The 250,301-nt window shown below is 39.3% G+C and overlaps 10 protein-coding genes across 25 annotated transcripts; 5 read left to right on the top strand and 5 right to left on the bottom strand.

Moving 5' to 3' along the window:
* Positions 1–3,397: 3,397 nt before the first annotated feature.
* Positions 3,398–29,673, top strand: PLGRKT (plasminogen receptor with a C-terminal lysine). Its single transcript, XM_083883423.1, has 4 exons — positions 3,398–3,551; positions 22,517–22,647; positions 23,580–23,689; positions 28,197–29,673. Exons 1-4 carry the CDS (start codon positions 3,483–3,485, stop codon positions 28,316–28,318), a joined length of 432 nt encoding a protein of 143 aa, XP_083739549.1. The 5' UTR covers positions 3,398–3,482; the 3' UTR covers positions 28,319–29,673.
* Positions 29,674–34,202: 4,529 nt separating this feature from the next.
* Positions 34,203–37,127, top strand: LOC310923054 (relaxin-3-like; the record flags this gene model as incomplete). Its single annotated transcript, XM_083884128.1, has 2 exons — positions 34,203–34,413; positions 36,604–37,127. 2 exons carry the CDS (start codon positions 34,203–34,205, stop codon positions 36,969–36,971), a joined length of 579 nt encoding a protein of 192 aa, XP_083740254.1. The 3' UTR covers positions 36,972–37,127.
* An 11,981-nt stretch (positions 37,128–49,108) lies between these two features.
* On the bottom strand, positions 49,109–136,724 carry JAK2 (Janus kinase 2). 5 transcript variants are annotated; one of them, XM_083883566.1, is made up of 25 exons: positions 136,671–136,724; positions 99,154–99,299; positions 94,293–94,543; positions 88,335–88,458; positions 87,430–87,547; positions 86,893–87,038; positions 85,420–85,741; positions 83,390–83,509; positions 80,879–81,036; positions 80,142–80,253; positions 78,314–78,500; positions 76,004–76,131; positions 75,376–75,510; positions 73,660–73,747; positions 71,470–71,597; positions 70,635–70,773; positions 69,215–69,366; positions 68,030–68,180; positions 67,631–67,767; positions 66,225–66,414; positions 65,582–65,706; positions 59,958–60,130; positions 58,929–59,046; positions 55,513–55,626; positions 49,109–53,297 (listed from the first exon to the last, which is right to left on the bottom strand). In XM_083883566.1, exons 3-25 carry the CDS (start codon positions 94,510–94,512, stop codon positions 53,190–53,192), a joined length of 3,393 nt encoding a protein of 1,130 aa, XP_083739692.1. In that variant the 5' UTR covers positions 94,513–94,543; positions 99,154–99,299; positions 136,671–136,724; the 3' UTR covers positions 49,109–53,189. The 5 variants fall into 5 exon arrangements, with proteins under 5 accessions (XP_083739692.1, XP_083739691.1, XP_083739694.1 ...); XM_083883565.1 differs by lacking the exon at positions 136,671–136,724 and adding an exon at positions 106,414–106,528; XM_083883568.1 differs by lacking the exon at positions 99,154–99,299 and having other exon boundaries at positions 136,671–136,686.
* Positions 136,725–152,811: 16,087 nt separating this feature from the next.
* Positions 152,812–185,832, bottom strand: RCL1 (RNA terminal phosphate cyclase like 1; the record flags this gene model as incomplete). Of its 5 annotated transcripts, XM_083884451.1 has the most annotated exons (9): positions 152,812–154,769; positions 160,865–160,968; positions 170,497–170,653; positions 172,193–172,318; positions 174,805–174,929; positions 176,172–176,246; positions 182,373–182,548; positions 183,381–183,452; positions 185,685–185,832. In XM_083884451.1, the coding sequence occupies 9 exons, from the start codon at positions 185,830–185,832 to the stop codon at positions 154,619–154,621; spliced, it is 1,134 nt and encodes a 377-aa protein (XP_083740577.1). In that variant the 3' UTR covers positions 152,812–154,618. The 5 variants fall into 5 exon arrangements, with proteins under 5 accessions (XP_083740577.1, XP_083740580.1, XP_083740578.1 ...); XM_083884454.1 differs by lacking the exons at positions 182,373–182,548; positions 183,381–183,452; positions 185,685–185,832 and adding an exon at positions 177,277–177,295 and having other exon boundaries at positions 152,814–154,769; XM_083884452.1 differs by lacking the exons at positions 182,373–182,548; positions 183,381–183,452; positions 185,685–185,832 and adding an exon at positions 177,272–177,290 and having other exon boundaries at positions 152,814–154,769.
* Positions 185,833–195,744: 9,912 nt separating this feature from the next.
* AK3 (adenylate kinase 3) lies at positions 195,745–206,919 on the top strand. Of its 3 annotated transcripts, none has more exons than XM_083882967.1 (5): positions 195,745–195,952; positions 200,277–200,396; positions 203,261–203,433; positions 203,906–203,964; positions 205,094–205,212. In XM_083882967.1, exons 1-5 carry the CDS (start codon positions 195,805–195,807, stop codon positions 205,200–205,202), a joined length of 609 nt encoding a protein of 202 aa, XP_083739093.1. In that variant the 5' UTR covers positions 195,745–195,804; the 3' UTR covers positions 205,203–205,212. The 3 variants fall into 3 exon arrangements, with proteins under 3 accessions (XP_083739093.1, XP_083739092.1, XP_083739094.1); XM_083882966.1 differs by lacking the exon at positions 203,906–203,964 and adding an exon at positions 206,562–206,917 and having other exon boundaries at positions 195,750–195,952; XM_083882968.1 differs by lacking the exons at positions 195,745–195,952; positions 203,906–203,964 and adding exons at positions 197,379–197,521; positions 206,562–206,919.
* A 3,657-nt stretch (positions 206,920–210,576) lies between these two features.
* Positions 210,577–219,397, bottom strand: CDC37L1 (cell division cycle 37 like 1, HSP90 cochaperone). Its single transcript, XM_083882911.1, has 7 exons — positions 219,188–219,397; positions 217,587–217,868; positions 215,265–215,355; positions 213,225–213,340; positions 212,810–212,932; positions 211,747–211,902; positions 210,577–210,774 (listed from the first exon to the last, which is right to left on the bottom strand). Exons 1-7 carry the CDS (start codon positions 219,290–219,292, stop codon positions 210,673–210,675), a joined length of 975 nt encoding a protein of 324 aa, XP_083739037.1. The 5' UTR covers positions 219,293–219,397; the 3' UTR covers positions 210,577–210,672.
* A 13,194-nt stretch (positions 219,398–232,591) lies between these two features.
* LOC310922686 (killer cell lectin-like receptor subfamily G member 1) lies at positions 232,592–235,410 on the bottom strand (the record flags this gene model as incomplete). The annotated part of the gene is made up of 6 exons (XM_083883421.1): positions 232,592–232,852; positions 233,262–233,397; positions 233,548–233,673; positions 234,119–234,259; positions 234,572–234,670; positions 235,341–235,410. 6 exons carry the CDS (start codon positions 235,408–235,410, stop codon positions 232,684–232,686), a joined length of 741 nt encoding a protein of 246 aa, XP_083739547.1. The 3' UTR covers positions 232,592–232,683.
* Positions 235,411–237,298: 1,888 nt separating this feature from the next.
* LOC310922437 (C-type lectin domain family 2 member B-like) lies at positions 237,299–241,624 on the top strand. Of its 2 annotated transcripts, XM_083883009.1 has the most exons (6): positions 237,299–237,358; positions 237,974–238,068; positions 239,363–239,461; positions 240,160–240,332; positions 240,679–240,785; positions 241,278–241,624. In XM_083883009.1, exons 2-6 carry the CDS (start codon positions 238,011–238,013, stop codon positions 241,489–241,491), a joined length of 651 nt encoding a protein of 216 aa, XP_083739135.1. In that variant the 5' UTR covers positions 237,299–237,358; positions 237,974–238,010; the 3' UTR covers positions 241,492–241,624. The 2 variants fall into 2 exon arrangements, with proteins under 2 accessions (XP_083739135.1, XP_083739136.1); XM_083883010.1 differs by lacking the exon at positions 239,363–239,461.
* Positions 241,625–241,686: 62 nt separating this feature from the next.
* LOC310922905 (butyrophilin subfamily 1 member A1-like) lies at positions 241,687–244,350 on the bottom strand. Of its 2 annotated transcripts, none has more exons than XM_083883853.1 (3): positions 244,221–244,350; positions 243,082–243,184; positions 241,687–242,766 (listed from the first exon to the last, which is right to left on the bottom strand). In XM_083883853.1, exons 2-3 carry the CDS (start codon positions 243,155–243,157, stop codon positions 242,255–242,257), a joined length of 588 nt encoding a protein of 195 aa, XP_083739979.1. In that variant the 5' UTR covers positions 243,158–243,184; positions 244,221–244,350; the 3' UTR covers positions 241,687–242,254. The 2 variants fall into 2 exon arrangements, with proteins under 2 accessions (XP_083739979.1, XP_083739980.1); XM_083883854.1 differs by lacking the exon at positions 244,221–244,350 and adding an exon at positions 243,471–244,204.
* A 151-nt stretch (positions 244,351–244,501) lies between these two features.
* Positions 244,502–249,997, top strand: LOC310922904 (E3 ubiquitin-protein ligase TRIM11-like). Of its 4 annotated transcripts, none has more exons than XR_014592514.1 (7): positions 244,502–245,138; positions 245,482–245,577; positions 246,130–246,342; positions 246,428–246,450; positions 246,563–246,672; positions 246,926–248,370; positions 248,989–249,081. XR_014592514.1 is itself a non-coding variant. In XM_083883852.1 (7 exons), exons 1-7 carry the CDS (start codon positions 244,726–244,728, stop codon positions 249,159–249,161), a joined length of 819 nt encoding a protein of 272 aa, XP_083739978.1. In that variant the 5' UTR covers positions 244,502–244,725; the 3' UTR covers positions 249,162–249,997. The 4 variants fall into 4 exon arrangements, 3 of the variants coding, with proteins under 3 accessions (XP_083739978.1, XP_083739976.1, XP_083739977.1); XM_083883852.1 differs by lacking the exon at positions 246,926–248,370 and having other exon boundaries at positions 244,502–244,766; positions 244,976–245,138; positions 248,989–249,997; XM_083883850.1 differs by lacking the exon at positions 246,926–248,370 and having other exon boundaries at positions 248,989–249,997.
* The last annotated feature ends 304 nt before the right edge of the window (positions 249,998–250,301 follow it).

Raw genomic sequence — 250,301 nt, 5'->3', positions numbered from 1 at the left:
ACAAAATTGTGATCCATGGTAGCATACACATCTCGGGGATGTGTGCTGAAGGAGGGGAAGGACACCCAAACCTCTATGCTCTCTATGCCTTAAGCATCTGGTACTGCCACCTGCAGTGTGTAGTTAATGATTTTATGGGCCATAAGCCATCAGTAGTTGAGAAACCACAGGAATCACTTCCTGGAAGCCATTGGGTTTTCTGTTGATGTGGTACATTGATATGAAGGTGTCTAAAACAATCGGTTTAATCATGTTCAGATCTTCCAAAACCGTATAACATGACTCCCTCAGAAAGAAGGAAGTAGATATTAAGTTACGCAATTAAAAGCTCCTCTGCACACCCCTCACACACATCCCCAGAGAGACAATGATTTCTGTCCCTGCTGCTTCCAGGCCCTTCCCAGGGGATATCAGAGGTGTCAAAGCAGGTAGCAGCCCAAATAAAGGACTCAGAGGAAGCTCATATTTTAGTAAGCTTCAAATAGTTCAGCACTAAACATGACATTTGTAAATGGCAAATTTACTTACACAGCTATGGGGTGTACATGAGTTACAAAACAGTCATAAAACCAGACAAAATAATCATAAACCAAGCTGTGAAGTTTCTTTCTAGTAAGAGCAAAAAATGACTAGAAAAATATTCCCAGAATGAAGTGGAAGCTTCTAGTCTATGATAAATGCTTTAAGTTAACTAAGAAGATGAGATAACATAGGGACTTCCTCTACAGCAAGCAAAAAATGCTGTGTCAAAGCTCCAGGTTTATCTTAGCTCTGTGTAGCTGCTAGGATTTTCCTTCACACAATTCCTATTTTCAGAAGTCAAATAGTAAAACAAAAAAAATAGGTAAAAATCTCCAAAGTTGCAATACTCTTTCTTCATTAACTTAGAGTATTAGAAAACGGGATTGTTTTGCTGGACATTCATTGCTAAAATCTTAAAAAAAAAAAAAAAAAAAAAAAAAGTTATTGTCACAAGTTAAATAATTAGTTATTATGGGGTTAAAATGTCTTATAGTCATCTATGTTTACAGTCAGTACACTTCTAGCATACTTAAGTAAATACACTATGGTAAAACAAGAAAATTGCTTGCTAAATTCAGGACATTGATCTGTATTTCTTTCAAACTAAATTTTTTGATTGATAGATTTTGGAGTTTATTTTGTAGATAATCTTTCAAGTTCAATGAAATCAATCAGGCAGACTGATACAGACATAATCTATTTTCCAGATACTAGTTCTACAGGCTGTTTCTAGCATGCTATGTTTCCTTCTCAATCTGGATTTTATAATTGAAGAGAATAATGAATTGCTTAACATCCAAATCATCATGGTAAAATTCAAACTGATGCATCCAAGTGCACTACATATAATGATAAGAGAAAGAATGCTTGCTTTCTTTCGAATATTTCTTCTAGTTCTAATTCTATTTTCCTCTTTCTTCCTCATCATGTAAAAATCACAAATAAATTACCTAGTAAATATCTGCATTGGCACAAATGATAACTAATTCCATTTTTAGTTGACTCAATTTCTTTTGTTAGGTATCACATTCAACATTTCCAAGGTTCAATTATTTTGGTCTCCATACCTTGACCTAACAGACTGGGAATTGGAACAGGAGATGCTATGTCCTCCAGTGTGGTGCCATGAATATTGACAATATCAGCGAAATCACATAATTCAGCTCATATCTGGAGCTGCAAGTGGTACCAACAAAGAGGCAAGAGCTGCAGCCCCTGCTGCAAGTGGGCTCCTGCCAGTGTTTGCAGTCTGATGTAGCTGAAAATCAGCCTCCCTTTCACAGGCATTAATCACAGTGGCTTCTTGTGCCCTATGGAAACTAGCTTCCATTCTCTACGCTACTTCTTGAATCCTAGATACTTTCTAGGAAAACAGTACCGTTTCCCTTGCAATAAGTCACAGTTCTCCCTCTCCACCTCTCCCTGTACTATTGAAATCTGCTACCCCATCGTGCTAACCCCTCCACAGAAAGCAGATGTCTGTAATACAGGGGTCTGCCAGAGCTGCAGTATAAAGGTCTATTACACTCTGAAACACCTTTCTCCTCAAGAAAAGATTTAGACAGACCAAAATGTTTTGCTTGGTTGCAAGGGGCTCAGTGGGTGAAGATGGTTGGTATCTTTGGTAACCTGCTTTGAAAGAACATTATATATATATATATATATATATATATATATATATATATATATATATATGTATGTATATTGAAAGAACATTATATATATCGCAAATTTATCAATGAGACACCCATCAACCACAATTCTCTCTGATGAAGTCTACTTAAAATAATACCTGTCAGGGGCTGACAGTGCAGTAGTGCCATCTCGTGTGGAGCTGGAGTATACCAAGAAATTTCTCCCCCGGATCTCTGCTGCATCAGAGATCCATGGGAGAAATAAAATTCATGTTAAATACTTCAAAAAGTCATTGCCATTTTCAAAATATAACTAGGATAGTTCAAGTTCTTGGAAGTTCTTTACTTCAAGTAAAAATGCTAAACAAGTTTCCACAACAGAGGAATCTTTTTTCCCTTACTTTTCTCTCATTTTTGCTGTACCAGTAATAAAAAAAGGAAGGAGAGGGAAAATGGGAAGACAGCTGTACTGACAGCTGTACTGAGACAGCTCAGTATTCTTTTTAAACAGAACTATTTGAAAAATTCCTGAATATAGAAAATAACTATTGGCAAAAACAATGTTTGCAAGTCCGGATGTCAGCAGATTGAATGAGTAGACTGTTTCTGGAAAAACATTAATTCTTGTGGTAAGACAAGATGTCAAATTGCACTATGAGGTAGTGTTTGAAGTGTTGCATATCCTCACAGACTCAAATTGGAAAACTGAATTAAATACTCTTCAGTGTCAAAAGGATTCTGGATATTAGAGCATGATGCTAATATAATCAGGGTTGTGGGTTTGATCGCCAGACAGAGCATTCACTTAAGAGTTGGACTCCATGATCCTTGTGGATCTTCCTCAGAGTATTCTGTGATTCTGTAATCCTAGCAATTATTTGTATCACTGTTTTAAATGCCAACTGACAGAACGTAATTTCTGACCCCATATTTTTAAGAATGAAAATTTCATTTATTTGGATTTCAGAGCCAGCCTGTAATTATGGATGATGATGCCATGAAAACATTCTTACACATGGTGAAAAGCAGAGCAAGATAAGAAGCATTAAGCGACAAAGGCATTTTAAATTTTTTTCCTTCGTGATTTACATGTATTGCCTAGATACAGCACACGCGAGTGGTGAGCCTACCAGGGCCTGTCTGTCTATTCATATGGGATGAGTTTCTTCAAGTTTCTTGAGATGGTTTCTACAGCCGAAGGGGAGGGGAGGAGGAGGGGGCGGGACCGAGAGCAGGCTCCTCCCGGGGGCGGCTCTCCTCATCCTCACGGAGTTTTCCCGGCTCGCCGGCATCCCCTAGCTGGTGTCTTCTGTGCTGCAGGGCGCGATGGGGTTCGTCGTCTCGAAGGCCATGAACGACAGCCTGAAAGGGCAGCAGGAGTTTATGCGGCTGCAGGTAACAGAGAGGCTGGCGGCGGTGCGGGGGAAGCTCTCCCGCGGCTCGCCCCCTGCTCAGGGCTGGGCTGGCAGCTTCACCTGCTGGACTTTGAGCTCCCAGGGTTAAAGGTGCTCTCCATTTACGTGTTCCACCAGTTCCTGTGTGGTTGCCTAGTGCAGCAGGTTCACGTGTGTCAAAGAACTTCCTCAACAGTCGGTTTTAACGAATCATAGAAGTGGAAATTACCATTAAAGTAGCCAGACTCTAAAAACATTTTTGGAAGCCTACTTTGAAAAGTACATTTATGCTGAAGTTGAGCTGTGTTACTGCACTGTAACGCTGCAGTGTTAAGAAACACTTATGTGTTAAAGTGAGTAAGTTTTAATGGAGTTGCTGAAACATAGATCTTATACTCTTAAAATACACGAGTTACATATGTTTCAACTCTCCACTATTAAAAAAAAAAATCTTTCAAACAGTTCTTTCTTTAAAATCAGATCTTTCAATTAGATAACTGCAGCTATTCATTGTTCTAGAAACCTCAGACTAGGGCATGGGGATGTTTTATTCCCTCTCATAAAATAAGAAAATAACAGCAGAGAAAAAGGAAAACCAGTTTGATTAGGGTTCAAGAAGTTGTGCTGAACAGACCTATAGTATAGCACTACCTTTCTGATTTGTTGTTAAATATCTTGTAACTTACTAAATAATCAAATGGATTTAGCTGGAGTTTGTTCCTTCAGTACTGCATTTAAATTGAACACACTTCAAACATACTAAAAAATTAAAACGTTAAATTTTTAGAATGTTTAAAGTAGTGGATGAACTTTCAGTTTATTAAGTTGCCAGTAGATGGCCTATTCTAGTTTACAAAGCAGTGTGCAGGTACTACGTTTTGTAGGATCGCATGTAAACCAGACTCTGAAGGTGACCTTGGAATTCTGTCTAAGAAGAAGAAAGATAGCGTAAGGAAAGATGATATAATAAAACAGAGGATAACTCCTAAATCTTCAAAGAAAAGCAGCCTTTTGCACGACTTAAAGACATCATTTTCTGTCTGTGGTGTGTTATGCATTGCTTAGATGCAACCACAAGTTTTGTGTACAAATTTTTATTCTCCTGCACAGAGATGCTCTTCCCATCCCCAAGGTTTTTGTAAATCCAAATAACAGGAAGGTTTTTAGTTTGACAGATATACAGTGAAATTAAAGTGTAAGCTTGCTTCACAAACTTCTTCTCTGTTGGGCAAATAGAGTTGAAAAAAGACCTTGAATTCAAGCTAACATTTGTAGGTAGCTGCAGACTTTGAATACCTTATTTGCCTAAGTATTTGCCTTAGCTAGTTCTATAGAAAACAAACTTTGAGGGCAGTTACAGAAATACCCTTTCAAAATTACATATAAAATTTTTGTAAATTGTTCTTCAGGAACTTCCCCTGAATTGTATTTCTTTATTTGACAATTGTTATGGTCAGAATAGTGCATTTCTTTCTAGCACTACCAATCATACCTGATTCCTACTGTGTTTGCAGGCACAGCTGCCGTGTTAGAAAACCTCTAATTTTTGAAAATGCCGGAACTGTGCAGTTGAATAGGGTGTAAAAAGATTCAGTGGGGGCAGGGGGAGAACTAATTTTTTTTTTGCTTTGGTTTGGTGGTTTTTTTTTGTTGTTTTTTTTTTTTTTTTTTTTTTTTTTTTTGTTGTTGTTGTTGTTGTTGTTGTTGTTGTTGTTGGTTGGTTGTTTTTTGTTTTGGGTTTTTTTGTTGTTGTTGTTTTGGGGGTTTTTTTTGTTTGTTTGGTTTTTTGTGGTTTTTTTTTTGGTTGGTTGGTTGGTTGGTTTTGGGGTTTTTTTTGTTTTGTTTGTTTGTTTGTTTGGTTTGTTTTGTTTCATTTTGGGATAGAAGCATATAGTCCTGCTTCAAGCCTGGGGAGAGTGTAGAGAAGAGGAAAGACTGTCGTTTGTCTTTTCCATATGTGACTAAAACCTGTAACATGGGCTTTACTTCTAGACTTTCAGGCTATTTGTAGAAAATGGTATAGCCTAATTTATTTACTTTAGACAGAAATTATAACTGGAAATACTTGGATAAATTAGGTCATCCTAGGACCCGAATGAAATAGCTTAACTTAAAGCATTTATATATTCTTATGGTGAAATACTGGGACTTGGATGCTATCAATTTACCCATCTTTCTCTGAAAACCATCATATTTCTGATTGAAATAGAAGCTTATGCTAGAAGTAATATAATGTACTTACTATAAGATCTTGAAAAATGCTTAAATGTAGGTCGACCTAAAACAACACGTGGGATCAAAACTTCTTGGAGGTTTTCATAGTTTCTGAGTGTTCTTAAAGTGTCCTATGATTAAGATGTTAAAGGAACAGGGTACAATTATCACTCCAAGCCAAGTGATGCAGGTCAAGAAGTCATCAAAATTGCTTCACCTAGGATGCCTTTCCTACTAGCAATGATGGTGTGACAGTGCACAGAAATGAACTAGTTACTGTTTGGGTAGACCTGGAATACCACAGTAGGTATTGGTGAGACAGTAAGAATCTGTAAACCATCTCCTGCTCCTTTGCAGATATACAAGTGTCATAACATTACTGTAAGGTGCTTGGAACAAGATTTTTGTAATATTAATTTCTGTGACAGAACACTTTTTAAAAGCAAAAAACCCCAAATATGCATATGCTCTCCTCTGAGCAGAGAGAAAATACAAAGCTGTTTAATGATTGACTTATTTCATGTGGAAGATTGTAGGTTGGAAAGAGACTTGCAGAAATAAGAAGACAATAACATGATAGAAGTTGGTAACGACCCCTCCAAATCCCAAACCTTGGTGCATGCTAAAGCTCAGTCAGTTTTAGAGTCATTCTGATACGTGCTGGACAGCCAAACCAACTTGACTACTTCAGAATAAGACAATATTAAAAGATGCTGTGCATGGGTTTTTTCTTTATACCTTCCTTGGGATAACTCTGAAAAGAAGGGATTGTGGCCTTGTAAATTGTATCTTAATGCTTTTTGGAAGAATAATAAAAACTCAACTATTTGCCTTGATGCTGAAGGACTGTTGTATTGTTTGAAGTTGTTTGTATTGTCTTTGTGTGGCTCCAGAATGAAATACCAATCTGTGTCAAGTGGAGACTGTTTGTGATAGAAGTTTGTTGAGGCTTCGTTTTTATCATGAGCCTGCTCCTTAAAGTGTAGTTTGCAAAATTATTTTCAAACACTTTAATATATCAGATCTACAGTTCAAGACTAGTATATGGCCTTGCAAAGTGCTTTTAGTGAGACTGAATGGGTTAGAGGAGGTCTCTGCTCCAGGCCACAGAGCAGTTATAGCAGATTTTTCTTTTTTTTAATGATCTATGTGTCCACTTAACACAATTAAATGCAGGAATTTCATGTATTTCTTTAGTTGAAGTGCTATGTTCTGTACTTTCTGTTTTAAAGAGGCTTTTATTCCTTGTCCTTTGTTTTTTTTAATATCCCAAACATACACCTGAAGAAAACTATTGCAATAACTATTTACTAAGAAAGCCATTTTAAGGTGTACAAGGCAGCCTGGAAAAGATACATATCTGAAAGTGGCAAGTAGGAATGCAGAAATATTTGTGGCTAATTATGCTTTCCTCAGTACGGATTAGAACACTTTAATTATTTCTTATTAATATTTGCTGACAGTGACCTTACTGTCTAGAACCAGGTGTCAAGAACCCTGACAGGTTGCTTTTTTTTTAATAAGAAATTGTCTGACTTCACATACTGTGATGCTTCCTAAAGATTTTGTTGCAATGAGACAAGATTAAGTTTGGTTAGTGCATAATAAAAGTACATTGTCTTCAAATAATATAAAAATTACTAAAACAACTTTGTATACTGTGTAGTGTTATTTAGACTGATAAGAAGCTAAATCATTGTAGAAGGTCACAGTACAGATTAAAATTTTAATTTTCTGTTAATGAATTTGATTCTAGGATTGCATAAAGCAGAGCTTATTTTGCATCTCAGAGTAGTATTTTTGTAGTCATGTGTAAAAGATATTCTAAGCACAATTAAAAGGCTTTTAATTTAGGGTGCGGACCTAGAAAAGCTTAAGCTCTCCTGCCAAGTTTTAGCCAGGTTTCCTAATGCATGTAGAGGAATCAAAAGTGCTTTCTTTAGTTTTGAACAGAACCCCACCAAGTCAGCATTATGCTATTCCTTCCCCCGACACTCCACTCCACTAGTTAGATTTTAGTTTATATCCTGCTGTTATTTTTAAAAAAGTAACACTTTTGGCTCTAAAAAGTTGTTTTTCCTTTCTTTCCTTGGGTAACTCTCCACAGAAGAAACCAATTCATGTTGCAGTTTTCCTATATTATATATAGGAATGTGCATGTCTGCACTACTTGAAAGGTAACCCTACAGAAGATGAAGCTGAGATTTTGTTTTAATAACAGGGTTTTTGGTTATTTTTCCTGTGGTATTATAAGAGTTGAATTACATGAAGATATCTTGATGTGTGTAAGAATAATAATGTATAGTAAGCAGTGGTTCCTAGTCCATATAACTAAAAAATTAAAGTCCTAGTAGCATTTAAAATCCTTCATAATTGTTCTCAGTTATATCTCAGTGTATAAGTGTTCTATTACTTGATTAGAAGAATTTTTTTCGTTGGAACTCCACAAATAATTGGTGATATACTGAATCCTTTATTGACTGACCTTTTTTACCCTTTCTCATATTAGCTTCGTCATTAATAATGAGATCTGAATTGAAGACTTACTTGAATTATTTGTCATTTTGTTGTATCACCCTTTTCTCAATTACAAGATGATAGGTAGAAAGGCATGGGTGGAAAGACTGATTTGTTTTAATATCGTTGTGTATCAGACCTAAGGTTTAAGTGCATCTCTTGATGCTGTCAAGCCATTGAAGTTTTCACCTAGACACGTTTCTGGACAAATTTACTAAAAAGCAGTGAGAAGAGAAGCACTGATTCAGGGTCAGAGAATAGAAGGGAAAATTGTGTTGCATAGGGGCCTGCCTAGTGAAATGAAGAAAATAGGGTAGTAAATACAGCACAAAGAATTCTCTAAGCTATTCCAGAGCACTTTACTCTGGTTTTAAGAAAAAACACCCAAATCCCAGAAAATGAAAAACCTTTTCTCCAAATCAAAAAATAAATCATTCTGCTCTCCTAAAAAATATTGTTTCTACTATAGCAGTGCAATAGGAGCATTTTGCTGTTGCAACAGATGTTAAATAAAGAAGTCTAGAATGTATCTAGTCCTTGCAGAAGCTTTTATGAGACAGTGTGCTGGGATTTTCTGCAGTGTTGATGGTTCTGGAAAAAGGAAGCCTGTACATGCTCAAGCACAGGTGTACACAGCCTGAGAAACAAACAGGAAGAACAAGAGCTGTCTCTGGTCACAATACTGCAACATCATGGGAATAACTGAGATGTGCTAGGACAGCTCATGAAACTTGAAATCTCTGACAGGTACTAGCTCTTCAGGAAAGACAGGAAGGAAAGACAAGAAGTAGTGATACCCCTGATGAGAAAGTGTAGCTTGTGAGTTAAGGTCAAAGTAGAGTCCACAAAACTTGACACTGTGGAGGGAGCATGCTGCAGGTTGCCAATCAAAGTGACAAAATACATGAAGAAACAACAAGTTGTTCTTTTAACAACTGAAGAAAGTCTCTGGATTGCTAACTGATTCTCATGAGACTGTAGTCTCCCTAAAATCTGCTGAAAGTGCCATAAATAGGAGGACATAAGCAATTGAGTACATTTCTGCAAAATGTGAGGAATAACTGCTTGATACAGGTGTGGATGCACTAGATGGGCCACCCAAGGGCCATCATACACAGCTGAATTTGTTATTTACGAATAAGGGATATCTGTAATATTAGAGGCACACTTGATTGTAGCATGATGAGTTGCAGACTCTGGACATTGGGAGAGAGGATTTCATCTTGCTTGGAAGCTGGTAAGCAAGGTTCCATAGGAGCTTTGATGGATAAAGGAGTTCAGGAAAGCTGACATGATTTAAGTGTCAGCTAAGTGTCCTTGGCCACAACACAGACTGGGAGCTGAAAAATGGGAGCAATTCTGTAGAGATGCAGGGGACACTGGAATACAGCAACTAGGACATAAGTCAGCAGTGTACTCTGATAGGAGAGAGAGTCAAAAGGACAAATGAGGGTTTTATAAGCTCTAGTGAAGCCAGTAGGTTGACAAAATTTTCTGTTGTCTTCTGTTCAGTGCTTAGTTAAATGCATTTGAATGCTGCATCCACTTTTTGCCCCCCCTTGTTCCCTCGTGCAAGAATAATGTAGGTGAAAAAGAGCAGCTTTGCAGCAGACCATCATGATGGCCAAGGGCTGGAGCACTTCTTGCAAGGAGGCCAAGTGAGCTGTGCTTACTTAGCCTGGAATGGGATGCCTTCTGGGGTGCAGGATCCAAGGGCAGCCCCTCACCAACCGTGAGTAATCAAGGAAGCACAGCCAGAAAGTGTGAGAGGTAGTGGATATACATTGAAATGATTTGAGGAGCAGGTCAGACTGAGTGTAAGCAGAAACCTTTTCCCCTGCAAGGCCAGTCCAGCAATGGAACAGAGGCTCAGTGATGCTTCCATCCTTGGAGGTTTTCAAGACCTAGCAAGGATAAAAGCCTTCAGCAGCCTGGTCTCCTGGCCTGATCACATAGCTGATCCTGTTCTGAGCAGGACTGCTGAGGTTGAACCCAAGTTATTTTATAATGCTCTAACCTCCACAGAAGCAGGCTGTGGCTCACTGTATTTTGTGGATCCTGTGAGGGAGGATTTTCTTACCTCTCTTTCTTCCCAGACTGAGAATTATTAGCAGTTACTGCTTGATGTCTGCACTCCTACTGAGCACGACATGCACAGCAGCAATCTGTTGAAACAAGATGTGACTTGGTCTAACTTTTAACTGACAGCTGTTAGGCAGACTTCAGATGTATGTTAAGCGATGGTACAGAAATAACATCACAAGGGATGGAAAATGGAATTGGGAATCAAAGCCTCCGTGTGCCCTGCCTGTCAAATTGCAGAAACAAAGCAAAAATCTTGTTTGTGGGAATAATCTACCTGAAATAGAATTGTTCAATTGTTCTCTTTTATAGATTGGAAGCTTTGTAATATATATTCTTGTATTAGCAGAAACATTTCCTCTACACTCTATGTAGCAGTATGTATTCAGCATTAGCACATACATAAGTCAGTTGAAATTAGAAATTCTAGTAAACAGTTAAAACCATTATTTAAGCAAAACACGTTTAAAAAGTATTGCTTTGAGATTACAGCAGGTCAGCTCCGCCAGTCTTTCAGGGTCAGACTGGAGGATTGAAATTGTTGGAAAGTGTAACTTTTAAGGATAAGTTATACAGGAGAATTGCTGAAAGTGCTGGAAAGAAAAGAGACTAGTTAATGCTTAGGGCATATAATTGTTTTATTGTTGTTTTTGGGTTGCAGTTCAGAGTATTTTGGAGGATTTTTGGCAAACTTTTGGGGTCTTTTTCCTTCCCAGAAGGAAGATGTCTTACCAGACCAGAAGATAGACTTCTCAGTGGGAAAGCATCATTACTTTCAGGAGTCAGATACAGTTCTCCATATTGATATTTGATGGGAACCACTAAACTTGTAAGAAAATAAACAGGCTAGAAAAATAATATACCTCTGACAGATCTTCTATTCACCAATAATAAAAGTGTTTTATTATAACCTGTCTACAACATGAATCTCTGGATAGTCTCAATCCCAGCCTGCTGCCATCCTTCTTCTCTCCCTGTTGTACTATGTCAGACTCTAAAGTGCATTCTTCTCCCCAGGTAATATTGGATAGCCAGGAAACAGTCATAGCACTTAGTCTTTGAGAGTTTATAGATTTGATCCCTGTATGCTCCCTGTGTGGGCATGGAAAAGATTCTATACTACTTGGTTTAAAAAAAGTCAATATCAAGCAAAACTGGAAAAGTAAGGGCTTAATTTTCTGTACTTTGACAATGCTGCAGTAGTTTGGGGTGTTTTTTTTGGTTTTTTGTGGGTTTTTGTTCTGAAAATCCATGGCAAGCTTTCTTTGGTCCTGACATCATCTCAGTTTATTTTGAGACATGATAAAACTACATTATCCAATTTTAATGAGGATCAGATGGTGGTATGGAAAATCCTCCGTAGTTCTGTACTTCAGTGGATATTTTCATACTTTCTCCTCTCCCTCTCCCTTTCCATCATTTATTTTTCTCTGTTTTGTTTAAACAGCTTCTTTTGAAGTTTTGGCAGTGATGCAAATTAATAAAGGAAATAAAAACTAAAGCCATTTCTTCCTCAATTAGTTAAAATTGTGGAGTGAGTGGGCAGATAGTATAAAACATTGCCAATGCCAGTGAAACTCATCCTCTATGCAGGAAGGCATAGTCTGTCTTTTCATAGATACAAATAATACAGCATTTTCTTCTGTAAATGAATTTTTCTTTTGACTTAACACAGAAATGCCAAACATATTTGTCTCTTGCAAAAAAAAATAAATTACTTACTTCATTCAAATTATAATTCATAGGATTTCTACTTCTGAAAATGGCTTTCAAGTGTTTTGTGCTTTCATCTCTTCTTCGGCTCTTGCATGTGGAGAATCATGTATGCATTTTACACTGTATGCACAAGTCATGTCACATGCAGTCACAAATCAGCTTGAAGTGAAACCGTCGTTGAGTGTTTTCTATATCCACAAATGGATATAGAAAGCTCTCAGTTTTGTAAGAAAATACTTTGGGATAGTATTTCATCATATATACTAATGTGTAAATATGAATATCAATGGAATGGAATTTAATGTTTTAAAAGGTGTGTGACAAAAGTATCTATTTTTGGAAAAAAATATCAAAAACTCACTGAAAACGTAGATAAATGCATCTTGATATCATATGTTTTCTTTCCTCAACACACTCAGCTCTGGTTAGAGGCAGACCGTAGCATAATTACATTATCTACCTGCCAAGATTGTATTGCCTTAAGAGGTTTGCTTTGAATGGCAATAAATGAAAGTAACAAGGCAGTTTTCTCTTAATGTTCAACAATTTGTCCTTAAATCTAAAATGAAAGGGTAGAGGTACCCTGTAGCATGCTTATTAATTGGCCATATCTTTTGACTAAATGACATCCATTTTTTCTGAAATAAAGACATAAAACCAGTAAAAAATATAGACCTGTTATAAGAGACTGAAGAAGACTAAAAAATTTAAGTTTATATCCAGACACTCATGTGTATCTCAAAACAAGGTGTTATACAGTTACACAGTTAGCAGTTATACAGTTAATAGTTGTACAACTGTTTATTAATGTTTGCTTTTCATCTCAATGTCTCTTTGAAAATGTACAAGGAGGTCATAACATTTGTATTTGCCCAGTGAGAAATAAATTTGAACCTTCCAGCAAGAGTTTTGTTTCTTATTGTAATCTGTTTGATAATCAAGGTAACCCTCTAGTGTTTTTTGAAGTTCTTACTACTTAAGAAACATCTAACTGAGGTTGCTGTGGTAGTATGTGATAGGATGTATAGTAAAAGAGGCAGCTGAAGCATTTTAAACACATCTTAAAGTGAAAAATGAGATTACACATTTAGTAGAAATGAAGTACAAGCAGGATTTGTACCTGCATATTTAAGAAGATAATGTTTTCATACAAATGTACACCTTCCTTAAGTAATTGGTTTTGTGATATTTGAACTGAATAATGGATTCTACACATAGCATTTTGCTGGACTTCCTTTATTACAGATACTGAGAATTTTGTGAGGGAGAGATGAGGAAAACCTGATTTATTTATCAGACAGCTCATGGGTCTCCTCTGACCTCCTCTCCTTAGTTTTAAATTCCTTAAAATTAAAAATATATTGAGAATGTACAGATGCTATTAAGATAGGTCAGTAGAGGTTTTATTAGAAACTAGACACTGGGCCACATTCTTAAAGACAAATGCAAAATGTTAATGAAAATCGCATGAGGAAAAACTGAAACTTTTGAAAAACCAAAACATTAATTAATGTCTTTTTGATACCTAGTAGGCTCAGTCTTAGTACTCCATCTCAAACAGGTAAAAGGAATTCATAGAATTGTAGAATATGCTGAGCGAATGGAAGCCATCAGGATCATCATGTCCAACTCCTGGCCCTGCACCTCATATGCCTATTGTTTGTTCTTGGTTAGAGACCCACATCTTGCCCATGGTCCTTTATCCAGGGACCCTTTTTGAGTAATGAGCTAGAAGTAGGAATGGAATAGAGAGAATGAGAAAGTATGAGTAATGGCAGGGGGGAGATGACATCTCTTATTTAAAGATGATTATATTTACAAATACAATTTTGAGGTTCTGTTGTTTTGGGTTTTTTTTCCCCCTAATAAATTCAATTAATCCATTACTCAGTAAAAATACTATCAATTATTTATCAGTTGATCTTAAAATGAAGTGGTGCTTGAAATGCATATGTGCTGTGTTTTGACTCTCAGCAGGAAAAATGGCTAATATTAAAATACCAGTGAGTTTCTGAACAAGAAAAAAATTTTCTTGCTTCTTCACTTTCATTGATAAAAAAGGAAAGTACTGACACAGGTTTCTGCAGTCCTTCCTCTGCCTAATAAAATTTTATTTGATGACATTTTTCCATGTCTATAAGGTGACAGATTTGTCACCTTATCTTTGTTAGTAAAAGATCAACCACCTCTATGATGATACCTGAAAATTTTAATTTCTCTTAATATCTCAGATAGTGAGTCATTTTCTTCAGGATCTTGTAAATCCCTAACCTTTTCCTCCCCAAAGTTTTCAGTGAAATTTAGTCAAAAGGACTTTTTTTTTAGTTCAATTAAAATGAAAACAATTTTTCCCTTTCTTTCTCTTGAAGTAAAATGTAAGCAAGCTTTGCCTTTCCAGATTACTACCATCTGTTTCCCTTTGGGGTGGAAAATAGATAGATTTGTTTTCTATTGACAAGATACTAGTAACACTTGTGACATCACTAATGCATTTGTCTTGAAGCATTACATAAATTGTTTTGCCCCTTAGGTGATCTGGGCTTAATTCTGGGAAATAAATGCTCTCTGGTAACAATTCTATATCCTTATTAGTTTCTGTGCATCAAATGGAACAGAACAAGATAAATTATATCTGTACTGAGGAAGATTAGAACCATCTGTCTTGCAGGAAAAAAGCCAGTTTGGTTGGTATTAGCTGACAGATTGTATACTCTGCCTGATCACTGTAAAGAAAGAAATGAAGTGGTTAACAAAGAGCACATTTTAATAGCTATTTCTATGCAATGGCTACCAGCAAAAGACACAAAACAGACTGGTGGTTGCACTAGTAGTGAGACAAATATTAATTAAATTTATTCAGTAGACTCAATTATACTTTGGGGGGAAATATCTAGTACGTATCATTGTGAATGCAGCTTGCAAATTTTGTCTTGCTTGGAGGTGCACCTCCAGCTTACTGTTATATGTTTAGTCTCAGTTTGTTGGAGGAATTCAACTAACTTCAAAGAAAAAATGGGTTGTGAAGCTGGTTCCTGTGACACACCAAATTTTCCATAATTCTTTTCCTCTTAATAGAGCAAAGCTGTCGTTTTAGTCTTTTGTTAAGTCCACTGAAGTAAAATTTGATCCTTTACTTGCTTTCTATGAAATACTATTTCCTGAATGTTAAGTTTGGAAAAAAAAAACAAACAAACAAACCCAGCTTTTATTCAGTTATTACTTAGATATTGAAATTACTTGATATTGCAACATTAACTCTTTGTTTTATATATCTTGGTCTATTCCTTACTATTCCTGCAGCATTGATACCTGCTTTTTACATAACTGGCCGTTCAATGACTTTGGTTTGTCTCTATAAAGCTTGTATAAAAGTTCTGAGAATTCTGAATGCTGGTAACAGTACCTTAAAACTTCACTTACTTTTGTAGATAATATTACTAAATGCAGGTGGTGGATGCCTTTCTTCAGTCTGCTGTGTGTTTGTTGCCTAAAAGCCACACAGAAGAAAAATAAGAATGCTGGGTTACTGCCAAGAAATTTTACCTTTGTGGTTTGCCCATTAAATTGAGTCTCTCCTTTGTGGAGCACAAAATCTCACATGGATTTAAAGGCTTTTGATAGTATTTTCTCTTTATACAGAGTGTAATTTCAGTACTTATTGACAACAAAAGGAATATAAAGGACTCAATGCTAATAACTACAAGGTCATGGGTTTGATCCATGACCATTCAGTTAAGGGTTGGGACTCAATCCTGGTGAGTCCCTTCCAACTCAGAATATTTTGTGATTCTGCATGATTTTTTTTTTCAGTGCAGTTTATATCCCAGCTTGTGGCTAATATTGTAAGACCCTTTTCTTTTTCTGATAACTCTTTTGCTTGTAAATAATTCATAATCTGTCTTTTTGTAGAGAAGTTTTAAAAATTAAGTTTTCTTTTGAAAGGGTGCAATTTCTTGCAATGCTAATAATTTTAGTTGCTCCATGTATTTGATATGAAAAATGTCTGCAAACAAACTTTGAAGCAGCAGGATAAAACATTTATGTCTGATTTACTTTAACTGTTTGATCTAGAGGCCCATTTCCTGAGATGTCTGTGGGCATGCTGGTCATAGAACCAGGCAGACACTGTGTAATTATTTTAAATTGTCATCTCTGTATTGCACTCTGGTGGCTTACAATGGAGGTGTAGAATAGGTATCACTATTCTATTTTTCAATTATTTTTGTCAAATAACCATTTGCAGCAGCTTCTGGTTTTACCCATTGATTAGAAAGAATGACACCAAGGAAAAGTCACATGAGCTTTTAATCTTTCATCTCTTGATGAAATGCCACATGCAGCTGTACTATCTGCACACTAACTTTCATACGTATTTTGGAAGGGATTTGTGGGGTTTTGTATGTGTGATTGTCACTTTTTTTTTAAACTTAAGCCTTATTTTTCATTGCAGGTCTGAGTGCTCAGAAGTTAGAAGTTAGTAATTTTTAAAAGAACACTTTCAGAGTGTCTGAATATTGAAAAGTTGTGAGTGAAAATAACCTATTATAGGTAGAATAGCCGTGGCCTGTATATAACAGATACATTAACCTGTGACAAAGCTAGAGAAGTCTTTTAACATGAGTGTAAGGGTATTCCAAAAGTTTCTTCAAGTTTCAGGTTTTTTTAGATACTGAGTTTCAGAACTTAAGCAGAGATGGTGTTTATCTGATTATTTTTTATAAGGTAGGTAATTCCTTTCCTGTCCAAATATCTGTTTACCAGTATGTTACTATAATTATGTCTTAATGATGTTGACATGAAATACGTTCCCTGTAGGTTTACTGCCATGACTGCTCTCAAGCGAAGTCTTTGTCCTGCCCCATATTTTAGACAGGTTGGGTGAAAGAGCATATCTCCCAGGACAGCCATCAAGCATATTGGGTTCCAAACTGACTCTTCATTGAGTGGTGGTTAGTGTGTCTTCCTCCCCACAGACACATAGACTCACACAAAATACACCAGTAAAATTATGTCTAGTACATGTGGACAGTGAAAAACAGAGCATTTAGCACTGTCTTTGCTTTTCATTTCTATTGAATATTTGTACACCACATTTCATTGCATTTGGGAGTACAAAACCAAAGTAGCATCCATTTCATCTGCAGCATCTGAACATGGAAGAGAGAAAACAAGCTAAGACTCTAAAGTATGAGAAATTTCTAGTCTAGTGAAGATGTAGCTTGTAATCCAGACCAGGGGAGTTTTTTTGCAATTTGTCAAAGTCGATTAAATTATTTCAGATGAGAATTTTCTCCCACTGGATTTTTTTTCAATGAAATGATAATATAAATGCTCTTTTATGTGGTTTGACATCATTATGGCATTCTGAAGAATAATCAGTAGAAACGATAAGGATGGTTACTGCTGACTAGTTTATTACCATTATCAGTTTCACAGTAACTGACCTTTTCCCTCTGTGCCTCACTTCTCTTCATCTGTCATGATTCATTTTGTAGCATTGATTTCCTTTTACTGTAACAGATTCTATGTGGCAGACTTCAAAATCCCAATCAGCCCCTACAGTTGCTCACACAGTTTTGAAAAACTACTAGCTGTATTTACAGAAAAAAATGGGAAAGTTATTTCTAATTGGGTCCTCTTGACAGTGTTATAAAATTTAAAATGTCACTTGCTACTAGCACCCATTTATTTTGGAATACTATACTTAATTTTTTAAATCATGCAATCAATATTTTTTGCCAATAAGAAGTTGCTATTGTCACTCTTTTTATTATGATATTAACTGTGTCTATAAAATCATGGTCTGACTGTTATAGGATACAAGTAATTGAAAAGCATATGTGGATGTGCATCCACATAACAGCTTCAGTTCTCTTGTGCTATGCACAGCAACCTGGCTAAGAAAGTTACAGTATCTCTCTTTGTCCTGAGCTAAAGCTGCACTTGAGACCCTGTATCTGTAGTTTTTAGTGCAAGTATAGTCACGTAAATCATTCCTACTGAAGTTTTTATGGCTATATAGATGAGCCATTTGTGTACTTAAAATGGAGTAAAGTTTATTCGCTAAGACATGGCATTTGGATGGTGAATGGTTGTTCACCTAATATGTGTGGTGTGCACCTGTGGCTTGTTTTCTCAATAATCAACTTCTCCCATCAGTAAGACTTTTCTAAATAAACTGCAGCCCATCTCTGCTAAGTCTGAATTATATACTTTTTTTTTGTCTTATTACCTATAAAATTCTATAAAAATTTTTGCAGTAAAAATGAATACCTACTGTTCTTAATTCTTACTTCCATTCTGCCATAATGAGAGAAGAAGTAATTTTAAAAATTATTGTAAACAAAGTCCTAAGAGAGTAGGACTTGGTGTTTTTCATAAAATCTGCATGTTAATAGATCAAAAGTCTTTGACTATCTCGGTGTGACGGACATTTTCAATAGAACACATGCTGAGGAAAATAAGACACAATTACTGGGAAATTAACAGCTGAAAATGGGATATTGATTTGAACTGCAGTCAAACAGGATTTGGTTTTCTTTCATCTAATTCCGAGTCATTTTTTGTGGTAGACTCCTGAGTCTTTTCCTATACACATATGTTTTCAAATCCTGACTTGCTTAATGTCAACTTCAGGCAGTTGCTTGAGCCATTAGTTTTGTCTTAAGATCTACCAACAGTTGTACACCAGTGCAAAGCCAGCACGTCAGGATATCTTAGTCATTCAAAACTACTCAAGCTCCCCAGATATTCATTTAAGATTGGCATGTTAAGTAGATAAGCATAAGGATATTGCCCATGAATTGTTTGAATTTTTAAAAGACTAGTTCAGAGGAGTCACTTGAGTGCCCATGTAGGTGTTTAATTTTGACACTTAGATAATCCAAAATTCATTTAAAGGTATATACTCTTTTGCATTCAAGCATTGCTTCTAAACCTCTTTAACTGATCAGATGTCAGGTCTGGACATGCTAAAGCAGTTTTTGATGGCACAGGGTAGGCAGGTGCCTTGCCTTTTGTCTGCTTTGTCAGAATATGCCAGAGAGGTATTCCGTCCTGTGCTGTGCAGTGGCTACAGAGCTCCCTGGAAAGAGCTCAGGTGTACTCCAAACTGGTTTTTCTACAGTTATTTTGGTAAGTTTAAGTTGTGTGATGAAACAGTATCTAGTAGGGCAACTTTGGCCATAACCGTTTCTCAGTTTTTCTTTTTCCTTAAGGAGAGTTTGAAATCCAGTGGAATCACTGTGGAATTGCTCTGGAACACTTAGAACATTTAGACTAAATCTCTTCATTACTCAGATTCTTGTTGTAATCCTAACAGCGACAGGACTATCATCTTTTGTTTTGCAAGGTGAAACTTTGACAAGTAACAAAACTGATCTTGGAAATTGCAAGCATTAATCAAGTTTTTTTGGAATAAAGGAGTACAGAACAAAGGGAACTTCTGGCATTTGAGAGCGGTAATCCTGGGTTTGTCACAAAACCACATAGGTTCAAAGGGGTTTTGGAGCATGTGTTCATGTATTGTTACAAAGTTTTCTCTGTATAAATTATGACTAAATAAAAATTTGTTTGCTTAGGATCCCCAGATGTATCTCAGGGCTTTCTTGATGTTACATTGTAAGTGTATGGACAAAATCGGTCTTGTAAACTATTCTTTGTAATATCATGAAACTTCAGTAATAGAAAAAATTAAATTATTCTTCTAGCCAAATGTCACTAGACCTGGTTTTTATTGCCTTCTGTGGATTATTATTCCTCTGAAACCATTGTTTCTTGGCTGTCACATTTCCCCATGTACACAAAGAATGTTCATTTCTAAGATGCATAATTCTAAAGTTTCTCTCCAACACATCTGTTTTTGTTGTTGTTGTTGTTGTTTTAAGAAATTAATTTAAATACAGTATTATGTTTCATCTGGTTAAAATTTTGCAGCTGCATGGAAGAAATTTGCTCAAAGGAAAGCAATTGTGAGTATTTTTCTATGCATTTCATTCCACCACTTGTTTTTGGATGGAGAAAGTTGAAGGTTGTTTCTCTCAAGTCAAAGAAAAAAGATCTAGTTAGAAAAGAATATAAAAAATGTTTGATAATGTTATCTGGCTGTTGTTTGTAATATAGAAAACAAGTTGTTTTCAATTATAGTAGGTTATTTATATGAACTACTTGTAGATATACATGAAAGTACCCTTGGGCTTCTGGAATTTGATATGACAGTCTCCTGCAGCATGGTGTTTGTTTGGTTTCATTGTTTGTGACTTATCTTTTTCTTTCAGCACTTGGGTTTTAAAGAGCCTGTCAAAGTATAACAAGTGTGAGGGGATTTTTGTTGGGTTTTTTTGGAGGGTGAGGGGTGTGTATTTGTTTTTATAGAAATCATGTTAGGATACTTTAGTTTACTTTTGTAAGTTTGAACTTACAGCCTTTTTTAATGTCATGCTTATTTCTTTCTAAACACTGGGCATGTTAAAACTGTCTGTTTTTCTTCTTCTCCATTGTTCCTCTTTAGCAAGACCTGTATTTCATCAGCATATCATTGTCCCACTTCCTTACCATGTGCTTCTTCAAATTGAAGCTCATTTAGGGTAATACTGTGCATCTTGGAAGCACAGGCCCTTATCTGTGCTGACAGGCAAACAAAGGATATACTTTTCACATATGTGGAAACTACATCTATAATCACACTGAAGATGAAAATAAAGTCATTAAATGGATATTACGTGTCATTATTTTATCTTATAAGGTCAGGCCTCAGCAATTTACCAGGCTTAGGATTTGGGACCAAAATGGGTCTAATTAATGGGCAGTGTACTTGTTTATTTTAGAATTTCCAACTGCCTTGTAGGTGACAAAATAAAATCTAATTATTTTGATATTTTATTAAGTGGTTTGTCAGCCATTATATAATTACTTCTTCTAAAAAAAAAAAAACAACAAAACAAAGCAATCTGAAAATTATGGCTATCAGAAAGGTAAAGCCTGTTGATATTTTCAGTGAGAACAACAATTACAATGTAAGTCTTGAGGAAAGAGAAACAGATGAAATAGTACTGTGAGACTATAGTGAATGTTGTTTTTCCTACTGTGTACAATTATATGTAATTAGATCTGTCCTTTTTTCATTATGCTGTCTCAAAATTATTTCTACCTATCTAGCTACTGAATGAACTTGTAAATAAGATAGCAAGATCAACATAGTCTGACGAAATAATTAGTAACAATTTAACAGAAATTGTTCTGTTCAGGCTAAATCAATAGTAATGGAGATGAATAAATAGGTGGAAACCTTAAGTAATTACAAATCCTTTAAATTATTCTTGAATTAGAAAGTAGGAGAAAGAACATATTTAATTACTTTTAGAGATTCATTAAAAGAGAACTTTCTGAATTCACTCTTTGTTCTTTCTTCCCTAGAATACACTCTTTTAGACAGCTGGTATTCTGTTTCCTATACCTTCTTGAACTTTTCATCCCACTTGGTTAGCCGGCCTAGACATACAAACCTAAGTGCTCAGTTTTTTCCCCACAAGATGAGTTATAAACATTGCTGTGAAGAAGACATCTTGCTCTGTTAACTAATGTCTCCACTCTGGTTTCAAACTGCTTATTTTTGGCACAATGCTTTTTTTTTTTTTTAATCACTTTGAGAAGGAAATTATTTTTTGTGTTCTGTACAGTTGAGAGGAACTTTTGAGAAATATTGAATTTACCTTACTTAATGTGCTGGTAAGTTTAGATGGGGCATGTAATTTAAAAAAAAATAAATCTAATAGTCTACTTTTTTATTCTTCTGTACCATAGAAAGTTCTATAGTTGGACATGTGAATATATTGACTAGATTGTACTTTCTGCATTTTTTTTTTTTTAGTTTTAGTTACAGAAGTATTTCCTTATGGACTTTTAATATATATTCAGTATCTATAAAAGATCTGTTGTCTTCATAGAGTTTTCCTATATTTGTGACTGTGGCATTGCAGAAGAGTTATTAGCTTTATGATGCATCATGAGGAAGAGGAAATCCTTAAAGGACAAAGAGGTTACAAGATTGACTCTAAAATTACTACAACTAAATTAGAATCAAGCAGAATTAATTAGGAAAGCAGGTACTCTATGGATCACCATGGAAATGTGAAGGTCAGAGAATCTTAATCTAGAGAGTCCCACTGACACTTGGGTAGCTCTCAAAACCTAACACTGCAATTTTGGTTGTCTGGACCTTGAGAAGCAAATTTAGAAAGACTCTGCATAAAAGCATTTGCTAATTGACCTAAATGCTTTCTTGGTATAAACTATTATGGAGGAAGACCATTCTCAATCAAAAGCATGAAAGATTGCTTTCTTAGTTAGCATTTTGGATTTACAGACCTCTGAGAGATTGAGTCAGTCTTTAAGATAAATGGATGATTTAATTTTGTTTAACCTGTCTCCCTTCTTTAGCTGGAAAGGCAACTAATACTGCAGAACCTGATAAGAGAGAGACAAACAGCCATGCAGATTGCTTGGACACGAGAATTTCTCAAATATTTTGGGACATTTTATGGACTTGCTGCTGTAGTTTTAACAACTGGGTATGAAGTTTATTCCCTAACAGAAAATATAAATATATTACACTATATGTTTCTCTTTTGCTGGATCTTGCTTTTTCATTACAACAAGTGGTTATTTTTATTTAGTAATTTCCCAGAGATTGATCAAATGACAAGTGGACTCTGAATTCTGTCAGCTTCTGAATGTGTTTTGGTTATGTCTGTACTGCATATTTATTTAAAAGCAGAGACATGAGCTGACAATAAAATTATATATCTGAAGTACCAAAAGTCCAGGGTAGAATAAAAGTTGTGTGTGGAAGATGAGGGAGTATTTAAAAGCCATGCTATTGTCTTGTCTGTACTGAGATTTAATGAACTGTTAGTGAGTAGTATATCCTCCATCTGGATTTTTTTAATGCAGTGAACAAGTGGACATATTCTGAAGTCTATCCGGTTAAATTGGAATCAACTGACCCAAGGGAAAAAGAAGCCTGGCTAATAAAGCTATATTGTATAGGGAAGAACTTGCCCTACAGTATGTTTGGTCGATAATTTGTTTTTCTTGTCCTGTAACATGTTTAAAGGGGATGTAGGAAATATTTGTGGTTTTGTGTATGTCGTGAAGATTAAATGCACCTTATGCATTATGGGTTCTCTGTAGACTCAGATGCATTTGAGAATGAAGGTAGAATCTACGCTGTTCATGTTGCAAGTGGCTGCACATGCATGCTAAATGTGTTAGATCATCCCATATTTTTTAGATCTATTCAAAAATCATTATTGTATGTTTAAAATACTCTTGGGTTGAGAAAGAAGGCAACCAAAAGACAAATATTTCTGGGGAAATTAAGACTTAGTCTTTGATTAGAGATTTTAGAAGGATACACAAGTCCTAGGTAGTCAAGGTCAACCTAAAGTAACAGTGCTGATGTGCTGAATATCCAATTTTTAATTTTTTTTTTCTTGCACAGAGCAATAAAAAGGAAGAACCCAGCAGTTTTACTGCCAATACTTCCCTTAAGCTTTGTATTTTTCTATCAATATGATATGGGCTATGGTACACTGTTGCAAAGGATCAGAGGTAAGTCTGTCCTGTTCTCATGTAGAACCAAACTTCAGGTAATCTGTTATGTTTTTTAAATGGCTGGGAGAAAACTTGTAATAGATATTTGGGGGTCTTTTTTGCCAGAAATATTATGTCTCTTTTTTTCCTTCTGTTATAATCAGATACTTTGCTAGTTAAGGGTACTCACTGTACTTTTACAGCATTTATTTTCAGTTAAGAATGTAATTTTCTCCTCTTATTTCAAAATATTTAAATGCTAAGGTTATATATGCAGCTGATATAAGAATTTCATATTTGGGAGAAATGACAGATCTGTTGATTTCCTTCCGTATTCCATTCCAATGCTGTTTTTTGGGGAAAGGGATAGGGATTATAAGATAAAGGAATACAGACATGAATCGTGGCCTTACACCTTCATGACCAAACACAGTTATCAGGTGATGATCTTACTGCAGTGTCCTGCTAAGACTGAAGAAAGGGAAGTCCGAGAAAGGGAGGCCTTGCCATGTAGTTGTCCCTTGTCTATGTGATTAAGTGATGTACATTGTGTTGGAGGTGCATTTATATTAAGTCTGATTCCCAGTGAAGTAGACTGGCTCAGTGAGTGTTGCCCGTAAGCGAAGACAGCATTGGGCCACGGCTTGTCACCTTCACAAATTGTCTTAGTTAACTAGCTTGGTTGTCTTATCTGCTACTGGCACAAACCATATTGAAATAAAATAAAAATCTGTTTCAGCTCTTAGTCTTTAGCCTCCAGATCTAACACTTAGGTTTCCTAACTCTGTATGCTTTGTTGAAAATAGTGGTAGGTTAATGAAACAAAATCTGCTGTTTTTCTTGCTGCATGCAGGTGCAAATACATTTAGGTGATACAGGAAGGTGTATCTGTGTGAACATTTCCTCAACAGCACTAAACAAACTTCTTTGGATTTTAATATGAAGAGTCAGCTAAGCACAGGGAAGAAAGGGCAGTTCTTGGAAATCAAAGTGTTGAAAAGAAGATTAGTACACACAGAACAGAATTAGCACTTGGAATTTAGGATTTGTATGTAACATGTTTACTGTGTACCATGTGGTCCTTCAACCATAGGTTGAAGAGGGGCAGTGTGGTATCCTATCGCTTTCCAAATAGGAAAAGTCATCTTCATCATTTCAGCTCCATTAGGAGAACTTCAGCAGTATGCAAGGTTTGTGAAAATGTTTTGCAGAAAAGAAACTGTGGAGCCAAATAGAAAATAAAATTGAATATGCCAAACTAACTGTCTTTTCCAGAAAATCCATTATAAACTCATGAAAGCATTTGAGGTGGAATTACCTGAAGATTAGGTTAGCATGAAAGACATGGAAATTAGTAGACAGTTAAGAATGGGAGTAAGGAAATTTTAAAATTTTGTGTTTGAAAAGGAAGGCTTCAGCAGTGCTATTAACAATATTCCTTAAGATTTGGTCTGGATCTTCATTTGTTTTATAGTTGAAATTATAAGTAGATTATCCTAATCAAATCTTTGGGTGACTGTTACCCCAGCCTTTAGAGGGGCAACACGTTGTGACGTGGGAGTGGACCTTCACAGAGGACAGCAGGCAGCTGCTTGGTGAAACATGGAAAGCTCTTTATTATCTGACTCCAAAGGCTTATATATATTTTGTACAGAGGGCCAAGATTGGCCCAAGGAGGTCACAACCTCCTGACTCCATTGGTCAATATTGACCATCAGTCAAGTTCTCTCTCAGAGAACAAGAATGCAAAACATAGAGATAATTTCTAAGAATACTATATTGTTTACATGAAGCAGCGTGAGAAACTGCTGCAAAGACTCAAACACTTGAAAGCAAGAAATTCAGGGACGACAGGTGACAAACTTGATGAAGTTCATCAACAGAGAATAAACTGTAGTGCAAGAAGAACTGATGGATTGAAGAAATGAGACAACAAAATAGGGTTCAATTCGATACTGTCATCAAAAAACTAGGGACTAATAGGGATTTCTATCACCAGAACTCACCAGATGGAAATGGCAGAAAAAGGGAAAACATGAATGCTAATGATCACAGAATGAGTATAATTCAATAGTGTGATGAAAATGAGAGTTAAGCAAAGTCTAGAAACATCAAGTGAAGTTTTCCAGTATCACAGCATGGTTGAGGTTGGAATGGATCTCTGAATGTTGTCTGGTCCAAGCCCCCTACTCAGATAGGATCATCTGTAGCCAATTGCCCAGGAAAATGTCCAAAAGGCTTTTGAATATATCTGGGGATGCGTATTTCAAAAATAGAGTACAAATAGAGTACAGATGGGAAGGTGCAGAAAAATAACTCCTGTGAAAGTTTACATGTAATTTAGATCACTTCTGTAAAGGGAATCTGGAATTATACTGAAGAGCTAAAACTATTAGGGAATGACAAGCTACCTTGGAAGAGAAAAAAGTGATTAATTTGTTTAGCTTTGTGAAAATACATGAGAGGTTTGGGTCTACAGATCCTACTTACAGAATAGGATAAAGGAAAGTAAGAGAAGGAAATTAAACTAATTACCAATATCAGCACTAGACTAAAAGGAAGCAGAATAGCCTGCATGATTCTGGTCTGGCAGTCAGGTTCAGGAGTTCATTTTTATTTTAAGGTTAAAATTACATAGTTGAAGAGAAGGTTTTATGACACAATTGACCTGCAGCCACAATGCTTATTCTCAATACTCAACTGATCCCTATGTTCACTCCCATGCCTTCACAGCCACGTCTCTGCTTGTCTGTCTGTTCTCTTGGTGCATGCCAAGCCTAATCTTACTGGTGTAATAATGAACATATGCACCATTCCCTTTACTGTTCGTTAACTTGTCTCTTTCTTCCAGGGTATACCTATCATCAACCTCATAGCCAATTCCCTCTCCTAAGATAACCTTCCATTGTTTCTTTGCCGCACTGTGAACCTTGTATCTGAACCACCTTTATCACATAGGCCTATATCTGCTGCCCTTCATCCTTTGGAATAGTTTTATACCCCTGAAAGGTTTCATTGTTTCTCTTTCATTAGGCATTTTGTCTCTGATCTTGCTTACAGTTAATTTTTCTTCTGTCTCCAGCCTACTTGACCAAAAATTATCAAATTATTTTAGTATTCTTCCACACTGAAATGTTGGAATGGTATTTTATCCTGCTTTATAGCTTGCACTAATTAAAACTCAAAACTGAAGACATAGGGGAAAATACCTGTTATGAGTTCTGCTTCTGCTGTTGGAAAGCCCTAAATTTCCAGGGTCATGTATCAGGACCTACTCTTTTTGGTATGTCAGGGTTACAGAATAGCCATCAAACTAAGTGCTCTAAACCTCTGAGGACACGAAGAATCAGTCATGGACTTGCTGTCTGTGTTCTTGGCCTTGCTGTTTTGCTTTTCCTCCCAGTCCAGGCACACAGTGCTGGTGTTTTCCACACAAATTATTAGAGGAGGGGATGGATTTTATGGCCAGCCTCTAATTGCACAGAACTTCTCCACTAAGAATGGAACTCTGGCTACCTTTTCCAAAATTTAGATAGTTGAGTCCTGAGCAGTGAGTGGGGCAATGTCCTCTAGTACATGTGAGGGACAGACACAGAGATTTGCCTATCTACGTCTCTGTCCCCAAGATCTCTTGCTATTTCAAAAATGAGATGCTATATACAACTGACTGACGTTGTGGGAGTGGTAACCAGTGCTGGATATTACTGATGGTCCCAAACATTGTAGTACTATAAAAATTACAGCTGGGAGATGTCAGCACTCTGACCTGTTTTATAGAATGACCACAATCTTGACTGCATTGCAATATTCAGTCAGGCTGATCACACATAAATACAGTTTCAGACCACTGCTATAAGGATCATCAAACTGGGACTTAAGGCGTAGATAAACAAGATTGTTGGCATTGTGGCAAATGACATCAGACAAAATAAATGCATTCTTTACCTAATCATCTCTTCTTATATCACGATCAGACCACCACAACCTATGTGTGATATTCAGTCTATATCTTTGTTTTTTGGATTCTCTGTCCTGGATGTTTTCATTCCAGCCTTGCCCAGAGCATTCTGCACTCTACAACTTTTCCCTGCTATGCTTCATATTTAGGTAACTGTCTTAGCAAATCTTTTTGTGAGCACACTTCTTCAAGTCCTGTGCTGCCCACATTCTGACACCTTTTAGGCTAGTCCTGAGGCACAAAGGAAAATTGTGCTCTAATGTGGTACATCGGTGACACTGTGTACAAATTTACTTGTTAAAGCTTATGTGTACACCTTCATGCGTATGTCTGATCCACTTTCTTCTCAGATTCCTAATTACCCCACCAGTCCAAAATTCCTTAGAGACAACTTTGCTGGTATATTGACATCAGCTTGTTTGTAAAAGATATAGCTATGACTTGCTATTTTGCTAATGTGGTCCAAGGAGGAATGGCTAAGTCAGTTTCTTAAGTCCTTTTTCCCCTTCCTTTGCTTTCTAGCTGTAATGCCATGGAAATTAATTTTTTTCTTTCTTTTTTTTTAAGGTGAAGCGGAGAACATACTTGACACACAGAGCACTTTGCTAGAATTGCCAAAAGGACCTCTCACATTTGAAGATTTGGAGAAAATCAGAATATCTCAGAGCAATTTCTTCATAGAAAAATAAGAAGATGGTATTAAAACTACATTTCTGAAATGCAATTATAATAATGCATTTCAACATAAATAATTTAAAATTTGATAAGATTATGAGCTCTTATAAAATTAAAATTTAAGTCATTTTTTAAAATTAGTACTTTCTAAAGCAATTGTTTTCATATTATATGTATCTCTTAGAAATATTCATTATTATGTAGTATATTTTCCTTGTTTATAATAAAATATTAGATTTGTATTGTCTATTAATTCTGAAAATAACTTTCACCTGCAGTAAAAATGTATGGTACTGGCCAAACTCAGTATAATCAATAAAGATATGGTAATTGGTAGTTATAAGTCCGTACCAATATAAATTATACAAATAAATATATACCATTTTCAAATGTATTTCAGGATACACAGTTCAAATTCAAGTCAGAAGCAGGAGGTCAGTTTCTTTGAAAAATAAGACACTTTTTATTTGCTGTTCTTTAGGCAGTGAACTCACCATCTCTGCTTCAAATTCTGGAATAAATAGCTTTTATCAGAAGTCGGTTCAGAAGTAAACACATAACTTGCTAACTGTGTGTTTTACTCTTAGAGAAAACTATGTTGAAGTATGAGCAGAGATAGTTTCTGAAAAAGGGGAAACAAATTATGAGCTATTTCCTGAATCTTTTTCATGCTTGTTTAACATTCTGAAACTCAGAATAATTTGGTTTTTGATAATTGAAATCGGAGTTTTACTACTAAGATGAACATTAACTTAGGCTAACAGCAAGTAAAATTATTAATGTATGATTTTGTAATGGAAAGATCCAAGTGGTCTTAAAAGCAGTGAAAAACTGAGTGATTTTTGCATGCCTTTACTCTAGCATGGTATAGACTACGAATATAGTTTTAGTATACTTTAATATTCTGATGTCTCACTTGGAAAAAAATAATCTTTCAGTATTGGAAATCTTGTTTACAAACAGATTATTTTGTGGTTTGGATGGAAATTCTTCTAGCATTAATCTCATTGTGGAATGAAAAACAAATGCTCAAAAAGTATCCAAAAATTAATTAAGCCAAAGTCTGTACTGACAATTTGTTGACTTAAAAATTAAATTCCAGCTGGAGATAATGCCCCAAATATGATTTTGAAGACTACTTAATGAAACTTAGAATATTGTTACAAGGCAAATACATAATGAAACAAAAGCTTTGCAATACAGAAGAAATTAATAGCACAGTTTCCAAGTTTGACTTCTGAAAGTGCATTCACTTCTGCATTCAGTCACTCCTGTAATTGGTTGTCCTCTTCATGTTAACAATGCATACAGTCTGTAACTGTTTTCAAATATGATGTGTTTTAATAGTCAGTGTAATAAAATGACCATAAGCACTCCACTTTCTTGTTTTGCTTTGAATAACAGAGCGTTTGCTATGTTTCCTCCAAGTTTTGAAGTCCATCTTCCTTTAATTTTGAACAGTCTTCTATGTTTTGGTATTTGTCATCTATTGATACCTTTTCGTCCAGAAAAGAAAAACAATTGAACCAGCCTTTTGGGTGTTTCTGTGTCTCCACCTGTGACTTTAAGCCCACATTTTAATCTTATGAAAGACAGTTTCACAAGAGAACGGTTTTAACAGACCACTGTGTCCACTGTGAATTAGGAATCAATATCTGTGTGCTTGTGACAGATTCCTGGCTATTGTGTTCGATCAAAAACCAGTGTTAAGGGAGCAAAATAGCGGTGCAGGTAGCAGTTTTAAGGGATAATAGTGTAGCTATATGTTACTCCATCCAAACTAAATTTGATTCTTTTTTCTCCCAAAGTTTGAACTTAGATCAATAAAATTAATCTCTTGCAAGACTCCACACTAAAATGTGACAGAAATGGGGTAAGTTTAATTCAGTATTACCAGTATCAGTAAAATTTATCAAATCTATTAAGGAAAAAGCTCTAAGCAAGAGGGTCTAGTCTAGAAATAGATTTAAATGGGCTACATAGAATGTGTCAAAAATCATCAAGAAGTTAAGGGTTACTCACCTTTATTGCCCTTATTTTTTACTGTTTGGTTTACTTTTTTTTTTTTTTTATTTTATTTTTTTTAATGCATGGTTTTGTTTTGAAGATGCTTGTTCTTTGTTGCAGAGTTAGTTACTCTACTGCCAGTGTATTAATCAAAATGCTCGCATGTGCTGTGCACAGTCATATCTGTCACATAGTGACAGACAGAGAACACTGAATGGTATAACTTCCTTCAGAGGACAATGAAAGAAAACAGGAGCTTATCAGTGACAAGGTTTACTTTGGGGAAATACGTGTTTACAACACAAGTTGCCCATAATCATCGTATTTGTTCTAGAAATAATAAAGCACCTAAAACGTCCTGCTCCTTTCTATCATTTGTGCTCAACTGGCCTCAGCTTACAGGCTTACTTTAATATATCACAACAATTGTCTTTGTTTCCATGAATCATTGGGGGAAAAAAAATGAGAGCAACTCCAGGGGGAGCTTGTTCTGGCCTGAAGGTACTACTCTTATCACCTTAATTCTGTTGGGTGTTTCTGGTCATAATGTCTGGTAGCTATATATCCTGAATCAGTATCATTTGGAGCAGGATTATTCTGGAAAAGTAAGAAGTCAGTCATGATTAGGAGGTCAAAATTAAGCTGTTTGTGTTCTAATTATGGATATGTCTCATGCACAGAACTCAAGGAAGTGCATGCTGCCTGCAAGCCTCCAGCTCACTCTTGTTTATCTGGTTGTGATAGTGTATGTATATGAGTATTCAGGAGAAACAAGCAAAGTCACTTTGGAGAGTCCAGTTTGGGCCCCTTCCTTACAATAAAGAGAGCTGAAAATCACAGCTCCTTCCTAATGCTTTGGAGTTATTTTATTGCTGACTGAACGTTACTGCTTTTTTAAAAAGGGGAAGGCACTTATGTGGATGTATACAAAAAAAATTGGTTTGGCATTATTATTTATTTTCTTAATTAGCCTTGGACTTCATTATGCAAAAATGCATGGATTTCTTAACTTTTTAATTATAAGCTTTCTTAAGACATGCTGTTTTCTAAACTGTACAGTACTCTAATGAAGGTAACTGGGTAATGTTCATGCTTGGTCACCAGTAACATTGATGCAGTGGTATTTCCCATTTCTTACAGAATCTTGTGTGGTATTAAGCAAACTTTAGAAATACTTTAAATTCATGTTTGGTCAGCTTTTGAAAACTAGGTTCTTTCAGTAGTGGATTGCATGAATTTGAAATGAAGTCTCTGGAAAATCTCTAATGAAATCAGGAAGTTTTTGTCTTACTGCTGATTTTCTTTGACATTTGGGAGTCATGGGGATAAGGCTTTAATTCAAAGTATTCAGGGCTACTGAGATATTGTTAAAGGATGCTTTTTTATTTAGCCCCCAGTTTTCAAGAAACCTCCTCTACCTTATATAAACTTTGCTGTTTATCAACAGATTAATAATTTAATGCAAGAAGATAAATAGTACAATTATCTTTACCTTTCTTTTAGAAATTAAAAGATACAAAACACTTGCATTGAGCCAGTACACTGGATGTTCTTACCTTGAAATGTCCTATAGATGATGAATGGAAATTAGTTTCTTTGCTCTGCTGTTGGTTTTACTTCTTTATAAGGCAAACAGTAAGAAGTTATATAGTTACTTCAGATTTGTTAAATTTATATTGTTAATCTTCTTCTTCATGTTTTGTTTTGAATAGTAGTTTTCCTAGTCACTGCCCAGGCCAGGAGGTATTTTCCTTCTTGTCTTGTCCTGGTATTGCTTTTTCACATTACTACAGCTTTCCAGTCACTGAAAGCAAATTGGTTGTCTAGAAGACTACTTAAAGTCCATGCAGAAGTCCACCTGATGTGACGGTATTTTCCAAAAAAGTCTATGAGACCAACAAAATCAACATGCTGCCCTCAAAATGTAAGTTGTAATTATGCCTGCACAACTTCTGTCGGTAACAGTATAGTAAGTAAGACTTCAAATGAGGGAGGAACAGATCAAGATTTTATTCTTCAGGCATTTCAGATTAGCAGCCTCCATTTCTGCAGATTGCATCCTAGCAACATTCTGGATGTGGTGCCTATTATTGAAGAGGTACCACTGTTTAAACACTTAAGACTGGACCAAAAAGAAAACTGCCCAGGTTTTAGCTGGGGTAGAGTTAATTGTCTTCAGTGCCAGGTATTGGTCTGTGTTTTGGATTTCTGCTGAACACAGGGTTGATAATAGATGTTTTTGTTACTGCTGAACAGATAAGGGCCAAGGCCTTTTCTGCTTTTGGCACTGTCACACTGGTGAGGGGGCTGGCAGTGCTTGGGAGGAGATATAGCTGGGACAGATGACCCAAAATGACCAAAGGGATATCATGCTGGTATATGTAGTCGGGGAGGAAAAGGAGGCTGGAGAAAGGAGGGTACATTTGGAGCTATGGCATCTGTCTTCCCAAGGTGGCTGAACACCTGCCTGCCCACAGAAAGCACTGAATCAATTTCTATTTTTCTTTTCTTTTGTGTTCAGGTTTCTTTCCCTATTCAACTGCCACTTTTCTCACTTTTCTAAGTCTCTCCCCAATCATACTAATGGGGGAATGAGTGAGTGGCTGTGTGGGGCTTGGTGGCTGGATGGGGTTAAGCCGCAACAACTTTGCTCACTGTTTCAGCCCTCCACAGCGTTGTTCTAGAACCAGCTCAGTGTAAAACACCCAAGTCCTCCTTGAAGAGGAGTCTCTCCTATAGCCTCTCTGCCAGCACAAGTGAATCTTACACTCTTCTGTAGACAGATGTCTTCTCTGTGATCTCCTTCTAGATTGAGTTTTGAGGGTTTTTTTTAATATGCCAACAATACTCAAGGGATTGAAAGCATGCAAAAGGATCTATAGACAACAGCTTTAAAGTATTTTAAGAGAGATGAACTTTTCTGGTTCTTCACAGTATGACTTTTTATAAAAGGCAACAGCAACCACTTCTTGTCCTATTGTACTGGGGAAAAAAGACAAAACAACAAAACAACAAACCAACCAAATCAAAACCAACCACAAGCCAAGAAGTAAAGTTTACTTTCACAGAGTGCATAGTTCTGCATGCACTCTGAGCCCAAAGACCATCACCCTTGTCAGCAAGAGCCTGAAGGGCTCTGTTCGGGAAACACACAGATGTGGAGCTGCGAATATTTAGGATGCTCTCACTGGAGCCAGGGTATCTCTGACACCTGGATGCCCGTGGCTAACAGTGAACTCAAGCCTCCAGTACAACAGACGTGAGAGGAATCCAGGCTGTGAAATCCCTTTTCAAGTATCCATCGCTGAAGTAGTTCCTTGAAACTGCATTTCCTTTACTTTGCTTTTTTATGGTTTTTTAATGTCAACCAACATTTTTAGGACACGGAGATGGTTATGGAGATTCTAGACCTGCATGGGAAAAAACAGTCGAGATTAAGTTTTTCACATTTTCAAAGCAAGACGGAAGAGCATCGGCACTGCTATCTGGCCGCCAACAGGAGCAGCTGAGCCTCAGACCCGGCGGAGGAAAGGGAACGTGTCTCCAGGTGGGTGGGGGTCGGGAGCCCGAGGGTGAGATGCGCGGCGGCGTGAAGAGCCGCGACAACTAGCAAGGGCAGGAAGAGGGGAAGGCGCTGTCCGAGGGCTCCTCGACGGCTGTTTCAGGCACAGGGGCCGCTCGGCGGGAGGCGACAGCGGCGGCACCGGGGAAGGGGAGGGGGCCGGGGCCGGGGCCGGGGCCGGGGCCGGGCGGTGACGTGACTCAGCGCCTCTCGCAGCGCATAAAAGGCGGGCGGCGGGCGGCGGCGGGGCTGGGCTGGAGCCGAGGTCGGGGGCGTTGTGGCGGCCGTCGGGTCTGCTGCGGAAGCGCCCGCGGGACCGGGACCGCGCGATGGGGATGGCCAAACTGCGAGTGCTGTGCGCCGCCGTGGCGCTGCTGTGCGCGGCTCCGCCGGGGCATCCCGGCGCCGCGCTGCCCGCGGGCGAGGGGGACGGCTACGGGGTGAAGCTGTGCGGCCGCGAGTTCATCCGCGCCGTCATCTTCACCTGCGGCGGGTCCCGCTGGAAGCGGCTCTCCCTGCTGGCGGTGGAGCCCGCGGCCGGTGAGTGTCCCCGGGGCGGGCGGCTGTCGGGGCGCTTCGCTCGCTGCCCAGCGACGGCTCCGAGCAGCGACGGAGAGAACGGGAGTGAACGGGGAAGGGCGGGCGCCCCGCGGCACATCTCGTTCCTCCCGCCCTGAGCCCAGGAGGGAAAGTCCCCGTCCCTCTCTCGCTTTCCCTCTAGATCCTAGTTGGCATTTCCGAGACTTTCGGAAGGACGCCCTGAGATTCAGAGGGAAAGAGGCGGCAGGCGCTGGGGAGTTATTTGCGTGGATAATCCGCAAAGTTTTGTGTCAGTTCGGAGATGCTAGATTCCGGAGATGGGGCGGCTGGGCAGGGGTGCCGGCTGCAGAGGAGCTTCTGCTATAAAATCCCAGAAAACCACACTCCTCCCCTGTCTTGTGCATGTGGGGAGTCTGATGCGCCCTGGGGAGCGGCGGGGAATTCCTGTCGGTGTGGCTTCTCTCCCTTCCAATGACTCCGCAATTCCTCGGGCGGCGGAACGAAGCGGAGCTCCTGCCGGGGTTTCCCTCCCTCCTTCCCTCCCTCCGCGCTGCCCGTCGGAGCTCCCGGGGTGTGTGGGACCGCCACTGCCACCTTATCGCTCTCCTGATGCTCTGCATCAGAGTCGGCACCTTGGAGGATGGACTCCGGTGCTTCAGGTCACAATTGACACAGCAAGAACCGCTTTGTGGTGAAGCAGTTAATGGGTAAAACACTCCTCGTAGTTTTGCTGTCGCATGTCCCAAGCCCGATATATTAAGAAAGTTTTAGCAGATGTCTTTTGAGCTGTGTCCTCAAGCTGCGGTAAGGTAACAGTAAGTTTAAGTGATTACTCTAATTTATGTATTATATTTTGAATACTGAAAAGTAACGGTTTTTAAAAGGGCAAAAATTGGAATTATGGCTAAAACGTGCAATGGAAGAGATTATTTTTTCTGATTAAACACACTTCAGTGAAATAGCCTAAGACTTCAGGTAGCTGATGAAGCCAGTACTCTGGGTTTTCTGGGAATTTTTTGCCTCTCCCCCCACCCCTCAACAGGTTGAGTGAAAGATGAAAGTAACCTTTGTAATTATAACAAAATACTTATGTATAGCTTCTGTGGGGATTATGTTGTTTCCCAGCAATTTTTGCTTTCCTTTTTATTAACAGCACCTTCTGAGAAGACCAGTCACTAAGGAGCCTCAACCACACTGCATGATGTCTAACTAGAAGACTTTTCCACCCCAAAAGACTATTAAATAGCAGTCACTGTCTAATTAATAAAGTAGCTACAGCTACTTTTATTTTTGCACATACTCAGGCAGCTGTTCTATCTGAAAATTAGGTTCTATATACTAATTAGCCATATTTAAGTAAATACAAAATTTTCTGGACATTCTCACTTTCTTTCAGCTTTCTGATACAAAAAATTAACTCTATCAACTATATTAGCATTAAGATCACAAGACAAAGACTTATTTTGGATTCTTTTAAAATTAAAAATTGAAGAAGCTGCTTTTCTTCACATTAGCTGAAGTGAGCAATGCCACTTGCAGAAGTAAAATCAAGAGAAACAGTATAAGGTGAAAGGAAATCGGGCTGGATTTTTAAGAACACTTCAGTCAGTGAGATGAAGCATGTAATAAGTAAATTCTGCAAGCTCCTGGTATGGCTTGAGAAATAAAAGAAATTAGTAGAAAGCACCAGTTAAAAATAGCTATAGAAAAACGCAATCTAAGAATCAGTTTACATGCAATCTTTGTTTATTTAGTCTTTCCTACATTTGTTCTTCACATGATGCTGGTTTGTGTGGTTGTACACAGGAGAAGATCTAATTCATCAGACACATGACATAGCACTGTGGTGTTTCTAATACATGTCTTTACAACAAAATTCTGTTTCTGTGGAAAAATCGAGACTGCTCTATCAATACACTGCAGTTGTGACAGGATGCCTTTACTTCAGTTTCAGTTGTTTCTGTGTACTCTGCATGTCTAACAGGAGGTAGACTTTAAAACATAGATTCCGCTAAAAATAAGCTGCAAGTCAGTTATGGTGTGGAGACTTTAAAGTACTAACAGTTCTCCTACATGATAGTGTTTCATTTATTACTAACTGAATGGATTTTGTTGCTATTTCTTAGAGCTGTGTAATCCTTTTGATGTTCCTACAGTCTGAATTTAAGATAAGTCTTCTCTTTAAAACAGATTCTGCACAAACAGCAAGTAACAAACTACTGGGAAGCTTCAACCTGCAATCAGTTTTGGATCCTGAAGTGGAGCAGCTGCAGAGAAACAGCCCATTTCTTGGATGGGAGACATTAAAGGACTTGTATAGTTTAAATTACTATAATGAATATGTACCTGTGGCAGGCGACTTAAAAAAACTTGTTCGCCAGGTAGAGGAAGCTGTTCAGAAGGACAGGGGGGGAACAGGAAATGCAAATCCCATGGAATCAAGCAGCCACCTTTGGGCCAGGTATCCCAGAAGAAAACGGGAGTCTCTGGGTTTGGCAGGAATGTGTTGTAAATGGGGCTGTACGAAAGCTGAAATTAGTACCATATGCAGAGTTTAAAATCCTCTCTACACTTATGCATGAAATCAATGTTTGTTGCAGTACTACTTGATTGATTACTTCATGGAGGAAGAAAACTCTTGCTGTATTTTATCTTGTCTATATGTGCCAGTCAATATAGCTGGTTTTCTTTAAAAAAAAACCCAAAAAACAAAACAAACAAAACATAAATGTAATTGCAATGAGTCTGTTCTGCTGCAGTTAACTTCTAATCTATATTTTCTACTAAGTCTTTTCATTTTAATGTTGAGCCTTTACACTTATATTACGAATGTATTATATCTTTGTAACAATTTAAGAAGAACTTCAATATTTCATTAAAATGTAATTATACTAAGTGTTGCCAAATTATTCTTCCTTTGTCAAAAGAATGTATATAGAATCATAGAATGGCTTGTATTGGAAGGGACCTTAAAGACTACATAGGCAGGGATACCTTCCACTGAATGAAGTTGCTCAGAGCCCCATCCACCCTCGGCTTTTAATATTGCCAGGCATGGGGCATCCATGGCTTCTCTGGGCAATCTGTTCATGTGTCTCATCACACTCACAGGGAGCAATTTCTTCCACAATATCTAACATAAAATCACCCTCTTTCAGTTTGAACCTCTTACTCTTAGTGCTACTAAGTTTCTATTGAAGAGTCCCACTCCAGTTTCCTTGTAACATCCAAGTAACATCCAACGATATTAAAATCAGATTCATGGTACAAAGCTGTACAGAAAGAATATCTTGCCAATTGAAACCCCACTGACTCAGCTTGCTGATTATTTTGGCCACAAGTTTTTAATTTCCTTGTAATTGCAGAATCGTTTTTATGCAGTATTATCTTTATAGAAACTTTACCACAACACAACACTGTCAGCATGAATACTTTTTTGTATTTATGTATAGGCTTACACAGTTAGAGTATTAACACTTCAGTCATTCCTTGTTTACTTCTCCATTTTCTCCCTACTGCTGAGTGCTGGATGTGCATCAAGTGACTTGCTGTATAGATCTTTCTATGTGTTCTTAAGGCATGCTGGTCTGCACCCATCCACATGTACTTCTAAGATGCTAATTCCTACTGTATTTATAAATAGCTGATTTAATCCTTGTAGTTTCTAATCCTTTTGCCTTCCTGTATGTTTTTCTCAGCTGTAAAAGTTGTATTTCTAGATATATGGTTCATGAGGTGAGGGTTTCAGTTTTCCTGACCTCTATGATGCTTATGGTAAGTTATCTTCGTAGCAGTAGTTGACTCAGAGTATGCTTCAGGGCTTAGGCTGTGTGGCTGATGCCTTTGGCTTTGCTCTTCAAATTATTTTTTGACAAGTATTCCTTGATTGGACTACTGCTCCCTGTAATTATTGCAATTTTTTTTATCCCTTTTCTTAAAATATTACTGTTATTGCAGCAATTAGGCAATTATCAATCCTTTTTAATTTTTTTGAGACATCAGTTTTATTCAGTAGAGATTGGACAGAATGGACCTTCATTCCGAATGCTGTTACCTTCCAAATGAAAAGAACCATGTCTTCATGAGATGAAGAATTTATATTTATGGAGAATGAGTCTCCTTCTTACATGTCTCAGTTGTAGTGATTGTAAAATGCTTTTTGCCACTCTGAGTGGAAAAAGCAACTGTGTGACATTCTGCTATAGTTTTGGGTGGGTTTGTTTTTGCAACTGATTAGATAAATGTCTATAGCTTGGCTTCCAGCAACTTCTCTTCACAGAAAATTTTGGGTCTGGAGAATCCTAGTTTAGATTAGGATTTCGTAGAAGATAACAGGAGGGGAAGTATTCCTTATTTTTGAGCAATATCAAGAACTTTTGGAGTTAAGATTACTTACTAGTAAGATGAGGAATAAGAGGTACATAGAATCCCTAAGAAAAACAAAAATATGAAAAATCCATGTGAGAAGAAACTGAAAATTATCCTGTATGCATTTGTCTTTCTAGAAAACTGTCTCCAAAGCTTTTGAAAAGGAGAATTGGAAAAGGTGAATATGGTTATAGCAGGGTTGAGTGAAACAAAGATGTAGTTAAAACCTTAAATTTGTGAATTTAAGCCTTGAATGGAATGTTCTGGAATTTAACTTGCTGGGTTATATGTAAGCCATTGGTAAAACTATAAATAGTGTAAGTGGAAATAGTGTTTGAGTGGAACTGTTTCAGGCTGAGATGGGATTATAAATAGAAAAATCAGTCTTTATCTGATATAAACAGGCTTTTCTCAGAGGTATGAGTCAACCTAGAGAAAAGGTGAAATTTGTATTTTCATTTGGTTTCTTAATAGGCCTAGTCACATACTGTAACAACTTTAGCAGGCAGGCCAAGGCACAGGCAGATGGTGCAGACAGAATTTAAATCTGTATTTTAGAATAAGAAAGTATTTGTGTATGTATCACTGTGTGCAAAGTAACCTCTCCCTCTCCCTCTCCTCTTCTCCTTTTCTGTGATACTAGGTTGTATTTTCAAATGGTTTCTTTGCAACACAGCCAAAGGTGACAATCTTATGTCACTCAATTGGAACAGGTCTAGAGGATGCCATCTGCCTACCGCTCACATCACTTGTGTCCAGAGATACTTTTCTTAAGATGACAAATAAGCCTTTTATGTAAAATGAGGTGTCTGACTATTTGGTAAGGAAAACAAACATGCTTTGAAGCAAACATGCTTTGGAGCACAGAGCGCAAAATGTAAAATAATGATTGAATTGCGTATTGATCCAGATAGCAGAGCAAAATGACACTCTCTGTGCTGAAAGTGCCTTGGAGAGTGCTGCCATATGCATCCAGCAGCATAAACATGAGGACAGCAGTTTAGGGCAACACATTCTGCTTACCACCACAACTCTTCAGAAACATACACTTTTTAATGAGGAAAATATTGAGCGTTTTTTCCTACATTTCTTTAACAGAGAAATTAGGTATTGAGGAAAACATTGTTTTAGTGACTGCTGCTTAGAGAAATTCCTTACAGTCCTGTTGATTAGGTCTTACTGCACAGTAAGTTCCCAGTTTCTGGATAATCTATTAAGATATGTGAGCCATTTTCTGAGCAGCTATTTTGAGTTCATGAGTAGAAAGTGGTATACCAGCACATTCCCATATTAGTGCTGCCATTTGTGTCTACATTAGTATATCCTGAATGTTTTGGGGAATTTTTTTCATGAGAGGTGTAGTCTGATTCAGGTCAGACTATGATCTCCTAGAGCATTGCCCAAAGACATGCAAATAATTCATGGCAGTATGTAATAATCGGTTTCCCAGCTCCGTTCCCTGCTATTGCCTTGTTTTAAAGCTGATGGAAAACTCTTAATGCAATTATGCAATATGTTGATTCCAGTACAGCTAGAGCCTTGTACCTCAAGTAGTGAGGATATGTAAGTTTGGCCATAGACAGAATCTTAAATGTGCTACAGAGAACTGTGTTGCAAGTTCCAGAGACCTGAAAGACACATCTCTCTCCTAACTCTAGTCCTGTTTGGCCAGTTCTTTATTTTGCCAGTTGTTAAAACTATAGAGGAAAATGTCTAGATTTGTGACTTACTGGAGATGTGCTATCCACTTTTTTTTTCTTTTTTAGCCTCCACTTACAGGCAGAAAAAACATTAACATTTATTTTTTGCCTTCTGGCAAAGCTGGAGACAGACCTAGAGCTAGCACTATGAGTTTTAGGGAGAGTTCCTGAGACTACCGTATTTCCTACTCAGCTGGCAGTAGAGAAATTACTCTGTAGAAAATGGTAACTCCTTTCCTACTCAGTAAAATGGAACCTGGGCAGATTAGTATCCCGCCTCCTGTTCTGCAGTCACTCAGTTATATAGGTGATTAGCTGAAGGGGGTCCTTTTCTAATTTATGCCACACTGCCACCACACATGGAATGAATTCTATTCATCACACAGTTTTCATGTATCTTGGGAATAAACATCTGAGTTGTTGGCTCCTTTCCCTGGATTTTAGTTCCAATAGACTCACTTGACTGTTAGACTGATTTGTGCCACCTGTTTTGTGGTGATATCTTGATCTTAGATGTTACACTGTAACAGTGTGTTTGTCCCGTACTGTTTTCTGACCTACAAACACTAAAGAACCAGCACTAATGGGAAGGAAATTAAATTCTCTAGCTTATGCATCAGATTCTTTTTCTTCATCTAAGCTTCCTGCTACCTTTGTTTTTCCTGGAAGTTTCCCACACTAGAATTGAATTGCTACAAGTTCCTCAAGTGCAGCCTGCTCTCTTAGAGTGATGTATCTCTATGATTTTTCAAGAGCACATGATTGACAACACAGCTGAGTGATGTAGTATATCTCTCATGTACAGAAAGTCAGATGAGAATCAAAACATGGCTGCCACTCTTTGTGCTTTGAAAATTCCTGGGTACTGCCCTTCAAAATAGGCCAGCCAAACAGCCAACAGCAAGACATGCAGCTTTGTCTTGTCTGGATTTTCTTCCCTGGACTGTAGGTTTGACCTGAGACTATGCACATCTTTCCAGGTTCTGTGAGGTCTCAGGCAGCAAGTGATGCATCCCTTCTGGTACAGAGGAGTGCCTCATCAGGAGCTGTTTTCTCCAAACAAGCTCAAAGCAAGTGCCTATGAATCAGAATGGGATCCCTATGGTTTCAGGTCTCCTGGTATCATTACCCAGTGGTTAATTTATTGACAGTTTTCCCTGTGTCAGCAACCCAGTGTAGTTTGCCTGTGACCATATGCTTCTGGTACTGCAGAAGTCATTGAGTCAGCAGCATCTAGTCTTGACACCTAGGGCCACTGTTGAAATGCTTCTCTGTCTATGTAGTTTTGCATCATTTTGTCCCTGCACCAAGAGATGACGTGTTCCCCATGTAGCAACAGAGTGACAGTACAGTTTTTTCACCTGACCTTTTTTCATTTGACATCACAGCAATGGGCATGCAGTGCCATGCTGACCCCAGTAGTCTTGTGCCCTCTGTGCAGAGCTTTTGAGAGGCAGCCCCTTATTTCAAAAGGCAAGTCAAAATTCCTGTCCTGCTGACACGTGGTAGGTTTGGCCTTGGGGCTTGTCAGTAACATGAGTGGCTACAGTGGACTGATGACAGCTTGGACATCTTCCCAGTTTGAGGCATCTGCATTCCACAGATCCTTCCAGCCCTGATACAAGGAACAATGTGGGCCAAATTACTTGAACAGCAAGGCACATTTTCAGAACCTCTTAAGGTTTGTAGCAGTATGGCTGTACTTCAGTTGCAGAGGAAATTCTGGTTCTTTTCACACCTTGTCAGATTTCCTGCATTCCTAACTTTCATCTTAAATATCTCACCTCTAGTTCTCTTGGGTCTCTTCCACTCTAACTGAGTGCTGCATGAGAGAGAGAACTGAGCTCACTCTGTGTATCTAAATTAGAAGGCTCAGAAACTGAATAGGCCATGGGACAAGGCAGTCTCTTGTATTGTTTCAGTTGTCTATCAGTCAGTCAGAACTTGTTTGCTAGATTTGAGTCTAATGTATTTTAACTTTTTACCTTGGTTCAGCCTTTACCCACCTAATGGAAGACAAGCATTCTCAGCTTTGCTTTTGGAAACTTAGATGGTTTCCAGCCCAGCACTGAAGGCTAGGTAGGTACACCTTCCTGCCTGTCAATTCAGCTGCTTGTCTGCATTGACTGTTAGAAGTGTGGAGTGTGGGTATCTTGAAAGAGATACACTCACTTTGGAGAGCACTTTTTTTTTTTTTCCACTGGAACCTCACCCTTTAGTGTCTACATGTCCTCTTTTCAAGGATTTTTAGACTTGCAATAGACTTGCAATGCTGCAATTCCCATCAGTCTTTCCAAAATTTATATGAAGAAGTACAACTTCCCAAGCTCATGCTGTCTCCCTCTGACTCTCTTTCTGGCAGTTTCTTAATAACTCCAGCTTTGTGAATCTACCTTCAAGTACACAAAAGCTTTTTCTCATAATGTAGCTCCAATCTTGTCCAAAAATATACTCAACAGCATCTATCTCAAAATTTGTCAGTGAGCTAGGTTTGAGATTGCAGAGTTCCAGACTGTACAAAAAGGTCATATTGGAAGCTGAAAACCAATTTTTTTTCAGGAGATAGTCTGTTAAAGAAAAAAATTCTAGTGATAATCAGAGCTGTGTACCTATTCTAAACTCAAGTGTCATTAAATCACAGTGACTTGGGCTTCAAAAATAAAAGAGCAGCCCTGCTCATGGTATAGTCCTATACAATGACGGTGTATGTAAAAGAACTATCACTGCTGTTCATTCCTCACTTGGCTAAGCTATTGCTTCTTTTAGACTTGCAGCAACCAAGGGTTATGGAGTATATCCAGTGTAGGTAACTTGGTGGGGAGCTGCAGTGTCAGATGCAGACTGAGCTCTGGCAGCCCAAAGCAAGAGGCTATGAACTGGTGGACCCTTTGCAAACCCTTTTCAAACAAAAGGTACAGGGGTACTATGTTGCCTATGTGACTGCACACTCAGAGTCACAGCAGGAGCCAGCCTGGACTCAGCAGCCTCCAGCCAAGGAATCAGATGGAAGAGCAAGACATTTGCACTGACTGTGAGGGCATGAGAGCCCGGGGATTACTTTGTTCAGGGTCCCTCCTTGGAGGTGCTTCAGGCTTTTTCTGTATTACTGTACCATGAATAAACAGCCTGAAGAATCAAGATGTCTGAGCTCTGAGAAGCTGAGACTGAGAAGTCTGAGAAGGCTGGGGTCAAACCAGTAGGAAAAGGAAACTTAGTCTGACTGGAGGTGAGTGGAGAGTGCAGAGAGTCAAGCGGAGCAACCATCGGCTCCCTGAAGATGCCCACTATTGAGGGGTTTTGATCCCAGCTGTGGAAGTTCTGCCCACACCTGAATGGGAATTTCCTTAACACAATAATCCTTAAGTTTTACCATTGAGTCAAATTTTAACCATAAACTTAGATTACAGCTAAACTAAAATAGTTGACCTGAATAGGTCACTGGAGAATCCAAAAAATCCCCATGACACAGTCCACTGCTATCAATGAAGAGGTCACCAGGGAGCAAGGCTCTTCACTGCAGTATATGGGGAGAGGATGAGAGAAAATATTGATAAAGGGAAACACAGAGGTGCAAGCTGGAGATAAAAAGAAGCCTTTAGCCCACAGGGGTAGCTTTGGCAGCAGGGCCAGGATCCAGAGAATTTGTGTTGCCCTAGCTTTGAGGAATTTTCAGGCCCTGTCAGGGTAATTCCTCAAGGAGCCTGGTCCAAGCCCGCAGCTGAGCATGCCATGGGCAGAGTGTCGGACAGGAGCCTTACCCAATGTGCATTCCTCTGAGATTTCTCCTGCAGGAGTGCTGACCAGGATACAAACCAAGGAACCACATACAAAAAGGTAATTGATATAAAGACTCAGATGTGGAAGGAAGGATTTTCCTGGTGTGGTCTTGAGAGAACTAAACTGACACATCTTAGTTAATTATATACAAATATTTATTCATTGTATGATATTGTTCATTACATACTAGCAGATAACTAGCATTTATATATCTAGACATACACTATAATTGGTTTATTATATAAACATATTATGAATATGGACAAGGACAAGGAAGAGAACAGGAAATAAAAATGGCTTGATGTCTTAAATCATATTCAAAATCATGTCTTAATTGGCATGATAGAGATTTGGTTGGATAGTGCACAAAGACCTGTTCAGGAAAGATATTTAAGACTATTTCCAGGATGTTCATTCTTAGACCTGAAGGGCTTTTGGAGGCTGGAGTGACTAAACATTTCTGAGTAAAAAGAATATTTCTGTCATGTAGGGGACTATGTAGGCTGTAAATAAAGTTGTTAATGGAGACGAGTCTTTCTCTGTGTGATCAAAGGACTTACCAAAAGCAGAACAACTTCATACTAATGGAAAATTTCAATTACCATTTTGATGAGAAAGTGATACAAAAGGACACAAACTACACAGAATTCAGGAAAGGTGTTGAAGCACTCAGCAAAAGATGGAGAAAACAATTGGAGGAAAGTGTGCTACTTATTTACCTCTAAGAAAAGATCTGGCTGAGAATGTGGACATAATGGGCATCATAAGAAAACAATTATTAACACATAGTTATTAGTTTCAGAAAATAAAGGAGTATTAAAACAAATAATGACATAGAGAATTTAAAAACTCTCTGTTTCCAGTACCTCTCTCCATGCCCCAGTGTTTACTAAAATTCCCACAAGAGTGAATTAACCAGCAAAACTGCAACAGTGATCTTGGGCTGAGAACAAAGACTAGCCTAATGTTGTGGATGAGTGGAATATATCTCAAAACAGAGAAGCAGCAATCTGTTTTACTGAGGTAAATTAATCATTTGACAAGGTTCAATAAATTTGAAGGAATTTAATGAAGAGTGGTTTGACAAGGTTCAGTAAGTTTCATGGCAAGCTTCACCTTATCAATTGTTGCATGGAAAAAATGAAAAGAATCAATTTAGAATTTAGAAAGCTTCACATAGAGACAGGAGATGCCAAGAGTAGGGAAACCTTGTCATTGAGTTATGAGGTTCAGAGAGGACTAATTTTCTAAACCCTTTGTGGACTCAAGGTGGGGCTAGGTCCAATCTTAGTCTCAGACTTGGACAATGATTTATGTCTAAAGAAATTATCTATACAATACTTTTAATAATATTGAGTAGCTAAAAAGGATTAGTAGTATTTCACTAATTTTAATTCACCGCACTATTAGTCACTTACCCAGGATCTGTTGTGGATTAATGATCTGCCTTGGGCATGGCATGATCTGTCAGTGTCAGATAAGGAATCTGAAATCCCAAGTGTCCCAACTCATAGGGAGAGTCACCTGTCACAAAGTCCAGCTGCAGTTCAGGCAGAGCTCCAGGTGGGTCAATCCTAATGGTGATATCTATAGAGTGAAGTAGTTGGCTGCTAGTGAATAATAGAGACTAGACAGATGTCTTACTTTTAGCTATGGCGTCCTGTTCCCTTGTTGGATTTCATGCATTTTTGGGTTTTGAGACCACCACTTGAAATTTGAAATATCTCACCTTTATGCCCTTTTATGAGAGCCAGGGCTTGTTTTGCCTCACCCAGGCTTAGACTCCAAAATTGTTAATAGTTATCTGTGGGAATTCAAAGAGGATGAGAGAGTTTTTCATGGTAGGAAAAAATACATTAACTGTGCAAGATTGGACAGAAAACTACAGATTAGTTATTTAGTCTAACTGTAATTCGAGGAGCAAGAGAAAATACAGAAACAATCAAGTGAACAATATGAGTACTTATAAGATGATGAAGAGCCACCAACATGGATTAAAAAAAAAAAAAAAAAATCTTGTGGTTAGATGTTATATATCTTGGCATCAAAATTGATAATCTTCGTAAATAAACCAGAGTAAGACAGACAAACAAACAACTATTAAAAAAGATTAGTTCTGTCAGAGCCTCTTAGTATCATGTTTCTGCTACTTAAGAAAGATGTGGTTTCAAGGAGGAGAGACAGATCAAACTGAATTCACAGCATCTTCCCTTTGGTATAGTATTATTTGGTATTTTCATTGATTGCTTGTGTGAAGGGAGACAGTGAAGTTGCAGAAAGAACTGGCAAACAGATGCAGAGGAATTTATGAATGGTATTGAAAAGGAAGAGACTGGAATTACATTGGAAGTCTTCAGACTAGTCATCAAAAATTAGGAAAATTACTTCCTATGTTTAGGAATAATCAAAATCATTTTCTATCGAACATTCTTTTAAACAGCAATGTCTTTGGCTAAGTGAAGAGAGGGATTCATACCCTTATGGCAGGTCCTTCTCTTTTGAAGACTGAAGTCAAGCTTGAGTTCAACCTCAAAAGTTACTTGGGATCTTTTCAGAGGTACTTTCAGAGGTAAGAATATGCCTAAGCTTATTTGTAAATGCCACATTTCACATGCAAAAGCTGCTGTATGCAGACTAGATGGTAAGATTGATTTATCTTTTTAAGTGGTTGACTGAAAGATTGATTGACCCAAGATTGACCAAAATTTTTAAGTATTCTGTTCTGTCATTTTTTATGCAAGCAGAACATATTTGACATCTTCATCTCTGTTCAATGATTTAATTTGAAGATCTTAAAATACAGACAATAGAAGCAAATTGAATAAAATGGTGTTTGGGGGACATTCAGTGTGTTAGACCCTAGTTACTGTTGATCAGACACTGCTCATTACTAGACAGCACCCTCAGGGAAGGAGGAGGAAAAACAGACCAGAAGGCACTGTGGCCACTCAAACTGCAGCTGAACAACTCCTGCTGGTAGCACCTACCCCTGTACGGAAGAAGGAATCTAAAACCCGATCGGTTTGCTTTGTGAGGGATGAAGAGGAAGGAGGACCCTCACCACAAGAGGGAGATGTAGAGCCAGAGATAATTACCCAATCCCCACCCCTTGGTCAGCTGCAAGACACAGGGAAATATTTCAACCACCAGACAGAAGAGCCCCTGTTTATCTGTCTGCTCCAATGCTGGGATATTGTGCCACATTATATGAAACCAGATGGTAGCAAAGCCAAGCACCTGGGATCCCTGTCACAGAATTTGGGCAATTATAAGGGAATTAGGAAGAAGACAGAGACTCTCAGCTTCTGGGGATGATTTCTGTCAAATGGGAGGGATATTTTTGCAAGGAAGACCTAAGAGCTGAAACAAAACAAATTTGGAAGATAGATCATCCATGTTGCACTGCTAATTTTATATATATATATGTATATTTTTTTAATTTTTTTTTTCTAGACTGCTGAGCTCAACTATGTTTGGCACTGTTCCCCTGGCTTGGCTTGGCCTCATGTGGCTGACTCCAGCACTAGTGCTGCTTGGCTTGGCTCAGCTGGGGTTTTGAGCTCTGTGCGGCTGCTTCTGCTCTGCCAGAGCCAGGAGTGTTCACTCCACTGGGCTCAAAGGAGCAAAGAAGGGACCAGGGGTGATGTGGAGCAGGGTTGAGCCCACCAGACTGATCCTGACACCTTCTTGGCTAGGGATAGCAAAGTTAGTGCTGTATGGGTGTGATGACATGGTCTACTGCACACCACACACATCTCAAACCAAGGGAGTATGGTTTCAGCAGAAAAAGCCAAGGATCAGAAAGAAGGGGAAGTGCACCAAGAACTCCATCCCCTTTCTCTGGACACTGAAAAACGTGTGCTGCGAGCCGGCAGATCAAGCAGGTAAACCCCTGTGGTAGGGTGGATGATGGTCAAAAGAAAACTACATGGGGGTTGGGCAGTTCCATCACACTCACCCAAACCTGCCAAGGCAAGCACTACGTGCTTACAAATAGTGGCACGACCACTGGATGGCTGGAGACTACCCTGTGCCTCATGCCGCCACCTGGCCCAACACCATCTTGGGCCTTGAAAAACAAGTTAGGACATGGCAGCCCTGAGAGAAGTGAGTTGGAAAATGGGACCCATTTCAAAAGCAGCCTTGCAGACATCCCGGCCAGAGAGCATGGTATTGAGAGTGCCCTGCCCAAACAAAACCTCTATATACTGTGGAAGTGAATAAAGTCCCTATGGTCCATATGGAGAATGTATTAGGGAAAATTGTCTGGATTAGTCCTGCCTCAAGCAAAGGCAAACTCATCCATGGGACCACAGGTGTACTTGGTGGGTGACACTGAGGGAACAGCTGTATATTTGATAAGAGTATTCAACTCTGTTCAAGGTAAACGGTGGCAATTTTCATTAAAAGTGGTGGTAATTTTCCTGTAAAGTTAAGCAAAGTCATATGGAAAGACAACAATGTAATGCAAATAGACATTAGAGTTTCTAACAAATTTAAGAAATGTAAGGTGATCTAAGGCAACCTCTGTCTACCAGACTTGCATCTCTTTAAATACTGAGAGCAAAAGCAAGTGCTTCTTGATCCCAAATTATTCTGCTTTGTGAAAACCTTCATTAAAAATAGAGTAAAAGCCCATAAACTATAAACCAGTCTTATGTTTAGGTAAAACTCAATCTACACTTTTACTGTGGTACATCTAAGTTTCTTCCAAAGGATAAATGTTTCATGTGGCTATTCCAGGAAGGTCAGAAAGTTGTACATGCTGTGCTCTACCTCATCAAACAAAGCAAGAAGCAATTTGTAACAAATTTAAGTGTACAAAAGAAAATGCTAGCAGGCATGTATCATTCATTGTATTCAGGTACTTTATTTTCACTATCCAAATGCAAAAGAAACACACAGTTAAGTTTCAGGTATGGATATACAGTTTTCTAAAAATATCCCTTTCATGTTCTCTTCAATAAACCATGTGTTCAAATGTTTACATTTCAATCATAAGTAGCAGGTATCTTTTCCTCCCTGTTCCCTACCACCAAGGGACTTTTTCTACTTTAATATAAAGTACTGTAAACCTCTTATTCAAAAAGAAAAATTCAGAACAAAACTTCTTAGTCAAAGACCTTTTCAGAATTGTTGTCTGGCATGGCACAACATTTAGTAGTTTATTTTGGTATAGTAATTACTGAAAGTTTTTCAGCCAGGTTAGGTGTCTGTAAATATTTCAGACTTAAGGCAGATAATACACAGTTTAGAAATATATTAGCATATATTTGTCATGGTATGGCATTTTCAGTAGACATCAGTTTTTCATAATTCATTGTGCATTTCACATTTCAAAAAAGCTTCTCCCATGCTGAACAGCATCCTTCTTCCTTTAGTCTTGTCCTTCTACACCTCTACTTTTCCTCTCAGAACTCTAACCTTTTGTTGTTGTTGTTGTTTGTGATCACATTTTGTTTATGATCCTGCATTCCTGAAAAGCTTGCTTTCTTTACATGAAAGTTACATGTCTTCATACTTAATAGAGTAATGTCTTTTCCCATACATTTCAAGGCAGCTGGTCAGCATCTCAACTAAATGCAACAATTAAAAATTTAATTTTGGGGGAAAAATGTAATTCTTACATATATTTTCACAGTTGTATTCATCAGTACACTTAATAACAATTATCTCAACTATGGAACCTTTTAACCAGTACTAGGACTTGACAAGAACACGGGTTTCTTTTCCTGAAAATTCATTTCTCCTCTGACATGACTGTTGCATGTTTGTGGAATACTGTATGGAATATATTTAAAAACTAACTTTGAAACTTAACATATTTATACTGATAGACAACAAACCAATCCTACACAACACAATACTTGATTGCAGAAATTCTATAAGATACATTGTGTACTTATTTAAAAATTCTTTCACTTCAAATATAAGTGCAAAGCAGTAGTTAATATTTTAATTCTACACTGTAGTAGCAGTCATGTATGCATAAACCAGCACTTTTTCTACCAACAAAATCAAACAGCATTTTGGGTAGCATAATGATTACACTAAAGTATGAAAAATGCAATGCCAACAGGAGACAGTTTCTAAAACAAAGTACTTAGTCTATTAATATAAAAGCCATGTAAAAATATGACATTATCAATGCTACTATAGATCTGAGAGCTTTCAAAATATAAAATACAGTGTTTTTTTGGTGTTGTTGTTGTTTTGGGTTTTTTTGGTTTTTTTTTTTGAAAGGTTACACAATTGGCAGTAGCAAATTCAGCAAAATCACTACATTTACATCCTCAACAGCTTTTTGAGAAAGCCACCAGGTCTGCTCTGGGACCTAGATACTGGCACTGCAGATGACCATACATCCCTCGAGCCCTAAGCGCTACTTGGTCCTATTCTCCCAGCTAAGAACATCCATCTCAAATGATCAAGCCCTCTGCACAGGCCTCTGGTTGTTAAAAAAGACTGTCTCTGGCCAACAGCATGCAATTACACTGCAGTGTAAAGATATGGCTTTCTCTAAAAATGATATAGTATTAAAGTAAAAACAACAACAACAAACAACTCCACAAGACACTTAAAAATCATCCTTGAGTTCACCACTACATTTATGCAATTAAATAGACTATATAATTAGTCATACTGTAGTAGAACAAGAAAAAGACCTTTAATTCACTTGAAAAATTAGCAGACTGGAAGATTTCTTCATTGCATTACACAAACTTCCCTGAGATTTTTGCATAAATTATGTTTAGTCTACTATGTATTTGCAACCAGTGAGCTACTGTCATACAATGCAAATTTTACATAATTCCTGCATATGTTATCCAGCTAAAATGCTGTCTTGATGCTTTAAAGCTTTATCCTCTTTATTACAAAAAAACACGTACACATAACTGAGACTACAAATACAAAGACATTTTTGCACAAAATTTCAAATCCTCAAAGCAATGTATAGAAATTGATAAAACATGTTAAGTTGAACAAAGCACTTCAAAGTTCTTTGCAGCTTAAAAACTGACTGTGAAATTAGTTTGAAAAATCATCTATGCAAATGCTTGGTGGCAAGAACACTAACAGAAATAGTTTTAAATGTCATGGGCAGAGAGAAGGCTGACGCTGCTCTCTCTATTTAGCACTCTGTTGTACTATAAAATAGCAATTTTGTAGGAGTGATTGTGGGAGAGAAACATCATAGTGGTACAAAATACTGCTATACTGGCACTATGTTACACTAAGTAAGGATTTTTTGGTTTGTTTTTGTTCTTTTTTTTTAGTTTTTTTGTAAAGTTGATGTTCTTCAGCTTCTGATAAGATGGATGTAGTTTACATTAATAACAAATATTAAGGAGACTCCACAGTGAAAGTTTTCACTAACTCACTGCCACAAATTTTAAAAATGAACACTTAATTTTAAATATAATTCTGGATGTCAGGTCAGTTTGCCAAGCTGTATATCCCCTTGACCGAACTTCTCTCAGCAGAAGTCCAAGAACAGGCATTTAACTTTGCAAACAATAGTGCTTAAGTAAAAACAAACAAACAAACAAGATTATTTGAACTAAAAATAAACAAACCCTGCAATTACACTGCTTTGAGATATGAGATTATCCCCAAGTTTTATGCCTCAAGGCAAAACCGAAGCATTCTGTTGTCAAAAACTTTTGTTACTTATTTCAAAAGCTGAATTATACAGCATTCGTGTAACTCTGATCTCCTTCCAGTTCTCAGTAACTGGAATCATATCCTTGTCCTCCACTAAGTGTGGAGCAATTGCACTTGTAACTCCTCCTTCCAAATAGTCTCATATTGGGTATTACCACAGAAAGAAATACTCTTGGGCCACTTCAATACAGAACAAGTTTGATGCGGTTGTGACTGGCTGTATCAGATACTGAGTTGTATGTATTCCTTTTCTGTGCTGGAAGGAAGATATTTAGATGGTCATCTTAACACCAAAGTGAGGAATTCTGAAAGTGAGGGCATTTTCTAGATTTTTAATCCTGCTTTGAAAGTTCAAATTCATAGATACAGCATGAAAACTATGAAGATGGAAAGGAAAAAAAGAGCAGCATTTAAAAGCAGTATGTTTAGCTTTTTTTCATCTAAACTGAAGACACTGCTTTGTGTAAAATGAATTCACTTCTATGTATTATCACTGTATCTCCAATTCCGTAAAAGCAATCTAATACTCAACAAGGGAAGATATGGAAAAAGGGATAACATCTTTGCTTTTTCATTTTTAAATTAAAATTTTTGCATGGATTAGTAAATTTTCTGTCTCTCCCAATAAAGGCGCAATCTGCTCCCTTTCCCTCAATATACTTACAGTACATCACACAACCTATTACATCTCTTTGGATATACTGCTAGCTGATAACTGATACAGACAAGCACAGCAAACCACTTCTGTTTTGTTACACAGAGAAGCCAGTTCTGCATCAGCAATGAAAAAATCACAAAACTGTATTAACAGACAAAAGTCTTTGTGCAACACACAAAACAGGATGCCAAATCACTATATACTCAGTGTAAAAGCATTTCTAGAAGACTCTTCTGGATCTTCATTTCAGAAAGGAAATACACTGGTTTTTTATCTCTTACTTTCATCACATTTTAAGTCATCTTTTTTGTATTGCCAAGTAAGGCAAATAATGGTGTTGCTGAATGACCACCCATTATTTAATTTAGAAAAATAATTTCTTTCCCTATTGAGAATTTCAACATGTTCTCACAGTCACAAATATATCCTGATAAAAAAGTCCTACCAGGATTCCTTAGTATGCAGATTGAGATAGGGTGTTTGCCACACAGATTTTACATCCAGCAAGGATAAGATGTGTGCTCATGTACACATGTCAAATATACACAGCTGACCAAGTATGTTTTGTTCTGCATTCCAATTCATCCTCTGAAGGAGGGACAGCTTTCTCATCCACCCATGTTTTCCCTTATATGATCCACTCGCAGAGCAAGATCCCGAAAGGTGGGGCGCTGGGCAACATTATTATTCCAGCACTCTTTCATGATAGCATAAATCTGGAGAAGAAAAAAAGAAAATTGGTACTGGGTAAACAGACACCATTTATATTTAATTTAAACTGGACTAAAGAACATCCAGCTTAATTTTATGCTTCCAAACAAAGCTGGGAAAGAGTGTGCCTAAATTCTTGCTATACTCATCAGTTTATCTGCTTCATGCCAGTGATAGCAAGAACCTAGGATAGGTAGCTCTGCAAAAATTCTTATTATAAAAGACATTTTTTAAAAAGTTAATATGAAAATTCACTCAGTTGTCTTTTAAAACTTTTACAAGACTTATGTTATTTTCCTAAGTTTTTTTTTCCTGCCTTTTTTTAAAATTTAAAAAAATGCTTTAACATGACAAACACCAGCATGTCCAGAAATTTACAAAGATTTACAAAGACAGTAATTGTAAATAAGGCTTCCCCTGCAAAGTCTGCATATACTTCTCCACATTTATACATTAAATTCTTAATTATTCTTCATATATAATCAGAAATAAGCAAAAAACCAGTTACTGTGAAAACTGAACCAACTTTGAAAGTTATTTCCTCTACAGTAGTTACATGGCAACAGTTTTCCTTTTGCCCAGAGATGTACCTAATACCTGGTCTCATAGAACTTGCCAAACTCTTTACCTGTACTCTTCTCATTAATTCAATCCAGGTTGTTATTACCAATTTCTCATACTTGCAACAGTTATTCACATGTTGCTTAAGAACAGTCCGTACAGATACCAGGAAAAGAATAGAAACTGTTTATTATCTTTCAGCAAATTTGAAACAGCTGCATTGACCAAGCAGCTTTAGAACCAAGTCTCAAGCAGCTTGTAAGCTGCAAGATAAGCTACTGTAAGCTACAGGTATCTGGAAAATTTATTATCTGTTATGAGTGGCCTTTCAGGATCAAAAGGGGGTGAGTTTCTGACACAGAGACATTTCCACCTTGCTTTGATATCTGGAGAAATGTCAGACACTGAAACCTTTGGGTTAGTTAAAATACAGTTTCAGTAAAACCGATTATGTATTATCTCATACATATGACATTCAGGTTATCTACAAAAAGCCAAACCTTTGCAATTCAACAGTTGCTGCACTGGTACATAAAATGCAAGAAAGGTTCTTCAAAGACTTCTCTTTCCATTCTCTATACATTTTTTCTTCCCCTGTGGCTTCCTGCCTCAGTTGTAACATTCTTTCTCTCCTCTATTAGACTACTTGACCCTGATGTTTTCTTTTCCGTCAGTTTTGAATGGATTATTTCTTCACTTATTACCAAGTGTGTTTGAGTTTAAAGGGATGCAGCAATTAATCTGAGCTAGAAGTTACATATATAAACAACAACAACCCATAACTCTTTCACTTCCTTTTTTTCATTACTAATTCACCTACACATACCAACCAGGTCAATTTGACTGAACCTGGCTTTGTGCACCCTGCTCTGAAAAACAGAATACTACACAACTTAGAAGTGGAATGAAAGTATTTTTTAAAGTATCTGATGTGTAAGTAAAACCAAAAGAACACTAAATTGATTTTTGTGCTCTGAGGACAGCTTTACAGCTATACTTTAGTATCTACAAAGAACATGAATGCAAATCAGAAGACCCTGAACATAGAAAATCTGATTCATATACTTAACTGTGCCTAGAGTCTGCAAGTTGAAAACGTTTGACAGTGAATAATATACATGATAAACATGAGCCTTCCACACTTGAGAAGAGAACAGTAACAGAAGTAACAGAAAGGCAATAATCAAGATAAGAAGCTCTTATTAAGCCTGGAATTAAATGTGAAAAACCTTAGGTAGATAGTAAGATATTTTTGCTAAATATAACAGATTTCAAAAAAATCCAAAGTTCACAGCTTTGAACACATAACAGTTCTATATCCTAATTTAATTAGTTCTATATACTAATCTTTTTGCCCTAATACATGTATGATTTTGAAATAGAAGTGTGAGTGCCCAAGTACAGCAGTCAGTCATAACAGTCCCACTTCATAAATTCAGCAAGACTACAGTATGGGCTCCTGAGGCAGTACAAGCTAAAGAATAAGAAGAAAATATTATTATACTCATCATGAAACTGATAAAATAACAGCACAACCATTCCACTTGAATAAATACTTAAGTGGTCCAAGCAGAGCAAAACATAAATTTTGTATTTACAGGTACTCACCCTAACTGAGCACCATTCACACTATAGTAATATTTTAACACAGTACTTCACCTCATTAGGGCATCCATCTGGTCTTGGCAGTCGTTCATTATTCTTCAAAAGCTCTATCAAATGAAATACAATCATCTGCCCTTGTTTATCATTGCCAATCATGCGCATGAATTCCTGAAACAAAACACCAACTGTGATACATAATTTTTACAGGGAAGAAAAGAGGCCACAATATTCTTACCAAGCAAAAATTCTTTATAAGAATAATAAGAATACATTGAATAGTACATAACAATAACAAAATTAAAAATTACACCTCCAGAGAATATATCAGTAATTATAGGGGGTGTTTCGTGTGTAAAATGGAATAATGATATAGAATAGAATGGAATGATACATACACAATTTAAAGCACTAAGTGAAAAATCTTTAAAAATGTTGATCATCATCTGATGATTTGGTTACCCTGGATAAAGAGAAGGCTGACATTTTCAATTACTTTTGTGCCTGAGTCCTCAAGGGCAAGTACTCCAGGCACACCGCTCAAGTTGAGAAAGGCAGATAGAGAGATTGAGAGAATGAAGACCCTAAGCCCACTGTAGGAGAGGGTCGTGTTCATGACCATCTAAGGAACCTAAATGTGCAGAAGTCTGTAGGACCTGATGAAATTTATTCAAGGTGAAGTTTGTGATGACTGGAAAAAGGGAAAGATAACACTGATTTTTGAAAAAGGGAAAGTGGAAGATACGATGAACTACAAGCCAGTCAGTCTCACCTTGCCAGGCAAGATCATGGAGCCAATTCTCCTGCACACCATGCTAAGGCATATGGAATACAAAGAAGTAACTGGAAACAGACAACATGGCTTTACTAAGGGCACAAATTTTTGCCTGAGAAATCTAGTGACCTTCTATGATGGAGCTATCTAGACTTACGCAAAGTTTAACACTGTCTCACATAACATCCTTTTCTCTAAATGGAAGAGACATGGATTGAGGGATGTATGACTCAGTGGATAAAGAACTGTCTGGAAGCTGTGCTCAGAGCTGTGGTCAATGGCTCACTGTCCACGGGGAGAGCAGTGAAGGGTGGTGTCCCTCAGGGGTCAGTACCAGGGCCAAAACTGTTCAGCATCTTTGTAGGTGCCCTGGACAGTGGGACTGAGTGCACCCTCAGCACATTCACTGACCACAGCCTGTGTGGGGCAGCTGACACCCTGCAGGGAAGGGAGACCATCCAGAGGACCTGGACAGGCTTGAAAGTGGCTCACATGCAAGCCTCATGATGTTCAGCAAGGAGGAGCACAAGGCTCTATGCCTGGGTCATGGCAGTCCCAGACACACCTGCAGGGTTGGAGGGGATGTGACTGAAAGCAGCCCTGTGGAGAACTTGGTTGATTAAAAACTCAACCTGATCCAGCCATGTGCACTTGTAGCCCAAAAAGCCAAATATGTCCTGGGCTGCATCAAAGCAGTGCAACCAACAGGGCTGGGGAGGGGATTCTGTCCTTCGGCTCAGACCCCACCTGCAGGGCCACATCCAGCTCTGGGGTTCCAGCACAAGAGCGACATGGATGGACCTGTTGGAGCAAATCCAGAGAAGGGCATGGGGTTGCTAAGAGGACTGGAGCACTTTCCTTATGAAGACAAACTGAGGAGGTTGGGTCTATCCTGCCTGGGGAAGAGAAGGTTGCAAGGAAACCTCACAGCAATTTCCTGAAGGGGGCCTGCAGAGAAGGTGGGAGGGACTCTTCATAAGGAACTGCAGTGACAGGAAAAGGAATAATGGGTACAAACTGAAAGGGGAGAAACAAAGGTTGGAAATTAGGAAGAAATTATTTACTGTGAAGGTTCTGAGACACTGGAACAGGTTGCCCAGAGAAGCTGTGGCTCTCCCATCCCTGGAAGTGTTCAAGGCTGGGCTGGATGGGGCTCTGAGTACTCTGATCTAGTGGGAGGTGATCCTGTCCATGGCAGCAGGGATTAGGACTAGATGATCTTTAAGGTCCCTTCCAACCCATAGCATTTTATGCTTCTGTGACTAATTAGTTTTAAAAGGATGAAACTCACAGCTGATTCTAAATAGCTCTCTGAAACATTAAAATAACTTAATGCTTTGAAAAATGCCAAATTGAAAACAGATATTATCATGCCGATGTATAAAAAACAGTTAGCAGAACTAATCAGTAACTATACAGTGGAAAAATTAGTATAATTAAAGTCAGCAAAAATGGCTTAGCTAAACCTTGCTGCCCAAAAAAACCCAAAATAACTCAGAAAGCAGATTAAAACCTCACTCAGACTGCCAGACATCAAAAATAAATGAGGATGTGCTATTAACGGAAATAAATTTCTAAGCACAACATAATGGGCATTTTTTTCCTCCAATACTACAAAATTTCTTTAATGATCCTTAACATGAAAGTGTGCAACACCCATGTGTTGAATGTGCAAATGGCGATATTATGAAAACAATGTATAATTATAAAAGCTATGAGAGTTGAACAAACCACTTTGGTTAAATTTATCAAATTACCTTTTCTTGACACATATCAATCTGATGAAGTGGTGAATGCACACATGGAATTGATGCATTGAAAGAATAGTCCACCTGTGCTTGTAACTTACTCTATTACTTTTCATTTCATAATGCATCTGAAAAACTCCAGGTGTCTGCAACATTTATCGTTTTATGCTGAAAGAGCTGTCCTGAGTTCTTCCTTGTAGCTCTGATAGCTCATTGTATGGAATTAGTAAGAGATTCACTGAGGCCAGTGCAGAGATATCCTCCAAGGGCATTTTTGCCTATCATCACTATTCAGCTCTCGAAACTAGGTTTGCTAGGACTGACACTCTGGCCAAGGGTAAGACCAGCTTCAGTAAATACAGGACCCTCAACTCTCCTCTGTTATGCCCATGGATACTGCTAGGTGAAAATAACATCATGTATCTTATTTTCAGTTGGAGGATAATAGCATCTTTCTTCACCCATTGTAAATTTAAAGATACCTGTTAAGAGTCTGCAAAAAAACCACTCCTTTTCTTTCTTGTCTGCTAATATTAAATACCTTTAAGTTCCTTATTCAAGTTAACTTAAATTACATATATGTGTTTGGCTCAGCCTTAAATTTGGAATGACACTAAAAACAAAGGTCATGCAATGGAATGGTTGCAGCTGGGATAACTCTCCACAAAGGATGGGAGAGAACAACTTTTAAGAGATTTTAAAATCTTTTTCAAATGGAAGTTACAGAATGGATAAGATATGCACAGACTATGAAGTAATTTTCAGATCTTTCCTTCCTATGGCTTGATACCAGTACTTTTTAGTTACTGCTTCAGACTGGATGCTGTCTCATAAACACTAAGGTATTTCCAGAAAAGGATCAGTAAACATTAACCTATTGAGGTACACAACAATCTAGAAAATTGAAATAAACAAACAGGTTCTCTAAGATTCATTAACTATATACTTACAGCTGGCGGGCTTTTGCTTTTGTCAATATAGGTGAAGAGTTCATACAAGACCACACCAAAACTCCACACATCTGAGGCCACAGAAAATTTGCTTTCTGTCAGAGATTCTGGAGCGTACCTGCAACACACAATACAAGGAAAATGGATCTCTGCAACACGTATAATTTTGATTTTGAAAACATTTCTTTTAGTAAGACAGATTTCTTTTTCATGAGTAAGTGATCTTTTTTCATTGATATTAGCAAGTTCTCATTTCCTTTCAGTACCTTCAATTAGTAACCACTTCTTCAATAATAGTTACTTGGTTTTGAAAACCAAATCCACCTTAAACAAACACAGTTAGCGATAACTATAACCAAGTTTGATTTTTTTCAACAAAGTTGTAGATATATTTCTTATCTGTAGTGCAAATAAACAAGAACTTGATGTGATAAGACCTGCAAAGAAAGACAACTATATCCTTCCATCACTTTCAGTGAGCCCTGAACTGTGTTGCAGGCACATCTGGAACTAAACTGTACATCTCTAATAACATCTACTAGGAAGTAATTTTGTATCATTTATTCTTTAGGCAAATAGTGCCTGAGTCAGAATTAAAATACAGACTAAAATCGCATGTGTGGAATGGCATTTTCTCTTGGGGTATATCCAACAGATCTCTCAGCTGGAAGACATGGATGACCAGTGTTTAGGGAACTTCTTAGAAAGCCTAAAAATTTGAAAATGTCCAGGTGAATAGTCCATTTTAGACTTCCTTTATCTCTGAATATGTTTTCTGTTGGACATTATTTCCTTTAAATAAGTATTTTTTTTGGTTTTTGTTTTGGGTGTTTTTCTGGATTTTTAAAAATATGTTGAAAAGTCCTAGATGCTACTCTGTGAAGTGAAATATTGTGCATGTGATTTACACAATGCTGGAAAACTGATGTAGAGCTTGAAAGTAAGAATTCCACAACATGCAAAATGAATTGGCTGAAATGGCAAAAACTGAAAACATGCCATGATTTCACATACCAAAAGAAGACTTACCAAAATATAGGACTTTCACCAGGTTCTTTCACTTTGTAGTATTCTTTGTCTTGTGGCAAGACTTTTGTCAATCCAAAATCTCCAATTTTAACTCTGTTCTCATTCTCCACCAAGATATTTCTTGTTGCTAAATCCCGGTGAACATATCTTTTTGTACCCAGATACTCCATGCCCTAGGTGTAGAGGTTACAAACATAACAGGAAAATAGTTATTTTTACCACTACATAGCTGCACTTTCTCTAAGAGGATGAATTAAACTCAAAGTTAAAAACAGAATGAGGTTTGTCTTCTACGAGGAGTTAATCTTCCCAAGCTCAGGGACTTCCCTTAACTGGAGAGACATAGACTGAGCACCTGTATTTTTGGATTATGAGCAAAGTATTTTTTGATTATGTTGCTGGATAAACAATACAGTTCCTTCCTCTGCCCAAATGCAGTTGGACATATGATATGCAGAAGGAAAAAATTGTGTTAAGCTATACAATCCAGAGTACATGAGAAGGTTGTCCAACCTATCCATTTCATTTACGCTTTTTTCTTCATTTTCCACATCTGCTTTCCCGATTACTTCCATGAAACTTTGTATTATGATTCCTTGAATTTGACAATTATTCACTGTATTCCCAACTGTGTACCTTGTTCCTCTTTTGTGTGGACCATTATTCACCATTACAGTTCTGCCTACTGTTATATTTCCACAGATTGCTGTAACAAAACATTGGTCTGAAGCCATGCTGTCTTTTATTGCTGATGATCCCTTCTTACCAATGCACCTAATACTTCCACTAACCATTAATTAGAAGAAGCCAGTGGCTGTAGAGGCACTACTAAAACAAGAATATCTTGCTTAGACAGCAATAAATGGAGGACTGAAAGTCATGATGCACAACATCAAGAGATATTCAACTCACATGTGAAAGGAATCACAAAGCAAGTTGTCAGTTTCACAGTTTTATAAGAAAGCATATAATAAGCATATAAGCATAAAGCATATAAAGAGCTTTTATATAAAGCATAAAGCATATAAGCATATAAGGAGAGGTTAAATTTCACTAATAGCACTGGTGATCCCAAAAGTTCTGAAAAGCAGTGTTATACTAGTCATGCCAAGAGGTTAATTTCTCTTTTTTTTTTTTTTTTTTTTTTTTTTTTTTTTTTTTTTTTTTTTTTAATGTGAGAAATCTTAGCGTTTGGGTGCAAGTACAACCTTTCTCTCAGATCCTAGTACTGCCCAATACCATTGAGTGGCATTGCTGTTCACCCACAGCTCATTCCAAAACTGTTCAAAAATGCCCCATTCTTCATTGCCAGTTATTCACCAAACCAAACTTCTTCAAAGTGAGGCTTCTGTGTTTCTGGTACGACTAGCCTATGAAAATGCTACACCTTTTTCTTACTACAATGTATTATTCTGAAAACAGCCCTAAAGTTTGATGATAGTAACTTTTCTGTTAGCCAGGAAAACACCTAAGAGAGATCACGCAAATTCTAAGTGGATATCAATCCTGTGGCACTAGTCTAACAACAGAGTTTAAATATGATTTAAAATGTTTGTCTTTAAAACTGGGTTCACCAGTAAGGACACCTGAAACACTTCAAACATTAAGAGAAGGAAAACCCTTTTCCAATATAGTAGCAAGGAACCAAAACACAGTAAACAACCAAATACATTCATCTTAACCCCAGGTAATGGGTGTGCCTTCATCTCTCTCATACACTTCAGAGGAGAGCGGCAAGGCAGAGGCAGAAAGGTTTTTGATCAAAACCCCTCAAGATTACAGACAGACAGAAATGCACAGCAGAAAGGAGAGATGTGATATGCTGAAAGAGCAAACATTGCAAGAAAAGCAAAGCCAGATGAAAAGTGTAACTTGATCAGTTAAACAAAGAAAAAGCATACGTTTTCACAATACAAGGTACTCTCTATGTTTATAATTAAGTTGCTTCGGAGTAACAGAATGCCACAGATTAAACTGAAATCTTAAAGCAATTGATATACCCTCTACTTTGCAGATCGTACAGCAACAACAGTCCAAAGCAAGGCACATACACTGTAACTCTTAGATTTTGCTTTCCTTACAAGTGAAGACTTTTTTTAAGAGGAAGTTCTATGCAGACTTTTCACATTTTTATACTGTTTGTCCTCATAGTTTGTCATTATCAAAGCCAGATGTCTTTCCACTTCAGTATCTGCAGGATGCATATTTTACTTCCCTTTCTCTTGGCTGGTGATTGGTACTTAGGAAGGAATCACCTTATCTGCTATTTTGATTTCTCACCATCCTGAAGGCCTGTAATATTTTGAAAGTTCTTTCATATATGTGTATGTACACACACACAATAAGGTCCTTTTTATTTTGCAGTTTCTGAATACAGTTCCTTTCCCAAAGATTTCTACCATACTTGCACAGCCAACAAAGGGCAAAATCCACCTTCCGGTCTTCCCAATGGGTACCTCAGACCAGGGTCCTGAGACATGTTGCCACTATAGTTTCAACAGGCTTTGAATGAAAGCCTGAAGACTTCTACATGCTTCACAGCTTCTTATGAGAGTGCACAAGGCCAGCACCTTGAGGTCACAGGCTGAGATGGACACAGAATAAAATAGCAAAGTGTCTGCAGCCTTTGTGTGTTCAAAAATTCATGTTGCATCTTACTTTATGAATGATTTGGTCACGGCCCTCAGTAGATGGTGCTGAGTGTTAAGACTCTTCCAGAGTCTTCCAGACCAAAGACTGTTTATAGTGATTTACCAGCAGAACAGTATTTTTGTTGCAGAAATAAGTATGAGATCATTTTTTAGGCCTGTTACCAGAGAATGACTTCTTGTTTTGGAGACAGATCAGAGAGCACTTCAAGCCTCTGAAGTGGGTGGTCACCTGTTCAATCCTTTCTCTCTGCAAAAAGACTGGCACTTTCCATAGACTTGGTAACAATTTTTGTTTTCCCACATTCCATGCTGCTTGCCCATCAAGGAGCTTCTCCTGGACACTACTCACATTGCTGTGCTTCAGTGAAGCACATGACTAGGTGACGTAAGCTGTTAAGGGTGCAGCATTCCTCATACATGCAAGATGTTCAGCAGCTAAAAGGTTAGTCCAGTTTCAAGCAGGGAACCAGCAAGCTCTTTTCATCATGAGAAAGTTTGAATGTCAGGAGAAGATCTTGGCTCTGGCAGACACTCTCCCTTGATTCTTGTCAGACCTTCTCTGATACTGAGAAGCTAAGTCTTAGCATCTTAACGTGGCAGGTCACAATTACCAGACATAAGTATATCTGTGGGCAATATACCCTAGAAAATACCCCCATCCATTCTAGAGCTGATGAGGAAGCTGACAGAAGAGCTCGCCAAGTGACTCTCCATTATCTGTCATCAGTTCTGGCTCACTGAGGGCATCACAGATGACTGAAGGCTATCCACAAAAAGGGCCAGAAGGAGGATCTGGGAAACTACAGGCCAGTCAGCCTCAGCGTGGTGCCTGGCAAGGTTATGGAACAGATTATCTTGTGTGCCACCCACAGAACCTGGAGGATGGCGACGGGCTCAGAGCCAGCCAGAATGGATTTAGGAGGGGTAGGTTCTGCCTGGCCAACCTGATCTCCTTTTATGACCAGGTGACCTGCCTGGTAAATGTGGGGAAGGCTGTGGGTGTTGTCTGCCTATACTTCAGCAAGGCCTTTGACACTGTCTCCCACAGCACACTCCTGGAAGAGCTGGCAGCCCACGGCTTGGACAGGAGCACCCTTTGGTGGGTTAAGAAGTGCCTGGATGGCAGGCCCAGAGAGTGGAGGTGAATGATGCCACACCCAGTGGGTGGCTGGTCACCAGTGGTGTCCCCCAGGGATCTGTGTTGGGCCCAGTCCTGTCTAATGCCTTCAGTGATGATCCGGATGAAGGGATCAAATATACCCTCAGTAAATTCATAGACAGCACCAGGTAGAGTGGGAGTACTGATCTGCTGGCATGTAGGAAAACTCTGCAGAGGGATCTGGACAGGCTGGATTGATGGGCCAAATCCAGCAGTATGAGGTTTAACAAGACCAAGTGCCAGGGCTTGCACTTTGACCACAACAACCCCAGGCAGATCTCCAGGCTGGGAACAGAGTGGCTGGACAATGTCCAGGCAGAAAGAGACCTGGGGGTTCTGATGACAGCAGTTGAACATGAACCAGGGTGTGCCCAGGTGGCCAAGGAGGCCAGTGGCACCTGACCTTTACCAGCAATAGTGTGGCCAGCAGGACCAGAGCAGGGATTGTCCCCCTGTACTTGGCACTGGTGAGGTCACACCTCAAATCCTGTGCTCAGTTCTGGGCCCCTCAGTTTAGGAAGGATGTTGACTTGCTGGAGGATGTCCAGAGAAGGGCAGTGGAGCTGGTGAAGGGTCTGGGGCTCGGGTCCTGTGAGGAGCAGCTGAGAGAGCTGAGGTTGTTTAGTCAGGTGAAGAGGAGGGTCAGGGGAGACTTTATCACTCCCTACAACTCCGTAAAAGGAGGCTGTAGCCAGGTGCAGTTTAGCTCTTTTCCCAGGCAACCAGCAACACGACCAGAGGACACAGTCTCAAGCTGCACCAGGGCAGGTTTAGGTTGGACATTAAGATGTTGTTCACAGAAAGGTTGATTGGGCATTGGAATGGGCTGCCCAGGGATGTGGGGAATTCACTATCCATGAAGGTGTTTAAGGTAAGACTGTATGTGGCACTCATACCATGGTCTGGTTGATCATGATCATGACCAAGATGGTGTCCATTCATAGGCTGGACTCAATGATCTCAAATGTCTTTTTCCAGCCTAGTTGATGCTGAGATTATGTAATCATATGTAACCTACTGTTTCAATGTCTTTGATGTAGGTATTGGGAAAAGAAATTTAAAAATCTTTCTGGTACATGCCTTGAGTGGATGTGGTTATATTTTTTATTTTTGTCTCTCTCCCCCTCACCTCCATTTTTTTTTTCTTTTCCCAGATTTCTAAATATGCAATGAAGTCTCAGGTGCCTCTAGTTTCTTATATCCAAAGTGCAATTACAGAATAAAACTAGGGAAGGCATAAGCCCTCTTTATAAGGAAAATGAGATATCACAAGAAAGATAATATGTTTGTACTGCTTTTAGGATTTTATGAATTATGTTTGGTACCAAATAATTTATTACAGGCTTCAGTACTTCTAAGGCCCCTAGTTCCACATATAGAAATCGTGTATCTTTGCTCTTGCTTACAGTTCAAAGTAAATTTTTTAAAGATACACACGTTGTCATAGTGTTTTTCTATCTGAATGTCAAATTTCTGAAAATTCCACCACAAAATATCAGGAACAGATTGCCCAGGTGAGTATATTAACTCCTACAATATTTTATGTCAGGTGACCTTAGGCAGAAAAGAGAGTACTCTGCCTCAGTCAGCATATAGGCTAGTCTCAGCATCCTGTATTATGACACCCCAAAGTTTTTCCAGCTCTTGACTATGTGAGTATATTGCTACTTTTTCTTACGGTTATGTGGTGCTAGCAGCCCAATGACCTTATAGAAGACACACCAAAACAACAGGCTATTGTTGCTTTGAGACAAATGAGGTGAAGAAAGGAGACAAAACTTATTGAAAGATGTATATAATTTGAAATGTCCTACCTTGCATATCTGAGATGCGTACAGCAAAAGCTTCTTGTGGTCCAGCCTCTCTTTGTGTTTCTGCAGATAATCTCGTAAACTTCCATATGGTAAGTATTCCATAATTAATCTTAGATTCCTACGTCCTTTTACAGCAATAATAAAAAATACAAATGTAATATTTTCTGTAATTTTCCAAAGACAAGCTTTTGGAGTATTTAAAATAAGTATTTTAAAACATCTATCTGTAGCTGTAATACAGAACAAACTTAATACAAAAATATTAATTTATTATCTATACATCACTATGCAATTTTTCACATATTAAGTAATTGTATTTCCTCAGAAAATGCCACTTACTGAAACTCAACAACAATGTGGATATGCTTTTAAAAATAATATATCACTAATCAACACTATTTCATCAATACTTCAGCTATTATTGCTAAGGCAAAGTAGAAGTCTGTATATCTGCGTTGTCTAGACAAAACTCAGAATGGAAGTGACATCAGCTTATTACCAATGTTAACACCTTTTGAAACAACTTCCTTTGTTTTGTACTCTCTCAGTCCTGGTAGATTTAGGACAAGTCAGTGACTGTCATTAAGACTTACCTCTGAATTTCTCAGTACACGTATTTAGGTGTATTCATTATAGCACATACCTGCACTGTAGCATACTCCTTTGTATTTAACGATGTTATCATGCTGCAGAGATTTAAGTATTTCAATTTCTCTTTCAAAGTCCCTAAGGTGCTCTTCTGTGCTATGTTGCAGCTTTTTCACAGCAACCACCTCCCCAGTATTATCCTGCAGCGGGTCATATCGGCACATCTCAACACTGCCAAAATTTCCCTAGGTCACAAATGGAAACACTTGGGAATTAAAAACAAGTCCACATCATTCTCTCCTTCTGTTTCCTGGTGTACATGTTTGCTCATGTTGAGCGTAGTTTTTGTTCAGTGTAAGCATTCAGCATACTAAGCATTAAGGTGATGTGATTAATTATTTAAGTGAAATGCCACAGAACTTCCCCGAGAGAAAAAGTGCAGGACCAAGGGTAACAGTTGCAAAAGACATATTCCATGAACGGAAGCAAACAGAACAGGAAATGAGAACGAGGAAAGAGGGTGATGTCCACCTATTTTTTCTCCTTGCACAAATTTCCACTTCCACTGGCATAATCCTTTTCCTGCTCCTGCATAAATTCCTTTGTCTTAGTTCTTAATTCTGCTCTGTTTCTTTTTGGCTCCTCTTCCATTTGTTTCAGTGTTCTGTCTCTTTCTTCATTTATTTGTCTTTTGTCTTCTTTTATGCAGCCATCACTTAGCACTCTGTGCTTTCCCTATGCTATGCTATTACAGTCAACAGCCAACCATCTGCAAACAGAAGTACTTCTGCTACTTCATTTTCAGGCTGCTTCAGTACTTGAAGCCAAAGGAATACATAACTAGCATGTAAAATAGCTAGCAAGCAAACCAGCCAAGAACCACTGTAGAAAAATAGTACTTGGTGAAGGTCTGCCAGCTGCGCTTGGTCATCTGCCTAGGTATGCTTTCACACAGCCAGGCTGCAATGACTTGCAAAACTAGTAACCAAATGCTGATTTCTAAAGCCAAAAAGTTCAAGGCCTACGTGTATCTTGAAGACATACCTTCCTTTTGAACTGAGAGACTGTATATTCAGATTTCTCAGAATATGCATACACAGAACCCCCAATTCCACTGCTAGTTCTGTGCAAGACCGCTCCAGAGCATTGTTAACTGAATACCAAGTGTGTCTGTATAGATCTATATACATAAAGTTTACGCAGCTCTGTGTTACTGAAAAATACTTTAGCCTTTTGCTGTGACTGTATCCATTGTGGAGGTTAGCTAATTTTCTTCTGTCTAAGAATACTGTGAAAATGAAAAAAGAGCTAGAAGGAACTGCATATGTTGCTCAGATATGACTGAAATTAGTAACTTCTAAAACAGAAGTTTCACTGTAAACAATGTGTATGGGGTCATCAAAGGATTACTGAAAACAATAGTTAATTCCTAAACTATTACAGAATTTTGAATCATCTTACCTTGCCAAGTTGCTGTAAAAACTTAAGATGTCTTTCTTCAAATTGTGTTGGGTCCCGATCTTCAAAAGCGCCAGAAAATCCAAGTGCTCCAATTCTCATATTTGGCAACATATCACTTTCTGTCAATAGCTCGTAATCTGAGAGGTAGAAGGAAGAAAGGAAGAAAGAGAACAGAAGACACAGAGTAGTGAACAAGAGAAGGAAGAACCTTATTATAATCATGGCATGTTCTTCTTTTGTTTGGCATACTTCAAGCTCAGTAGAATATTGACAGCCACCTTTATTTTTATATAGTAATTTGCAGTCAAATACAATGATGTATTGCAAAAAACATACTAAGAAGAAAGTGGATCATTAGAAATCAGGAGTCTTTTTTATTCTAATGTATTGCAAACTCACCTGGAGTGAACAAACTGTTCAAATCACGTATAATTGCTCTAAAAGAAGGCCTGAAATCTGGCTCGTAATCCATGCAGTGGTTTATAAGATTTGCAAGTTCTGTCCAGTTGGGGGCAGGAAGCTGGTGCCTATCTTCATAAAACTGTAGTTTCTGGAATTAAACAGGTAAGTCATTTTACAACCATGAAGAGTTGCAGAATCATTAACATTCTCGCCAGAGTAGCCAAAAATTACAGCTCTAAACCTAGACTTGTTATCTCACCAAATGGTGCATCTCACCGATTTTCATCAAAAGCAAGACTGGTATAATTTAGAGTGATCAGTTCAGAAATTTCCAGCCCGTTACTGGTAGAAGATAAAAGGATAGAGAAAGATGAGAAAAATGGTGTCTCCTTTATTGGTAATTTCATAAATCCTCAGCTGGATAGGTCCAGCAGAAAATTCTGCTGATCTGTGAACTGGCTGAACTCACAGTTGTGAAAAACTTTGTATTATGAAAGAATGTAGGGCAACTTCTTAGAATATTATTAGAAATACTTAGATACCTATAAGCTAGGTCTAGGTAAACCCTGGCGATTATTGTAAGAGCTGATCAAAATATTTGAGAAATCAGATCAAGGCTTTATGGGAAGGTTACGGTACCTTTACAAAAATAATACTATCAGTACTCTTGTGGCATAGTGAAGTATTCTCTTTGCTTCTGACTAAAGAAGCAAATACATATGAATTAATATTTTTTATGGAATATGTTTCCCCTCAATCTCTGGACCCTATCTGAGATAAAAGTTAACATTTCTTGTTTAGCTAAAATAGTAGAATTTTACAACTAACAAAGTACTACTGCATTTAAGATTTCAATTAAAAGAATGCTAATTAAAATCCATGCACAGTTAGGAATACTTTTTGGTTAAAGTGATACATTACTGCAACAAAGCAACAAAAAAATGAACTAGATAACACTGACAATTCTGTATTTTGTCCCCCCACAAAAATTAAAATAAACAACATAAAACCAAGCTTCAAAACATCTCTTCAGGTTACTATCTACAAGTAAAAATGTTTTTTTCCTACAGTGGTCATAAGGCCACATCACTTTACATGCTGATGTAAGCAGTTACAACAGCAGATGTTTTAAATTAGAAGTGTTCAAAAAACTGCTATGACTGCAGACCCAGTATTACTTACCCTTGAAGAATCCAGTGCACTCAGGGGTTTGTCTCCTCCGCTGCAGATTTCCCACAAAGTGGTACCAAAACTCCATTTGTCTGTAGCGAGGCTTAGTTGTTTGGGATTCTCAATACATTCAGGAGGAACCCATGGTATTCTCTCAAGAAGAACTGTGTGATCACACAAAGAAAACTTGTTAAAACAAATAACAAGACCAGAACATTCTTTAACATTTTTGATTTGGTAAAAATTAATATACGTAGGTATTTCACTCTGCAATGCACTAATAATACTTTTCCCAGTAGTTGTTCCCATCAAGAAAATAAATTTATGGGATATGGAAAAAAAAATAAAAATAGTATTTGTGAATCAGAGAGGAGGTCCATTAGCTTTATTGTAAAATAAGTCTAAAGGTATACAATTGCCTTAATATCATTTCCATGTTACGTTTTTTCTCTGATCCCTCTATTTCCCCCAATCTTACCAAGACTTAATAGCTACCACAGAGACCTAAGACATCAAAGAGTAAAAAGTACTTTTGCTAGTGGTTGGCATATTATGGCATAGGAAAAGGCATTATGAAAAGGAATTTTACACTATTTGATTTTTAAGCTATTACTACTGACTGTAGTAACAAGTTAAAACATAGGATTATACTGATTTGGATTTACAGCTCCTTAAAATGTGACTTCATAAAAATAATGTAAGCTTCATATTTAAACAGGGAGAATTTAAATAGTTTACTGGCAATAATGACACTGCATTACTTATAAGCTGTTAGATACATTATTTCTTTAGAAATCAAAAGAAGTACCAAGTATGAAGTGTTCTTATTAAAAAGAAAGACCACAAAAATAATAGTAAGGTTACTTCCATTCCATTAGCACACATTTTCCATTTAATTTATTTTGCTGTTTATAAAGCAGCATTGGAACAGTCTTAGTGGTGGATGATAACCCAGTATTTTTAACATCAAGTCGTTCCAAGTATTCACCAAGAAATGCACTGAAGATGCTTTTTAACTGCCAGTCAGCATTTTCAAAAGTGCATTTGGTTTCACTTGCGGAAGTTCCTGCAAGCTATAAAAGACTTCATCAATTACAGTTCAGCAGTTACTGCAAATGTAACAGACTATATTATATACTTACAATATGATATAACAATAGTACTACCAATGAAAAAGGGTTGAAAATGAGAACAGCTGGGAAAAGGTGCTCACACAATGGAGAATTGTGGCTTTATTTCCTGTAGCTATTTGCTAATTAAAAAGATACACTCAAAACTGCTTGGCTAGGACTGTAAAGATAATTACAAAATGACAGATCAAGGAACTTACTATAGCAGAATTATTTTAGATGGTGGCCAGAAAAAAACCCCAACCCCAAACTTATTTTTCAAGTCAGAATCACTGAACAAGAAAATTGATGCAAAGACTTACTATCTCTTGGCAAAACTGTAATACTGATGCCAGGATCACTTAGCTTTATAAATGGAAGGTTTCCAGACTTCCTGTCTTCCTCTCTGATAAGCAAGATGTTTTTTGCACAGACATTCCCATGAACAAGGCCTTTATCCTCCTGTAAACAGAAATTAATATTTTACAAACTGACAAAAAAGTCTTACTGTTGAAGAGATATTTAAAAACAAATACTGTACAGCATGAGGGAAACATCAGCAAATAAAATGACGACGGTAGATTAAGTTGATCAAACTTCAGGTACTTCACCAGTTTCTCTCAAAGTTACAGTTTCCATCCAATTTTTGTTATCTGCCTAAAGTCTGAAACAACTTGACATATGTTAACTCAGAAGAATACTCATCCATCCATTTAAAATTAATGTAAGAACATTTAAATTCTGTTAAAGGAAAGACTTATCTAGTCACATAAGAAGAATGCACTAGCAGAGTGAACAGTACAGTGTTTTTCCCTCCCAGTAGTTAACACTACCAGGAAATAGTTTATGTTCAGCATCATGATCTGAGGTGGGAAGTTCAGACAAGACTGATTTGTGGGGGAGCTGGGGGGAAAGCACTACTGCAAATGTGTTTATATTTCATGCTAAAACATAAAGCATTAAAAAAGAATGGACATCCAACTACACTTCGTGGAAGATACAAAGTCTGTCTCTGAGTATCTACTAAATAGCTGGTGTATGGCCAATCCATTATCAAAATCCTCCAGAATTTCAAGAATTCGGGTAATAGCTCAGGCTTTCTACATGCATTAGTTGGAATCACTTGAATTCTGCCACAAACAAAACTGAACCACTTACCAGAAAATGCATGGCTAATGCCAACTGTTTGGCTACTTCCAGCTTCCACAAAATATTGATACTATTTTTGTTCTTTTTCAAATATGTGTCCAAGGATCCAAATTTTACATATTCTTGTACAAGGATGTCTGATTCATAATGATAAAAAAGAGTAACAATTGAAACCAACAACAAACAATGAAATTTCAGGACAGAATCATGACTTTAGTATTCCTCTTTTTTGATACCTTGTTGGTGGTCTACTTTGAAATTTCAGTCTCTGTGGTATCTGAGTACTGCCATAAACACTATGTTCTTTATACTTCTTTGGAGTGTGAAAGTTCACCTAATTCTTCTCAAATGCAAAGTTACTAGATTTAATCTTTTAGGGTTAATTATTCAGATTAATTCTTTTACAGAATAGGTAAAATCCAGTGAGCATCTTTCCACCCTCACCTGAAAGGCAGAATAATGTAACTGCTGATGAAGAAGAGTAGTGTACAGCACTGTCAGTGTGATGAGTTGAGTAACATTCAAGTCATTCACTTCACAGTTGTTTACAATCTATATTCTTACTGAAAAATGCAATGCTTTATTGACAAAAGATGCTTTGCTTGAAAAAGACAAGTATCTGCCCTAAAATTGTGTATGTGTATATGACATATACCTTCATGCAGCCATCAAGCAAATAACTCCAGAAACAAGAACTACTGTCTACATCACCTTCAACACAACAATTTCAAATTACATGACTGAATCTTTGCCCTCAGCTTCAAGATGCTCACATTGGAAACTACTAGTATAATATCTGTCTGTAACAAATAAACAGGTTTTTTAACAAATTCATTTTAGAGACAGTAAACTCTTTCTTCTTTTCTTTTGCAATTACATGAAACAATTCTTATCAAATTTGTACAACAGGTCTGTAAATCACAAAATCAATAAGAGCTACTCTTCCTATTTCTTAGTAACTGCCTCTCCTTAAACTGCAGTAAGTCTCCTGCCCTCAGAAAGAGAATAACTTCTAGAGGACACTCTTAAGGTGAAATAAGTACAAGCTACAGTCTTAAGATGAAATAAGTAACCATATACCTTCTTTCAACAATCTCTTTTCAATCATAAACTTGATCTACCTGAAATTTTATATATAGTCTCCATGTGTGGTACAATGAATAAAATACAAAAATCCTATGTGGTTGTTTTGACACAAGTTCTCGGCCAAACATAATGCTGTGCCTTTCCAGCCTTCTAAGAGAGGTAATATCTGATTATAGAGATAAATTCTGATTACCGAATCCACCATCTCTTTTGGAAATTCTTTCTCCCTAATGAAGGTAACCACCTACATAATGTGCTCATGTTACTATAAAATGCTTCCTTTCATCCAGATTTCTAATCACAGAGGAAAAAAAAAAAAAGGGTTTTGGCAAACTGACATTTTAGCCTAAAACTGAATGAAGAAGAAAAACTGTCAAAGTGAGATCCAGCAGTCACATTTGAAGACAGCACACATTAGCATATGACAACCACCCAAAATTAAGATTTCATTACAAGATGGTATAAATGTATTCAAGCATTCTTAAAAAAATCTTATTAACACATAGTCACAAAGCTGTAAGCTAAACTGAAAATACATTCAACTTTTGCAGACGATAAACTTTACTGCTGCTAAAATTTCACAGTGTGTTTGTTGAATTCCCAGGACCTCCTCTTTTCAGAATGGAACCTCTAAACCAAACTTCACAAAGTTATATTTGTGCTTACAAAGCCAGCACGTGTAGAGAAGGGCAGCAATGTCTGTTTCTAATCACAGTAAACAAAGATTTTTCTTGGTAGCACAGTACCTCCCTTTCTAGCTAACCACAGTTGATACAATGTAGGGCTGCAATTCTTCTGGCACTTTAAAAGCCCAGAGGCACAGCAAAACTGATCTCAGATAGAACAGACATGACTGAGTCATTTACAGAGGTTACTATTCACACAGACTGTACTGTAAATAATTTTCCCCTTATATATATATATATTTACTGTTAACTAGTTGTCAGATACCAAGACTAATACTACTGCAGCATGAACATGTATTAGCAGTCTAGCTGGTGTTGAACTTGCATTGTTTTGTTCGTTTTTTCCCTGGTTTTACCAAAAACCAATGTCAAATTCTAATAGAGATGTTTGAAAATTGGTAAAAAAAGACAATTAATTTCTACTTACTCTCTTCTCCACAGACACAGACTCCATAATTCAACACCAAATGTTTGTAAGAAAGCTGGCTCATCATACTTGCTGCTTCAAAAAAGGACTTTTTGGAAGGGGAGGGAGAGATCAACAAAGAAAATATATCAGTGAAAACAAAGTCCTCAAATTCTAATAAATTTACTAAAACCATTTTTTAAAATATCTCAACTATCTCTTTGCAAAGAGATAGTTGAAATATTAAAACATAACATACGTTTTAATATTTTAACGTAACATATTTTATATTGTTGTTGGTTTGTGTTTGGCAACTGTTGCTTGTTTGGTTGGTTTTTGCTTCAGTTTTTTGGTTGTGGATTTTATTTTCTAAATAACTGGTTGTACATATTCCATATAGGTCAATAACCTCTTTTTCTCCGTGGGCAAGTATACCGGGACATTTTAAAAATAATCTTTTTTTTTTCAGTGTCAGTTACCTAGGTAAACTGAAGGCAAATTCATCATACACTATTCACTTTCTAATTTATTCTGCCATAATGCACTATTGAGTTTCCAATTTATTTCTTTGTAGCATATTTTTAAGATAAAAGACAAAAAGTGTTATGTAATTCATACACTATTGCAAGACCTTTTCCAAATTTGCCAGGAAGGTTTCAAATGCTTTTATTGCTTTCCTTTATTTTCTTATTTTGTTCAGTGGCATCTCCACCTACACTTGCTTGTGTACTGATTATTCACCCAACAAAGTGAAGTGAAAATGAGAACATTTTCTTTCAGGTGACTATATTTTCATTTCTATATTCAAAGCTTTTAGTAACTGATTCATACTTAACTGTAGAATATAAATATATTACCCATGCTATCAAAATTATAATTTTTTAAATTATTTTCAATAGGTCAAAGTGTATGCATACACTGTTTATGAATATCAGCCATCCAAAATGTCTCTTCCTTTTTTACTTGTATTTTCATATAGATTTATCTTAAATAATTGAAAACTGCACTAAATAGTGTACTGGTTTTCTTGACTTGCTGTAAACATAGGTAGATAATTAGAAACTTGAATAAAGTACACATGTAAACAATAAGCAGTATATAATGTTACATAAATATAATAAGTTCTACTACTTCCTGTGAAAATCATTAAATTCTCACATACACGGTCTTGGGCTTGATTACACTACTAGTTTATTAGTTTTTGCACAAAAGCATTTCAGGTCTACTAAAAGGTTCACTCAAAAAGTGAGAAGGCTCAGTGATTATGGGTGAATCAATGTATGATAAGATTTTCTCATACATAAATACTTTTGATTACTTGATTTTACTGGAAAATCTGAAGACAGTCTACCCAGAGAAAGTGTTTTTCCATAAATACTGGTCCCTTTGTCCCTGTAAATAATGAATTTATTGGTTAAGACAATCCTGTGATCATACCACCCCTCCTCTGGTACTTTAATTGTATAAATGGTCTGTTCTCCAGTTCTCAGTGAGTAGGTCTGAGTTCTCTCACAGGTGGTGGGAACAGGGGAAATAAAATACATAGGTGTACTTCCCAAATCCAGTCTCGAATCCATACTCCCAGTATCACAAGTCTAAGCATGAGCTTGGTTCAACATATAACCCTCTACCATATAACAAACACTCATTTATGAAGTCAATGGGTACTGCTCAAAAAAAGGAGTAATGTTCAACATCATGGACAAATTTTGTATAGCAGTCAACAACCACACCAACCTCAGAGTAGTTTCTGTGCACTTTATCCAGCACCTTTAAAAGAACTTCAGTTTGATGGAGCTGGCCATAGTCTCCCACTTCTTTCCTTACACCTTTGAAAATCTTAGTGAATGTGCCCTGTCCAAGACTCTCCTCCTAAAAGGAAGGAAAGATATAGATAGGAAAAAAATAGAAAATATCTGCCTGTTTTAAAAGACATTTTAAAAAAACCAAAAACATAAGCATATGCAAGTCTTTAGAGATGTGTTGGCTGTAGAGCCCAGCCGAGAAGGAAAGGAAGCAACTATACCAGAAACATCTCAAATTTTTGTTCATTTTTTATTGAGTACTCAAGGATCTCAGAAAACAACTTGCCGCAAGAACCAGAGAGGAAACAATTCCACTAAATATGTATAAAAACATCTCTAGAACAAAATAACTGCTATTGCAGTCAAAAGGATTTCTTCTTAATTATAAAAAAATAGTTATTTGTATTACTGGAAAATAAATTCTTTTCTATAACTCTAGGGAAACATTACAGCAAAATCTCCTAGCTCAGGTAAGATTCTTTTAAACACATACTGAGGTTTTTAAAACTTGGTGCATATTTAACCCAACATCTGCAGTGGAAAAAGACTCAGGGACTTACGAATACCAAGTCCTCATTGCGGATTTTGTGGAAGACCATCTGATTGACATTATTGTGTCTCTGTAGCGTAGGTGATGAAGGTACATCAGAAACACTATTGCTTCTGACGACTAGGAGATTTGATTTATCTGGAAGAAGAAAGAGGGAAAGGAAAACCAAAGTAAATTTGTAAAATATAAAAAAAAACCAATATAATTTCAGATGGATTATTAGTGAGGGGCTCCTAATTTAACACAAACAAGATATCACACTGAGATTTAGTATTTAAAACACCATACAGTATTTAATTTAAATCAAAGTCTTATATTTTCTAAACAGTAAAATCATCTAGGTTCACTTGTGAGTTTTGTTTTTAAGTATTCATATTTAAGTATTCGTGTTTTTAAGTATTCGACAAACATTCTGAAAATATCGCTACCTCCTTTCACATTTTAACTGCTGCACTACTTGTTACAACAGTTGAGGATGGAAAAGAGGATGGAAATTATCTCCTTTTATAATAAGAAATAGAGCAAGTCTGATACTTAAACTAAATCTGAAAAGTATGTCTTTGTGGGTATCTGCTCACATCCATGATTACATTTATTCAATATTTATCATTCTGATGCATATACATTTTTTATTTCAATGGAATAATGTTACAAAATTATTCTCTATAATGTGCATGCATATTAACTTGTTACACCTTTTCAAAGGTTTTGAATCCATTGGCTATTTTCAATCAAATTTGAGAGAAGTAAAATTTATATAATATAGTCTGTCTTGGCAAGTTTGTCTTTAAACAGGAACTTTGATAGAGACAAAGATTAGTATTAACTGTACATAGTGCTACTTAGAAGGGCAGATATTTAAAGATTTCATAAAGAAGAAAGATATGAACATCAAAGGCAAGAAAATTAAATGCAAATTCAAGAAAAATCCACTCCTCAGGCAGGAGCTCTCTTCCATGTGTATCTTTTCAGTGTTAAAAAGGAGCTGAAACTACACTGCAGACTTGGCATAACTCAGCTAAGATCAACAATGACAGAAATTCACTGATATTTTTGGTTCTGTTGCCTATGGAAGTATTCTCAGTGATAAATAATCTATTTAGTAGCTCTTTCCTTCTTAAGACATGAAAACATTTGACATAAGAAGAAATGCTACTGCACACAATCCACTACAATTAAGAAACCAGTTTTGCTTCTAGTCATGAAACAGGCTCCCATGACTACTTCTGGAAGAGTATCTTACACCAAGTTAAAATTTGGCAGACACTGGAACTGAAAACTATGACTAAGATGATGAATAAATAGGTCAGTGAAATTAGAAAAAAAAAACAACAAAAAACCCCACAAATATATCACAGAATATTCTGTGACATATAATATATTAATAATATATGATATATAATATAATAATATATATAACTCCTGGCCCTGCACAAGACCATCCCCAAAAGTCACACCACATGCCTGAGAGCATTGTCCAAAAACTTCCTGAACTCTCTCAGGTTGGTGCTGTGATCACTTCCCTGGAGAGCCTCTTTCAGTGCCCAGCCACCCTCTGGGTGAAAAAGCTTTTTATAATATCCAACCTAAACCTCCCCTGACACAACTTCAGGCCATTTCCTCTGGTCCTGTCACTGTTGCCACAGAGAAGGGATCAGTGTCTGCCCCTGCTCTTCCCCTCATAAGGAAGTTTTAACTGCAATGAAGTCTCCCCTCAGTCTCCTCTTCTTCAGAATGAACAGAACAAGTGACCTCCATCACTCCTCATACAACTTCCTCTCCAGACCCTTCACCATCCCCATAGCCCTCCTTTGGACACTCCCCAACAGTTTTATATCTCTCTTATATTGTGGCACCCAGAACTGCCCCCAGCACTGCAGGTGAGGCTCCCCCAGGTCAGAGCAGAGCAGGACAATCCCCTCCCTTGCCTGGCTGGCAACACTGGGCCTGATGCCCCCAGGACAGGGATGTCCCTCCTGGCTGCCAGGGCACTGCTGGCTCATGTTCAACTTGCCACTGACCCAGGACCCCCAGGTCCCTTTCCCTGGTGCTGGTCTCCAGCATCTCATTCCCCAGTCTGTCTGTACAACTGGGGTTGCCCCATACCAGATGCAGAATTTTCCTTGTTAAACCTCATAATTGTTGGTGATTGCCCCATTCTCTAATTTGCTGAGGTCTCTTTAAAGGACCTCCTTGCCTTCAAGGGTACTAACAGTTCCCCCAGTTTCATATTATGCATCTACCTGAGAGTCATTTCATATTAATTTATTTTAATCTAGAAGTTAGAAAGCTTTCTGCTTGGAAATAATTTGTCTCTTACCTTTTGGTTTTGGAGGACAGCATTTGATGAACTGGAAAATTATGCTGTCTGAACGGACAGTTTCTGTCTGGTAACAGGTCAAGAGATCCTTAAGATTACTAAAACTTCTCTTGGTTCCACTAAGATTATATTCTCCGTTCTCGTTCTTCGTAATTAAGCAGTGCTTATAATCTGTAGTACTGTCACGCTGCAGAAAATTTTTCCATTATAAATGAAATTTATTAATATTTAATATTTGAAAGCTTATTTAAATGTATAGCACTCTACTAATTAAAGAAAGGATGCTTCAGGAAAATATGATCATACTTTGTTATTTTGTTCTCACTATGTAATACTGATTCTGAGAAAACATGACTCTATGCCCATCACTGGAACTAGAGGAAAACAAATGTGAATGAAATCTGAAAAGACAGAGCTGAGAAAACAGATAGTAGATCATAGGAAAAATCCTTCAGAGCTATTCATGAAAGCTTATTTACCCTGACATGGGGTTACATCAAAACAAAATTTTGTTGGAAGCAATAGCCCTAATGCTTATACTCTATGTTTGTTTGGCAGGCATTTGGAGATCTCAGCTGTAGTTCTGCTTTCCTGTCATCTCCAGCACAGTTCTAAGAAATCACTTCCTAATACATATTATTAATATGCAATGAATTATTCCCACAATGACTCATGAAAAGATAGCATTAAACATTTTTAAGCAAGATGAGCTTTTAATAGTGCTTTTGTGGCCCTCAATACTCAATACTGCAGCAAACGTTCCAACAAATTCTGAATATAGAAAGCCTTCCAACGACTTGCTCAAGACTCAGGAAAAAGTTGTAGCAAAGTCATTTAAAGGCAATGGTAGTCTTCTCTCACAAGCTTGACTGGCAAGTTTGCCTCTCTAAGCTTGTTCAGGAACTCATTTCTTTATCTACAAAATTCCCTACCAAGCACACTTCATTAACTGGACATAACATTTCTCCATTCACACATCAGCATTACTTGGTCATTTTCAGAGATGCACCTATTCTCTGACAGTACTAGCAAATTTGCTAGCTTGCTCTACATCAGCAGGAAAAGTCACGTATTATCTTCCCTAGCCAAAAACACAAAGCTGGCTCTGCTAATCTAAAAAAGAGAAATTCATTATTGAAACAAGATCATGCAATTATTTAACAGCAATATTAAAGCATTGTATTATAACTAGCTGCAATGTCAGAGAGAAGAGGTTCATCTGGTTCCCTGGCTTCATGAGAATCATATGCATTTCCAGGGTGGCTTTCTCTCTAGCTAACACCAGATAGACCCAGGAGATTTGTGTTGATGTAACAGCTGCAAAATAACATGGCTGGCCCAGCACTGGGGGTGGGGACAGGATCCAAATCCAGAGGAACCTGTGAAGGAGGCACTCTCAGATTGTCAAAGGCTGTACACTCAATCTAATGAAGCCCTGCTTGTGAGGGAGGAGGAGGTGCGTGGGAAAACCCAGGGAAAAAACTCAACTAAAACTCCCCAAACATAAAAAAAATAGAAAACCAATTAAATTGCTCCATCTCCCAAACATTTATCACAGTCCCAAGATCCATGTCACTATCTCCAGAACTCTTAAGCTCTCTTCTGTCTTGGTCTCCAAAGCAGTGGTAAGTGTATCAGCAATTCTGTACTAACTCTGATGTTTCTCACAAGACCCTGAATGTTAGCCTGTCTGACAAAAGTAGCTATAGAATATATACATATCAGATAAACACTCTGGAGGGAAAATTCAGAATAATTTACTGAACATCTCAGGCTCATTGTTACATCACAACAAAAATCAAATAGGCACTTAAGAAAGAATACAAACCTCTATAGCAAAGGTAAGGAAGTATTTTTTAAAATCTTTAGGACTGCAGCGAAGGACATAGAAACCAGTCTGATTTCCTGCTTTCTTCAGTTTACTGATAGCAAAGTCCATGCTACAGTAAAAAGAAAACATTCAATATCACATAATTGCAGAATTCAGCAATATAAGAGGTTGAGCAATGAACGGTATTAACAAATATCTAATAAACCAACAATTAAAACTTTATTTTTGTACATCTTTCCTGAAGTTAATCTTTTTGCCCTTTATTTCCCAATATATAGGGTGATCTTTTATGTTGAGAGCAGTATATTAAAAATTTTTAGTAGTAAACCATCACAATTATTTATCCAATAGGAAATGTTAAGGGCTAAAAAAATACATTCCCTACAGCTTATGATAAGATTTTCAACATGCATTATTAAAGAAGCTATAATAAAACTGCCTAACAAATAAGCTTAAATTAGCAAAACATTTGTGTGGGTGAAAGAGGTGGGTTTAACTAGGAAAACAGCTAACAAGAAAAAAGAGCTGAAATAAAACATTTGTTATTATAAGAATGAATTTCCTCTTAAGCAAGCCTTGCTAACTCACTATTTCTATCCATATCAAGGAATGATCTTTCCACTTAACGTTTATAAATGTCAAGAAGGCACTGTATTTTACAAAGTGAAAAAAAAAAGAAAAATGTAAAGCATTTTATGTTACATAAATGCAATTTATGTAAAAAAAATACTTACAAAATTGGCCCATGACAGTTGCTTTGGATATTTTCAAGGACTGATGGTGGTGCTACTTCTTTACAAAGATAATGATGGGCATCTGCTGTTAATCTGTAGTATCCATCAATTAATGATACAAAGGAGAGAGCTTCTCTTAATGACTGAAATTCAGCCTCCTGTTCAATTGCCAGAGAACAATGCAGGGCAGGGAGGGAGAGAGAATTTCAATTTTTAATAGGCAACAAAAAATTCCTGGATATGTTAATGCTATAAAAGATATGCCTATATACACACTTTAAAGACATGAATAAAAACAGTTTTTAACTGATGTTTTTACATTCTACCTTCTTGTTATCTTTCAAAACTTGATAGCAACCTTCAGTGTTCAAAATCAAATCCAACCCAAACAAAACAGTGAAGCTGTGGATGCCTTATCCCTGGAACAGGCTTTTTAATCATCTGCTCTAATGGACTGTGTCCCTGTCTATGGCAAGGGTGTTGGACCAGAAGACCTTTAAAGTCCTTTCCAACTCCAACCATTCCATGACTCTATGAAATCTTCCATAAAACACTCCCCCCTTAGTCTAAATAGCTGAAACAGCAGAGGAATGCCAATATGAAAGAGCATTTGAAGGGGAAAAAATAGTAGATACAACTCAGCATGCAGACATCTATGCACTGGCAATACAGTGCTGCTCTTCTCCCTAAAGAAAAGCCTTCACTTACCAAGGATTTATATGTTTGCCTTCAAGTAAAAAAAAGAATGTCCAAGGAAGTACCTGCCTGAGAATTTAACTACTACTCAGCAGAAACTGGCATCCTGTGCTGGGTCATAGACAGATGACCTCTAACTGCAATGAATACAGGCACACTGGATAGGAGCAGGAAGAAAAATAGTGTGGTCAAAAGAAAATAGGTGGGGAAAAGGTGTTATGCTCACTATGATTAACAGATAAAAGCAGGGCAAAATTAAATTCACATGCAACAACATATTTATTGGTGCAAATAAAACAAAAATAAAGAAGCACTTTCTGAGTCGCCCTAGATTTCATTCAGTAGTGTAACCCAATAGAACAGGCTTTAGTACGTGTTTGCCGGTGACAGCGGAGACATACCTAGTATCTGAACACAATTATTTGGCAAGTTCTTTGCTAAAGAGCAATAAAAAAAAAAGTTGGTGTTTTTAAGTAAGTGTCAAGAATTTAGAGTCTTCAAACTCCTTTTTAAGAGGACTCAGAAATAATTGCAGCCCATGATGCAACCCATGGTGAGGTAGCTGTGCCTCTGCAGCCCATGGAGATCCATGGTGCAGCAGAGATCCCCCTGCACCCCATGAAGAACCTCATGGGGCAGAAGGAGTTGTGACCTCACGGGAAGCCTACACTGAAACACACTTGTTGGCAGGATTGGTGACCCCATGGGCCCCTATGGAGCTGTGGAGCAGTCTCTTCCTGGAGAACTGCACTTTCTGGAAGGGACCAACAGTGGAGCAGCTCATGAAGAACTGCAGCCTGTGGAAACAATTTGCATCAGAGAAGTTCATGGAGGACTGTCCACCACGGGAGGGATCACTTGCTGGAGCAGGGGATAAGTTGAGGAAGACTGAGAGGTAAATACAACATATGATGAACTGACTGCACCTCCCATTCCCAATTCTCTGCACTGCTGAGGAGAAGGAGATAGAGAATAAGAAATAAAGTTGGCCCACAAAGATGGGAGAGGTGGAACACGTTTTTTAAGATTTTTTTTTTTATTCTCATTACCCTACTCTGAATTGATTTGCAACAAATTCAATTAATCTCCCTGAGTCAATTCTGTTTTGTCCATGACTGTTAATAAGAGAGTGATATCTATTCTTATCTTGATCCATAGAACTTTAACTATATTTTCTCTCCCCTGTTCAGCTGAAGAGGGGAGTGATGAAAGCAGCATCGGTGAGCACCTGGTGCCCAGCCAGGGTCAGCCCACCCCACAACTCCAAGACCGTTACACCTGCTAGAAAGCCTGACTCAAGTGCAAGGTTGTAGTTCAAGTAAAATTTTTTTTACATTTGTGTATAAAATACTTTAAGATCTTCTTCAAAGAATTGTACAGAGTAAAAGCAATAACATTAATTTTGAACTCTATTTTGATAGACCTCTATTTTGTATCATCATTCTTCAGAGCATTTTGAAGCCTTTTTCAATGTGTTGGTCTCTAGCAGACAGCTTATCAGGACACCATGGAAACAGCACACTTGAGAACTGAAACCATGGACTCAGGTTTAAGACTAATAAACAAAACAACCAATCTGTGTACCAGAAATTTTCCTCAGATATAAATACCTATGTCTATTTCATTCCAAGTACACAGCTTTGAATGCAGAAGATCTTTAGTGTTCTGATATACCCCTTATACTGCTGATATGTGTTTTGTTTCATCTCATGCTTAATTTATGTTGTCATGGATTATACAATACTATATGAACAACAATAACAGTCTGCTCATAGCATTGTCTATTTGAAAGAACAGCAACCAAAGTAAACAGACCAGATTCTTGCTGTCTTGTTTGTGAATGGTGACAATTCTTCTCTCACTGGAGCCTTCTTGGCTTGCTTGCTTAATACTGACATCAATGATATCAGGAAAATCACAGTATGTTTGTAAATCCTGCAACAAATATTATATAATTTCAGTAATAACATAAATGGCGATTAAAAAACCTCACTTATTTGCAGCATTGGAACTCCTACAACTCTGAACTCGTAAGCCAGCAACAAAGAGGATTACAAAACTTCAAACGTGCCATTACAAGCAAATAAAGGACTTTTTCTTTATGGAATCATAACTAGGAATATAAATTAAAGAACAGAGATCCAGGAACCATAAACAGAAATATACATGTATGGGTTTGGGTTTTTATAACTGTAGGTATTTCTTCACTCTGTAGTATTTAGCGGACAGTGGAACATTTTGATGTTTAAAAAAGGTTTTAAAAAGGTTTTTTTGACTGTTGGGTTTTTAAAGCTTTTTTGGTTGGTTGGTTGGGTTTTTGTGAGCTTATTATTGGCATCCTGATTAAACAGGTTTAGAAAGCCTGTTAATAATACAAAATTACTTAATTCATAGTGATACAAGCAAAATCTGTAGTTGGAATGAACAAAAAGTGTAAGAAAAGGTTGTCCTCTCAGTCCTATCTACTTCTTCATCTGGCTGTTGAAAATGTAAACTTGCAAAACAGATTTCTTCACAATCTACTCTACATATGTCATTACATAAATAAAAATTATCTTTTGGTTTGGTATCTCAATGACAATTCACCAGTAAAGTTTACTGAAACAAGTTATGATCATTGTTTACAGGCAGCCATATTAATTCATTCAGTTTTCAAAACCGACTTTAGAAATAGTTTCTTTACCAGTGAAAGTATATGTAGTGTCTGTCAATAATAGAATGATAACATTTTTTCTTATTAAAAAATAATTTGGCAATCTTTATAAAAAGTATGATTCCTTCAAATACTACTCTTATAGAAGGCCTGGTTGCCAAGCCCATACAGCTTAGTATGCATACATTTTGTACACCAAAAACTGCAAATTGCAAAATTTGACATTTATGATAGCTCCTGCCAGAGCAACTGGCACTTACAGGAAAATTAGGGAAGGCAGACGGCTGATACATAACAACTATGAATGAGGTAATTGTCAATCTACAAATATTCTAAGAACATCACACTTTAGAAAGCATGAGCATGTAATCAGATTTATTTTTTGCCAAGTATTGAAAAAATCCACTTGCATATAGCCTTTTTTACAAATAATTACAGCACACTGTAAAAATACAACCTTTTACAGTTTGGTCTTGTCTGCTATATTTTATGAATCAAAAGTTCCAAACAGATACGATTATTTTGAAAAATTCACACATTCTCCACTTTGCCTTTATTTTCACTTTTGGAAAACTCCCAATGTACACTGCTTTCAGTTTCTATCAGGTTTTGGTAAACCAAACATAATGAACGGTCATGATGGCAAATCTCACATACACAAAATAATACTGATAAATAAAAATGCAGCAGTATGTGATTATTAGCACTTATAGGAACCATTAAGCACATAATTCCTGAACAAAGACTATATGGACTCCACAGTCACACAGATGTCATTTTAAATTTGTTAACTGAGACCCTGGTAGGTGTCTAACTGCAGCAGGAAAGAGGTATAGGGGAATTTGCCTGTTGTTAGGAGTCCTTAGATCCCTGCTGTCAAAGAGAATTTGGGGAATTTCTGCATTTCATCCACACCTGGGGGCACGGTCATTACATTTCTACATTTTTTATATGTCAAGTAGAGAAGTATTACACAATGTTTTTCTAGTATTTCAATAAAATCTAATTTTAAAATCGTGTACTGTTTAAGTCAATATATTTCTGTGATCCTCAGCCATATGGAAGCTTATCATTATTGTGAAGTAAGATTTACCTACCAAATTTGCTTGAGGTAAATCATAACTTCTAAACAAGCTTACTACCCTGTTACATAACAAACTGCACAGTTATTAAAATAAATTGTTAAAATTACCTGCTCTCCAAGTGTCTCAGAGTTTTTAAGTTTTCCCCTTGAACACTGAATTCCACCATTTCCAGTTATTACAACAGTTGCAAAACTTTCCTCTCCAGAAGGACCTCCACCAGGTTCTTTTACTTCAAAAACCTCTGAATAGAAGGCAGGCTGAAGAGTTTCCAGGTTTATGAGATACTTAAGTTTCAAGTTTCTGGCAGTAGCTTTGCATTGGCCAAACTGTTGTATAAATTTGCGGAACCTGTATCTTATTCTTTTTCGTGTCAAAATGTGGTAGTCTTGGATTTTTGCTCGCACACACTTAGGTAAAAACATTTTATAGCTGTGAATACATAACAAAACAAAAAAGCTACTAATTTTATCCATGAAATCCAGTAAAGATAATTGGTTCTGTGCTAAACAAGTCAACATTGAAAACACCTTTCTCTCTAAATGTACTGTTATTTTTTCAACTGTAACATAACAAAGACCCTTTCTTAGATCTGTAGTATGTTCTTTCAAATAGAGCCCCTTATCTTCTTCCATTTTCCATTTTTCCCCCTCATTCAGTTGCAACATAAACTACATAATGCATTTTCCATAAATTTAAAGATGTCTTTTCTTCCATTAGTGAAGTTCTGAGATAAGGCAGCAGAAGTTACAAAATTGCCTTGTTTGGTGTAGAAATTGTAAAGGGGATAAAGGGGATACTGCATGGCAACTATATGGATAAAGGACAGATTTCCTGGCTGAAAACACAGGTGGTAGAATACAACATTGTGGTTGGTTGTCACTGAAGCTCCTATGTCAGGGACAGAATTAACTCAGCTGGAGTAGGAATTGATAGGATTGATAACACCCAAATGAGTTGATAAACTTAAGAAAGTTTAGCAGAGATCTGGCCAAGATGGTTAAGAGCCTGGAGCACATGACATGAGAGAAGAGGCATATGGGAGCTCGATTTGTTCAGCCTGGAGAAAAGAAGGCTCAAGTATGGTGTTCTACTAATTCTCTTCTAATAATGTGAAAGGGCAAGAGAGGATTATCAGTATCACAGAGGAGACTGATTAGGTACAGAGAAAATCTTTCACAATGACCATGGTCATGCACAGGACGAAGCTGTGCAGAGAATCTCCACATCTGGACATTATCAGAACTTGACTGGATGAGGCCCTGAGTCACTTCATCTAACTTTGAATTTGGCCCTGACAGGAACAGGGGCTTGGATCTGATGACATCCAGAAGGTGTTTCACCTAAAATTATTGCTTACATATTTTCTCACATAAGAAGCTGCCTTACCTTTCATTAACAGAGTCAAATTCATGTCTCCAAATGAAAGGCCATCATGACAGTCTACAGGACACGTAAAATTATGTAACTATTAGAATACATCAACTGCCAACAGCTGAATACCTCCTCTGAGATACTAAGGTGCAAAAATACAAGGTTTAGGTGTCAGATAGATGTGAAACAGTTACAAATTACAGAATCACCTGACTGAATTGTAAATAGCCATTGGGGTTTGGTCCTTTTCTTTGGCCACTCTCATCATATCTAGAACAGCCATTCCAAGGCATTCTTCTTGTGTTTCATGAGTAACAGGCATCTGCACCCATCCATCCAAAAAATCAGCTCGCCACTAAGAAAGAATGCAAGAAAGCAAATGAAAATTGGTGCACTGCTGCTTATCAAGAAGAGATATTTGGGGTGCAGTTGTTGGAGGGAGCTGTTGTGTTGTTGATTGTTTACATTTGGTTTGTTCAGGGGGATTTATTGGCTTGGTATTTTAAAGACTGAATGACCTGTTTTGTCCACAAAAAGATGTACTTATTCATAAGGAATACCAGCTGCTATCATGCTTAGAAGCACTGTTTTGAACTTCATCTCTCCAAATACACAATAGGACATGGAATTTAATTTCCAGCTTGAGAGGCTTCAAGCTTTCAAGAGCCTACAGACTTACCAGGAGAAGATGGAAAAGGAATAAATACTAATAACCTTTACCAATCTGCATGTAAAAACAATCATACCTGTGCGAACAAATAAGACATGACAAGATCATCAAGGACGGGGCTTTCTGCACCACGAAGAATGCCATACCGGTATGCTCTGTTGCTGCCACTGCAATACCAGTGGGGAAAGTAAAACCTGGCAGGAAATATATTTAGGCAAATGTCAATAAACAGACATTTTTGCTACCAACATTAGACATTATGGCTCTCACACACATGTAACTAGTGCTGCTGATCTGGAGAACCACTATGAAACCCCAGTTACTCAAGGAAGACTTCAGATCCAGTTCTTGGCATTTTAAAGTACTACAATATTTAAGCAGGGTGATAAAACTGTACTGATAGGAATGAGAACTTCTACTAAGTGATTCTCACTAATCAGAATAAGAGAATTTTATTAGAGTCTTCTAGTTTCTTTTGAAACAGTTCCTAAAAACACTCAAGTCAAATTATATAATGTAAATAAATTAAGCAATTTAGAAAAGGAAAAAAATTACTCTAGTTTTAGTTGACCACATTCAATTACAAGGTTAAGGAAAAATGGTTGTATTGCAGAAACATGCCTGACTATGCAGGACAATTACTCTACATTTCAGAAACTGCCACTTAAACAGGCAAGCACAGGAGATGAGATGCATCATTATTAAGAAAGTTATTGTTTTTACTTCTAGTATATTTCTATTGTTTGTTTCTTCTGGCATCTGACACGGGTAAGCACGTGGGATAGAGAAAATTAATAAAGTACATAATTCAAATCACTCCAATATTTTTGATACTTTTAGCTCCTTATACTTTAGGAAATGCCAGAAATCTGTTCATAATTTCTAAGAGAAACTACAGTTCAGCTAAATATCATGCTGGTTCTATTTTCTCACAAAGTCTTGTTTTATCATGAAAAGTGTACAACATTTTATTTAGATTACCTTATTCGGTAAATTAGGGTGAGTCTGGTTGTTTCATCTACATGGAAGATGTGATTTGGGGGATACCACATTCTATCTGTTTCACTCATGAGTGCAAACATGTTATGATACACTGGCATAATACCTACATGAAGAACAGAGAAGCAAACATCAATAGGAAACTGTTTTCACAAAATATTAAAAAATATTGTGGGTTAAAAGTACCAGATTGCCACAGTGCTCAACTACTGTCAGTAACAGGTATCAATATTGCCAACAACACTGCAATCATGATCCCGTAACCTGCAGGCTGCTTTGCTGGTGAAATTTCTCGTTCTTCCTTTACGTTGTCTGACTGAAGACTCTGTTGACCTGTTCTCCAATACCTGCTAGATTACAAGATTTTCTCTGTATGGTATTTAATAAAATGTCCTCTTAGCCTCTCAGTTTAGAAACAAATTACAACAGTAGATTTTTTCCCTGCTTTTCCAAAATCAGATTATTTGATTTGAGCATTGATTTTAAGATTTTAGACTGGTTAAAAACTGGAAGTTAAACAACACAAAGAAAGTTATAATGACTAGGACAACCACCGGTCATTTCCATTTTAGTAACTCGGTTTAGAACAAACCCAAACATATATTGTTAAAATAAAACAGAACTGAAAAATATTCTCTTCCCTCAACAACTTTAAATTATGCTAATGGTAACTAACAGGCAATCCTACTTAATCAGAAACTATAAAAATCAGTTGAGCATCAAATCTTCAGCAGCACCAGAATTTTAATTTGTCTTGGATGATCCTAGCTGAAACACAGCCTTTGACTCAGCATTGCACTGTGCTTCAGTGTTATCATTCATATGATGCCAGTGTTAGATTTGGAAAACAGGTTAAGTGCCTGCAAACCGACAGCACAAAAGAATAAACTGCAAGTATTGTCATACATATTCTGAAGACAGAAAGACACAAGTTGAAAGGCCAGAGAGTAGGATGAAAAATTCCAATGTCAAAGTCACAATTGGTCATATCTAAAGAAAACTTTACATTAAAGCAATTTACTTTGGGGCAAGAAGGCAAAAAATAACAGGTAAAGACAATAAAAATAATTTTAAATGATGTTAAGAGACAAAAGAATTCTGGGAAAAGGCAAAGTACCCACACCCTTGCTCAAAGACTTAGAATGAAGTAATTGAAATTCCCACAAGAAACCAGGATTAAAAAAAAAAAATCCTTTATTCCTTTCTCTTCTGAAGGGGCAGATCCCACACTTCTTTCATCATATCTAAACTGCATGTAAGACAATCAGAAGAAACAACCAATCAGCCCCACATATAAGACCACATAATCCTTTGGAATAAAACATATTTCAGTCTTAAACAACAACTACCTTACTAAATTTGATACAAAAAAGAGTTTGCTTCCATAGGGGTCTGGTAAGAGGGCTAAGAACTAGAGTTCTGTTCTGTACTATGTGAAGATTAAACTGCTGAAATCTGCAGGCCAATCATCTGAGATCATCTTAAAGCTCTACCAAACATACCACAGTTGCAGGTCTTAACCCATGATTTTCTATGAAAAGGAGTCAGACTTACAGGAAACTAGAGAAATGGAAAGTATTATGTAAGGCAATGAAAGAGGAACCAAAATGAAACAACCCCCCTCCACGGGAATAAAACTGAAGGGATAAGTAACTGTAATTGGCTGTAATTCTAAACGTTGCAAATTTATGGCACAATATGACATATTCGATCCTCCAAGTTTTGAGAATTTTTTTATGGAGTTAAAAAGAAACCTATCCCGTGCAACTAAACATGGTTCTAGTTTGATGTGTAAAGTGAGATGAAATATACTATACTACATGTTGGTTGTCCATAAAGCAGTAACTTAGCAGTTACTAATTTAGCAGTCTGTGGTTGCTTGGCTGTGTGGTATCTGTATCCCAAACAATTTCAGATCAATTACAGCATAATGTACGTGAGAATTGCTAGCCTTTTTCATGACTCTTGCCAGATGCTAAACACCATTCAGGGCAATGCTGAATATTTACTATATAGCTAGTGAGACCTACCTAGTCTCCCTAATGCATTTACCCCAACTACTAAACATCCCATGTATGCTTATTGAACATTTCAAAACTATGTCCTTACATTCAAATACAGCAAATACTGTATTTGACCAAACACATTACAGACACCACAATCACCATGCCAAAAAAACCACCACCTCAAAAAAAACCCCACAGGTATTTCAAGATTGTATCATTCTGAAACTTTAACCAAGACATGACTGTGGTACTCCCCCTACAAATCAGAAATATATACATTAAGCCCTCTCCCCACCACTATCTTCCTTTGCATGAAAAGTTAACCGGGCACTCTTCCATCCCTCATACTTTGGCATTTATAGTTCTGAATGGTAACTTGCACCATTCACTGGCAGTATTTAAGGACACAGTGATCATGCATATTTTTCAAGAAAAGGAGTTTCACTTTTTTATCCCTTCCCCTTAAGAAATATTCATTTGCTTTGCTGCACTTATAGAGTCTTGAAAACTGTGCACAAAAATCTGACAAAAGCAAAGAGGCCAGAAGCTTCTTTTCATGCAATTCTTACCACCACTATTAACTGCAGGGCCTTTTCAAGTGATGATAACTGCTATACTTAAACGTTTTCTCTAGAAAAAATGAAAATGAAAAATTGGTATCGGGAATAGAAGTCTTCTGCTGAAGCCTAGACATGTCAACAATAGTGAAAACTTAGGAGAAATGTATTTTTCAACACAAGTAAAATCCTAAGAGTTATTTACAACAGGTACTTAAAAGCCTCTCCTGGATTTTTGCACTGCATTAAGCTCAATTGGTGAGGAATTAGGAGAGAGACAGTGACTCAGACATAATTAGTGAGAATTTTCTCTGCTTTGCTTCTCCAGAAAGGGCTATCAAATAAATTTTCTGGACTCTTGCAATGACAAGACCTCTTTACAATTTATTTATTCATTACATAAGGCTTAAGAAAGAAGACTTGTCATACTATACAGTCAACTAACATCGTGTAAGACTACAACACAGCATAAGTTTATACTTTGAACTTCTGTTTCAAGCCTAAAAAAGGGTAGATTCTTCTTTTCCTAATTATGATTTTAGAGCTTCGCATCCAGACAAGTCTCACTATTTCATTTATCCTGAAGCAGCTAAGAAAATACAGTTTTCCTGTATCTCCTCCTCTGTTGGCATTAGGAACCCTTTCTCCCATATAGTTTATTTTATAAGGTAATGTCCCTTTTCTAAGAAAAAATAAAAAACAGGGAATGTAAATCACAGCAACCCATGATACCACTATGAAATGTAAAAGTCACGCAGAGTCTGCAATAGAAATACTGTCACATGAAACTCTCAATTAAGCATGTAAGTTATTAGACATAAAAATATGAAAGCAATTAGTTGAATGATTAAAAAAAAATTTAAAAATCTCAAATTTTCTATATAAAAATTCAAATACATATATTAGTTCTCATACAAGTGGAAGCAAACTATATAAAACTTATGTAGCCTTGCATATACCAAATGAAAATTTGCTTGCCTCTTCTGACATAAAAATAGTATCTTGCATTCATCATCCATACAAACTGAAAGCTTACCAAACCCTTAACATCACATTTAATATCACCATCCTGTCAACAAAATGCTTTTTGAATAGTCATCAAAGCTTCTATTTCTTTTCCTGGAAAAACAGAATTGCTCAGAATTCTGATTAATTCATTCCCCAGCTAGTGGGGGAGAGAGGGGGCTGGATGTTCTGGGTGGATTCTCAGGAAAGGCTATCACCTAAAGGAAGACAAACAAACATAAACCAAACAACACCACCACCTCATAAAAACAAGCAAACAAACACACACACTCTCATACACAAAAAAAAAAAAAAAAAAAAAAAAAAAAAAAAAAAAAAAAAAAAAAAAAAAACCACCTCTCAGTGAACAGCTATACTCAATGATAACTCTGAGCTGGGTGAATCCTGAGTCTGGCAATTTGGAAATTCTGCATGTTCGGAAAAATCTGCCTAGAATTCCCATTTAGCAGCACAGAATCTCTTCTGAAGCATAGAAGCAAAGAGGTACTACAAATCATCACATTATGCAATGCAGTCTCTCCCTTGAAAACATTTAATTGACTGCAAACACTATCATCATTTGTCATATTAAATGCTTTGAAACAGTGTTTTAACTTAGTTATAATTAAAAATTCTCTGCTATTTAAGTTTTCCAAGACCAGCATTTTTCAAGGGTAGTACCATGGAACTTCCAACATATTTGCAATTCAGATGGGTGAGAATTAAAATGAAGATAACACTTAACACAATGATTCTGCAGCCTCTAGAATGATTTCTCTGGTATATTTCATTTCCATCATCTGTTAGTTCCTCTAATATCACTTTCCCCCTCAGGCTGAGAGCAATAGCTTTTCTTCAATTTGGTGTGACATTTCTAATATTTTACTTGGCAATTAACTAGCTAACACGCAAGAACTGAACTATGACCATCTCATGAATTTAAATTTAATTTCAAGACACCTTATTTATTTTTGCATTTCTGTTTGGAAAATGTGATAATTACTTTTGTGTACAGTTTTCCTTATGAAAAATACAAACCCACAAAAATGTTTATATTTATTTTATTTTTTCAAAACCAGAAAACTGTTTTAAATAAAGTTTTTCTAGAAAAGGTCAAGCTTTTGCATGCATGTATCAAACTGGCAGAATAACATTTAGACAGACTAATATTTTTATAGCCAATACATACCAGATACAACAGATCTAATGTCAAGTTAGCAGTGACTGGAAAATCTTCAATTGTTTGAACAATTTGAAAAGTACATAAAAAAGTACTCTCTCTGTTGATGTTTGCCTAGATGCAGTCCTGCTTGCCACCAACAGCAGTCATACTTGGATGCAATTAGCTCTGCTATCAAAAGATCTCTCAGTTGTTCAGATCACAATATTCATTAACAATTACCAAATTTGTTATATTTCAGTCTTGCTTACTACCCAAATCACTCCTTTCTTAATGAAGTATTCTGACTCATAGCTTACTCCTGAAAGATGAGTCTTGCCAACATAAACATTAATTGACTGTATGGAGACATATGTGTTCTGCTGTAGAACCACAAAATCCTCTCAGAGAAAAAAAAAATTAAACAATAGGAAGCAATGCCTCATGATTTAAGCACTAATAATGGTTATGAAAAACAAAAAAAAACCCAAAAAGATGGTCACTTTCATGCCTGGAGATTATAGGAATTAATTTGTTTTATTAAAAATTTCCATGTACTTTTGCAAAAAAAGAAAGATGCATGCAAAAAATGCATGCTTGAAAATTATTCTACAACAGATTTCAGCCCCGGTGTATGCTAGGCTGGGTAAATGCAACAATTCAAAGGCATTCTTAGATATTAACGTATTATTTATTTATTTATTTAAAATATACCACCACGTTATTTACACACTTTATTTCCTAAATTATTATGAAGAGCATTAACACACACACAAAAAAGCATTCATTTTATATCTAATAGGACAGTTTCTTTCTGCAAAGTGATTAAGCATGTATGATATACAATATATGCATAACTTCCAGGACCAATCTGTTTTGCAGGGCTGCATCAGGAAGTAATTCAAGCTATTTACAGCTCCTGCTATGATTTAACTATTTAAACTGTATCTCAGCTCAATGAAAGATGACTTTCAGTTACAGGATAGTATGCCCTTAAATTATTTGAAAAAATACGGCAGTCACACAATTCAGTTTCACGACCATTCTAATGGGAACAGTTTTACAGTCTGGGGCTAAATACTTGTGAAAGAACAGAGAAATTAGCATTTCAGTCTAAATGCCACCATTTTGATGAGCTTTGGATTGTTAAAACTTCCTTGTATGAAGTTGGATTTCACTGCTTCATTAGATAAACTGTGAGGTATATACTTACCACAGGCTTTACAGGCAACAGCACAAATCTCTTCTGCAACATATTCTCCAGCTGAAAATTGAAGGTAATCTCCTTCGGTCTTCCCAGGAGAATGATAAAGGTACACTTGAAGCAATGGTTCTGTCTGCTTGGGTGCACTACTATTCCCACGGAGATCACCGTTCTGGTGGACAGTAGAAGCTGCTGCACTTTCCATATTTGTCATTGTAAGACAAGCCATAGTTTGTTTTGTTTCTGTTCAGAGCATCTGCCTGAAAGAAATATAAGAAATACTTCTTGACTAACTGTACATGGTTTTATTTGTACTATTCGTATTTAGTGACAGTACTTTTCTGACACTGAAAAAACATTAAAATTAGAACACAAGAGAATAGCTTAGGTGGTTCAAGAAAAGCTAAGTTTCAGTTTGATTTACTACATAGCCCTAGAGAAAAAGTAACTGACAGTATTACAGGAAAAAACCAAAATATCAACTGGGAGTCCAGCTAGAGGATTATCACTTTTCACTGGATTTTAGACAGCATGTGCTCACCTGCGACATGCTAATTAAACCTGAAAGCTAAAAGAATTGCTTTAACGAGATCTGTACAACTCATTTTATTCCAAATTTAAACTTGAAAGACAAAATAACTAGTTGGGTCACAAACTATCACTGATGAAGAGAAGGATAGAAATAGTGCCTTTCAGCTGAATTTTCGCTGTAATCAGATACTTTCAAAAACAAGTGCTAACTGAAATGAGAATCTAACAGACTTAGTTTGTACCTAGGAATGGGAGATCTTCCAAGAACACCTTCTTTCAGAAAAAAAAAAAAAAAATTTAATCTGCTCTCAAAATAACAATCCTCTCTGATAAATGTAATCAAAGAAAAGAAAACTAATAACATAATAAGTAACCACAGATACACCTGATAATGAAAAAAAAGGTTTAAAAATGTGAGATTAGACAGCATATTTCAAAGGCCATCTGAAGAATATCTTTGCTTCCTGTGACTTAAAATTATAATTTTAATTGGTTTAATCCATGCTTAAGACAAAAGCTTAGATCAGTCTAAAAACTGGCATTTATTCGAAGTGATTCCAAGTAGCTACCACCTCAATTCTGCATTTCGTATTCTGAAAATACAGAATAGGTCTAAACAAGACAATATATAAAGATTCAGTTTTTTAGAATTAAAGAATGGTTTGGGCCACAATAAGGTTGTCCTGATGCCACCTTCTCTTTGAGCTGAACAACCCCAACTGCCTCAGTCCTTCCTCACGGAAGAGGCACTCAAACCCTCTGATCATTTTTGTGATCCTTCTCTGGACTCACTCCAACACTCAACTCACTCTATGTCTTTCCTGCATTAGGGGTCCCAGAGCTGGGCACAGGACCCCCCAAGTGCAGTCTCACAAAAGCACAGCAGAAGAGAGGAGGAGAATCACACCCCTTGACCTGCTGGCAGTGCTTCTTTTTATATGATGAAATTGGTTTTCTGGGGTGCAAGTGCACATTGCTAGGTCATGTCTCACTTTTTATCTCCCAAGATCCCCAAGTCTTCATCCACAGGGCAGCTCTCAAATCCATTCATCCTCCAGCCTATACTGATCCTGGAGATTGCCCCCACTCAGCTGCAAGACCAGGTGCACTTGGCCTTGTTGACCTTCATGAGTTTTCCACAGCCTCACTTCTCAAGTCTGTCAAAGTGCCTCTGGATGGTGCCCCTTCCCTCAATCCCTTCATCTGCACTAGTAAGCTTGGTGTCATTCCCAAACTCACTAATAAGGGTCTGCATGTTGCTGTTGAAGATAACTAAACGGTTAATAAAGATATTGTAATTGAAAATGTAAATGTTTAATTTAAAAATATGTTTATTGTTTTGCATAGGAATATGGGTGTTACGTTCTTAATGCATTACTTTCAGCAGCTTTCTTTTGTATTGAACTATGTTGCTTTATCATTAAAGAGCTGATTGGAACATGTTTAGGGTTTTCTTTCTCTTTTAAATGTTCTGTTCCTAACTACAATTACTTAAGAAACGTTGAGTGTATGAATATTCATTAATATGGGCTAAAGAAGATGTGTGCTGTGGAAATCACAACAGTTATATCAGCAGGAAGAAAAGGCTGAATATCTTAAATAAGGAAAACATTAACTTAATGAGTTACAAGATGACAAAAATACTCAGTTACACATGCAAGTGGATAAAACTGTGTAACCATTATGCTAATTCAGGTGGAAAGGGAAAAAAGATAACATCATTAAGTGAAAAATGTATCCTTTTACTTTGCAAACTAAGCGACACAAAGAACCAGTGTATCATAGATACATAAATATGAATGTCTCGATGCAAATGTCATTCACTTAGGCAATTACATAGGGAATGTACAGATTCCCTACACCTCATTTACAAAGCCAGTCAATTTTAACTGAAAGATATGTGCTTTTAGCACCAAAGGTAGCACAGGTATCAAGTTTAACTAAGGAAGAAAGCATCCCTCTCAACTCAACAAGGAATTATTTTTTTAGAAGAAAATAACCACCACGTGTTTAAATATAAACATTTAAAAGATTTCTCACTACTTCTGTCAACATTATGCAAGAAGTAATGTTTGTGCTCTACAACTCATTTTTATAAAACATTCACAGTTTTAACCCACAGCTTTAATCTCCACAGGGGGCTGTCTTTAATTACTACAGTAGTTTTCCCAAAATACTCCAATATTAACTCTCTGTTTATTCAAATCTTGACCTGAACTGACAAATCTCTTTATCTTGGTCACTTGGCTTTATGTCTATCCAATACTGAATGGAAATATAATTTGTAAACCTAACTGAAAACCTGTCCAGTTTCAGAAGTGTACTAAACATATGTGCTTGTGCCTGCCTTTCCTTCATAAAGTCTGTGTATTTACAACATATTTGTTCTTTCAAAAAACTCCCATCATTCCCTCTTTGTGTCTGTATTACAAAAGTCAATAACCCGAGAAGGGAACCTTGCTTAATCACACCTAAGAATGTGAAATACCAGTAAAATGCAGTAAAAGATGCAAAGTAAATACTGTAACAGAATACTCTACTCTGTTCTATTTGTTGCACTAATTTCAAAGATTCCATGTGACAAGAGATACTATTTGCAAAATTGTGTCACAACTTCAAATTAAATAACTTTCAAGTTTAAGTTTGTCTTTTATGTCAAAGCGCAGGCAAAAAAGTTGAACCCAAGGAATGTTCCTACATAATTTTCTTCACTGAAAATAGAAAACACATTTTCTTGGCCTCTGTCTTATACATGCAACTAAAGCAGTTATAACAGCAAAGCCTCGTGTGTAAAGTAACTGAAACACAAGGTCACCACTTGCTGGAGCTGTGGAAAAAAAAAAAACAAAAAAAAAAAACCAAACCACACCAAACTGTTTTCACCTGTTTTTCTTAGCAGACAAGTCTTCAATTGAACACACTTGGTTTTCTCTGCATTGCCCCATTCAGAGAACACTGTATTAGCATAACAAACACTAAACATGGCAAAAAAAATTAATTGCTGTTGATCTAGTATATTTAAAATATGACCTATTCTTCTGATGGAGTTAAGCATGTTGAGACTAAATATACTGGGAGACAATTGTGTACCTGTTAGCAGAACACACTGAGTAAAATTTTCTGGGGCATACAGATTTGTTATCATACTATAATTCAAAAGAATTTCTGTGTTTCTGTAAAGAATGTAAGTAATTCTCACAGCCATATGTAAGGATTTAATATACTCAGAATATAACTTTCGTAGGTAAGTTACTCGGTACCACAAAGGTATTTATTTGAACAAAAAAACCCTATACTGTTGCTAGAGGACACAAAAAAGAATGACATTCACGCAGTCAGGTCATCAGGGCAAAAAGAGGGAAGTTTATTTTTTGATCTCAGTTTATAAAGATTTTGAACAATGACCATGGATTGGACAAATGAGGTTGACACCTCTCCAACCACACTGGTCAAACTAGAAGTCCATCCATTGTCCTTCTTCAAGAGAGGAACATAAGCAAGAACGACAGTTTACAAAACATTATTTTTGTTTACATGAAAATCTGTGAGAAACTCCACTACAAAAATGCAAACATCAGAAGGCTGAAAAAGATCAAAGTGACACTATACCAAGTGCACACATATAGTAAGAGTGGATGTCTGACATAATAAAGACTAAATGAAAAAAAAATGGCCTAACCAATTATCCAAGTAATAAGTAGGAATAAGTAACAAAGTCTGAGATATAAGGATGATGTTTTGGAGATGAAAACGACTAGCTGTAAGAGATGTGATTCTGGCACTGATGAACAGATGATTTGATTCAATAGAATTATTTTATGTTCCTAATCTGGATAATATTTTATGTCATGGGTTTTAAAGGATAAGATTAATCATTCCATACATTGCTCTAACAACAATCAAAAGCATCTACAACGGAACATGTCTACATACAATTCTCTGTCAACGTTTGTACCAGCAACACGCCTGAAAATTATTTTCACCAGCCACACTGGGCTGCAGTAATTCATACAGTTCTTTTTAAGTCAACCACCAAGAAACTTGCTAATGATATGGAAAATCATGACTTATGGGAGACATTTCACTAAAACATGAAGGACATACAAAACTCTCACCATTTCATAATATGTAGCATTCACAGCCTTCAAAAGATTGCTCTTCGACTTATGGGGAGGGTTGGGGGAGGAAGGGAAGAAAGGCCATTGTGCCAATAGGTGGCTGTTGAAGGGAAGGCTCCTGAGACAGGGTCTTTGTCCACACTACTCCAAATGTACAACTTTTAAGGGTTAAAAAATGAGAGCATCCTCTCACTACAGATAAATCCACAACAGTTAATTACCTTTTTATCACTTGAGAAATCTCTAAACTAAACATGGGAGTGATTAAGACTTTTAAATAAGCATGTCACAAGATGACCACTTGCTGCAGGAATCCACAGAAAGTCAGACAAAGCAGGCACACAGGCAGAAGTGGAACATAATGTATCTGCATTAAAAACACAATATTAAAAAAATGTTAATGGCTGTGAACAATACATAATGCATGATTATTGAAGAAATGAAATCTGCATTTAGATACAGATTAAATGATACCCTCCTGTCTTTTTTGCCCAAATTCCTGTCATCTTTGCAAGAAATTTTTGATTTTAGGGTTTTTAAAATGCAAAATTTAAAAAAAAAATGAAACCACATTTCTGGGTACTGAGACTGATTCTCAGTTCTAACAAGAAAGTGGTGTAGAAGCCAGGTATCTGACTTCAAATGTAATTGCCAGGTTTTTTTGCACACAACATGTTTTTCTTTTCTGTGAATAAAGCATCAGTTTAAGAAAACTGTTGATGGCATCACATGGAGAAAACAGGAATTAAAAAGGGAAAGTAATCACAAAAAGAGACATGGTATGTTCACCTCATCTCATGTAGCAATAATCCCTTTAGCCACAACAATTCTGTTTGAAAATTGACAACATCAATTCCTTTCAATTCATGTTGAAGTTAAGATCATCTGTCTCGTAGCAGGAAGGGCAAGGGCACACCCTCCCTTTGCTCTCTTTGCGCAACACTTCTGTGGTTGCAGAAAACTATCAAAAGCACTTAAGCAAAACAGCAGCTTCCTGCAGCAGTGAAAAGATACATACATTGCCTTTGTGACCCTCCCAACACAGGAAGGGCCTGACAGAGAACCAAAAATTAATTTTAAACTGAATAAAGGTGGGGGAAATACAATGGATGTTCAAAGGGGGCAGAATTCAGAATGGAAAACTCTTCAAGTTTTATGTTGGATGACTCTTCAGATGGGTATCTCCCTGAACAGGAGCAAAGACTTCAACACACCTTTTCTCAGTGCCATGCGTTGCGTTGACTGAGTCTGTCATGAATACCACACTCTCTCCTTTCTTCCCTCCCGAAAAAAGAACCCAGTGAGCAATAAATTCAGCTTTCCCCACAGAAGTCAGACTGATGGCAATGATTAACATTTCTCCTCTTGCAATACTGGCTTTAGAGACAGACAGTGCACAGCTGTGTATTTTGTATGCACCTCCTCCAAGTGCTTCAGATCACACCAGAATCTGATCCGAAGGCCAGTACAGTCAGTGCAAGCCTTCCAGACCTGTGCTGAAGTGCCAGAAGGAGAGAGGAACGGTTCTTTGGGGGAGAGCTGTCTCTGACCTACTGAGCACACATTCCATGCACACTGATCTGAGAGCACGACCTTCAAACAAAGCAGAGAACAACCACATGTTCATGCAGGTTTCAGATCAAAGAACATTGCGAGTATTCTAATATATTTTCTATTTTAAAAGTACTGTTCCATGGTCAGAACTGCTGAACATGCGTAACTCCCAGTCAGACTCCTAACTTCAAGCAAAACTGCACGAAGATTTATCTATGTTTAACTATATAGTTTATCCACAAATCCAGTAGATTAAGGATTGCAACATTTTGAATAGCCTCAGTAACACTGCAGCTTGCATTTCACAGGCAAAAAAAAAAAAATCAATAAAGCAGCCTAATATGAAGTGTATTCTTCCCATGACATACAAAAACGAATGCTTGTTTAAGAAAGGGCAGCTTACAGCTGTGAACAAGAAGCATGGAAACTCAGAGATGAAAAACTCTGAGCTGAACAGGTTTGTGTGACATTACTCAGTTTCTCCCTTTCCCTTTTTTTTAAGAGAATCAGCTACTCTTTCTTCAGCACACATTTACTGACACATGCATTTACAGGATCTGCATCAAGGCCTTATAAAACTATTCAGTTCACACACTTTCAGACTAAGTCTCATCTGACAACTTACTCTTTCAGAAGCAGAGCTGCTGTACCAATCTCACAGTGCACCATCTTATCAGTGACCTAGCTCCCCTATTTCCTCCTCCTCTCTATTTGTTCAAGTCTACACCATCTTACATTTCTGGTAACTGCGGGGATTTAAATGCCCAATTCCAAAAGGAACTTAAAAGTCTAATGAAACTCAGTCAAAATAAATTAGTCCACCTTTTCCGAGTTGCCACTGTCTGCAAAGAATAGCAAGCCTTCAAAACTGCTATAAGTACAACTAGTGTTTGTGCCTGTGTCACCAACTACTCAGTTTACTAGTGAAAGGAAAGATTAAATACTATTTTCTATTGACAAGCAAGGTCTTGAAGACACAGACTGTCTCCCAACAACTCAGTATGTTTATTGCCAGTAAACAATGTGCACACTTTCCATCTGCTTACATACACATCCCTTTTTCATGAAATTTGAATGAACATCAAAAATGAAAGCCTTCTGAAGTAATGATGGGTAGGTGGTGCAGCAGAATGCTCTGCCTGGAATGGAGTAAACCAACTTGGAGCAATGCCCTATTTTGCAAAGCTCTCTGTAGTGAACTATAAAAGGATGTGTCATGTTGCTTTCAGTGTTGAATTATACTAAAACCAATATGACTTGTCAACATCAAAGTTAAACATCCTGATAGTGAGGTGAAGATGTGGCAGATATGGTAAAGTATCCTTATCTAAAAATTCTAAGGCGACACAGTTGGCCTGGATAATGACTGACAGTCAATCACTTTATATGCAGAAAGTCCAGTTCCACTATAATTTCTTAGACCTAAAACTATTAGTTTGGCCCTAAGATTGGATCCAGCCACATCAGGCTCTTCTTTGAGAAGGAGTTTAGAAGACAAGGGAGTCCCTTCTGCACCTTGTGACTCAATGGGAGCTTTTCTAATAAAGAAAAGACCTTTGTCTGAAGGTCACACTCTACCTGTGACAGGAAATTAAGATTGCAGCAAAGTATCATAAAATGTGCCAAGAAATCTTACATTAGTCAGTAGCAATAGAACATCAGAAGGTTCCAAAGGGTATTATGTATCTTGTTCCAAGACAACCAAAATAAACTTTTTTACCTCTAAATCTAAACTTAGACTAAGAAAAACAATCAGTTGGCTTCCCGCTTGCCATTATTTTGGCTAGTTTTTTTGATTTATGCTTAACATGTATACTTAACATTTAATTATAGTCTTTGCAATTCAGTTTGAATACACAGACAAATGGAGCACAATTAAGCTTCCCCATAACATGTGCTTAGCATGGCTTGTTATGTTATCAAAAGTTTAAAATCTTACAACAATAACAACAGTTTTCATATTCTGCATATATGATACGGTATCCTTGCAAATCTGGTCTGATTTTCTTTGCATATTCAAGTTTGTTTCAGCGGGTTGCTTTAAAAACAAAGAGTATACTAAATTCAAGGAACCACATGCATACATTATTCTGACAGGCAATTAAGTACTGTATTTTAAAAATATAACCTCATACAGAATGACAGTGCTTTTTAATGGACCAACAAGAGGTAATGAAGCGTTTGTTCAGTCAGAACATGCCACATCAGCAAGAATTTCACAAAAAATTCACAGCAACAGGTTCATATAGTCCCAATTCATATTCATATGAAAATATTCTCCCAAGTAATTTTGTCAAAATATTCAGCAATACTTTTAAAAATACTAAGCAATCTGGAAAATCTGAGAACTTTTTTCCATTATTTGGATAACAGGTGCCTAGTTCATAGAGTTAATTTGTGCTTTAAATGCACCACTGCATTAAAACTTTGTTGTCTTTTCTCAGGTAATATTTATTCTGACCTTAAAAATGGCTTTCACAAAAATATAAAATATTCTTCTAAAGCATATCCAAAGACATTTAGTGAACAAGGAGTGCATCTTCAATTTTCATGGTCATTTTTCTAATATGCTCTGCCTATTGTTGCCCTGGCATGAGGTAAAGCCACACAAGAAAACAATTGGTCCTACAAGAAACAACCCCCAAAAGTAAAGTAATTCTGAAGGAGTTTTCCTGTTTTATCACCTGTATACGAATAGCACACAAGAATTGTTGATACACCAGAATTTGAATGCATGTGGTAGCAAGCAAATACATAAGGAAGGTGACAGATTAACAAATCAATGACATAACATTAAAAAAAAAAAAAGGTATAGAAGCAAAGATAATATTTGCTTACAGTTTTCACTTGGAAAACCACTACCAGTAGCCACAACTCAGTCCATGAACTTTTGTGTCAGAAAAGAGTAATGGTCCTGGCCTGATCTGCTCGCATGACACACAGGGACTAAGGGGATAGAAGCTCTACTGATAATATGAGGATTATTATCTTTCTATTCTGATTAGAAATTTCAAAGTTGTGATTTCTAAGTTCTTCACAACAGAATGAAGATGAAGTAATTGCTGTACTTATTGCAGAAAGAAAACTATCTGGGGTTGCTCTCAGAAAATTAATGAACACCAAACTCAGGTAGAAGCCTCAGCACCACAGTAACCTGCCAATCAGGTGAGTTATCAGGGAAGTAATCAAATCAAAGACCTGCCCAGAAGCAATAGCTCTGTTTAGATTTCATTAGAACTTTGGAGAAAGTTGGTCCATATCTGCAAAACATTTCAGTTTCACCATGGTGATAAATTTCAGCAAAAGTCTATTTCATCAGAAAATTTCCAAGCAATTCAAATACTTGCCCAATCATTTGGCACAGATTATGTCCCAAAATAATGGCATCTGAGGGTTCTTAGTCCATTTAGAGCCACAATTATCTGCACATCTTTATATACACAGAAGACATAGGAAAAGTAACGATAATGGGTCAGGAAGACCTTTGGCATGAAGCATGTGAAAAATATCACCAATTTACCTTTACATATCTCCCAAATTCTTTTAAAGTGATGCAACAAAAGATGACAACACCAAAATTAGGACCAAGTGATATTTTCACAAGTTTACCACATCATAATAGGGGTGGTTTTTTTGTTAACTGTACTTAAAACTGAGTACTGTTTAATAGCTCAGATCATGAAGCAAAAGTTACTTACTTGAGCACAGGTCGTCCTGAATTGATTAGTTGATTTCTTTCAGAAAGACATTACACAGGAATTGCCAATGCTCCTGTGTACATGGAGGAAATTAATTCAAAGTGAAAAGCAGGACTGCTTGCTACTGGTCTCATTCAGTAGCAAGCAGTTGGCTTTTGGTTACAAAAAAATAGTGAACTACTGTTGTAAAGTGAACAATCAAAGTGTCAGTTTCTACACAGGAAAAACTACCAATGCATTATGGAGAAGTTAGGAAATGATAAAACAAGGTTCAATGAAAAAATAACATTTTGATATTGAAAAAAATATTGCAACAAACCACTAAAGCAGGGAAAAAAAGTCTTTTTCTATTAAAAGGCATTTTGTCAAAAATACTGTCTTGGGGAAAAATCCTTCAACAACCTCTAGAGAATATATAAGATAGTTACAGCTACACTGGTAAGTTAAAATGAATACTGGAAGTGCAAACAAAAACAAAAATTACAACAACAGCTAAGTAGTCTGTGAAATTACTTCACTTTCTCATATGTTACAAGATTGAGACAATCAGGAGGGTGATGCTGAAGACACTTTTGAAGAAAGCCAGCTATTCTGTCCCAAACGCAATTCCTGCTGTCATAATGGAAAAGCAATTTGTGAAAACACGAACCAGCACTTGTCACCACAATACTGCAGGGCCAAAGAATAACATCAACAGTTGCAAAACAGATGCCAGTTTACAGATGCTGTCAAGAACCACGCAGGCTATGCTAAGCTATCAGAAGTCACACACATTTCACTCTGCAGTCAGTGAGTGCTGAAGAGTGGCACAGCAGGCACCAGCTGTATCACAATGGAAAATGTTTCAAATCAGTTACTCTTCCAGCCTTCTGTGGCAGGCAGGGATTTCTCAGGTATATTCTGATTTTAGCAGCTTAGCTGTGGAATAGATGAAACAGAGAACACCCAAGACCTGCCACTTGCAGTAGTCTGATACTTCTGAAAGCCATTAGACCTTTGACAAAGTTCTTTATCCTCTCCCATTACAGACGCACTCTGGAGTTCTGAGTCTATAAAAAATATTATCTTCTAAGCAAATATCAACACAACAGTTTAATCAAGCAGAGTTATTTACTCGTAGAAATTACAAGGTTCTCTTCCTCACAGAAGAAAAAGAGTTTCTCATAGCAAACATTTCTGTGAGGAAAACCAGTCATAACTCTTTCCAGTTACCATTGGCTATTAGTATAAATTTCCCTGCTTGCATTTTTTCAGGAAGCTTTTTCCAAGACCTGGATTTTAAAAAGTTAAACTCTTTTGGCCTTCCTTCTCAATTCTACCATCTCCATTTTCTTCAACTCTTATCTCACTTCCCCAGTCTGGCAACTTCCCCCCTCAGAGCTTAGTAAAACTACTGCCTCTGCAGTATCTGCTTATGTGTTTACACTAAACACAGAACTCAAGAAGGCTGAAGAGCTAGAATTTTCCTGAGAACAGGAGCAGAAGATTACGTAGTAGGGGGAAAGGGCACTAACATCACTAAGTCTCCTCTAGGCAACTAGGAGATAAACAGAAAGTGGAAGAGTCATTCTAAAGGCAAGAAGTGTCAGAACAATGTTTAAAAACATGCTTTCATCTTCAAGGTTTATTTTGTGGCTTTTCTCTTTCAACGCAGATTGCATTTAGTAATATAAAAGAAAAAAAGAGACAAAACAAAAAAGAGGGGAATGAATGATCCTGATTTCTGCCCAAGATCAGAACATCTTAAGAAAAAAAATCTGTTATGCAAACCTCAAAGACTGTTTAATGAAATTTTCAGTCACTTAAGTGAGAAATAATTCCATGGAATAGCATCACTAGATCTCTTCCTTCTACCATTTTAGGTGAAATGTTGCCTCCAGGTTCAACTCCAAAGTATCACAACTGAAACTACTACTCTTTGCAAAACTTCTAAGTATCTATCTTTAGAGATTAAGGGTACATTTACACTCTGCCATACACAGTAAAATACCATGGAGAATATAATAATCATAACCCCAACCAACTCTTCTGCCTATAAAAAGAGAAACCACAATAAGATGCACTGTGTTATTCACAATGTTTCTAAGAAGCTACTCCTGCTGCTCCCAATTTCATAGGTTATTTGGCTTCTTGCCTCTCCCAGTTTTCATCACCTGAGCAAAGCAAAGGGTAAAGTGGTCTTGGACAAGAAAATTGCAAAAATAAGGTAAGTGATAAAACATCCATTACCTTGATTCCTGTAACTTTTTTTTTCTCTGAAAAATATGGGGGAAAACAAATCTACTAAATCTGAGACAGAGACATCAAAAATGTGAAAACATCTGGATGAAGGAACTACTCCTACACCAGCGACACTATCTGAACCGAATCTGGAAACATGTGCTTCAACAAATAAGCTCTGCAGAAATAACTGTCAGCATGTAAACAGGATAACAGTTAAGTCAGAGTGAATCAGCAAACTCTTCCAAACAGCCAAGAGCAATAGATGTTAGTGTCTCTTCTGGACTCTCCAGAAATACTTTCCTCAGCCTATCCTGCTTTTTCAGTTTCAGTTAAGAAATTTTATATCAAAAGGTCAGATCTAATGCAAATTTCATTGTACAAATTCACTCCTCAAGGTGCTGGGGCTTCTAGGGGATTTTGGTGTCATTGCCCTCCTTCCTCCTTGTCTTTGGAAAACTGCCTGAAATTTTGTAAAGGAAACCAAGCTAGCTTTTTACAGTGACACATCAGTTACAGGAAGCCAAGACATTGATATTATTTACAACCCTGCCTTAAAAAACACCCTGCCCCACAAAAAACCAAGCAAACAAACAAACAAAAAAATCCCCCAAAAGATCCCCACAAAACTCCAACCAAAGGAAAAACCAACACAAACCCACAACACTTAGCTCCCTGCTCTCCAACTTAGATCTTATACGTTTCAGCAAAGCTATGACTAGGTCCTTTTATAAATGCCTAGAGAGTCAGGGCCTGGTCACATAATATGAGACAACAAAACATAACAAAGGCCGTCTGAGACAACAAGCAACACTCTGAGATATTCAAGCAACTGCCACAGAAATATTTGAAATCAAATTACTTCTTTAGAAGTTTGATTAAATAGTGAAGTCAAGACTATGTAAATGCATTCACAAGCCTATCAAATAATGATTCAGAGTTCAATTACTGTATCAACATATAAATCAATATTTATATCAATCTATAAATATTGTAATTATACATAGAGATATAATAACATATAAATATTGCAGCTTCTTGTTACTCTTCAGCAGAACTGAAGTATTTTGGTAAAAGAATACTTTTTTTAAAAAAGCCTATGTTAATGCTTCGTACTGCTGAATAATTTATGACAGCAATATTGATGTTTTATCTTTACAGTTTAGGAAAATGTACTTGCTTGATAGTTTATTTAATGTTTCTTTAAACATCAATGGCCTGTGAGTTCTCCACTTGTTCCCTATCTGAAATACCAGACAGCTTTTGCAAAGATACTGCACTACATGCTTTGCCAAGATCATGTTATCTCTATAAACGCAGATTGTTAGAAAAAAAGGCAGGCCAGAAAACCCAGAAAACTCTGAAAGTAAACAAAGGTTTTTCACAAAATATACCACTAGCAGAGATTCTGTAAAGGTCTAATAGAAGTGACAAGGAGAAAGAGACATTAAGACAAACATATCTTCACAATGTAACATTTCAAATATTCTGTGTTCTCTTGAACTTTTTCACTGGATGTACATTTGAACATATCACCATGTATCTCCAGAACTTACAGAACTCTGTTTTGAGCCTGATTAAGCATTCAATCGTACACTTCACTTTTAAAGAGAGAGAAAATATTCCAAATTAAGATAAACTTAGAACCGCCTATATTCACGTTGTCTTTCCCCCAAGCTCTGAAACAAGAATGACACAAACCTTTCTTCACTATTTCTGAAATTATATCCTGAAACACCATAAGAAAACTGCAAAAGGCAAGAGCATGAAAACTGCCTCAACAGACTAAAAAGATCACAAACACTACTTGACAGACTCTAGAAACAAAACAAAACAAAACAAAAAAAAAGAAAAAGTGCAAAAACAATGAACTGTTTAAATGGGATATACAATAGCTTTAGAATAAATACCTATTTAAAAAATAGTTTCTTTTTCTCTCAGAAACAAGAGTGCCAAACTATCAGAAAAAAAAAAAAAAAAACAGTTAAGAAATAAGTAGGTTCTGCATTTCCTGATTTGAAAACATGAAGAGTAGATGCATTGTTACAAAATAGGTTTTAGATTAGATAATCCTATGTTACTGAAGTTGACGAAGGGAGGAAGAAAGCCCAAATGTTACTGACCGGTCTATGATATACAGAAGATCAGACAGGAAGATACAATGTTCTTTTCTAGATATTAAAATGTGCTGTTTCAGATTGTGCTATTATCAGTTCCTTTATGACAAGGCGTTATAAAATAAAGATTAAGCATTTGTAGCACAACAGTATTTAATAACTGATAAGTTGTTTATAAAAATGTTACATTGCAAAATTCCCACTGATCAATTATTTAACTCCTCTTAAAACTTTCTGATGACAGAACACCAGGGAAAAAATCTGAAAACACTAGGTCTCTCAGTACATAAGTCAAATTCCAACACAAGTTTTGCTCTGAGCCCTGAAGTCTAGGGCTTTCACTCATATTTCAATGTCTTTAGCATTGTGGGATCCCACCCAAAAGTCCTGCAGATATATGAACTCCGTAACGTGAACCAAGGCACCTCAGCTCTACCTGCAAGTCCTCACTTCAAGTCAGCAATCATGCTGTTCTAATCTTGTCTAAAAGCATTATTTTCCCACTCACTTGTGGATAGGAAATTTGAATCTACCTAAGGTGATCTGTTCAAAATCTAAGATACTCCATTCTCCAAATTACAGAAGGACTCTTCCCTAGATCATCTCAGACTTGTAAGCCACTTCACTTTTCTACAGAACTTTTCAGCATATTCTGTAGTTATTTGCAGCTTCACCTCAGCTCTGATGAAATAAGAATTTCATACTTCTCCCCCGGTTTTGGAACTAGCTGTTGCAAAACAGTATGGACCTCAAGAACCACCTCCCAAGGTAAAGCAGAATGTGACTACTGCAAAGTTGACAAAAGCAAGCTGTGACCATGATGCAATGAAAAAGTCAGCTAGGATCCCCCAAAATGCCTGTAAAAGATACTGCAGATTCTTTGACATTTTTTATTTCATTGAGTCCAAATAATTAGATAAGCTAGAGCTAAGTTTGGAATACAAGTGCAACACAGTTTATTATAGCCAAGTTTCTTTGTAATTTGCAAAGTATACTGAGTAAGAATTCTTTCCATCTGAACTAGTTGCTCCAAGAGGTAAAGTTTTGTACATACATTTACAAGACAAATTGCTGAAGCCCACTGAAATGAATTTGAAGTTTAAAACCAGCCATGGTCTCTCCTCTCTTCATGCATGCTTTGAGCTCCTAAGGATATTCCTAAATGAAGAACAAATCAATGTAAATACTAGTAGTTCTTTGATTTGTTAAATATATATTTCAAATAGCAAACAAAAGCCAATTAAAAATCTTAGGCAGGAATTAATAATGTCTGAATAGACCACTTCTGACCAGACATTCCAGCAACTATAAATGGGCATCCCTCTCCTCTCTATACCCTTCAGAGTTTGGCACATCTACTAGTAAGCAGTCTTTTAAGTACTTTTTTTCTTTAATTGGTACTTAGTAAGGACTTTGATGACTAGTAGATGCGAGAAATAGTCCATCCACATCTAGGCCTAAACTACACATAACAATATTTGTCTGCCAGTCCACCAAATAATAATTTTCATGTCATTCAAGTCACAGGGCACTATATCCCTTTGACTGGCACACAAACAAAATGAAAATATAAAAAAAAAACCCTAGCCAAATGACTGAAGTCAGACCAAGGCTTCATTTTTTAGATCCTTGATAGCACTCTTTAGTATCAAATTTGGTTTAAAACAAGCCCCTACAATGTGGCTTTGCTGCAAAAGAGAACACACTTCTGTCAGAGATAAACTTAGCCTCACTGTCACCAGAACACTTCCCTTATTCTAGACAATCTCTACTTATTTGAACAAGTCTGTAGCAATGCATAATAACTCTAATATTTTCAGTTTCCACTGCAGTTCAATACTAGGATGCTTTACATGAAACACAGTTACTTCTCTTACTTTCTGGATCTAATACGAGGGTTTAAGTCATTTCCCTCGGCTCACACTGTGAACCACTGGTAGGCCAGATATAAACAAAATTCTTTGTTTCATGAAATATTTAAGAGAAAAAAATTCCATAGCAAAGAAATATTTATCTCATCATTCTTTTTGTAAGCTAAATAGTTGAAAAATCTCCAAATTGCTTGAACACTGAAAAAAAAAAATTTAAATTTCAACCCTTATTGTAACTTTTCCCATACAGTTTCTCATGTTTCATTTTTCAGTTTTAGTATACGGAGAAAACCTCATGGAGAGGAAAGAGAAAGAAACTCTCCTGAACACACAGAGTTCAACACAAAGGGCATAAATAAGGAAGAAACCAAGTCATACCAAGGACAAAAAAAACCCGCACTGAGTAAAAGACATAGATTATTTAATATATCAATATATTTAACACCTCTAACACAACACACACCACACAACTGTGATTCAGCACAGTGTTTATTACTTCCACTCTTAATTGCTCTTTAGAGTTCGGAAAAGACATAATTAGGTAACAAATGTGAGACAACTGTGAATACTCTATCACAAGCTGTAAGTGTATTGTTCAGTACCTCATAGGTCACCAAGATATTCTTCATGCCTACAACAGAAACAAAATTCTTAGTGACTGTGGCTCTGCCCAACTCTAAATGCCATTACTATATAGGATGTAATTATTTCAATTAGTAAATAAAACAAACTCACAAAACCATGCTCTTGTTATCCTTCCACCTGCACTCAGGAATGATAGGTTTTCATTTACCAGATGCTTCCCCTTTCCACCTCCCTGAAAACTGCTCATAGACAAAGATGACCATTTTACACTTGGCCTAACTACAGGCACAAGCAGACCACAGCTCAGGTCAGTGTGTAGGCTGGGATAGATTCTGCCAGTCACTTCAGACAAGCAGTCAGAATTGCAAGAAGGATCTGGTGGGTTGACCTTGGCTGGAGGTCTACCAAGCCACTCTACCACCCCCCTTTTCAGCTGGACAAGCAAGAGAAAAGATGGAAAACAACTCATAGGTTAAGATAAGGTAGTTTAGTAAAGCAAAAGCAAAAGTTTGTGCACACATAAGCAAAGACAACCCCCCCCCTATTCTCCATTTCCCATCAGCAAGTGATATTCAGACACCTCCCAGGAAGCAAGGGTGCAGCACATGTTGCAGTTGCTCTGGAAGGCAAACATTGTAAACAACCAATGCTCTCCCCTCCTCCTCCTTTACTTAGCTTTTATATCTGAGTTGATGTCCTATGGTATGGAACATCCCTTTGGTCAGTTTGGGTCAGCTGTCCTGGTTATGTCCTCTGCCAAGATTTTGCCCACCCCCAGTCTGCTAGTGGGAAGGTGGAATGATGGAGAGACATTGTTGATGCTGTGCAGAGCTGCTCAGCAGCAGCCAAAACACTGGTATGTCAGCAACACCTTTGTAGGTACCAATGCAGAGCGCAGCACTGTGAGGGCACCTCTGGGAAAATTAACTCCATCTCAGCTAAACCCAATACAAAGAAGTGAAGCAGGGGTTATGGCAGTGAAATTACTCTTGTAATTGACAAAGGATTTTAGAAACCTAGAATCTAAAATCAAAGTCATGTAAGAATTGGTTCTTGAGTTTCTTCTTACCAGACACAGGCTTTTGTGGACAGCAAGACAGTGTAATGGAAGGATGCCTCCTCTGATGAAAGATCCTATGTCATCTGATATGGAAACTTCCTAAAAGCAGATTATCTCCCTATGTCCTGTTAAGCAATGTAAGCACAGCTGAGTCACACTGAAGATTTGAGGTAATTTAATGTGTTATAGATGGTCTCCACCAGAAAGAAGAAAAAGAGTGGGCAACAAGTAAAACAAGCAAATCATTTTTTTGAGGGAACAAAAAAAGTGAATCAAGAGAGAGAAAGGACAATAAGACACGTATTAGAAACTGACATAACAGAACATCGAATTTCCAGAAAAATCTGAGTACCCTTTACTCTAAGACCTGGAAGTTGCTTGAATAGTCTTCAAGTTTAGAATGCATTACTAGGCCAAAAGTACAGATTAGTATGTCAAGTCTGAGCCCAAATGCCTCTCAAAAGCAGTTGCTTTTCTTCTTTTCCCATCCCCACTCCCCCTCCTGACTAAGTTTTCTAATAAAGAGAAATTCTCCTCTCCTCTCTCACCCACAACTGGATACAAAACCAGGTTCAAATTTTAGCTGAAAGAACCTCAGTGATTTAGCACTTGCTCCACTTCCTTTAAAACTAATTAAAAATTAATTTAACTTGTTTAAAACTAATTAAAAGTTCATGATTCAAAGGTAGGCATAACATTAATATGAAAAACGAAAAAAACTAGAAGGTTGGAGCCTGCTTCATCTTGATAGGCATAGGAAAACAGTAACTACTGAACATGACCAAAGTCTGGATGCCATTTGATTCCTAGAAAAATCCAAAAAGAGGAAGGAAATGAAGGCTTCTTGCCAAAATTAAGTTCCTCCAGAGCATTATACTTTAAACCTTGGAAACATATCTGAACACAAATGAAAACCTAGGAAAAAGCTCCAACTACTCCTGAGAAGAAAATATCTTCTCATGGATTATTTGCTGGGAGGCAGTGACATGCACCAGAGGAGGGGGATACTCCATAACAGGAGTATTTAGTAAAAGCACAAGTCTCAGTTCGGATGGAAGATGAAGACAATGGACTGACTCACATGTCAGAAAAAAATCAAGAAAACCAGTAAAAGTATAGATATTTCTCCCACTTAATCTCCTGCATCTCTACACCATCTAGTACAAAAGAGTATTTAGGACTCTTCCATTCCCTTTCTATCTCTGACAAGTATGGTCTCTCCTCATCAGGTCCCAGACTCATCCAACAAAACCAATTCTACTTCCCTTCCCACCAAGGACATTCCTTTTCCAGTTTTCATGGGTTCTATTGGGTCTCCAGCATTGCCAGGCTAACAAATCAGATACTGCAGGCCATATGATAAAGAATACTTCCCATACTAAGGTTAAGAAATTCACTGACTTCTCATTCCTATGGTGTCCAAATAACAGCTACATGTGAGCAGAAATAAGAAGCAGGAATAGCTGAAGTTAAAAATATACCACAGGTGGTTCAGTGCATCCTGTTCCTCTCCCTGTCCCCACTCTACACCCCCCATCTACAGGGAAGGAGAACTGACTCTTTTAAGCCTTATCAGATATTTCTTCAGTCACTCTCCAAGCAGTATTTACTTATTCCCTTAGTAGGCTGGAAAAAGTTGAGAAAGGAAGAGATCACATTGCTGAGCCTCAGGGGGTGGTGATTAGGGACTCTAAGCTGAAGATTTCAGTCATTATTCCCTCTTAAAACATGGGAAGGAAACCTCAGAGGTAGCTCATGCCTTTGAACACTACTACCACTTGAAGGCTAATGCCTTTAAGCATTAAAAATGCTACCCTCCTATTGCTGACATTTTCAGGCCTTTTTTTTAATGAATGTAGAACAAATGAAACTTACGAAAATCATATTTTAAACTGACATGAAAGTAGAGGAAGCAGGAGAAAATACCTTAATGGGGAAAAAAACCCCCAAAGATCAGGAGTTAATTTGGAGAAGAAGATAAAAAGGAGAAGGTTGAAGGAATCTGTCAGTAGAGCCCTTGGGCAAGACCGAGTTAACACAGACATTAAAAAACAAGTTTTAATCACCGTTTTAATCTTCCCATTGTGGAATGAGAAAAAATACAAGTAAAATGACTGCTGTTTCTTAATGAACTTCAACCACCATGGCACAAGAGGCCATGTACCAGCAGGACCAGGGCACTGATTGCCTCCACACTTGGCACTGATGAAGCCACACCTTGAATCCTGTGGTCAGTATTGGCCCCCTTACGACGAGGACATTGAGGTGCAGGAGCATGTCCAGGGAAGGACAATGGAGCTCGTGAAGGGTCTGGAGGAACAGCTGGGGGAGCTGAGGTTATTTAGCCTGGGGAAAAGGAGGCTCTATAGCTGGCCTATGAGAAAGGAGGTTGTTGCAACCTTCTCAGTCCCTTCTCCCAAGTAACAAGTGACAGGACAAGGGGAAATTACTCAGGTTGTGCAAAGAGAGGTTCAAGTTGGATATAATGAAAAGAATTATTCTCTGAAAGAGTGGATAAACATTGGAAGAGGCTGCTTAGGGAGTGGTGGATTCACCATCCCTGGAGGAGTTCAAAGACGTAGACATAGCACTTTATGCTATGGTTTCAGTGAGCATGGTGGTGTTCAGTCAAAGGCTGGACTTGGAGGTCTTTTCCAGCCTTTATGATTCTACATCTCTATAGCACGCTTTGCATGCTCCGAATGACAGAATTGTTTACTCTCAACTACTGGCAAATGTTACCTGTTGCAGAGCCAACTAGCCTTACTGAAAGAATTCAGAAAGTGAAATACTTGTAACAATCATCCAGAAGAACAAAGCAGCTCTAATCCTCACGGTTCCAGCTGGGTACCCTCTGATCTGCCACTCTCAAACAGAATGGAGAGATAACAAAATAGCTAGGTTATTTCCTTATCACTTGGAACATACAATGAATGAAATAAATAATTATAAAAACCTGACTTTCTCACAAGTACATACAAAATCAAATTGAAGAAATAGTTCTGTACAGTCCACAAACTCACAGGTATGGATTTTGCACCTACTCAATTTTCTCTTGGGCAGTCTGTGCAAACACCTTGCTCAGATAAACCAGTTTTGCTTCCTCCTGGAAGGAAAGTACATAGTTTTCTACGGAGCTTTTAAAACACCCAGTCTAACAGGGTGGTGAAGATGCTTTGGCAAGTTGTGCCAGCTGTTACAACACTGGTTTATAAAACACATCCATACCAGCCAATTTCTTCTCTAGTCAACATATAAAATCACCGCTATGAGTTTCAATATCCTAATGAAGCACTGGTGGTCTTGAAGGATAGTCAGGTCCCAACAGCTTCTGAAGCAGTTAGTCATTTCCTTGTGTCTTGTCCCAGTTTTCACCCCACCATACCTTGCTTTTGCAGTATGAGTCTGAAGGCTGTGCACTCATATAGAAATTGAAGAAGTTAAAGCACAGACTGCAGAGAAACAAACCTAGATGTTCTGAAGCAATGAAAGCAAGAGCAACACAATTAGCTGATTCTCACCTATCAATGCTAAGTTAATATTGATCTTTCTACAGCGTGATTTCTCAGTCAGCCTGTTAATTTAAGTTTGAAAAGGGCTGTATTACATCGAACACACAACAAGCCTTCCCACAATGTGCATGCAGGATGTTAGTTCATGTTTTATCTATTCAGCCATCAAAGTTAATTAAACACAATTGCAGTACATCGCCTTTCCTCAGTTGCTTTACATACAATTATCATATGATGGATTTATGGGAAATCAGAGACAGGTACTCGCCTTTAAAATAGTTCTCTTTCTTTCAGTTTTTCAACAGAATTTGAATTAAAGATAGCTGCTTTTCTGCTTTGAGTACTTGCCCGTATTGCAAAAGTCTTCTTTGTTAACAGTATGCAGTTCTACAATCAGTTAAGTATTTGCTTTGTGATCAGTATCACAGCAAGAAACAGTTTATCACAAATGATTCTGTGATTATTAAATTTCCCTAGACTATGATGGGCTAGAATGTGATGGGCTTTCCCTAGAATGTGATAGGCTTGAAAAATTTAATTTCCTTTTAGTACCAGTATGTGACAAATTTCTTATCAACTACTGCCCAGATTCAACTGTCTACTGAACAGGAAAAGAAACTGACAGAGTGAAGCCTACCAAGTTCCTTCTTACTACTACTTCATACTTCCTTGGATTTTGCTTGCAGTGTTTGCTTGAAGCTCAGTGCCCATAGAAAATATACCACAATACAACAGCTTTCAACAAAACTTCCATAGCCTGACATTCTCCACAAGCGTAGATAGTATGAGAAAAATTAATTAGTGCTTATGGTCATATAATTTTCAAGTATGTGATCTTGGCAACAAAGCTAATAAACATGGGCCCTATTTTTTGGATGGATACATCATAAAAAAGGTATCTTGTTGCATGCATTTTGCATTACAGCCTTTGCCTAACTGCATTCCTTTCCTCCTTTTTTTGTTGAAAATTCAGAACAGGGATCTTTCTTGATTCGAAACCTGAATCTCTAGTTGCGTGTTTTCTTCACCATTCTCTGGTCTTTCATATCCTAGTATTCTGAGATGCTGCTGTTACTGCTACAATGAAGGAGTACCAGTAAGTATTTCTGGAACACTTACATTCCACTATAACTACTGAACATGAAAAAAAAGCTTAATTCTTCACACTCAACTGGTTATGAAACATTTCTTTCTTAGTCTACCCCTTCTGTTTCTTTCAGCTATATGAAGCAGTCCTTCCTTCGTTTCCCCAAACTGCTATCTAACAAATTGTGACACCTGTAAATCCAACCCCAGTTCTGAATATCTCTAGAGAATTTAGCAACAGCAATTAAGGGTCTTTTATTTATTTATGAAAATACATTTACAGCCATTTTAGAGTGGCTTTGACTTAACGCACACAAAGCTAACTAGATGTACTCAGTAATCTTTTCCTTTTCTAAACCTTTGTAGTGGTTAAGGAATAGTACTCTTCAGTTCAGTGCCCCCACCAGTACTCTCCCAAACCAACACCACTTGCTTGATCTTCCTTTGCCACTCTGGCAGGATGGAGTTGAGAACTGGAGGCACAAAAGGTGACAAGTACAGGGTCGAGATAAGAATAAGCTATTGAAAACAGCAATGAGATAAGAAAACGCAGAGTAACAGCAACAGAAGTTCTACCTGGATACAAGGATGAATTTCTTTACTGTGCAGGTGACTGTGCACTGAAACAGATTGTCCAAAAAGGCTGTGGATTCTTCCTTAATAGAGATATCCAAGAACCATCTGGACAGAATCCTATGCCATGTGCTCTGCAATGGCCCTGCTTGAGAAAAGAGGTTGGACCAGATGGCCCACTGTGGACCCTTCCAACTTTAAACACTCTTTGAGTCTGCATGTTTTCTCAGCTACTGTCAGTATTTAACACATTGTATAACTTCAGACTAAATTTCAACTGCCCATGGAATAATTCTATTACTTGTATTTTTTCTCTACCTAAATTACAACAGGCAAATTGATTTTGAGAGTTAATTCTCTCCCAGTATATGTTTCCCAGGTAATTTGTTGGTTCACTTGTTTCAGAACAGGCATACAGAATGAGACCAAAGGCACATCCAGTTCTTCTAGTTCTTCTATTCTTCTTCCAAGAATAAGTGCCCAGAAAAGAGCTTAGGAGCAGAACAAGCCCACAATGGTACTTCTCCAGAGTAGTTTCATAGTGATCCAAGATTCACAAATATTTTAAGCCAAGATGAGTAAAAAACCCAGCTTTGTGGTCTTTACAAGCAACACCTGAAAACAAACACCCTCCTCCCTACAACTACCTGAAAGGAGGTCATAGTGAGGTGGGATTTGATATCTTCTTCCAAGTAATAAGTGACAGGACAAGAGGAAATGGCCTTAAGCAGTACCTAGCGAGATTTAGATTGGATAATGGGAAAAATTTCCTCACTGAAACAGTAGTCAGGCATTGGAACAAGTTGGCCATGGAGGTGGTGGAATCATGTGGACATGGCACATAGGGATATCATTTAGTGGTGAACACAGTGTTACTAAGTTGGATTCAGTCTCAGAGATCTTTTCCATTCTTAGCAATTCCATTTCTCTATGAGAAATGATACAAGTGGTTGTCCCTTCAGACAAGAAAATCATCAGACCAGAAGATATTAAGGTCCTAGAATTAAGTTAAGAATTCTGACTTTTTTCTCCCAAAATTATTAACCTTAAGAACACTCAAACCTCATCTCCATGTAATTTCTTCTGTTTCCTTTCTCCATCTTTTCTTCTTTCTCCCATCCTACTGACTAGCACTCTTCTTCAGTGACCCAAAAGGAGAAAGGGAATCGGAGTAACTTAAAAGGCAGATAATCATGATTAGCCACTCATGAAGTCAACTTTCAAGGAATTAAATCAAACTCAAAGCAGGGCATCTGATAGGTATTTTCAGACAAGAAAAAATACATACATAAGCAGTCATTGCATGACCTAAGATGAATAAGTCACAATAAAATAACAACTCAATACTAAAATAACTGGGTAGGCAGGGCAAGAAAGGAAAACAAAGCATGCAAGCCATTTTGCTCTCAGGAAAAACACAGAATATGGCAGCAAAATCAGGCAGGAGGCAGATCCATTTGGCAAGGACAACGACTCACACTGGAACACAACATAGAGTGAGGCAGAACTACCTAAGTTAATTATCTAGAGATTTTTAAAGGACATGAGGAGGAAAGCAATTGACCATCTCCAGTGAAGCCTCCTGGCCTTAAGTAGGAAAAGACAGGCATAAACTAAAGGAAAAATCCTGGCAGTGCTTTTATTGAGGCATAACTGATTATACAGGCTGACCAGCAGAGAGAGCTGCATGAACTGGAAAGCCTGCATCTCAAATGGGGCACCAGTCTACAAAGACCTTCTGGAACAGCATTAGGGGCAGCCTTTAATTAACAATGAAAACTATAAGGTATGCAGATGTGGCACACACACAAATTGACAAGAGAACTGAACCCACACAAACACATTAGTTCAATTCTCATACAAAAGTGGTAGGCCTCCTGGCAACACATGAGATGAATGCAGTTATGAAGAGTTCTGAAAAAGCTCTTATATGAAAGTGGCGCTTTTAAAAACAGCAACACAATTTACACTACTGAAATACATGAGCTGCTGGCACAGCTGTGGAAGCACAGGAAGCAACTATTAACATTACTGTAAATTCAAACAAAATATTTTGAATGCATGAGGGATCAAATTTATGAAGTCCTAACAAACATCACTTCAATTGTCAACTTTCCAATTAACTCTTCTACATGCTATCTTTCAGTACATAAACAGATACACATAACCCATTAAAAACCAGAGAAACTGTGAAAGGTACCTATTCTATAAACATGCCCAAAAAAAAAAAAGAAAAAAAAAAAAAAAGGTACAGTGAACCAAGGGCATTTACTTGAAAATTCACCTGTAAGAGAGCATGTTCAGACCTTAACAAGCAGCTCAACTAACTTTGAATGCCTAGAAAACCAGCCACACTGCTATTCTAACATCAGCAAAACCTAAGATTACTGTAATTATTTAACTATTAACTAACTCTAGTAGCAAATTTACTAAGGAAAAAAAAGCCTTAAATATGAAGGTTAGTGCAGTCTAGTTTTTGATTTTATAGGTTTCACACTAGCTTAAATCTGTGCAATTCTGTAAAGCTAAAGTCTTGTTCTCCCTTTCACCTGGGATTCCTACTTGGCCCCTACTTGCTCAGCACTTATCTTTGTATTGGGATGACATCCAGTAAACCAATTTCAGTTAGTACCATTTAAAAGTTTTCAGCATTTGCTGAAGTTTTCTGCATTTTTTTCCACTCCAAAACCACAGGATTGCTAGCACAGACCCAGAGATATGTATGTATGGGAAGATGCTGCATTCTAGCTGCCATATACCAAGTTGAAAATGTATCCTACTTGAAAATGCACCACAGAAAATGGAAGTTTCTCTAAATCTGCAGAAAAACCAGCCGAGTTAAGAAAATGCTGGTTTGTGGCTGGAAATTTCTATTTTCTTAGAAAGATACTCAAGGAAAATCTGAAAATAAAAGGTCTCATACAGAAAAAAAGCCATGAGCTTTTCTACATAGTGAGGCATTTAATTTAACCACAAATATCTATACAGGTTCAGCAGATATTTGCAGGCATTTAGACTTAATATCCCATTGCACCCCACTTGGAGAAACAAGAAAAAACCCACACATCAGAAAAGTTGTTAGATACACTAATTAGAATCTCAAAGCAATAATCAAACCCAAGCAATATAATTTACCCTAGTGTTATGATTATTCATACACAGGTGCAATTTAAGCAAATATTCTCTTTGGTGTGAAAAAATACACTGTTTTTATATAGCAACAAAATTGAAAGCCACAATTATTACATGTGAATGCGAAAAAAGAACAGCATAATAATAAAAATAATAATAATGAATCATAGATTAATACAGTTGGAAGGAACTTATGGTGGCAATTTGGTCTATTACCCCTGCTCAAAATAGGGTCAAATTATACCAGGCTCAAAGCCTGTCTAGCAAAACTTTTACCATGTTCAGAGGTGGATAGTTCACAACTTCTTTGAGAAGTTTGTTCCAGTTTTTGACTGTCCTTCTGCTGAAAAAGATTTCCTTAATACCTAACAAAAATTTCCCATGCTCCTTGCATTTGTTTTCTCTCATCCAAACACCCTGTGCCTTCAAAAAAAATGCCAGATGCGTATTTTTTTATAGCCTCCCACCAGGTAGCTGAAGACAACAAACAGATGTCTCCTTAGACTTCTCCAAATGAAAATACACAGTTCCCTCAGCCCACAGTACATCATGTACTCCAGCTGTATTCATCTTTGGTGGTACTTCACTGAACTTTTTCCAGTATGCCAATGTTGGAATGATCTAGTATTAAGAAGCTTTGAACTGGAATGCACAATCAAACAAAATTAGATAGAAGCCTTTTGAATAGAACTTTCTTTTAAAAGAAATGCATTTTAGTGATATCAATGTTATATTAGATACTTAAGAAAAACGCAGGCTACACTGAGGAACAAATTGAGCATGTCCTGAAAAATAGCAATCACAGTAACTTCTGGTATAGTGAGAGTTGAATTGAATACAAATGTAATTGAGCAGTTAACACATCTTAGAAGCACTACCTATATGTATGGATCAGATTATGTGTTCTTTATACATACACACATATAATAAATATTACATATTCAATTTTACTTCTATACTTAAAATATATAAAGGACTTAGTCATCATGGGTGGAAAGCTTTCATACAACCTGGCTGAAATCCAAAAAAAAAAAAAGTACAGTTCTACAGTACCTGCATTTATTTAGGATTATTCTAGTTTAAAGACTATCTAGAAAACAAATTACAAGCATAAAAATGCTTAACAACTGCAAAAATTCGAGACTACATCAAAGAATAAGAATATAATTCATAAACATTCACTGTCTCTGTTGAAGTTGTACATATTTGACACAATCACTAAACTTGCTGGAACAGTTTCTAACTTGCAAAAGTGTGCTAAACAATAGCAAGACCTGTATACAAAAGAAGGAACAGTAACCCAAAATTCTCCTTTTATGTAGGAACTTTGCTGTGCAACGAAAACAAACACAAAGTAGCTGGTTCAGTATTAAACTCTCTTTGAGCTAATATAATTTTTTTCCAAGCAGTGCAGACCAAACTTTAAAATGAGAGAGCCCCTTACCTCAGACTTGAAGAATGATTCATAATACTCTACAATAAACTGTGCTAGACCACATGAGAGAAAATAATATTTTACTCTTCAAGTAAGATCGATGACCAACAAACTCAACCTGCAAATGGGAGAAAAAACCTAATACACAGATGCAGACTGATTCTTGGAAATAAACAGTCTCTTTCTGGATTGTACATAAAGATAGAAAAGAACTTAAAACCACTTTTTTGTGTGTGGGAGAATTTTTTTTTGTTTTATTTGTTTGTTTGGGGTTGTTCGTTTTTTGGGGGGCTGTGTTTTAGTTTTGTTATTATTGGGGTTTTTTTGTTTGTTTGAGGGTTTTTTTGTTAACCAAGAGATTAAAGGTTTTTATTCCCTTGCAAATACAATAAACTATGTCTCAGTAACCCAATCTGCCAATGAATGCAAGCAAGGACTATAATTTCTTTCATGCTGTCCACTGTCTGTCCTCCAGTGCCTAATCCTCTGTTATCATTAGAAATTTCAAGTGGAAATGCATATGGGAGTTATCTCAACATTTAGCTTACATTGCAGGAGAGTTCTGGGACATAGAAGCTTGTTAAACTTAGACCAAGAACTTCAAGGTTTTAACAATAAACAGGACCTGCTACACAGAAAAATTGTCAAAGTAACAAATCCAGTGAGTGCTAAATGATGGTATTCTCAAAAATGCTCCATCTGATATTTTATCTAGAACAGTGACCTTTTAGTAACCTCCTTACACCTCAGCAATAACTCAGAAATCAATCTAAATAAAAAGATAATACACATAAACCCTGCCTTGATTTATTAAGCAACTACCTGAGCCACATATTACTCAAATTTGTATCATGTCCATTTGTATCATGTACCTCAAAATTAAAATAGTTTAGTTTCAAATGAATACACATAAATTTTGCTGATTTCATAAGGTTGACTGACAGCCCAAGAAGTGAGGGCTCATATTTGAATCCTCCTAGAAAAAAAAAAAATCAAATTAAACAAGTTGCAGCTCAGTAAGATTAGGGAGTCTAATATGCTTGACTGTTGACTTGCTTTATGATTTGCTTTATGCGTATTAATCTAATGTAAATTTAGACTTGAATTCCAAAAGAACAGAAACCAGGTTTCTAGTGATAGTACTGAATCTCTTGCATATAGGTGTCTGGTTATTTTTAAATACACAAGAACAAGAACAACAACAACAACAACAACAGCAACAACAACAACAAAGTGATCTAGATGCAGATCCTCTCCAAAAGCACTTAAAAACATTTCCTTAAAAGCCACTTCAATGGCTGTAAGCACGCTTGCAGTTATGATTATTCTTTCATTCTAGAATTTTAGGGACCTTATTTTATAGTGAATGCAATCAAATAACATTCTCCTCGCTTTGATGAAAGCCACCTATATATTGAGTATTAGAGTATTTCTTCTAATTACTTCAAGTACTTAGTACAATACCTGGTAACTAGGTACAATGATGTTGTCTGTTTAATGACCACCCCTTCTCACTGCAGCAGAAGTACTAGAAATAAAACAATGACAAATAAAAATCTACTGGCATTCTTCATCTATGGTGCTCAACTCCAATTAATTCAGTTGTCCCTTAACTCTGTCAAAAGAGGATCACTGCAGCACTGAAAACCCCATTTCGTGGAGCCCTTCAATAATGTGTCTGCTAGGCCTTTGACATGGAAGAAAGTGTCAGTACTCCAAACTTTTAATCCCACTCTCTTGTCAATGTGTTCTGCTCGAGGACTTCAGTCCTCTTGTTTGTAGGAGGTGTTGGTAGAGACTGACAGCAAGCTTCCACATACTTCCCCCATCCCAGCCTTGTCAAACCCCTTCCTATTAATGCTGTCTATCTCACCACATTAGCAATTCTACTCTATAACCAAACAAACACAGAAACACTTATGTGGCTGTCTTCCTTTTCACTCTGCTTTCAAGAGTTTGTGACTAACTGATAGATTGGGCAGGAAATTTTTGCCAAGTCACTAACACAGGAGGTACCAGCTGGGCAGTCAGAGGCTTCCCACACCAGAGCCCACATCCTGGTGAACGGACACGTTATTGAAACAAGGGTGTTTTTCACTATGACTAAACCAGATGAAATATCATTACGTCTTATTCCTTTTACAAATCTAAAGCAGTCCCATATGCTTTGGATTTGGACTGCCTCAAGGCAGTCCAACTGCCTTCCTAGAGCTATAGTTGCTCTCTAATCAGTCCTTTCTGTACTGCCTTTACTGAGCTACTGAGGGCCCCTTACTGGCCCTTTATTTCACAAGCTTTTTCAATTCAGTAGCTTGACTTGGGCAAGTGGTTAAATATTTTTTCCCCTTACCACACAAATGCAAATATATTGCTTGTACTGGTTCCTGTAAAACCTCTAAATACATCTCAAGCTGAGCCTTTAGTCCAGCAGTACTATAATTACACTGGCAGCTAAATTCTCTTCCATTTTTTTTCTGGTTTTGTTCCTCCCTTCTCTTTTATATATCATAACCCTCTCCCTGCTCTGAAAAAGACAAAAGGAAAAAAAGGAAGACAAAACCAAACCTGCTTTTCTTCTTTCCATTTCACTCTATATCCTTGCTCTATTCTGTATTTTGTAAAACTTCCCCACTTTAAGTCTTTTTTCCTTTGTTTATTCAGGGCATTCTCCATTTCCTATTTCCTCCTTCCTTTCCTAGCAGCTGGACTCCTCAAAGGAACTTGTTCTGCTCCTCTGAGAGCTTTAGGGTTTGTTTTTTTTTTCCTTTTGGTAGAAAACAAAAGAGCCAGCTCTGCCTGGTATTTCATTTCTTTATCACTCAAGAGCATGCAAGTTGCTTTTGGAGTTGATAATCTTCAGTGTCCTCTTGTGTAACGGCTCTCAAGTCAGTAATTTTAAATAAACCATTGCAAGTAGAAATTATTGATCAGGTCATTTATGTGACAACTGAACTTTAAAAAACAGGATTAACTGCAAACAGTTTATCTGCAAACAAGATTATCTGCAATACTGAAAGAGTGACTTATAATGGGGAAACAAGTCAAAAATTTATATAAACCTTAGAATATTCAAAGAAATATATCTAGAAAGAGGTTCTAGAAAAGTCATTTTAATGTAATCACTAAAGATAGTGTTGCCACAAAGAAAGCTGCCTTTTTTTTTATTACTTCTGCACTGTAAATTACTTCCTTTCTGCCTCTGATGAAGCTCAGATTACTGATTTCATTAGTTCCAACACTATTAGTGAGCTAAAAGTTACATAAGACGGGTTTTTTTAATCCTTTTGTGTGTGTGTGAAAGAAACACAGCATTGTAGATCCCAAAAGATGTGCTGCTGTTACTGAGTCTACATATCATGCATCTGTTCCTAATAAATGGTCTAGTCATCACAGTCATCTTGACAGTAAACATATATTCTTAAGTCAGCTAGGATTTTCATGTTACAAGGACAAAAATGAAAAGATAGACAAATTACCAAACTGACACTCCCACATAATGTGTGTAATCCACAGCTGACCTGCCATTTCTTTCATTACTTGTATACACAACTTAACACTTTAAGTATGGCTGTAATCATATAATGAGATTTGCTAAAGCCAGACTTTGTGTGAACTAGTCCAACAGCAGCACTTTGATGATCTACTTGCTGAACACCAAGAGTACTTTTGAAATGTTTTCAAACTAGCAGAAACAGTAGCATTGGCCATAACACATTTGAAATGTTCTATCACATTCTGAAAGCATATGGCATTCTAATAATTACCTAGAACTGACTCCAATACCCCATGAAACAGAGGCATGTCATAATTTAAAATACAGAATGACTAATATTATGTATATATAATGACACTCTATTAAAGATGCCATCTCATAAAAACAATAGAATTGTATAACATTTTACAGTAAACACTGCATTTACAACAGTATACTTATGAGTATGTAATTGTTTCAGTAACAGTTATATTATGCAGCAATTCGCCCAGTGAGTAAGTACTGTGATCTAATATTTTAATTATGACTTCAAAAGGGCCTCGTCCATTACACAGATAAAACAAAACTTTAAAATAAAAGTATGTAGGAACAATCAGTTGTGCGAGATCACAAACTGTAATTGCAAAACCAATCCTGTACACGATCTGTGTCAGTAGATGGAGATGTTATAAATAAAAGGTTTATTAAGCTGCTACTTTATTCCATCACATTGCCTAAAAAATAGAAGGACTACAATCTGAAATACATATTTCTGCTTATTCCCCTGCCAAAAAACCATAAAGGTATTGGTGAAAAAGAAGTAAGGAATGTATGCACACGTATGTAAGATACAGTATTTTCTGATGATACAAACACTAGTTTAGAGAAAAATTCAGTTTAAATTATGAAATCTTTAATGCTCACATACAGCCAGAGTGTCTGACTCTCAAACATGGTTAATCAAAACTGAGCAAAACACTTGCAGACAGCATGAATGCCTGCTTCAATCACCTACCAGAATCAACCTTTTCCTAGATCAATTGTCTGTACTGAGGTTATAAAAGAACATTTCCAAAGTCTTATCACAAAGGACCTCTCCACTCTCGACACAGCAGCTGCACTGAAATTTGACATTACACAATACTTTCCAACAGTTACTACTGCTGGAATAATTAAACATGTACAATAACAGTTGAAATTAAAAAGGTACACAAGGACTTGCACCCATCTGTATTTTCATACAGAACCACTCATCTATCCACACCTTCACAGACCATTCAGTTCGCTTTTGTGACACTTCACAGTCAAATCACGGACACTTATAACTTTAAGATTCACTGAATACTCTGAGTTAGAAAGGACCCACAGAGATCACTGAGTCCAAGTCTTAAGCCCAAGGCCTGTGTGGGGACTGAACCCACAAGCTCAGCATTATTAACATCATGCTCTAACCAACTGAAATAATTTCAAGGTTTCTTGCATCTTCTTCATTACCTGTTATCTGTATTTTCTTTCTTCCACTTGTAATACATTTTGACTTCCTACCATTACCCTTGTATTCAGACTAAACATCAGTTGTCATCTACTTCCAAGCAACCTGCCAGCTTCTGTTTTCCTTCCAAACGAAATTTCAATACTTCTCCTTCCTCACACTTCAAAAGAAATTCTAATCAAAATGCCACACCCTTACCCACTGAGGATAACAGAACTGAGTCTTTTCACAATCTGTTTTTTCACAAGCAATTTGTTTTTTCCACTAATAAATCAAAACTAATTTCTTCTTCAAAATCAACAACAGTTCTCTTCCAACTGAAAATCCATTTTCCAACCCCACAAACTATTTTAATATAGCTTAGCCCAGCTTGCAAATCTAATCATACTTAATGTGCTGTAAAGTGCTTTTTGTTTATCTTATTTTTTTTCCAATTTTCTCTCCAGAGGCACTCAAAACTTGACTGGGGAGTTGGCTATAGTAAATATGAGGACAACAGATCCAGAAAGACAGAAGGTTGTTTCAGCAATGTAAACTGAAAGACAAAATACTTGGCTAGATTTGGGCCATGAAGTTTGATTCCAAGTAGGTCAGACATTGACTACTGTCAAGACCAGAAGGCAATCTTAAAAACCTACTTGATTCAGAGCAGAACAGCTAATGGCTGTTTTATTAATTAGACCAGAGGAAAAAATGTAAGAAAGCAACAAAGCCTCAACAGGAGAGATGTGGCTGAAGATGAGAGAAAAGTTCTGAAAGAGAAAAGATATAGTAAGAAGGTAATGAACAGAGAAGCATCTGGAGGGATGATGAGATAAAGCCGTTTACATTCTTGCTCTCTCCTTACTTTAAGCTGATATTATTTCCAGAATCCTATTGAGTTCCTGGTTCTGCCTGTACATTCACCTCATACTCCACTACTCTGATAAAGGAATGCAGAAGTATTTTGGCTGTTGTGATAAAAGAGGAAAATTCCTTTTCTTACAATACTAGAAATATAATGATTTAGAAACAGTAAGGCTTTATTATGCTTATAACCTTATATATATTTTATAATATATATATAATATCCCAGTGTCTTTGACTAAGACCATCTTATTTGTAAGTTCAAAATAGTTATCTTGTGTGTGGTGCAGTATCATTCATACTAGAAAATCCAAATTAACAATTTAAACAACCTTTTTTTTTCTACCACTTGCTGTGTAAGCTTACCAGATGAGTCTACAAGCCTATTTAACCTTGTTGCTGCATCTTGTATGTTTTTGCCAGGATGGCTTTAATACTTTCTTCCCTTAGTTTCTCTTCTTTCTCCTCTTAAGTGTCATCGGTGACAATGGTTTACTTCTTACTTCCCTGACAGCAAGAGGACATGCAGCAGTTTTGCTTGCTTAGTTTCTTCCTCTGAAGGCTCAGTGAGTAACTGGAAATCATGTTTAGATGAGAAGGATACTGTACCAAACAACAGGTAAGTATTCTAGAATCACTGTAATGTATTATAAAAAACTCAACTGTTAGATGAAAAATAAGATTTTCTTCTTAACCAGAAATAGGCAAAATATTATTTCAACCAGTAACACCTTAGTGATAATTTATGCATGTTTACTGCCTCTGAAGATATACTTCCACCTAACGGGAGAAATAATTAAGATGTTGTTGTGCTTAACAATGCAATTTCCTAAAATTTCTTCTTTCCCCTTAATATTTAAAAATTAAGAAAGTAGCCTAATAATTTAGGTCATTATACTAAGAAAAGAGTCAGGAACATGAACTTTAAAAAGCAATATAAACCAAAAAGAAGTGGAAACAGAAGGCAAGTGTTCTCACATTACATATATACTTAGCTCCTCAAGTAGAAGAGCAAACCTTAGCAAGAAATGGAAGAAATTTAGACACAAATAATATTACTAGTACAAGCTCTAATTTTAAAAAGTTTAGAGGTCATTAAATGATGAAAAAAAGTGGCACACTGATCCATGTATACATATATTTATGTTCCTTAAGGGAAGAAACCTGCCTTCCACAATTAACGTTATTTGTATGCAATGAGATTACATAGAAACTGTTAAGAAAGGCAAATATTAAAACTTGATTTGTGAACTTGCACTCAGGAATCTAGCTTGATGAAAGAACCAAATTGCACTGGCATGCCCTTGTAACCAGTTGTAGAAGACATCCATTCCAGCAGAACAGAATGCATTACTCTCAACAGGTTGAAATTTAACGACCAAAAACAAATGACTGTAACACTCAAAAAGTCCCAGCTGGTTTAACAGTCTGTGAACCTTAAAGACTCAGAGAAAAATTGAAAGAAAACAAACAAACCAACTAAAACAAAAAAACAAAACAAACAAAAAAACCCCAACAAGCAAAAAACCTCCAAAACAAAACAAACCACCAAAACCCGACAAACTTACAAATATGAATGCATGTGCTATATGCATGTAACGTATAATTAAGTACTCAGCAGTCTAATGGCCAGATAAATTTATTTATTCAAATAAAAAATATCTTCTTTAAGTTATGATGGAAATTAAAGAGAACATTTAATGTTATTAATATGTTATTTAATATTAATGTCATTTAATGTGTTATCAATAATTAATAGCATTTAACACTCACATTGCACATTTACTTTTTAAACTGGTGTTCCACATGTTTAATTACTCAAGGAGCCAAATAGGTCTTGCACTAATGTTTTTAATTAAACAAGACACATTATGGTGCATTTTTACATTAGAAGAGATGGAACTTAATGAGTTCAACATAGACTTTGAATTTTAGTTATTTACATTATGACAAAAAGCACATTGGCTGTAGTTTTCAACTATAGTAATTTTTAACTTATTATATGCAATTGGCATATTGCATTTCTAAAATTGAAATGTAATGAAAGCACTGTCAAAAAAACTACAGTTTACAATACTAATACAGTACTTAAAAAGAAACGTTATATAACCAAATGAATTTATCAAAACATATTATGTTTTTCAACCTGTGCAGTACATTAAAGAATGAATGCTTGGTCAATTACATGAGCTGAACAGCCTGTTTCTGGTCACAGTATCCTTCAAGGATTTAAAACAATCATAGTTCATTATTGTATGATTATTTTTACAGAAACTGGGGGAATAATATATTCCCAGTCTGGTTGTTGGAAAGTTTCTGGCCACCTACTGTCCTGGCTTTTATTTGGAAATCTGCCCACATTCAGATCTTAGCTGAATTTAAAATTCTGCATCTAGGTCCTATTCCACTGCCCTAACACTGACAAGCAGGAAAAAATTCACAGCAGAGGCCACCAACACAGCGGGAGGCTGTAGCACAGACCCTATGAGGACAGACTGAGAAGCAGGGTCTATTCCACCTGGAGGAGACTGGGGGAGCCTACCAGCAGTTCCCAGTACCATCATGGAAGTTTTTGAGAAGGTAGAACCAAGCTCTTTTCCTCCATCCAAAGGAGAAGAGACAACAGGAGCAAGTTGAAAAATGTTTAGAGAGGATATAAAGAGTAAGTTTGATATCCAGACAATTGCCCAGCAGCCGATGTGCTGTCTCCATCCTTGGAGATTTTATTGACCTGTCTGGATACAGCTTTTGTACTTTTTATGACCTCCTTACTGACCCTGGTTTATGTAGAACTTGGAAACAGAAACCATCTGAGGTCCCCTCTTCACTAAATTATTCTGTGCTTCTATACATACAATATCTGTCTTTAACTAGAAGTTAGATTATTTGACTAAATTTAGGCTTTAGCAGAATTGTAACTATAATCTCCAAATGGTTTTCTTCAAAACAAACAATAATTTACAGAAATCCTTTTCATATCTATTAGCTGCCTGTCTACTGAAGATCAGGGATGACATGCTCTTGTTTTCATTCTGAATGTCCCCTGAGCATAAAAGGGGATCATCACTTTTCCTGGCTTCACAGACATTTAATCCATTAACTGCACGATAAAGGTGACTTCCCCTTAGGCATTCTCACGTAGAAACATTTCAGATACATGGCGCCAAATCAAAATAATACTGAGTTTCTTATCCAAGACATACTACAGATGTTGGAGAGGGAATAAAGTAGTTTGACACATTAACACAAAGCACCAAGTCCCTTACATGTTGTTCAAAACTAATGTTTTTCTGTATTTTCTGTATTTCCAGAAATGGTTTCAAAAAATCTAAATATAAACCTGCTCAAAGGCCTTTCATTGAATTTGGCTGAGAAGTCCACAAGACTACTGTAAGGATAAGAAACCAGACAGTCAATGCCTTCTAGCATATTATGGCATGAAATATCAAGTCATGACAAACTTCAAATATCCTTCTAAAAAGTCTGATTAAAAACCATTATTTCACTGCTCTGCACAGCCATAGCAACTGCACAACCACATCACAGCATAACAAACTACAAAGAGACATCATGTATTATCAACCTTCCGAAAAATTTTACCTCAGGTCCAAGAGCTCAAAAAAATTATGTCAAAACTCATCAGAACACACACACACAAAAAAAAAAGAAATCGTAGGAATAGAATGTCCTAATGTTAGCCAGCTAATAGTTAGCCAATTACCTTGAAATCACCTTTAACTGAAGAAACCAGGTTAGGAGAAAAGCAACCAGAAGTACATTTTCACAAGCTTCCTGACAGAGAGCATAGTTACAAAGGTTTATGAAGACCCAGGTATATGGGAATTAAAAGATAACCATGCACCTATTTACACAGTAGTTACAGTAGTTCCAAAGTCTGTCTTTGGGGAGCCAGCTGTTGGATTGACACATGCTTTACTTCCCACAGCTGGGGATCTGGGTCTTGTGCAATGCAGTGCCCTCCAATTCCACTGGGAATCCAACATTTCTTTTGTAGCTCAGTCCATCTTTGGGTTATCCAGGATGTGATTACACAACATTTTCTCTGACATTGCAAACCAGCTTAAGAAGTTATCCTGTCGGTTCCCTTTCCCTTGTGCCATTTGTTCCAAATGAGACAAAAAAAAAATTAATTTTAACTTAGGTCACTGGTGATACAGTTTACAGCACAGCCCTACAAAAAGCTGATGTGTTCACACAACCAAAGGAGCTGCAAATTCCAGTGCTTGTGAGAGGCTGAGGAAAGAGAAGTCTTGAGAACAAAGAAAGGTTAAGAGAACAGTTAATACACATCATGAAACTACAACTCCACCTTATTCTTAGATCTCTGTAACTTCGTGATTTATAATTCCCTCTTTATGGTTTATAAATCCCTCTTTCATCAGGAATTAATGCTTGTTTTCCAAATGTCTTTTCAGGAATTAATGTTTGTTTTCCAATTGTCTTAGTCCTCAAATGCTCTTGCATTAGTCTCCCAGTCAAATTTTACCTAATACGTAACTCAAACACCACCTGCAGCCATATCTCCACAGCTGAATCCGTGCAAGTAATCCCATGATTTCATGTTGAAATTAAAAGGCCTCCCAGTATAAATGAACTTGAAAAACAAATGTTTGATAAATACAGGTATCAAATGCACTGTATATTTATGTATCAAGACTGGGTATTTAGAAGGTAAAGGGTTTCTTACTTTAGAAATATCTGACAGTACTAGAAACCCAAGCTGTAGCCAGTGTTATGACACACTAAATGCTGATGAAAATTTTCATCATAACTATGAAGTCCTTGTAGTCAAACAAGATAATGGACATCAGAGATAGAAAATATTCATTTAAAGCATAGTAGACCTGCACACTTACACTATTCCTCTAAGATATTATCAGCCCACCAAAAAAACCTCTAAATTCTTGCATTTTTTCTGGTGAACAGGATTATATAGACTGTGTAAAACAGGTCTAAAAAACTGCTTTAAACTTATTTGATAGTTACTCTCACTAAAGACTATAAAAAATAAATCCTTGAGACCAATTAAGTCACATAAAGAAGCATTTTTAAATTTTTAATCATACATGCAAATTACTTTAATCACAACACTTTGAACACGTATCATAAATCCATTTGCTTAAAACATCTGTAAAAGAATTTCTTAAGTCCTGAAACCTACTGAAGCTGCTCAAGCACATAAGCAGTATGATAAAGGTAATACCAGCTAAATCAGCTTCACTGAGTTGTTGATAAAAAACCTTACACCACGAACAACACATAGATCAAGAACTGGGGTAAATTTCAGAAAAGATCCCATGAGGGGTTGCACACAGAGCAAGACATACCACACCATACATATTTATGCAAGCATATAAGCACTTTTAGAGTCCTAGACTAAAGACAACCAGCTTACGTGAGACTTGCACAGGATCAAAACTAAGAGCTAGCCAAGCAAAAAAACCCAGAACACAGATAGCATCTGATGTCAACAAACACAAAATAATAAACCCCTGAAAGAATAACTTGCATTCATTCCCACCTGACATTAAATTTTAAGCCAAATGTAAGCAGATAAACAAAACAACCACTCACAGGATGTGCAGCTCAACAGAATCTCTACTTAATACAGGCACACACGAGACAAGAAAAACTGTTCTGATGAAAAAAGGAAAAGTATTTAAAACATTCTTAATTCACCTGGAATATTGTCTTCTGTGACATCACAAAAACCACAGAAAAACATAATCAGTTCATAGATTTGTATGAGCTACAAACAAATACTAAAGACTCAAAGAAAAAAGAAGATACACACATATACCCCCCTTCTCCCACCCCTGAAAAAAAAATCACCACACAAAACCAGAAGAATACCAAGAAGACAGAAAATCAAAGTACCAGGATCTAACGCCTCTCTTCCTAATAAAAGGAAATGTGCAACCCTGATTAAAAAGCAATCTACTGACAACAAAAGGAACCCTGTAATGCTATTGTGGAAGCTGTTGTCAGACAGATGCAGACACAACTCACCTCAAAAAAGAACAATGTTTCTATTGATTTTAAATCAATAGTTGCCTGCACCAGATTGGATTTTTTATTTTTTATTTTTTTTTTCCCTACAATTAGATTTAGAGATTCAGCTTCGACTGTGTGAAATAGTAACTATGTAACCAAAATTAGATGGACAATTGCCTCCTAGGCAAGTCATTCCACATAACACATGGGGGTTATCATCCTCCATGTGAACCAGACTCTCTGCATCCACCACTGCACAACCCACAGAGCTTGACATTTGAGTGAGGCATCATCCTTTTCCTTTGAGCATCTTACAGGTGGCAACTGACAGAGATAACCTATCTTACATTTGTACCTTGTAGCTGTCACTGTACTAAGACGCACAGTCTGCTCTCTAGATGAATGCAGTATGCAGCAGGAGGCATCTATTTGTATGCAGCAAATAAAACTGGATTGCAGTTCCTTCAGCAGAACTACTATAAAGAAGCTTCTTTGCATGTTCACATTTCTTTACTGTTTTTCACATCTGCATAAAGACAAATCTATCTTCTAGAACAATTTTGAAAATCTCATATTCAGAAAATCAAGAAAGCTCCTCATTTACCTTTTGCTAAAGAAATTGCAGCTGAAGCAAGTTAAAGAAATACGAACGTAAGCACGAGCTCAAACGTTGACTTAGATCATGCTAGCATTACTCATATTAGTCATCTTACTGGGCTCACACTGAGAACCCCACGAGACATATGAACACATAAAAATCCACCAAAATCAGTGCACAGCCAGGGTCAGAGGCTTTGAAACAGCAGCTATATTATTTCAAATGAGAAGATACAACTGGTACTTGCCTAATGACAGTTGTAACTCGTGCATGCAAGCCTAGGTAAAAAGTAGCAGGTGTGTTACAAGAAAAATGCTAACCTGTAACAGAACAAGAGCACTAGGATAGGACAGTTTGGGTTGAAAGGCACTGCAGGAGGTCATCTAGTTCAACCTCCTACTTAATGTTCCAGTTACTTTTCTAAAAAAAGCCACCAGATTTTGGTTGCCTTCTGCCAGTTTTTTTTGGGGGGGACGCTTTTTAGAACATCATTTTTTCAGAACAAATACTTGTTTTACTGTTGCATGGTCAATTCTGTTAACTGCTTCTTAATTGCAAGTTTTTAAACTTTTGATATTCCTCTATTCATAATGAATACCATTTAATTACTGTCTCTGTTTAATACTACTACATTTCTGAATTTTATTTTCCTTTTTCAGATGAGAGCTCAGGTTATTTCTTGTAACTGCAAACATCATCAGTTAGCTTTTTGTTTACAAGAGGTAAAACTGTAAAACTGACCCAAAGCTGAGAGAAAAAGAGACCAATGGCAAAGCAACAACCTCATTCAGCAATTGCTTTTCTCGTAATTTCAGAAAGATGATGCCACTGCTAGTACCACACGGCAGAAACATTCACTTAACACTATTCTGTGGTCACGCATAACATGCCCCACACAGCTTGGAAATGGTTATTCTACAGAGATTTCAAGTTTTTATTAGCCTAATCATCGCTTTGAACAACTACAAGTAAAAAGCAGTAGCAGCTTCCTTTCATTTTCCATTCAGCAGTTCCAGTCAGTCTGATTCGACCAACAAGGATGTTGGACCATTTTTTGCATTCCATCTACTTCTTGCTCATTACAGCTTCCTCTCCCACAGCAAATACCCCTTCCCCATGCTGCTGTTGTTGGCACTTACAAAAAATGAAAATCTGTAAACAGGCCGAATTTAGATTTCTCTGGAAAGTACACCACTGCTGAGAATCCCTGAAGTTGTTTAATTTAGATTGTTTTAGATTTATGTTATGTAAGTCCCTCTGGATGTATTCCCATCAAGCGGAGGACAGTAGTGGCTACTGTATTCCTACTGAATCCTCAAATTACTGCCCCAAACCCTAAAAATGGAAGAAAAATGGGCATGCCCACAGAACATCACTATGGTGCTATTAGCACTATATCAGTTATGAAGAAGACTGAGATGCACGAAAGGAAAAGAAAGGTAATCTATAAAACAGATCCAAAATACCTTTAAGTGCCCACAGAATCTCTCTATAATCTTCTGTCAATACTGATTTTCCATAAAATAGAAACTTAAGAAATACTTCTCTCACCTAGTTACATACACATTACATTTAACTAGCAATAGAGCAAATGAAGAAGTAGATGCTAAATCGATAAGCTTTACAGAGCTAAGATGTACACAAACACTGATCATGAAGCAAATAATATCAAGTGCAAAATTACACTCAAAACTGTTAATAGCCAGTACAATCTTCCCAATTAAGTTCCTGTCTATCCAGCAACCACAAGGAATAGAGTCAACAATTCTCAGCATAAAACAATTTGTGAATAACCAAAGGAAGGTGTTATTTTCTCACCTGTCACTGACTGCAGAAGCGAGAAATTTGAAGACAATACCACAGTCAGGTTCTAATTAGACTTCAGATGCAAAAAATCCCCAAACCAAACAAAACCAACAAACAACAACAACAAAACCAACCCAAAACTGAGGAAGATTTATCTGAAATTATTTTTTAAAAAATCTTGTGAAAATTAATCAAATTAATCAATTAATCTATTAATTCACAACCCACACCTAACGGAACATTTCCCACGCAGAAGCAAATTCAACAGACATATAGAGAAAAAACACAAATGTGTTTTTTCGTGGCTGTTTGCCCTCTTCCTTCTGCGAAGAGATTTTTTTTTTTTTTTTTTTTTTTAACAGCACAAATAAGTATTGGCGAGGAAGTTCTCCCGAACACACAGCACCTCCACCGACGAGGCGCGGCAGACACACTTCAGCTTCCCCGCCGCCCAGGTCGGCCCGGCCCGCCCCCCGAGCCCTGTTTACGGAGGGGGAGGAAGCCGGCTCGGTGCCCCGCTCACAGCCCGGCGGCAGACCCGCCCGCCCCAGCGCCCGCCCGCCGCAGCCCGCCGGAGCCCCCGCCCGCGGGACGGAGCGCGGCGGAGCAGCCGCCCCCCCGGCCCCCCCGGCCCCCCCGGCCCCCCGGCCCCCCGGCCCCACTCACGGCGGCGGCGGCGCAGCGCGGAGCGCAGGCAGCGTCCCGCCCGCTCGCTCGCTCCCCATGCACGGCGGCGCGGGCGGGGACGCGGCGGCAGCTCCGCGCCGACCCGCGCTCTGGCCGCTCCCCCGGCGGGGCGGCGCTCCCTCCGCTCACGTCATCGCGCGGCTGCGGGCGGGCAGAGCGGGCCCAACCGGGCTCTCTCCGTTCCGCTCCGCTCAGCTCCGCCGGGGCTGGCCGTGCCGGGCGGGGCCGGGCGTCCCTCGGCCCGCGGGGACACCGAGCGGCCGCGGGGCAGGGGCAGCGCTGCTCTCCCGTGGGGGCGGCAGCCCCTCGTCACAGAATCACGGCGCGCTCCGAGCTGGAAAGGGCAGGGGGGCACATCGAGTCCCAGCGCCTGGCCCGGCACGGTACCACCCCCAAGAGTCACATGTGTGCTTGGGAGAGTGAGCGAAACTCGTCTGGAGCTCTGTAGAGCTCCGTCGGCACTGGAGAGGGCACCGGGGGGTTGTCGGCGGGAGAAGCGGAGCCGCCGCCGGGGCGCTGGTGTTTGTTTGTCCCCCGCCGGGGCGCTGGTGTGTGTTTGTCCCCCCGCCGGGGCGCTGGTGTGTGTTTGTCCCCCCGCCGGGGCGCTGGTGTTTGTTTGTGTCCCCCCCGGGGCGCTGGTGTTTGTTTGTGTCCCCCCCGGGGCGCTGGTGTTTGTTTGTCCCCCCGCCGCTCCCCGGCCGGAGCGCGCAGCTCGGGCCTCTTGTCTCCCCCCGCCTCCGCCGCCCGCTGAGGTGAAAGCTGGACACGGCGAGGCAAAGGGCATGGGACCAGCGAGTGTGAGGGGCAGATCCCGCCTTGTTCAGCCGTGGTAAACAAGCAGCGCGTCTTTGCTGCGGTCTGGCTGCAGAGGAGTAAAAGTATGTTAGCTGGGCCAAAGAAAAAATGTACGGTTGTTTTTTAAAGCCAAGTGTGTGTGTGCGCGCGCTAGTTCTGTCCCACCTCCTCCGATTTACTGCACAGCTCTGACTTCTGAAATGCACACTTTTCTGTCACTTCCTGTGTGATGAGTTTGTTATTTTCTTGTCCGTGCCAAGTAAACCTTGGATCCTCACCTGAAAGCTCAGGAACTGGATTGTCTGTTAGACAAAGGAAAAACACAAGTTGGGACAGGGAAGCCCTGTAAAAAAGCCGTGTAAAAGTTTGATGGATGATGAGTCTCAGACTGCTAACAGGCTCACGCTGATGACATGCATGCTTTCAAAGCAGGCTGTTACATGTCAGCTAGCAGTTTGGTACTGTCAAAATGTAATTCTTTAAGAACAATCTTACTTTGTCATGTCACTGTCGTTTCTATGATGTGATGTGTGGTTTTTTGCTCTGTACAGAAGAGTATGCCCATGTGCTATAACATCATTTCACAGGTGTCATGTCCTGTAAGATCATATCACAAAATCTAGGCCATTTCAGAAACTAGAAATTGTATCAGTGGGTGCATTGCTTTGTTTTTATTGAATGTGCAGTATAAAAAATACCTGGTGATTTTGAAAGAAAGTCAATTACAGTATGTTTTCTTCTATAATATCTAGTCTTTTATCTCAAAGAAAGTTTCTGTGGTACTGCATCCTCTAATAATTTCCTTTTCCTGTTTAAAGTCTCTTCTCAGTTTACAGTGTGGAAAACACAAACATGATGCAGTGACACTGGAAACGTCTTCCAAGCAGAGATAGGAAAGAAACTCCAAAATAAAAAATTCTGATACCTCCCAAAAATAATTACCTAACATGCCACTGATATTCAGGCAACTCAAGAGAGAAGGAGAGTAGTGTACTTCATTGGTTGTGCTCACTGCATAACCTAAGACTCTGCTTATCAAGATTTCTGTGGACAGACTCCTGCAAATACAAAGAATTCACTGAAATAGAAGACAAATCCTTGTTAAGTTTCAGTAGTTCGTCAGGGTCAGGTGTAGTTGGACCTGCAAAATTTCTCAGCCTCTGGAGTGATAAAGCACACCATCACTTGCTTTGATTTTGAAAGTCCAATCTGTGTTAGGACTCCAAACATTATAGTGTATCTAATGATGCCTGGCATTCTTGTTTGTCTTCTATTATAATCAAACATGCTTTAGTATAACATAGCAAAACCCAGTATTGTCCTATGAAATATCCTTTTTCATTAGTCTGTTCACATTGTTCATTACTTTCATCAGAGTTCTTGCTACTACAATTTTCAACAAATCCTTTAAAAGGTAGGTATCTGCACTCAAAAACTGTGAATGTCTCAGGTTTGCATCTAAATACCATTCAAGCACACCCCCCTCCTCCCTTCCCTTTTTCCTTGCTAAATGATCACAGTGTCCATGCATTTGCATGTTAATAGGCTTGGACACAAGTGTCCACCTGTGGCAGGGAGTTGAAGTACATTTATCTCCGTACTCTTCACACACTTCATTTTGCATATTCACGCTGTGTGAATACCCTCGTGTGTGGGGTGTAGTAACAGAGGCATAACCACAGAATCCAAAACCAAGGATGTTAAATAACAAATTTAGTAAGCGTATTCCCAAACGATGGACAAATATACCACTAATTATGCACAAAACATTATTTCTACAGGACGTGGAGCAGCTTCAAATTTAGCTTGCTTTTCAAAACAAAAACTTGCCATCTGTGTAAAAAGCATAGTTTTACTTCCTTGATTACTTCTGTGTTCCAAATTCTGAGATTAGTGTGCTAGCCAGGAAATAGACTTTGTTTCATTGTCATGTTCAAAAAGCTGAAAATTACAGAAATAATTCTGTAGTAGTTCCTTCAAAAAATCTCATAGTTGTCCTTTGATTTATCATTTTCAGCTGAAATTAAAATCAAAGCATATTTTCTGTTCAGAAGTAGGGAATTATTTCCAAAACCTTTACAAATCACAACACAATTACTTATTTTAGTCAAATCTGTGAAGTCAGACTGCATGTATTTCACTTTTTTTCTACTTTAGTGTAGTAGTCCCTGCCTTGGAGAAAAACATATTTTGGTTAAAAAGCCATGCTTTTCCTTTAAATATATGGCACAAAGAACAGTCCTAAAGGAAATGTTTTTATTTTTTGTAGTCATTCTCTGAAACCTATTTCCTGAAGTTTTATGAGTGATTACCTCCTTCCTGGAGGAGAATTGAAGAAAAAGCACCTGTAAACACAGGTTTGTCTATGACTTGGCTTGCGAAAGGACACGCTTCTAATTCATCTGCTTTGGCAAAATATAACTTAGGAAAAGAAGACATCTCTTGGCTTTGAGGGCCCCAACAGCAAGCACAAGATTGTTCCCTTCCAGACATCCATTTAGTACCTGTTCCTCTTAGAGACTGTAGAAAGTACCTAAAAATACCTTCTGTAATGCACTTCTGCAAAGACAGCTTTTGGAGCATATACCTAAGAATGAAAAAGATACTTCTCGAGACACTAAATTGTACCCTCACTGCTGCTCCTGGTAGAAGATGCACTTTGTTAGCTACTTTTCCAACAGCCCACTGTGTTCTTGATCAGATACAAAATACTGCATTACATAACAATCCCATAGGGAAAAAAATTAAAAACCCAAAACATGGAAAAAAAGCCTTACAAGAATAGGCATTAGTTCAATTGCTGAGCAAGTAAAAAGCACTCAGGGACTACAGGGACTAATGCAGAACTGTGGCTTCTATAAACCAGAGGAATGGAATCAGATAATGCTCCCTGTGTGTCCAAAACTGCCCTATTTCCTTTCCCAGAAGTTTCCAGGAGCAGGATAAGTGATACAAAGACAAGACAGAGAAGCCTGCTTTGTAGCCCACAGTGATCAGGAATAGTACTCTGCATGGCAGATTCTTTGTTTGTATGAGGGATGGGTGTGTCAGATGTCCAGTAGCATTAAATCTTGGATTAAAAAGGGCTGCATAGCAGTATTACTATATTTCTTACCCATATTAGTAGCATATGCACAGGTCAACCACATGTAGTGCAAGAGATTTTCATCTGCACCTTTAAAATTGAATTGTTCCAGTTGCATGAATTTCAATAGTTTCTGATAGGTTTTCTGCAAATAAAGATTAAATCATTTGCTTATTTACTGTTTAATGAAGCCAATTGCCTCACGTGAGTAGTAAGGCCTGCACTGATCTCCATACTGTTTGTGGTTCTATTAAATGTTGCAATCCTTTGAACACTCCCATCCATGTGGCTCAGCACAGGTTGGTGTGGATCTGATATGGAAATGGAGTAAATTAATTTCTTGCCAAGTTAGTTGAGTCACAATGGAGCAGCGGCATGGGATTTCCTTTTAAGGAACATGTGCTTTTCTCTTATTAGAGGATAAAAGCTAGTGTGCAGCCAACAGTTTTGTAGCTGGAAAAAGCAGACAGGCAAGTAAGTGCAAGCATTTAGTTTAACTGTAGTTCTTCAAAATGAATTTTTGAAATGCAATGCACTGACAGGAAATGGCTTGGTATAAATTATATTACAGGGAACCACAAATTTACTGACACTCTGTGACTTTTTTGCCTAGTAACCATTTAGGTATACTAGTACCACAGAATGAGGAAAAGAGTCAGTATATCTGAATTTCTACTCCAAATCTGTTAACAGAATGAAATAAAATAAAACTAATAAAACTGCAGCCTGAGGCTGAAGGAGAACTGTCAAGCATACACACTGAAGACTCAGCTTGCAGTGTTTGTTAGTGGTTTTGCTGTCAGAAGTCCTAGTGATGGCTTCAGGAGTCCATCAGTATGCCAGGTCTCCATCAAATAACAGTTTGTTTCCTAATCAACTTTTGCTTGCATAGGTTCTGTTTTGCTTTGTTTTCCCTTTCACCTTTAAAGCAGGATATCTTCTGTGCTTAAGTGGCATCTTGTGACCACCTCACACAGAGGGGTCACAAATTGTGATGTGGGTGCAGACCCACACAGAGGACAGCAAGCAGCAGCAGGTCAGACATGGAAAGCTTCTTTATTTTTCTGACTTCATCAACTTATATACACTTTTTACAGAAGGCCAGGATTGGCCAAAGAAGGTTACAACTTCATGACCCATTGGTCATTCTGACCATCAATCAAGTTCTCCTCTCAGAGAAGAACTATGCAAAACACAAGATAATTTCTAAAAATACATAATGTTTACATGAAACAGTGTGAGAATCAGGCTGCAAAGATTCAAACACTTGAAAACAAGAAAATGCAGGGCAACAGTATCTAAATACAATAACATGCAAATTTGTCTTGGGTTTGCATGGCCAGGTTTTGGTAGTGGGGGAGCTACTGGCTTCTGTCAGATTGTGCTGGAACCTTCTTCCATGCCTAGTAGAGCCAGTGTCAGACATCTTCAAGATGGTCATGCTGCTGGCTGAGGCTGGGCCAATCAGAAATTGTGGTAATGCCTTTTGATAAGATATTTAAGAAGGAAAAAAGTTACTGAGCGGATGTAATTGCAGCCAGAGAAGAGCAGAGGGAGTATACCTAAGAAGAAGACCTCTGCAGAGAGTCAGGAGAGGGATGAGGTGCTCCAGACACTGCAGCTGGGATTCTCCTGAAATCCATGGTGCAGCCCATGGTGAGGCAGCTATGCTCTTGCAGCCCATGGAGGGCCACATAGATGCAGAGATCCACCTGCAGCCTGTGATGGAGACCCACACCAGAGCAGGTGGATGCCCAAAAGAGGCTGTGACCCCATGGGAGGCCTGTGCTGGAGCAGGTCCTGGCAGGGATCTGCAGACTCAGGGAGAGAGGAGCCCACACTGGAGCAGGTTTCCTGGTAGTCTTGTGACCCTGTGAAATCTCATGGTGAAGCAGGCTGTGCCTGATGGTTTGCACCTGTGGAAGAGTGACACACATTGCAGCAGTTCATGGAGAACTGTTGTCGCCTGTGAGATTGAGCTCACACTGGAGAAATTAATAGGGGACTGTCTCCTGTGGGGGGCACCCCATGCTGGAGCACAGGAAAGACTTCTCTCCCTGAGTACTGGGAGAAAAAAAAGCATGTGATAAACTGACCATAAAGCCCATTCCACTTCTGCCTGCACCACTGCAGGAGGAAATAGAGCTAGGAAGGAGGAGAGGTGGAGGAAAGTTTCTAAGGTTTGTTTTACTTTGGTAATAAATTCAGCTAATGACCAAATTCAGTCTGAGATGGTAACTGGTTTGTGACCTCTCGCTGACTTTATCTCAAATTGTGAACCTTTCACTATATTTTTCTCTCCCACGTCCAGTTTCACAGGACAGTGTTAGAGTAGCTTTGGTGGACACCCGGTATCCAGCCAGATCAACCCTCCACTGAATTTAAAAGGTTCTTGGTTCTACAGATTTACAAAATGTATTCCTGTTCATAATTAAGATAAATTAAATGCCTTCCCAGGTCTACCTATCACTAGGAAAATAACTTACGACAAAGAAATTTTCTTTGAAAATCCCATGGGCATAGGGAAGTCTACTAGATTGAAAACCTCTCAAAACATATTTTGGAGGGACTGGGGTCCATTACTTTGAAAAATCAAAGCAAAATCACCTAAGCCTTCCTTGCCTTAGTTAAATATGGGAAACAGCCTGCTTCCCTCATATACACAAACTAGTATTTCTCTATTCATTCCTGGAGTTTCCAGACATTTAAAGGGACTCAGAAATTGACCAGAAATATTCTAATGCATAATTAGAGGTTTTCAGCCCCGTTCACGTGAATACCTTCTCATCAGGACTCTCAGGACTTCATTGTGTACAGTGTTCACAACATAATTACCTGGCATTAATTTGTGGAAAGTAAGATTATTCTTTCCATAGTGTTTTCACATGTGTACCTGTATTAGAATTTTTTCTTATGTCTCAAGACATGAATGGAGATTTAGACGAGAACATCTGTTATGGATTTTTAGAATTAATATTTCTAGATGTTAATTATGTACTGATTTTATATATATAATTATATATATAATTATATATCTGATTTTAAATGCAATGGACTGTGCAGCTCTGTCCATGTTCTTTTACCATGCATTATTATGGAAAGTTAACCTTCCTGATCTTGTTTGGCAGCAGTTATCTATCTGAAAGCCAGGAAGCCTCAAAAGTTAATGTTTATGTAAATTCATTTCCATCAGTAGTGTTTCATCCTGTTGATTTTTTTTTTTTTTTTTTTTTTTTTTTTTTTTTTTTTTTTTTGTGTGTGTGGGTTATTTAATCTGTTGTGTAATTTAATCTGCTGTAGTGTAACAGGATATGCGTGCAATATAGCTGGAAATTAATAGGACAAAAGACAACATAATGGGGTAACAAAAATTCTGTTAAGGCCAACTGTTGAAGTTTTTGAATTTCCTCACTTGAGAGCTCAACTTTTATGATATTTTTAATTATTTATTTTTCATTCTGAAACACATTTAAGATACAATTACTAAGCCACTTGGATGCAATACAGAAATCAATGTCACAAAACTGAACCAAGTGTATCTTGCACATTTTCCTAACTGCCTACTGTACTCACGTCAATCACCAGAGACCTGAATGAGGGTTCTTGAATTTAGCATGGAGGAGAGAAGGCTTCAGGGAGAAGTCTTCAGGGAGACTTTATAGCAGCCTTCCAGTTTTAGCAACCTTCCTGTAAAGGAGTCTTACAGGAAGACTGGAGGGAGAGTTTTTACATGGCCATGTAGTGACAGGACAAAGTGGCTTTAAACTGAAGAATGTAGGTTTAGATTAGATGTTAAGAAGAAATTCTTTACCATGAGAATACTGAGGTGCTGGAACAGGTTTCCCAAAGGAACTGCAGATGGTCCATCCCTGGAAGGGTTTAAGGTCAGGTTGGATGGGACTCTGTGCATCCTAGTGTTGTGAAAGATGTTGCTACCTATGACAGGGGCATTAGAACTAGATGACTTTTAATGTCTTTTCAAACCCAAACTTGCTCTGTAAGAGCAAGAAACTTTAATACACACACTCAAATACACAAACAAGGAACTTTAATGAACTGATTCTAGAAGTCTCTAAACTGCTTACAGTAAACTCAAAGTGAAAATTTTGTTTGTAGTTATTTTTTTCCACATGGTATTCTCATCTTAATATTTTACAATGAAGCAAAGACACTGAATTTCGCTTTTATTTCTACTCAGTTTTACTTCCGATTGAAAGTATGCAGTAGCAGCAAATTGTGTTTTGATTCACAGTCCTGGAAAGGCTGAGCAGAGTTTAAGATCAGAAACTTATTCTGGTCTGAAATATAATTATAAAAATATGTAGTCTCCTGATTCTTCAAATGTGCTAAGTAATTGTTGCTCAAATGAAAATAGATATGAGACCCTTTGCTTTATCAATATTTCTGAAAAAGTTACTTCAGGAGAAAGCTAGGTATCAATGTTGGTATCAAATATGCACACTGGCAAAACTGTAACATTAAAATATTTTATGTTAAAAATAAATTATTAGTTATCTTTAGCATAACTGTTTTGATTTTGAATCTTTTAGCCAATTTCAGTTAAAACTAGCAGGAGTATATGATTTTCACAAATACGTAAATTCCTAGTCTGGATTCAAAAAGATACCCTGCTATGGATCTCTGCAAACCTGCTAAGAGGCAATTCTAAAAGAGAAGCCTGTCCCATGTGCCACTTCTTTGGTAACACAGCTTTCATTAATTAATAGTGAGATCAGGCTCTATATAATTTAACTACTTAACTTAACCCTTAACTACTACTGATTTTCACTATTGCTTTGTAGTTACATTGGTACAAGCAAGATCAAATCCATGTTAAATCACTCCTCCTCCCTTATTATTGAATTGCAGTCAGATCAGTTAAAGATCTTTCTTTGTAATTAAAACAATAAATCAAATTAATCTCTTTTAATTTCCTATACTAAAAAAAAATACCCAGCAACTATTAAATTTTAAACCATTGATTTTTGTTTCACTCTTTATAGTGTAATGGAAATAAACTACGTATTGGAGCTTTCCAGGAGAGCATTTCAGGATCTAGAAATAGCTTCCATTAACTCCTTTTCTTGGAGGAGGAAGATTTTTAGATAAGCCATTCCAGTAAGTATTCCCTGACACTGAGGCACACATACAAAATAAAGCACAAGAGCTCTCACTAGGGCAAAGAATACATATCACTTGCCATTAAGCTTCCTCAAAGCTTAGGTTATAAAAGATATTGTCAAGGTAGTTGTACCTCAGGCAGAAACAGGAGTTAACTTGATCCTTCCAGGGAGTAGCTTCAGGCTGTGTCAATGCCAAGATACCTTTCATGTGAAGGACCAAAGCAATTGGATTTGTTTATCTAATTACTTCAAAGGGTAGAACTAGTTCTCATCCACAGAAATGAAGGAAATTTGTCGTGGTTTTCGCCCAATGCCAAACAATGTTTAATCTGGCATTCCCAAGATCAGAGAAGCTGCAAGAGTACCCTGCAGCCTTGGCACTGCCTTCAACACAGCTAGACCTGTGGAGGAAACCCAGTTCTCTGAGATGAGTCACAGGTGTCCAGCCCTCCTGGTTTTGAATGTCTTCTATTCTGCTTCCTCTGCTGCTACAGAATTGAGTCAGCCACAGACGGAAAGCCTAGAGCTACCAAAAAACCCAGACAGATATTTTTGGTTACCAGAAATTGTGACAACAGGAGCTAGTTTGTGCTTAAGAGATGCTGCAGCAGGCAACAGAAATAAATATTCTTCTGATCTGTGGAGAGGTTACCATTCAGTAAATGGCAGAGGAAGCAAATTGAAAAGATTGCAAAGGGAACAGCTTTTACTTGGAACTGCCACTGTTCTGCTTACTCTCAAAAGTGAAACTAACAAGCCCCACACAGAGAGCTATTTAAGTTTAATATTTGGCTAGTAGCTGCAGTAACGCCAGGAGTAGATTGTCATGAGAATGGTGAGTGAGATACAACTGCTGAAGTACTATGCTTAGCTTCTGTGTTTCTTGATTTGTTATATGAGCTAGTGCTGCCAAGGGTTGGGATTTTTTTTTAATTCCCTATGGAATGCTAGTGGGATAAAGAACAATATTTTAAAATAGTTTTAAACATTTTAAATATTAACAGATAATTGAAGCAGTAGCACATTTACATTAGTTACATGTGTGCTTCTATGTCTTTGTGACTTTTATTCCCCAGACTGTTTCATTGAAAAGCAAGAAGATAAAAAGTAGTATCTAGTCCTCAAAGCTCCTTCTCTTAAGCTAACCTTGTCTTTGTGCTGGAAATAGTCTTTGCAGTAGCAATGGTAGACACCTTACATGATGAAATGTAAGGGTTTTCACCAGTGGAAAGTTAACAACAGAAACCCCCACAGTATTGATAAGCAAACACATTAGGTTGGCTTCCTTAACAGAAGATCCTAAAAAAATAAAGTCTTTCAACTCATAGGACTGGAACTTTATATCAGGATTTTATCTTGTACGATTCAGAGACTTAGGACTTTATAAGGATGTGCTCATTGTCCATTTAGTAGCATAATATTCCACCAGTTTTAAAGCAGCCCATACATGTTAGTGCCAGTCAGCAAGAAACGTTGATTTTGAGTGATAGGTTTAGTTTCCTTTCTTGCTCCACTTTAAAACTCAGAGGATTCAGCCAAAAGAACATTACTTTTCAAGATGGCAAGCCTTCAAGGAGACTTCTGAGATGGAAAAGATGAGGACAATGCTTTGTTTCCACAGCTGGAACTTTTAGGGCAGATTTAGTTAGAAGAAATCCAATCTGTCTCTTCACTCTTCCATTTCAGAAACCCTGGATGAAAGTCCCTGTAGTGAGGAAGATCAGTGACTAGTGGAAAAAAGAGAGGAAGCTGTCTGGGTGAGTGGCCAGGGGGACAGCCTGCAGAGGATTCTGTGTACATACAGGAAACAGAGAAATTAAATGATGTAGCAACTCAGAGCCCCACTGCAGCATGGTAGGAATTGTTCTTCCATCTTGTACTACAGAGCAAACACCATGGATTTAACAAAGTGAGAAGAGATCAGTGAAGAAAGGGATAAACCACAATGGAAATCTTTCTCAAGTAGAACTGGCAGAATTTAGTCTTTAGAGGTAGACAAAATAAACCAAATTCCGTAACAACAAAAAAGAAAAAGCACAAACTTCACAAAAACAAACAACCACCACCCTCAAACCAAAAACTACATTTAAAAAAGGACCAAAAATAACCCAGGGGATTCAGGCTTTTAGAGCCCAAAGAAGCTTATAGCCATCATAGAGTGAGGCAAATATTTGCACAGACCTGAGGTTCCATGAATCTTGATATTTTCTAGTCCAGCTCCCTGTGGGATACAAATGAGTCACTTCATTCTTTTCTACCACTGGCACAAAAGCAGTTCTTCAAAACGCAGAATTTGGAACAGAGGATAAAAATGCTTGAAGCCAAGAATTACATTACATGTAATACAAACAATGTACCTTTTTAATTTATATGCCTATTATTGGCGATAGCAATTCAAATAATATATTAATTAGTAGCATTGTTATTGTCTGGAGAAAACATAAGGCAGAGGAAATCAGTGAGAGACTTCACTGAAATCTGGAAAGGTGTGAAAAGAGAAGTTTCAGACAAGTTCTTTCAGAGCAGCTTTCTTTGAAAGTGATTCAGTGAAGAAAATGCCATGAGCATAAATATGATTAAGTTTTCACTCCATGTGTCTGTCAGGCAAGTGACAATTTTGGTAATTTCTTATATTTTCCTTACAATGTCTCAATAGCAATTCAACAATTTCTGACAAAAATTGCTCTTTTCTGTGCAAACTTGTGAGACTGAAAAGGGAAAAGAAGGGTAATAGGATTCTGCAATATCCTTGTCCTTGAGTGTTAGTTATACTCTCTTTTTGCTTCTTACTGTAAAATTCAAGTTTTAAAAATATCTGCTAACAATGCTCATTAACTCTGCAAACTGAAACAGATGTTCATTCTTTATTTGTACTTTAAACTAAAATGAAGAAAACCTTTTTAGGCAGCTGCCACATCCAGCCTCTGGTAGGGGTGCATTAGGCTGGCCCTCCTCACCCTCTTATGGAGTAAGAAACTGTTAAGAAGCCTGTGCCTTCTCTAATAGCTTGTTCTTCTAAGATCCTCTTCATAGCATGGAAAAAGCCACATCTTTCAAAACAGTTCTTCACTTTGAATCCATACATCATTGTGTAGAGAAATCTGGAGCAAGACCTTGACACAGTTTCAAGGCAAAACTTGCTGCTGACATTAACAGTGAAGGGTGAAGAAACAGTATTTTTTGACAAACACATTTCCAAGAGAAACAGAACTACCATTTCCTAGTCTGTCTTATTTAGCCCTGATCCACTGCAGATGTGTTCTTTGAAAATATATTATGTAGATCACTTATTTCCCAAAAATCAAATGAAAATAGTGGATAATATACTTGTGGCGTGAATTATTAAGTAGATTTTTTACAACCAATGCTCAGAAACATTCTGTAGTAGCAATTCTTTCCTAGTCACATTCTGAATGTTTAGATATGTTTCTAAATATAAATACTTTTATGAGTCTCTCAGGAAGTCTTATTGCTTCAGGCACCTTCTGAATGCTGGCACACAAACAAACCAGTATGGCAGACATTTTCTTCTTTTTTCCCCCACTTTCAGGATGTTAAAAAAAAAAAGTAAATTATCAAAACTCATGCATATTTTGATCTAGATGTATCTTGCAGATGTTTAGTACATTACACAGAATGAAAGCTGTATTTCCAGACAGAAAAAGAAAACTATTTATGCTGATAAATGCTGAGTGCTGAGGAATGACCATTCAGAACCATAGTCTTAACTTACAGAATATATCCACATTAATAAAAAATTCTAAAAATGTATCTATGTTTATGCAAAACTTTGCTGAAGCAGTTGTTTTCTTATCCTCGGAGACAGTTTAGGATTGAAAAAAGGTTTAAATCATTTTCAAGGAACAAGGTGGCAGCAGTGAGAAGGGGTAAAGCATTTGTTCTTAAATGTGTAACTTCTGACGCATCCTGCAAACATGGGTGCCCTCCCAAGCCTGTTGAATTTTGTAAAATGGGATGTGTCATTGACATGTAGTGATGATCACTGGAATCAAGCCCTTAATCCTACTAGCTCATCCATAGTTAAGCACCAGATACCTCAGATGGATCAGTCTCCACAAGGCCCTACAGCTTTTCACCATGGGCCCACTGTTGAAGGAATACTGATGTTTGTTGTATGAACAGCACAGCAGACGCTGCCAGGGAAGGAGCTTGGCCAAACTGGTACTGGAGAGGGAGTAGCTATGTGTCAGACGTACAGCATGAGGACGAATGTGCAAAGATACAGCCTACCTCTGTGTGCTCAGCTGTGCAGAGCAGTTGCTACTTCATTTCCATGGGCACTCAGCCACTGTCCACCCTCGTGTAAAGAGTTTATTTTGGCCTTTCTTTTCTTGTGGCTACACACTTGACCAATACCACTTTAAACCGGGTTTCCACTGTGGGTCTCCTTATTGCTACATACACACACAGAGTATTTCTATACTCTCTAATACACGGAGGATACAGCTTTGGGCACTCTTCTTAGTGCATATACGTAATCTTACTGTTCCAGGAAAGAGATTAGCACTAACACCTGACATCTATTGCTTGTGATTTACTACAAATCATCCTAATAGTTCTGCTTGTAACAATGTCACAACTCAGTTTATATCTAGTCCAAATGCTATTTGGATATTGTGATGCTGTGAAACAGTGCATGAGTTACTTCTGTTACTCATCCAATGCCATCACCACACAGTCCAGCCCACACACTCTCTTCCCTGTTCTCACTGACAACAGGTTAAAGGTGTTTTTCAGAGCTTGTCAGTATTGCTCAGAGATCAGGCACAAGAAAGACATTATATACCTCATAATGAATGCTCTTTTAAGATACAGCTTTCCAAGACCTAAGCAGTAACTGCCAAAGATGCTCCTTCCACATTTTTAATTTGTTTAGAGTTGCCCTGACACAGTTGTGTGTCTCACTTGGGACTCCTTAGAAGCCAGATTAAATAGAAGTGGATATACATCAGTGGACATAAAAAATGAAGGCATGGAGAAAAGAAACAATAGGGAAATTAACTCCTGTACAAAATTATGCACCCTGAAAACTGGTTCTTGTATTGGGTTTGTTTTTTTTTTTTTTTTTTTTTTTTTTTTTTTTTTTTTTTTTTTTTTTTTTTTTTTGCCTTTGGTTTCTGTCTTAAGAGTATGACTGAGAAACAGGGAAGTGAATGTCAGAATTTACGAGCAGAGAATTATGCCTCTGTGGACTGAAACAAAATCCGTATCACTCATGGGGAAGAGGAAGAAGAGAAAAAGTATATATGCTTTGGCAGTAAAAAACCACCATTTTGAAAACATTACCCAAGACAGCCATGTACTTACTGTTTTGGTCTCACTAACTTACCTACTTGTGTGCTTCCCCAGACAGTTATTGCACTGGCTTCTAGCCATATGCCTTTGGTAAAGTGCACTGGATTGGAATTAAACAATTTTGCTTCCAATATAATCTCTTCTACTCCACAAGTTATCCATAAATTTTCTGACATAACCACAGAAAGTGCAGTCAAACTGCAATCATAGCATCATAGATGAAGGTTTGACAACAGGTATTACAAAATTGGCAGGAGATGCAAGGTAAAGGCATATTTTACAAATACTTTTCACGTCACCACTGTGACTGCCACTGTCATGGGACTGCACCTGCAGTGCTGCATCCAGCTCTGTGGACCCCAACATATGACCTGGACCTCTTGGAGCAAGTCCAGAAGAGGCCCACAGTAAGGACCTGAGGGTGGGAGCACCTCTCCTCTTTATGAGGACAGGCTGAGAAAGTTGGGTTTGTACAGCCTGGAGTAGACTCTGTGGAGACCTTATAGCACCTTCAAGTCAGTACCTAATGGAACCTAAAGGAAGACTGGAAAGGAATTTTTTAAAAGGGCATGTAGTGACAGAACAAGTGATGATGGCTTTAAACTGAAAGTGGGTATGTTTAGATAAGCTATTAGGAAGAAATTTCTTACTGTGAGGGTGGTGACCTGCTCTAACAGGTTGCCCAGTGTAGATGTGGATGTCCAAAACCTGGAAGTGTTCAAGGCCAGAGTGAATGGGACTTTGAGCACCTGGTTGGGGGATGGTGGAACTAGATGATCTGCAAGGTCTCTTCCAACTGAAACCATTCTGATTCTGTGATCAGAGCTATTCACCCAAAGGGATTAATTAAATTACTGATGGGTTGTTCAAAGAGTACAGGATTACTCATGTACAGCTAATCACTTCAAATTGAAGTTACCTGAGTATTACTCTGCTATGGGTGGACTGAGATGAAAGATGTGTGTCCTAGTAACTATCATCTTTACCATAAAGTCTGTGGCTACCAACACTATGAAATTTTTTCACCAAAAATTAATTTCCTCTGTCCAGCTCTAAAATTATCTTACTTCCTTGTGTGATCAGGCCACCAAAACAGACATCAATTGCTGTTTTGCCAATAAACGAACAGCTTTTATCTGCAGGATTTCCTTCTAATAAGTACTTGTCCCAGAATACGAAGGCCAAATAATTTTAAGAAAGCTCTTATCTAAAACTTCCTCTGGAATTGTTAATATTTCTCCAAAGAGTGACTGTTCTGGAAAAACATATTAGTTTCATATACCTTTCTTTTTCTCTGTAAAACAACAAGCAAATTCAGAGTTGCAGCAAGTGTTGTGCTGTACAGCTATGCAATTTCCAGCATGGCTAAGACTTACCAGTCCAATTTTAACACTGAGGTTATATTCAGGTAATGGTGTGACAATTATTGCTGAAGAATCTGCTGCTTGGGCAACTTGTTGCTGTCTTTAGGCCTGATGCAACTAGAACATTTGGAAAAAAATCACAGCTTTATAGATAAGCTTAAAAATAATAAAGCTTTTCATTTTTGAAGTTGTGACAACACTTACAAATTTTTATTTAAGCAAATTTTGGAAATTGGAGCTGTGGCACAAACTTGAATCTTTAATTAAGGTAAGCCTTATATTGTTATTCTAGTGGCTTTTAATCTTAGTTTGTACACTTCACCTTTTGGATCAGTGGCACCTTGTATTTTGGGTAATTATTTTTCATAAAGTTTCTATTTTTTTCATTACATAGTGACAGAGGGGAGCAAGGTAAATTCTTTCAGGCCTACATACCTTTTTCTAACTTGAAATGTAAAAGAATATAGTCAAGTTATTTTATTTCATTTTCTATTGTTTTATTTAGGAGTTCCTTAGTTGCAAGTCAAATTTTGGAAAGCTAGTAAAATATAAGAATGGCTTCACCCTTTCCCTTTCTCCATCTCTGGCAACTCCTAAAGCTGTTTATTTGATATATCAGTTCAAGATAGACATTTATGTTATGAAGGCCTCAGGAAAGACTTCCAGGCTTTTTTTTTTTTTTTTTCTCCAGTCGTTGTCTGTTTTGCTTTAAAGGGAAATAAAACCTCATTTAGGAAAAAAAATACTTTATTTTTTCAAATCATGTCTGACAGATTGCAACAAGAACAAAGTACAGTAAAAAATTACTCACACGGCCTGCAAAAGTTAACCGAACACTAAACAAACATTGAACCTCCGTCAAAAGTCCTTTTTGGGTCCAATATATATTCTTCATACTACAGAGGTAATGCCCAGTTTACAGTGGCATCAGATAAAGTTTGAAAAATCATTTTAACACAGTCACTAGTACCTGCTCTCTCTATATACCAGCTTTTGAGACAGTTTTATTTTTCTCCAGACACATGAAGTATAGTCTAAATTCAAATATAAGTTTCTTCCCTTGTGTGAGGAGTTCAGCATTAACTTCAACAGGTTTGCCTGGAATCTACCAGAAACACTCATGGGTAAATATTTACAACATTGTAGAAATTTTTTTGCATCTGTCAATCCAAGCATAGAGCCCAAACAGCATTATTGGCACTTAAAAAGGGAGGCACAAAATATGATGGTGGAAATGAATATATTTTTGTTTCTCAAAGCCTACAGCTTTTTTTGCTACTACTCACAACTGTGAACCACATGTACGGCATGCCAAACAACCCAAAAAGAAAAGATATGGTAAGTCAAAAGCTACCATGGAGGCTTCTCCTCCCGTGCTCATCTTTGAGAAAGAGACTAAAATAAATTAGTATAGGCCAGGATCTCTTCTGCAGTATTCTAACACTAGGAGAAGTAAAAGGCAGGTATTTTATTCTTCCTGTGAAACTCCAACTCTGAGATGAGCTCAGCTGGTTAAAGCATGGCGCTAATAATGCCAAGGTCATGGGTTTCATCCCTGTACAAGCCATTCACTTTAAGAGTTGGACTCTGTGATCCTTCTGGATGCTTTCCCACTCAGACTATTTTGTGAGTCTGTGAATTTAGTGAATGTAAACAGGAGTGCAGCATCTGACAAATTTTACATACATGCAGTGTATAAACAAAGAATTGCGGTCATACCTTTACTTTAATTTTCATTAAATTAAAGTAAAGGTATTAAATTTCATTTCAAAAATCTCTGCAATTACCTCAAGAATCTAATATTTCCATTGTGATCATTTGTTTTGCAATACAAAGCTTGTTTTGGTCAATTTTGTTTTTTTTTTCTATCTAAACCTTTCAGAAAAAGCTACCAGTGAAATCAGTAAATACATAAAACCAGAGCATTCATCTCATTAAGGCTTGAGAGCACAGTGACATGAGGCACTTGTGTCCCATTCAGTGGAATACAGTGCAAAGAGTCCCAAGTCAGCTGAGACTCCAGAGAGCCACTTCAAACAGCACAGAATACTGGCATTGCACTTATAAATAGCACAGATCTAAACAGAGCAAAGTCAGGTTTACTGTTTACATGCAGTGAGAGCTTGGGTACCCCTGCACTGCAATCATCACAGGTCTTCCTGTGCCAGACTAAGTACAGAGATGGGTAGGTTTTATTAGATCTTTGCAGCATTTTCTGTCTTCCGTGAAGTCTGTAGATGTTTTTTATCTTATAGTCTTACTGAGGTTGGAAAATCCAATGCCAACACATGTCATTAAGACTTTCTCCCCGCCCATGTGCTCTTCCTCAGCAGTCTTTGTTTCAATTTTAAACATGATCTGGAAGAAGCTTCTGAGGTGTCGTAGAAACTCAATTCTGAATGAGAGAAAATAATACAGTTTAAGAAATAAAACAGAAAGTCCAATAGCATTATGTATTAGCACAGATTCCAGCAATAAGCATGATGAATGAAATACGAAAATATTGCTTAGTACAAACAGAGAAACAGGGCTACAAGCTCCAAACACTGTTCTCACTTGTGTTGTAGAAGAAGCTAGTGACCCCTACTGAAATCTCTGCGCTCTCTGTGTAAGCAGAGAGAGGAACGGCTAGTAATACAGCAAGACAAAATGGTGAGGGAAGAAGAAAGAAAGGAGAGAAATGTTGCCAGGCAAGATCATTAACTCCTGATGCTGATTCTTCATCAGGGCTATATATCAACCCCATACCAACCTGTGATCCTTTCCACTGCCCAATGTTTAAAGCAGAAATAAAACAAACAGGGATAGCCAAAAAACTGGGTGCATACTAGATGAGAGGTCCTAAAACATATGTTTGATTTCTGACTGATTACTGACTTCTCCACTTCTCAGTTAAATGTTTCATTGGAACTACATTCAGATTCAGAATTCTTCCTGTTTTATCATTTTCAGAAAAAAAAAAATTCCTTTCATCATTTCAGACAAGAAGGCAAGAAGAAACTAAACAATCACACTGATCCTAAAGAAACACTGACTGCAGGGTGAGTAACACAAAAACTATTAAGAAGGAAAAAAACCAAAAACATCCAAGAAAACATTTTTACTGCCTTCTCCAAAAGAGGGAACATGCAATTGCACCAAAAGACTACAAAAGAAAATTTGTAATTGCTCCTGACAGAAGTTTGGACTCTTCCAGTCATGACCACCAGCAAGTCTGCAGTTTTGAACTAAGACTTAATCTCTTCCAGTAATTGGTATGTGCTTTTCTTAGTTTAAAGAAAGGGAATGTGGATATCCAGTTCACACATTGGCTTGTCTGCTCTACATGCTGAAAGCATAATTGCAAGCTAATTACACATATATCACTACAACAAATCAGAGTAAGTACCCACAAAACGAGAAGAAGACCAAAAGCCTAAGCCTATCCCCACTGTGACATCATGAGGCCCCTGAAAGCCTCTTGGCAGCTCCTATTCACAGAAATTGTGAAGGAATAAAAGGAAAATTGCAGGAGCAAAATCGCTTTATACACTTCAGCTGGGCATGCTGCTGCTCCTGCACTCAGATACATGCACAGGAAAGGAGGAAAATGGCAGGAGCTGGAAAAAGAGAGGCTGCTTTACCTATACTGGTGTGTGCTTGGGATGATCTTATCTCTGAGGCAATCTGCTAAATAGCTCTGCAAGGCTGAATGTAGGAACATTGCTCCCAAAGCTATGTTTACTTTCTCCTGCACCTTCCTGGACTGTGCTCATCTCAGCACAGACACCAGCACTCCCATCTCTCAAACGGACTAACAGTTGAAAGGAAGAACTGAAAAGCACCTTTTCTTCCATGCCTCCCCAACTGCAAGGTTTCTGGTTGCAGCTATAGTAGGCAAATGGGCATATGCTGGCACAAATGCTTCAGTAAAGCTGACAGACAACAAGCTCTACATCAGCCTTCTCCCTAGCTGGGTCCCCTCACAGGCTCTGGCAGCGTGACAAGAAAGCAGCCAAGCCCAAAACAGCAGGAGTGGCATGCTGAACTGCAAGGAGGGCACAGAATAAACTAAAAATGCCAGAGACCCTGTGGAGCCAGAGACTCAGGGAAAAATCCTAAAAAGTGATCAGGAAACTGCAACATGTTGGTGAGATCAGTTCAGTCTCTACCTCTTTGCACATAGGTGGGCTACCCTGCATCTCTGCCTCTTCTCAGCTTTGAATAAAGGCAGAGAGAAAAATATCAGCCCTCGTGTACATGGGTAAGGCTCACTGGAGTGCGAGCAAAAGGGAGGCTGCCTGGGGACATCAGGGGAGAATGCAGAAGCAGGAAAAGGCCAGCTTTGTCTTGTAGCAGTGGAAGCACAAGTGGTACGAGCCCTGAAAATAGAAGAGAAGGAGGTGGGAAGGTAGGGGTATATGACAGAAAGCAGGCTTGTATTAGCTCTGAGGTTAGCCTGGCTGGGCACCTCAAAAGTGCAGGCTGCACCAACCACACAGGCACAGGCTGGAGGACTAAGGGAGGGGGTGAAAGCTACAAAGAAGGTTTATTTTGCTGAAAATTTACACTGTGTGTTCAGGCAAGAACAAGGCAGCAACTGAACAGAGCTGCTCCTTAGGTGCAGGGACAGCTACATGAGCCACACTGGAGAACTTACAGCCAACAACAACAAGAGTAAAAGACCTGTTTATCTTAGTGCTGTCTTTTTCCCAAAGCCTGCTAAGAATTACCAAAAAGTAAACAAGAACTTTACATTTTGGGCAAAGCAAACAACTAACAGACCAGTGTGAGAGAAGACCTGTGCTCTAGCAGTGCATTCTTGGTTCTGTTGCCCTGATGCCCTGAGGTAGCACTGGTAGCCCCAGCACTGCTCTCCTGAGTCCTGCCAGAGACCTTCCCAGCAGGAGACAGACTGAGGAGCTGGGGCTGAGCATCCACAGTCAGAGGAGCAACTGGAAGTGTCGGATTGGCTGGGCAGAGCCACCTAACACCACCTCCTGAAGCCCCTAAACCCTTGCAAAGCCATGGATTGGGGCACTCAGGCTGCTGCTGTCCTTCACATACCCCTGGCTCATGCCAATCCACCTGCATGCAGATAGGTCTGTCTTGTCACACTGACCTTTGTGAGTTAGTGGCATGACTAGAACCCTGCATTTGATTTTAAGCTCAGCTTGGCAGAAAGGCACTTCCTTCTGTGAAATATGGATGCTAAGAAAGGGGTAATGTGGATAGCTGATGGTCATGCAGACTGGTAGCCCCACTGCCACTCAGGACAGCCCTGCTCATGATGCTGACTGCCCTTCCACTCCCCATTGGTAGTTGAGGCAATGAATGTCTCCCATCAAAATAAGAAATTTCCTCATTCTAGTGGACATATTCAAAAGCATTTTGTTCCCATGCTCTCAGCAGCCACCTGAACTGTCACATTCATGCTATATTATGCTGGATAGGGAAGCCAATGTAGCATAACATAGCTTTTAAATAACTTCAGATTCTGTGGGGTTGAAGTGTTAAATGCAGAGATGTCACAGCTCTGAGAGAAAAGATGGGACAAGGACATGGAACATGACAATACTGCAATTTACTTCATAAGCTTGTGTATCCAATGAGTTGCTTGGGAGCCAAATTTACCAGTCCTTTATAAGCAGCCCCAGTTGAGGGCATAGGGGTGCTACATAAAAAGCTGCATTCTATCTGAACAGAGCCTCACAGGACTGATGAGTCACAGATTCTCACAGAATCATAGATTTTTACAATGTGCTGCTTCAGTATATGTACTCCTGACCTTTATCCCTGCTGCATACACATAGCTTGGAAGTGACGACCCACCAACTTGAACTCAGCCTGCTTACAAAATAAACTAGTGCATTTGCTTGATTTTCACAGAACAAAAGAAGGGTAAAAAATTTAAAAAAAAACTCACAATGACAAGTGATTGGATTGTCTCATATACTTAACTGTGCACTTCATACACTAATATCTACTCTTCTGAAACCTTCCACAGGAATACTTACTTTACAGGGGATTACTTCCCCTTTGTGCAATGGGACACTTCCCTGTCTTCCCCTCAAAATCTGATGAATGTTGTTTCCAAGGTATCAGGAGTAGAGAAGAGCAGTTAGGTAATTTTTAGCTCTCATGTGATGGCACCACCATTCTTCAGTTATCACAGTACTGTACCTTTCACGTATACAGCACCGGTACCATGATAACCGAAAAAGGACAGTTCATACTCTTTATTATTTGATGCCATTGTCAGATAAACAAACCTCCTCTCATTTGACTACAGAATAACTGCTCAGTCTCTAGAAATAACTGTGATCTAGTAAATCCCTTGCAAGTCCGAATTTTTTTTTTTATCATGGATGCTGTTTCTCCTAACCAGTTTCTCCTAGAACTCAATTTGGCTACTGCTGTGAAAGCTAATAGAAAGTGTTTTTATAAATACATTAAAAACTAAGGAAAAGCCAAGGAAAGTCTCCATGCTTTACTGGATGTGAAAAGGAACATTGTCATCAAGGATGAGGAAAAGGCTGAGGTACTTAATTGTCTTCTTTGCCTCAGTATTTAACAGTAAGACTCTTATCCTCAGGGCAACCAGCCCCCTGAGCTGGGGTGCAGGGAGCAGAATAGATCTTCTGCAATACACAATGAAGTATTGAGCCAATTAGACACTCAGAAGTCTATGGGATTGCATGGGATTCATTCAAGGGCACTGAGGGAGCTGGCAGAAGCGCTCAACAACCTGATCTCCATCAGGTAGCATCAGTCCTGGCTAACTGAGCAGGTCCCAGAAGACTGGAAGTTGGCCAGTGTGATGCTCGTACCAGCAGGGTCAGAAGGAGGACCCAGGGAACTACAGTAATAGTCCATGGCTTAGACAGGTACCCTCTTCGCTGGGTAAAAAACTGTCTGTATGGCTGGGCTCAGAGACTGGTGGTGGATGGAGTTACATCCAGCTGGTGCCCAGTCACCAGTGGTGTTCCCCAGGGCTCAGTAGTGGGGCCAGTTCTGTTCAATACTTTCATGAGTGACCTGGATGGGGGGATTGAGTGCAGTCTCAGTCACTTTGCAGATGACACCAAGCTGGGCCAGATCTGCTGGAGGGGAGGCAGGCTCTGCAGAGGGGTCTGCACAGGCTGGATCATGGGCTGAGGCCAATGGTGTGAGGTTCAACAAGGCCCAGTGCTGGGTCCTGTCCTTGGGTCACAACAACCCCAGGCAGTGCCACAGACTGGGGCAGAGTGGCTGGAAAGCTGCCCACAGGACAAGGACCTGGGGGTGCTGTGACAGTGACTGAACACGAGCCAGGGTGTGCCCAGGTGGCCAAGAAGGCCAATGGCACCTGGCCTGTACCAGCAAGAGTGTGGCCAGCAGGACCAGGGCAGGGATTGTTCCCTGTACTCAGCACTGGTGATGTCACACCTCAAACCCTGTGCTCTGTTCTGAGTCCTTCACTCCAGGACAGACATTGAGGTGCTGGAGGAAGACCAGAGAAGGGCAACGGAGCTGGGGAAGAGTCTGGAGCACAAGTCCTGTGAGGAGCAGCTGAGGCAGCTGGGGGTGTTTACCCTGAAGAAAAGAGGGCTCAGGGGGGACCTTATTGCTCTCTACAACTGCCTGAAAGGTGGGTGTAGCCAGGTGAGGGCTTGGTCTCTTCTCTCAGGCAACAAGTGACAGGATTAGAGGAAATGGTCTCAAGGTGCACCAATGAAGGTTCAGGTTGGATATCAGGAAGAGTTTTTTCACTGCCAGAGTTGTTAAGAATTTAAATGGGCCACCTGTGGTGGTGGTGGAGACACAATCAGTGGAAGTGTAGAAGAAACAACTCTACCTCACGCTATAGTCTAGTTGACAAAGTGTTCAGTCAAAAGTTGGACTTGATGATCTTAGACATCTTTTCCAACTTTGATGATTCTGTGATTCTATAACCTAGGTTTACAACTAGCAATATAAGGTGTTCTTTTTTTTCTATCCTCTGAACAACTACCAGCTACAGACAAAGCTTTAGTAAAAACTGAGACCAAAGGACTGATCCAGATAGGATTCTGCTGCCCAATAAAATGTTGAAATAGCACATAGCTCCATGAGTTGGAGCCTTAAGCTGTTTCATAGGAAAAATCACAGCTTTAGATTGTGGCTAGCCTTTTGAAATACAACATTTAATGACACAGCTACAGAGAGATCACTAGGGAAAACACAGTAGTGTACACTAGGCAACAAAAAGCCAACTTTTGTATGATGTACACATACATTCCAGGTCAAGAACCATCAATACACCCTGTCTTTACAATTCTCAGAAATAGGAATAATATAGAACAGTAAGAGACTAATCTAACACGTAGAAACAAACTCTAGGCAACTTACACCACTTGTCTCATTTGAAGTCAGGTACAAGTTGTTCTATTTGTTACCATAGGCAAAGTCTTCCATATACAAAAACAGCTGTGCAATAAAATTAGTGAATTAAAACAAGACTGTGTAATTGAACTGAACAAAACAACTTACGTGTATGGAGACAGAGGTCCCAACAGGACTTTGGAAACATCCCGCTGTCCAAGGGTCATAAGGAGCAGAGCAAGGCTCTGATTTGTTGAATCTACACAGCCTCCCTGCAAACCAGAAGGTTTTAATAATTAATCTCTGTACAAACCAGAAATTAGAATGGGAGGAGAGAAACAAGGGCAAAAGATACACTTAAAAGGCTGAAATACCACTTCCAATTTTTAAGGGATAAGAAGATAAAAATCTAGATTTTTTTAACAATGATAAATTAATTTCACTTGTCAGGCCGGGAAAAGAACAGAACTAAAACAAAACTCATAAGAAGGTCACATTAAACATCTCTCCTAATCTGTTTTAACATCCCAGAATGTAAACACTGAAAAATTTCTTTGCAGTAAATTGAAAAGAGGTATTAGTTCTAGTTCACATGCATCTGAAGATCTATGAATTCCAGCACTTTATGATAACAATAGTTACATTTGGACAAATAGTTCAGTGTTAGCAGGTGAAAAAGAGCAAGTTAACTCTTGCTGCCAACTTTTCTGGGTTTACACTTCTAAAACATTTTCCTCCATAATTAAAATGGAAGATTTTTTTTTTTAATTGCTAAGTGAAAGAGCCATACATAAAATTAAGTAGAACCACACCTACTCGTGTATGTATTGACTGTAGTAAATCATATGCAAGGTAAATTGTTCTGTATGTGGAAGGTGTTTACTATGATGCATACGTGAATTAGAACTGGAAGGCTAGACTTAGAAACAAGAATTGTTTACAAAGCTGGAATATAAATTTAAAGGGATACTTTCAGTCAAGGCTGCTGTGGAGAGAATTTACAAGCTACTGCTATGCAAAACCACTGAAAATAGAAAAAAAAAATCTGACATTATTTTGGACTGTCCTTTTATTCATACTGACCCACAGCCACATGAAATCTACAAACAGTCTTCTTCTGCATCAGGCCTAATGCTAAGTCCTCTGAATAGGCTCTCTAGAGAAAGTAAAACTAAAAATTCATCTTTTTAAAACCAAATTCTCTAATGAGGTTAACTGACAGCTACCTTTGTTGACAAGGAAGGTAACCTATCATAATTTCAAGGCATAATATTATCCAAGAATCCAAGGGAGAAAACAAATTTTAGACTACAAAGATTAAGAGAATCAGCCAATGCGACAACCTCAGCACATTTACTCAGTGACAGGCAGAAAGACAGCCTTTCCAAGGGGGGATCCTGAAGATTTAATTTTCGAGATAGCCTTGTTTCTGTGTGATAACCCTCAGCTCCACTGCTCTAAAAAAAGCCTCTGCATTTCAAGCAATGAACTACAGCACAGCAAAATAAGTAGCTTTATTATATTCACTACTAAAATGAAGTTCACATACTCAACCTAATGCCTCCTATGGGACAGATAAAAATTGTGCTTTATCTTGAGTGAACAGGGTACTTGCAGGATTTGCTGGTGCAATCTAAAGCCATGAATCTCACCAGTTGTATTTGAAGCACATACAGTAAGTATTCCTGACACTGGACTTCCTGTAGCTGTAGTTCAGTTAGTAATTCAAAATGCTCCTTGTTACCTGGATGAAAACTTCACATTTTCTGAGCTTGTTTTGTTTGTCTACAGCTGAAAACATTATAAAGTATCTACTTTTATAACCAAATTTATACAAAAGCTTCAAGCAGCATGGAGACAAGCATGTCCTAAGAAATATATCAAAACACAATGGATCTATCATATCCTAACTTCTTTCATAAGCTTTCTTGCTGCAGTGAATCAGTCATTCCCAGTACTGTTGTGCCATCCCCAGTACCGCTGTGCAGTAGCAATCTGTTATGCCCATTTGTGATGGTGCATTCCCCACACCCCCTTGGGCCACTCTATGATCTCCTCAGGAATTCTCATTAGACATCAACCTTGATTAATGGCTCCTGGGCAGTTAAGCTCCTTTTTAGCTTACCAGAAACAGTCTGTTCCTAAGAACTTCTCCCAAACAAACTGCTGTTTTCTAATGGACAGCCTTGGAACATTATTTTTGTCTAAATCATAGCCCAGGAGGAACAATATTACTGCACCTTTTGATGAAAATTCAACTAACAACTGACCCAGAGTGTAGCCAGAACAGAGAATGACAGAAGGCTAAAGCCAAGCATCTCACAACCCTATAGGCAGCAGTATTACGTGAGGGTCTTTGAGTTCTCCAAGGCCACAGCAGGCTGCACCAGCACCTCTCTCTAAGTGGTAAATCTCCTGAAGTTCAACAGTACTTGGAGAACAAGCCCCAGAAGCTATTGACACGGCCTGGGCTGATACACTCAACCCTCAAAGCTTAACCCTCCATGTGTTGACAGATACAAAGCCATCTGACACATTTTACTAAACTTGAGGGGAATTTTTAACCCTTTTATACATCTTTATGTCTGTGTGCGTCCATGTATAAATTGACTTAAATACACTACAGCAAGCATAGTATGAATGTTGCCAACTCTTAATTTTCAACTAAGTTACTACTGAGCTTACAGAAAACCTTACTGAATCATTTTGTAAATGTTAAGTCACAGAATCAAAGAACAGTTAAGATTGGAAGGGATCGCAGCAGGTCAGCTGATCCAACCTCCCTAGTCAAGCAGGATCACCCCAGAATACATGGCACAGGATTGCATCCATACAGTTCTTGAATATCTCCAGTGAGTGAGACTCCAGAACCTCTCTGGGCAATCTGTTCAAGTGTGCAATCACCTGCACTGTAAAGGATATATTAAGATATCTTCCTTATATTCAGGTGGAACTTCCCATGCATCAGTTTCTGTCTGTTGCCTCTTGCCCTATTGCCTGGCACCACCAAGAAGAGCTTGGATCCATCTTCCTGGCACTCTCCCTTCAGATATATTGATATCTCAGTCATCTCTTTTCAACACCAAAAACGTGCAGCTCTCTTGGCCTTTCCTCATTAGAGAGATGCTCCCGTCCTTTAATCATCTATGTCATCTCCTCTGGCCTTGCTCCAGGAGCACCTTTTCTCTCTTGTCCTGAGAACTGGACACAGCACTCCATATGTGGTTTCACCAGGACTGAGTAGAGGGGCAGGATCACCTCCCTCAACTTGCTGTCAGTGCTCTTTTCAATGCATCCCAGGATATCATTGGCTGCCTTGGCCACCAGGACACACTACTGGCTCATGGACAGCTTACTGTCCACCAGGATACACAGAGTTATTCCCCAGTGGGTCAGTTCCCAGCTCTGCTAGTGCCCAGGGTTATTCTTCTCCATGTGCAGGACACTGCATTTGCCTTTGCTGAGTTTCAGGAGGTTCTTCTCTGCCCATCTCTCCAACCTGTTGAGGTGTCTCTGAAGGTCTGCACAGTCCCCTGGGGTATCAGCCACTGCTCCTGGTTTTATGTCGTGAATGAACTCACTGAGAAGACATTTGTGTGCTTGTTCAAGTTATTGGTGGAGAAGTTAAACAATACTGGACCAGTATTTAACCTCGGGGGACACCACTAGTGACAGACCTCCAGCCAGGCCCTGTGTTACTGATTACAACCCTCTGGGATCTCCCATTCAGCCAGCTCTCAATCCACCTCATTGTCTGCTCATCTAATCCACACTTCCTGAGTTTGCCTGTGAGGATGTGACAGTGAGAGATAGTGTCAAAAGCCTTGCTGAAGTCAAGGTAGACAATATCCACTGCTTTCCCCTCATCCATCCATTTAGTTGTTTCATTATAGAAGAGAAGCAGGTCAGTCAAGTAGGATTTACCTTTAATGAATCCATGCTGACTACTCCTGTTCACTTTCTTGTCCTCCATGTGGATAGAAACGGCCTCCAGAATGACCTTTCCAAGAATTGAGTGGAAGCTGACTGGTTGGTAGTTTCTTGGGTCATCCTCCTTGCCTTTTTTAAAGAGAGGAGTGACATTTGCCTTCTTCCAGTCCTCAGGCACTTCTGATCACCACAGCATTTCAATGGATGTAAATTGCCCACCTTGGTGTCTCTCAGCTCTCTCAGCACTTGTGGGTGCATCCCATCAGGGCCCATGGACTTTTGGATGCCAGGTTTGCCTGACTCCAGCTCAGTCCTCCTTGAGCAAGGGAAAGTCTTCCTTCAATCCTTCCTTCTCCTTAGTGTCCTGGGTCAGGGGCCCCTGAGGGCTGGTTTTGTCAGTGATGATGATGCCAAGGCAACATTCACTAACTCTTGCCTCCTCTGTGTCCTCTGTTAACTCCCACTTCAATTTAGTATCAGGCCCATATTATCCTTTTTTGTTACTGTTGTATTTGAAAAAGCCTTTCTTGTTGTCCCTGACATTCTTTGCCAGAATGTCTTTGGCATTCTTTACTTGGCTTTCCTTGTCTCTTTTCTACATATTCTGACAACCTCTCTATACTCATTCCAAGTGACCCTGCTTCCAGTTTCTTGTATTTTCTGCTTACCCTTAATGTGTTATCAGGAGGAGTTCTTTATTTATCCATCAGATCTCTTCCCCTTTGCTCAATTTCTTGCACATTAGGAAGCATTGTTCTTGAACCTGGAGGAAGTGATCCTTGAATATCAAGCAACACTCTTGGACCTCTCGGGTCTCTCAGACCCTGTGGGCCTTGTTCCTAACAACATTCTCCATGAAGATCTCCCTGTCAAAGTTAAAGTTAGTGCTCTGTGGTTAGTGCTCTGTACTTGGTTCCCTGCTTTCTCCTCATCCAGTACTGAATTCCACACTCTCATGATCAAACCTCCAGCCAGGCCTTCCCTGTTTGTTAGTATCATTTGAGCAGCACACCATTCCCTGTGGGATCCTCCTCTACCTGTGTCAGGAAATTGGCATCTGTGCTTTCCAGGAACCTGTTGGGCTGTTTGTGTTTCACTGTGCTTGTTCTGCAGCAGATGAAAGGGTAGTTAAGTCCCCCAAAAGAACCAGGGCCTGTGACTTCGAGGCTGCTTCATGCTGCCTGCAGATGGCCTTATTTGCTTCCTCTTCCTGATGAGGCAGCAAACATCCACAATATTTGTCACCCTTACTAAGTCTGCCCTTTTATCCTGACCCATAAGCTCATCATTCACACCAAGACAGAGCTCAATATGTTCCAGGTGTTGCCTCACACAGAGGACAACTCCACCACCCTGCCTTCCTGGTCTGTCTCTCCTGAACAGGGTGTGGCCCTTTATGCCAACATTCCAGTCACATAAACTAACCCACCATGTCCCTGTCATCACAATAAGATCAAAGCCCTGTGACTGCACGCAGGTCTCTAGCTCATCTTGTTTGCTCCCCATACTGTGTGCACTGGTGCACATGCACTTTATAGTGAAGTATTTGATTGTGTCAGCATTCCAGTAGTCAATGATTAAATGCTGCTATATTCTTTAGACAAACTGAGGCTAAACTAACTGCTATATTCTTTAGACAAACTGACTCAAGACTGAGGCTACATTTTGCAAGGGGTCCACTTTTGTGACTCAAAAAGAGGACCTCCCTTACCCCTTTTGTAGTCTTATTCTTTTCCATTCTTACCCTTTTTGCATGCCCATTCTCTGCATAAATCACTGTAGATTCATCCTCATCCAAACTTTTCTTTGTGTGCTTCATCTATGTAATAAGCAATACTGAACCTTGCCATCAAACTTTGTTGCAACAAATTTATACAAAATCTTGCTTTTGATGATGCTTTTCCAGGGATTTAAGTGATCTAAACCACTCATTTGCAACACCATTCCTACAAAGGCAGTTCCCAGACAGTGATGTTAAGTGATCGCTTGTAATCTAATGACTGAACAGTAACTTCTGCCAAGTGAAGGACTTAAAACTCTCAAGGAGGCCAAGCTTTTTCTATCAATCCACCTGCCACTTACTCAAGAGTCAAAAATTAAAAACAACCCTCCCAAAAGAAATGGGATAGACAAAGTCAGAGCCAAGGTACCTTTGTTCCAGAATAGCTGGTGCTTATTACCAATGTAGAATGCAGCTTCTAGACTGTATTAATTCAGTCTATGGCAGTTGCTCCATTGCTTACACTCACTACAGAGCTAGAGCCAGCTGGTTGTGACAATTAGATACAGATCACTTAAGATCAAATTCATTTTTAAATGTTATACAAATACTACAGCTGATGTGTACATACAAATATCACAACCCTGCATATTGGACAACAGTGTTTGAAAAAGATTTATTCTTCTGAGCTTGAGCCAAGTTTTAAGTGAGTCTTAGTTATATTTTCATACACACAATTTTGTCCCTTACCTGTGTGTTATATATTTGCAGCACTCAATAATTTGTTATGCAAAGGGTAACAAATTATTGCAGAGGGTTTGTATTTTGTTTTCTGGGGTTTGGGTTTTTTTCCAGAAGAATGGAGCAATGCCTTATCACACTGAAGTAAGACCATCTTGAAAATTAAGCCACCAATGAAATCCTTCACTCATTTTATCTCTAGTTCAATGAAACAAACAGCTTTAGCCTTCCTGCCCCTTCAAGGTCCCCTAGCAACTCGGCCTTTCTACATTAAAGAACTCAGCCTTAAATAGGTACACATACTCCCCTATTTTTCATGATTACAAAGAAAATTAAATCCTTTTCCAGTTCTTTCAGGCCTTTCCATTCTGCCAATTAGTCTCTACATAAAGCTCCCATAAACAATGGCTTTCAAAGACAAGAGTTAAAATCCTTACCGGCCTTCTACAATTAAGCTTCAGAAAGAGATGCATATGGATTTGTAATGACAATGCTAGTCAGTCACTTCACTGACCCCTCTTGCAGAGCTACTGCAATTAAGGCACTGTGCCACTTATTATTAGTCAATTAGCTCTGACATCTTTCCATCAACAAATGTGCATCAAAAAAGCTCTGCTGATTCCAAAAACCATGCAATCTATTTAGTATCTTTTTGAAGGCTTAGTAAAAGGACATTTAGCAAGACTCAAATCCTTGTATTTCCTAGGTGGTAAAGTTTATACAATAGCAAGCACTCTACAAAATGTGCCTGGATCCCTTTCAACAGTAACTCCAACTCCAGCAGATTTGTGGATGATCCCAACATCTAAAGCCCTTTTACAGAAAATTGTCTCTGTGCTCTCAGGGTGCCCTTGTCTGGTCAATACTCCCTGGCTCCCACAGCATAGTACCTACTGGCAAAAACATAGATAGTGAAATAATTTCATAAAATCTAAAAACAGGAAAAAGAAATTCTCCCTAGAGCCCTGTATTCAACAAGTAGGTGGTGTAAAAAGATGTGGGACTTAAAGACTGCCTATTCAGAGCAATATATTCTTGCTTTTTCAGGTTTTTAGTTTCACTAAACATCTTACATAGGTAAAGAAACATTTAAAAATAGTATATTAAACCTAAACAAACTGTGCACTTTGCAACAGTTTTTATATCCTCTCTGGGTTCAACACTAAATCAAACTTACCTAATAAAAACAAAACCAAAAAGACCAAACAAAAAGCTCCACCCCAAACAAAAAATACCTATGTCCAAAACCCAAATGTCCTAAAAAAGCCCATCCCAAAACAAAAAGCAAACTAACTCCCAAAAATACAAAAGAAAGAAAATGAGAAAGAAATCTATCTTTCAAAATTCAGGCTAGCACTGTAGGACCATGTGTGTGATACATAAATTTAAGTATGTATTCTGAAAACTACATAACAAAACCCATCATATTGTCCTTGATGGAGGGAGAGGGGAATTCACTGAATAATGACTAAGTGCTGCAGTGAAAAAGTAGCACAATAGCAAAAAATGCTAGCAAACCAAAACTTTTCCACAGTGAGCTGCTGTAGTGAAGGAAAATAATCTGTACACTGCTCAGCATTTTTCAGTCAGTCTTGGACAGAAGTCACCCACACATAATGTAACCTTCCAGGAGCACCAGCGCTACCATAGCAAGCCACAGCTAACAGCCTCACTCAGAATCTGATCTTCAAAGGCACTGAAACCTGACAGCCTATTACTTTATGATTCAAAGACTTGTCTGACCCTGGTTCCTCCTCAAACTTTTTTTTCCTGTTGTCTTAAGATCTTCACTATCCTTTGCAGAATTTGACTCATCATATTCAAATGGCTGCCAAACACTAAAGCAGAAAGTTATTTGCTTTAGGCTTTCCATCCCTCTTAATTTCTTAAGTTCTCTGACATATGACTCTGTGAAAAACACAATATCTGGTCAAATTCCCTCACTAGTTTTAATCTGTCAAGTGCTGAATGACTTCCAAAGGAAAAAAAAAATACTTATTGTTGCTGATAAAAGTATGTGGAAACTGGATGTTTGATGTCTCTGGACATCTGACTACCTAAATATGTTTTCCAAGACATTTACTCAAACAAATGTACCAAAAGATTTTTACAGTCCACACCTGAAATAAAAATAACTACATAATTGCAGAAACAGATGTTTCAGTCACTAGTTGTGACTACATTCCCCACACATACTTAACATTTAAAGAGAAGGGGTCTAGATTGTACCCAGCAACCCAGGAAGAACATTTTGGTAGTGGTATTTCTATGAGACAAGAAACCTGGGCTATAAAAGTCCTTTAGCAACATGGTTTATACACTGAACAAACAAAGACAAAACATTAATGGAAGACTGAAAAAGGTAACTAACTGGTAATTCAAACAGGGAAATTTGCAATAGGGAAAGGGAAAAATAACATGGGCACACAATAACAATCTAACACAGGTATGGATGTGATTTATGAGGCTGAGGAGCTTTTTTATATTTAACTACATTCCCTAGTACAGAATCTAAATAATGACAGTTTTAACACTTTGCTAAGTCACACAGGTTATTCCATTTCATAGTAACTACTTGCTGTTTTAAATAATGAGCAAAATTTGTAGATTACTGCCTCCTAAAGGCCAAACGTGTTTTATCAATACTAAAATGTAGCTTTTTAAACATTTGTGGAGAGATAAAACAAAGCGGCTGGAAGGTCTTTTATTAAATCAGAAACTCATCAGGGTGCTATTTGCCAAATTATTTGTAACACTGAAAGCTGCTCATCCACTAAAATTCTTGCCACAAATGAAAATCATTTTAATAAAGAAAAATACCTAGGCTGAAGGAAACTGCAATGCACTTAGGATACCTAAGTAAACACCATCCTAGCTTCCTTCCAACAACCCATTAAGACAATTCTTCATACAACCAACAATTGTCAGCACATTTGACTTCGTCATCAGCATCACAAAGCAGTCAACATGGAGCCTTGTTGGGCTTTTTTCCCTATCTGCTCCCTCTCTCCTACGTTTTTCCACTCATAATGTCCCATTCTAACCACTAGTTTAGAAGCACTGACTATCTTACCCATCCATATTACTTAAAAAAGTAACACCTCATTTGAAGCTAACTGAATTCTGTTGCAGACAGAAAGCAACAGAAGAATTTTCCACTCCCATGATTCATAATAACACATCCCAGATATTGGAAATAACTTATCCCAGTAAGCCATTACACTGTTAAAGAAATCATGCAAAACTACGCAAAACTACTCTTTATCTGGATGAAAACGACACTGGCAGCACCAGACCATCTGTTTGGATCTGAGTCTGTCTGAAGGTGCCACCAAACCACCTTTACCTATTTTATCACCTCCTTCCCTTACACCTGCACACATATATATGAAACATATTGGCCACTTACTCTATAGATCTCCTCAAGCAGCAGCTTAGCACAGTTCTGGCCCAGTTCCTCAGGAAGCACAGCTGCTCCCTGGCCCTGAGGGTTTGATGCCAGCTCAGCACTGAGAATAGTGCCATTGATGGTTTCTGCAGTAAGGCACATGCCAAAACCTGGTGATCTGAAAGAAAGGGAAAAGTGCATTTCATTTATGGACAAAATTTGAGTAATGGGCCAAGAACTTCAAGTCATGAACAGCTCCTCTTATAGGATGACAAAGTCCTGTTTGATACAATAGATTGACACTGGAAAAAGAAAATTAACAACAGTATTTAAAAGTCAAACCCAGTACCACTTGCCATAAAACACTCTATGCTGGCTTTCCCTGGGCCAAACTCTTCATTTTTCTTTCAGGAAAAATGAAAAAGAAAATAAAAAGCCATACAAACCTCAGAAGTGTTTGGTTTTTTTTTAATAGAGGAGGATACCTTTCACATTTATTTAATTTGTGTTTGATAAACATTTCAAAGCTATCTGGGGCTTCTTTTCTGCAACACTCAAAACCAAAACTACCCTTCTTTGAGGCTTCAGCTCTTTCCCCTGGAAGCCGCAATATTTAGCAAGATTAGACTAATTAGTTAGTATCAAGGATACTGCTATCATACTGGATTCATAATTAAGATGAATGTCAGAAACCCAGCCAGCCAAGTTGAAATGGATTCAGTTCCTCTTCCCATGCTATTGTTTAACCCTCTGTATGAGCTACTTATAGTAAAAATAATGTTGCTGTTTCAATTAATTTGACTTTTTAAATTTCATAAACAGATGAGAAACATAATCGAGACCCCAAAACCACACAGCTCCTAGAAAAATTTTTGCAATTCTGATCCTATAAACAGTCTGGAGCCATTAAAGTTATAAACCTGGTATATTAAATATAATGAAGGATTAGAAAAGACAAAAAAACAGAAAAAAATTATTCAACAATTTCTACGTTCATAAACTTTTGAATCTAACAAATTTTAAGGAAATATTTCAAAAAGCAGAAACAGAGAAAGGAAACATGCATGCCTGCATTTAAGCATACAGACAAAAGACAAACGAGTTATCGAGAATCTTTCAACCTCAAGGAAGAGTGAAAAGAGGACAACAGAGATTACAGATACCAGCAAAATTGTCTGAATTGCATCCACCACTTCTGTGTTCTGCTGGCAAACAAAATCTGTGGAAGTACAGTAAGTTAATTTTCCAGCCCTTGCTAGTCAGAGGACACTCCTTCAGCCATTCAGCAGAAGTCGACCCATATTGCTTTAACACTTCCTTAAAACACCTCGGTGCCATCTTTAATATTACTATTTCCGTCAGAAGGTGTACAGTCAATTTTGAATCTTGGTTTCCTGAACATACCATGACACCTTTGATCTTAATCTCTCTTCAAAGTAACCAATTTAAAAATGAAGAAAGCTCAAATTGCCTTTAGTGGCAGTAATGATGTTTAATGTTGATGCATTCCTTGTTTAAGAAAACATAATTCTATCCCTGTTATGTAAGTAAAACAAATGTATGTAGTGAATCACCCTTTCTGTGTGAGAAATATTTATTTCAAATCAACAAAATAGAAGATAGTGATCTAAAACTCAGTTAAATTCGATCAGGACACCCTAGCAGATGAACAAATGCAGAATTACATGTCTGTTTCCTGTAAATTCTGGATACTCACTTTCCAGAGTTGACCCCCTTCATATGATCTGTGTAGATATAGATGTCTGGGAGGAATTTATTCAGGATGCCCCTTGCGGATTCCACCATTCTGTTTGCCATCTGTGGTGACACTCGGACAGAGTATCTACATTTCTGAGCTAAGAAATCCATTGTGGTCACAAGAAAAATTGACAGCAAAGACTGACAAAAGTGAAGAGGCTCCACCCAGTCCATTATTTCAGAAAATGTGTTCTTTATACATCTATTTATGGGCTTTTGTCCATGTTCCTGTACCTAGAGAACCATATGCACATAAGTGCTTTCTACAGTCTTTTCATTGATACACCTTGAAGTGAAGTACGCAGAACATGTGCTGAAGAACAGATTACGTCTAGGTAAACATCTATCTTGAAAATGCCCTTCATCAAATATAAATTGCTATTCTGTCATCTTATACTTTCCTATGATGGAGGAAGTCCTATGTGCTATGTTCTTCACGTTTTATTAAAACACAATCCTGAGTGAAATTTTTGTGAATTAGCAGCAAAAATATCCTGCCTTTCTGTTTCTGTCTGGGAAAAATTGGGAAGGTGAATAAGAAATTAAAGATAAATGCTCCAACAAAAAATTTAAAAGGCTCCAAGAAAAACATCTTTGCTATCTCCAACTATTTTGCAATGTTCTGAGGCTATGAAATTCACTGGTTCTCTAGTCACTCAGCATCTGAAGGTTCCACCTTCAGACTCACCTTCAGACTCACCTTCAGACCCACTCCAACCCACCTCCTCACAGTACATAAGAGATGAATTGCCTTTCTGCTCTTGTATTCAGGTGCTGCTTCAGAGAAACTCCCAACAGATCTTCAAACGTACAAAGCACATTATACTTTAATTTCCAGCCCAACTATAATGCAGATTCAGTGCTCTACACATTCAACCACCCACCTGCCCTTACATTCACATAGTGCAGAGAAATACACTCTCAAAACTCCCAGCTGGCAGGGAAGAATTTCCTTTTCTACAAGTTTCTATAGCCTCTCTTGTGGAGTAGGCAAACCAAAAACTTTAGGATCTTAGGGCAAAATCATTAAAAAATAATCAGAAAACTGGTTGTTGTGCACAGTTGATGCACTGAGTATTTTGGATTACATAAAAGGTTGGTGTAATATGATCTCCACAGCTGTGAGGAAGAAAATTTAAGCAGATGAATCTTGGAGGAACAAAAATTCACATTAAAAACCACAAAGACTTATCCTTACAGATGTTTTGTTTTCTATGGCCTTGAAGGACCACTTAACAGCTAAACTAAAATGAGACTGCCTCTCACCAAGCCTAAAGGCAAACCTGTATCCCCGAGAAAAGGCCCTGGAAAGCCTACAGCAAGGTAGAAGTTCAGAATTCAGTCAGGTACACCAACCAAAACCAGTCAAAGTGGTCAAGAATGGTGCTGCATATTAATGTCAATTTAGAACAACAGCAGTAAAGTTATGATCATTGCTTCCTCCTTCACATAGCAACATATAGAACTACTTACTAGAGAGCAGAATGGAGACATAAGAAAATTACTTTCTCCGCCAATATACCACAGCAGCTATCATCAAAAGCACAATGAGCTGCCTCCTTTCTGTTCTGCAGCACATGCATTCAGTAAAACTGCTCTTGCTTGGCACTACTGCACTTATCTAAATGCTAAAATTGGACAGGGTAGTATAAACATCCAGTTCTCAAACACAGTTGTGACAGTATGCCATAAAATAAAAGAAGAAACAGGCTGCAAATCTACACCTCTGGCAGAAAATGTGACCTTGTTCCTGCTTTTCTTGAGGGTAATCAACACCAAATCATGTTTGGAACTCTCAAACAGAAATTAAACTACATGTCGGCCACTGCTTAAGACAGTTTTACATAAGGGATTTCTACCTTCTTCCTACAATGATAGCAGATTCATGACATATACCATAGAAAGGCCATGGGAGAAAAAAATCAAAAAGAAATAAACAATCCAAAACGCTGACTAAATCTGCAGTTGTTTGAAAAAGTAAGGAGTTCAGAACAGTTTTTGTGCCCCTATCTCTGTGCAGAATAAAACCTCTTCCACTTTCACATGCAATGGTACTACCAAAGGTGAAGAGCCAAAGTCTTTTCTTTCAAAACCCACCAAAAAGCTCAGTCTGTGCTGCAAGGTGTAAACCGAGCCAAGATTTAAGCTCCTACCTAACTTCTCCTAAACTAGTAACTGCCAAGATGTCACCTATTTAATCCACAACTAAATTACATTGGTTACCACTGAATTTACACACAAAGTATGATTTCTTTTAGTGCTCCTAGATTATGTGATGGAAAGTATTTTAAGCTTTTCTTGCTACTGAAAAGATTTTAAATAGTGCTGTTCAGTTTTGAATTTATTCACTCGCTTACAGATGCTTTTTGAACAGCAATGTTTTGAACACAGGAGTTTTGAGACACAGCCCTGAAATCTAGTTCACTCCTCCGTGTAATGTTTGCCTGTGTTACCCAGATACCTGCTCAGGAATGTGGATGCACTTCTGTGACTTCCAAGTTAGGAGATTTTTTTTTTAATAAGGAAACTCCTTTACAAGTAGAAAAACACACAGATGAACAAAAAGGATACGCCGTTCCTCTGATGCGCTTGATTTTTCCAGGGTCTGTGAACTGAACAGGCCGCAAGACCTTTCTCACTGGGCAAGCAAACAGTATCTCTCCACCCCCTTTGGGAGGCATTCCTCTTCGGTTGATCTAGAACAAATAATGGAGGAAAAAGCTGGTTAGTAAATAGTACAAAGAATGCACCTACACACCCCCAAATTACACTTTTACTTCACACAGAATAAAATGCTTTAAGTAGGGGCATTATATGAACACAGACCAGAAACCGACATCCCAAAGGCAGAAACGGATTTTGCATCAAAACTAAAAGCAGCATTGAATTCTTTATTCCTCTCAAGTAAAGTATGGCATGGCTTCTGAACAGGAAACAGAGCAAAACCAAACAAAAACATCCTTACCAAAATAGCCTTGGCTTAAGACTTGTCTCTAGTAGCAGATATATACCTTGCTGCTGAGGAGACTAGAACTACTTGATTTGAGCTCAGTTGATTAGAGCATGGTGCTATTAATGCCAAGGTTGTGGCTTTGACCCTCACATGGATCATTCATTTAAGAGTTGGACTTGATGGTCCTTACAGATCCCTTCCAATTCAGAATATTCTGTATGAGAGGGAACTAGAATGAACTCATTCCCACTAACAAGTCTGTCTACTGGACCCAGTCCCACCATTCCAAGCCAAGGATGGAGCTGGGACATGGGCCAGTAAGTGTGTCTGGGTTGAGAGCCCACAGCCAGACAGGGCAGCTGAAGGCCAACCCTGCTGCAGGGTCACAGGAGCAGAGGCTCAGTGCCTCACAGGAGACAGTGCCAGGACAATGACATGGGCACCTGGGCTGTGGGCAGGGTGGGGGTGAGGCTTTGCAGAGCAAGGCACCAGCAGGCCCCAGCAGTGCAGCCAGACCCTTCACACATTTCTCCAACCTAAAAGAAACCCAAATTTATATCCAGATTTACTGGGCCTCTGAAGACTTTAGTCTTCAAGAAAAGCTTCTTTCCTTCATTTTCCAAACTGGAAGCAAATCTCAAGTACCCAAACACAGATCCAGCTCTCCTACAGGTGAAAAAAGTTAAAGATGTCATTTTCACTCCCTAGCCCCAAGCATGGGGCAGAATGAACAAGTAGAAATAAAGAGATAATAAATGAAGTAAAAAGCAACAAAAAACAAAAGGCTTTCTCAGTCCTCTTTGGAGACTAAGAGAAGTCGCTACTTTCTCCTCAGCCTCTCTATCCTCTCTATCACTGTGTGACTTGTAGCCACAACTAAATATCTGTTAGAGACAGAAATCCACAGCAAGCACATCACCCTGAGAAGTACTGCAGGAACATAATTTCAACATGTGTTTGAAAAGAAAGGAACAAACTGTCTTACCTTGATTTCCAGACTTTCGCCATCAATTCCAAACTTCTTCAGAAGGGGTAGAGCTGTTGCCTTAAGGACATCAACCTATGGAACACAGATTTTTTAAAAAAAGACTCTCTATTGGAAGTTAAGTTAATCAGTAATTTAAAAATCACTAAATTATGAAGTGACTAACAGAGACAAGCTTCTTCATAGAAGGTATTTTATGGGAAGATATGGGAATGCAGCACAGAGAGTTTCATCTCTGTGTTCATCTAGTTAGACTACCACAGCACATCATTACTAAAAAATTTCCTAGAATAAATTATTGGCAGATAGAATTTCCTATTCTGGCTTTCTTTCTCAGACTGATTTTGAATGCCATTATGTCAAACAGCTTTCTGGTTTCTCTGACCAGTGAAACATTTCCCTGAACCTTTCTCTATTATTGAGAAAATAATATTCTTCTGTCATTACTAAAGAATTCTTTAATTCTTTAAAGAATTAATTAAATCAATTCTTTAAAGAATTCTAATGGCTAAACAAATTAATGCGAGAACCACTGCATTTTTTCAACCAGCACTGCAAGAGCAGGCCCTTGATTTGGCAGAAAGATAATTCTTCTATCAATTGAAAAGTGTTTTCTTCTTACCTGTTTCTAAGAAACAGAAGTTTATAGGTGGCTTCCATTGAAGCAGTTAAAAAAATCTGAAGTGGGCAACACACCCTCAGTGTACTCCCTTTTAAACCAGGTGCTCACCAGGTCCAGGTCTGAACAGAATTATCCTTGCCATTGCTCTTCCTAATTCCTAAAACTACAGGGACTGCCTTCTTCTTCTCTCTTCTGAAACTTCAGAATCACTTCGCCAAAAGTCATAAAAATTATTTAGCAGTGCAACAGCACAGGGAGTTACCCAAGACAAACAGCTCTGGATAGAAAGGATCAGGACAGCATGACCAGAGAGAAAATAAACATAGATTAAGGAAACAGTCATGACGTAGACAGCATTTGAGGAGGCAGATAAAAAGCACCCTCCTTCCCATGCCTTCAGCCAAAATTTACAATTCTTGAATTTCATTTTGTCTGCTTTGAAGAGAGTGCAAGCCACTGACAAAACAGCAGCACATACCTCACCTAACATTCTGTTAGTGGCACCTGAAGAGCTATGAGTGTATGTTGCAGTTCTCATTTTCAATTCCTGCTGGACAACATATTTCCTTTGTTGCAGAGAGGCATTTGGTGTTATTTTTAGTATCAATATTTGAATGTCTTCATTAAAAAAAACTAAACCTATAAGCCAATGCTTAACTTCTTTTAACTTACAACGTACATGTTTTTTTACAGCCAGGCTACCTTGCTTTGGCCCTTCAGTAGTATTCATTAACTATACAAATTTGACTTTTGCAGCAAAGCTTTTACTAACATGCATGTGCACAAGCACGTGAATACCACTGGCAGAAGTCTCAACAAGCTGATCTGGTTCAAATTAAAATTACACAATGTTTCTTCTTCTCATGAAACTAACATACCAGTAAAAAATAAAAACTCTACTGTGTAGGTTAAGAACTCAAAAAGCCTCAAGACTTGTTATACTTTCAAGTCCTCATAAAAGTTCCAGGCATAATACTCAGAGGTACCAGAGAGACAAATAATAAAACTGACTGTTCCAATTCTGCTGCCTAAATAGAGGCGGCAATCAGCAGTATATGAAGAGTGGGAAAAGGCTGTTCTGCCCTGCAGACAAGTGGGGAGTCAGGCAGGATGTGAAGCAGTTCACTGAAAATCACAAAACAGCAGCTGGACTGAGTTGTAAACCCATTTTTCTATCCTTTTGCCTTTTCTCAGTCATAAACCCTATCCTTTAGCTCCTCTTGGAGGGCAGTTATTCCATTTCCAGAGCAGACAACATAGCACCAAGCAGCACCAAAACAGATGTATCATACAACTGATGGTACACCTCACCACAAATGACAATATTCTAAGTCTCATAGATATTATTTATTCACAAAGTTGTGTAAATGCAAATAATTTCCTTTAAAGGAATGTACAATAGCTAAGAAAAAGGTGGAAAAGTAACTTCAGGAGTCTCTTATCCAGTGCAAAGATTAAAAAAAGAAACCACAAAAAAACCACTCAGATAGAGACCTTGCAGCACATGGCTACCTAAGAAAGTGAAAAGCATCAGTTGGCCTGTATATCCATTAGCACTGTACAGATCATTGAGCCTCACATACATACATACATACAGTATTATGTTTCATGTAAAAGGGCCTAGAGTGGGAGAAGGGAAAAAACAGAGTTTAACAAGGAAAAAAGAAACATGTGAAGAAAAATCCGTAGGAAAAACTTCTTTTCTGCAGACAACTGCTGAATTCTGATTAAGACTGAAGATTACTGCTCCTAAGCTAAAATTTTATATGCTAGTCTCATGTCAGCACGACAGTCATTTAAACTCAAAGCCCCATGGCATAGCTGTAAAAAAACCTTCAACACCTGGAAATACAAATATCAAGAATAGTTACTCTAAAACAGGTTGCTGCAGCTGTATCTAAATGGCAGAATAACAATACATAGAAAAGGAAAGGAAAATAGGAGCTATCATGTGCAAGCCACTTCCATTCCCTTCAAAAAGGCACTTTACAAAGGACCCCCCCACACACACATATATAATCACTATACAGAGAGACTTTAAACTGCCTCAGCCAAGCCCCATATGGTTGATCCCACAAGCTACCTAGGGTCAGATCTCACCAGTGACAGCACAGGAAAACATAATGCAAGTGTAGGCTGCAAATGAACAGTCCAGGCTGGTATTCCAAAGGTTTATCTCTTCCTGACAAGTGAAAGCAAAGTAGCATTCCTTTCATCCGTTTTAGGATGTATCACTCACACAGTAATAATACTGTGCAGTATTATCACAGATTCATAGAATGTTTTGGGGTTGGCAGGGACCTTAAAGATCATCTAGTTCCACCCGTCCCTGCCATGGGCAGGGACACCTCCCACTAGACCAGGTCCCTGTCCAATCTGGCTTTGAACACTGCCAGGGCTGATTTGTTCCAATGTCTAATAATATACCGAATAATATGTATAATATTATTAGTGATAATGTCACCACAGTTGCACTTGGAAAAAGTGCAACTTCAGTGGCCACAATATTCTTTAGGACTGATGCCAGTTGTCAAAGAGCTTTCCATTGCACCCTATTGGAGGGCTATTCATGTATGTAAACAAACACCAAAGTAAACACATGCTCTTATACCCCAGGAATGCAGCCTGACCTGTGCCTCACTGAATCCAGCTAAAGTCTTTCCTTCTACAAGATGTCCTTTAGAAACTCTTCCTGTCACCTGGATTTCTTCTACTCTTCTCACAGCAGGAGATCACAATATTCCCTTGCACGCACCTGACAAGGAGGTCCCTGGTGAAGAGCAATCTCAAACCACACAGCAATCACATCCCATAAGTACTTTTGAGGCTGTGTAAAAGCCAAGATCTCAGTGCTGAAAGTGGATTTCATAAAGCCCAGTGGGTCAGCTTACCTGTTCACTGCCAGCATGAGAGAAAGGACACGCTCCTCTGGTTTCACACATATTCCTGCTACTTGCCTCATAGATGCCTCCAACTGGCTACAATTCTTCATAAACTGCTCCAGTGTGGGTTCTCCATGAGTTCACAAGTTCTGCCAGCAAACCTGCTCCAGCAGGAGCTCTATCCACAGGCCTGCAGGTCCTGCCAAAACCCTGCTCCAGTGCAGGCTTCTCATGGGTTCGCAGCTGCATTCAGGCATCCACCTGCTCCAGCATGGGGTCCTGCACTGGTTGCAGGTGGATATATGCTCCGCTGTCCACATTTATGGGTTGCAGGAGGACAGCTGCCTCACCATGGTCTTCATCATGGGCTACAGGGAAATCTCTGCTCCAGTGCATGGAAGACCTTCCATTTTTACTGACTCTGCTGTCTGCAGGGCTGTTTCTCTCACATATTCTCACTTTTCTCTCCAGATTATTCCACAGTTCCAACCCCCTCACTCTTCCTCCTTAAAGCTGTTACCCCAGCAGTGCTACCACCATCACTGACAGCTCAGACCTGGCCAGCAGTGGGTCTGTCTTGAAGCCAGCCAACATGGCCTCTGTTGGACGAAGGGAAAACTTTTGTCAGCTTCTTGCTGACAGAAGAAGCCATTTGTAGCATCCCAGCTCAAAACACCCAGACAAACAAATCCAATACAACCCACTAAGTTGAAATAGAGAGGTTGATACATGAAGAGCAGCAGGGAAAACACCTAAATTCACACATTGTAGTCAAATTGATTTGCCTTTCCACCTTCTCCTTGGAAAGCAGAAACCATACAGATGGATAAACAAATTTAAGCTCCTCTTTTTGGGCAAACATAGGTAATAATTGTTCACTGAGTTTATAAACACTCTCTGTCTACTGCAAAATAAAAACCAGAATCAATTTAAAACCAAGTTTCCATTTACTTAAGCATACAAAATTAGAGTAGCACTTAAATTTTTGCTTTTATTCTCAGCAACCAGCAGAGCCATATGTTATGCAAAACAACTTGTAAAAGTCCTTAAAGTACCTTATTGGTGTGCACCAGGATTGATGTTTACTCAGGCAAGTTAAACGGATACAAACCAGGTTAAACCAATTTTAGGAACTGAGCTTAAAGCTTAAGCTTACAAGAGCTTAAAAAGTTAACAAGTATGAGCTAAGTCACAGTAACTGAAGTTGTTACTGTATTGTCACCAACAACTAATACATAGTTGCTAATATAGCCCAATAAACTTAAGATGTAACTCTTTACATGCATTTGATTTACAAGTAATGTCGGGGGCTTGGAGCCAGCTATGTATACCAACAGACTTGTCTTGAGTTTTGCAAGTGCAAGCACCCTTCAAGCACAGAGTGGCCTTAATTCTTGCACCCATTTGAACCAAAATAGTTTAATCTCAGGCTCATGGGACTGATGCCCAAAAGGAGATAATTTCTAGAATCAAGACTCTGTTGGTTAGATGAGTGTCCAAATTTACATGAAAGCAATATGAATATTGGACTACTCTTCATCTCCAGATTATGCAAGAATTTCTCCACTGATTAAAAAGTCAACAAAAAGGATTTCTTTGATTCTTACTACTTACCAGTTACAATAAGTACTTTTAGTAACAATGACTAAAAGGGTAGCAAAAAATGCTTCCTCTTTTTTTCTTGTAGTGCTGTGTACAACCCACTTTGATCATCCTTTGACTCATGTGGATGTCTCACAGGGCCACAGGTGAGTTTTTTTAAAAAAACAGAGGAACACAGCTGAAAAATCATAAATTCTAGCAGGACTCAGTGGGTTGTGTAGTATCTGAAGTCATACTTCACAGGTATTTGCATTCATTTAGACTGGTTTAGTTTTCAGATTACAATGTGCCCTTAATCTACTCAGAGGAAAACAGGCAGTGTCCAATCACCATTCAAAAAGTAAAGAGTAATGCTGTTCTCTAAAAGTTTATGTTTGGAGTTTTTTGGAGAAAAATAAATAAAGAGCATAACCATTAATCATTACTTTGGCATCCTGACCACATCTCCCACAGTTGGTTTTTGTAACAACACTGGTACAAAACAAAGGACTGCAGACCAGTAACAGAAACCAGGGCAAGCATTTCATAGTCATTTGACCTACCACACCTTCTGGCATGTTTCTGAAGAACAGAGAGTTATTACATACTTCTGCTACTGTAATTTACTAATCACCACGTGACTTCTGTTTCTAATAGAAAGAGGGCTTCACAGCAGCAGTGGTATGACTATATCCAGAATCCAACAGAACAGAAAGATTCCTTCCTTTTTGCACTCATATTCTGAAGGCAGTTTCTTCTTTATACAGTAAATACATGTGTGGGGCAAGAGAAATAATCCATTGAAATTCTAAGAGAAGAGGAGATCCAAACCTGTGGCAGGGCCTCACACTGCATTTAAAAGAAGTTTGCAGGAGAGAAGACAGAAGCAATACAGAACTGAACGTCAGGAGAGGGATTACAAACTGCAGTTTAGAGTGTGATACACTCTAGTTTTGTAGGTGCTTCTTTGACTCAGAGAGTTTGCTAATGCAACAACAATAGATACTTCTGGATGTGAGGGATGATAAATGTAACATGTTTTAGACATGTTTCCCAATCTTGTTATTTTAGAGGGAAAAAAATATCCTTCTCTGCTACTTAAACTTTATTACTTACCGAAGGATCTACTTGATCATTTGTTACTCCTCTCAAGACAATTTTCAAAGGATGCTTCATGAAAGGTGCCAGGCAGAGCAGACTTTCCAAATAGTAGCCAATACCACGACTGGGGCTGCAGTCGTGTTCCAGTGAGCCTCCGTACAGAAGACCAGGCTGATAATACAAGGTAGTACCTGGGGAAGAGGCCAGGGGAGCAAACCAAATGAAAGCTCTGTAAAATGCTGGCCATTAAAAGAGCATAAAAAATACTTTGCAACAGTGTATGTGGGGAAATTGGAGGCAGAAGACTATGGAAGATTACAGCACACTATTTACATGTCTGCAGTTAATAAATGGGTCAACACATGACTGTCTGTCTGCCCTGCACATAAGTTTTCTCCTTTCCCTTCCACCGAAAACCAAGGATCTCTTAGCAATCTCCAAAATACTGATACAAGCAATTATTATCCTCCACAGAAGCTAAACCTTTATCAGTCCATCAGGTCATTGGAGTCTTAGCATATCTGATGGTAATTAATTTGCTTTCAAAACCAACAGAAAATCAGTAGAATCGTTAAAAAAAAAAAAAAAAAAAAAAAAGAAAAAAAACTCAGACGAGGTGAGGTTTTCACCTTGGGATGCTTTTCACTCCAACCAAACCCTTTTATAAGCATGAATAAACAAGCAGTCTGGCTAAGAAGTTTGCCTCTGTAGAGGGTAAATCTTTTTATTTTACAAAAATCAGTTCTGGTACACAGGAAGTCTTGTGCACCGTGAAATCCTGCATATCTAACAAAATACTAAGTTTAGTTCTTGGGCAATAGAGCTTCCATACCTCTCTGCATTATGGTGGAGCACTGACCTTCTTGCATGTGATTGATTATTATGTCAACTTTGTTATTTCTGATCTTCTCCATCAATCTTATCTGAACACCTAGCTCTATCAAGACAAGACTTCTATTCTACTGCGGAAACTGATAAATCCTGGAGACCAGAACAGATGAAGCAGAAAAAACCAGATCTCACCTGTTTGGTTTATTTCAATCCGTGAGCCATTGGTCACTTTGTCAATCAGGCGAATAAAACTTGCTTCAAAATCTAAGGAATAGAGCACAGACAGAATTATAAAGTTTCTTTAAAGTTCAACACCTTACTTGTACTTTAACCCTTTCCTGCCTTCCATGACAGTAAGGCTACTCTTCAGCAGGCTTCAGTAAGGCTACACTTCAAGTTGTGGTACAACACCACCACATGTGAAAAGGCAGTTCTTTGTAAAAATAGAGAGGGTAATGTGAGCCTCCATGCTTATAGGCATCTCAAATCAATTGAGATGCCCTCAGATGTGGCAGCTCAACAAGTCACACTCCTCTCCCTGGCACACAGCACATTATACAAGTGGACATTTCTGACCACAGTGGCTTGAGGGATTGCTCTTGTCCAGGATAAAACCTTTGACAATTTACATTTTACTCAGTACAATGCAAAACATATAACTCATAGCAAACAGGACTCCGTATATTGGAGCATGACAAGCTAGTAACAGCTTCACATTATTCTCTGTAGAAGTGTTAGCTTAAAAGAAGGGGACATTTAGACATGAAGTACTGCTGCTGCACAGCTGTTCCACAAACAGAATTAATTGTCTGCTGACTCTGAAATGTTCCATTTCCAGAACAGTTTTGGACATAGGGCTAGAGAACCACAAGTCTTCCCACTGCCTCTTATCTTGCTTACTGTGTTCACTACACTATAATAATTAGTGTGGAAGTAATTCCTCAGTTTCTCTTGAGTGTATGGACTCTGACTCAGAGACAATGAAAAGGACAAGCAAATTTAACCGAAAACAAAACAAAAAATACCAACAAACCAACACCAAAAAGGAAATAACACATACACAAAAAAGTTTATATGACTTTATAAGCACTGTGTCATCTTCTAGTGCAAGAGTCCATCCTTGTGACCACAGGTTTTACTCTTGGAGAACACCATCAGCAGAGTTTACAAAAGTTCCAGTCAAAAAAAGCAAAAAGAACTGCCTGTTGAATTATCAACACAAATCAGGATCTATTGTTATTATTTTTCTGTTACAGTCATAGTTCAAAAAGGCAATTCAAACACTCTTTAAAGAAAAATATGGCAACATCTACAAACTTCACCACCACCAAATGCTCCACGGTGATAATAAATACTTTGGATCACGGTAAATGTTACGTCAAGCACAGAAGAATGCTTTGGCAATTTTTGAGTAGAATTTTTAGGGACACACTGAAGGGCCCCTCAGGAGGCAGAGAAGCATCTACCCCAGTTCTGAACTTCCTTACAGGGGTCCTTGCCCAAAAAGCAACTCAACACTAACTGAACACTACAACGTTTCTTCCTCAAACATCCTATTGTTTTCTTACTTATTGTTTCTATCCTATTGGATTCTTACTTCGGTTTATGATGGAATTCATCCTGGGATGCCAAAGGCTTTGTACAAGAACGAGTATGGTACTCCCTAAGAAAAGTTTCCCTTAAACATATCTGCAGAAATGAGAATAAATTATTTCACCTCTTCCACCTTTCCTGTTTCGGCAAACCCGACAAAAGCCAAAGCACAAAACGTGACCTGCAGGAGTGCGCGCCAGTGAGCTCCCGCAGACACAGCGCGGCACGGGCAGACACGGCGGCCCGAGAGACGGGGAATTAACTTTGCCCCCCCGCCTGCCAAGCCACCGCCAAGGGGACAAGGAGCGGCTCCGGGGCTGTGGGGAGGCTCCCGCAGACGCGGCGAGCCGCTCGGAGCCCGGGCGGACGGGCAGTGCCAGCCCCGGCCTGGTGCCATTGGGGCGGCTCGGCTCGGCTCGGCTCGGCTCGGCTCGGCTCGGCTCGGCTCGGCGGGGCAGCCCCGGCCCCGGCCCCTGGCGGGCGCTCCGGAGCAAAGGCGGGACCCCGCGGGCGGCAGGGCTGCCGAGCCGGAGCAGCGGGCGCTGCCCGAGCCCCCCGCCCCGCCGGACAGCGAAGGCAGGTGACGGCAGGGGCCGGCGGGTGTGTGCCAGCCCCCGGGCCGGCCCGCTTCACCCCTGCCCGCTCCCGAGCCTTCTCCTCCCCCTCCCAAAGCCCCGCGACACGCGTGCAGCTACACCCGGGATGGATGTGCGCAGCGCTGGGGGGGAGCGCATCCACGGGAGGACACCGGCACGTAGCTGGGCCCCCATCCTCGGTGGGGCCCGCCCGGATGGAGCCCGGCTGTCCCCGCTCCCGGTGAGGGTGCGCCCCTGCCCGGCAGCGGGTCCCAGGCACGGCCGGCACCGCAGCTCCGCCGCCCCCGCCTCCCCGCCCCGCGCTCACCGCGGAGCCCGGGGTCCTCCTCCTTGGAGCGGATCCTGCGGATCTTCAGCGGGCGCCCGCTGAGCGTGGCCAGCACCAGGCGCTGCCGCAGGAAGTTGCAGCCCGTGTAGCTGAGGCAGTGCGCCTCGCCCGCCGCGCCGCCCGCCATCCCGCCGCACACGTGCTTGGGAACAGGAAGCGCCGGGACTCGGCGGGGCAAAGGGCAGGGGGCGGGGCGAAGGGGCGGGGCGGGGCGAAGGGGCGGGGCGGGGCAAAGGACAGGGGGCGGGGCAAAGGGCCCGGGCGGGGCGAAGGGCCGGGGCGGGGCGAAGGGCCGGGGCGGGGCAAAGGACAGGGGGCGGGGCAAAGGGCCCGGGCGGGGCAAAAAGGGCAGGGGGCGGGGCAAAGGGGCGGGGCTGCGGCCTGAGGGCCGGGCCGGGGTTGTGGCCGCACGGGCGGCAGCCTCTGCCTTTCGCTCTGCTCTCCCGGCCTGCGTGTTTTCGCTTGAAACTTAAGGAGTGTGGAGGCGTCGGGAGGGGTGTCTGAGCGGAGCCGCCGCTCCTCTGGGCGATACGGGCGGGTAAGGGCGGCCCGCAGCGGAAGGTGGTGCCCTCACGGGGATACTGCCACCACATCGAAATTAGGCGATTTCTGAGCACATGTTCCTTAGGCAGTATTTTTCAGTAATTAATCTCTGGCTACCTTAAGAAAACCTGAGCAGAGGAATGAGTTCTGCTCCTTGGGACAGCCCATTTGCTTAATGACAGTGACAGGATCCTGCTGTCTCAGAGGAGAAGAGTGACTAAAGCTTTCAGTCTCTAATTTTAAGAGAAACGTCTTACAGTGGAGGTGTGACAATGTCAATTGTTAGGCTACGTTTACGTGTCCATGAAAGGAAGTTTCTTAGAGTGGAATAATCTACTTGAAAGTGATATACAAGAATCGTTTAGCCCAAGTGCTTCATTTCAGGGCTGACCCAAGGGTAAAGCAGGTTGTTAAGGGCTCTCTCCAAATGCCCCTTCCACACTGACAGGCTCAGGACATCATCAGGCTTGATCACCCTCTCTGTAATGAAATGCTTCCTAATGGTGCATCTGAACCACCCCTGGCCCACTTTGAACCATTCCCACACATCCTACCACTGGATCCCAGGGAGAAGAGATCAGCACCTCCCTCTCCACATCCTCTCCTCAGGAAGCTGTAGACAGCAAGGAGGTTGCCCCTCAGCCTCCTTTTCTCCAAACTAGACAACAAGCCCAAAGCCCTTAGCACCTCCTCACAGGCCATGGTAATCCAGTCCTTCCACCAGCTGTCTTGCCCTTCCCCAGACACCTTCCAGGACCTTCCCACCATTCTGAAATGTGGAGCCCAGACCTGCACCCAGCGACCTGCACCCAGCAATCGAGAGGAGGCCCTGCCCTAATGCTGGACACAGAGGGACAGTCACCTCTTTGGATAGTTGGGGAGTCAAGTTTGGTGCACCCAGGATGGGATTTGGTGCACCCAGGATGGGGTTTGCTGCCCTCCTGGCTGCCAGGGCACACTGCTGGCTGCCACAGAGCCTGCTGCCAACCAGCACCACCACAGCCCCCTCTGCAACCCCAGCGCTGCCCCTCTCCCAGTTTAGACTTGTGTCTGGCATTTCTCTATCTCAGGTGCAGAATCTGGCATTCTGACTTGTCATTTTCATGTCACAGGTGGTTGCTCAGTGCTCCACTGTATCTTAAGATCCCTCTCACTGCAAGGGCTCTTGTCCTTCAAAAGACTCAACAGCACCTTCCATGTTGTACAACAAAAGTCAGACAATTTTCCATACAAATTATAACCATTTTTTATTTTACTAAACTGTTTTCCAGAGACAAAACCTTTTTTTTTAAACCCATCATAGGCACACTTTACAGAAACTGAAGGAACTAAACTACCTATCATTAGCTGCTTGCTGACTTTTGTGATCAACATGCATAAGGATTTTAGTTGTGTTGATACACTGGTCTGTAAGCTTTATATCATAGAAAAGCAGAATGATTTTGTTTGGAAGGGATCTTTAAAGATCATTTAATCAACCCTGATGCTATGGGCAGGGACATGTTCCATGGACCAGGTAGATGAATGCAAAAACCTTCAACCTGGCTTTCAACACTTACGGGTCCCTGCTGGGCATCCACAACTCCTGTAGGCAACTTGTGCCAGAGCCTCACCACCTACACTGTAGAAAAATTCTTCCTTATGTCCAGTGTAAATTTACCCTCTTTCAGTTTAAAACTCTTGCCCTTTGCCCCGTCACTACTTCTTGGTAAAAATTCTCCCTCTGTCTCTCTGATAGGCCCCCTTAAATACTGAAAGACTGCAATGTGCTCTCACCAAGGCCTTCTCTTCTTCAGGCTGACCAATCTCAGCTCTTTCAGCTTTTCCTCAAGAAGAAATTATTCCAGCCCACTGATCAGTTTTGTGGCTCACATTTAGACTGAATCAGGTCCATGTTGCAGAATCACAGAGTCAGAATCACAGGATTGGTTAGGTTGAAAAAGACCTTTGAGATCATGACGTCCAACCTATGACCAAACATCACCATGTCTACTCAACCATGGCACTGAGTGCCACATCCAGTCTTTTCTCTAAATACCTCAGGGACAGTGACTCCACCATCTCCCTGGGCAGCACATTTCAATGCCCAGTCAGCTTTTCTGTGAAGAAATTCTTCATAATGTCCAACCTAAATGTCCCCTGGCACAGCTAAAGGCTGTCCTTCTTGTCTTTTGTGGACTGAGGACTCCACAGCTAGATGCAGAAATCCAGGTGGCGTCTCACAAGCATGGAGTAGAAAAGGGCAATCATGCCCCTTGACCAGCTGGACACACTGCTCTTTATGCTCAAGTCCAAGTTTTCACATACCAGTATCCCAAATTTCTTCTCCACTTAATCTATTTACCACCCAAACTGTACAGATGCTGTGGATTTCCCAGACCCAGCTGCTAAGGCAAAAAAATAAAATCCAGAAAAATTATACATCTAAATCAAAAGATTGCATCTATGGAAACAAAGCTTAAGATTTTTTTTTTAAGGAAGCATGTTGAGAATTTTGTGGAAAATGAGGATCAAAATATGACAGCAATTAAACAGCATTAGTTCACATATGCAATGCCCAAGATTTCTGAGATGTGGGCAAAAAATATCTAGAGCTATTCATGGTTCAAGTGCAGATGAACCCCTCCATTTTTTTAGAAAAGGAGAGTTTTGTCATGGACAGTTTTGTGGCATCAAAGAATTGTAGCTTTCTGTGTGTAAGAAATTAGTCAGTTGCAGCTCTGATCTAGAACATAACAGAAAAGAATGTGGGGCTTGAGCAGCTGATTTTTTTTTGTTAGGCACTGAGCAGAACTAAGAGAAAACTGAGTGTAAGGAAGGTAAAAAAACATATGAATCTTCTCAGAGCTAATAAATCTATGTCCAAACTTCACAAAAATTCTTAAAACTATATTGATAAATCAGTGGTTTGTTTTCCTGCTTACAAACAATTAAATTTAGTCAAGTCTCTGCATAATTCCTTTGGATTTCAGAGTTTGGGGGGTATTTTGAAATTCCAGAGCAAACAGTGCTAAACTTCATGATCAATGGAGAAGAAGTCTAGCACTTACTGTTTCCTATTTTCAGAGAAAAATTTTGTCTTCTTTAATTTCTTTCATTCACAAGCCTTTTAGACATAACTGCAGGGTAGTAGTAAAATAACAGTTTGCTGTGAGATTGTGGATATGGGAGTGGCAGAGGATGAACACTCCCACTGAAATCGAGGGTGTCTTCTGTGAAGACAGCTGTGTGAAAGGCTTTCAGGTACTGCTGCTGGAACTATATTTTTCACTGCATTATCTGAACTCTGTATCTTAGATTTGCATTAAAAATGTCTAGTCAACTACATCTACTTTGATGAAATCTCTACTGTGGTTCATTTCTCTTCCTTTGTGTACTCCCCTTCTCTCCCACCCATGTATTTTTAGTTCTGTCCATCCTTCTGTGACTTCCAATTATTTGCTATCATCTGTTAACAATTTGCAAGTATCTGCTTTATGTCAAGGCATGGGAAAACAAAATTAGGAAAACAAAACTGGGAAAACAGTCTTCCCCAAAAATTATTACAGTGGGAGCCAGAATTCTCATGTAACTGAAATAAGATACTTCTGTAAAAAATCACTGGCAGACAGACTGAAAAACACTACTCTGATCGTATAATGTAAGTATCCCTGTAATGAAAGCTCCATCTGTCATAAAAATACCCAGTGACATAAAAGAGGGATTTTGTTTCCCTGGGAATGCCGGTAGCTTGTTATGCTAGAGGTTCAAGGATTTCTGGAGTCCAGAAAATGACTTTTACCAACTGCCTACAGGTGGCACAGAGAGACTGAGTGGCACCTTAGAGATACATACACATCATGATCTGGGCAGCTGTTACAATTTAACCTCAAAATGTAAAGCTATTATTGGTTTACCTTTAATACTCACAGAAATGTTAATTACCATTTAATCAGTGGTTAGAGAACATGACAGTCTCCTGGTATTTTAATCACTTGACATAAATAATACAGAAAAGGTCACTACAGAAATTTCCGAAAGAGATTTGCCTTTTGCTAATGTATGAGGTCTCCAAGTATGCAAAAAGATATCACTCTTTTCTGAATTTCTGTTAGTTTACATATCTCCCAAGAGTTTTCACACAGTTTCAGAAATACAGCTATGTAACTTCTCTTCTACTTAAACTTTTTTTTTCCCATTTATGTGTATCTTGAGGGATGTTTACACAATCTGTGGTGAGTGCTTTTTATACTACTAAAATTACAAACTTCAAATACAGCTCCAAAGAACCACTGGGAAAACAGAAATGTTTTTCAAATAGTTAAAATTCCATATTTGAATACTATCAACTTGTGACTGCAACAAAGTATTGCCATTGCTCCTAACAGGCCTTTTACTGAGTTTCCAAGGCAGCAGAACAGAAGCTTGTCAGATTTGCACTGTCTGAATGTTCTTTCATCTGCTTGGAGCTTTGGTTTGCTTCCTTTAATTGTGAGAGCCATTTTGACAGGTTTTCTATGGCTAATATATTTTTCTTGTATTAATTGTTTCTTTTCTTGAATGCAGACCTGGAGCTGGGCACAACTGGTTTAGCAGAAAAGACAAAGAAACTATCTAATATATATGGAAGGTACTATATATAGTAAACTCGGATGTAATGTAGAGCTACAGACTAATGAAGAAAAAACAAGGTGTAAAATTATATTAGCAAGCATACAAAAATAACTCCTAGTGACCCCTAGAGGGATAAAGAAGAAGCTGTCAATAGAAGCATGGCATTCTTCCTAGTGAGGGACTCAGGATGCTGATTACTCACCATAACCCCATTACCCTCATCTGTGTGAGACTATGTCCAGGCAAGGGGGGGAGAGGGGTAAACACAATACCAGGAGAATGGGAAAAACTAAGAAGTGTGTGTGCAGCAATTAGTTATTTATATAACAAATAATTAAACGTAATAATGGTAATTTAGCATAATCTTTCTGTAACAATTACATCTGAATTAATAATTCTTGAATGAGACTGTTAGGATTTCAGCTATGTTAATAGATTTTTCTCTTTATGAATAAGGTATGTTTCATCTTTATCATAAATAAGGTTTTGAGTGTAACAACCTTGGTGTACAGGCAATAAATTTCTGTCTGAAGAACACACACTTCCTAGGAAACTTAGAGTTTTGGAACAACCCATGCTATGTGTAAGTGTTCATTTGCAATACTCAGCCATTTGGGAGGAATAATTCATTAGGCTTTCTAATAAAGGTAGGAGTGACACCACAAAAATGATAGTGTTATATCCCTCTTTGCAATAAAACACTATTTAAATCTAAATAAAGAATCACAACTCTATCTTTTTGGTTTTTAAAGAGTTATGTCTTTGGTACTTTAAAGGAAAGAGTTCAACAGCAACATTTCATTCTACATATTTCAACCTATATCTAATAAAAATATAAAAATCTGCTCCTCAAATGTTCTTGATGGTATATATTTTAAGAGAAAATTTTCAGCCGTGTTGGGTATATGTTAGCCTTTATTTGATACGTATTTCATGCATTTTTTTAAAAACTGTGATTAATGGGGTATCTTTTTTGACAAATACAGCATCATAGCCTTATCCAGATTGGAATCCAGATCTGTAGCCCAATTTCTGGACTAAAGCAAGCTCAGTCTGGGTTGCTCAGGGCTTTATCCAGTTGAGTCTTAAAAACCTCAGGGAGCTGAGTCTACTAATACTTAGATTCCACTGCCTGACTTACTGAGTCCTGCAACTCATCTTAGTAAGCAGCCTGTCCCTGCCTGCTCAGTAGCCTTCTCACGGGTGCTAAAAGGCTGCTATTAGGTGCCTCTGAACCCCTCTTCTCTCCAGTCTGAACAAATATGGTTCCATATGTGGCAATGTCTCTTCTCCATCCCCTGATCATCTTGGTCACTTCCTGCTAAACCTGCCCCAGCTGATCAACTGAAGGGCCCAGTACTGGCCACAGTACACAGATGTGGCCTAAGAAGTGCCTAATACAAAAGGAATAACTGTTTCCCTAAGGTAGTGGCTACCTTCCTGTTAAAATGGCTCAGGATGTTATTGGCCACATGCTGGATGGTACTTGGCTGGCTGTAGACTAGTTCTTCCCAGTCTTCTTCAGCAGAGCTTTTGTCTTGCTGATCAGGTCCCAGCCTGTGCTATTGGAAGCATTTAGTGTGTCCTGGGTGCAGAACTTTGTACCTGCCTTTGCTGAATTTTGTCAGGGTCCTTCTTGGCCCCTCTCCCCACCCGTTCTTGCAGAACTCCACCTGCTGCTACTAAGCCCATGTGGTCAGGATACATGGTTTGGTGTTACTAACAAAATTGATGAGGGTGCACTCTGTCTTCTTCCAGGGTTATTCACAGACACTAGACAAAACAAGGATCCAGGACAGGCCCTGGAAAAACATGCTGGTTAACAGCTTTGGGTCAGGTACAAAGCACTAAGCACTACACTTTGATTCCAGCCAGATTTTCACCCATCTAATTGTCCATGCCTCCACTAAATGAGGTACAAAAATTATATGAGAGACTTTGTCAGACAGTATACTACAACATAGTATACCTGCCTGTCAGCATACTATCACTTCTTTCTCATGTAGGTAAACACTTCAATTTGATACCAAGTTTTTTGATTCCTACTTGGGAAGTAGTTACCCAACAGTACTAAAGGAATTCTGTATCAAACTCAGAAGAAAGGATTTAGATTTACAGGGAGCCTACCTAAGAGAAACTCTTTTGACAGTTTAAGGCTTAAAAAGCCTCTTGAAAATATTTCTTATGTTTGAAAAGAAAATGCTGAGTAATATGAAAGATTACTTATTGGTATCAACATTTGGTTTTGTTTGAAACAAGATTTTGATTACTGTTCAGTCACCATGAGGGTTACTTCTGTACTCACTAAGGAAGACTTAAGTTTTTAATTTATAACTGTAGGCTACCTGTGTGGAAAAGATTAATCAGAATACAGTGCAAGTTGTGTTACATAAACATTGACTACTTTGTTAAGATGTGAATAATTAAGCCTGAATGAAGATGATAAAACATCATAATGAGGGCTGCCAAAAAAAACCCCACTTGCATGTCTTTAAATACAGAATAACTGTGTAAAGATTTGTATACAAACTAGTGAACCATTGACCAATTTCTCTCATTATTTCCTTTTCCACTTCTGTGTATATTACAATTAATCACAAAACTGCTAGAGTGAGATTTGGATTTCAGGAAACAGCAAAGGAAAGGGGAACAATAATTTCTTTTACTACCTATTTTCTGTAATCTAACTTTGCATTTCTGTTCTGCAAAGGCCATAAGTTAGTTAGTAAGAACCCGTGTGTGTCAGAGAACTGCCTTTTTATCCTTTTCCACCCCTTTCTCATGAATCTGTCATGAAGTTCAGAGAGGTTTCTAAATAGTCCTTAAAAAGGGGATTGTCTTAGCATTCCTATCTGGAGTTTGGAGATGCTTAATAGGCCTGTAGAGGGACTGAACCTCAGGCTTCTTTTTTAACAGGAAGATAAATTATTGCTGCTTTTTATACATTATGGCATTGGAGATTAGAGTTAATAATCTCTCTCACAAGACTAGTTATTTGCTGGATATGTATTTCATATTATAGCTTCCATTTTCCCATATATTTGCTTTAGGAACATTTATCAACACATTTTGTGAACTTCTGCCATTCAGAAGTCTCTGAAGTGTGGAGCTTAAAACAAACAGTGTAGCTTCTAACATTTAAATGGCTTTTGTTGCCAAATTTTGTTTAAGACTGTGGTGCTTTGGCAGACTGAGGTGTTGCCCTGGGAACACAGCTAAAGCCCTGAATGATTCACTCTTTCTGTCCTAGTACAGTCCTAGTACAATCTGGAGTAGAGTATTACTAGGAGTAGAGTATTACTAAGTTCATTTATGAAGGTTCACATTTCTCAATTGATGAGACATGCTCATAGTAAGCTCTATGAGCTAAGCCAGTTCCTTCCTACTTAATTGTTAAGGCAATTAATTTTGTTGACTGGAGAGTTTTGGGGCTATACTCCCATTTTCTTACTGTTCCAAAGTATCAAACAGCCATTTGAATATTTTCCTGTGGCTTTACTTGTTTCAGTGTAAAACTCTTGAAATGAAACAATGTTTTAAAACAGGAAGCTGAGTTCCATTAGTATTTTGACTCTAGCTCTGCTTTCTGGTCACTTTTTCACTGTGACCTTTCTGGTACAGTGGTTGAGATCCATCAGCATCTCCAGAACCTTTAGCAGGAAAGTTCACTTCTCCTGTGGTGAACATGACTGAACGTGACTCAGAAAGTGGGACAGTCTAGTGTTTTGGCCAAAACATTGTGTTCTGCTGTATCTGAGAATCACCAAATCATATCTGTGGGAAAGGACATCTTTGGAAGAACACTACTTAGAACAAAGACAACCTGCAGCTGTTCACATCCAAGTATCATAAACAAAACTCAGGCACAGCTCATTAAAAAGGCAGCTGCCCACTGCTGGACAGTGGGAGCTTACTTGTGAGAGACCAGCAGGGGCAGGGCTGCTGCGTGGGTGTGAATGAACACAGCAGGGTCAGCCACAGCCTCAGGGCACCTGGGCAGGGCAGTGAGATGTGTCGGCATCCAAGCGGTCAGCAGGTGACAGCCAGGTAAAGGAGCCACGTCCCAGCTCAGTTTGGGGAATCCTGATGATAGTTCAGGGAAGTGGTGCAGTCACCATATCTGGGGATATTTAACAGGTGGACTTGTGTCACTTTGGGGCATCGTTTAGGGATGGACTGGCAAAGCTGGATTACTTGTTGGGCTCGGTGACCCTTAAGGTCATTTCCGAACCGAACGACTCTTCGATTCTATGACTGAGAGGGGGCAGGGGCTGACGGCTTGAGGAGCGGCCCAAATGGGCCTCCTGGGCAGGGGGCTGCGGGTCAGGGCAGGTTCTAACAGTGATGCCTAAATGCGGTCTGATGCGGCTTTCTGAGATGCAATTTGCTTTAGTTATCTTTTTATTATGGTTATCCATTTATCCCTCCTCCCCCCGCTCCTGCTCTTCCTTCCTGCCCCTGACTGACAGCCGGACCAGCTGCGGCGCCTTTCCCTGCGGGGACCGGCCCGGGCTCCCGGCGGGCCGAGAGGCGCTGCCCGGGAAGGCGGCGCTCCCCGCCGGGGGGAGCAGGGGCGGCAGGAGGAGCAGGGGCGGCAGGAGGAGCAGGAGGAGCAGGGGCGGCAGGAGGAGCAGGGGCGGCAGGAGGAGCAGGGGCGGCAGGAGGAGCAGGGGCGGCAGGAGGAGCAGGAGGAGCAGGGGCGGCAGGAGGAGCAGGGGCGGCAGGAGGAGCAGGAGGAGCAGGGGCGGCAGGAGGAGCAGGAGGAGCAGGAGGAGCAGGAGGAGCAGGGGCGGCAGGAGGAGCAGGAGGGGCAGGGGCGGCAGGAGGAGCAGGAGGAGCAGGGGCGGCAGGAGGAGCAGGAGGAGCAGGAGGAGCAGGGGCGGCAGGAGGAGCAGGAGGGGCAGGAGCGGCAGGAGGAGCAGGAGGGGCAGGAGGAGCAGGAGGAGCCCCGGGAGGGAGCACCATGGCGGTGCCGCCGCTGCTGCGCGCCGTCATCATGGGCCCGCCGGGCTCCGGGAAAGGCACCGTCTCCGCTCGGATTATTAAGCACTTCGGCGTGAAGCACCTCTCCAGCGGCGACCTGCTGAGGGAAAACATGCAGAAGAAGACAGGTGGGAATGGGAAAGGGGTGTGTGCGGGGGCGGCGGTCCCTGTCCCTGTCCCGCGGGATCGGTCTCCCCGCAGCGCTGCGGGGGCTCGGGGCACACGGCTCCGCTCCGGGGGACGGAGACACGCTCACAACACATATTCCTGCCCCCGGCCCCCTCCTTCCCTCCCTTCCCCTCCCAGAAGGGGCTTTGCTGTTCCCGTCCCACCTCTCTGTCCCCCCGGCAGAGGTCGGGTGAGCTCGCCCAGCTCCTCTGGAGGCCGCTGGGCTGGGCCTCGTATCTCCGGCCGCGGGCCCCCACACGCCGCCGCCTGCCAGCCTCTTCATCAGCCTCAACGCGGTTATCTGCGCTTATCCTCTTTCCCTTCTTTTGTTACACCGCGTTGTTTCTTCGTCTTGGGTGCTTTTTTACGTGTTTCTCATAGCTCTGATAGTTTCTTATGGTTCCTGCAGCTGGAAGCATCTTAAAAGACAAAAATAGTCCCATCTTTTAACAGGCAGGGCAAGAGGAGGGGGTTTGGGAAATCAGACTTGTTTGGATGCTCATCTGATGGCTAGATGGTAAAGGTAACTAGAATCGTTACACAGCTATTCCAAAATTAGGCCTAGTTCTGAGCTGGCACACACTGCTTTCAAAAAAAAAAAAAAAAAGGGGGGGGGGAGGGGGGCAAAATTTTCGAACTGCATAGCTTTAAAAATTATTATTGTCTCCTGAGTTCATATCATGCTTAGGTTTCAGCATGGTCTGTGTTTACATACAATGGTGTTTATACTAGGTAAAAATATTAATTATTCTTGCTGTATACTCATAGCTGGACCTCTGCCTCAGTTGAGACACCACAGTCCCTGTCTCTGGTGATTTTTGCAATGGTGGAAGGTTTCCTCCTGACTTCCACATCTGCTTTTCTATATGGTGGGGTGAAAAACCTTGTGAGAAGCATCTCAGGCTGCACACAATGAAGGGAGAATATTATTATTTCCAGCAACTTCAAGGTGTAGAGTATTGCATTCACTTGTGAGTATTCAGTGTATTATTATGCCTAGCTAATTGGCAGTCTGAGTTTTGGAATACTTATAAGCATGTTTGAAGGTGAAGCAGTTGTGATGTGATTTCCACATGTCTTCACACAAATCCTGTTTACTCAGTAAGGATAATGACTTCAGTACAGTGACTAACTTTGCTATAGTTGATATTGTAGATATTTCAAGTTAATAATTTGTGAGGAGCACATCTACATAGACATACCTGATCATAGTAATGTTATTTCTGTCTGGTTTCACCATTGTAAGCTTTTATTTACAGAGGGTCACAAAACTGTTCTGTTAAGAATTTTCAGTGTAAGACCTGATGGGTAGCCACTCCAAGAATACAAAGGAAATGTTATTTTACCAAGTGCTTTGAGGCTTACAGTGTTTACTAAATACTTTAGGTTTTGTGCAAGACCACAGAGCACCAGAATCATCCTGAAGGTTGTGTGAGAAGAGGAAATTGCAAGTGGAAATATTATATTGCTTGAATTGAACTGGGAGCCTGAGATGATGGAGAGAGAAGTGATTACACAAATAATTCTAGGTGGGTTGGACAGATGAAAGACTGTGCAGGAGAGAAAACATGTGAAATGGAAGTTTAACACACACGCATTAAAATCTAAAACATGAATAAAGAAGTCAGTGGACAGGTTAAGAGGTGAAGTTTGCTCTAAATTAGCTACAGCAGAATTTACTAGAATCTGTTATGGAGTTTCTCATTCACTAGTAAACCCAGAGGAAACTCCATTGCAAACTCATTGAAAGTCAGTCACTAGTTGCAGAAATGGTTCCCAGAGGGTTTAGATGAAGTATGAGGTAGCAGGACTAGGTAGTACAATAAAAATAGGAGAACAACTGAGAGAGAATTCAGAGAGCCTTCACAAGTTCAGTCAAGGCAAAGACCAATGAGTTTTGATTATAATGGAAGACTCCTGCAATATCCAGTTCTTTGGTAAATGAGTTACACTAAGATGGACAGTTAAAGCCCTTGGAAAATTAGATATAGTTAACAATAGTTATATGGTACAAATTTTGCATTTGCTGTCTTGTGAAAATGGACATTGGTGAAAAGTCCTGTTGAAGATGAGTGTCTTTACCATTCTGCAGTTATTATCATGTTCTTCTGGACAGTGGAGAGTCTGTGACCACCTCTCTAATCCTAAGGTTGTTATCGTCTGATTATGGCTAGAGCTTGATTGCTGTAATGTGGTTAGAACATGCCATTCCTTTGTAAAACCATGGAACATGGATACCTGTCAGAGGGAATAAACCTGCGTTACCTGCAATTCTGAAGATTGCCATGCCTGTAGTGGTTTCAGACCCAAACCTGAAAAAACCCAGAACTAAATAATGCCTACAAAACTCCATGAAATCCCACTCCCAACAGCAGGGATGTGGGGGGTGGGGCGCGGTTTAAGAAAAAGAAAAAAAAAGACAAAGAAAAAAAAAGAAGCTGTGAGATAGTGCACCAACTTTTTGTCCTAATATATGGACAAAATAATATATAATTTATAATAAATAAATTTTATTTTAAGTAATATATACCCATTTGGATATGGTTGTGCCTATTTTGTTCCTTCTGTAATAGTGACTTTCTAAATAACCTGAGCTCTGTATAGATGGGCAAAAGGCAATGTTTTTCAAACTCTATGGGTGTAATAATAGTTTGCCATATTCTAAATCTTTCTGGGCTCAAAAACTCACAAATCTTTCCAAAGTAAGTTAGAATTGTTCCCTGTGAACCTTGCCTTGCCCATAATTTTAGATCATTGTGGTGAGAGCAATGCTGCAACATAAATTGGTAGCAGAGCTAAGCATCAAGTACACATTAAACTATCTAGACATGATTTATTCCTTCTCCCAACCTACTTTTGCAGGATACATGGTTCAAAGCACACTAGAATAATAAAAGTGGTATGAAGAAGGGAGGTAGGGAAAAGAAGAGACATTTTGTACCTAGGCAGACAGTCACCTGCTTTCCAGTTTGTGACGTGCTGGAGGACTCAGCCGCCACAGTCTGACTCTTTCTCCGATTGTAAGCATGTTTTGAAGTCTGGCCAAGGTGCACAGTGCCTATTTCTAAATGGTCTTTGTACTTTTCAAAGCCTGACTAAAGATGTGAACAGGCAGTAAGGGGAAATGGTTCCTTTCTTCTTTTTTTTTTTTTTTTTTTTTTTTTTTTTTTTTTTTTTTTTTTTTTTTTTTCTTTCATCACCAGATCTACTATTTGCATTATTTGAGGGCATGTACTGCTTTTCAGTTCCTGATCTGAAGAAGGGCCTCTGTCCTCTTGCACATTCCATGCACTGAGTGATGGGACTGGCATTTTTCATTGCTTTCTGCTGAAAGTAGTCATACCTTGTGTGCGTATATCAGTCCATCCCATTTTCTCTTCTTTGGTTTTCTGTAACTGGATCTCAGCTGGCTGCAAGTAAAGGCTTCTGCAGATCCACAATGAAACCAGTATATAACTGCTATTCTGGATTACTTAACATAATTAGGCAATTGTTTTATAAATGAAAGATACGGAAACTATGCCTAGGACACAACCCATGTGACTGAATTTCTTCCTGGCTGTATCCATTATTTGGTTGAACTACAGCGTGCTACTGCCTGCCATGTTGGAACATGGTGTGATAGCTGGAACTATGATACACAGATGGAATTTTAGTGAGCCAGTGGGATAAATGACTGCTACTAAAGGTTAGTGAGTTCCATGGGAAAATACTAGTGTCAGTATACTCCTATAAATAGTGTACAATATCTATAAACATCCTCTTGCAACTCCAGTAATCATAAAAATACTTATCTGGCAAGCCTATTCCACTGCAGACTGCTTTCTTAAACGCCAAAGGCATTTATGTTTGTAAGGGAGCCTAAGTGTAAGTTAGTAAGTAGCCACTAAGCTGAGAAAATAACTTTTCAGGAAGTCTGAGGACTGATAGGTTAATAAACTTCTATCCTTTCTATTTCTTATTTTGAAGACTCTTGGCTAATGACCTCTCCTCATTTTAGTTTTTGGAACTTCATATTTCAAATACATACTAGTAAATTTATTCACAGGATGAGGATACAGGTGTGTTTTGCCCTACAGCTGGATCTAATTAATCTGATACATATTTGCCTGGTCAGATCCTAGTTGATCATCCAGATGTTTTTTTAATTTTGGCACGCATGCTGTCTGTCTTGTTTACAACTTTCCTGTATCATCCCGATCAAAACAATATTTTGCAGGCCTGTGGGCTTTTTTTCACTCGCTGGAGGTCAGAGATAGTGTAATGCAACTTTTACTTTTACAGAAGTGGGAATCCTTGCCAAGTCCTACATTGATCAAGGGCAGCTTATTCCAGATGATATAATGACACAACTAATGCTGAGTGAGATAAAAGGTCTAGACCGGTACAACTGGCTATTGGATGGTAAGTTATTATTGGATGGTATGTTGGATATCACTGTATATGGAGAGAAAATCTGTTCTGGAAAACTTGGGACTGCTTTGGTCCCTGGTTGCCAGCTTGTTGTGAAATTTTCAGCTGATAGTCTGCCCCAGTATCTTTGGCTGACAAATTCTTTGGGTGTGTCCTGCCTTCAGAACATTATAGGGATATTTAACTCATGTTAAAAAGCGTAGTTCAACATCGCAGAAAAGTTTCAAAACTGGCAATTCTGGTATTTTTAATGATAATTTATATGCTATTTCCCTGTTAAAATAGGCATCGAGAAGTTTCTTTTTTAAAGTCTTTTTAAAATAAAGTCCTTGGGGAATGGAAAACTTTTGAAGGATGGGGCTTTGGAATTATTTAAATAGCAGGGTAGGGATGTGATGCAGTAACAAGGTAAGTATGGAAAAGTACTGCAGTAGTGTGGAGGGTAATAAAAACCATTGCTCAATTGCCCTAAAAGGTCTCCTTCCTTTGCTGCGTGGTTCTGTTCTCCAGAGTGAACTGTTTTGCAGTTCTGCAGTGTAAGCTCATTGCTTCAGCAGTCACACTAGAGAGAAAATACTTTTGCTGCTGTCTTCATGAGCTGGATGGCTCTTGTTATTCCAGCCCATGGGAGTGCAGCTGGATGCCCAGCAGAAAAATGCTGTGTAGGCTGGATGCATGTTTTTTCAGACTGTAGTCACAACCTGTCTAAGTAGATAAAATAAAAAAAGTTAATGGTATGGCTTTCTATTTAGAGAGAGTGCAAAATCCACAGTGGTCTTTGTCTCTGAGTGCTTTATTATAGTTATATAGTTGCTCCTACATACAGTAGGATATGTTCTGGTGGCTTTAGTCACAGTTGGGCTCCTCACTGAGATAAAGGCTTCATTCCTACAGTGAACAGTACAATGAAACCTAAACAACAAAGCAAAGAATGGCAGATACTGGTGTTTTTTTTCTTTAGTTACAGGTCCCATGTAGACACAGTTCTAGTCTTATGGATGTGGATGCGTACCAGTATAGCTGTGCCCACTGGCAGCTCTTAGCAAGAGGATTGTGTTGAGACCATAAGAGAATAATCAATTTCTGCTGCATGTTAACATGCTCCTGCCTTTAAACTTTTGGAGCAGAAATTTTGTTTGCATCAGCATTTGTAATGAGATTCAGTGAATTACACTAGGGCTAGTTCTGCCATAATTGGGCTTTGCAGGAACAACACTGTTCTGTTGAAATATGTTAACCCAAAATCTTCAGTTTGGTAACTAAAATGTAGAACAAACAGATGGGGTCATTTAGCTCAAACCAGAGTTGCTGAACTGCTTGTATGCTCACTTAACCAAACACCCACTTACTGCCTTACAATAAGTTGGTGGCTTCTAGCATCATAGCAGATGAAGCAGTCTGAGTTGTATGTGTCTGTGGGTATAATCAATTTAGATTTATGTGCTGTATAATCTGGAGCACTTTTCTCTGTGTTCCTGGAATCTTCCTAATTCATCACATGTTGCAGATCTTCTGTATAGAGAAAACACTATGTAGAAAATGCCAGTTCGATTTCAATGAAATGCTTTTGTAAAGGCACTTCAATTTTTTGAGGTATTTTCTCATTACTCAGTCCCAAGAAAATTCATTTTCCAGTTGCATAACTTAGAAGCATGGTGGCTGCTAATTGTAAGAAAGAACAGCAGTTTTTGAACAGTATTCAACAGCAGTGTTAAATGTTCTAAATGTTCTCTTAACATTTAGAAGCACTTCCATGAGATAATGTGAATATGGAGAAATAGGATGAGGGCAGCTCATGACCGTGATACAAATCCAGTGCAAGAGACATAATTCACAAGCAAGCACTTGATCTGAGTTAATCAACTCTGTCTATTTGTAATGTTTTTCCTTACTCATGCAATGGACAGATCAACATTATGCAAGAGTTTCTTAAGTTTGTACCTACCTATCAGTACTTGCTTTTATGGGGAAGTTTACTTGTACAGTATGATGCAAATTACAAGCCACTTAAGAACATGAGACTATGCTAGAGGTTTTTGTGACAAGGAATTAGGATGCAATAGCATGTTCTGCAGTAGTTTTGACCACTGAAGGTCTTGTGCTCAGTTTTTCATTTCAAATTCTTTGTGGAGACCTTGGCTTTCTTGTTCTTTGTTCCCACTGCACCCCTCCTAAGTTCCACTAGATTTATCTAATAGTTTCAGGCCTATAGAGTAGGAAGCCACAGAGTTCATGGGGCAAAATGCAGCATCTTTGAAGTGAAGAGACAGGTTCCTTCCTGATCATTCTGAGTGTTCTCACAGTCATCATATCTGAGGACAGTTTAATACATTAAAACTTCTAGGAGCCTCCTAAATTTTGGACTGCCTCTGGTAAATATATTTAGCTTACTGCAGCTGAATAAAACAGGTTTGTAATGGCCACCACCTTAAGCCAGACTTACACAGCTGTGAAAGTAAGAGATGTCACAAATGTTTCTAGATTGTTCTGACTTCTGAGTTAAGCTTTTCACTGGAACTTTTATTATTCCAAATGTGTATACAGTGCTTTTATGCAGTGTAGTGGTATGTGAATATATATGAATATGGGGCCTTTTTGCACTTATTTGTTAGAATTTTGGAAGGATGATTAGCTAAAATGAAGAAATGAAAGCTGGGAGGCATTTAAAAAGTTAAAATGCCATGACACAGTGAAAGATAATGGAGAACTTGATGTCTTTTCTATCTTTATAGAATATGACAATGCTTTTTGGTTTTTTTGCTGTGTAACAATTATTTTCTCTAATGACTCAATGCAGGTAATTTTTTGCTTTAAGTCTGCTTTTGGAATTTTATGAAGTTGTTTCCTTTAAAAAGGTTTCCCCAGAACAGTTGCTCAGGCAGAAGCCCTCGATAAAGAATGTGACATAGACACTGTGATTGACCTAGATGTGCCATTTGAGACCATAAAGTGTCGGCTTACAGCACGCTGGATCCACCCTGCCAGTGGCAGAGTCTACAATCTTGAATTCAATCCTCCCAAAGTGCAGGTAAGCCATATCCATTGGTGTTGGCACTAAATAAGTGCTGCATTGCGTTTGCTAGCTGCAGTAAAAAATTGTTTGCATGTTGTTTCAAAACACAACAACTCAAAAGAAAAAGGCTCATTTCATTCCTTGGGAGCACAGAATCTTTCTGGTAACAGTGTACTGGTGTGAGGGTACATTAGTGACCTGGTAGAACCTCAAGCTGGTGGACAACGTCCCTGCAGAGCAGAACACCATGGTGTTTTATAAGCTTTTGTTAAAACTGTTCACTGATCTGGAATACTCTCTGCCTTGCACAAAGGCACAGGATCTGGGCATGGTCTTAGCCTGTTTGCCTGTACAGTCCAAAATGTAGCTTTCTTTTCCTTCCTCCAGAGCAGGAAACACCAATAGGAATGTTCCTATATTTATATATAGGAAACACCAAATCACCAGGAATCCGCCTAATGCTTTCCCTGTGTTTATATTTAACCAGGATGAGTATTTTCAAGGGAAGAGCTGCTGTACTGCAAAACTGGATGTAGAAACTTTCAAGTAAGGGAAGCTTTTCAACAGATTTAAGAACTTATGAGTTGAGATATCCTAAAGAGGAGCTTGAAGATAAAGACTGTACATTGCTACCTTAAATTTTTTAAGAACAAGGATTTGCTTTAGTCCAACTCAGCTAAAACTGTATTTCATCCTTAACTCTAAATAACTTAGCTGTTGTGGCATCACATTTCACCTGGAAGCTCTATTAATTTACATCAGAAGCACAGTAGTTTTTGGATTTCAGTGTTGCAGGAAAAGAGGCCAGCTTGAAATACCAGGTAAGCACTGAAGTGAGCAACTGAAAACATTGCCTTTGATTTGTTTAAAACAAGGTATTTAAAATCATGGTTATTTTCAATTGCAGAAGAGCACAGGCAAGATGGAACAGAGAATTATCAGACTTACCAGAGTAGACTTCAGCTGCCAGAGCTTTGCTATTAGGAACTACTTTGCCTTTCACTAATTAGCAGACTTATCACAACACAGTGGACTGCAATACTTAAAGTGAAAACATGAAATAGAGCTAAACAGGTGAAATATGGTTGTCTCTATTATCTTAATAGACTTGCAAAATGCTTACTTACTTAGTAGGAACAAAAGTTCACACATTAGGTCCCTACCTCTGTAGGGAAAGCTTCAGCTGACTCTTATGCCATTTTTTTTGTACAGCTGTTGCTAAATGACAACTTTTCCATGTTGCAACTTAAAATCAAAGGGCCATTAACTCCTTTGCCCATTTTAGTATTGTCAAATGAAGGTCCACTTGGTGTCTTGTTTCCTGTTATACAGGAATGTATTACCAATAATACTGTTTTTGCTTGTACATGAAGGTTTTGTCTTTATATTCCCCATATTCTACAAATGCTCCAGAGGACAAATTAATCAAGTTACCATGAACTAATATTCATTGGCAATACTGTGAAAATATTTTTAACTAACAGACTGTTTTACTGGAAAGTCAACAACTTACATTCCAGATAAGAACACATGCAGCAGCCTCTCTCTTTATAAGCAGAAATCTACACCCTGATTAAGTGGAAATTGATCATTATTTAAATTTAAAAAATCACACAAACCATGCTTAAACAAAAGTAAGAAGTATACTTTGGTGTTTGCTTTTAACCATGATTAGGGCATTGATGACATCACTGGCGAGCCGCTTGTTCAGCGTGATGATGACAAGCCAGAGACTGTCAGCAAGAGGCTGCAGGCTTATGATGCACAAACAAAACCCGTTCTAGAATATTATCGGTAAGTAGTAAAGTCTGTTCTTCCACATTCCAAAATCTTGTTGTGCATCAGCATAAGAACAGATCTCTCCAGTTACAGAATATATTATACCACAACAGTGAGTGCGGTCTGAACAGCTGTGTAACTTTCAGGAATTCAGTAAGAAATCAACCCAGTAGAATGAGCATCGTTTTCCCATGTTGTATGACACCTTCTGGAACGTGTGTGGTAAAATAGCCTGTCACTGCAGCCAGCCATATTTAGCTTTATAAAGAGTGCTATGCATTATTCAACACATCATAGTACTGTTCTGAGCAACAGCTCTGGTGGGTGAGGTAACAGAGACAGTTCCTTTTTTTTGCAAGAATTAAGAGTATTTTGTTTTCTGGATGTATAAGTAGAAACTTTTCTAACAAGTCCAAGGGGTTAAGAAGTGATACACAAATAGAGAAACTGTTAATGAGGATTTAAATGTGGTTGTTCTAAGAACAGGACTATGATTGGACCCAGCTAGCTAGACTGTCTGGGAATAAATAGCTAATTCAGAATTGTCATTTGCATTGTGTAGTGGAAGCGAATTACTAGTTCTTTTAAGAGTAAAAATTGTACATTTCCCTTAATGTAAAGCTGCAAGTATCATACTGCTAATATATAGATATATAGTAAGTCACCATGTAGAGCTTTAGTCCTCACTTGCCTAGACAAAGAAATGAGACTCTGAATGATTGTCTCTTCTGTATTTCCATATTCACCACCTTTCATTGTATTCTTCCAGGACTGTTGAGCAGAAAACTAGAAGCTCCATCTTTGGGGTTAGGTTTTGAAGAAGTTTTTCTAGATTGACAATAATATTCCCAATTTTGTTAGATTTCTGAAGTGAAAATACCTCAGAGCACCACAGTAAGACAGATGCCTAAACTGTTATTACTGGTAATAACATACTTGACAGATAAAAACTAGCTCCTACAACTAATTCAGAATAATTTATTTTGTGCCTGTCTATTTTGCTTGTCCTGATGCACATTCTTTGAACCATGAGGTGCAGCCTTATAATACCTCAGTTAGTCACAGCCATCTGGACAGTGGCTGTACAGCACATGCCGTGGGACAACATTGCTACTTTACCCTGTTTATGGTTAAGTGCTCTGGAGACAGGCATCAGTTTTGTGAACTGATGGTTCAGTAGCTAACTGTTTGAGGAACAGAGTAATGAATGTCATGCCTGCATTTCCAGTTCTACAGCTCTTCTGATGAGTTACATCATATGCGTATTTTCACACTCCTGCCAGGGTGATCTTCAAGTGAGGTGGAGATTTTGCAAAAATTTAACAATTTGACATCTGTAATGCTTTCTTCTTTTTCTTCCTTAGGAAAAAAGGGTTATTGAAATCCTTTTCTGGAACAGAAACCAATAAGATCTGGCCACATATCTATGCTTTCCTTCAAACCAAGTTGCCAGATGTGAGCCAGAAAGATGCTGCCAACCCCAGGTGAAAATACATCAAACTTCTGATCATCTGTCATAGCTCCCTCCCGACATGAAAATCCACAATCAAGGATTTGTTCAAGTAATCAACTAGACTCATCAATAATTAAAGTCCAATGCTGTCCTTATGTCCTTTTACCATAACTTACATTATGGTAATTTTTTTTTTGTCTGCGGTTATCACTTTAATGCTGAATTTTTTTATATTAAATGTAAATAATTTTAAAAATACAGTAAGTGTCTTTAACAAAAGCAGGTACTCTTTTGTCTCTTATTTGGAAAATACATTTGCAATATTGATTGGTGAAGGAAACACATTTCAGAATACCGCTTAATTAGAAAGCACATTGACTGATTTACTCAGTAAATGAAGCAATGACAAGGACATGAAAGCACATTTCTTGAACGTGTGCCCAGCTGGAGCTAGCCAGAACCTGTGAAGAACAATGACTACTGGTCTGCAAAAAGCCATTTCAGACCAGAGCTGGGATGTATGTAAATTGATCTTATGGAAAGCTTAGCTTTTCGTTTGCTTGCAGAGATGTTGATTTTGCTCACCATAAATTATACTTAGTACCAGGACAAATAATCTAAGCACGTATTATGTTTGTATTTTGGCCCTCAGAACAACCATTCTGCAGGCATGGGAAATGGAATTCCAATGATGTGTAACACATTTGGTAAAGCCTCTGTCTTTGTGTGACCCTGTAAGACTATATCAGTAAAAAGATAGCAGATACTGAACAGATTAAGTGTAACCTGATAAACCTGTAGCTAGATGATCTTGACCAGGGAATATGCCTTTTCTACTATCTTTGAAAACAAGTGCTCACTGATGCCAGTGACATGATTTCCAATGGTCAAAATACTAACTTTTTTGCTACTTACTGTAGCAATTTTTACTGTAGCAACTGGACTTGTTTTCATGAGATTCTGGTCTCTGACCAGCTCTTGTGTTTATTCACTAGATAACTGGGAATACAAACCTCCAGTCCACACTTTTTAACAGCCCAGAGAATGCACTTTGGTATTTTTCAGTGAATCCTCCTAGCTCTTTTTTAATGCTTATCAGAGTTGGAGTTTCAAGAGTCAGCAAAATCTGAGGAACAAACAACTCGGTCTAAGTAATGCCTGAAGTAGCTGTGTCCTAGTAACGTAGGTTCCAATCTCCTTTACCAGTGACTGTAAACACCTACAGAGCTGGGGTGCTGACATACCTTGGACTGCATCTGCACATCCTCTTTTAGCATTATGAATATTGAGACACACTTGAGTGTAAAAAGAGATGGTAATTGTAGGATTTGTGAATATAAGCAGCAGCTATGACTACAATCAGTTTTCCCTTCATTTAAAGGAAGCTTGCCAAGAAGGTTGAGCACTTGTACTGTTGTCTTAAGGAAATGTCTACATACTGCAGTGAGAAACCCTGATTAGCTCTTGTATTTTTACATTTTGATTTCAATAAAAAAAGAGTTCATTTTTTTGCCAGCATACATAAATTTCAGTAGTCCAGAAGGAGCAGGGGGAGACAATTTCCTTATTGACACTTATTATCCAGTTTTATCCCCTTAGAAACTTAAAAAATAGCTTCTATTGTGTAACAGGCTGCTAGATAACAGCTCTACTGCTAAGGGTAGCAGTTGCAAATCACTGTCCTACATTGCCCTTACTAACCTTGCATACAACATTCAGTGAAAAAAGAACCTGAAGTTACTTGTTTTCCTTTAAGTTTCCATTAATAATTAACTAATAATTAAGGAGGAGGCAGTGTTTACTTATCCTTTCCTGGAGTATCTGTTAAATTTAACCAGATGCAGTAGAAATTTATATTTTTTCTCTCCAGTTTACGTGTGAGACAGAACTGCTCCTTGCTCTTTTACCTTCAGTCTGTTTGCAAAAGAAGACTAGAGAGCAGAAGTCACATGGAAAGCTACTTCTATGAGTGGATCTGCTATTGCATTGGTACTAATACTCTGGTATATTCTGCAGACTTAGACTTCTCTGTATCTTGGCTGTAGGTAAAACTGAAAATTACTGGATTCTATTTCACTGAATCATAGAATCATTAAGGTTGGAAAAGACTTCTAAAATCATTGAGTTCAACCTCTGCCACCACCCTGCCAAATACCTTACAGCATTAGGTGCCATGTCCAGTCATTTCTTAAACACTTCCGGGGTTGTGACTCCAACACTTCTGTGGACAGTCCATTCCAATGCTTGACTTTCTGTGAAGAAACCTTTCAGTGAAGAAAAGTCCTCCTGATGTCCAACCTCAACTTTCCCTGGCACAGCTTGAGGCCATTTCTTCTTGTCCTGTCACTTCCTAGCTGGGAGAAGAGGCCAAACCCCACCTGTCTACACCCTCCTTTCAGGCAGTTGTAGAGAGTGATAATGTGCCACTGAGCCTCCTCTTCTCCAGGCTAAACAACACCAGCTCCATCAGCTGCTCCTCACAGGACTTGTGACCCTTCATGAGCTCCACTGCCCTTCTCTGGACATGCTCCAGCAGCTCTGTGTTCTTCTTGGAGTAAAGGGCCCAAAACTGAACACAGGATTTGAAGTGTGGCCTCACCAGTGCTGAGTACAGGGAAGAATTCCTGCCCTGGTCCTGCTGGCCACACTATTGCTGGTACAGCCCAGGTGCCATTGGCCTTCTTGGCCACCTGGGCACACCCTGGCTCGTGTTCAGTCACTGTCACAGCACCCCCAGGTCCTTGTCCTGTGGGCAGCTTTCCAGCCACTCTGCCCCAGCCTGTGGCACTGCCTGGGGTTGTTGTGCCTGAATTAAAAACTGGAGGTAGGCTATGACCACTAAACTTGAAATCAACATGCCTTCCAGACCTTACATACAATCAGAACAACTCACTGATGAATGGAGAGTGTGTACTGATACCATTATCTGAGGAATAAGCTGCCTTTGCTAGTCTTCCAATTGCAGTATACATTTTTGCAGACAGACCTGCAAGCAAGTAAGAAAAGCACAGTAGAGTTTTGGAGTGCAAGGTTCTGTGCAAGACCTTGTCTAGAAAATGTATTTGCATTTCCAGCTTCTTAAACAAGAAGCTTTTGATGGTTTTCCACTTAATGTTTGAGTTGACAATGTCAGAAACCCACTTTGGTTGAGTAGCATATGAAATACCTTTCGAACACTGCATGACACCTCACCCTGTATAACCTGTAACAAAGCTTTTTGTTTAAACTGAGGTCTTTGCCTAATCCTTATACAAGTTCCCTTCATCAACTATTTCTACCATAACAAGACTTGGTTTTAAAAAAAATATTCTGAAGTTAGCCTGATGAACAAGAAGAGAATCAGACTCCCAGAAATCATACAACCCAGCACTCATTTGTAGACAAGTGTTGCTTATGTCTTAGGATTAAACCAAGTTAAGTTTAATGAAAGTACAATATAACATTTATATCCCCTTAGTAGAGGTAGAAAGCCAGTGTTTTAATCCAATCCATTCAGATCAGAAATACTGATACCAGATACTGATTTATTGCTATTAGTGATAACCAAATTTGAGAGCTTATACTGTCAGCAAGGTAGCATGAATACAGTTGCAATCTCCAATATTCAGAGTAAAACATATCCACATCTGTAGTAAGACAATAGCAGATTCTACCAAGAATCTGCTGCTTCTTGTAAACATTGTATTTGTGCAGATGTTTAATTTCTAAAGTCATGAAAGGCAAGGTTAGTAGCAGAAAACACATCCAGTTTCACATTCGGCAATAAAAGAACCCTGCTCTTCAAGGACAACTAAAAACCTAGCAGCACATTTCAAACAATATTACAAGTTTTTTTCTTAATTACCCACCCTTCAAAGTCCCGCCCCCCAATCAAACAAAAACAACAAAAATCTGACACGAAAAATAAAGTGCAGTACCCAGAAAAATAAGTGTCAAGAAAATAGCCATGTTTGTTTCTTTGGGAAAAAAAAAAAACACAAAGGGAAAAATAAAAAGAGTACTTGGCCTCAGTCTTAAAAGTACTATAATGTGTCCATCATTTTGGATTCTTCTTCATCTCTTTGTATCACAGAGTTGAAACTGCAGACATCTGTGTTTATGGAACCTTGTAGATCTCCTGTGTTCTGGAACAGACAAGAAAATTGACAGCTTAATGCTCCATAATTGTATACATGGAGGGAGAAACAGAGTCAGAGAGAAACAAAGAAGACCGTTTGCATTGTCTATCTTATGATAAGACAAATTTACAGTAGAAAGGAAATAAGGCCTGAAAACATCCTCAACCAGTATTATGTCACTGTTCCAAGAATTTTTAAAATTTGCCAGCATAGCTTGTATTTGATCTTAATATTTTTAGCACTTAACTGCACATTTACAAAAAATTCAGCTGTTTGATTTATTTCTGAGAGGTACTTTAATCAAATTATTTCCAACAAGTATTTTCAATTGTGCCTCATTTCCTAACACACAATTCTTACAATCTTTTAAGTTGTTTCTTCATTCCAGAATGTGGCCATAACTGGAACGGCAAAAGACACCTAAGGGTGCTCAGTTTCCTTTTATCACAAAAGGAGACTTTCCTTAGGCTTGACTTCTCTTGCTCAGAGAAGTTGTGGGGTTCCTGGCAATGTTGAAGGCCAGGCTGGATGGGGCTGTGAGCAGTCTAGTCTGTGAAAGGTGTCCCTGCCATGGCAAGGAGTTTGGAATAGATGATCTTTAAAGTCCAGTCCAACTCAAAGCATTCTATGATTCTGTGACTTACTTGACTGATCCCATAATTTTACACTGCTTGTGGTGATGACTGAGAATACAATTCTAGGATCTGATCAGTTTTATCATGCAGTGTTTATTTTTGGCATGAAAATGTAAAGGCACTGAACAAATGTATACTTTTGACCTTATGCTGATGCTGTGTGAATCCCAGCAAGTAAAAAGAAAGCCTATATATGCCTTTTGTATTAATAACACCACATGATTTATCCCAAGCACTAGCCATGCAAGAAATAATCTTTTTTCTATCTCAGAAAGGTATGCCTTCTCTAAGCAGGACATAATCCTGCTTTAGTTAAATTAAATTTTAGAAATAATAAACCTACCTGTAAAAAAGATGTCCACTCTCCCACACAACCAGGACTGACATTGAGATCATGGAGTAACATAGTTTGAAAGCCATGTGATTGTGACCAGATTCTCACTCTTGTCTTGAATGCCTCAAGTTCATTTTTAAAGGCCTCAAAGTAGCCTTCTCCTGTCTGCAAAGAGAAAAATTAAATATTTGTTTTTCAGCCAGATTTACTTTTGAATTGTGAGCATATATAGTGCTGAAAAAAATCCATGCAGTAATGGCATGTTATATCTTTTGGGGAATAACAAATGTGAACAACTCAGGAATAATGTTAGTCAATTTAAAATTACATTTTAGGTAGATTTCTTTTTAAGACAATCTGTCCCATTTATATGCATTATTCAAGTAACTGATTTATCTGAGAACATGTAAAACTAAATCTAATTTTAGCCTTTCATTTATTTTAACTTGGAAGGTATCCTTACAACTGGTGCTTGTTGAAGCCCTCCTGTCAAAAGTAAAGCACAAACTAACTCACATTTTAACTACACTCATTTAGGCAATATTAAGATCCATTAGAGTCTTGAACAACTGAACACAATCTACAGCAAATCCCAATTTCAGTTTTCCCACCTTTTTCTTGCACAGCTCTGGATTGCCCTATTTCGGTCATGAGAAAAGGGCACTGTTTATATATCTGCTCCACTGTAAAGGGCAGATGGAATGGAAAAGTTGTGACAAAACATAACTACATAACTTTGAAAACGTGTAATTAGTCAAAAGACCAGTTTAAGACCAGTCCGTGTTTGCTGTTGTTACTTAGTTATTTGTTGTTTGTAACACACCTGCTGTCACTCTGCTGCATCTTGCTTTCCACCTGCAACAAGCAAAATCTGCTAAGGTTTCATTTTCAGAACTAGAATTACAATGAAGTATTCTGTCTAGAAAATAATTGCTAACAAAACACTTTCCCATAAGCCTAAATCAGTCAACAAATTATTTAGCCTCACACAGTTAGGAAGAAACCCTCTCTAAAACACTGGTCTCTTGTACTGTATCAAGAGTTTCTCACAGTATTACCCAAGTTGACTTACTTTGGCTTTCTGGAAAAAGAGACGAAAACATCCCCTTGGATCCACATTGCAGCTTCTTGCAATTTCTATAATAAACTGCATTACAACTGCTTGGTGTGCTACTTGCTCCATCAGAGCTCTTTTCTGAAAAAAAAAAAATTTAAAAAAGGTTGAAGTTCTCATTTAAAGAAGTTTCCTGTGATTATATTTCTAAAATTCAGTAGAATTTCCTTTTGCTTCAGCTCCTAAGCAGATGTGAGCTGATGCTTACAGAAGCAAGAGGACTCATAATCAGCTATAACTAGACATAAATGTGACAATGCACTATCAATGAAGGAGAGACAGAAGAACATTTAAAACAGCTAATGAAGTTGATCACCTTTCTACTGTGCAAATGGAAAAATGTGCGCTTCCAAAGATTTAAACATCTTCATACCTGTTCGGCTTCTAGATGAAAACACCACAACATGAGATACCTAGATGTTTCTTCACATACAAGGTATGGGTGATCAGACAAAAACCTTTGACTATCATCCCATCTGCTCAGCATACCTAACAAGAAAAACACAGTTAAGATATTCTAAACAGATAAATCATTTAATGCAGCAAGAAAGGTACTTGCATTGATACCCAGTATACATAACAACTTGGCAATTTACTAACCTCAGAATGACACCATGCAGCTAAATTTGGGGGTTCTATTTATACATCTAACCAATGCTGAAAGAGCGTTACCAGAAGGCATAATTAGACTTTGAATATACTAAAAGTAGATTATAACACTCATGCATTTCTACTAATGCTGATAATTTACTTTTAATCAGTTCTCATATGCTAACACAGTGGTGTAGATATCTCATTAGTTACAACAACAAATAGCTTAAAAAGTTTATGGACAGAGACTTATAGTAAGTGATTCTAACAAACACAAATCCTCTAAATGTTTGCAAATAAAACCACAAGGAACAGAATCTGTAATCTGTCAAAAATTGAAATGCTTCTGACACATAGTTTGCTAGATTTTTAGAAAAAAATCAAATTAATTATACAAACAGCTTGATCTCAAAAAACAAAATCACACCAGTATTGGAAAGCTAATCAGAACTTTGAATTGTGGTATCATGTCACTGCCTTCAAGTAACAAGCTGAATTTAAAAATCAGAATTCAATGCCCTTCTTAAAATTGTCCTTCATGTATCTCTGACAGTCATTATGGGCAACAGGTACAGCTTCATCCATCGATCAGCATATAATTATGACTGGGCTAAAGATAATTCAATGGAAATTACCTAAGCTAATCTGAATTCTAGCAAACAAATGCTGAAACAGAAAGCAACAGCCTACATTTTTTTTTGACTGTTTCCAAGTTACTCTGTGTAAGTTCTTTATTGCTTTGAAGCCAGAGCAGGATCCAGAAGCAGGACTCATGAAATATAGCAAAGTCCATACTGCCCCTTAGCAGCAGCTAGCATTTTCTGAAGTGACTTCAGAAAGCATTAATGTACTGTGGCTTTCTACAATGGACTTAGGCATCACACATAGCTTTGAACTCAGGAGGTATAAAAAAATTCACCTTTTGTAATAAGGTTGCTTCTGTAACAGTAAACTTGAATTTAGATAAAGAGTAATTTTGCCCAACTCTCAGCTAGGAAGCTTACAAGATAGCCTCTTCTTTTTCTACCTGCTGAAATGCACAGCAAGGGAGATGTTTGCTAATTCCAACATCATTACACTGACCAGTTAAGGTACTTGAGAGAACCTGTGCCTATTACTATTATTTGCATTCTCTGAGAGTGTTGTGCATTAACTTGATATTTGAAAGGTTTCCTAAGGCTAACAGGGCTCAAAGCCCTTTCTTTAAAAGAGCTTTAAACCCCTCAGAAACCAAAAACGTAGTAAAAACATGTTTCTAAGAACAACTGAATTCTGCCAATCTACTCTTATTCTTGATTGTTCCAGAATTTCAAATATGGCTATACTATACTATAGTGTGAAACCAGCCTGAATGGCAAGCACTTCCAAGAACCACAAAAATTTCAGATTATGTTACAAGATCAGCTTTGTGCTCAATTGGGTTAACAATTTCGACTGAGCTAAACTGACACCTAGTGGATAATTAGTTTTAAACACACAATTCTGAGCACACATACTCTCAGTGTAGTTGTTAACAAACATTAAATCAGCCATTACCCTTACAGATTAACAGCTGACAGAAAAGCATTTATAAAACAATTAATTTAATCTCCTTTGAAAAAGGAGGGAGCCATGGACGACCCATGCACTTTTATATACATGACTGACATTTCCAGGAATGTCCCTGCCTTTTCCCACTGGTGTAGAACAGCCCTTTAGTCCTGATAACATAAAACTGAACGGTCTGTCATTTAGGTCTTTTATTAACATTCATTCTGTACAAGAATGAGCAAACCAGCACAAATTCTGTAGGAACCACAAGATTTTGGAAAAACATACTCACCGAAGTGTCTAATCTTTTGTTCATGTTTTTGCATAAGTGGTTCAGACACAGCTTCATCTTCAATTTCTTTTCTTTTCTGATTAATAAAACTCTGAGGAAGAGAAAGATTGTACTATCACATGAATTCCACACATACTGTTTAGTGATATAAAGTTAATATATATTAATATGTTACTGTTTAGTTTAAATTGCTATGTTCTAATTTATCATATTTGAGGGTTTTTTTTAAAAAAAAGTGCATTACCTAGTAACAGAATTTTAAAGTCTCCTTATAGTCTCTGAAAAACTTCTGTAATCAGATAGGAACTTACTGATCTGTCATGAGAATCATGTACATTGCAGCCTGGATCAGATAAATCAATGAAATTAGCAGATGTGATAGTGATGCCAAACTGATTTTTGCTTATATATATCTCTCATGTGTATTTGTAGCTCTGTAGCCTGTTATTGTGTAGCTATATAGATTCACAGCTACTCAATTAGCAAGAGAGACCTAAAGGGTCAACCCTCATCTTGGTTCTTCTGAGACCAAGGACAACACTCTCATAAAGAACCAGAGAAGAAGGGGGGGCTTCAGAAGAAAGTCAAACCAAGAGGGGGAATTACCTCAACATCTGTGTTTCTATTTGGGCATTCTTGTCAATTATGCTAATTTGCTACATTTATAAAACTGTAGTTGCTCTATGTCACATGTGCACCTGAAGGGACCCTTCATAGAAAGTTAACCACATTTAACACCTGACTGTGTCTGGCTTGTGACTTTAGGGCTCAGAAAAAGGCAACGATAGCTGTTGAAATCAAAAATGAGATTCTGCTATTAAAAAAAGTTCATGCTAAATAATTGGTATTACAGTAGACTGTATTAAAGACATACTAACAGTTTCATATTCAGGGTCTGATGGGACATTTAAAGATGACAGAGTTTCAACTCTCCCTGCCCAGGCAAGAACATCTTCCACTGGATTAGGCTGTTCCACGACCAGTCCAATCTGACCTCTGTTGCTTCTAGGGATGGGGCATCTACAACTCCTCTGAGCAACCTCCAGAGTCTTGACACCCTAATAATAAAAAAATGTCCTCCTTATATCCAATCTAAACCTACCATTCTTCATTTTAAAGCTATTCCTTCTTGTCCTGTCACTACAGGCTGTGATAAAAAATGTTTCTCTCCATCTTTCTTATAAGGCCCCTTTAAATACTGAAAGGTCACTTGAAGGTAAGTAAGGGCTCCCTGGAGCGTTCCCTTCTTTGAGCTCAACAACACCAGCTCTCCCAGTCTTTTCTCTTGGGAAAGATGCTTCAGCTCTCTGATCACCTTTGTGGTGCTCCTCTGGAGCTGCTCCAACAGGAGTCCTTGTACTGGGGACCCCAGAACTGGGTGCATTACTTTGGGGGTGGGTCTTAGGAGAGCAGAGGGGCAGATTCCCCTCCCTGGCCCTGCTGCCCACACTGCTTTGGATGCAGCCCAGGACACATCTGGCTTTCTGGGCTGTGAGTGCCCATGGCTGGGTCATGTCTACCCTGTCAGCCACCAGCACTCCCAAGTCCTTCTCAGCAGGGCTGCTGTGATCTGCTCATCTGCAGCCTGTGTTTATAGCGGGGATTGCCCCGATCGAGCTGCAGCACCTTGCACTTGACTTTGTTCAAACATAATGAGACCCCCATGGACCAACTTCTCCATCTTGTCCAGGTTCCTCTGGAAGGCTTCCTTCAGGTCTAATAACTGCACCACTCAGCTTAGTGTTGTCTGCAAACTTGCTGAGAGTGCACTCGGATCCCTCCATTTAATTTTAATGAAGATATTTCAATAACACTGGTCCCAATACAGAGGGACACACTGGCCCCTGATGTCCACTGCGACTCTGAGCCATTGACCACTACCCTTTGCATGCCACCAACAAACCACTTTCTTATCCATCTAACAGTCCACTCATGAAATCCATCTCTCTCCAGTTTAAAAGAGATGTTGTAGGAGACCACATCAAAGGCCTTGCACAAGTCCAGATAAATGACATCTCCCCCTTCCCCTGCCCACTGATGCCGTCACCTCATCACAGGTCACTGCCCAGGCCACTGAATTGTCTGGCAGGACCTGCCCTTGGTGCAGCTGTGCTGGCTGTCCTGAACCACATCCCTGTCCCCCCTGTGCCTTAGCACAGGTTCTAGAAGGGTGTATTCCATGATCTTCCCAGGCACAGAGGTGAGGGACGTGTAGTGTTTTTGTGCTGTACAAGACATAAAAGACACTCAGAGAATAGTAACAACTGGAATGAACAAAAGAGGCTAGAAATCGTTTCCATGCGCAATGATGTGGGGTCATACCTTGTTAAAAACTTCTTTACTAACAGGATCTGTGTTCCATAAATTCTGTCGTTCCCTCTGATTTAGTGCTTCTTCTTTTCTTCTCCACTCTTCCTCTCTCCATCTCAACTCGGCAGCTTCTGTCCTTGCTTGAGCAGATTCCTGATCACGGGATTCTGAATTATGCAGTGCTAAACTACCAAATTTTTGCTGAGCTTCTGCTAGGTTCCATGTGCATTCTACAGAGTGCTTCACAAACTCTCTTTCTTTTTGGCAGGCTAATTCAATCCCTTGGCTATATGTCTGTGAAGAAAATTAGACATGCTATTTATGGAGAGAAAATTGTTGGTTTACAGTTTCTATAGAAGCAGACTGGCCTAAATCCCAAAAGTAATAATAACGGACCTGTAAGGCACCTTAGATATGCAGCATTATAACAGCAGAAGTGATGAAGCATGGCAGTGTACAGTTATGTCTTCTAGAAAGAGATTTACAATTCAAGCCACCTTAACTTTATTAAGTGTATTTGCAAAATCACAGATCATGTGCTGCTATCAGTAAAAGTCTCCAGACTGTAAAAATACTTTTGAGACTGCTGAAATCCCTCTGGCTATCTCAGGGCTGGAATATTAGCAGCAGCCAAGTGTGAGAGAATACTCTGAATACACTTCTGATAAGGAAGTATTGGATTTATGACGTCAGATCACAACAGTAAAGTAACTGCTGCCGCCTGCATTTCAGTATTAATACCTAAACAGATGGCCAACGTCTTCTCTTGAACTTGCACTAGAAGTGGTATTTAGGTTATAAAGTGGCCAAGGCCCAGCACAAACACGTGCTTCTTCTGGTCAAATCTGTTGAGGATGTCACCACTCATAGCTGAGAGAGAAAGGGGACATCTTCAGCAACCCCGTTTACTTCCAGGTGTGCTTACAATTCACACGCAGTAATTCAAGGAATTATCCTCTACAGCATATGCCATGCCTTTCGCACCAAGAATGAAGGAAAAATGCATCCATATGCATTAGCTCCTCAGCCTTCCACTGCCACGTTATGAAATCTGCAGTGCTGATAACCTCTGGCAGGGGCACACGAAGGACAATTTGTGAAAGATTATCTTTAGGAAACTTTAACGCAAGTAAACCAAACGTATTGTCCCAACTTCGGGAATTACAGCATTTTTATTTCTGCAGTAACAAGACGAAAATTCCACCGTTGGGAAAGTAACGTAATGGCAGCTACTTGCGGGAACACACAATTCCTCACACGGCGTTTATAAATCGCCGCCTCGCCCTGGCCAAGAGAGGAACACACCGCTGCCTACCCGCTCCTGGGCACGGGGACGCCGGGATAATGGGATAACTCCAACCCAGCTCCTTCCTTCCGCACCCTGCCCGCGCTGGAGCTGCTACCCGGACCCCCCTGTCCCGCGGGCCCCCGGAGCCCGCCGGGCGCTCCCGCACGGCCCGGCCCGGCCCGGCCCGGCCCCACACGGCCCCGCACGGCGGCCCCGGTCCCGCCGCCCCCCGCGGGCCGCGCCGCCCGCACCGCCCCGCACCGCGGCCCCGGGCGCTGGGCGCCGTGCGAGGGGCCGGGGCGGCGGGGCCGGGGCACGGACGTACCTGCACCTCCGGCAAGCGCTGGCGGAAGGCGGCGGCCTGCGCCCGCTCCTCGTCTTGCTCCTCCGGGGCGCCGCCGTCCCGGGAGCGCGGCGGCCACAGCGCCATGCCCGGTGCCGTCCCAGCGGCGCGACCCGTCCGCCGGAACTGGGGCAGCGGCACTTCCGCCGATCGGAGCGGCCCGGAGCGCCCGCCCTCGGCGAGCCGGGAGGAGCGAGGGGCGGCGCGGCCCCGGGGCGGGGATGAAGGCGGCGGGGCGGGCGGGCACGGCTCTGCCTCTGCCTCGGCTCCTCCCCTGCCCCTTCCCTGCCCCTGTCCTGCCCCTGCTCCTCCCCTGCCTTGCTCCTCCCCTTCCCTGCCCTGCCCTGCCCTGCCCTGCCCTGCCCTGCCCCTGCCCCTGCCCCTGTCCTGCCCCGCCCTGCCCTGCCCTGCCCCTGCCCTGCCCCGCCCTGCCCTTCCCTGCCCCTGCCCTGCCCCTGCTCCTCCCCTTCCCTGCCCCTGCCCTGCCCCTGCTCCTCCCCTGCTCCTCCCTTGCTCCTCCCCTGCCCTGCCCTGCCCCGCCCTCCCCTGCCCTGCCCTGCCCTGCCCTGCCCTGCCCTGCCCCGCCCTCCCCTGCCCTGCCCTGTCCTGCCCTGCCCTGTCCTGCCCTGCCCCGCCCTCCCCTGCCCTGCCCTGCCCTGCCCTGCCCTGTCCTGCCCTGTCCTGCCCTGCCCTGCCCTGCCCTGCCCTGCCCTGCCCCTGCCCCTCCCCTGCCCGTCGCTCCTTCGTCCCTCTGGAGGGCCGGGCCCTGGTTGCGGGTTGCCGCCCGGCGCTGGGGAACTCCCAGGTGTGCTTGTGTGTACATGTGTATCCGTGTGGTCCTACTGTCCTAGGAGCTCCTGGGGGGCTGTCTAGGGTGTTTGATAGCCTGGCTCTCATCTTGGAATGGAAGTTAGCATGAAATGAGGCCATGCCTTTGTGGTAACACCCCTGAAAGGATTAAAATGTGCCCTTGTTGTAGCCCTGCTTTTTTACCCATGGATTGACTTTAGGTCTTCCTCCTAACAGGAGGCGCTGACTGATTCTTTGAGGGGTCATAGGTGTAAAGTCTATTAGAAAAACATGCCAGGAAAACTTCCAGTTAAACTGGGAAGGTAGGGGACCTGTTGCTGTGTGTTGTTTATTTAACACAGGGATTACTGCTGTGGCCAGAGGGATAATACTAGTATGTTGCTCACAACAGTTCTCGTCAGATGGAAGAAAAAAACCGGTTTTCACTCATTTTCTTGTAATCAAATGTTTCTGTGTAATGCTAAGGCCTATGAAATTTAGTCCCTTTTACACAGGATGATAAAGGCCAAAAATACAAAATAAAAGAACTCCCAATGATAGCTCTTAACCTGGCACACTTTTGAGGTTATCAGTAAAAAAACCAAGCACCTCTGAGTCCTTTCTGAGACAGGGTCCAGCACACTTAGACTGATGCACATGCCTAAGACTGGACCAAGGAGTTTCATGTGAAAGTATCCTATTTTTTCATAAGGTTACATTTCCTGGTGTGTTTCTGGCTGAGAAACCAACATATTTCTCAGTTTGTGCATTTTGGATCAACACAAAAAGGCGGAATGAACACCTTCCTCCTGTTTCTCCTCTCATGTCTCATAAGGTGTGCTTTGAAAAGGTGACTGTGGTTTGTTGCATGCCTTGGGCTAGAAACTGATGTCTCAAGTCTTGTACAAGATGAAATTCAGTTGTAATCTTATTTTTCTTTAGAAGTAGTAAGTTATTCTTGTTTCACATGTATTTCAGCAGAATAAGATGAATTATTAGGCCCATTCCTCAAACAGAACTTCATATTTCTTTAGGATTTTATGACCTGGAACTTTGACATAAGTGGTAATGAGAGGTCATCTCCCACATGGACAGTTCTTACCTAATCTCAGTAATAGCAACAGTCTATATGAGGGTAATTGACATTATTTTGATTCCGCTATGATTGATCTGGGATCAATATGACGCCCTAATTATAATATGGTTATCATCTGTTAAGATTTCTGTCTATATAGGAGACATAAGATGTAAATGAAGATCTAAATAAATGACAGACAAGTGGGTTTGGTGCCCTTTTTACACGTCCCTCAAACACCTGGAACTGATGATAACAGGAGCCTTTAGTGTTTTTCCTGTACCTTACTGTACGTTAATGTATATTGTGCTTGAAGGTTATTTTTTTTTTAAATATGTAAGACAGGATGGCTGTGTTTACTGACAAGCAAGTCCATGCTGAAGCCATTGTAAAACAGGAATGCAAGAAGTTTAGAGGAACAGCATATTTCTTATCTACTTCATCCAAAAGCTTCTTGATTATTTTTCAAATTATGCTCACTATTTGTGTGTTTCTCTGAAATTGACATCTGGCTCACAAGAGGCCTTTCTTTGAGTGACATGTTGGTTTTTCCTTTCCCATCTGGTAGACCTTGACACAAGTGGAAAACTACACATGGAAGCTAAAGTATAAGTCTCATTAAGGCCTTTTCCCCATCTCAAGGAAAACACAACTCTGAACACATGACTCTTTGATCTCTATGCAATAAACCCCCACAGCCATGTTATGACCAGAAGTGGGAAATATAACCCTCTTCCACAGAAGAGTAGTTTCTTGCATTTCTCATCACCCTTTACTTACGCTAAAAGTAAAGTAATTCACATGAAGTAGATGTTGTTACATCAGTTCATCATTTGTCTCACCACACATTAGGGTTTTTTGTGCCTGTGACCTTCATTAGTAGGTGTTGACAAACAGTGAAGTGGTACATTTTCTTGGAGAAAACATGGCTTAGGTCAGCCCTCTTTAAAAAAGACAATTGCTGAAATATTGTCTGAAACCATTGCTGTCATTTGAAGAAGGATGTTGATGTGTTCAAAAACAAAAAAAGGAAAAAGAAAAAAGAGTAGCAAATATTAATAAAACAAGAGGAATGCAGCTGAATGCAGCTTCTCTAAATAGGTAAAATGTCTAACATTAATGCCCAAATAAAATCAGTGATAAAGTTCCCATTTACTTGAAGGGGTCAAAATTTCACTCCAAGGTTTGCAGAGTATTTGAATAAGACAATTCATTGCAGTAAAATAGACAAGAGCTAAAGGCAGACAAATGCATTTGAATTTGTTTGTTAAAATGCATTTCACAGGTGATATAACTGATTTTATTTTTATAAGATGCTCGGAGAAGCTTTAGATAATACACAAAACTTAAAGGAAAACTTCCTTACATTTTCTCATTTGCCCATAATCTCTGTGGAAAATTACTTTCCTGTAAGAGTTACAGCCTTTAATCTTTTATTTTGAGATGTGTCCTATAGTATTGGCCAAGAATTCAAGTGTTTTTCGAACATATGTTTCCTAATTTTACTTGTGGTTCTGCTGGTTTACAGTTCAAAGAATTGCACTTAAGGTGCTGTAAACCTGATATTTTTTCCCTACAAAGTACAGACTGTTCTGAAGTTGATGCTGGTATGAATGAATATGAAATTCCAGATTTGGTTTTTTCCAAAACATTGCATAACTTTAAAAATGTAAATCTCATCCTAAAGGACACAATAATATATGATATTTGCTAAGATATTTGCTCAGTGGCAACTTGGCAAAAAATACAGGAAATATTTTGAATAGGTATTAAAGTGTTCCTGTGAATGCTGGTTTGTTTAATTAGTGTTATAATGAATTTATTTACTTCTTACTGTTTTCCCAAAGATGTTTAAAAGTGCCTTTCTGCCTGCTACAGAAAGCAAAATACAGAAAGTAAGTATGATTTTTAAAACATTTGAATAGGTGATAATTAAAATTGAAAAAGTAGATCCGTGTATTCACATAGTGATTCGGTTTCTCTGATTGTCTTTCCAGAGTGCATGACCTGGTACATGTTGGTCTCCCTTTAAGTTGCTCTTACTTGAGCCACTAGAATGTCAGCCTTTATAAGCAAGCTCCCCTCAAATCAATTACTGATTTTTCCATTCTTAAGACAGGCTGCGATCTGACACCTAGTGTGACATACTAGGCTAACTTGATCCTGTGCTTTTTATTTTTCTATCAGCAGTTTTGCATTTTGAAATCTGTGAGAAGTCATGTCACATTTAATGGTTAGACAGTCTTTTAAAAGCCAAAATCTATTGCTTGTAGGGGGATGGGGGAGAGAAAATAAATATTTATAACAGTAGCCTGTCTACATTCTTTTTGCCATTGCTAGTAAACTTTCAACACTCAGTCATACCTACAGCACACATTTTATTGAAATATTTTCATCCATTAGCTTTAATTCACTTGGAATTTCTTTGTGTTAGCTGAGTTTCAGGGTTTTGTCCTCTGACCATCCCATTGTCCTGATGGATTGTAAATCCATCAGGTGTCAGTCACAGAGACTGACTGTCCTGATATTACTTTTATGTGTGTTTCTATTCTAATAATAATGATAATAATTGAAAAAAATACTTAAGGAACCAAAGTAGAAAGTAGCTCTTCATCTATCTCCTTTCTCATCTATCATTTGTCCACTCTTCTGATTCCTTCGCTGTCCTTCCTCCATTCCTTTCTGTAAGGGTAGCTTTTGATTACTGTCCTAGGTGTAAACAGTAAATCTATTCTATTATTCAACCACTCTACTATAGTTTATTTTTCATCTCCCACTTAATGTAATAAAGTTTTGATTAACTCCTGTTGTGTCTTCAGGTAATAGGCAAGTAAATATTTTTTCCATATGCTAATTGATTTGATACTGTAAAGTATGTTAGTATGTGTTACTTTTATGTCCCGCCCTCTAGCTTTCTCTCCCTCATAAATTTAAGGACTTCTTCCACTGCTATTTCTTTCCACTCCATCATTTCTTGTATATTGTTGTGGGTACACACTTGGGTAGAAAAAAATTCTTTTCTGATAACACTCATTGAATAATTTGTTAGGATCGGTCTCAATGCCTTAGTTTCTTCACCCTAATTTTCTTCTTTCTTACAGCAGTCTAGTTTTCTCATTACATTCAACCAGAATACAATAATGTAGAGTTCATCTTGTTAGATAGTAATCTTCAGTCTTCATATTGTGTGTTCTTCTAAGATGGGAAAAAGGCAAATGGACACGGGGTGGCAGGTGAGTGCTATTGTTGAGGTCACTAATTATGGCGCATTCGTGTATGTTCTAAAACTGCAGGCAATTTGCTATAACTGGTTATTATTCTGTTACAGAAAATTAAAAATATACTCTATGTTCCCCATGTAACAAGTACATTTGTACATTGTACATTTCTTGTACATTTGTTATTTATTTTTCAAAATATTTTGCTTCAGAGAATCATCTTTCCCTTTCTTTTTTGCTTTATGCTTTTAAGAGTTGCTGATATATTAAAGGGTAATTTGCCATATTATTCCTGGTTCAAAAACATCGTGTGATACAGGAAAAGGAGGATGCAAAGAATAAATTGAGAGACTCTATTACTATCTCTATATAAAAGCCTAAAAAAGGCAACAGAAAGGTGATCTGGCTTAGTACAGAGAGTGCTTATTTTCTTGTATGATTACTTTCATGCACGCTTTGTGAGTATCACAGTGTCAGGTAACTAGGCGTACTGTTTAAAGCTTGTTTGTCCCCTGGGCAGATTTTTTCTGTGTGTCAGGACAGAAAATACTGATCAGTAATAACTCAAAAAGGGATGAGAATCTTTTAAGTAATGCCAAAGGATGTAATAATCTTGTCAGCATGTTCTGGCCCTATAGAATATCCATTCTTTATTTGGCATGGTACTGACATGTCCTTCATCCCTCAAATTTCATCTGTTTTCGTTCTTGCTGTTGTTTGGCTCTGCAAAGATATGCAGGTTTGAGATTTGGCTTACTTATTGTACTGTGGGGTATACGATCTTCTTTCTGCTTTTTGAATTTAAAAGATATTGACAAAAGCAAAGTATATTCCTCGCAAAAACAACTAGTGCCTACCTATGTCCTTGGTACCTCAGAAGTCAGACCTCCTATGGCAAAACTGAGTATTGCCTTCTTTTCATAGTGTCAAAAGTTCACAGAAGTTTTTCTTGGTTGTTTTAAAGCTGGGATCCATTAGAAAGGTAGAAAAGCAGTATGACTAAAAAAGATGAAAGTTTGAATATGATCAAACATGTAATGTCAATATTAACTTCTTCTGAAAATTGTCAGCCTTGTAGCATGGTTTGCAGGGTTTATTTTTCCTCTGATTAGAAGTGAACGTGTCCCTGCTTCTGTAAAGACACAGAATGTGTCCAAGTGAAGGCGGCAGCAGCTTTTATAGCAGGATATCCGTTGTGTCACATCTTAGTATCATCTTAGTGTCACATCTTAGTGTCACACCTCAGGAAGGCAAAACCCCTGATACAGTTTCTAAGCCAGATGCTTGACAGTGTACCAGTCTCCTGTGCTTATGAAAGTATTTTCTCAACCTGGCTGTGCCACCTATATGGAGCAGAACTGACCTCCTTTGCTCAGAACACAGTTAATAGGCTTCTGAAGGAAGAAAAGAACTAAAGATAAGTGTGGTGTAGGGCTTGAAAAGAATTTGCTATGTAACCCAGGATAGTTCATCTCCCTCATTCAAATGTGTACAGTCCCAAGCACATCATATCTGGTCATGGTAGCCTGGGGTACCTTACTTCTTTCCCATCTGCATATGCAGAATCCCAAGTGTGTTTTATCTTGTGCAAGTAACCAGGATAGCTTGCTTCCTCCATCATCTGCACTCAACTTTGCACAGGTACCAGTATGATGGCCAGCTGCCAATCTTGGAATTCAGACAAAAGCAGTGAGATCCCTAGGGAGCAAAACAGAACTTTGCCTATATATGTATGGCAAGACAGTTAATCAGTGCAACTTTTATTTTCCACGTCTGCAGTACTATCCTTTGATCTATACTCCCATGCAGTTCCACTGGTCCCCCCATTTGGTTAGGGTTGGTGAACTGGTAATGCCATGCTTTCATCAAAGCACAAGTTGTTGAATGTTGTGCCTTGTCCCTGAGAAACCGGCATCACCTTTTTGCTTGTAATACATGGATAGTTTCTAACACCCTCATTTTGTAGGACACTGCTTGCATGCTGTATGGTTTGTTGGCTAAATTACACAATGTTCATTTACTACATGCTGGCTTTCTGGAGGAAATAAATTTTGAAAATGATGGTGATTGTATTTCAACACTATTTTATGATGACACATCTACTGAATAAACATTGGAATGTTGTAATGTCATATCCAATTTTTTTTTTATTTTATTACTGCAGGAGGGTGAATAGAATATTTAATTCTTTTCACTGTGTGAAGCAACTCCTACTGGTACTGAATACACCAAGAAATCAACTTGATCAAGATTCAGTATTCTGTGTACAAACACATGCCTTATACTGTGCTGTCATGCAATAGCAGAACACTATCCTCTACCACAGCTCTGGACATTCTCTACAACCTAAATAAGTAGTCTGCCTTCAAGACTTGTAGTTGTGTCCATCCCAAATATACTCTGACTCCTCTGTGATGCTTGGAAAGTTAATAACAACATCAAACTCCAGGACTGCTCTGCTAAACCAAATCTTTCAAAACCGGTGCAAACATAAATGGTTTCCTAACTTTTACCCTCTTGATTTCCTATTCAGAAAACAGTAATTAGCTGCAGCGAAGGAAGAGCTCTGGGGAAATAGTGAATAAGCCATTTTCTGGAGAAGTAGTTGTTCTTCTAGCCAAACAGGCAAAAAGTTCCCTGTTATTGTTGTGGTCTTTCATCTATACAAATGCAGGACCAAATGGTTTGGGCTTGCTGTATTTCTGCGGTTTTGTTTGCTGTGGCTCTCAGGAATGCAAACTAAAGTGTTCCCTGAGAGCAGAGGAGGACAGTATGCTAAATGTAGCTGCTGTCTTAAAATTTCCAGCATCAAATAATTCTAAATCTTGTTGAATGTGTGCCATTCCTGAACCACACCTCCTAGGCCCACTAATGTTCCAACTACCACCTGCTTCTGAAAGCATCACTATGCGTGAGACAAGCAGCATTCTGTCAAGAACATTCACTCATTCATTCACATTTGTGAATTTATGAAGTTTTCATTGCACAGCAATGACAATTCCATGTAACAACCCTGACAGCTATTTTTGTGGGTGTCTCTTTCTTCTTTCAGTAGGGGATGACTGTGCATTTTATGAAGGAAGTACAGGAGACTTTCTGTTCCTGGAATGCAAGCTGACTCCTTGCAAGCTGTGGTATGGATAGAGAATTAGTGATGACAATTTCTCCTCATTTTCCAGCAAGTTGCCTGAAACTAGTGCTTATCATACCTGTATAAAGAAGGAAGGAATTCAACTCCTTAGTGACAATTTTGTGTGGACTGGTGTTCAACTATCTCTTTGATCCTCATGAGCAGAGGAGAATGCTCCTGTGCACTTTTGAATATAGAAGTGCTGAGAAAATGTACCAAATACAGGCTATCGTAACAATTAAATTTGTTAGTCACAGGCTGTAAGCCAGTAGAAGATCTAATAACAAAACCTTATGTTTGTTTAGCTATGTATATCTTCATCCACAGATGGTGTGAAAGGTCCAGTCACTTAAAAGATTTTCAAGATTCTTTTTACCAGTGGCCTTTGAGGATGCCAGATTTCTGTCCATTTTCTTTAGATCATGTACATGCCTTTTTTTTAACTTTTCATGTTCTCACTCTTCTCTTGAGAGCCTTTTATTTTTGTATTTTTGTAAAGCCTCTTGCTGCCTATTCTTTCTAGGGTTTATTGTTTACAGAAGGAGCAGCAGCAGCCTAGAATGATTATATTTTTATTCCTCTCATTGCATTATGGATTAGATTATGCAAAAGAAGCAATGGAACTGACTTTAGTTTTATTAATATGAGTCTATTTCAGCATACAATAGCTTTGAACAGGGAGAGTCGTCTTTCCTGTGGACTCAATTTTGCACTGATTCGTTCAGAAGATTCTTGTTCTTACTCAACAAACTAGTAATGGCATTATTTCACATGACAAAATCAGGTATTATGTATAAATTGCAAGTATAGAAATACTAGACTTAAAAATTCCAACTGTTAGAAAGTTCTGCATAATACAAGAATACTTTCCATACATTTGGAATAGAAATTTAGGAATATATGCTCAGATTAACTAAACATTACATTATACAATTCTTTAACTTGGTCCTTATGAACCTGATGAAAACAAAGAAGGTGGTAACATATACCAATATGAGCAGGTATTTGGGGAAAAGGAGCAGGTGATTTGGAGTTACCCCCCAGACTAGCTCAGATCCAGAGGGAAAAACAGCAGCATCACCTCATTTCTGTGGCTGGATCTGGACCAGCCAGATGCTGCACTCAAATTACCAATATGTCGTCATCATATTTCCTTCCAGTTGTACCTAATTTCTTTCCTTCTTTAACACTATTGCTTGTATTTTGTCCTCTTTACATAAGGGGAGGGGCAAATGTAGTTTGAAAGTACTGTACCATGATTTCTCTGTCGTTCTTGTAGAAGAAAGAGAGAAATGGCTAGAAATGCACAATTTAAAGTCCAAGATAAGTGAACAGTTGTTGTTGTTTTGTCAGGCATCATTAGTGTCTTTAGAGTATTTTTCATGGCATTACCTGCCTTGAAAGGCAAATTTGATTTTCTTTTTCACATCACTTTAGAAAGTGTCCTTTGGGTCAGCCTGATCCACCATTGTACAAAAGGAGCTACTAATTACACAGCATAGAACTGCATATCTTTTTTGTAGATTAAGGGTTTCTTCTCGCCTTTCTTCACAGTACTGGCTTTATGAGGAAGTGTCAAAGTCCCTACCAAGTGTCCGGGTCAGTGCCTCAAACATACGTTTGGAACATGCTGGCCTTGTGCATCATTTCCCCCTTCTGGCACAGTTTATACCAATTAAGAGAGCAGACTGAAATCAAAATGCTGCTTTTCATAGGAAAACTCCTTTGCCACTGTTACTTGCTGGTGAATTTCCTGCAAGGCTTCTTTAACTAAAGTGCCTCCTTTAGTCACTTCTGATTCTGCAGTTTCAATGGAGGACTTGAAGTGTTCTGATTATTAGACTGATGTATATGCAGTGATTAAGTGTTATTATAAAGGGATTAGCACCAAAAATAGAGTTCTGCACAAAGACAACAATTAGAGAGCTTCCACTTCAGTATAGAAGGAAAAATTAGGTAAGCATTTATGGTAAGAATGCAGATCTGGTTACAATTTTTACAATCTTAAACTGAGTCTATTTGAGTCTATTTTTACTATTGCATTTGTATCTAACTATCTTAGACAAATTTCTGGTGGAAATTAGGTTAGTGAGTTAGGAATATTCAGGAAAGGAAAAGGTATTCCTGAATATCAAATTCAAAAGATGCTTTTAGATACAACAAAATACTTTTCTTTTTAACCTTTTCCTTTTATTTTAGACATAAACAAATCTGTACATTTCAATATTTAGTAAGGATTTAACGGATGAGTTTTTTCATATTTTTGAGCTAGGCCTTCTGCTTCCATCTGAAATCTCTGGGGCTGTTTGTACTTACTGACAGGCCAAATAGGCTGAGGCACCTGGTGGTATGGCAGTGTTTGTCAGTTCCCTTGGTTCTACTTGGATCAATCAAATCCTTTTTTTAGTCATCAAAGTTAGTGGAAAGTGTTTCTGGGGTTTCATCTATAAGCCTTTGAGTTTAGACAGAGGGGTGTTCCATCTGAATGTTTCAAAACACTAAAAATTACTAGGACAGTAATTTTCTGACTATTTACCTGATATATACATAGAGAGAGAGGAACATCTCTCAGGTGATCAGTATTTCCAATATCTATCTAGAGTAACTTGGCTTTGCCTAGGTCCTGGTCTTGTATTCCACAGTACACATTTTACCAACACTATATTTAAGAGTTGTGTATTTTAAATGCTACCACAAATATGTTAAGCTGCTGTGAGTTACATTCTTTAAATCCAGCCATGGAGAATCATGAAGTCATTCAGCTTGGGATGATCCTCTGGAGGCTGCCTAGTCCAAACCGCCCTTTAAAGCAGGTGCAGTTAAACTGCCTGAGGCCTTGGGTGGTTGAGTTTTGAATATTTCCAAGGACAGAGAATTCATAGCCACTCTGGGCTGACCACCACCATGTAAAAAAAGTTTTCCCTCTATCCAATTAAAAGTTACACCATGTATTCTTGCCCTTCCCCTAAATATCTCTGAAAAAAAGCTTGGCTTACTCTTCCCTATATCCTCATATTAGATGGTTACAGGCAACCACCCAATCTCAGAATAACAGAATTGTTTCTGTTTGAAAACGTTTCATGAAACCATCTAATCCAACCCTCATCCTCACACAGGGTCAGCTAGAACTCATTGCTCAGGATCATGCCCAGTTCCTCATTGAATATTTTAACCTTTCTGGGCAACATGTTTGACCAGCCTCACAGCAGAACGGTATTTTCTTGCGTTCAGATGGAATTTCATGGTTTTCAAATTGTGCCCATTGCATCTTGTCTCTGAGCACCACTGAAGAGACCTTCAGTCCAACCTATCAGATATTTAAACATCTGGGTAACACACCCCCAAGCCTCTCTTCTCCAGGCTGACCAGTCTCAGCTCTTTCAGGCTTTCCTCTTATGGAAGATGCTCCAGTCTCCTAGTCATCTTTGTGGCCTTCACTGGATTGGTCCAGTAAGTCCTTCTTGTTCATGTATTGGAGTACTTATAGCTGGACACAGTGCTCCATACATGGCTTTAGTGCTGAGTAGAGAAAAAAGACCACCTCCCTCCACATTCATTCAATTCCCATCCTAATGTGGCCTAGGATGCTCTTGGCTGCCTTTGCCATCAGCTTGCATCACTGTCTCATGGTCAGTTTGTTTTTCACCAAGACCTTCAAATCCTTTCCTGCAGGGGTGTTCTTTAGTTAGCCAGGCCACAGCATTTAACAGTGCTATGTGTTATTCCTCCCCAGATGCAGACCTCTGCATTCATCCTTGTTGATCTTTAAGAGATTCCTTGCAGACATCCTTTTTCTGTCTGTCCAAGACTCTCTGAATCTTACCTTATCTCTGACCTACAATCACATTATACATCAGCACAGCAAGTCCTTCTAGTTGTGCAGTGTGTAGTTGCTGAAGATATATTCATGGTCATTGGTGGAGATGTTTAACAGTGCTGGTCCCAGCAGTGACCCCTTGGATACACCACTAATTACTTGTCTCTAAACCAGTGATCACAACACTCTGAGCCTGGCAGGTTTTAATCCACCTCATTGTGTGCTTATTTAATCTGCATTTTGAAATCTGTTCTGTGAGGCTGCTAGGGGAGCCAGTGTCACAAGTCTTACTGAAGTTGAGGTAAACAACCTTCCGCTGTTCTCCCATCATCCACCGAAACAATTACATCATCCACATTGTGGAAAGTTATCAGGTTAGTTAAGTGTGGCTTTCTCTTCATAAATCCATGTTGACTATTCCTGACCACCATGTAGTACTTCACCTGTTTGGAAAAATGGCTTCCAGGATTAGTTGTTCCTTTATCTTCTCAGAGATTGTGGTGAAGCTGCTCTGCTATAGAACCCTTGATCTTCACATTGCCATTCTTGAAGATAGGAGTATCATTATTTTTCCTCCAATTCTCAGGAATCTTTCCCAGTTGCCATAACATTTCAAAGATAATAAATCCTCTCTCCTCTCCTCTCCTCTCCTCTCCTCTCCTCTCCTCTCCTCTCCTCTCCTCTCCTCTCCTCTCCTCTCCTCTCCTCTCCTCTCCTCTCCTCTCCTCTCCTCTCCTCTCCCAGGAGCAGCTGAAGAAGTTTCTCTGGCTTTTGCAGATTTCTTTACCGTTTGAAGGAGATCAAAAAAAGGATGGGGAGGGAATTTGATAAAAAGAACAAAATCAACCAAATAAAAACCCAACCTGCAATCCAAAAAATCTCAAGACCAAGCAAATAAACAAAAAACCAAAACAGAAAACCTCTCCAAAACTGCAGCAAGAAATAAGCTCAAAACAACAAAAACAACAACAATGAAAAAACTCAGAAGAAAAACAAGCCTCTCCAGATCCTCAAAACTTGAGCAAAACCCAGCTGCCCATATCCACCCAGTTGCCTGCATCAGTGTGCTGACACTCTCAGCCTGAAGAGATGCATACGAGTAATATCTGTCAGTCATAAAAGCTTTTTTGAGTTGAAATTTGCAATTGTATATGAACTTTGCATGATGTGCCACCTGTGCTCTTGCCTGTGATAAATTGAAGCAAACCAGATTGATAAGCTTTTATTGATGCCACAGCTCTATCAACACCGTACCTGAAGCACAGGCCTTTCTGATTCTCCAGCTCAGGGGCTCATCTGTGCCCCCAGAACTGGTCTTCATCCTCATGGTAAGAAGATTGGCAAACCTTGAAATCTCCCTCAAAGCTGTAACTATGAGGATGGAGCTATTACACCCCAAATACTGGCAGCAAATGTCTTGTGGGATGGGCATTTTGGGGTGGGTGTTTGTCAGATGGAGGCATCGCTTTTCTCTCCATCTTCTGCTGTCACAGAGCAGAGTAGGAAAGGCTTTTTTTTGCAAACCCACTTGTGTTCAGCATCACATCTATTAACTTCAAAGTCCTTGGCTCTCAGTGTTCCACACCCTTCTTCCATCTTGTGCAGAGAGGTGCCAAGCCTGTAAAACAAAAACGGTATTGCTGAAGAGGAGAAAACTCTCCACATCTTGCAGAAAAGGAGAGGTGAGGTAAGGTTGTTCTGCCCTTTTCATGCACTGTCTCACCCTGCATGCATAATTTCTTGTTGGAGGGTGATCAGATTTGAGGAGAGTTGCTGTGCCTGCAGTAAAATCTCCAAGGAGCATGTGTGGAGCATGAAAAGCCATGTTATTGCATGGGCCTGGTGGGAGCTGTGAGGTTACTGTGCTCCAGTACAGGTCCCCAACCTTTGGTCTACAGAGCTTTGCTGGGGGGAATACAAGACTTTTGCATAAACTCCAACATCTTGGAGAGGTGGGTCAGGGCATGAACTGGGTCGGAAGTGGAGCAAAGCTGCTATTTACACCAACAGTCTGTGGATACACTCACATTTTGGGGTTGAAAGGTGTGTTGTCCACCCATCTCCACACCTTCTGATGTGACCTTAATCCAATCCATACTGGTGGTGGGCTTTTGCCTGTAACAATCTTGATGTGCTCCTGGAAAATAGAACTGCTCCCAAAATCTGTCTGTGGAGGGTTTCATGGCAATCAAATTGTGCCCCATACTTTGAATGCTTCCCCAAAACCCTCCTATTGCTCGGCAGTTTTTTCTTCTCTGCCCATTTAAAATCAGAACTTTTATGTCCTTTTAAGGCCTTTTTCTCCCTATTTACCTTTTCTTTCTTGATTTTCACAGCTTTTCATGCCTTGAGTCCAGTTTCCCAATTCTTCAGAAAGCCAGTAGCATCTTTCCCCATGGAGCTGCCAGTCCTGGGGACACAACTTGCAGCCAACATAGGCTGAGGAGGAGAAAAAGCCATGAGACACTTCAAAGGGTTTTCAGATTATTCCCCAGACACCAGCTGATGGAATTGAGGGATTCCCTATCCCACACCCTGGCTCTTTCCCTATTGCTGAGTTTTTCACATCAATGTGGGTTTTTTTCCAGCCATTGGGGTGTAGAGGGGTTACTGAGGCTGGGTGACCACAAGGACATTGTTGGCCGGTGGAGGAAGAGTGGCAAGGAACCTCCTCCCTGGGGCTGATGATGCCCCTCCACAGAAGAGAGATCCACAAAAATTGCATGGAAAAGAGGATTCTTCCTTGCAACACTCCTCTTTGCCAAATAACCCTTTTGGCCTCACAACTCCAAGTGTCCAAGGGTCTCTCTCCTTGCAGTAGAAGATCCTCACAAAGGTCTCACCTGAGCATGTCCCAGCAGAGTCAGATGGGAAGGGGAATTACCTGTGGGGCTGTCCCCTCGGAGCCTGCAGAAATACTGCACCATGGATGAAAACTTGCACTGCTCCACCTGGTTCCTTCCCTGGATCCCACTGCATAGCTGTGGAACGCTTGTCACCACCAGCTGTGGGGAGCCCTGAAAAACTTGGAGCAGTAATCTGAGGTGAGAAGCTGCAGCCATTTGGGATAAAAACCACAAACCCCACAAAATGGGGTTTCATTTTCTCATACAGTTGCTTAAGCAAGCCTTAAAAACACAGTTTGTATTCTCCACTGTTGTTTGATAGCTATAGGAGTAATCTAGGTTTACTCAAAACAGGTTTATTCTTAATGAGGTGATATTGCATCTCTACAGAACGACCCTGTCCCCTCCAAAGACTGAAATAAAATAAACCACAATTTCCCTCCCTGTCTGCTCACTGGAGTGTGAAATGTAGATAAGAGCTGGTTACTTACCCCGCACACTCAGCACCACCACGAGGACCAGCAGGATGAGTTGCCCCAGCCCCCCGGCTATGAAAAGGAGCCTATGCCACCATGGACAGAAGGTGGGTGCTGGAAGAGGCCACATTTGCTTTAAAAAATTAAAGATTAAATAGCTGAGGCTTTAGAGAGAAAATAAAAAGTACCCCTTTGTCAAGCTGGTGAGTTTGAGCAGAAGTTTACAGCTTCTTTGCTTCCTCCAAAAAGGTAAATCACCACAGATGAGGTCTAGGGTGAGGGGGGTTTCTCAGGTGGAGGAGGGTCTGCAGGAGCCTCAGGAGCACCCTTGGGCACCCACTGATGGAGCTTGGGGGATCAGAAACCTTTTGAAATTGGCTTAATTTAGAGCTCCTGGTAGAGCTTGGAGTTGGTAAGACTGAGGTCACTCCAGCTCACATCTCCACCAGGATTCCAGACAGGATCTCAGCAGCTTTCCTTCCCATCCAGGCATGTTGGTTCATGTTGGGTTTCTTGGCACTCATTTTTCCCCCACAGATGAAGAGTCTTGGAAGCAAAATGGCTTCCAGATATTTGTCACCCTCTCCCATCCCTTCCTTTCTCTTTTTCCTCCTCTTTTCAAGCCAGGATCCCACCTTAGAAGACATTTAACCCATGACAATGTTCTCCATGATCTTGGAAACCTCAACATGGAGATGAAGAAGCAAGCAAACCTAAATGTAAACAAATACAAAAGTCTTCCCAAAAATTGAAACAAGCATTTTCCCCAAAAAATAGGACTTACCATGATGCTTCTTACCAGGAGAACCACCCCCAAGATGCCTTAAATCAGCATAAATTATTTCCTCAGCCATGGTTGCTCAGCAGGTCCCAGGAGCAGCCCAAAAGTGACACTGCCCTTGGACAACCCCTCGTATTGTGAACTATGCCAATATGCTAATGCCTGAATCCAGCTCCAGGAAATGGTATTAGCTGGGGCTTTTATCTGCTTTTTGTTTCTACATACATTTATATATATATATATGTATATGTATTCTACACCCTTCCCTTGTAAATGGAAGGTGGTGAGGGAAAGGGTGTCCTGCAGCCAGGAAGAGCTGGCACACCTGGAGGGGTAGAAGCATCTCTGTGTTTGGTGGTTGTGCTAAACATGTGTAAAAACAGAATGAATAAATCATCACTTCAAAAAGCCTTTAAATAAGGTATTTGACTGTGAGGTTGAAGCATGTCAGGAGCTGGATCAGTGTGACTGGAGGCTGGTGGGGAGGAGACAGGTGACATTTGGTGTTTCTTCCCCAAAATATAGGCTGGGAGTGACTTGAAATGCCTTTTGTTCCATCTGACTTATTCTGCTGGTTTTGACACAATATTTGACCTTTGTTTTATTCTGGAGCAGAGGGTTCCCATGTGGTCAGGGGTTGCCCAGCTCCTGCCCAGGAAGAGGTAAGAATATGGATTTCCTGCAGGCTGCTAGTGAATGTTACTCTGTTTTGTTACTTTATTTTATTTATTTTATTTTGATTTTTTTTTTCTCCTGAGAGCCCGTCCTCCCACTCCTGATGTATCCTTTTACACCATCTAGAACTACCTATGTTTTCTCCAGGTTCGAGACTCTTTGGCAACTTCATGGAACAACCACTAATTTCCAGCTTACATTAACCATTTTCCCTCCCTTTTCTTAGGGTGGGGTGGTTTTTGTTTTGTTTTGTTTTTTGTTTGTTTGTTTGTTTGGGGGGGGGGGGGGGGGTTGGGTGTTAATCCCAGGTTTTAGTCAGTGCCACAACATCCCAAAGCAATATCCTTTTGTAGAGATAAAAATGATGGGCTTTTTCCTCAGACAGTAAAAACAAAACAAAACAAAACAAAACAAAACACAAAACAACAACAACAACAACAACAACAACAACAACAACAAAACAAAACAAAACAAAAAAACTAGGAAAGAAGCAGAAATTTGCCCCAATACCTATCAGCAGCCAGAAACAGGGAAAAGAGGAGAATAAATCCAAAGGTCCAAAGGCTCCAGGAGGAAGAGCACTGTGTTATTTTATTTTAAAATTATTTAAATTTTTTTAGTTAATTTAAAAATACTTTTATTTTGTGTTTATGTAATTTTTTAAAATATATTTTTATTATCTCATGTTTATTTTTAGTTTCTTTTCCACCTGCAGCCTTTGCTTTCTCACAGGAATTTTTTTGTGGTGAGCTGCTATCAGCTATCCTTCCTACCCTCTGCAAAAGCAGCTGCTCCAGTGGTGTGTGACCAGTGATTACAAAAACCCCCTAGAAAATACAAAATAAATTAGGTTTTAGGGTAAAACCCTGCAGCTGGGTAGCTTAATTGGAAGAATACTTTTTAAAATATGTTTTTATAGTAAAAACAATTATAAAATGGGCTGAATGGAACTGTACTTCATCCTTGTAGAATCCCTGAGGGCTGTTCTGGGGTGCTCTGACATCCTGGAACAGAGTGACGTCCATCAGTGTTTCCTCCAACGGCACATTTAAAAAAGCATTTTTGGACAATCCATCTCCCTAGCTGAGAAAAAAAAAACCAGAAATGCTGTAAAAGAGGGTGAAGTGATGCCAGGTGGAGCTGGAGGGGAACCCCAGTTCAAGTGGGTGGGCAGGTGGCCCTGGGCAGGCAGCCCCTTCTTCACTGCCCTTGAGGAGGCACAGGAAAATCCCTCAGAAAACAATAAAATAAACCAAAACAACATTTTTTAAAAATACATTGTTTCTCTTCACAGGAGCAGTTTGTGCCTCAGCACTGAAGGGCTTGATCCCACAGAGAAGACACAGGTGACAGGGTTTGGGATGGGCCTGGGGGCTGAGGGGATGTGATCTTAAATTTTGATTGGAGGAGTGAATTTCAATTGCAGGGAGAAGGTTTTAATTGCAGGAGAAAATTTTAATTGAGAGGATTTTAATAGAGGGAGATTATTTTAAGTGGGGGGAGAAAACTTTAATTGTGGAGACAAAGTATTAATTGAAAAGAAAATATTAATTGAGGGGAAAAGATATTAATTGGAGGAAAAACTTTAGTGGGGAGAAAGTTTTCAGGGAGGAAACTTTAATTATAGCAGAAAATTCTAATTACAGGGAGAAAATGTTACCTGAGAAGATTTTAATAGGGGAAGATTTTAATTGGTGGAAAAAACTAATTTGGGGTAGAAGTTTGATTGTGGGGAGAAAACTTTAACTGAGGGGAGAAAAGTGTAATTAGGGGGATAACACTAACTGGGGGAAAAGGAAATTTTAATTGCAGGGACAAGATTTTAATTGTGTGAGAAAACTTCAGCTGGGCAAAAAAAGTATAAATATGGCACAGGGATAAAATTTTAAATGGTGAGAAAATTTAAATTGAGGACTGAGAGCCTTTGTGACACCTCTGATAGATGGAACTTTGCTTGGCAGGTGAGGCAAGAGCACCTGTACAGGTGGAAGCCCCAAAATGGAGGAAATGAGAGTTTATTCCGGATTTTTGGGCATGGGAAGGAGCAAGCCGGCAGGTAACTGTAGGGCAATGAACTGTAGAATCAGCGGGTTTGGGTTTTATTTTGATACTTCTGTAATTTGAGAACAAAACCCAGCTGAAGTGAGGCTGTAGGGGGGGAAAAACTTTCTCTGGCACTTCCCTAGAGGGAAAATTTTTGTCACTCAGCAAATAGAGTTTTTTGCTCTAAACAGACCAATTTCAGACATGATGGATTATTCTAATTAGTATTAACCCTTCATGAGTCTCTTGAGTAACTGATTATTGTAGTCCTATTTTTCCCTCCACAAATATTCCATTTTAAAAAATTTATTCTGGATTAGAATAAAGAAATTCTTGAAGAGTTGAACTGTAGAAGAACCCAAAAAGAAATTTGGTGTTTAAATCCAGTTTGGACACATCAGAAAGTATTTATTATTGTCTTATTTCCATGGCTTTCCCTTTTGCCCTGTTTCAGCTCTCATGATTTTGTTCCCATCTCTGTCATGCCCTTGGCACTCAATAAGGTTAAAAAGGGACTTTTTGGGCCTTTTCCATCATCTTTTTCTACTCAATCAGGGACTAAGATTTTTGAATAATGGGGTTGGTGGGGATTTTTTGTTTGTTTGTTTGTTTAATTTAGCACATTTGTGACTTTTTCAAACTTGAAATTTTTTTAAATTTTAAATTTATTTGCTGATTTTTCATTTGTTGATTTCAAGGGGGTTTGTTTGTTTGTTTAATATAACTTAAAAAAATATTTAGTATATTTGGCTTTTGACTTAGATTTCCAGGAAGAAGAGGGGAGAGGAGGGTTTTTCTCATCAATTTTGGTTAGTATGACAGGGAGAAAAAGGGGAAGTCTTAAACAAAAAATGGAAGAAGACCTACTGGATAAAAACACTAAGATTTTTGGATAAAACCTCTAGGAAACAAATTTTTCTGTGCTCATGGTGAAGGGAAAGGGTATATTCTGGATCACAAGATACAGAAATGGTGGCACCATGACCCAAAGTGTCTTAGTTTAGGTGGAGAAAAAAAACTCCACTGAACTTTAATGATGAGGTGAACCCCAGAAATTAAAGCAAAATTTTAATTATGGTACATTTCAGGAGTTTATATCTGGAGCTGGGGAGGAAACTGTTCCCCAAAGGGCTCCCATAAATAAAAAAATATTTTTTTTTCCACCTGAAGAAGAATTTTTGGTATTTCTCACCCAAAATGACACCGAGTCCACTGGCATTGGCATGAGATCAACCTTTCCTCATCTTGGCATGACCTGTAGCATGTTGATGCCCTTGCAGAGGCACTGAAGGTCTGTTCTCCTGCAGGTCACAGCATGGAGATGAAGCCGGAGGCACGTGTCGCCTGCCAGGTGATGCTGGCAGTGCTTTTCACAGCTCTGCTCATCACAGCCATCGCTTTTGCAGGTGAATGTCAAAGTTTTAGTCTCATGAGTAATGTCTCTGAGATATTTTGGGTTGTTGCATTTGTGACAGATCTACTTCCATGTTCCTAGGGAAGACAAAGCCCACCCAAGCTCCTGTTCCCTCTGGGAGAAAGACATTTCAGAGCAGGCTTTCTACAGAAGGCCAGACCCATCCCCTTGGTGTGGGAGCTGATGTCATCTAGAAACCCTTAGAAAATCAACAGGAAGAGCCACTTCAGGAGTACAGTCACACAAAAGTATTGTTTTCAGAGAAGAAGGGGCCTGGAGATCTTGGCATGAGTTCCACCAAGTCAAAAAGTGTACAGGAATAAGAGGACTTTTTTTCATGTAATTTTCTCTACTTTTGCATTAATGATAGAGAGCAACACCCAAGGGCATGTTTAGCGATAGGGTTACTCTGAAATTCCTCTTTAAAAATATGATTTTTTTTTAAGTCTACCACCCTGTTTCCTTCTTTGAAGGTGCAGCACCTGTGTTTCTTGTCCAACATCCCAAGCTTGGCCATGATTTGAGCTTATTTTCTCACAGGATTTGTCCTGGTATCTTAATTTTTCTCTTTGCCCACAGCTGAGGCAGATGAAAGAGTTTTGGAAGCCATGGGGTAGAGGATGATCTCCCTACCCCAGAGAGGCAAGGGGAAGGTGCTGCTCGTTAACACTCTTCTATTTTTAATGACAGTGCAGGCTTTTCAGCCTCGTGCCCAGCCCTGCTTTCAGTGTCCCTTCGACTGGATCTGGTACAGAGGAAAGTGCTACTATTTTTCTGAGGTTGAGGGGAACTGGACGTCCAGCCAAGACAACTGCTCAGCACTTGGTGCTTCCTTAGCCACACTGGACAGCATGGAGGACTTGGTAAGGAGACATGAGGACCTGCTCAGCACAGGGGAAAAAACCCCAAAGCAATGTATTTGAAACCTTTTGGTTCTTTGACTGCTCTTTCAAGATCTTTTTTGAAAATCTGGGATGAGAAGTTGGGGAAAAGGCCTTGAGGATATGATGTCATGGGTGTCTTCAAATTCCTCACCAAAGCCAACTGCTGCAAGAACTGCAGGAATAAACCCCTGTTTCTAGATCATACTTTTGGTGGCAGATTGAAATGTTCAATCCCCAAAGAAGCCCTAAAGCAGCATGAGCAACTCGTAAAATTGAGATTTTTGGTTGAAAGAAGGCAAAAACCTTTCCTTCTCCTCTCTTTCAGAGCTTTGTGATGAGATACAAAGGCATCTCAGAGCATTGGATTGGCCTTTTGCGGGAGGATGAGGAGCAGCCATGGCAATGGGTGAACCGCTCACCTCTATCTCACCTGTGAGTCCATGTTTTTCATTATTATGCTGTTGGCTGGTGTTTCCTCAGCTGCAAAATGTGCACTTCTTCTTGTACTGGAGGTACATCAAGAGATAGCAATGGGACAATGTTTGGGAAGGACAACATTGCATATGGAATTGGTCTGTGTTTTCCCCTTTGACCTAAAAGATGGGAATGGTGCATTTGGTGAGAAAATCCTAAGTTTAGATTTTTATTTCAAGTTTGTTTTTTCTTGCAACGCTTTGGGTTTTATATTAGAAATAGATCAGTGTCAGTGTTGGCATATTGATATTGAATTAGTTCTATTGAATTGAATTCAATTCTATTCTATTGAATTAGTTCTATTCCTGTAAAAGAAATATGTATAGATATTTTGGCATGTTGGTGTCCATAAGGATGCCTGAGAACTGAAGCTGGCGGAAGCCTATGTGTGACTTTTCTCCTTTTTCCTGCTGCCTCATCTGAAATAGGTTATGTCCTCTGTACTTCCAGGTTTCAGATCCATGGTGGTGGGCTCTGTGCTTACCTGGATGACAATGGGCTCAGCTCTTCCCACTGCAGCACTGAGAGGAGCTGGATTTGTAATAAACATGAGCTGCAGAGCTCAAGCAAGGGCAACAGGATGAGACGGCCTCCAAACCTCTGTGTCAGCTCCTTGGGTGCTGCAGGGAGGCCTTCTCCCTCCCAGATATCTGGTGCACCATAGAGACATGAAAAAAAAAATCACAAAAAGATTTTGAACTCCCTGGGCAAGGGGGTATTGGGAGGTTCCAGGGGACCAATAAGGTGTTTCTGGGACAAGGCAGCCTTTGGGGATCCACATGAGATAGTTCTTGAGAATCCAGGGGAGTGGGGTGGGGGGGCAGGGCAGCCCTGGGGGCTCTTTTTGGGTTTGGGGCAACTTGGTGATGGCGCAAATGTAGATGCCTTCTATTTCTTAGAGAAAAAGAAATTTATTATATTCTGAGTGTATTTACATGCTAAGTACTTGGAAATACATCTCGAGCATGGGGAACAGCAGAAGAAAAAGAGTGAGGGCAGTGGGTGTGAGTACATCTTTGTGATGAAAAATCAGTTTTAATATGAGGTATAGGGGCTAGTATTAATACAAAGCCTGCAAAATTTAAGATTTTTAATTTGTGCTGGAAGCCCAGCCAATCATAGGCAGTCAGGTCAGTAAAAGGAACCTTCAGAGGAAGCTGAATTTGGGAGAAAAAGTGCAGTTTTTAGCTCAAAACAAGCTCAGGAAAGCCCAGCTCCTATTAACAAGCTTTGGATGAATTTAACAACTTGAGATGAGCCATGCTGAGCTCAGACCCAAAATCCCCTGGACATAACCTAAACCAGACATCTAAGATGGAGGTAGAACCATGAACTGAATTAGAAATTACTCCAAGACTTGGAAAATAAGAGTTGAGGAGCATCAACAAGCATTTCCAACCAGCTTTTGGGAGGATCCTTCCAGTGCATCAGCCCTTGGGGGACAGTTTAATGGTTGAAAGGAGCACGCAGAAGTAGGGGAAGACCCTCTCCCCGCTGAAGGAGGCCACAGGAAAAGTGAAGATGCGTTGGCGGCTGCTGACAGCGTAGAAAGACACCTGTCCTACCTCGTAGTCCAGGTAGACCCCAATCTCCCCATTGAGGAGTGGGACAGAGGTGTTGGATGGAGCTGTGAGGGCAACGCAGAGCTCATCATACTTCTGCAAGCCCCAGATTTCAGTGTTAGGCTTAAAGAGGACCCGGCCTTTCCTCTGAACGGACTCACGGGCCACTCCCACAGCCCAGAAACGCCCATTGGCCTCCACTTCCCAGTAGTGGCGGCCCGAGGTGAAGCCCTCGCTGCCCAGCATGCACGGATCTGTGTCAAACCGGCCCGGACCCTCGGGCCACTGGCATCGGGGCCTGCCCCAGGTGGCTTCTTTGAGGTCCTCGGAGAGGATCACCTCTGGACCCACTGTGGCTGGATCCAGGGTTACGTCCACTGAAAAGCAAAACAGAGAACGCATCAGAAGCCAAATTTACTCCTAGAGAACACACACCCCCGAAACACCTTCACTGGTGACTTTCCAAAGAGAAAGGGCAAGGAAAGGTGAGGCTGGAGATATAAGTGTGAAGAGGCGGAAGCTGGAGATGGAGGATATATATCCAGCTGAGATTGGAGATGGAAGAGCAAAGAGATGGAGATTGGAGACGGAGGCCCTAGGGAGACAGAATGTGAAGGTGGAGAATCTCCAACTCCATTGAACATCTCGGCCCAGAGAAGGAACTTTGTCCCTCTCCAGCCACATCTGATTACCTTCAAACTGTTTGGCAGTGTGGTAGTCCAGGGCAAGGTCCCACGTGCATGGCCGTGGTTTGAGGAAAAAAGCCATTTCAACCTCAGTGTTCTCTCTTCCTGACTGGAGGCACAGGAAAAGAAAAGGATAAAATCTAATTATTATCCTTCAAGCAGTCACATCTCAGCTTCTGCCCCTTTCTATGTCAAAAAATGTGTTTAACCACCACATTTAATCAAAGTACTTCAAGAAAATAGCATTCTTTTTCTTCAATAGTTGCAACAGAGCTTGGTTTATTTATGGGAAGACCCTCGGAGATGGGTTAAATAAATTAATTCCCTGATGACTATGAAGGGAACATGAGGAGCACATTGGAATGATCCCATCTCCATTGTAGACATTATCATACCCACAAATGTCCATTCCTTATGCTGGCTGCAGGCTGAATCTATCCATCTTAAATCCATCTCTGTCTCCACCATTCATCGATTAAATCTCACAAGGTTTATTTGAGTGAGGAAAGTCTCTAAAACTGAGATAAGCCACATTCATCTCCCACATCCAGAGAAACCTTGTGAGGGGGGAAGAAATTTGCTGTTGACCTTGGAGAAAATGTGCATGGGGGAGATAAGAGCTGGCACCAAATGGCCTCAAATTCATCCTCTGGAAGTCAGTGTGGGGTTTTGCACGCAAATAAGGGATTGCCTGTGCTAAAGGGCCCTGGGAATGAGTAATAAAGCCCAAAATAATTTAATAAACCATGCTGTGACAGTTGAAAACAAACAGGTTGCTTCTTTTCCATGTGTTTTCCTCAGCAAATCTGCAGATGAAGGGGTTACAGCAGCAGGTTGATGAGTAAAAGTGGGGAAAAGGTGAGAAAATCACCCAAATGGAGATAAAAGCAGGAGCCATGCTGTTTCTCACCCAAATCCCCTGGCTGGATTGTTACAGGTAGATGAGAAGCAAATAATCACCATGACCCTCCATTGCAAAACATCTTTAAATCCAAAACAAAAATCCTGAGACCAAGGCAAGCGTAAATCTCTTCTCTTGAGTTCATGAGATGGGGAGGGAGCTCAAAATCCCCTTTCCCCCCCTTAAAGACATCAGGGTGAGGTAACCTCCCCATCAGCACTGGGATTTTCCCCCTCATTCAAACCTTCTTGGTGTTTTCCTTGCTGTTGATGGTGCTGTTCTGTGGTTCCTTCAGATGGTTTTCTTCCACTGGCTGCTTCTCCACTGTTTTTTTTTTCCTCTTGGGATTTTTTTTCTTCTGCTGTCTGGCACAGGCTCAGCCAAAGCTCAGTCCTGTCTCAGCCTCTGCCAGCTTTTATCAGCCAAGAAGGGAGGAGCCCTCCAATCTCTCGCCTGCAGACAGGGCTGTGACGTGCTTGGACGCCTTCTGCACCATCTGATTGCCCCTTTTCCCCCCATTTCAGGGCCATTTATTTTCTCAGCACAGCCACTAGGGAGGGAAGGGAGGAAAATTAAGGCACAAAAACCCAAAAAAACCAAAAACCAAAAACCAAAAACCAAAAAAAAAAAAAAAAAAAAAAAAAAAAAAAAAAAAAAAAAAAAGGCGCATTATTGCATAGCACCACAAGGGAGAAATTGGTTTATTTTTTTCCCCCTAGTTCCCCAAATCTGACTTTGGCCCCTTACACATGACCAAGGTGAACAAGGCAAAGCTGGGAGCCACTTCCAGGTGAGGGCTGTGACAGCAATGCCTGGAAATAAGACAACCTTGTGGATATAATACATGTTTAAAGACTACTTGCGGGTGATGACATTTGCCTTTCCAGCTGGGGCAGCTTGTGCTGGCAACCGAGCACAGGAACACCCAGGGGCGGTTCAAGGGCAGGCAGCTTCACCCTGGGCCACGGCCAACCCCCAGCACTCCTTTTTCCTCTCCAGGAGGGCAGCATGGCCACAGCAGCTGCGCAAAACCCCTGTGCTGACACTGGCCAGAGCTCCATCTCTTGGTGTTGAAGAGACAAAAACCCCTGAGGAGGCGATGGGTGAGCCACCACAGGCTGTGGTCATGAAGACTTTTGGAGAACCAGATGAGACCTGTGAGGTGAGATCACTTTCCTCTGATCCATCAGGCCTTCCTCCTTTCCCTCCCCCTGAAAAAAAAGGTGCAAAATGAAATTTTTAAAATTTCTTCATTGGAAAGCAAAGCTCCAGTGCCTGCTTGTAGTTGTGGGAAAAACATAAAGTGAGTTGATCTCTGCTTTCCAGGGAACGCAGTGAGGGGGCGTTTTTAGGGGGGTTAGTTGCTTTACTCTCCCAAATAATGTAAGATTTTGAAGGCAGGGTTATACAAGCAGTCTTGGCTGATTCCTTCCCTTTTTTTTTTTTTTTTTTTTTTTTTTTTTTTTTTTTTCTTCCTCTCTTTTTCTCTGTATCTGTGTATTCAGGAGAAAATCCAGTCTCACCTGCAATCCCTAAGGAAGGTGTTAGCAGAGTTTCTGGACTGGAAAGTGAGCAAAGAGAAGAGACACCAGGACTATCTGGTACAGAGGATCCCTTCTGTTCTTCAGCAGTCTGAATGTGTCTTTGGGTATTTATTTTTCCCCAAGCCCCTCTTGACGAAAGGATATCCCCCTCTTGGGATCATATCCAAGAGGCATCCTGGCACCCTGCAAAGCCCTACACCCAGTTGGAGTGGTTGGTGCAGATCCTGGGCAGGTTTGGCAAGCACCAACCTCCATGTGCAGCTGCTTATTATCCAGACTTTAAATCATTGTCATGGCACTGCTCATTTTCATCCCAGACTGAGTCATAAAGGGACATTTGTTAACATGGAATTAACACTTCCCCCTGCTTCTCAGGGCCTGGATTGGTTTTGCACAGAATACAGAGAGGAATGGCAACAGCGGAAGGGAAAGGCGGGAAGGACCTCGGGGTGAAGTACTTAGTTACCTTGAAGTCGCTAATAAGCTGTATCCCCAGCCCTACCCCAGTGTTACAACCCCCCTGGCTACAGCTTACGTACTTTTGTCCTTTAACTCAAAAGGAGAAAATTCAGGTCTGGGGGTTGCATATGTATTTTTTGTCTCCCGCAGGAGAGGAGTGAAGCCGAGCGGCGCCGCATTCGGGCTGAGTTCGAGCGGCTGCGCCGGCTGCTGGCGGAACAGGAGCGCACGGTGCTGGGGCGGCTGGCCGAGCTGGACGACACCTTCGCAGCCACCCACGCCGAGAAATCACTGCGGGTGGCCGAGGGGGTGGCACAGCTCCACAGACTCATCGGGCAGCTGGAGGCCAGGTGCATGCCCCAGGTGAGTGCCCGCCTTGCCCAAAAGCTCTCCCAAAGTGCTGCCTATGGGATCTTGAACTGCTTTTTTTCTCCCTTTTTCCTTTTAGGATGTTGGGAGCATCCTAAGCAGGTATGTGGCAACCGGTTGCTTCACGTTCCTATCACGCCAGCTGCGAAGAGGGGCTCGGCTGATACATCCGCCGCCTAACATTTGTCCCTGTCGTTTCTTTTCCTCGCTGGAGTGAAATGAGGCTCCACCTCCCATCAGGGCTCCCCACGGAGCTGGAGAAGAGCCTGAGCTCCTGCTGCCGCCAAAGCGATGCTCTGTGGGAGGCCCTGGAGAAGTTCAGAGGTATTTGGGTAGAAATCGGATATTTCAGGAGAATTCAGAGGTATTTTAGGAGAATTTGGAGGGTTTGGGGAGGAATGCAGAGGTATTTGGGATAGTTCAGATATACTGGGGGAGGAATTCAGTTGCATTTTGGGATAATTCCGTTATCTGGGGAAAAGTCAGAGGCATTTCAGGAGGAAGAGGAGCTTGTCCGAGGGAAAGGCAGCAGCAGGCTCTGCACCTGCTCATTCCCCATCTCCTTCCCTCCTCCCAGACACAGATCCCCCCATGGGTCTCCCCACAGCAAAGATGGCACTGGAGACTGGCACGACTCCTCTCCCACAGCTTTTGGCAGAGAGAAAACGTGTGCGGTGGGATGAGGAGGAGGAGCAGGACGAGGCCAGAGAGCCCCATTAAAGGCAGGAGCAGGCTGGCAGCTGCCATGGAGGGCATTGCCAGGAGACACAGGACATGGACAGTAGCAGGACTCCGCAAGATCCTGTTTGTGCATCCTTATCCTGGTTCTGCCCATATTCCTAGGGACACAAATGGTTTTATGACAAGCTTCTCTCCAAGCTGCTTTACTTAGTAACCAATCTCGTGCTGCTCCTCACCATGTAGGTCATGAATTAAAGAAAAAGAATATTTTAAAACCACGCCTGATTTTTCTTCTCTGTGTGTATGTAAGCACAGGCTGGATTTTAAGGTGTTTCTTGGTTCCGCTGCGGCAGGAGGCGGAGCAGGGGAGCGAGGGGCAGCGGGACACAGCGGCTGCGGTTCTCGGGTGGAGTAGCAGACCCGTCCCTGGCCTGAACTGTGCGGCCTTGGCTGAGAACAGCCCGTCCCGTTCGGCCCTTGCGCTGGAGGCAGCTCTGGGGCCCCCCCGGCCAGCGGCGCGATAAGCGCCCACTCCCCGCGGGGCCTCGTCCGGCCCGGGGGCAGCTCTCGACAGCCATCCCTCGCTGCGGCTCTTTCATTCCGTTTATTTTATTCTGCTCCATACATTCTGCTCCATACACACCTCGCCCCCCTTTCAGGGGATGCAGCCCTTTTCAGAAGCGACAGTGGGGCCCGGGGCGGCTCCTGAGGGCGGCGGGCCCTCCCGTCTGTGCCGCCCGCCCGGGCCGCCACCGCAGCGGTTCCCACCCCACTGCACCGCCCGCCCCTCCAGCGGCTCCTCCAGCGCCGTCTCGCCCTCGGGGAAGCTTTTCTGGTGACTCCGGCACCGGCCACGGCTCAGTTCGGCTCTTGGGTCAGCGCCCCGGCCGCTCCGCGGCCCAGCCCTTTGAGGTGCGGGCCTTTAGCCCACCCCGGGGCTCATGGCGCTCCTGCCAGGCCACCCGAGGCCTTTAGCCCACCCCGGGGCTCATGGCGCTCCTGCCAGGCCACCCGAGGCCTTTAGCCCACCCCGGGGCTCATGGCGCTCCTGCCCGGCCACCCGAGGCCTTTAGCCCACCCCGGGGCTCATGGCGCTCCTGCCCGGCCACCCGAGGCCTTTAGCCCACCCCGGGGCAGCTTTTTTTCGCCGCCTCGCCTCGCCCGCCCCCTTCGTGCAAACTTCGCCACCACCTCACCCCGGGGAGAAAACGTCTGGGAAAACATTTATACCTAGTATACCCCTGACTTCTCTTGCTGCTGCAGAATCCTTATGTAGGCTGACATTCTTCTTCGAAAAGAACAATAAATGCCTGAAAGAATTAAGAATTAATTAAGCATGAGGTTGGTCTGCTGTTAACTGAAGTAATCTTCCTTTCTCACAAGAAAGCATTTTTTAAAAGGGGTTTTAGTTTGTTTTTTAGTGTTTTGGGTTGTGCTTTTTTTGTTTGTTTATTTGGGGGGGGGTGTTTGTTTGGGTTTGGGGTTTTATTCCTTTTTTTTTTTTTTTTTTTTGGCCCGGAGACATCAGACTTGTGGTTTGTTGGGTGTGCGGTCCCGCCCTGTCCCGCTCCCACTCGGGGGCCAGTGGCGGGGCCGCCAGCGCCGCTGCCTGACAGCAAAGAGAAGGTGACGATCCATGCGCACCCGCCCCATCCCCTGGGCAGAGGCAAATCCGGGACTATAAACGCGTTTTTTTGGGAATTACGAATGCCCAGTACGGTTTTTCCCCCATGAAAAAGCCAAGCCTGATCAGTTTTGGGGCACAGCGGATACAACAACTGTGGGAAATGGAGTCCAAACAACTCATGGATATAGAGTTAGAAGTTATTAGTTATAAAATTGTAAAGTTAAGGTATAAGTTAGTTTAAAATTTGTAAGCATGTTAGTTAAAACTGCTTGTATCTATTTTGTATCTCCTGTCTTAGAAACACTACTTATCTCCCGTTGTTTTTCTGTTAGGTTCAGTGTACAACGTTTTCTCCTCTCCCCCTCCGTTTTTTTTACTGCGCTGTTTCTACTCTAACCCCGTCCATCAAAAGTCTGCACCCCGCCTCCTCCCCGCCCAGGCTGCTCTCCTGACCGGCAGCGCCGCCCAGAAATGGAAACGAGATCCCATGAGGAAATGTTCCTGAAAACAAACGCCGAGGTCGGTTTCCTAGGCGACGAGCCAAGCCGGACAGAGCAATGGAGAACCGGGTATGGGCGCAGCCTGCAGTAACTACAGCTCGGCTGAATGTTGCACTTACCGCCTCGACGTAACTGAAGGGAAACTTTAGAACGGGGGGACTCCCTGGGAAGGGGACACGATGGAGCTTCCAGGCCCTACTCCCTCCCCACCTTGCTGCTGTGTAGCGGGGTGTGCATTCCTCCCCTGCAGCGGAGCCAGCAGAGGCGGAGCCACCGCCAGATTCCCTTTCTAAAGGGCTGAAACAATAAAGGCGTTCAAAAGGAGGAAATACTGTCTTCTGCCCATTTTTAACACAACTGTTTGTGAACATCGAATTTCTTTTACTCTATTATCTACCTTATTCATAACTATAATTCCTGATTAGTATTTTAAACATTATTTATGTGGTTTTATTATTTTATATCTCTATAATAAAAATTGAAATTATACTTAAACATATATATGTCTTAGAATAAAATGAGATATCTTATATTGAGACTCCGTTAACCTTGTTATAGTTAAAATACAACGGTGCGGTTTTATTTCACTTTAACCCTCCCGCTTCAAGCTGCTATCCACATGATCTCAAGGGAACTCTGCTCACTTGAACATTCCTGCTGTGATCCTTGTCTCCCGGAGCCCCCTTCTGGCCGCACTGTGCCTTCGCCGCGGGAGCCGGAGAGGTGAGAATTCTCCCGGCAAACGGCTCGTCCTTCCTGGGCCCAGCTGCCGCTGCCTGCCCTCCCTCCTGCCGTACACCGCCTCCTGCCGTACACCGCCTCCTGTGCATACACCGCCTCCTGTCCGTACACCGCCTCCTGTGCATACACCGCCTCCTGTCCGTACACCGCCTCCTGTGCATACACCGCCTCCTGCCGTACACCGCCTCCTGCCGTACACCGCCTCCTGTCCATACACCGCCTCCTGTCCGTACACCGCCTCCTGCCCGTACACCGCCTCCTGTCCATACACCGCCTCCTGTCCATACACCGCCTCCTGCCGTACACCGCCTCCTGTCCATACACCGCCTCCTGTCCGTACACCGCCTCCTGCCCGTACACCGCCTCCTGTCCGTACACCGCCGCCGGCGCTGGCCCGGGGGGCT

This window comes from Zosterops lateralis (genome assembly GCF_965231275.1).
Source record: "Zosterops lateralis genome assembly, chromosome: Z".
Taxonomy (NCBI): domain Eukaryota; kingdom Metazoa; phylum Chordata; class Aves; order Passeriformes; family Zosteropidae; genus Zosterops; species Zosterops lateralis.
Note: the sequence above shows the minus strand (reverse complement) of the source record. Positions and strands in the feature narration are given on the sequence as shown.

What these genes read in the sequence shown, in the direction of transcription:
- CDC37L1 (XM_083882911.1), bottom strand. Translation starts at nt 219,292, where the DNA reads ATGGCGCTGTGGCCGCCGCGCTCCCGGGACGGCGGCGCCCCGGAGGAG. An exon ending in GTAAAGAAGTTTTTAACAAG is followed by an intron (nt 215,356 to 217,586) that starts GTATGACCCCAC and finishes TCTCTTCCTCAG; the next exon opens with AGTTTTATTAATCAGAAAAG. An exon ending in TTCATCTAGAAGCCGAACAG is followed by an intron (nt 212,933 to 213,224) that starts GTATGAAGATGT and finishes TTTTTTTTTCAG; the next exon opens with AAAAGAGCTCTGATGGAGCA.
- LOC310922437 (XM_083883009.1), top strand. Translation starts at nt 238,011, where the DNA reads ATGGAGGAAATGAGAGTTTATTCCGGATTTTTGGGCATGGGAAGGAGC. An exon ending in GGGAAGGAGCAAGCCGGCAG is followed by an intron (nt 238,069 to 239,362) that starts GTAACTGTAGGG and finishes GTTCTCCTGCAG; the next exon opens with GTCACAGCATGGAGATGAAG. An exon ending in CACAGCCATCGCTTTTGCAG is followed by an intron (nt 239,462 to 240,159) that starts GTGAATGTCAAA and finishes TTTTAATGACAG; the next exon opens with TGCAGGCTTTTCAGCCTCGT.
- JAK2 (XM_083883566.1), bottom strand. Translation starts at nt 94,512, where the DNA reads ATGGCTTGTCTTACAATGACAAATATGGAAAGTGCAGCAGCTTCTACT. An exon ending in GTGCACTGGATTCTTCAAGG is followed by an intron (nt 68,181 to 69,214) that starts GTAAGTAATACT and finishes GTTTAATTCCAG; the next exon opens with AAACTACAGTTTTATGAAGA. An exon ending in ACGCATCTCAGATATGCAAG is followed by an intron (nt 60,131 to 65,581) that starts GTAGGACATTTC and finishes CTCTACACCTAG; the next exon opens with GGCATGGAGTATCTGGGTAC.
- LOC310922904 (XM_083883850.1), top strand. Translation starts at nt 244,821, where the DNA reads ATGTTTAAAGACTACTTGCGGGTGATGACATTTGCCTTTCCAGCTGGG. An exon ending in AGGCCAGGTGCATGCCCCAG is followed by an intron (nt 246,343 to 246,427) that starts GTGAGTGCCCGC and finishes TTTTCCTTTTAG; the next exon opens with GATGTTGGGAGCATCCTAAG. An exon ending in GTTGGGAGCATCCTAAGCAG is followed by an intron (nt 246,451 to 246,562) that starts GTATGTGGCAAC and finishes TCCTCGCTGGAG; the next exon opens with TGAAATGAGGCTCCACCTCC.
- AK3 (XM_083882966.1), top strand. Translation starts at nt 195,805, where the DNA reads ATGGCGGTGCCGCCGCTGCTGCGCGCCGTCATCATGGGCCCGCCGGGC. An exon ending in TCAATCCTCCCAAAGTGCAG is followed by an intron (nt 203,434 to 205,093) that starts GTAAGCCATATC and finishes AACCATGATTAG; the next exon opens with GGCATTGATGACATCACTGG. An exon ending in CCCGTTCTAGAATATTATCG is followed by an intron (nt 205,213 to 206,561) that starts GTAAGTAGTAAA and finishes TTTCTTCCTTAG; the next exon opens with GAAAAAAGGGTTATTGAAAT.
- PLGRKT (XM_083883423.1), top strand. Translation starts at nt 3,483, where the DNA reads ATGGGGTTCGTCGTCTCGAAGGCCATGAACGACAGCCTGAAAGGGCAG. An exon ending in AGGAGTTTATGCGGCTGCAG is followed by an intron (nt 3,552 to 22,516) that starts GTAACAGAGAGG and finishes TCCCTTCTTTAG; the next exon opens with CTGGAAAGGCAACTAATACT. An exon ending in GCTGTAGTTTTAACAACTGG is followed by an intron (nt 22,648 to 23,579) that starts GTATGAAGTTTA and finishes TTTCTTGCACAG; the next exon opens with AGCAATAAAAAGGAAGAACC.
- LOC310922905 (XM_083883853.1), bottom strand. Translation starts at nt 243,157, where the DNA reads ATGGCTTTTTTCCTCAAACCACGGCCATGCACGTGGGACCTTGCCCTG. An exon ending in CACTGCCAAACAGTTTGAAG is followed by an intron (nt 242,767 to 243,081) that starts GTAATCAGATGT and finishes TTTGCTTTTCAG; the next exon opens with TGGACGTAACCCTGGATCCA.